General features: G+C 41.3%; 3 protein-coding genes across 8 annotated transcripts; 1 reads left to right on the plus strand and 2 right to left on the minus strand.

The window, feature by feature from the left end:
• Positions 1-35509: 35509 nt before the first annotated feature.
• On the plus strand, positions 35510-195033 carry ADAMTS18 (ADAM metallopeptidase with thrombospondin type 1 motif 18). 2 transcript variants are annotated; one of them, XM_058279676.2, is made up of 21 exons: positions 35691-35808; positions 103720-104006; positions 106203-106396; positions 106685-106768; positions 108337-108496; positions 110844-110949; positions 118584-118721; positions 120742-120895; positions 131831-131926; positions 136159-136307; positions 141760-141932; positions 145221-145351; positions 146137-146260; positions 147001-147245; positions 166143-166284; positions 168620-168746; positions 171938-172142; positions 176093-176278; positions 178202-178414; positions 180521-180668; positions 191915-195033. In XM_058279676.2, exons 2-21 carry the CDS (start codon positions 103745-103747, stop codon positions 192028-192030), a joined length of 3153 nt encoding a protein of 1050 aa, XP_058135659.1. In that variant the 5' UTR covers positions 35691-35808; positions 103720-103744; the 3' UTR covers positions 192031-195033. The 2 variants fall into 2 exon arrangements, with proteins under 2 accessions (XP_058135658.1, XP_058135659.1); XM_058279675.2 differs by lacking the exon at positions 178202-178414 and having other exon boundaries at positions 35510-35808; positions 103720-104002; positions 191915-192030.
• A 61295-nt stretch (positions 195034-256328) lies between these two features.
• SYCE1L (synaptonemal complex central element protein 1 like) lies at positions 256329-268149 on the minus strand. Its single transcript, XM_058279680.2, has 11 exons — positions 268070-268149; positions 266802-266861; positions 266511-266585; positions 265985-266032; positions 265659-265713; positions 258491-258553; positions 258160-258223; positions 257219-257288; positions 257027-257150; positions 256692-256776; positions 256329-256480 (listed from the first exon to the last, which is right to left on the minus strand). Exons 1-11 carry the CDS (start codon positions 268089-268091, stop codon positions 256394-256396), a joined length of 753 nt encoding a protein of 250 aa, XP_058135663.1. The 5' UTR covers positions 268092-268149; the 3' UTR covers positions 256329-256393.
• A 7960-nt stretch (positions 268150-276109) lies between these two features.
• Positions 276110-287343, minus strand: MON1B (MON1 homolog B, secretory trafficking associated). 5 transcript variants are annotated; one of them, XM_004465066.5, is made up of 7 exons: positions 287073-287343; positions 286357-286821; positions 284629-284809; positions 282487-282816; positions 281087-281906; positions 280580-280727; positions 276110-279550 (listed from the first exon to the last, which is right to left on the minus strand). In XM_004465066.5, exons 3-7 carry the CDS (start codon positions 284774-284776, stop codon positions 279350-279352), a joined length of 1647 nt encoding a protein of 548 aa, XP_004465123.2. In that variant the 5' UTR covers positions 284777-284809; positions 286357-286821; positions 287073-287343; the 3' UTR covers positions 276110-279349. The 5 variants fall into 5 exon arrangements, with proteins under 5 accessions (XP_004465123.2, XP_004465121.2, XP_004465120.2 ...); XM_004465064.4 differs by having other exon boundaries at positions 285199-286821; positions 287073-287092; XM_004465063.4 differs by lacking the exon at positions 287073-287343 and having other exon boundaries at positions 285182-286838.
• Between the last annotated feature and the right edge of the window lie 1015 nt (positions 287344-288358).

A 288358-nucleotide genomic window follows, 5' to 3' on the forward strand; every position in this document is an offset into this window, starting at 1 on the left:
GATATTTTGTATCTCTATAAATATTCTTTTTTTTTTTTTTTAAATGGTTTACATTTATTTATTTATTTATTTATTTATTTATCTCCCCTTCCCCCACCCCCACCCCAATTGTTCTGTTCTCTGTGTCTATTTGCGGCATCTTCTTTTTTTTTTTTTCTTTCTTTTTTTTTTTTAAATTTTTTTATTTTTTATTGACTTTGTAATAATATTACATTAAAAATATATATGTGAGGTCCCATTCAACCCCATCCCCCCACCCCCCCTCTCCCCCCCCCAACAACACTCGTTCCCATCATCATGACACATCCATTGGATTTTGTAAGTACATCTTTGGGCACCTCTGCACCTCATATATATAGGTTCACATCATAGCCCATACTCTCCTCCATTCCATCCAGTGGGCCCTGTGAGGATTTACAATGTCCGGTGATTGCCTCTGAAGTACCATCCAGGGCCGCTCCATGTCCCAAAGACGCCTCCACCTCTCATCTCTTCCTGCATCTATAAATATTCTTGAGCTTTTTTTCTAGGAAGCAGTTATTTGGGAAAAGTTTACTCATTTTGAATCTTTGCATTTACAATTTGTTTGGCAGGTCTAGAGCAGTGCAAACCTTCCTGAGTGCTCTACCCAATGCCGATAAAGTATGGATTTTTTTTTCAGTCTTGATGCCCTCTGTGCATACCAGACAATGTTCCACTTAATCTTTTTGGATGGTTCTTTCTCTTATCTTGGGTAGTTTCCTCACAAATGTGTGCTTCTTAGTACTCTGCTGACTCCTTAAGGAGGATCATCTGCAGATCTTTTGTGTTCTAAGTGCAGCTCTGTCCTCTGCAGAATTCTGTCCGGTATACTGTAGCCACTCGGGTCTCCAGCTCTTCAACTCAAGTTTTTCAGGTTTCACTTGGTTTCCACTTCCTATGCCTCAGCCTGAACTCCTTCTCAAGGAATCATTTATAGTGCTATCTCCATTTCTTTTCCATCTCTCAGGAACACCTTTTGTTTTCTGATGCCCTTTGTCTTAAAAACTATGTTTCTGTGTATTTTGTCTGTCTCTTTGTGTGTTTCAAGTGGTAGGATTAATCTCTCTTGTCTGGAAGCAAAAGAAATTCTTTCCAATATTTTATTTAATCTTACAACAAGTCTTTGAAATAAGGAACTGTATCTCCATTTTATAGGGAGGAAGGTGAGGTCTAAACAGGCAAAATAACTCTTCTAAATCATACAACTTCTCAGTGGTACAGCCCAGATTTCATCTTAGATTTGTCTCTTGGAAACAGTTATATAAATATAAACTATTTCCTCTCCCTGCATTCTCTTCACTTAAAATGCCCTATGGGGCTTGAGGAATGAAGAAGAATTAGGCTAGTTCCCTACTCCTTCGGGCTGTGAATGGTAAGTAAGGGTGGACTTGAACAGATGGTCTCGTCACAGGGACCACACCAGGAATGGAAATTTTCCCCCTTTCTCATAGCAATTATACTGTACCAAGCTGTTTTTAAGGATCTTCTAGCTCAATGAGTCTAAAAATTATAAACAAACAAACTCTTCTTGATTGGTGAAGATATTCAGAGTCTTGAGTTTGAGTTATACAGCACAATAAAATATGAGAAAATAAAGAAAACCTTGGCAATTAATATACTCAATTCTCTGAGAGTCTGGCACGTACCCCCAACATGAACCACTGATATCTAAGTTGAAACTCTTCAACATGGAGAAATTTATTCTCCAAATGAAAGTAAACAGCTGGTTTCTCCTTTTAACACCCCTCTTTATTTTGTGAACATGCTCTACTCCTTCCAACGTGGGTCTCTGTAGACACAGGTGGGCATGTAATGCAGACCCAACCACCCTTAGAACCACGTTTCTTCAACCACAGAATTTGGCACCGTTTTAGCTTCAAGACCAAAGATGGTTCAACCCAAGTTCTTCTTCTTCAGGATTGGGTTTTGTGTTTGGGGATACAGAATTGGAAAGCATGGATGGCGTGCCTGGGTGCCTAAGCGTGCAGAGGAAACTTGTATGTAGTAGAAGAGGATAAAGACAAGACACAAGAGAAATAGCCAAGATGTGGTCATCAGGGTGTAGTCATTTGTAACCTCCAGATCCAACAGTGCCTGAAGGCAGTATCTGGACTTCCCGGTTTGATGATTCAATCATTTTATTTTATGCTTAAATTGATTTGAGTTGGGTTCCTGTCACATAGCCAAAAGAGTTCTGATAAATACAGAGAGGAAGTAATTTACCCAAGCCCCTGAATTGGTAGGGAAGCTGGAATGAGAAATCAACTCATCCTATTTCTAATGTACCAGGCAAGAGAGATAATTTAGGACTTTCTTTTTTTACCTTGAGGTGATCAAAGGCTGCTTCATGCACTAAAGTTTTTAACCATTTGTATTATTGTTGACACATGCATGTCAACACCATAAAAGCTTAATGCAGGTACATACTAAGAGCACTTTATGATCCTTCCACAACCTATGAGGAAGATTTTGTTATAGTTCTTGGGGAGATTATGTAATGTCTGAAGTCGTAAAACTGGTTAGTATTGGAGTAAAGATTCTCCAAGCAGCCTGACTTTCCGGCTCCTGGTGTCATCAGGAAATGACGTTTTTATCAGTTGCTTACAGCATAGTATGAATTTTCATTCTGTATCTCGTACTTTCATTTGATTTCTCATTGAAGAATGAAAGAGCACTTGGAAACCACATTTTAGAGCAGGGGAAGGGAGATTTAACAGGATTATTCCCCTCTGGTAAAGCCTTCTTCTCACAGTTCTTCATTCATACGATTGCTTACTTGATGTTTGTTACTTTTAAGGGCGTGTCAGTCAACACTGCTGATATTGAAATCTGGTGCATGGGGGATATCCTTAAAATGAGCCTCCAAAAAGATTCAATATTTCATCTCAGGTGTCATTCTAGAAGAATTTAGATACAGCTCCTGCTGAACTCGTGAATCTGATTTGCTGGTATATGAGAGAAAACAGTGTGTTTTTCCTTCATAGATAGTAAAGCCCTTGATTCTACAGAATTCCCAGTTACTCTGATTACAAAATGAGAAAAGAAAAGCCCAAAGGATAAAAATTTGACCAGCATAAACTTTATGAAGCTTGGAATCTGAATGTACACCCCATCCGTGACTCAATAGTTTGCATATCCTTCTAAACAACAGGTGCCTGTTTGGACAAGTGAGATTGGGAAATAATTTTCCTTATGGCAAATTTTTAGTTTAATTTAAAAAAAAAACATAAGCTGGCCTTCAAGTTTTAGTGGGACCACATCTAATAAACAAAATGACACAGAACCTCTGGTGCTCATTAAGATGTCTTTTGCTCTTATCAGCAATGGAGTTCTGGAAGTTTCGCTAGGGTAGGGGCTGCATGTTTAGACAGGGTGGGGCTGGGAAGAAATCATAGAAGGCCCACCCTGGGTCCAGGCCCTGGAAACAATAAACACCAGGGTAGACTCCCATGTCACAGGAAGCAAGAGGCCACCATTAAGCTCTTCCGAGGAACAGAACTGCAGGGTGTCCAGAGATTTCAAGGCTGGTGTCATCTCATCCCTGAGCTCATCATCACACATGTCATTCTCACACACCAGATGGTCCCCACCTCAGAGCTGGCAAGCTGAGGCTCCTCCTGTCCCAACTAGCCAATACCTACAGGCTACAGTGTGCAGGAAGAAAGTGCATTTGGAACTGGGGAAAACGGCAATAGTGCCCCAAACCTACTTGGGCAGTTTGCTTGGCAGATGGTGAGCAGGGAACCATGGGCCCTTGCATTGACTCTGCCTCTTACTAGCCCAGACTTTGGGCAAATTCCATCACCTCTCTGAGCCTTGGCCTTCTCATCTAAAAAGCAAGCAGCTGCAGCTTGTAAGGATTTTAGAGATTATCTAATTAAAACAAGTAATGATTCTAAAAACAAAGGGAATATGCAGAGGGCTATTATTCTAGTCCCTACAGAAATTTTAGGAGCTTTAAATTCTGAGTGTTTGCTCTCTATCCTTGGTTAGGAGAAAAGGGGCAAAAACGTAGATTATAAAGAAACATCAGAATCCCCCAGGACATATCCAGAGGACACTGTGCGCTACTTTCTTCTATCTTTAAGGCAGGTCACTTTTTTTTCCTCCAAATAAATATACTTTAAAAAGGATTCTTTCTATCACTTGCTGCAATCAGAATTTTAAGACATTTTATTATTTCCATTGTTTTTTGTTTTGTTTTGTTTTGTTTTTAATTTTCTAATTAGATACTGCTGCCAGCCAAAGGTTCTAGCCACAGGTCTGTACTCTCCTTAATGCTTGCTAATCTCCCTTTTTAACAGAGAGGTATTAAAAGCCACACTTGCGCTGAGCCCATTGAGAATTTCTCCTTGATGTAACCATTAGGTGAGAAAGTGAATCCCTTTTCAATTATGCTCCATCCCTGAGCTTCTATTGCTATTTAGACTGTTGCACTTCCAAAAACCAGCTCCAGTTCTACTGGTGTCTGGTTCATATTTTCTGTGCTAGGAAATGGGAAATGAAGACTCTCCCCTGTCTAACCAGAAGTCCAATTAAGCAATTTTCTCCTTGATAAACTGAAATCAGTCCTGATTTTAGAGAGATTTCCTTGCAAAAGGCAGGACCCTGTGCTTCTATCATTCTGCTTTGGTGCAAACTTTATACACATCCTCCATAATATGAAAGTAAATGATCCTCTGACAAACTGGTTCCGTCCAACACTCCCTGGAGTGACAGAGACTTAGGCACTACCACCAACTATTGTCCAAGCCACCCTCTATCATTTGAGAACCATCAAAGTTTATATTCATTTATAGCTACTTCTGTCAGGCTCTTCCTGACCATGCAAAACATCTCTGAGAAAGTCCATATAAGTAAAAAATCTACGCACAGCAGTAAAATTAGGCAGGGAGCTTGGTAGAAAACTCCCTTTTTCCTTTTAAAATACATTTTAGAGCATGTTGATGAGCACTTAAGAATGAGGATCCTGTTAACTGTATTTACATGACAGGAAATGCTGCTGGCAGGCTGTAAACTACATAGAGATAGTAACCCAGGCTTCTGGGTCCTCAGAAATGGACTGTGTCCCTTCTTTAGGAACATGGCTACTTCTAGACCAGGGCCATCCAGCAGATCAAAGAACTTAGGTTCCTTGATGAAGCACAGGGTCTGGGTGATGGGGAGAGTTAGTCTTTTTGTGTTACACATGTTTCATTTACTTTATCAGGAAGGACATGGAGAGGGGATAGCTTCGTTAACCAGCCACCTGAGCTCAGTAGCTGCTTTACTCATCAACTCATTCAACCCTCATCACCATCCAATTATATAGGCCTAATGATTCCAATTTGACAACAAAGACACTGAGGTTTGCAGAGGATAAAAATACCTACAGCTACAGAATAAAAGGCCCCCTGGAACCTGACGAGGAGAGAACTCAATCTTCAGTCAGGCTCTCATTCCATCCTGTTTCCTGGCATCTTCAGCCCCTGTTCGTTGTCAGGATGATTCTGTGTTCCCCACCCCTCCAAATGTCATTTGTCTTCTTCCACATGCAGAGCTCCAACTGGAGCATTTTCAAAACAGAGGTTCTCTGTTTCGAATACATTTCTATCTTCCTCAAACATACTAACTGCTAAAGCTTGATATGTTTTGGGGAAAAAAGCTTACTGGGACTTCAAATAGATTCTGTGGGGTATTTTTCTCCCAATAGTAACTTGAACAAGTGTGTGTAATTTTGAAGGGTATTTTGAACTTGTCCTGGGTTTGTCTTTTGTGGACCCCAGAAAATTAGGTTCTTAAGCTATCCCATTCTTGTGCCTGTAAACATGATGGAGTGAGAGCCTGACTCTGAAGACTTGAGTTCATGCCTCATCAGATCCCAGGGGGCTTTTATTCTGCAGCTGTAGGTATTTTTAACCTCTTCAAGCCTCAGCATCTTTATTGTCAAATTGGAATCATTAGGCCTATATAATTGGATGGTGATGAGGGTTGAATGAGATGATGAGTAAAGTGTAGATAGGGACTTTTGGTTAGATTCAGCTAAGGGACCTTTGATTATAACACTTTTGATTAGCTTACTTTAGGGCCTTTGATTAGACTACAGTGAGGTGTCACCCAGGTTGGGTCTCCACCCTCTTGCTGGGGTCTTATATAAACTGAGGACTGGAAGCGGAACAGAGAAAGACAGCCACCATTTGACTCTGCCATGTGAAAGAGGACTCCAGGATTAGCTACAACTGAAAGAGGCTGAGAGAAATCCTAAGAGGCTGAGAGGCTGGAGGCTGGAGAAGCTGAAAAAGACCCAGGAAGAAGCCTGATCACTCACAGCTGAGATTGGGGAGAAAGTAGAGCAACTGAATACAAAAGAGGCTTGGGAAGAGACGAAATACCCTGATTGCCCACAGCTGAGCAGAAGGTGAGCCAGAAGGGGAAGCGAGGCATCCTAGCAGAGATTGCCACCATCTTGCCTTGCCATGTTGCAGGACTCCAGGAAGTGCCAGTAGTAGACCTTTGGTCAGAAAGCATCTCTGATGGTGACTTGATTTGGACATTTATGGTCTCAGAACGGTAAGCTTTTACCCCAAATAAATTCCCTTTATAAAAGCCAACCCATTTCTGGTATTTGCATCAGCAGGCTTAGCAGAACTAGTACAGAACTTTAAAAAAATTCTATATCTTTACTAGAGAATGCCTATTGAAGATGGCAAAAGAAAACTCTAGGTTGATCATTTTACTATGGAATTTGATGTCATATATAAAGTTAAATTGCAATAGTTTAAGTGTCTAGAAGAGTTAGATACTCTAGCCATGTTTATTGCTTCCATTCTTTAGTAAGTTTTCTTTGAGCACTTTCTATGTCCCACACACTGTGCTAGGAATACCTGGTTGAATGAGCATTATGAAAAAAAGTGTAAGCCGCCTATAATGGGGGCCTTTGACAAGGTGCTTAACCTAGTTTGGGGGGCGGGGGGTGGAATAGAGAAAACTTCCCAAAAGACATGATTTTTAAGCTTGGTTCCAAGGTAGAATACACACAGGATCAGAAGCTCCCAACTTGGAGGCACTGTCCTTTTCACAACAGGTTTTCTTTAGGGAAATGTGTCTTCCTTCACTAGGAAAAAACATGAGCAATGGATTCTCTAATTTTATGCATCTTTATATTTCCTGGACCTGGCTCTCATTAGGTGATAAATATGCTGTTGGATCCATCCAGTGATGATTGATTCCTTTAATCATTCATTCATTTGTTCAACACAAACATTATAGAAAAATCTTATTGACATACCACCAAACTCATATTGGAAATAAAATGCAAATTTTTTTTTAAAAAGCCTCTTAAATGTAGCCTGTTACCTCAACTGTTAATGATCGAAGTCTAATTGGGGAGAAGATAAAGGAATGGTGTTATAAATCATTCATTCATGTAATTTTGTATTTAAAAAATATTTATAGAGTACTACAATGAGCTGGGCACTAAAAATAAATGCCAACAAGTCTCCTGCCCTCACGGAACTTATATTCTTATTAAAGGAGAAAGAAAATAAAGAAATAAATTAGGTAATATTTGTTAGGAATAAGTTCTATGATGAAAAATAAAATAAATATAAAAGCTTAAAAATAGTAAAATACCAAAATATAATGGGATAGAGAGTTGGCTAAGGAAGGGACAACTTAAATGGAACAGTTGAGGAAGCTCTCCCTGAGTTGTTGATATTTCAGTTGAGGCCTGAATGGTGAGAAGGGAGCATTTACTTACAGATCTAAGGGAAGATACAATCTTATTGCTTGAGAAACCACACATTTGAATCCAGTCTACTAGAGGTGCATCTGTCTTCAGCTTCCTTTTGAAACAAATTGTATTATGCATTTCAAGATTAATCAGAAAAGTTGAACAACTTAATAATTTAACATTGGTAAAAGAAAAGGGAAAGGGAAAAAGGGAATATGATTTGTATTTCTTTATGAATCGAATTTATGGAATTCTTGGACATCATGAGGTAGTAATCAAATGATATATTAATTTGACCCATATTTTGACAATTTTTGGAATGTCAGCTCCCAGAATTACTCAAGATCCATAAACAATGTTCTGTGGAATATACGGCATTAGGCACCCTGATCAGCTCTCCTGGAAAGGAATGCAGTGAATAAATTCCACTCTCCAGATCCAGGGCTGGCCACCGTGGGATTTTTGGACAGCCAAGAAGAAACAAGAAGATGCAAATGCTTGGTCTTTGCTGGACTCATCAGAATGATAAATTGTCTTTTACAGTCCCTAGTGCTGGATGGCAAAACACGGTGGTGGCTCAATATACAAGCACATTCCACTCTCGCAGGATTGTGGGGAACCAAGCCCAGTTCCCAGAGTCCTTCTGGACCCCAGACCAACCTCTCATCCTTGGGAAAGTGCTACCAAAAAGTAAACACACCCCAAACACACTGCATTTTCTCACAGCACACTCCCAAATAGTTGCATCTCTCAGCACAATCTCAGTTTCTAAAGATCAAGAAGCAAGAGAAGACCCCTCTCTAGGGAGAAGAGTTTATTTCAGATTCCCTAGGAAACAGCCTTATTTGGTGCTGTTTTCTGAAGTTGAGCAACAGAGAAAATGTCCTTAGGACTTTGATTAGCCTTAATCACATTGAACTCCCATCACCACTTCCTACCCTAAGCAGACAGTTTTAAATCCCAAATTCATTTTTCTAATGTCTTAAAGGCCCAGAGAGCATTTTGTACAGTCAGGGCATTTGCCACATTTTGCCTCTATTACTCTTTTGTTGTTGTTGTTTTATTTTGGGTAGATTTCCTTTATTATGACTCATCAGTTACATGCCTTTGAGTTTAAGGGCCACATCTTATTCATTTTTGCATCTCCCATAGGACCTACCATGCTTGGCAAAAATGGGTTTTCATTTTATTTTTTAATGCTAGATGAATTCAGTGAATTTTGAAAGATGTCTTCTGAAATGAAGTTGCTCTTTCTTCTAACAGCAAAGGGAAGATCAAATAAATTTTGAAAAGAAGAAACTAGCACCCCAAATAGGAGAGAAGATACTGATCACTCCCATAAAAACAGATATCTTCCTTCAGAGCTTGTGAAAACAATGCTGGAGTCTGAAAACTTATTACAGTCATTTTGTATAACTTTTGAGTTTTATTAGAGAATAGGAAGGATGCCATTAGATTACAAGTACCCAGATGTTCTAAAGTGGAAGATATCTCTTTAAATCACTTCTGTAAACCATAAAAGTGACAGAATCTTCTTAAGAAGAAGTAATGTTCTCTAAAGAGCTTAGTGTTGAGTCTTAAATTGATGATCATTTATGAACAAGTTTGATACTAATGAGGGTTTGTGTTTTTTGTGCTGAAGTAACTCCATGTCCTATACTGATTGTTTTACTACAAGGCTGATGGACCCAGGTAACAAATGCATCTTGGTTTTAGAGAAGCATTTGATATAGTTTCCCCAAAAGCAGGATTATGACACATGAACTGGGTGGTAGGACTGCTGGATGCAATCACAGATGACTGAAGAGTCCCAGCCAGCCAGGGTTGATTAATGAGTTTTTGTCAACTTGGTGGGAGGTCTATGGCAGAGTGACATAGAGATCACTCCCTGGTTCTGTCCTGTTTGGCATTTTTTATCAGTTACTTGGGTTGAAAGTATGCTTATCACATTTTTCAACTGCCACAAAGTAGGGAGGGATTGCTAATGGCATGGATGACAGGCCCAAGACACAGAAATCATCAGGCAGGAACAATGGACTGAAAATTAGAAAGTGGAATGCAATGGGGAGAAACACAAGTCTTCCTTTTGAAGCTAAAAGTCAAATCAGTAAGTTTAACATGGAAGACAGGAGGCTCTGTTGGCCTGCAGGAAAAAGATCTCAGATTTATTTATCCATTTCCAAGTAAATATGGATTTTTGGAAGGATAAGACCCTTTAAATTAAAAATAAGAGTGTTCATGTCATGGAACCTGACAGTTCCACCTTCCTTTGCCTCAGAGAACATCTGGAGTCTCATATTTGAAGAGGTTCATTAAAAACAAAAAAACAAAACAAAAAACCTAGAGAGAAATCCAAGGAAAATCATCAAAACAGTGAGGGAAACCAGTGTGTCCTGCATACTTACTGTGGGTCTGGCATTTTGCTGGGGACTTTATATTTTACTCTCAAAAGCTTTATGACATAGTTATCGTACTCACCAATTTATAGATGAGAAGACTGAGACTCAGAGAATTTAAGGAACTTGTCCACAGATTCATGGCTAGCAAAGGGTAGAACTGAGATTTGAGCCCAGAACTGTACGTTTTCTAAGCCTAAACTCTACTTTCTGCTCCAAAATAAACCATTCAAATTTATTGCGGACACAAGTAATACCTCCATATATTTCAAAGATTGTCACATGAAAAAGGAAACAGACTTAATTATGTGGCTTTCCAGATACAAGAACTGAAGCCATTGGTGTGATTTCATAGGGCAACCAATTTCTGCTTAATCAAAGGAATAAGGTTGTAATGAGAAGAATTGCCCAACAGTGCAAAGATCCGTCCACATAAATCTTGAATTTCCTTTGACTAGAGCTATTTAAGCAGCAAATGGAAGGCCATCTATCATGGATATGTGGAAAAGATTCCTTACTGAGAGAGAGGTTGAGCTCAAAAGACCTGTACCATCTCTTCCAATGCTAAAAATTCGACGAGCCTATAAGCCAAGCCCACAAGAAATTCAACAAGAAAGGACTACTTTGCCAATGTCTCTGGTGCAGTACTTTTGAGTGCCTGCTATCTGATCCTGTTGTAGCATTCCAGATTGCTGGAATCTAGTTTCCAGCTCTTGCTGCTTGCTAGCCCTGTGACCCTGGGTCAGCTACCTAACCCCTCTAACAGTCAGTTCTTCCATGTGCAAAATGGGGGCGATGATAATGCCTTCTTTGAAAGGTTGTGCAAATATTGAACGAGACATTCACTTAAAAAACAGTAAGCACAATTCCCAGATCATAGCAAAATTTCAAGAAATGATAATAATTAACAGTAATAGTATTGTGACTGTAGATTTGATAAGGTGAGTTGAGATGTTTGCCAAAGGGTGACATTTTCTTTTTCTTTTTTTCTTCTAATGCTTCAGCCAAGGACTTCCGGCTACTAGGTGGGTGGGCCTTGGGTGGGCCAGTATCTTTGGGATACTACAATTACTATTATGACCTTGCCTTACCTTAATATCAAGTCAGCTCCAGACACAGTGCTGGCAGCTTCTGCAGAAGAAAGATATAAGTATTGACTGAATTTCACAACATGGCTCAAGGACCAAGAACCACCTCCATGGGTACCTTTTATCTTTTTGTTCTTTTAATTCTTAAATATCTTTTTATTCTCTAATGTTTATATGTGAGCCATTTTTATTTAAACACATTCAAATCGTTTGGAAGTATGCAAAATACAAAATGGGAGTCTTCTTGATAGACTGACTTCCCAACACACACCTTCACACATCCACACATTCCCAAGATTAGCTTGGTTAAGAACTTGATGCTCATCCTTCCAGCTATTGTTTTTCTGTCCAGTCACAAAGTACCCACTTAATAGCTTAACTATTTCATTTAAATCCTCAACAATAATGTGAAGTGTTACCACTTTACATATGATAAATTTAAAGGTCAGAGAGGTAAGGTAAGTGGAACATTCTCCCACAGGGAGGTCGTAGCAGTTAGGATTAGAACTCTGACCTTGCAATTCTGTTTCTTATCATGATACCAGGTTGCCCTGAGGCTGTAGAAATAGCCTCTGATTTATGGCATGAATAATTATAGAAAAGACTGTGGAATCAAAATTGAGTTCATTAGAAAGGTTTTCACACTTAAGAGAACAATAATCCTAGAAAATCTATTAAAATATAATGAAATTACTATCCAAGAATGCACCATAATTATTTTCTTCAAAATGTAAGACAAAGCAATAACACTTCTAATTTTTCACAGAGGCAATTTAGACTTTGATATCCAATGTTTAGAGTAAAATATGATTTGATATATCCTCAATTTCTAGCTAGTTTATTCTTTTACTACCACCAACATGGCATAGGAATTCAGAACACTGCAATTCAGGGAAAGAAAATGTTTTTCTTTCTCCATAACATTTCCTTTTTGGGCGAATTGTTTATTTAGTAATCAGAATCAGACATTTCTTGTAGGCTTGGTAAGTGACTACTAGTTTTGGATCCATTCAGACTTGATTAATTGGACCACAAAGAAGACATAAGAGCTGTTTCCTTTTTGTTGACACTAAACATTTGGGCTTTGTTACATTTTTTTCTTGCTTGTATACATGAGACCACAGTGTTACATGTTTTCTTTTAATTGAGGACATTTCAAGCTTTGTTTTGTGATGCCTTTTCTTTTTGATTTTTAACTTCGGAGCTTGTGCATGTAGGATAACAGGTCTTCATCAGGTCCGTGGTGTGGCAATCCAGTCCTTCTGCAGGTCAGAGAGTAAAATGTTCTGGGGTTATGCAGACCAGAGTTTCCCAAACAACAGAGTTGGGAAGCTGCAAGAAGACATTGGAGATGAGAGGTCCAGAGCTACCATGCCTCCCAGATAATGTTTGCTTTTTTTTTTGGTCTTCTTTTCTGCATTCCTGTCATTCTAATAGAAACTCCAACATGGGTAATGCATTCCTCTTCTGGTTCTCCAAAAGAGTCTTCTTTTAATTAGCATTTTTTAAATTAGTAGCTTAATTGTTTAAACTATTAATCACATTAGAAAAAAATAATTTTAAAGTTTTGTTTATAAAGTGAATCAGGTTACATAAAAATAAATAAAAGTTCAGGTGGATCACAGATTTGGCAAAAAAAAAAAAATCTCACAGTAGTTACTCAGACAACTGGATTCAGTTTGCAAAATTTCTACCATTCTGTTTTTTCTATTTGCATTATTTTTTGTCCTCCCTCAATAATAATAATAGCAACAATGATAGCAATAACTAACACTTTATTATCCTTCAAATTCACAAATTTGGCTATCTACCTAAATCTATCTAACTATATGATATTCCTTGGCTTTTTTTCTCTAACAAGGTGGAATAGTTCTTATTTGTTGGCTGTAGGAGAGAGAAACCTCTGGAACTGCCTGCACGTTTATGCTAAGAGAGCTTTCTAGAGTCCTGCAAGCCATTTTTCTTAATCTAAGCTTCATTATTAACTAGTCCAGTAGTGTTGGGTAAATTTTTTGACCTCTCTGTGCCTCAGTTTCTTTCTTTGTAAGACCAGAAATGAAAAGTAACTTCCCCCGTCATTGCAGTGAAGAGTAAATGAGTGAATACATACTATAGTAGTTTTCTAGGGCTGCTGTAACAAATTAGCACAAATTGAGCAACTTAAATCAACAGAAATTATTCTCTCACAGTTCTGGAGGCCAGAAGTCCAAAATCAAGGTGTCAGCAGGGCCTTCTGGGGGCTCTGAGGCAAAATCCACTCCATGGCTCTCTCTTAGCTTCCGGTGGCTACTGGCAATCCTTGATGTCCCTTTGCTTGTGGATGTATCACTCCAATCTCCCCCTGTCTTCACATGGCCTTTCACTTGGTGCCTCTATGTGTCTTCTCCTTTTCTGTCTCTTATAGGGACATTGTCACTGGATTTAGGGCTGACCCTAAATGAGGATGATCTCATCCTGAGAGCTTTACCTTGCTGACATCTGCAAAGACCGTTATCCCAAATAAGGTCACATTCTGAGATTCCTGGCAGATATATGTTTTGGGTGTGACTATTCAACACACACAAATGCTTAGCATGGTTCTGAGGCAGGATAGAATAGGGACCTAAGGAGGAAGGGGGCAGAAAGCCACACAAACAGAAACGGAGGCAATGGCCTGCTGACTTATGTGAGCTTGTTGACTCACACAAGCAAGTTAGGAAGGGACAGCTTACAAGCACACACCCAAAGGCTGTCTTATCAGAAGGCAGCCAGCAAAGAGGGAAGGGGCACCACCACGACCTACCCACCTACCCTTCAGGTTGCCTCACACCTTGTGAGCAGTGACCAGAGGCCCTGCAACACACCCTGCAGAGGTCATGAACAGCAGCCAGAAGCCAAGCATCACCAAACAGCAACCCCCTCACTCCTAGGCACCCCACATCCCTGGGCCCCCACACTCCAAGCCCTTGCTTATCAGCGCAGACCCTGGGGGCCTGTACCCCATGAAAAGGGGAACCCAGGGCAGAACTTCGTAGTTCTCCCTTGAGAATGCCTGCCTTCATTCCTGAAGATGTGCTTTCTTCCTCTCGCTTTACCGTGCAATAAATTCTCTACTTGCTTAATTAATTTGTTGCTCATGCTTCAATTCTTTCTCACAACGAAGCTGAGAACCTGGACACCAACTCTGATAACAGTTCCCAGCGCAAAGGCAGCACCCAACAAGTGCTAGTTATTGTTTCTTCTTCTCTTCTCACAATCGTTACGTGTCTGGCATGCTATAATTACACAACATTGTGTTTTATTTCAAAGTGTTTAAAAACATGAAATGTGTTTTAGAGTGATAGTTCATGATCTATCTCTAACGAGGCTTTTAGACGTCTTTTAACTCATCATTCATTAGGATTATCACCCTATAATTGATAAGATTTCAGGCAATACTGCTGCTTCCATGACTTCCTCTAAGATAGAGTCAACTCATGGTTGTTGGCTAGGGACATCTTCAGAGTTAATAATCCTCACATCATTTTGGGATATGGTGATAATTTGAGGCATGCTGCTCCCATATTCTCAGAGGACTAAGCAAGGAAAAAGTGAAATTCCTTGAAGCAGTCCTAGGAATATACTTAATTCTTTCCACAAATGTAACAATACCCATTGATCTTTTTTTCCCCAGCTTGCTTCTAGTAACATTTTAGGTCATTAAATGAATAGAATATACAAAAAATATGATAACAGGTTCTAGAACATCCCCTTGTTTCCTTTTTTTTTTTTAACCATGCAGGTTTCTAATGCTAATTAAAATGATTATTAATATGAAGAGAAGGCTGTCTTATTCTAGACTATGCGTGCTTCAATCCTGAGACATAAATTTGTGAGTCAATTCACATTTTGATAGCTCCAGCTAATACCTTTCCTCAGAGATCATACTTCAGGCTTATACCTTAGGTCTCAAGGGCAGCTAAAACACATTTTTAAAGCTTAAGTCTTTGTGCCTTACCCCCCACCCCTTCCTATCCGAAACCTGATGTTTTTCAGAGATGTTATGACTGTCATTGAATGGTATTCCCATTCCTCTATCTGTGCTATGCATGTCAGAACCGGGATTAGTCCCTGATATCTTTATCTCCACACAATTTGATGGACTCTTCTCAATTCCTTCCTCTTATCTAAATCTCCACCACCACTGCCCTGGTCTCCCCTACCTTATCTCTGGCCTGGATGGCTGCTATGCCCTCCTAATTGTCCACTCCACACTCACATTTGTCCTTTTCTAATCCATTCTCCACATATCAACCAAAATAAAATTTCTATAAATGCTCATTTTATCATTTTGCTCCAACCTCTGGTTTCAGACTCTTCAATGGATGCCCATGGAAGACCAACAATTTTAACACGGTCCCAGTCTCTTTTAGTAGTCCCCTCATGTACCTCTGTATCCTTTGATCTCTATACTTCATCCATCCTGAACTTCCGTCAGTTTCCTGAATAAGCCACCTCTGGCCAGGTGCAATCCCTTGGGCACATGTTTCCTTTGCCGGAAATGTCACCTCCGTTCCAAACGCTACCAAACTAATTTCTTCACTTATTTTTACATCTCAGCTCAAGCATCACTTCCTCACTGAAGCTCTTATCCCTTAGACTGAATCAGATCTTCTGATATTACTTTATTAAGGAGCTTTGCATATTTATTCAAAGTACCTTAAATAATTGGTGATTATACAATTATTTGCATGTGTGTTTGGTTCATCTGCGTTATCTTGACTAGAAGATAAGCTCTGTGAGAGCAAGGACTGTGTCTCTTTTTTAATTTACCCCTATACCCTCTTAGGCATAGCACAGAGACTAGGACATAGTAGAAGTTCAATAAATAGTTGAACAAATATGCTGTGATTGAGTTTTATAGGAGGATTACATGATTAAGCACACTGTCTTGTGTTCTGGTTATTAGTGAAAAAACAATTTCAGTCTTTTTTTTTTTTTTAAAGATTTATTTATTTATTTAATTCCCCCCCTCCCCCGGTTGTCTGTTCTCTGTGTCTATTTGCTGCGTCTTGTTTCTTTGTCCGCTTCTATTGTCGTCAGCGGCACAGGAAGTGTGGGTGGCGCCATTCCTGGGCAGGCTGCTCTTTCTTTCGCGCTGGGCAGCTCTCCTTACGGGGTCCACTCCTTCCGCATGGGGCTCCCCTATGCGGGGGACACCCCTGTGTGGCACGGCACTCCTTGTGCACATCAGCACTGCACATGGGCCAGCTGCACACGGGTCAAGGAGGCCTGGGGTTTGAACTGCGGACCTCCCATGTGGTAGACAGACGCCCTAACCACTGGGCCAAGTCTGTTTCCCTCAATTTCAATCTTGAGAGGTGGGATTCTCAAACTTTATCCATAATCAGACTCACCCTATGATCTGCTGTGCTGGGTCCTGTGCCCAGAGCTTTTGATTCAGTAGGTGTGAGTATGGCCCCAAATTTGCATTTCTAACAAGTTTCCTGGTGCTGCCACTCGGTGTGGGGGTCATACTTTGAGAACAATTAACAGAAGTCCATATATATTTTGAAATCTTAATTTCTGTGCTCTAAATGTTTTTGAGGAATTATTCCTTCTTCATTTATTGCACTAGGCACCACCTTGTGGGTTACAAGGTGAGGACAGTATTGCTCTTTCCTTAGTCATTTCTAGACCTGGGAGATGCTTCAATATTTCAACAACTGTGCCTGGCATTGCTCAGGGATTCCATTTTCAGCAGGGATTTGCTTACTAGCAGGACTTTTCCGATTCTCAACAGGGCAAGTGCCTACAACTCAAAAAAAAAAAAAAAAAAAAAATGGGGAGGAGTGGTGGGGAGGCTTAGATGTCAAGCATCTTTCACCAAGGAATTAGTTTTAAAGAGATGTACAACAATAAAGCATGAACTGAGCCCAGACACCATCATTCAGGGCAAGCGCACCCTCTGAAACTGGCACCAGGCCAGCTCGGAGCCAGGTGCCTCTCCTGGATCCCAGTCAAGTGCCCTGCAGCCACCTACAGAGCTCTCAGGTAGGCTATTGGAGGCCTCTCACCTCCTTCTGCCCTGCTCAATCGCTACTTCAGGCTCTACCAAAGGACTCCCCGCTGGCTGGCTAGGATCCAAAAGCTCAGGCTTATGCCTCTCATCTACGCAGCTGGAAGGAGAACTGGCAGGACCAGCCCAGAAAGGGAAGACAATTGGACTTCTTCCTTTGCTGGGAGCTCACTCCAGGAAGGTATTGTTTAGACATGATTATAGTGTTTATAGTTTATTATCCTGGGCAAAAAGGAACAGGAGGGCTAGACAGTCAAAGCTGAGATCCAGGTCTTAATATGAAACAAAACAAAATAATAGGACTCTTTGGAGAGAGGTGGGGTGGAGCAGGAGAAGATCCACTGTACACAGAGAGGGGAATTTATAGCATGTCCTGGAAGCAGATGGTTGTAAGCTAGGGCCACACACTGATGATTCAAGGGCCATTCGGGGGGGAGGGGGCAAGCAGGTGACATGCTGTTTACCCAAAGGCATGTATTTGAGTACATCCATCTCAAACTGAAGGCAGAGCATTGGTGTGTATTTTATTAAAACTGTTTGAGTACCTGGTGTGGCTGCCATGAGAATGTTCTTAGAAGGCCTTCCCCTACAGGGAGATTAACTGAGAAAGGGTCCCAGCTGCTCAGTGCTGAAATCCATCCACGCATTTGTGCCAAGGCTGTGTTTCCTGTGTGTGGGCTGCTCCCAACCACTGAGTGAGTGCAGCAGGGATACTAAGCCGGGGCCATTCCTAAGAGACAAGTACATTTTAGGCCTTCACAACAGTCTTCGGGAAACTTCCATAGACTGCACAGAAATCTAAGATGCTTCCACCCAACCATCATCCCCGCATCCTTCACTAGCAGTCAGAGCCCCATTGCAGGCTGATGGGTTTTCCAGCCTTCCCAGGCTCCCTCCCCATTTCTTCTCACGGACATTTCCCCTAATAAAATCCTTGCACATTTAATTCTATCTTGGCATCTGCTTCTAATAGGATCCAGAAAAATGAGAGTTCGAAGAAATAGAAACATTTACCTAAAAGGAATGGATTAAATTTCTAAGAAATGTTTCTTTTTGTCCATTGGTCTAAGGTCTCATCATCAACATCGCTTTCAAGGATTTTCTCTCTCTCTTCTCTCTGTTTTCTGCTATCCATTAAGTATTCCTCTTCCCTTACACACACACACACACACACACTTGCAGAGGATCTTCAAGAAGGGTTCCTCATCCCTGCAGAATAACTGACACCTAAGATCCTCTGTGTGATCTCTTTTTAGCCCTCCTGTCCTCTCAAGTGACAATTTAGCTTCTCCAAAACCCCCCACCAAGCAAAGGTCATTCTCAAGACTCTAGCCTGAAAGCCTGCTATAATGGCGGAGTCTTGAAATACCTGAAAAAACATACTATGTCATCTCTATAACAGCCATGGGATGTAGATACTATGATCCCAATTGTTTTTAAGCTGATAGGTAATTGTGTGTGGTGGCTATGAATCAGGCGAACACAAATCCAGATGCTTTATGGCCCTGGGCATGTTACTCAATCTATCTGAGTCTCAACATCATCCTTTGTTTAAAAAAAGGTGGGAGAGGGAGAAGGAGATAATAATGCTACAGAGCCAACATTGCATATGTGAAGCAATAAACATAGGCACTTTCACCCTTTAATGTTCTTTGGGTGTTTCCTATTATTATCACAAAAACAGTGATGGGGAGGAAACAGGTACAAGGGGTTTCCAACATTTAGCACAAGGTGTGATACAAAAATAGTGTTTAATAAACATTTGCTAACTGAGTAACCTTTAAGATCAGGATTTTTTCATCTTGGCACTTGACATTGTGGACCAGATGACTCTTTGCGTGGGGTATTGTAGGATGTTTAGCAGCATCCCTGGACTCTGCCCACTAGCAACCCCCACCCCTTTGCCAGTTATAATGCTCAGAACAAGTCCCCAGACATTGCTCCATGTTCCCTGGAGAGGCATACAAAAGTACTCCATTTGAGAACCACTGTTTAAGATGAAAAGAACACAGCCCATGGATTTTTCAGGGGCTCACAGTACAGTAGGGAAGTCATCCCACTTTCTTTTAATTGTTGACTTAATTTTCTGTGTCCTGTAACTGAGGGAAACACTGGGTGTTTTGAGAGCACAGAGAAGGGGTACCAACCCATTTTGGAGGTATCAGGAATGGTTTGAAAGGCTGCCCCAAGAGAAACCTAGCTCAAGTTGATGCCAAAAGGAGTGCTCCACCAAATATACCTTATATTATTCTTTTATAAAACGGATTGCTTTTCCATGGGTTTTCTTTACAAAAGGAACCATAAAGTCAATTTGAACTAGTGACCAGAAGACCTGGCTTGATTTCACTCCTAGCTCCATAGTAGAGACAATTGTTTCAGCTTTCTGCATTTTAGAAAAAATTGATAACAGCCATAATGATTTTTCCCTTAAATCCAAACTGATGACCAACAATTCTGCCTTCTAAGGGAAATGGCACTCTTCCCTCTCCAGCTCCTTTTCACTTCTGGAGGTGGGGTGAGCAGAAAGAGAATCAGAAAGTCGGTGCTTCTGGCACTTATTCTGTCCTGCTGAGGCAAGGAATAAAGGGCCTTTTATTTCTGCAGAGCACATTAATGAGTTATCTGATATGCTAAGATAGGCCTGCAGCTGGCTAGAGGGTGGAAGCTGAACTGGTCTGCATAAAAAGCCGAAGAAATAGAGAGGAAGGGGATTCTTCAAGGACCTCAGGCCTCAAGCAACGTGGTGGGTGGCCAGAGGACCTTTCAGGAAAGGGGAGAGCAGATCATCTACTTCAACTGGTTTCTACCTCTGTGAGGGAAAGCCCATGTGAGTCCCCAGCCTTTAATACTGACAGCCACACACATAAATGACTCCCTTGAGTGATCTGGGAGAAACAAAAGGGGCTGTATTATATAATATGTGTATTCCATGTATATAGGTCTATACCTGTCTGTATCTATGTAATACATCCTATATTCTAGATCTATCAATCTATGTCTCGATGTCTATCATCTTTCTACCTATGTATCTATTAATGCATTCTCTTTATCTAGCTATATCTTTGATGTATGCATCTACCTATCATATATTCTAATTTATGTCTGCATTCTCCATGTATATCTGGGCAGGACAGAGGACAGACCTGCGGAAGAGGTGAGGGTCAGGTGATCCTGAGTGTTCAGTGGGGGCCAGGAGAAATGTGAGAAAGCAGCTTCCCAGGAAGCTCCTCACCTGCCAGCAAGGGCACTAGGCTTCCCAGAGAACATGGGATTCAGGGGCCTCATTGATGATATTCATATTTTAAGAGACACAGTGTTATCTGGGCTACATAAAGATGGAGTAAAAGAAGTTCAAAAAACTTCTATGTAGTCTATGTTCCAGCTATTTACATTACCTATCCCAGGGCACTATTGTAAGGGTCTAAGAAAGTAGACAGCCATCCAAATCTAATATATACCAGTTTTCATTATCTGGCTCTACAGTTTCATATATTTTCTCTCCTCTCTGCATCTATTAAACTATTTACTTATCTTTACATCTACTTGATGGTTTTAGTCCTTAGTTATTCTTTATTTTTCCTCCTGAATCTCCTCCTTTCTCCATCATGTCCTGGCTTTTGCATCGCTCAATTCCATTTCCCTAATAATATAGGCATATAAATGCCATCCTGGGTCAGGCCTGTGACTCACCTGGGGGAGTTTTCTGACACCCAGGGCTGGTCTATGTGAATTATGAAGGTCCCCTTTGTTGTAATTCAAAAATCTAGGGCTAAATTCCAACCATGCTTGCCCGTCCCCAGTTTAGCTTTTGGCTGGCCAGGCTGACAGGGTTTGCCACACAGTCACCTGCTCCAGAACTACCAGGGACTTTTCTTCTCCCAACATGATGACCTGAAAACCTGAAACTCTAGCAAGCACTGTTAGGGGTGGTTGGTACCCACTGGTCCAATACATCATGCTGCCCAGGAATGGTGAGATGGACCTTCCATGTATTTTTGGAATAAAGCAGACTGGTTTCAAATTTCATCTGTCACTTAGTCAAAGCATCTCAGCTGATAATTACTTCTTTGAGCATTAGACTTTCTTCTTTTCACTTTCCAGATTAGGACACTGCTTTGCAAAGTGCTTTGATGTTTATTTTCTATAAATGCTCACAGTGCTGGGCCCAGTACCAAATAAGCAATCAATTAATGGGAGTACATTTTATTATCATTATTGCCATTACTACTGTTTATTTCTTACCCAAACTAGATGCACTCTCTATGACAGTAGAACTTTATGAGATATATTTATGCCTTGTCTGCCTTCAATTTTCCTTGTTCCATCTTAGTAACTACATCTATGATACCCTTCATATGTAAGCTTGAATTTAAAAGTGATGCTTTTGCGAAAGGAATGGCCCTGTGAACCTGACATGTTGTGAGTGCAATCACCAGGTTTGTCAGGGATAGCACCTATGAAATTTAAAGTAGAATAAAAGGCATTGATACAACATGCATTCATTGAATATTTCTCTTTTCTTAGGTACTAGAAAACAACACTTGGACTCCCAACCTGACTTCTTTTGACTTATTCTACTTTGTTCCCACAAATGGGTGGGAAGTTAGAATTTAGTGAGACTCTGACAGACCAGGTCCTCATCCTGGCCATGCCACACTAGCTCTGTGAACTTGGCCAGTGACCTCAACTACTGATGAACTCCAGTGTCCTTTCTGTTAAAGGGGATTGATAATAACCCCTCACGGTTTTGTCATGAGAACTAAATGAGGCACCCTATAGAGCATTCCTGGTGCAATGTTTTTCCCAGAATAACTCAAGGAATATTAGCTCCCACCTCCCTTTCCCACTGTAGGAACAATGACAGATGTTCCTGCCGCTATTTACTATAGCTCAGCTGTCCCATAGCACAGGGCTTCCAAATTTTTACCAAGTGCATCATGTTACATCCATTTGATGGGGTGGGGAATTTTAATTGCTACAACATATTCCATATATGATATCAGTCCCAAACAAAGCAGGGCATAAACACATATAGAAAGCAATTTCAAATACTTAAAATGGTGGGCACAGTGTCAAGGGACTGGGAGCAGAAGCCAGATTATAGGTGGCTGAGAAACCAACAGTAAGTGACTATGGACGTACTGTGCTTACCTTCACCTTCGCAGCCCAGTCTTTTGAGGGAATTCCTGGCAAAGATTCATCTCACCTACTGCCATGCATTGCATCAGTCTTTCTCATTTACTGATTTCATCATTTCCCCCATTTGCTCAGCATCCTTCCCACTTGCTCACACAATCTCAGGTGCTTACAGAAGGAAGACACCCGGGGCCAGGTTAATGGTGGATCTCTTTGAGGGATGGATAGTGCATTCTTCTTATTCTCTCATTCTGTACTTCTCTACATATTTTTTCAAGGTTTTAAAATAAGAGCTTATACTGGCTTTGTCATCATAAAAATAAAGGTTTAATTCTTTTAAAATTAGGTATTATCTGCAAATCTTCATTCACTATTAGGCCTGGTTGTGGTTCTGTAGTATACATGGCAATTTACCTTCTTTTTGGGAGGGGGGAGGTTGGGGTTCTGTTTTGGTTTTCAGTGCTTCCTGTTTCTTTATCTGCTTTTATGCCAAATAAAATGTTTCTTAATCAGAGTGATGTGTTCAAGCTTGGAAAGCCAGGCTGCCTGTGTAAAAGAACTTTCACTGACTGTACAATTAACTCACAGGACAAAGCGATATTTGGGCAATTCTGAAGAAGTGTTTTTTTATGGAGGGGGAGCAAACAGGGGGCACAGTTCGATTGTAATGATTTTCCTCTGTGTCATTTCGCCGTTTTCCAGGGCTTTTTCATTACGGCAGCGCTGGGCCCTTTGAGGTACCTGCTCTCTAATCAGCCCTGGCTGACTTCCAGGCAGCCTCGGCGGAAACGCGCTAGGCACAGGGTTTAATTGGGGCCACCCACCATGGAAGCACTTTTCTCTCTTTGTCCGGAGAGATGGAAGCTCTTAATGTAACCCACATAAAAATGTCCAGCCCTGCAGGGCAGGCACAAGTGGGCTCTGATGTCCTGAAGCTGTTATTATGTCCCAGCTCAGTGTTAGCTTTCAGACACGTTCAAAGGGCTCCTTTCCTTTCACCGGCAATGTAAAGTGACGGAGACTCCATCCCATCACAGGGGATGCTAGAACTCTATGGAAGGAGAGCAGTATTAAGAATTAAGTTGCTGTCTGGACATAACACCTAAAGTTTGGAGCCTGTTGAAATAGGTCCCAAATTGCTTTAAACATAAATACAGCCCACATCCCTTCTACTAGTTCTCTGTCACCGCGGATTCCTTAATTCCTTGAAAATGCTAGTTGAGGTCCAATAATTGGTTCTAAATGATCTGCCTCTTGAAATTCTGCCTGGCAGTCTCATGGAAATGCCACACCTTAAGCATGGTGGGACGAATTCGTTAAGCAGCTTCTGGAAACAAATTGCCTGTGTAATGGGACGCAGCCTTGATGCAGCTTTGCCAGCAGGAGGGTGTCTGGAAGGCCAGATCATGGTGGGTGTTTTGGGTGATGCAGGTAAGTCCAGATCATGGTGGGTGTTTTGGGTGATGCAGGTAGGTTCTGAGAGCTGCACCTAATGGCCACGAGGGCCACTTCCATCTGCTCCCTATGTTGCTGGGAGAGCAGGGCTCTTAGCATCACCATCTTGTAGATAGAACTGAATGAAACTCAGGAGGGCATGAACTCTGCTCTTCTGACAGAGAATGCAGAAACCCAAGACTGTCCAGGATGGGAAGGTGCAGTAGAGATTCTCTTATCTACTCCTTCACTCATTTATCCATTCAACCATCCAGAAGCTCTTGAAGCCTCCTCTAAGGCAGGGTGCTTGGTGCTAACAGAGACCCTAAGCCATGTGATCACAGGGTCTAGGTGTGTGGGGAGAACAGACATTAAGCAAATAGCTAGAGAATGAATATGTGGCAATGAATTTAGTAAGGGCTTTGAAGCCATCCTGAGGGCCAAGGAAGAGAGATGAGGTCCAGAACCAGAAGGAGGTCAGGCAGATGGGGAGGCTGTGGGGAGCAGAGCAATTCTAGGCAGATGAAACTGCACGTGCAAATCCCTGAAGGGAGGAGGAGATCGGCGTCTTCTGAGAATGGAAAGGAGAGCACCGTGGCTGAAACCTAGGAAGCAGGTGGCGGAGAGTTGTGTGAACAAGGCTGGAGGGAGAGGGACTAAAGGGACTGGAGACCGTATTTAGGATTTTGGATTCTAGGCTAAGAGCAAGGAGAAGTCACTCAAGTGCTTCAAGCAGAGGCATGCTACATGCATCTTATTCTCAAGGGGTGGGATTATTAGAGTTTGTTCAGTACTAAAAGTTTTATCCTATAGCTGGCACTGATGCACTGATAGGAAGATATGTGGGAGGACAGTACACAATGCCTATCACTTAGTGAACAACAGAAATGTTGGTTTACATAAAAGAGATGGGAAATTGTGTGTCTAAAAATGTCAGGGTAAGTTTCAAGGTGTTTAGGTTTCATTGAAGGACAACATAAAGCAGGGTCTAATTAGGAAGGGAAGGAGGAAAGGAAAGACAACTGTTTTGGACTGTGTGTTGAAGGGTGATGGAGGGGATAAAAATGAGGATGAACTGTGGAGAGAGTTAGGGGGTAAAAACAGAAATGGCTGACCATGGTTCCCGGGCAAGCGTAGAAACCTAATTGTGGAATTTATCTGTCACCAGGTATAGTGAGCCATCTGGGCTTTTTTCCTTTCAGGCAATGAGATGGGATTTTGTTTTGTTTTTGTTCTTTTTAGTTACTGGGGCCAGGGATTGAACCGGGGAACTTGTATGTGGGAAGCAAATCTGGGACCTCCCATGTGGGAAGCAGGCACTCAACCCCTTGACCCACATCTGCTCCCCAACAACGAGGTTTTGATTCAACGTATTACCCAACATGCACCTACTAGCCCTGGTCTCTGTACTGGGAACAGAAGTGCACTCTGTGCTAAAAAGCTGCCAAGGTTGCGATGGCTGGGTGGGGGGCCACGGCCTCCGCTGTAGTTGTCTCAGGTATCCAACAGAGGCCATGGCGGAGTGTAGTTTGTAGTGGGGACACAGGGGACCAGATGCCTCTTCTGTTGAGGGTCTGAATTAAGGCAACAGCTATAAAGATAGAGAGGGACTGATCCCGAGGTGTTTAGAAAGCAGGGTTAGTGACCAGCTTCCTCGTCTCCCACATCTGGGATGGCTTCCAAACGTCCTCCTGGCTTGGGACTCATGTAGCAGGCGGCGCTTGGAAGGAGCTGGTGATTTATGCCTCGTGCTTGTTGAGTCTAAGGTGCCTGTGGTGCAACTGGCTTTAAAATACCTGTGAATGGTGGGAAATACATGTCCAGAGCCTGGGAGTGTGAATTGGACTGGAATAGGAGGTCTGGAAGTCATCAGCAAATTGGATGGGGTCTGAATGTGCCAGAAGGGGGAGGCTATCTTAAGAGAAAAGATAAGGGACAATGATAGAAGTCTGGGGTGTGCCAATGTATAAGGGGCATAAAAAGTGCTGAGAAATTATCAATAAGTAAAAATTAAACAAGAAAGGTAAAAACATAAGCAGGATAAAGTAATGTTCTGGAAGACAAGAAGGTCAAAGAGTTCTGAGTGGCCAGTGATCACAGCTCAAAATGCCTCAGCATGTACTTACCAAATGCAATGTATGTGTCATGATGATGGGAACGAGTGTTGCTGGGGGGGGAGAGGTGGTGGTGGGGGTGGGGTTGAATGGGACCTCATATATATATTTTTAATGTAATATTATTACAAAGTCAATTAAAAATAAATAAATAAATAAAATTATTTCACCTCTAAAAAAAAAAAAAGAGGATAAACACTGCCAAAGCTCTTCTTTCTTCCTTTTTCTTTTTGTTTTTTTAAAAAAGCATTTTTAATGTTTTTCTTGGAGTGAAAGGAGCAGGGCCTATATCTATAATTTTTCTTTTTTGTAATAGGTTCATTGTCACTTTCGAATTCTAAAAGGATCCTATGAATTATGCTATTGGTAGGGACAGTGTCAGCGAATCAGGATGAGTCTTTCCCCTAGTCAGTTCCCCAATCTAAGACAAGACAAGGGCGAAGAACAGACTGCAACCCAAGCTGGGCACTGTGAATGGCAGTGCCCTGCCTGGGGATGACTCCAACTGAGATCCAGTTAGCCCTCTGCTTCCAAGCACTGCTCCACAAGGCGTCATTAGCCCCGGAGGCAGGCGCTCTTTCCCTAATTTGCACAGCCCCAATTTCTGGCGACTTTTGTGTGCCTGCCCAGAACAGAGCACCATTTCCTAATGAACACCAAAGCATGGCGTAAGTTAGCAGCAACCCTGAAATCGGGTGGGAAACACTAGGGGGCCCAGACTGGAGTCCAGTGGGGGCACATTCAGAGGGCATCCATCTCTATGTAAGAGTTCATGGATTTGCTATAGGAATAAGGGACAAAAAAGGTCAAGAAAAGGGAGGACAGCTATCCCCCATTGAGCACTGGTGGTTCCGAGTTCAGCAGCAAGCACTTTGACAGTGTTGCTACATCCAACCCTCATGAAAATAAAAGGATGTGAGGTGGGGATTACTTGCCCTGTGTTAGAAAAGAGAGCACGAAAGAAAGCTATGCATCCAAGGTTGCACAACAAAAGTGCTAGGACAATTTTGTTTGAAAGTGACAGAAAACCAAAACAGACCAATTTAAAGGGGAAAGAAGGGTAGGGCAGAGGTTTCTTATCTGAAATGGTAGTGACTTGGAGGAGAAAAGGAGAAGATGCAGGAACCCTGGCCTCAGACGAGGACCTGTGTATTTTCCTCTGTTTCCCACTTCTAAATGGATCACAGCTCAGGATGATGGCTGCTGATATATCCAGGCTTTCCAGTGGCTTTAAGACCTGTTGATAAGGAATTAGACATCCAAGATGAGGTGTAAGCACAGTATGTCTCAAACACTAATTTGTAAAATCTCTAGTTTTACCAGAAACACCCAGGGGGCTATTAAAAGACAGTGACTAGGCCTCATCCCTGACCTGATTTCTCAGAATAGTCATGGGAATGCCCAAGCATCTGTATTTCTAGCAATTTCTCATGTGGTTTTGCTTAGCAGCATTTCCCATACCTGGCTGTCCCAGGTCAAGGCTTGGGCATAACTGGCTGATGTCAGAGGCACGAGTTTGGGGATCACTGAGGCATGTATACCTTAGCCTGTGCATTTTGGAATCATGCTGCTGGAAAAGGAAGGAGGAGGACTTCACATAGACAAAAGTGATTGAACCGCTCTCAGGCAACCTGATATTTTCCAGAACCTTCCGCAAAGTATATATTCCACTCTTCCAGTGCGCGGGGAGCTTGGATCCTGGCCTTGAACTCATTTGTGGAAATAAGTACAGCCTAGTTTGAATACTACCACTTCAGCCTCTGGCAAACAAGCTACTTTTAATAGTAGGGCTTGAGAAAAGACTAAAAAAGAACAGGGAAACAAGTACATGTGGTCCAAACACGATCCCTAGAGGAAAGCTGAGATGAGTTTAGGAAACCTTATCTAGAAAAGTCAAACAATTATGGGTTACAAAGGGAAGAAATCGATGCCAGTGTCCTAAGGAGGTAAAACAAAAGTTGAAAAGTCCTGCCATTCTTACTGGTCAAGGTGCAGGAGCGCAGTTGATAATTCCTAAATCATGTCTGCTGACAATCTATTTGCAAAACTAGCTGTTAAACTAAGAGGCTCTGTAGTTCCTTTGCGGCCACTAACAAGAAAAGAAAGTTACATGTCACTCATTTGAATTTCACTCTTTATTTTGGGTGGTCAACTCCTTGTCTTTCTGGATGGTTAGCGTCAAGGAATATAGAATACTTTGGGACCCATTGCTGTCATCTTTTGCTGCCTCTTCCTCACCACCCACTGTTGTGGATGACTATGTTGCTCACTGTACCTCATTTCTGAGGCGTTGCTCAGAAGGCAGCCCTTCCCACTCAGATCTTCAAGGAGGTAAATCCATTTCCATCTCTCTACTTCTCTTTTGGGCTACTGTGTTGAAATAATTTAAGCCCTGTTTTCTGTTTCTGTTTTATCCTGTTCTAGTTTTCAATGCAAAGACTTTAGACAACTTTCTCTTTGGACATGAAAATACTTTCTAGAGGAAACTGCCGGGAACCTGTTAAATAAAACCTGACAAAGAATTCTATGCAACTTGAAGAAGCCAGAGGACAGGCAGAGTCCCTCTGCTCTCTTCCGGGAAAGGCGAAAAAAAATAAGTGGTCAGTTATAGCATAGAAAGTCAACTGTGGTGGGAAAGGTACTGTGTTTTGTTTTTTTGTTTTTTTGTTTTGTGGCAAGGATGCTTGCGTCTTCATGGAGCAGAAACGAAGGAGAAAGTAAATAAATGGAAGTGATTAGCATTTATTTCTTGCTTTGGCCAGAAGGAGGTACATGATTTAAGACAGGTTATTTTTCAAAAAAGGTTAGGTTTAAGACAGAGTAAAAAGAAGGAATCCCAAAGCCTAAAGTTAAATCATTTGTTTTAAATGAGGGAAAAAGGGAAAGACTTTTGATCAGAGAATGAAGCTATATGATCTTTCTTTATGTTCCTTTCCCACCATTCCCTCCCTCCCTTCCTACTGATATTTACTGAATGCCTGCTGTGTACCTGACTGTAAGCTACATTAGATGGGATTCAACACATCAGAGATTATTTTTCCTTTTTTTAACCCATTGGGTTACTATGAAATTTAGATATTCATTACAGTGTTTAAGAATTATAGTTTTTAAATCAGCTAGAAGTTGTATTTTCAAGTACCTTGGAAGCAGGTGCTACTTTTCAATTTAGAACTGAAAGGCTGGACTTTGTGCTAACTCTCTGTCACCATCTAGTGACAAATTCTATATATTGCAGGGCCAGTTCCTAGAACACTGAATACACAAAATACTTCCAGAGACTATGGCTCTGCAGTTTTGTGAAAAGGCCCTCCTGAAGAATTTGGACCTGGTCATCTTCAAATAAATGAAGGCAGAAGTTTTGGTCCCTATATCTATTAATATGTGAGAATTGAATCTTGGCTTCTGTATCAAACCATGGAGGATTGGGATCTATAAAGTCCAAGGATGTACTGGGGCATGAGAAGAGAGTGAGAAAATCAGTTGCGGACCAGCCACTTACACAAGGTTTGAGAGAACATCTCCAGTCTTTCAAAGGAGGAGAATTCTACAAATCTTTGTCCAGTTGAATGAGATGATGTGAGACTCCATGTTGATGGAGAAAAATGTCACAGAATAAGATTGAAATCTGTACTATTATTCATCTAATACTAATGTACTATTAATACATCTGTACTATTATTCTCACCAGGCAATTTTGCCTCCCACCCCCAAGGGACATATGACAATTCCAAAACATTTTGCCACAACAGTGGGAGTTCTATCTAGTGGGTAAAGGCCAGAGATTCAGTAAAACATCCCACAATGGACAGGACAGCCACCCACAACAAAGAATTACTGCCCCAAATGGCAACAGTGCCGAGTTGGGGAAGCTCTAGAGTCTGGCATAAAGCATGGCTAAGAGTTGGTCTCTGGGACTGCAGCCCTGACCATGGTGACAATGTTATTGGTGGTAAAAGATGACTAAAGAAATATGGGTGACTGTATGCAAATGCATCTCAAAGGGGAGCCACAAATCAGGGACATGGGCATTAGTGGCTGAGTGCAGACAAGCCATTTACCCTTCCAGTTCCCTTTCATATTTACTTGATGACATGATTTACAGTGTTATTGATTCCAGTCTCCCTTTTTTGTCCAGTTTGTTACATGATGAGATGACTTGTGGCACTGTCTTTACTGCATCTCTTTGATGTAATTAAGTGCTCAGTTCTCTATGAAATCACATAAAGCCTTTAAATCACCTTTGTCAGAATTGCCTACAGTTGTTTGTTTAAAATGCATATTTGGATCCTACACCAAATGTACTGAATCAGAATTTCTATGAACAGGGCCCGGGAATCGGAATTTTAAGCCAGCACACAGGTGATTCTGGCAAAGGATCTGCTCTTACTTTGAAAGCCCACTTACAAAGTGTTCAGATAAGTATATTCATTTGATCCTTGGGATACCTTTTTGATGTATTGTGATTATTCCTATTTTCAGACTGTAAAATGGAGGCCCCGAGAACTTAGACAGTTTACTTAGGGAAAGTCATGGGATATTTTTTGTCCTGATGCCTCTCTGGGAGACCTTTCCCGATTTGCCTGGGCAGTGAGTGGTACCACCTTCCCTGCTTCTACAATCCTGGGTTTCCCTCTTCACTAATGTATTCAGTGAAACCAACTCTATGGTGTGCTGTCAGTTGGTCTAGACTGGGCCATGCACCTCATCTTAACCATCTCGGTACCCCTAGGACCGTCCACCTCCACTGCCACCACTCTGGTCCAAGCCACCATCAGTGCTCACTCTGATTCTAGCAAGAGCTTCCTAACTTGCTCCTCTGAACCCTTCCTAAGCAAACCCAAACCATCTCCATGTGTTTTGTTTTGTTTTTTTTTTTAATTTCAGATGATGTTGCCTCCTACACACATGCAAATGAGCGTACACACACCCCTTCTTAAATCTCCTTAACTGTTTCTCACAGCATGTAAAGTAAAATGCAAATGCTTTGCCCTACCCTACAAGGTCCTGTTGACCCAACCATCTGCTGTTTCGGCCCCTCCCTCTGGGCTCTACCTCTCACCTCTTCCATCATGCCAAGCACATTTCCTGCTTCAAGACTCTCACTCATGCTGTGCCCCTTCTGCCCACAAGCAGGATCTCCCAGCTCCCCCGTATAAAACTGGCCCACTCTTCTTTTAGATGTCACACACACTCTCTCACCTTATCTCCCTCAATCTAAATCAGGTTCTTTCTAATTTAGGAGCCTATTCTTTTCCTTATAGTAGTTGTGATCATTTCGTTTTTGCTGTTGAGTTTTCCAATAAGGATCTTTCCGCTGGGCTGCGGGGAGAGTACCTTTTGTTCATCACTGCAAACAGTAGGGAAGAAAAGACCAAGTAAATACATTGAGAAAATGAACAGGCTCACCACAAATTGAATGCACATTTGTGGAGATGGCGAGCACTGTTTGTTATGGCTGATTTCTGCAGGTGCGCGTGTCTGGAGCCAGACTTCAGGCTGAAAGAGTTGGAGGCATCATCACTTGGAGAGGAGAGCAAGGTCCCCGGGAAGAGGCGAGGCTCCCGCTGGCCTCGTGTCTTCATACACTGCAGACAGGGGAGGCTCATTGTTCCCACCTTCCAGGCTGCCCTAGATTTGTGAGTCACCGGGATGCCTCATGGGGTAGCCCATCTGAGCCTCGGTTTCCTCATCTTAAGAGAGTGATAATTCCCACCTTGCAAAGATAGGGCGTGGGGTAGATGAGATCAAGCACGGGCTAGCACCTGGCCCTGAGGAGGCGTGGAGGGCGCTAACTCTCTTGGCTGTCTCACCAGGAGCCTGTAAATGAGAAGTCTGCACCGGCGGCGAAGGAACTCGCGCCACTTACCGGGGCCTCCCCCACCTCGGCTCATCTCTCTGTGCGCTTAAATGACGTTTTCCAAGCTTGACCCAGGGCGCTCCCCTCCCTCTCTCCGCGGTCGGCCCTCCTCCCCCCTCACTCCCACCCAGCCTCCCCGCCCTTTGGCCCCCTCCCTCGGAGCGGGAGCCGGGAATCCCACGCCCTTGCCCCAGCCCGGGGGCTCGGACGAGCCCGGGAGCCGCAGGTCGCCAATCACCGCGCGGTGGAGAGGCGGGCGCTCGGCTCCGGCGTGCCTGGGGAGCCAGCTGGCGCTGCCGGCCCGGGCGCCCCAGACGCTCGCACAGACACAGACAGACGCACAGACAGACAGGCGGGCAGGCACAGGCAGAGTCCCCTCTCCGTCGGCGCTCGGAGGGCGCGCGCCAGTCCCGGCCCCGAGAGCCCCCTCCGCGCCCCGGGGAGCCGCAGGCGGCAGCTCCCCAGCCGGCGCTGCGGGAGGGAGGGCGCGCGGGCGGCCGGAGGAGGGGAGGTCCCGGCGCGCCCGCCTCGCCATGTGAGCGGCGGCGGCTCCCACCTGGCGCGGCACCTGGGCCGCCACGCTGGGCGCCCGCGGGAAGAATGCGCGCCGCCTGCGCGCCGCGCCCGCCGCGTCCCGCAGCCCGCCGCCGCCGCGCCCGCACCTGACCATGGAGTGCGCCGTCCTGCTGGCGTGCGCCCTCCCGGCCGCGGGCTCCGGCCCGCCGTGGGGCCCGGCAGGACTGGGGCGCGTGGCCAAGGCAGGTGTCCGCCGAGCGCGGGTGGCAGGGGGCGCCCGGCGTCGGCGCCGCCGCGCCCTCACGCGCGGTGTCACCTTTTCTCTTGCAGGCGCTCCAGCTGTGCTGCCTCTGCTGTGCGTCGGTCGCCGTGGCCTTAGCCAGTGACAGCCGCGGCGGCGGCAGTGGCAGCGGATTAAATGATGGTTCGTATTCTCCCCCACCCCCGAGAAGGGCTTTTCCAAGGCACTTTGTCCCTTCCTCCCCCGCAAAGAGAACAGATAGAAAAGCCCAGCCGGTCCCCAGACTCCCAGGTGTGCGCGCGCCCTGGACGTGGTTCCTGTGTGGAGGGGGTGTGTGGTCAGGGCTTCGGACTTATCAGAAGAATCGATGCCTGGAGGTCACATAAGTGAGAAAACAAGAATTTCCACCTTCATAGATGGATTGTTCTAAAAAAAAAAAATCTTACTTCGGTGAGAAATTACAAAGGAAGTGGGCGGTTGGTATCAAAAGGCCCCTTCCTCATTTCCTTCCTGTATGTGTGTAAAATTGTGAGCCCTTTTCCTCCCCCAGCCCATCTTTCCTCCTCACTCCCCTCTCCACTTCTGTTCCTTTTCTTCCTTTCTTCTCTGCTCTTCACCACCCTTGTGTCATGGATTCCCAAAGATCATTCTTATCGGGTAGGGCAAGTCGTTTGAGGTCTCTGGGTAATGTTTTTTGTTTGTCTGTTTCTTCTCTTTCTGTTCTGAGGTTCCCCAATCACAAATCTCCAGAACACCTTTCACTTCTGTCATTTATTGACTTGCCTCTGGTGCCCTGAAGGAAATCCTGCTTCCCACCAGCTGCAGGAAAACAGCTGATCCCTGACGGGGGTTTCTAGCAAGATCTTGATGTCCCACCTGGATTCCGTGGGACACAATACTTTTTAGCCCTGCAAGGCTGTCTTCTCCTCCAGTCAGAAGGCAAGCAGGCATCTTGGGGATTGGTGGCATGGTGGAGTAGGGCTCTGCTGGCTGAGTGAGGGGACACAGGGGCACAAATGAGCTCTTGAGAAAGTCACTTTTGGTCGGACCAGAGGGGCTGCAGTTTCCAAAACAGCCCCTCATTGTCCCATCAGGACAAATGGCTGGAGTCAAGGTCCGTCCCAGCGCCACCTGTAAAGACTTCACGTTTTGTCAGCCTGTGAATCCGTTGTTTACTGGGGGCACCGACTGCCCCACCCACCAGCACTAGCACCAGCTGGTAACCATCAGCCTCTGCCCGTTCTCCTCTTTGAAGCAAACCTGCCTGGGAGGACTTTGTGGGCGTCTTTGTAGAAGGTTGGCCGGATAAGGCTCCCACGAGGTTTCCCAATCCTTCAGAAATGATTTTGTACAAGCAGGTAAGAAACACCTTTTCTACAGAGACTCATTGCAGAGACTCTGTCAGGGATGGTTTTCACAAGGTCAGCTGGGTTTTAGTTTGGCAGTGGTGGGAGTGGTTTATCTCTAAGAAAATTTTGTTTAGTCAAGAGCTACATATCTGAAAAACAGCCTATTTGAGATTTTTAAGAGAAGAGAAACCGTGTGTCTTCTGCTCAGTGTTTATGGTTAAGAGAAAGGAAAAACGCCGTTTCAACTATTGTTTTTATTTTTTAGCATGCATGTCAATTCGTTAGTATTTCTGATTAAAAGGAGGAAGTTAAGGAGAAAATGGGAGAGGGGGGATAAAGAGCATTATATAAACGAGAGCTGTCCCAGCGGTAAGAGTCACAGATGGTTCAGACAGTTGGAAATTGTTGTCATATTGGGTTTCTTTGCAAACGTGGGCCTAATTAGAATATCACTCATTGATACCGGCTGTCTCTGGAGCTTCTGTTCATTCCCTAAACCTTTTTGTTGTTGTTCACTGTTTTGGGGGAAAAAGAAAATTCCTCTTTCTTTTCCTCCTCCAGGAATCAAGGACCCAAGTGACTCAGATGTGCCTCTTAGTTATTTGGAATCTTTCTAAACACTTTCCAAATTAATTTCCCATTCTGTGCCTAGAAAGTGGAAATGCAGAGCATTTCTAATGTGCAGTGGGCATGTTCCAAATCTTTGTATGGGATGATACTTCTTGGTTTCAGTGTCTTATGAAAGAAAACAGTGTGCTGGCTCCTCAAACAGCACATTGCTTTTTAGCTCCTCCTCAGAAGTTGCAGCAGTCAGTGCTGCTCTAAGGAGCAACAGTGAAGGTATTTTAAAACATGCCTTTCCAGGTGTCCCCTGAGCTGACATCCCCCCTCCCCAACATGTTTGAGCAATTTTAAACCAGCTGTAATAGAAAACTTCTGACAATTTGGAGGCATTTTTATGCTTGCAATTAAATGTGATTGCCCTGGTGAAAGCACATGGTAAATTGCTAAGGATGATACAAGTCCTGGACTTTTATTATCACAAATAAATAATACTGGAAGTGCAAAACTGCTGTTACTTGTTAATTACCCGAGGTCTCATCTCCAGTCACCCAACACTGGAGTTAGCATTTGAAATTTAAACTCTGCCAAAAGAATATGCTCCTGATTCTGTTTGAGAATGAAGGTTTGAGTCAGGTAATTTCCTTGAACATCTGTTTACTTTTGGGGATGCATATCTGTTCATTTTGCTTCCCAAACCCGTGTCTATGCATGGATGGCTCTTTGGCTTATATATGAAAAGTCTATCTCCAGACAATGAGAGTTGTGCCATTCCCACAAACCTTCTGGAAATTCACCAACCTTGTGCTTGGCATTTAGTTTCTATAGGAATTACTGTGACAGGGCTAATTATAGGGACCACAGGGTCCTAATCTTCATATAATGCTCTGAATTATATTTAATCTGAGGGCACTGCAACAAAAACAATGATATCTTTGCCTTCTGCATTGCTCTTTGCCAGCCTGTTGGAAAGTGACTATTTGGCATTGTTGGCTCAGGGCGGTGACAGCCTAAACTTTTCCTACTGCAGATTACGTCTTTGTCACGCCGGTGCAAGTGGACTCGAGTGGATCATATATTTCACACGACATTTTGCACAACGGCAGGAGAAAGCGATCAATGCAGAGTGCCAGGAGCTCCCTGCACTACCGATTTTCAGCATTTGGACAGGAACTACACTTAGAACTTAAGCCCTCGGCGATTTTGAGCAGTCACTTTATTGTCCAGGTACTTGGAAAAGATGGTGCTTCAGAGAATCAGGAACCCACGGTGCAGCGATGTTTCTATCAGGGATTTATCAGGAATGACAGCTCCTCCTCCGTCGCAGTGTCTACATGTGCTGGCTTGGTGAGTACGACACGTTCTGAATCCGACTCCCTCTTGCCTGTACTTTGTGTTGCGTGAATGAACAGATGTCTGCAATATTAAATGCTCTCCTCGCAAACCCGACACATCCGCACTGTCAGCTTTGATACTTATAATATTCTCAATTGAATTAATCTAATCTGCTCTCAGAAAAAAAGAAAATGTAATAGAACTTTAATTACCATTTGGAAAATTCTTTTGATGTTTAATGGCCTGGGCCTTTTCATTCTCCATGTTTGAGACGATCCCCAAGGAAATTAATTTGATGGATGCCATTCGCTTTGTAAAGTCTCAGGAGACCAGGCATTATATAAATCTAACAAGCTGCATGCCTCTACATTGCTTTGAAATGGGAAAACTGCATTTCAATGCAAAATTGTATTCAGCAGCCCTGCTAAGCCAAGGCTTCATGTTATGCTGGGAGGCCTTTTGTTTTCTTTAAACGAATCTGCACTGTCCTGCTCACATAAGACACCCTTTTAGGATGTGGGGTGACGTGTTCGCGGGTTGGCAGGATGATGTGGGTTGGCATCTAGAGGCGAAGCACTTAAAAAAGCACTTGGAACAAATGCTATTTCCTCTCCATGTAATCCTCATCTGTTGAGCACCAGGCTGAGAAGATTGGTGTAAATGATACTGCTTTCAGAATCTGATCAAATATATGAGGCAGTAAATGGTGTTGAGGTTGATTTCATTTTGTGTTGCAATTCAGAAGTGTCATGAGCTAACAGAAGAATTTGTGTGTATTAAGACACATGGAGATAATACTCTAGAATGGACGGGAGAAGGAAAAGGTTTGGAAGCACCATTGAGGATGTAGGGTTAGTCTTGTTTACGTCAAGCCATAAAACAAGACTGGGGTGGCTTAGGTGCCAGTGACTATGAAAGCACACAGTAAAATCCAAAGGATGGTACAAGTCCTGGAGTTTTATTTTCATGTGTAAATAATTTTGGAAATATGAAATTGCTGTTACTTTTTAATTATCCCAGGTTTCATCTCAAAATACCCAACACTGGGAGTTCTCATTTGAAATTTAAACTCTGCCAAAAGAAAATGTTCCTGATTCAGTTTAAACATGAAGATTTGAATTAGGTAATTACCTTGAAGAAAAATTCCATGTAATTACTTTTGTGGATATATATTTATTCATTTTGTTTCCTCTCCCCACCAGTTCATCACATTGTGGCCTAAAATTTAGCTAAAATTTTTCTTCAATACCAGATGAAAAAAGACCAGTATGGTTTTTAAAGTACAGAGTAAATTAAAGATTTAACAATTTTCAGCTGAGATTAATCTACTTAAATGGTCAATATGGCTCAGTAATGACCTGTATATTATAACATGGCTATACACACACCTTATTTTTTTTGACATCCTCTCAGTTCTGTTCTCTTTTGCTTTATTCCTCAGTATCCCAGAGTTTTCAGAAGTTTAAGTACCCTACCTGAGTAGTTTAAACTACCCCATTCCTGTGGTTAGGAGCAGTCTGTCCAGGTTCCAGTTCTCACACCAGCACTTACTAGTAGGACCTTGGTCAAGTAACCTAACCTCTGAGTGTGTTAATTTCCACATCTCTAAGATGGGAATTATAAGAGAGCAGACATCACAGGACTGTGGGGTGTTAAATAATTTCTTCCCTGGAAAGTGCTGCAGTAGAACCTGGCTGGAAACAACTGCTCTGTCTTTCCATTTTCAGCAAACAGTAGCACCTTCCCCCCATCTGTTTAGCTCTTTCAGGATTCTGCTCTGTGAGGGTTCAGGAATCTAATAAATTGCCTCATGATAATAGATGCTGGCTTCTCCTAGGGAAGAGAGTCACTTTTGAACAGGGAGCAAATTATGACTTAATACATAATAATGAGGTAGTTTGAAACTTCCCATCTCACTGATGGGTATGAAAGAAGTCACTGACAAGCAAATCTGTCTGTGTATAAAGGCTGGTAAAAACCAGATCCTGAGACCCAGGTTCTGTCCCTACTTTGCATCAAACCATCTGCATGTCCTTAGTTAATTAACTTTACCTCTCCAGGACTCGGTTTCCTCTCCTGAACCATGTAAAATGATTTCTAAGAGCACTGCCAGCTCTAGGCATCTGACTCTGATTATCCAATTTGTTGACCCTCAAAAGGTCTGCTTGGTAAACCCTGGGCAGAGAGATGGTCAAGTTTATCCCCATTCCACTTCCTGCCCTACACCCTGGCCCACCAACTATGCAAAACACACATACCCATACTCAACAAATCCATAAGAAAAAAACAATAAAGAGGACAGAATTAAAACTGAGAAGCTGAGACCCTGTATACTTTTTATAACCTTGTTATGAAGTCTAGTGTACACACAGCAAAGTACCCATATCATAAGGGCACAGCTTAATAAGTTTCCATCAGTTCACACCCATGTAATCAGCTCAAGACACAGGATGTTCCAAGTGCCCCTGGAAGACCCCCTTGTGCCCACTTCCAGTCACTGCCCCACACAGGTAATAAATATCCTGACTTCTAATTGTGCCTAGTTTGAATTTTATGTAAGTAGAATGATACAGTGTGACTTTTCAACCTGGCTTATTTCACTCAATGTTATGTTTGTGAGATTCATGCATTTTAGACTGTTCTTATGGTTACACAGTTTTCCTCCGTGAATATTCCACAATATTCCCATCCAGTTTTTGATGGACATGCCAGTGTGCCCAGTTTGGGGCTATTATGAAGACTACTTCTGAATGTTGTTGTATATGCTTTTGGGGGAACTTATGAACATATTCTGTCAGATACCTGTGTAGGACTGCAATTGCTGCGTCATGGAATATGTACTTCTTCACCTTCAGTAGATACTGCCCAACAGGTTTTCAGAGTGGCTCTACTAATTTACACTCCCATCAGCAGTATATGAGAGTGCCAGTTGCTCCACATCCACACCAACGCTTGGCATCGTCTCCCTTTCCATTTTAGCTACTTTGATTGACGGATGTGAAGTGAAACCACATTATGGGTTTAGTTTGCATTGCCCTGACAGCTAATGAGGTTGAGTACAGTTCCTTCTGCTCATTGGCCAATTGTATATCCTTTTCTGTGATCTCTTTATGTTATATGTGAACAAGAAATAGTATAAACATTTTCAGCCCCAGTTGTGGTATTTCCTACTTTTTCTGTAAATAGCCTCAAGAATCAGGAGCAGAAGTAAATGCCTTTGGCATCTTAACATCTTTGTTACTGTGGTTATGAATCACGGTGCATTTTTCTGCTTATTAAAAATTATCAAATGGCAATAGTGAGTCCTGTGAAATCACTTAAAGTACCACATTGAGGGAATACTGCACTGTGGATGTGAAAATATGGGGAAGAAGGGAAAATTGCCACATCAGGAAGAACACTTCTTCATCCTTCTGTCTACCTGGAACCCCTAGACATTTCTCAGCCCATTTCAGTAAAACGGGGGGTGCAAATTCCCTGAAAGTTCTGTACCCTATTTCCAGCAACTATGGTCATAGATTCACTGTGGTAGGATGACTCAAGAGTTCAGGAAAGGGACAAGCTTTGAACATCCTTCTAGGAGAGACTCATCAGAGTTAACATACTAGAACAGATGGGCAACTCTTCTCCGATTAATACAGAGAATACCATAAGATGCCTGAGACTGGGGGATGAAACTTCCACTTGCAGCCTCTGTGAGTGTTTTTTCAGAAGGAGAATGGGACCACTGGCCCCAGGAGCCCTCTACAGGAGATAGCAATCTCCTGGTGTTTAGGTGGTGTGTATGAGAAAATTCATGAAGCAACTTGTAAATGACTTGACAAAGTATTCTGTTTAAATCTGGGGTTTCCCTAATTTGGCCATGGAAACTTTTTTTTTTCCAAGGAGCGTATCTTCACAATTTGGTAGTGGTGAGTAAAACCCCAAAACAATGATTCTCAAAGGAGATGCTGTAATGTTATGCATTTCTGCTAAGAGATACTCCAGGAATAAAAGGGTTCCATGGTCATTTAAGTTTGGGAAACTTTAAACAAAGTTAAAGTCATTACTGTAGTATATTTCAGGCCCTTTAACATGCAAACATGCATTGTGAAGATTCAGAGGTATGATTTTTATATTAATTTGACTATGCCTCCCGCTGTTAAACCATTCTTGATCAATTTCTTGTTTCAGATTTCTGCAGTTCACAAAAGAAAATTTGAAGTCTTACATTTGTGGTTTACTGGTGCCTGGCATATTTATAATGACAGTTGGGGAAATGTATTCCTTGCTTAAGAAACTCTAAAATCAAGCTCCATTCTTAATGTAAAAATCAAGTGAAAGGGATATGCAAACTGTCATCCATGATACATTTCCACTCAGATCTGCAATACATGGGAATATTTTTTTAAAATTCTGAAATTTATAAACTCCCTGTACCTACCAAGGAACAACTCCCCTTTTCCCCTCCCTCATCTCCTGGTAACCTCTATTTTGCTTTCAATCTCTCTGGATTATCTATTTCTGGCTATTTCATATAAGTGGAATCATCAGTATTTGTCCTTATGTGTCTGGCTTATTTCATTCAGCATAATGTTTTCAGGGTTCATTTATGTGGTAGTGTGTGTCAGAACCTTACTCCTTTTTACAGTTGAATGATATTCCAGTTGTGTATGTAGCACACTTTGCTTATCCATTCGTCTGCTGATGGACATTTGGGTTATTTCTATCTTTTGAATATTGTGAGTAATGCTGTGAATGCTGATGTGCAAGTACCTGTTCAAGTCCCTGTTTTCAGTTCTTTGGGGTATATACCAAGATGTGGAATTTCTAGGTGATACGGTAATTGTCAAGCTGTTTTCCACGGCAGCTGTCCCATTTTAACTTCCCACCAGCAATGCATGAGAGCTCCGTCTCTCTGCATCCTCTTTCAAACACTTATTTTCTGTTTTTTAAAGTGTTTTTAAATTGGGCAGCAGATTTGGCTCAACTTGTAGAGCATCCGCCTACTACATGGGAGGTCCAGGGTTCAAACCCTGGGCCTCCTGACCTGTGTGGAGCTGGCCCATGCGCAGTGCTGATGCACACAAGGAGTGCCCTGCCACACAGGGGTGTCCCCATATAGGGGAGCCCTACACACAAGGAGTGTGCCCCGTAAGGAGAGCCGCCCCATGCAAAAAAAGTGCAGCCTGCCCAGGAATGGCACCGCACGCATGGAAAGCTGACGCAGCAAGATGACGCAACAAAAAGAGAGACAGATTCCCAGTGCTTCTGACACAAGCAGACACAGACAAACACAGACGAACACACAGCGAATGGGCACAGAGCAGACAATGGCAGGGGAGCAAGGGGAGAGAAATAAATAAAAAATCTTTTAAAAAATTAACACAATAAATTTTTTAAATCTTAATTTAAAAAAATAATAGCCATCCTTGTGGGTATAAATCTTGTGGTAGATTTAATTTTCATTAATAACTTCTTAAAAGGCTCAGCTGACAGGTTGGAAGACTGCTTTGGTGGCATCTTCTGTAACAGGAAAGCTCGGTCTCAGATTACGTGTCACATCAGATGCTCAGAGTGGAACAAGTGACAAGGTCGTGGCTGCCAAGAGAAGACCCCCTGCGCCCAAGTCTCGATTCCTGAAGCATCATCCAACTTTGTCACTTGGTTTCCCTTCATTTCTCTTTTCATTGTCCCCGGCAGTTAAACCGTTAGTGGCATTTCTCCTCCATGGCTGGCTGCCCTAATGTCCCCATTGTATCTTTCTTGAGTGGTGGCCTTTTTAGACTTTGACTGCAGTGGTCCATTCTCCAGAGAGCCTCGGTCCCTGCAAGGAGCTTTGGACGCAAGTGGATTTCAATAGATGACGGGCAGGCTTTGATCTCTCCTTTTCAAAAGTATTTTATGACTCAGAAGGCTCAGTCATTGAGTTGCCTGTTGCTGGTCACTGCCTGCCCAGGAGTCTTTAGAAAGCCCATTTCTATTTGAAAAAGGGCTGAAGTTAAATGGCCTTCGTCCGTGGCAGAAAGAAACAAGGCCCTGCTGCTTTGGAGGGACTCGTTAGCTAGCAGGGGTTTGTTGAACTACATATACCCCCTCAGAACCTTTTGGTCACTTAAGAGGATCATGTGAAATTAAGGATTAGACTGGTTTGTACTGACATGTTTTTGATGCAGGCTGACCTGAATCAGAGACGTTTTCTTAGGCTATGTCTTGATTCATCAAGGGTGAAAAGACTTTTGGGGGGTGGAGGACTGAGGGGAAGCGCTCTGCTGTGTGTCCTCTTCAGACATGATTTATAAAGAGAATTACTTGTTCATAGCCACTCTTTTAGCCACATTCCAGGCCAAGCTCTTGTTTTGACAATAGCTGAGGGTCTTGCCAGAGAGTTGGCCTCCACTGACCAGGGCCCATCTGAAGGATGGCAACCTGGGAGGCTGACGGGGCCGGCCTTCTCCCCTCGCTCTGTCTGTCAGAGGCTGGTCACTGAGGCACCAGACTCTCCGAGCTCCCGTGCTGTCACCATTGGGCTTTCTTCATGTCGCGAAACCTCGATTTTCTCTCCTCTAAGGTGGTAGTACCCTCCTGTAGGATTGTGACTGTGAAGATTCCTGATGATTCCTGATACGTAGTCTCCTGTTAGCCTGGCATGCAGGAGGAGATCTATTATTATCATCACTATTAATTAATGATCCATTATTTTTGAGTCTGGACCAGGAGAGGGCTGAAGCCTGCCTCTTGTGCCATCTCAACCTGCCAGAACGGGAAAAGAGTGAGCGGGTTTCGGCAGTCACCCACATGAGGACGTTTGGGGGTTTTGTGGGGAACTGCTTTATCAACTATGAAGAAATAAAATGAGAAAAGGTACAGAATCAAAGAGGAAGGATCAAAGATTGATATGGATAGTGCAGTGGCTCTGAGCTCAGATGTAGTCAGTGTGAGTCCCACCTCTGAACTTTACTGGGTAACCAAGTCAAATTACTTATTCTCTCTCTGCCTTATCATCTTCATTGGCAAAATGAAGATGATATCTCCTCCACAGGGTTTATGGCTGCTCATTTGAAAGAAAAAGACTACATGCAATGTTTTTTGTTTTTTAAAGATTTATTTATTTCTCTTCCCTTCCCCCATTGTCTGCTCTCTGTGTCCATTCGCTGTATGTTCTTCTGTGTCCGCTTGCATTACCTGGTGGCACTGGGAAACTGTGTCTCTTTTTTGTTACATCATCTTGCTGCGTCAGCTCTCCGTGTGTGTGGTGCCACTCCTAGGTGGGCTGCACTTTTTTCATGCAGAGCGACTCTCCTTGCAGGACGCACTCCTTGCACATGGGGCACCCTTATGTGGGGACACCCCTGTGTGGCAGGGCACTCCTTGCGCATGGCAGCACTGCGTGTGGGCCAGCTCACCACATGGGTCAGGAGGCCCTGGGAATCGAACCCTGGACCCTCCATATGGTAAACGGATGCTCTATCAGTTGAGCCACGTCCGCTTCCCTACATACAATGTTTATAAGTGTCTGGCACATAGTGATGATATTGGTAGTGATAACAGTATAGTAATATTCTTTATTTCAGATGTTCTCTCTTTAAAGGGGCTTTCAAACTGATACATGACAATCCTTTTTACCTCCCACAGGAGGAAAGAGTTTCAGCCTAGATAATAATGATCATTAGTATTTGTCTGTCACTTATAACTCTTAAGACTGAAGCCATTGAGAGGAAGATTCAGCTAAACACAAACTTCAGCTTTTATAATATTCAACTGCTAGTTGGTTTATTTGTGTTTGTTTTAGTTTGCCAAAGGGCTGCTGATGCAAAGTACCAGAAATAGGTTAGCTTTTATAAAAGGGATTTGTTTGGGGTAAAAGCTTACAGGTCCAAGGCTGTGAGAAGTCCCAATCTGGATACCAGAAAAGGTGCTTTCTCACCAAAGTCAGCTGCCACATGGCAAAGTAAGATGGCTGCCAATATCTGCTGAGGTTGTAGCCTTGTGGGCTCACTGTCTCCTCTTGAGCTGCTCCGTGGGCCCAGCCTCTTGAGACTTCCTGCCTAAGTGATCCTCTAGTCCTCTCTCACATGGCAGAATTAAATATGGCGACTTCCTTTTCCTCTGTCTCTCTGTGTCTGTTTTTATCAGACCAAGCAAGCGGTCAGAGAATCAACATGAATCATACCCCACTGGTAGTCCATTCAAAAGTCCTTAAGTGATCTTATCAAGTAATCTAATCAAAGGACCCTCAACTGAATTTAATGCAATCAAAGGGGATCACACCCACAGGAATGATTAGTTTAAAAACATAATCTTTCTTTTTTTTGGATTCATAAAATCTCAAACCGCCACAATATTTAAGGTCTAAAGTAGCCATGTTTTAGCCATGTACTTCAAAGAAACTGGAGTAACCACCCCCCCAAAAAAGAAAGTACAATGTTCAGGTCCCATCCCTGAAAATTCAGTAGGCCCTGAATACAGTCTGACTTTCATGTTTAGTAAAAGAAATAAAAGCTTCACAAATGGTACCCCCAAATGGCTCCACTGGGCACCTTAGGGCTGTGAATCATTGTCTTAAAGGTGTCTGAAAAGAACTTTCTCCGAAGAAACAGAGGACTACTTGAACCTCATTTGGAGAATTATTTTTGCTTCATGGAACACATCACCCCATCTAAGTGTGACTAACAATGCACAGACGAGCCTTAGGCAGTTTGTACGTAGAGGCAGTATGAACCAAAATGTAGAGATTGTTCCTGTTTATATATTGTAGGACTTTTCATTTACAAGTAGTAAAATTCCATTTCAAACCATGTTAAGCATAAAAAGGTGTATTTTTGGCCCTGGAGTTATCTTTCTAATCCATCTTTCTTTCCTTCCATTTTTCCTCCGTCTCTCCTTCCTTTTTCTTCTTTGTGTTAGGATGGGCCAGCTCCCAGCAAGATCCAAAATATCGCTGTTCTCTTTCTTACTCAGTCTCTCAGCTCTTCTTATCCCTGCTTGGCTTCCTTCTGTGTGCAGGGCCACATAAGTCCCACAGATGATTCAAACATTTTCTTGAGTTCCTGGTTTCCCATTTGATTTATTCAGTGCTTACTCTACAGTTGTAACCTATGTGATACCTGTGAACATGCAGGTGGGGCTCTGGGTTTTATTTCCTCTCTCATCTGTCTTCAGCAAGCCCACAGAGGGCTACATTGAATTCACCTCTGCATCCAGACAAGATTAGCCTCTATGTTTCTTCATGTATTCATATGTGAACTAGCCCTAGGAGAAGGTCTGCAATGGCACACAGCAAGCTGAGGACACCATGGTTAACAGTTTGAAGCTCTTTTTGAAGCCAGAATTTATTATCTTATGTGCATGTGTGTGCTTAAAGTATACATAAATTGTGTTTCCCTAAAGCCTTTTTTTTGGTGTGGTGAAGAGGAGTGCTTAAAAATAATGAACATCTTGGAGTTCTTCCCTTATCATTATATTTAGATCTATGTTATTCTTTAACTGCTGCATATTTAATCATTCCCTTCTGATTGTTTTTAGTTTTTGGCTGTTGCTGAAAAAAACATGCTTAAATATGACTCTTTTGTAGTTGCAGGCAATTCTATATTTTATGAAAGAGAGAAAGAGAATCCTACTTTGTGAAAAGCTGAGGTGCTAAACACAATCAGGACATCAGCCATAGCTAGAGAGCTGCTTGTTGATATTGACATTGGCCACCCAATATCCCTGCCACTACTACCTTGGTGGTATAATAATGCAAAGTTACTGAGAAATCATTCCATCCTTGTGTCACAAAGAGTCCAAGATGCTCTGAAGGACAGTTTTCTGCAGCAGAGTATATGTGTTGGTAAAATTGCATGGTTTTCCAGCAGCAGCAATAAACAGTTTAAGAGAAAATGATGCTAGTTTCTGAAGTTTGAATATAAATAGGATTGATAGCACTATATACATTAAGGCTTTCATGACCAAAAATATTTGCTTGGACTTCATACACATCTCTGTCCACAAACCCAGGAGTCCTTCTTCAGTTATATACCAAATCATTCCCATGAAAGCCTGTTCCTACAGTCTTTCTATCCAATTATGGGGCAGAGTACACTCAAATGCCATAATACAAGTCTGGTGAGAGAGTTCTGTCTGGACAGCATGCTCACCTCTCTGAAGGGGGATGCCTTTGATGTATCTAAGGATTTTATTTTCTGCTGAATTCTTTTGATTGCTTATTCATGTCACTGAGTTTGGAATATTTTATCTGCTCTTAATTACCACTAGAAGTCAAGGGGGCATACTTTCTAATACTTTCTAATATAAATTATGAAGCACAATCACTAATTTACTAGACGTCAACTGCATACACCCTTATTTGAAAGACGGCACTTGAAAGGGATTGGGATAAAGTAGTCAAAGGAGATTATCTCTCTGATTTACAGAGTTCTCCTAGAGCAGGGTGCTTTTTATTGCCAGCGGGTTCATCCCGTGACTTTACAATTTCTGATCTCCCTTTCATATTTTACTTTGCCACTTCCAGGAAGCAAATGAATTATACAAATTAATTTCTGTGGGCAAATATTGAACATACTTCTTTTTAACCTTGGTCTGTTTTTTTAAAAAATATTTATTTTCTGCCTCTCCAGATGGTTAAATGTTTATTATTTACTGCCTCTCCAAATGGTTCTATCATTTGTCTGCTCATTGTTTGCTCACCTTCTCCACGGGGCACCAGGAACAAAACCTGGGACCTCCCACATGAGAGATGGGCGCCCAATGGCCTGAGCCATATCTGTTCCCTGTGGGCTACGGTGTCTGCTGGCTTATGGCATCTGCTTATTGCAGTGGGGGTGGTATCTAGCTTGTTGCGGTGGAGGGTAGCATCTAGCTCATTGCGGCAGGTGCGGTATCTGCTTGTCTTCCTTTAGGAGGCATCAGAACCTGAACCTGGAACCTCCTATGTGGCAGGCAGGTACCCAACTGGTTGAGCCACATCCACTTCCCTGATCTGTTTTAATCAGTACAGAGACATGATGGAAAGTAAATAATACTTAAATGTACTCTCAGTCTTTAAATATGCTAACACATTTCTCTTCATCTTATCTCAGGGTCTTACTGCCATAGTTTTTCAATAAAATGCATTTAAGTAAGATAGATTTCATTCTTTTACCAAGTTTCCTTTTATGTGTAATACAAATATGAATCTCTATTTAATATTATATATTTAAAACTGTCATTTATACCTAAAAATAATTCTAGATCAGGGATTTTTTGTAGAGGGAGCTCTTAAAAAAAACACATGCCCAGTCCCTATTCCAGACCAATGAAAGCAAATTGTCTGAGGATGGGACCCAGGCATCTGTATTTTTAAAAAAGACTCCCTGTGTGTTTCTAATGCACAGTCAAGATTGAGAACCCCTGGTCTGGTGAAAATGTTAGGCACTTTAAAGACGCTATCATCTTACAAATACCTTGTACAGTAAATTAAGGAGGAAGGATGGTATGTTAAAATCCATGAGAATTTTTTAGAATTCCATTACTTTTGCTTAGTATTTATGTGATCTTGGAGAAATTATTTTTTGTTTACTAATTTTGTAATCTTGTGGAAATTCTTTTTTTTTAATGTAGAGAAACTTTTTTTTTTTAAGATTTATTTATCCCCCCACCTCATTCTTTGTGGTCACTGTCCACTCTCTGTGTCCATGGGCTGTGTGTTCTTCTGTGTCTCCTTGTCTTTTCTTTAGGAGGCACCGGGAACCAAACCTGGGACCTCCCGTGTGGAAGAGAGGTACTCAATCACTTGAGCCACTTCAGCTCCCTGGTTTGTTGCATCTCCCATTGTCTGTCCTCTTTATGTCTCTTTTTTGCATCATCTTGTTACATCAGCCTGCCGGGCCTGCCTGCCATGCCAGCTTGCCTTTTCTAGGATGCACTGAGAACTGAACCCAGGACCTCCCATGTGGTAGGCGGAAGCCCAATTGCTTGAGCCACATCCGCATCCTGAAATTATTCTTCTTAAAATCATTATCTTTTTCAATAATTTTAGACTCATAGAAGTTGCAAAAATAATACAGAGAGGGAAGTGGATGTGATTCAAGTGATTAGGCACCTGTCTACCATATGGGAGGTCCTGGGTTCGTTTCCTGGGGCCTCCTGGTGAAAGCAAGCTGGTCTGCATGGAGAGCTGGTGTAACAAGATGACGTAACACAGGAGACACAGAGGAGAGACAGCAGGAGATGGAGTGAACCAGGGAGCTGAGGTGGCTTAAGCAATTGAGTGCCTCTTTTGTGTTCTTAAAGAGAAGACAAGAAGGAAAGGCAAAGCAGACACAGAGAGTGCATGGTGAATGGACACAGAGAGCAGACAGCAAGCACAAAAACACAACAGGGGAGGGAGGAATAAATTAAAAATAATAATAATACAGAGAGTTTCTTTATACCTTACATTCAGCTTTGGGAATCATTAAATTATTCAAGAATCTAGTTTCCTCATCTGTGAAATGGATATGAAAAAAAAAAAAACCTACCTCAAAGGACTGCTGTGAGAATTAAATAATGTGTGAAATGTGTGATAAGCAGAATTCTAACCTGCCCCCTGAGATACCTGCCCGCTGGAGGATACACACCTTCTACCATTTATTCAGTTAAAATTAATCTAGGTGCAGCTGTGGAGGGATTTTGCAGATAAATTAAGGCTCCAAATCAGTTGGCCTTAAAATAGGAAGATTTTCAGGATAAGTCTGATTTCATCATGTGAGCCTTTTAAATCTGGGTCTAGAGGTCAGGGACAAGAGAAGTCAGAGAGGTTCATAGTTAGAGGGATTGGCATTTGAGAAGTTCTCCATTGCTGGCTTTGAAAATGGAAGCATCTATGTGGCAAGGAGCTGGGAGTAGCCTCTAGGTGATAGCAGGGAAATGGAAGCCTCAGTCCTTTAACCTAAGGAACTGAACGCCGCCGACCATTGCATGAACTTGGAAGTGGGTTGTTCCCCGAGCCTTGCTCTGGGTGAGAGAGCAAGGTTTGGCTTGAATGGTTACCTATTAAGTTATTAATTATTCCTCTCCTTGCTAATGCTAAGGGGAGGGGCCCCAAATGTTATTTGTTACCCCACCAATTGTGGGGGCCAAGGGTGAGGCCTGTTTGGAATGTGGCCTCCCCTTAGCCCCGGAAAAGTCCCAACTGGAGCATCAAGGTCAAGGTCTTGGCAGGGGTCTTATAGCCATGTTGTCTGGTTGCCATGTTGCCTGTCAGAATGGGTCTATTTTCAAGTGACTAAGTTTGTGATAACTTGTTACACAGCAATATACTACAAAAACATTTCCGTCTTGCTCACTATGTAGCAAGTGTGTAAGACAAAGTGAGTCCCATCCCTGCTCAGAATCACAGTCAAATTAAATCATCTGGTCCACCACTCATTCTTCTTCATGGGGCTAGTGAAACAATGGGTCCAAGGAAAAGAAGCAAGTTCCTTTAAATATTCAATATTTAACGTTTCTTAGGAAATTGTTATGTTTAGCACATAGTTTCTCAACAGTGGCTTTGTAACAGTTGGGGATGGCTAATTCTTACTAGATGCCAGTAGCACCCCCTCTCCAGCTGTGTGACCTAAAAATGTTTCCAGACATTACCACATGTCACTCTGGGGACAAAATCACTCGCGGGTGAAAATCATTGATACAGCAGGATCGCAAACTGACTTCTTTAACAGAATGCATTTAGGTAAGTTTATATTTTAGTGTATACATGCTGTTGATTTCAGTGTCATTAAGAGCAATGATTTCAGGTATTCACCTTCCTTTGAGGAATTTAGCTGACAAACCTATGAATGGTGCAGGGGGGAGGGGGCCATTGGGTGGCAGCAGGAAAACCATCTGGAAATATTTTAAAAGATGTGTATTTGCTTTTGGATTTCACAGCATACCAACCCAGACTATTGAAAATAATGGGATCTCTGAAGAAACAAAGATATATTTATAATAAAATTTACCCTCAAGTTCTTATGAGGGAGGGGGCCTAACCCATGGTATCACTTAAGTATGGATTCTATTTCTGGCTTTGCAGGTGACCTTAGATAAAAGTTGTGTCCTCTGTATTCTCTTGACCTATGAGAATGGGGACAAGATGCAATTTTGCTAATGAAACAAAAAGCATTCTCTGTGTTTCATCAGTATGTTACGGCCTGGGAGTCCTGGAAAAGCGTATTAGATTTTCAGATTTACTACGTGTTGCTGGGCCACCATTTACACATCTAAAACATGAAGAGACAAGGAGCTCTTTTTAATTGGAATGCATGATAAGAAGCCTAATTCTCTCATATGGGTGGACTCACCAGCCGATGTAATCGTTTAACCTATCATCCCTCCTTTGAATAGACTTATCTATGAGTGAGTAGTACACTGATGTTTATTTAATTAGCAGCACCCTTTAAATTATTCAACTCTAATAAGTATGCAAAATCAAGGTCACTTTGGTGTTTGTATTCCTAGCTGTCATAAACGAACCTCTGAACATTTATTTTCTCTCCGTTCCTTACTCTCTCTCGTTCATTCATGTATTTATTAACCCATCCATTTATCCATCATTCACCCATCCATCCATGTACACATCTTTCTACCCAAAGCATTTATTCTCAGCCTAGTATGTACCTTAGTATCATAACAGACTATGGGAATATAAAAATAATAAAAATATGGTTCCTATAATTTGTGCATGCTATTGAAGTTAAGTTAGTATCAATGCAAACAAGATAATTATAGATTTAGATAATTTTAAGCCCCTTGGGAACCACAAAGAAAATGGCAGAGAATATGCAAACTCATAGAGACAGAAATTAGAGTACTGGTTACCAGAGGCAGGAGCAGGGGCATTGGGGAGTTAATGTATAATGGATTTAGGGTTTCTGTTTGGGGTGAAGGGAAAGTTCTAGTGATGGATGGTGGTGATGGTACCGCAACATTGTGCATGTGATTAATCCCAGTGAATGGCATGCTTGGGAGGTTGGGATAGAAGGTTTATGAAATATGTGTTTCTACAATTTAAAAAAGAAAAGAATAAAAAGAGCAGATAAAAGACTATAAACAATTAAATGTAATAAAATATTATCCTGGGTAGAATTTAAGACTATAAGAGAAAAAAACTAAAAGGACATTGTTGTGACATATGAAAAAAATTTTAAAATAGGAGATAAGCTTTATATCAATGTTAAATTTCTTGAACTTGGTAATTGTACTTAAGTGAACATCCTTGTTCATAGGTAACGTACATGGAGATATGTGTTTAAGGAATATAATATATGCAATCTCTCTCAAATGTTCAGAAAATAGTTATATAGATTGATATGTAGCCAGATAGATAAATAGATGATTGATAGATGGTTGGATAGGAAGAATTATATGGCAAATGTGGCCAAATGTTAAAATTGATAAATCTGGGTATCTGGAGAGTTGGGTGTATATTGGAGTTCTCTGTATGGGGTTTGCATTATTTTTATACCCTTCCTTTAAGTTTAAAATTATTTCAAAATAAAAAAGCTAAATACAGGTAAAAAATATGATTCCTGGTTCCTTAATTCTAGGGTATTCCAACATGTGGGTAGAGAGTGATAGTGACAGGAATATAAATACATAAGGACAGGACAGCGAAACCAATATCATACTTAAAATATATTGAAAGCACTATGGAATCACAATTAAGGACATAAGACTAATTTGTAACATAATGGGCAAGCAATTTAAATGATTGCATTAGCCCTTAAAGATGTATTAATATCAGGGGATCTTGTATGTAATCCCATGTAAATTTAATTGCTCGCAAATCAATTCAAAGTATAGTTAATCTGATAACTTCTTACCGCCTTCACTGCCACCACTGTGGTGTTATCCACCCTCTGTCTCACCTGGATTCCTGCCACCACCTGCTGGCTGAGGATTCTCTTGTTTCCCTATAATCTACTCTTTTCACTCTAGCCAGATGATCTCACTCTCCTGTCCTCCATAGGTTAATGGTTTCCCATTACCGATAGTGTATAATCCATATTTCTTATCATTGCCTACTGCACCCCATAGACCCAACTTCCTACCTTTTCTACCACTGCATGGTCCTCTCCAGCCCTTCTGGCCTCCACTACCTTTCAGCACGTCCAAATGCCTCCACTTTGGACACTTTGCCCTTTGAACACTGTTGGTCCAGATATCCACTTGTTTCCTTCCTGCAGTTCGTCATTTCTGTGTGTTACAGAAATTCTTCACTGACACCCCAATCTAAAATAGGTCGCCTGCCCCTCCTCATCCCCTTCTCTTTATTTTCCTTCCTATTAAAAGAGTGAGGGAATACTTATTACTCAAGTAAGTGAGTACTTAATCACTCAGTACCCGACTTATTTATCTTGTATCTACTGTCTCCTCCTCTTGAATAACTGCTCTATGAGGGCAGGGGCTTTATCTCTTGTTTGCTGCTATATCTAAGTGGTTTAAATTGTCCTTGGCACATAATAGAAATGCAATAAACATTTATTAAATGAATATATGTAATTATCATTCTGGTAATTTAAAAGTAGATAAATTATTTCTATGTTTGGAATACATTATGAATTGGATAGTACTTATTCATTCGTGTGATCATTGGGAAAAAATCAGGAGGGTATCTCTTATGTGCTGGGAATTTAGAGATGGAAGTGACCACCTGTAACTTTTTTGCCTGCCTAGCATCCATTTCCCTACTCTTTGGTAAGAACGTTGCGATTTTCCTTGGGAACCCACATCTCACTTTTTCCTTGAGTCAGCGGGATTTGGGTGGGGATGGAGGTGACTTGTTTTCCAGAGTGACCATTCAGAATATCACATGTCCTTGGCTACTGTGATTGGTCCAGGTTTAAACCTGGAACAGGATCAGAACCAATGAAACCAAACCTTGAGACATCTGGGGGCGGCAAAATAGGTGGAATGTAAGCCCAGAGTTGTTGGCAACCATTTTGTCACCTAAGAATAGGATCATCACGGTCCTGGGGGTATAATTTGAACTTGTAGGTCTATCTGTGTCTGAAATCAGTATTGTGGGCTTTTCGTTCACATGAACGATACCTCCCTCCCTCATCTTTTTAAGGTAGTTTAACTTTAGTTTCTGTCCCTTTCAACAGGCAGTTGAAGTGGAAGTGATGGACACTTTCCATAAAGAGCTCACAGTCTCACAAAAGAAATAGACAATGAGGGCATTGCGCATAGAGTAGTTGACAGGTAAATGCAATGGACAACTTGCCCACACTCTTTGTGAATAGACATTCATTGGGTCTAGTGCCCACTGTACAGAGTATTAGCACATCTAACATTGTCAACATTTGTTCCTAACAGTGCATCTTGGATCCATTATCTATCTTGCTGATTCACTACTTTGTCAGTTGTCTTGTTATTACACACCTCTCCATGTTTGCCAACAATAAGTGCAGATGGCTTTAAAGCAGTAGATCCAAGTGAGCACATTATATGCCTGTCATTGAGCAGTTGGAGGGAGATGGAGACTTCATGGTTGACTTAGAGGATGACTTCACACTCTGTAACCACTTTCAACTGATTTCTTTGATTTGTTTGGACGATGACATGTGGAGTAATGTTGTAAACCAAGAATGCTTATTGATGGAGGACATTGTTCAACATTCATGTGCAGTTCATTTGTGTCTTTGAAGAAGTTTATTTTAATGACTCTAATTTTAGTGTGCAGTGGATTTTTATTTTTAAATAATGACAACAGAAGTTTTTTCCTCTGAAATCCTCTATTTTTAAATGGTGCACAGAACTCTGTCTCTGCTTTGCTCTGGCACGACACTACCCAGTAGAAATGTAATGCAAGCTGCATAGGTAAATTTAAATTTTCTATTAGCCGCACTTTTTTAAAAGTTGAAAAAAGTGGTTATGATGGGAAATGTTATGTTGTATATATGTTAACCACAATATAATTTTTAAAAATAGAAAACACTAAAGAAGGAGAAATTCCTGTCAATGGTAGAGTTGACTTAATCCAATATCTCTGATATTTTAATATGTCAACTTATAATCACTATACAAATTATTAATGAGATACTTTACTTTTCTCCCCACACAAGTCTTTTGACATCCAGAGTGCATTTTACACATCACGTCACATCACAATTCAGATCAGCCACATTCCAGTGCTCAGTGGCCACATGTGGTTTACAGCTACTACATTGGACAGTGTGGCTCTAGATGTCCTATTTAATGTTCCCGAACTTGCACAATGGAAGCAAATGAACAGAAAAAGCTCCTTTTGTATTGACTTGTTTGCTAAAATGACTTGTCTTCCAAACAGCACTGCCACAAGCATTTGCTGTTTTCAGATGAACACTCTCCTGAGTGGAAGGTTGGTAAATTGGTTTGGGGCACTTGGTCATTGTACACTTACATTTAAAATTGTACAATTCTGAGGGTGGCAATCAGATTTAAGATAAGTATGCTCAATTAAACATTTCTCTGGAAGATAAGGAGTTTTTTTTATTTCAGAATTTACACAAAAATTTCTTTCTAATTAGATTTGGGCAAAACATGTAGTTTAACCCTTGCTGAGTCTTTTGAATGGAAATTTCTTTAATTCTCAGCCTCTGGTTTGCCCTCATAATCATGTTCCTTATTATACTTACCAACATACCTAAAATCAAAATATAGTTTTGAAAAGATCCATCGTCTGGAAATTAAAAACCAGTGTTACACTTCAGTCTACCTCCCTGTAAAAGGAGTTCAATGGTATAAATAATCCAGGGCAGTGGACAGTCAAAAATATATCCCATCTGACTTGGGACCACGTTTAACTATCAGAACATTTAGTTACCTGACTGGAGCACGTTCTTGTGCTGGTGGCTTCCCCAGGGAGGCAGGGAGGCAGGAGAAACCAACCCGAAGTGAGCATTTCTCCATGCCCTACCCCAGTGGCTTGTTCCATAGCTGGAGAGTGAGAACCTGACTCAGGTTCGAATGCTGTATTTGCTTGCTGAATGCTGGCCTCCTTAGGCCAGAAAAGTAGAAGAGAGTTTTTCCCAGGCATATTGGAAAAGAGAAACAAGTGGTCTTCATTCTATGGTAAGAAAGGAAAAGTTATCAATCCAGGCAAATGTCTTCCGCTCTCTCGTCTTGTGGGTAGACTGTACACAAATCACAAATCGACCTTTTTACCAGCCTGTTGTGAAGTTGACCCTGTACCACCTCTTCTTGTGGCATATTCCATTTGTACTTTCACACTTCAGCATGTGATTATGTGAATGATGTCTGTATCCTGCACTGAATGGCTTATGTTGTAAGGGTGTAAACGCTGCCATTAAATTTTCTTTTCTCATCCTTGTATCTCACACAGCTGTCTTCTTTCTCTACCTCATACGGTTGTAGAGAGTCTTCAAAATCATAATGCCTTGCAGAGAGCAAGCATCTTCCTCTTAATTATTTAACATGTAGTTATTGAGTGCCCCTGTCTTCCAGGACCCGTATTGGGAACTAGACATATAGCAGTGATTAAAGAGAAAAGTCGCTGTCCTCATGGCAGAGGAAGACAAACTCCCAAACCAGTAAATAGTATGTCAGAAGGTGCATGTGCTATAAAGTGGGGAAAGGAGATGGGAGTGCTGGGGGGTGGGGAGGCCATGGTAGGGGAGTTGCACTTTTCTATCTGGTGGTCAGGAGTGGCCTCCCTGATAACTGACAATGGAGCAGAGGCCTGAGGATGTAGGGGAGCAAGGGGTAGGGATACCCCGGGGAAGAGGACCCCAGGCAGGAGAGTAGCAAGTGTGAATGCCTTGCAGAGGCTATGGCTTGAGCAGCCACCAACACAGTAAGTCATTGCTGCCACACTGCTCTCTTTAGCTCATCTCCTAAAACAGGTAGCAGAGGATATTCCTGCTTCATTGGCACTTTGCAAGGAAACAGGGGGGTCCTTTGGAATAAATGAGCCAGTAGGAAGTGCGCCGGGGACCTTCTGGAGCTGCTTGACAAACAGGGAGTATCTGAAAGGCCAGGCAGTTATACTGCTGACGACATCATGCTGTGCAAGGATAAGAGAGACAAATTTGAAAATAATCCTGTTGGTGACTGCGTGTTGGGCATAGGAAGGAGGAAAGTGTTCTCTGCTAGCCCTCCTCAGTCCTGGGGTGATTCTAGCTATTAGTTTTTCTCAATAGGAGTTAAAACAAAGCGGAAAGGGCATTGGCTCTCATTGTCTCAGTATCAGAGGCTTGGTCCTCATCCCAGGGCTCTTACTAGCCCCTCTGTGACCGTGTGCAAGTCATTTCCCTTCTCTGGATCTCAGTTTCCTCCTCTGCAAAGGGATTAGATAGGCAGCTATCAAACCGTCCTCTCCAATGTACCTGCATAGTCATTGTTTGGAGTGCTTGAAAAGAGTGTAAACATAATGTAAACCATTATCCATGTGGTGCAGCAGTGCTCCAAAATGTACTCACCAAATGCAGTGAATGTGCCACGATGATGGAGGAGATGGTTGATGTGGGAGGAGTGGGGTGAGGCAGGTGGGGAGTATATGGGGACCTCTTATATTTTTTGAATATAACATTTAAAAAAAATAGAGATGAAGTTAAAAAAAAATTTCAGATTTCTGAACCCCACTCCAGACTGACTGAATCAGAGTCTCTGGACTTGGGAGCCCTGGACTCTGTATTTCCAATAAGTGCCCTAGAGGAGCCTCATGCTCACCAAATGGTGAGAATCAGTGAGCTAAAAAAAAAAAAAGTAGTCTGGCTCATATATTTTTTTTTCAAATTCTACTTCTTTATAGGGAATTTTCTTCAAACTTTGGGTCGCAATCAGTTAGTGGGTCACAAATCAATCCAGCCAATTCTGACCAATATTATTAAGCAAAGAAATCTTATAGAATAATCTAGACAATATCAGATTATATAATACCAAGTAAGGATGAGTAGTTTGTGAAATTTTGTAGTGTGAGTATATGTATACATTCACTGGGCCCTGTTATGAAATGTCTGTGGGTGTGTACACAATTTTTTTGGCTGTGGCTTTTAGTCAGAACGGTTTGGGACTATTATGGAATATCCATGCTTAATGGATAAAGAGATCTATGTAATTTGTCCCTCAGGAAAGTAGGACTGTGTGAGCCATTTAGCATCAGCCCAAATACCGAGCCTTGTGCTGTGGTAACCTTAGTAAGAGGTATGGCGACATTGAATAAATAAGTCTTTCCTAGAACTGACAGGTTTTAAAGATTATGTACATCTCTATACATTTGTGCCACTTTTTTTTTTACCCCCACAGCACAAGAAAGATATCCATTAAGTATTTGAACAGAAATGGAGCACTTTCCTCCGATGTTAGCAAATGCTTGTCTTTGATAGCCCAGCTTTTAGCCGAGCTCAGATTCAAGACAAGGCTTGTTTGACAAAGCAGACCTGTCAGGGAGCCTCACCATAAATGCCATAAACCTGTTGATTTAAGGGTTTCAGTGTACACTGTAGGTCATCAAACGCCAAACAGAGCGCATGGTGTTTGATCCGAGGATTCAGTTCTCCATTGTAAATCTGTCAGCCTCGGCTGTTTAGTCAGCTACTGAGAGCAGAATGTCTGTGATACTATTTATCCTGTCATATCAGCTTAGGAGAAGAGTTTTTTTGTTACTCTCTGTGGAATAAGCCAGTCCCTGTTAAATGCTACTTTCGACTCTAATGCAGTTTCTTATCTCTACTTTCTTCAATATCTGTTTCAATAGGACAGGGCTTCAGGCAATGTAGCTTTTGTCTAGAGTTTTTGACTAAAAAGTGGTCCCTCAAATTACAAGGTGCTTCTGAAATCTTGCATACCACTTCTCCCCTTTAAAATTAATCAAAATAGCATATATACAGAAAGGTGCATAAATAATGACTATACAGCTCAAATTAATTTTTACGAAGTGACCACACTCATATCGTCAACCAGACCCAGAATATAGAATATCGCCAGCACCCCAAGTCCTTCCCATGTCTCCTCTCATTCTTAATTGCTTCACTTGCCAAACACAACCACTGTCATGACTGCCATTCCAAGAGATGAGCTGTGCCTGTTGTGAACATTTTGTGAATGAAATCAACAGAATGCTCTTATGTTACCTAGCTTATTTTGTGAACGTATGTTTGTGATATACATTCATATTATCATACGTAGCTGAAGTTAATTTATTTTCAAGTGCTTTAAAGTATTCTATTGCATAGATGGTCACGATTTATTTATCTGTTCTATTGTAGGCAGACATGTGGGTTGTTTCTGGCTATTGCAAATAATGCTACTATGTATATCTTTACATGTCTTGTGGTTCAAATATGTACTTTTCTGGTTTGTTTATCTAATGTGGAATTTCTCTATATTAAGGCATGTACAAATAGCTTCAGTAGAAATTGCCAGTTTTCCAATGTGAAACTAACTTAAATTCCCATTAGCTATATATGAGTTTCACTTGTTCCTCATCTTTGCCAACACTTGGTATTTTTGTCTTTTTTTTTTTTTTTCATTTGAACCAATCTGGTGTGTATGTAGTATATCATATTGTGATTTTGCATTTCCCTGATGAATAAAGATGAGCAATTTCCCATGTATTTACTGGATTTTATTGGACAGTTGGATAGCCTCTTTTGTAAAGTGTCTAAGGGTTTTTGTTTTGTTTTACCCATTTCTCTCCTGATTTATCTGGATATCAGATCTTATACATAAATGTATTTTCTCCTACTCTCTGGCTTGCCTTCTTACTCCTTAGTATTTCTTTTGATAAATGGCATTCTTAATTTTAATGTGTCCTAATTTAGCAATCCTTGGGGTCCTGTATTAAAACTCTTTCCTATACCCAACTTCATGAAGATATTTTTAACATAAAATTCCGGAAGGTTTATTTACCTACACAATTTATTTCTCTAATCTATTTGGAATTGGTTTTTGTGAATGGTGTGAGTGGTGGGTCAAGATGTTTTATTTCCCAATTGAATATCCAGATGACATAGTACTATGTATTGAAAAGACCAATAAATTTCTAGCTCTGCATTGCAGTATTAACTTTGTCATTAAGTAGGTAATGCTGTGATCATTGGTCTGTTTCTGGGTTCTCTATTTTATTCTATTTTTCTATTTTTTTAAAGATTTATTTTATTTCTTTCTTTCCCCTTCCCCCCCTGTTGTCTTCTCTCTGTGTCCATTCGTAGTGTGTTTTTCTGCGTCTGCTTGCATTATCTGGTGGCACTGTGAAACTGTGTTTCTTTTTTGTTGTGTCATCCTGCTGCATCAGCTCTTCATGTGTGTGGCACCATTCCTGGGCATGTTGCACTTTTTTCATGCGGGGTGGCTCTCCTTGCGGGACGCACTCCTTGTGTGTGGGGCACCCCTACACGGGGGCGCTTCTGCATGGCACAGCACACCTTGCACCTGGCAGCATGGTGTGTGGGCCAACTTACCACACAGGTCAGGAGGCCCTGGGGATCGAACTCTGAACCTTCCATAAGGTAGACGGACGCTCTATCAGTTAAGCCATATCCACTTCCCTTTTCTATTTGTTTTTGTGCAAATTATTGTAGCTTTGCAATATGTCTTGTTATCTAGTAGTATAAGTCCTGCATCTTTGTACTTCAAATTTATCTTGACTAATTGGGTTCTTTGTATTTTCATATACATTTAGGATCAGTTTGCCAATTTCCACTAAAACCCTAGGATATTTAATTTTATAACACTGCATTTATAGGTTATTTGGATTGATTGAATTTATAGGTTAATTTTTATAATATTGTTTTCCAATCCATGTAAAAGGCAAATCTCTTCATTTATTTAAGTCATTAAATTCTTTCAGTGATGTTTTCTAGCTTTCATTATAGAAGCCATGCATATTCTTTGTTAGATAATATTTTCCTGGCTGTGATGATTTGCTGCAATTTAAAATGAAATAATTGTATTTATATTATTTTCTATTTTTTCCCACTAATATATAGAATTGAAATTGATTTTTGTATATAGACTCTTATCTAGAAGCCATGCTAAATTCACTTATCAATTTTAAATTTTATAAATTCTTTTGAATTTTCTATGTATAATCATGTCTTCTATGAATAATGACAGTTTTTAAAATTTTGTTTCAATCATTAAACTTTTTATTTCATTTTCTTACCTATCGTACTGTCAAGGTTCTCAAGTGTGGTGATGAGTAGAAATGATGATAACAATCTCCTTTGTTTAATTCCTGATCTTGGGGGTAATATTTAATACTTCACCATTAAATATGATGTTAGTGGTAGTGGTTGTTTTTTTTTTGTAAATACCTTTTATCAGATTGATAATGTTTCCTTTTATTTGTCATTTGCTAATAATTTTTACCATGAAAGTGGTTTTTCAGCATTTATTGTATCATGTGATTTTTCTCTTTTTCCCATGAAATATAGTGATTTTTCAAGTTTTAAGCCAATGCTGCATTCTTGGAATAAAACTTACTTGTTCATGATGTATTAATTTTATTCATTGTTTGATTTGATTTGCAATTATTTGTTTAGGACTTCCCATGTATGTTTATGGAAACATTGGTCAGTAATTTTATTTTCTTGTAATATCCATGTAAGGTTTAGATATCAAGGTTTGGCTGGCCTCATAAAATGAGTTGAAAAGATTTTTTTCCATCCTGCTTTCCTTGGATTTAATTTGGTATTCCTTTCATTTTTATATACAGTTTCTTAGATCATATCTTGTCAACATTTTTTCTTTTCTAATATATGATTTTAAGGTTAACAATTTCCATATAATCACTACTTAATCTTCAATGGGTTTAGAATTCTATCTTGGCCTTTATTTTCCCTCAGCTCTTTAAAAATATCATCCCATTATCTATTGGATTCCATTGTTTCTGTCAGATAATCTGCTGTTACTCTTACTATTGATCCTTTTAAGATACATATCTTTTATATTTTCCTGTGGAGCTTTTAAAGATATTTTTCCCCTTTGATTTGCAGCAATATTCCTATAATGTGGCTATGTATATTGTTTTTAATTTATACTTCTTGGGGTTTATAATACATCATAGATATGTGGCTTGAAGTCTTTTGCAATTTTGGAAAATTCTTGGCAAGTCCCTTTTCATTCAGATATTGCATCTGCCTTATGTTGTCACAGGCCCTCTTATGGGATACCAATTGCATATGTATTATACATATATTTTCAAATAACCAATAACATATATTATGTATAGTCTATGAACCTATCTTTCAGAACATTAATCCTCCCTTGAGCTGTGTCTGAATTTTTGGCAAACCCATCTATTTTGTTCTTAATTTCAATTGTTATAATGTCCATTCTAAAATTATATTTTAAAAGTAAATGCCAATTTTCTAGTGAAATTTTCTAATTTGTCATCTATCTTCTTCAGTATGTTAATCTTGGTTACCCTAAAGTCTATTGTGAATAACTCCAATGTTTGCATCACCTATGGGTCTCTTTGCAGTTTTTTTTTTTCCATCATGGAAGCCTTTATAGGGAGGGGTCAGTGTTCCTGGATGGCCAGGAGGTGTGGGTTCAGAGTCCTGACGATGTTGCCAAGGGGCAAGCTCTGTGGGAGAAGGGTGAGGCCTGGTCAGAGCTTGGGGGCCCATCCCATAGCGGTCTTGCCAGAGAAAGCCTAGCCACCCTGGCATCCCAGTCTCACCCTCGCTCCTCACCCTGATCTTGCCTATGTCTGTCAGTCTGTGCAGACCCCAGGTGTCAGCAGAAGGGCCAGTTTTCCACAGTAGGCCCTTTGTACTGGGCCACTTTTCCTGGGACTTCCAAAAAAGCCAGTCCAGGATACTAGCAGAGCCAGGCCTGGGCAGTGGGGGCTGCTGGCCACTGAAGTGGGTAGTGATGTCCTACAGGGATGTGGCATGCTGGCTTTTCTTGTAGGCTGGGGCTGGCTGATATGGCCTGCCAAAGTAGCCCTGGCCAGGGCCATGTCCAGTGACAAGGCAGGCTGTGCCACCTGAAAAGTGACCTCATGCAGTTATCCAGGCTGACAGAGGGCAGGGGTTCAGGCAAAGCACCCCCAGACAGCCTCTCTTTCCTGTGTCTCTCAAATTGTAGGCAGGTGGGTGATGCAAGAGCAGTAGCCAGAACCTCATTGTGCTGGTGAGAGGGAAACAAGCAACCTGTAGCTGAAGGGGTCTGGGGATAGGAGGGATGCTGGACTTGCCTGGTGGTCAGCAGGAAAGCTCCAGAAAGCTCTAGGGGGGCTGAAGTCCAGAGTCTGTCTTTGGTGTCAGTTCTCTGGGAAAAGGTCCTGTTTCTTGTTATGTCTTGTGATTTTAATTAAATGGTGAATATTATGTATAAGAAATTAGAGATTCTAGATAAGAGTTTAACTTCTTGAGGCAGTTAATTAAGGGTGTCATGTATTAGGTGGACCACTTTGATCCAACCAGCTGTTTTGAGGGTTGTCTTAGTTACCTAAAAGCTGCCTGTATTAGTCAGCCAAAGGGGTGCTGATGTAAAATACCAGAAGTCTGTTGGCTTTTATAAAGGGTATTTATTTGGGGTAGAAGCCTACAGTTACCAGGCCATAGAGCATAAGTTACTTCCCTCACCAAATTCTGTTCCTACCATGTTGGAGCAAGATGCTGTGACATCTGCAAGGGTCCAGCCTTCTTCTTCCTCTTAAGGTTCCATGGTCCCAGCTTCTACCAATATCAACTGTAGGCCGGGGTAAGTCTTGTCTCTCTCCTGTGCTCATCTGTAGACTATCTGTAGACTATCATGCTCTCTCTCTTCCTGGGGCTTCTGCCATGTCTATGGAGACATCTCTATTCCTCTGTGTTCTGCTTTTGTGTATGTACTTACTGGGGCTCCAACCTCAAAAACCTCTAACTCTCTACTCTGCCATGTCATTTTCCCTTTGAGTCCTTGCCCACTTTGGGCCTACTGACCTGGCCCAATCAAAACACCCAACCTTAATTTAGTCAAGTAAAAGTGAAACATCTAAATCCAATACAATCTAATATGCTCATAAGAACAGACAAGTTTACAAACAGTAATCCAATATCTATTTTTGGAATTTATAAATAATACCAAACGGCTACACTGCCAAAAGCCAGAAATGGTTTGGCTTTTACAATGGGAATTTGTTAGTTTAAAAGCTTATAGGTTTGAGGCTGAGAAAAATGTCCAAATCAAGGCCTCTTCAGGCTAAGCTTTCTCTCTGAAGACCAGCACATGGTGGCATCTCCTGGTTTCTCCCTTCTCTTCCAGGTTCATTGCTTCACCTTCTGGCTTTCACTCTTCCAGTTTCCATTGCTTTCAGCTCCTTGCTCTCATTGTTCTCTCTCTCTCTGCTCCAGTGGCTTTTCTCTGTCAGCTTCTGAGGTTTCCTCTCTGTGTCTTTCTCTGTATTCATTCTGTTTATAAAGGACTCCAGTAAGAGGATAAGACCCACCCCAGACCATGCCTAACAGAAGTAATCTAATCAAAAGGCTCTTCACTGAAGTGACCCAATCAGAAGATCCCACCTACAATAGGTTCACACCACAGGAATGGATTATCTCTAATGACATGATTTTCTGGGGTCCATTCAGCTTCAAACTGTCACAAGGTTTGTCGTCAGTCTTTGTAAAGTCTGATCTATTTCCAGTTTTTCCTTACACCTAAGATGTACTTTTTCAGGTGTCCAGCTTTAGAACTGAAGTATTTACCAGTTTTCTTTTTTCTTGTTACTGAGCTAGTTTTATTTCTCTCCTTGAGATAAAACGAGTAAGAGCTTGGTTTAGCTCCTCAAACATTGGTTGTCACTTTTTATGCTTGACTTCTCTGAACTTTTACTACTTACATGTGATAAATTCCACTAAGGGAAAAGCATCTCAGACTATTGGACTCACTTTTTTTGTGCTTCTCCTCTCTGAGGAATGTTGGCCCTTCAAGACCTGATTATATCTGTAGCTCCAAACATTAGCTTTTGTCTTCCTAGTTTCATGAATCAGCAAGTTCTGCACAAGTTTCTGTCTCTTAACAGTTGCTTTATTTTTTTTTTCTCAAGATTATTTGATTTATTTTTCCCCACCTCCTTGTTGTTTTTCACTTGCTGTGTCTGTTCATCTTCCTTGTTCCTTTAGGAGGCACTGGGAGTCAAACCTGGGAACTCTGATGTGGGAGGGAGGTGTCCAATCGCTAGAGCCACCTCTGCTTCCTGCTTTGTTGTCTCTCTCATTCTGTTCTTCCTCCCCATGTCTTTTGCTGTGTCATTTTGCCATGTCAGCTTGCTGTCTTCTTTAGGAGGCACCAGGAACCTCTACTCCCTGCTTTGTTGTGTCTCTCGTTATGTTTTTTCTTCTTGTTTCTCTTATTGTGGCAGCTTTCCATGCCTGCCCACTGTGCTTTAGGGGGCACCAGGATCCGAACCAGCAACCTCCCATGTGATAGGTGGGAGCCCAGTCGCCTGAGCCACATCCACTTCCCAACAGTTGCTTTAAACTAGGCTTTTCAGCTTCTTCATTGATGTCTAAAGGAGAAAAAATGAAGTAGAATGCTCATATTGCTTCAATGTGTTTCCCTTCCCTCTGGGATCTCCACTCTTGTTCAAGGTCTTCATCAACTGAAGCAGAGGAATAACCTTTGTAGGAGTGATGCTGGTCTCTTGTTTATGAAAAGTTGTACTTAAAAACACATTGGAAGAACTCATTTCTGAAGCAGCAATTCTTCTACATTAAATGGAATTGAAACCTGCCTGTAGTCTAATGCTCATTTAGGGCTTTCAGATAGATCTGTTCTATAGATCACTGAAATCAAGGCTGCATTGGAGCCTGGATTGGGCATTGTGAATGATGCATCTCTTATTGTTTGCTCAAGTAGGATGGAGAGTGCTCATGAAATTAAAAATAATTCAGTTTGATTTTCATTCAGCATTTGATCAAAAAATGCTTGTCTGCATGTGAATTTGGGTCCACTTAGCTGTCAACATGCTGCTGAGAAGTCCAGATTTTCCCTTCCAGTTCCAGCACAGGAGTGGCCAAGTGCTGCTTCAACATGAAAGTCTTAAATTTAATCTTTTTTTTTTCTACTTCCCTTTTCAGGATTTCAATGTCACTTTTAGCCATAGCTGATCTGCCCAAAATCACTTTGAAATATTTCCTCACCAATGGCTTAGGTAATTAACAACAGTGCTAAAAAACACTTTTTAGGGGTGCTGGCCTGGTTCTTTCTTTAATCACTGTTGATACATCTTGTTTCACCAAGAAACCAGCTCTGTTGCCTCCCAGGCTGAGTTAAAGCCTCATGCTTTGTACTTGCTGGTTTTACCTTTGATGCCACCCTGCATTATCTGTGTACTTGGCCACCCCCACTAGGGAGATAACACTTTGAGGAAAGGACCCAGACCATAATCATTTTTGCAGTCCCAGACCTGGTGTGGAATGAGTCACATTAGATGCAGAGGATCAGAGTAGACTATATGAGAAATACGTTAGAAAATAGATGGACAGAATGTCCTCATTGGACTGTGGGGATTTATATAGCCTGCAAATCATAAAATCAGAACCAACAAAAACTCCAGCACTGTTAACTATCCTATCTACCATGTATGTGAGGATCAACTCATGCTTTTTGTCATTTCCAGTGTTGATTTTTAAGCATACTTCGCTAAGGAGTTTACAGTGAATTTTCCATGATTTTTTTTTCTTCTTTCCTTGTAATTTGACTACTGTTATTGCTTTTGTTATGAACATGTAGAGAAACTTTGGGTCCATATGATAATAAAGTAGGAATTGAAGTTTACACTCAAGACTCATTTGCTCCCAAACTTAACATTTTGTGGCCCTGAATCTATTTACTGCTCCAAGTTGTGGCCTCCTTGCCTTTGGTCTTAGGTGTCCATTGCCTCATGGAGGTTTATGATTGTTATAGCAAGAATGCAGAAGTCAGTTCAGGCTCTTGACTCATTCATTCATTCCTTTTTTTCACTTGTTCCTCCTAGCTTCTTTCACTCCCTCCCTCCTCTTCCTCCCCTGCCGCCTCCTCTCTCAGTAGTCATAAAGGCCAATCAATGCTTTTGATTCACAAGAATCAGCTTCTGAAGATTTTTCAGAGGTTGCACCCGAAAGAAAGCTTGTCAAAAATTTAACTCCACTTGTCCATCAGATCTTTGTTCAAATGCCACACTATCAGGAAAAACCCGATTCCCTTCCAGTTCTCTTCCTAAACCAGAATCCTTCAAGTCTCTTTATTTTACATTTTCACAACAACATGTCTCTTTCTTCCAAAACAAATTTACATTTAATTGTGTGACTCTTTGATTATTGTTTGCCTCTCCCACTAGACTGTGAGATTTGTGAGACAGGATGATGTCTGGTTTTGCTCACAATGTCTGACATATACAAAAGCGCAATATTTATATATATATTTAATGAAAGGATGATGACTCTCTCTCCCCTAATTAACTCCTTGAGAGAGCAGGGGCCATACTCCTTTCTATAGCTCCAACGTCTTCCTAGTATGGTGTCTGGAACATAACACATATATGTTTATATGTATTTATATATATATGTATACATACCTACACACACATACATACATACATTATTTGGACGAGCGAAGCATAGAATTAGTATGAAGCCACCTGTTCTATCTTGGCCCTGGACTAACTTTTTCCCAGCAATGTACTGACCCATCATCTAGTAAACTCTCAATAAATATCTGTTAAGTAGCTGCACTGTCTAGAACCTAGGCTAATTCTTGCCCTCTACTGCAACCTAATTCACATGCATCTGTGAGCTCCCATGCACAAGGGAGAAGCTGTTCATGGAAGGGCTGTGGGTGGCATGTTTTGAGCAAAATGCCACAGGAGAGAATAGATGCACATGTGCAGAAAGGGTATGCACAAAAAAGGCCTTGCCTTTGTGGGGGACACATGAAATCTTGGGATAGATATATGTTTGAAGGAGTAAAAGGCAAGAATTCAGTGTTTTAAGTGGAAAATACCCATGATTTTGGTGTCCATAAGTGACTTAAGATGGGGAAGAATATCACATAGCATTGGCAGCAGGAAAAGATCTATCCTTGTCTCTTTTAAGGCATGTTTCCTAGACCCTGCTTTCTGTCCTGTTCCCTGTTCTATCTTCATGATCAGGTATGGGGCCTTTTTAGTCTTTTCCATCAAGGACTTCTCGGTTTCCTGGGTCCGTGTGTAGGCATGAGAAGAAAGGAAGCACAGGGTGCTAAGAGAGTTATAGGAAAGCAAGCCATGCTTGGGGGTGCCAGGGAAGGCTTGGGGTGGGGGGAATGACACGTAGTGTTTTGAGGGCTGAGTCAGATAGCAGCAGGCTGAAGTCCAGGTAGAGGGACTGTTGACTTTCAATCGCATAAGTCCCTCCACCCTCCACAACCCCCATTTCTCAGTCCCTCCTGTTGTACAGTAGTGTGATAGTGTGTTAAAAGCACAGCTTCTGAAGGCGGACAATCTTGAATTCAAATATGGGCTCTGCTACTTAATCACATTGTGGCACTGGAAAAGGTGCTAAAACTCATTTCCTCACCACCCCTCCCCCCCACCAAAAGGGTAAAATACTTCCTCTAAAGTGGAGAATTGAGACAACTCAAGGAAGTATACTCAATAAATGCTAGCTATTATTAGTAATAATATTGCCAAATCTGTTCCCTGGGATAAAGTCCCTGAGGCTTTAGGTTAAGATTAACCCTCAGGATCCCTCTTCATTATATATTCTTTTTTCCCCAGGTATCATCTCTGTGACCTTTGGCAAGTCACCTCTTAGTGCATCAGTTGCCTTAACCACAAAGTTGGTAGCACTGTTTTCTGTCTCATTGATTGAGTGAACTGGAAATTGAGTTAATGCTTTTACAGAGGAAGTTTAAACAGGACTTGGCACATAAGCAGCTATTGTTTGTTTTAATCATTATTGATGTTGTTATTATGATTATTGCATCACTGTGTAATTGTTCCCAGTGTATTTGATTGAGGTTGTGTTTCTGTGGCATCATGGGGCATTTCCCAATATGAATCCAGATGCAGAGGTAAAGAACTCAGGGAATACTTGGTCTTGAGCCCGGCATATCTTAAAACTGCTGAGAATTCAGGCAATTTTGTACAAATAAGAACTGGAAAGTTAAGACTTTGTTTTTTTGGCCCAGCAACATTAATCTAGCCTTATTCTCTTTGTTTTGTCAAAATGTATTTTCTATTGTTGGTCTTTGGATTAATTCTCCATGTTGATCAAATGTGAGTTTGTATATCAAGGGGGAAGGAAAGGCACATAAACATTTTTCCTACCAACAGTTGATTTTAAAAGTTGTTTATATTTTGTTTAAGTCTGGGACTTAAATCTTACTCTTGGGCTTAAAGTCACTTTAGTAATCAAAGCCAGGACTTAAAACGTGGGCTCAGTCCTCTGTTTCTTGTGCTAGAGGGCTTTAGGCCACATTCTGGGATTTGCAGAGCCTGGAAAATCTCCATGTTTAAAAGGTGGTCCCATCATGACTGCCAGGTATGAGCCTCCCTGGCACCAAGGGATTATTACCAAACACCAACCAGCAATGCATCTGGAAAAAGACCTTGACCAAAAGGGAGAAAGGGTAAAGACAAATAAATTTTTATGGCTAAGAAATTTCAAAGTGAGTTGGGAGGTCATTCCAGAGATTACGCTCATGCATGTCTCAGTAGGATTTCATCGATTGCCACAGTAAACATTGTCTCAAATAGCGGGGCTTCTGAGAGCTCTAGAGACATCCAGAAACAATAAGCAGGGCAGACAAGCTCAGGAATGCGGCACCCTATCAGTGAGCCTTACTTTGGAATTTATGCTCCCCAGTATAATGGAGTTAGATTCATTTTTATTTTGCCTATACATGGCTCTCCTGCCCCTTTTATTTGAACCTATAATTTGCACTATACTTGTTAAATACATGTGCCAGACACTTAAATCTTTAGTCCGTACACGTGCCAGTTGAACCCTGAAACACTGGAGAGTTGCAACACCTACTCTCCAGTTCAATGATGTCACCCAGGAAACAAACAAGGAGATGATGATGGACAGCATCCATCCCAAGGAACAGAGAGTGCCTGCAACTGCAAGCAAGATAGTTTCATTCATATGCCCCATGGGATCAAAGCCCCTTCTCAGTTGGAAACAGATGAGCATCCCCATCCCCAGAACCTCAAGGTTGGGGAATGAACAATGGATTAAAGTAGACTTACTGTTATTCAGTTATTGACATTACTATTCTAGCAATGGAGGAACTTTTGTCAATGATTTAAAGGTGTGGCCACTAGAGGTCCTGGAGGGAGGGAGGGGGAAGGATGGGTGTAATATGGGGACATTTTTTTGGGACATTGGAATTATCCTGCACAACACTGCAATGATGGATACAGGTCATTATGTCTTGTCATAACCTACAAAATTGTGCAGGACAGAGTGTAAGCTATAAAATAAACTATACTCCAGGTTTGGTGGCAATGCTTCAGTATGTGTCCATCAATTGTAACAAATGTACCACACTAATGAAGGATGTTGTTAATGTGGGAAGGTGGGGAGGGGGACGGGCCTATGGGAATCCCCTATATTTTTTCTGTAACGTTTATGTCATCTAACGCTTCTTTTAAAAACATGAATTAAAAAATTAGAAAATTAAAAAACAAAGGTGGTCCCAGGACCGTGAGAATAATGAACACTGCTGTCCCCAGGGCCTGCCCCAGAAGTCAGCAGAGGTGGGGGAGACCTGGCACCTCCCCACGGAATTGCCTTCTCTTTGGGGAGGAAGCGGTAATGTTTTGCGCTGGTGACGAGAAACTTAAGAGATTGTGTATCTTCTTATATGACTGAAGTTCTTCTCTACCTGTGTTTTTTGTGTATTATTCCAACAGGAGACAGGGCTTCTGACTCCTAGTTTTGGTTGAGAACAGTATAGTATAGTGATAACGACTCTGGAGCCAGACTGGGTTCAAATCCTAACTCTACTGTTTTGTGGCTGTGGGATTTGGCCAATTTACTTAAATGTTCTATGCCTCACTTTCCACGTCTGTAAAGCAGATCAATAATATAACTTACTTCAATGAACTTATGAATTAATTTAATTTAAGTGACATTCAGAAAATAGCACCTGGAACATAGTAAATATGTTTGCTATTATTATCTTGGATTGATATGCCTTGGCTTTGTCTTAATTTGGTTGTCCTAAAGGGGAAACTGAGACAAGGATGTGGGAGTAGGTAGATTATATGGGAGGTGATCCCAGGAAGCAGAAGAGAGGATAGGGAGAATGAGTTGACAGGAAAGTAATAGCATTAGGTGCTTTCTAGAGGATTCTGCCAGGGGCACTGTGAGCTCAATTCTGCCACAACCTCTTGAGAAGAATACTGAATGCCTCCCAGAGTTCCTCCTGAAGAATAGTGCCCATTGGCTTCACCCTCCATTAGTTAAGGGTTGCCCAACCCTAGTTATGGGCGGCTGGCTGAGTAGGCTGTGGCATCTGAGAAAGCCTCTGGGCAGATGTGCAAAGATAAACAGTGCTGGCTTGGAATGTGGTCAGCTGGAGGCAATTTCTGAGCTCCTTGTCCACAGCAGGGCAGTGGGGGCTAAAATCAGAGGGGGCTGTAGGGGATATGCTGCCAAAGAAGTCTTCTAGAAAGTCTTGAATTCAGCCCTGACTGTGCAGGATCAGATTTGAACTTTTATCAGTTTATTTGAGAAATCAGGCTATGGGACTTTGATCCATCTAACCAGGTCTACAATATACTTCTGGGTACCAGAAAGTCTTTTTGCTTACCTAAAGGATAACGTACTTGGCCAGATGTCCATATAAGCCACTCTACTTAAATATAAATCCATATAGGATTCCAAAGTGCAGACAGCAGAGTTATCTGCACTTAATTTATGTAAGCAAGCATGTTCTTTAGGGACAGTTTCATTAGAGTTGTTGTCGTCATAAATAATAGTGGTAGCAGTAGTTGTTGTAACAGCAGTAACCAAGCCCTGGTAGCATGCTGAGCAGGAGCAACTGACATGTACTGGAGGCTTAGAATAATCCAGGCCCTCCACTGACTGTTGGCCACATTAGCATATTTGTAGTCCAGAGCAAGGCTGTGAAGGTGTGTATCTTCTTCATTCATGATTGCAAGTTACCCACACTTCCCGTGCCGCTGACGACAACAGAAGCGGACAAAGAAACAAGACGCAGCAAATAGACACCAAGAACAGACAACCAGGGGAGGGGGGGGAATTAAATAAATCTTTAAAAAAAAAAAAAAAAAAAAAAGATTAAGTAACTTTCCAGAAATTGTGAGAGCCTCTTAGAGTCAATTTCATCTTTAGGGAGAAACAACAACAACAATAAACAACTCCAAAACTTCTCTAGCTTTCCTGAAGCTTTCATTTCAAGAGATAAAAACTTGGCTCACCTGTCTTAAGTGAAAAAGAGAGTGTTCTGGTTCTGTTGGATCCAGAGACCAAATGGTGTGTCTCTTTCGATCTCCAGGGTTAACCCTTCTAAGGTGTTTGACAATGTTGATCACTGCCTTCTAGAAATCCTTCCCATTCTTGGAATATGTGATTGTTATACTCATCTGGATTTCCTTCTGTCTTCTGGCTGCTCCTTCCAGGTTTCTTACAAGATGCTGTCCTGAATTCAAATCCTGGAGCCAGGCAGGTTATATAAGCAAATAAATCAATCTAGAGGTAAATAAGAGGGCACAGAAGATCCGTGAAAGGCAGGGTCCTCATCTAAAGAAGGAATTGCTTGTCACCTCCAGTCAGTCATTTCACTAGAGCAAGGCCTGGAATTCCTAGCTCCTTGGGATTTTCCAGACAACCTGTACTTGTGGATATTATGTGCAATGTTCCTATGTTTAATGTGGGCAACTTAATGTTTTTGTCCTGTGTGTCAAAGGACATCTCTTTGTTATCAGTTTGCAACCACCTCTGCCTTAAATATTAGAATTTCCTGGGCATATTTTGTAACCCTTCTTTTTTTCTCATGCTCTGTACAATGGGCAGATTTACCCAATTCCTTGGATTAGATTAACATCAATATGCTAGTGACTCCAAGTTCTTCAAGGTTTGCATACCTAGTGAAGATGAATCCATTAATATTGTCAAACAGAAGACTACTCTCTAGAACCAAATTAATCATCTATTTCCTTAAAAAAATTTTTTTTTGTGGTAACACATGTAACAAAATATGCCATTTTAACCATTTTTAAGTCTACAATTCAGTATCATTAATTACATTCACAGTGTTATACTACCATTACTACCATCTATTACCAAGACTTTTTCATCAAACTGAAAAGAAACTTTGTTTCTTTAATAAGCAATAACCCCCATTCCCCTCAACTCTTGTTTGCTGGTCACCTCTAATCTGCTTTCTGTAATTTGCATATTCTAGGTCTCTCATCTAAGTGGAATCATACGATATTTGTCCTTTTGTGTCTGACTTAGTTCACTCAACATAATGTCTTCAGGGCTCATCCATGTTGTCTCATGTATCAGAACTTCACTCTTTTTTATGATTGAAAAGTGTTCCATTGCACCGATACATCAAAATTTTTTTTATCCATTCCCAGCCGATGGACACTTGGGTTGTTTCCACTTTTAGCTGTTGTGAATAATGCAGCTATGAACATTGGCATACAGGTATCTGTTTTAGTCCCTGTTTTCAGTCCATTGGGGTATATATCTAGGAGTAGAATTGCTACATCATATGGTAATTCTATGTTTAATTTTTCCAGAGACAGCCAAACTATTTCCCACAGCAGCTGCACCATTTTACAATCGTCTGCTTCTTTTAATGTAATGTCTTCTGGATGGCAGAGGTGATGAAACGATTGCAGAGAAGAGTTAACATGGAATATTATTAATATAGCCACAGACATTTGGGAGGTCTGACCTCTTCTTATATTTGTATTTAGGAAAATTGGAAACATGAATTTTACCCTTCTTTTCTATACATTACACTCACACAGGAATAAATAAAAGCACCAAGTTCCCCCTTTTCTACATAGTTGATTTTTCTTCTACATGGTTGATTCTTATTTTCTCATCTAAAATAGATTCTGAAACTATTTTTCTTCTTTACTTGTGGAAATAATGGTATTAGATTTGGAACAATATGGGTATCTTAAAATGCAGACTGGCACAGGTTTAGTGGACAAATCTGGGATATCCTTTAATGCATAACTCTCTGCAAACAATAATGGTTTTGGAATTCACCAGGCCTCTTATTCTGGTTTACAAAAAAACCAATCCCATTTCTTACAAGCTTTCTTGGAATCTAGATTTCCCCTGTGTGTTGGAATTTAGAATTTCCTCTTTGCAGGTTTTCTCTTAACCAGTTGTCTTACCTTAAACATTTGTTTTTCTATTACAATTTTTACCTTTGAATATTTCCTGTGGTTTCAGTCTAAAATAGTTTTTCAGCCTTGTGGTTCTGATAACAACTTCCGTCTAACATTATACTTAATCACGTGAAACTGGTACATAACCCATATGGCGTCTGGAAATAGTTATTTTTAAATGACTTTATGCTGAAGTGTAGTCATATTTCTGAAGAAAGGCTGCAATCTGTTTTAAATTTGAGCCAGTTTGAAGCCATGCACACACATACACATGCACACACACACATAATTTCAATTCTCTCTTTGTGGCAAACATAGTAAGTCAATTAACCTCTTGGCTTCCCTAGCTGTCAAGTGCCAATGACTTTATGTACTGATTGAAATATCTATAGATTAAAATTTCTTTGGTTCTAGGTCACACATGAGTGGGCTATGGTGGAGAGTTGTAGATTGTTGTGGTTTGGGGCTAGGGCATGGTAGTCCAATGGCCAGTGAAAGTTATGGCTTTCCTACCCACTGACTGGGTGGCCTTGGGCAAGTGAATTCACATTTTTGAGTCTTGGGTTTCTTATCTACAAAAGGTTAACGGTGTTTTTCCTATCTTCAGTGAGAACTAAATGAGATAAAAGAGCTTGACACTCTGCCTGGGACGTAGTGGTAAGTGCTTCATAAACGTTACCTAATGCCACTGCTACCACTGCTACTCGTAGTAATAGTGGTAGAATAATAGCAATAATAGCATCCATCACATTTCTTTGGAGCAGATTTACAGATGCCAAAAGGCTTTTCCAATTCAGACTTCCCCAGGGTTCTGTTGCTATTGTCCATTTCATCTTTTTGTCTTCTGCTCAGTGTCAGTGTCTTTGGTAGATGTCAGAAATGGAATGATTGGTGTTTTAAAAGGTATGTCCCTATTCTCATGGAATTTACAGTTTACAACCTTGTTGCGTGGATACTGCTTTATTAAAGCATCACAGAGATATACAATTACAGCTATCGTAAGTGTTTCAGAGAAAGGTGCATGATGCTATGAAGGCATACTGGGTAGAGGGGGGTTAAGGAGACACAACCCTGAAGAAAATCATGATTACACTGAAATGTGGGAAGCAGGTGTGCCTCAAGTGATAGGGCTTCCACCTACCATATGGGTGGACCTGGGTTCGATCGCTGGGGCCTCTTGGTGAAGAAGAGAAAGTGTGCCTGCACTGCGAGCCAGTGCCTGTGTGTTGAGCCAAGTGCCTGTGTGGTGAGGCAGTGCCCACACAAGTGAGTCACGCAGCAAGATGATGGTGCAATGAAAGAGAGATGGAGGGGAGAGTCAAGATGAAGTGCAGTAGAAACCAGGAACTTAGGTAGCACAGGTGACAGGGAACCTCTCACCACATCAGAGGTCCCCAAGATCAAATCCCAGTGAATCCTAGAGGAGAAAAAAGGAGAAGAGAAGACAAAAAGAGAAATAGATACAAATGATCACACAGCAAATGGACACAGCAAAAAGAGCAGGGTGGGTGGGTGGGGAATAAATGAAAATAAAAACAAAAACAAATTGAAACATGTGGAAAGACCCTTAACTAGATGGAGGGGAGCTCTCTAGGTAGAGGAAATAGCTTGTGTGGATGCACTGTAGGAGGAGGGACCTCAGCTGGATTGAGGAATCAAAGATGGCCTCTGGGATGGAGCTACTCTGGGGAGGCAGCTGGGAGAGCAGGGTCCTAGGGGAGGCTGCAGTCCAGATGGTACAGGCCTCCTCAGCCTTTCAGAGAACTTTGGCCTTGCCAAACACAGCTCCCTACCCCTCTTTCAACCCAATCACAAATCACATTTAAGGCTGATGACTCAGAAAGGATGGGTGGACATCGTTTCTGATTTCTCCAAAGGTAAATTTCACCATCCTTTTTTGAGTGTCCTCTGGTGCTGTATCCTTTCTCAGACTCTACTTGGACCAGAAATCAGAGTGCTGTGAAAATGAGCTAAAGATGGAAGATTAAGCACATTCTTGCTGGCTGCAGTTAGACACAGCTTCGTGTGCCTGTGCTTCTTTGCAGATGAGAGTCCAGTTGAACACATGTAAGGAACATGGGCTTCGACCTTACATACAGATGACCTCCTGTCTTACAGCTTTGCTGCACACCTGCGGGTGAGAACGCCTGAGTGGATTCACCTGTGATGCCTATAAAAGGGCAGCAGCTTAAAAACCACCCCAGTCCTAAGGAATCTGGGTCTGTCCTGGTGGGACCTGTGGGCTGACAGGCAGCTCAGGCTCCCCAGGTGATTCCCATGCTGCACTACCCTAGAGCATCAGTTTTCCAAAGGCAGCGATTACACTTTGGTTGTTCTGAACCCCTAAACAAGGAATCTCTGCGACTATTACTAATTCTCAAAAGACAAATATGTTTTTTTTAAGACTGATTTTCAATGAAAAGAGAAGCATAAGAAATGCATATGAATTTATTTCTTAAATGCATGGAAATATGCCTATTCTTTATCACCCACACCCATGGGTAAAACAATGTTTTGTTCTTTCATTTTATGAAACAAATGTTGACAGAAGAAAATGGTAGTTTTGGACCTGATAATGACTTTTCTTAAGAAGAATAAAGATTGAAATTCTATGTTAATATTAATCAGTTACAGTTTCCCCCCTCCCCTGGATCTAAGAATTTTAAAAGATTAAGAACTGCTGCTTTTTATGTGATTTAGGTGTTTTCTTGAAAATATGCCTATAAATCATGTATTGAGCAGGAACATTATTTTATTCTTATTCAGATGTCCTTTATCTTAATCTCTGATTGATCTCCCCTTCCTTTTTCTGTTTTTTAAGGCATTTTTAAATACTGATCAACTCCTGTTGATCCAAATTCCTAATGTCTACGTTATATTTGCTACCTTCTCTTTTACCCCAAACCTTTTTCCCCAAATGACTTTTTCTATGCATGAGACTCTAGACAAATGCTTTATCCTTACCCCAGCCCCAAGTAAAGCTGTTCTTCCATTTTTTAAATGAGAACACCGAACATCAGGAGGTTAGATAAACTGACTAAAGTCACTGAGCCAGGATTTAAAATCAGGACTAACTAATCCCTGCTTATTCTATGACTACAGGCTGTCTCCAGACACAAAGCAGTGAATAGTCCATAAACAAACACTTAAATCACAGGGCCCTATCTGAAAAGTTAAAGATTCTTTGGCAGTGGGATCCTTATCTTCCCCAGGCCTCCCACCCAAATAGCTGCTAAGGTTGTATTTTACTGTATAGCGATATCAAGGTAAATGGATACCTTGGGATAAATCTCTTTGATAATGAAGTTGAGGGTCTTGAAGAACAATCACAGAATAATCCTCAGTCATGTGAATTCCTGTTACCTTGAATCAAATGTCTCAGTGGCATTAATCCCATTGGATCACATACATGGATCATCGCCAGGACTGAACATGGCATAAATCCTGGCTGAATAGAATCCTAATGGATGCACACAATTCCCTTGCCTGGCTCACATTTGCCAGAGGATAGCTGAACAAAGAATGGAACTGGAGCAAGAGTCCCATTAGAGGCCAGTGGACCCAAGAAGTGTTTGCTTTGGCTGCTTTCACATACCAGCTCAGGGCTTAGAAAACTGGCCATTTAGTTATGCATGTCTTGGTGCAAACAGCCTGGCCCCTGTTGACTCAACCTAGACTGGCTTTTAGGAGGAACTATACTATTTAGGGGAACTGTACCTTTTACTTTTAAGACCCCTGCATTAGACCCATGACATGGCAGAGACTGCAGTGTGCTGCAGGTTGGTTCTAGGTTGACCTTGGCCATTCTATGGCTTCACACAACTCACTCCTTCTGTACATTTTGGCCTCCATTGTGGCCAGTTACTTACTGAGAACACTACCATTTTTTGTTTTTTTAAGCTTTTTATTCTGAAATAATTTCAAACTTACAGGACAGTTGCAAAAATAATACAAACCCCATATAGAGAATTCCAAAAAGCCCTTTCAGTTTTAAAGTTATTTTATATTCTCCAGAAAAAGATGGCTGACTTTTGGGGGAATCATAAAATCACGTTTTCCCTTTTTATGGTACCCTGATTCTGAGTACTTTTACTTCTTTAAGGCCTGTCTTTAACCACCCTTTCAATTCAGTGAGCCCTCCATACTGTCAGCCCCTACAGCAAATGAATTTCATAGTAGCCATTTGTACTCTCTAAATTAAATGCCTAATTCAATATTATGATAACTGAAATTCATTTTTCTTCTTATCAAAAGGATGCACTTTTTGACCTAGTGATATTTTCACATGGGGGTCTGCCACAGAGGATGTAAATTCTGAAAGGACAAAGCCACTTAGCCCCTCAGTGTGTATTTATTGTGCGCACCCTATGCCAGGAACTGGTCTAGGCACTGAGAATGCAGCAGTGAACAAAATGAAGTGTCTGCCCTCATGGTGCATACACTCTAATGGGAGTAAATAGACCATCAGTAAATAACATTGATAATTTATTGGCATGAAGTGCTATGAATAAAAGTAAAGCGGGGTGGGGCGATGAGAAGGGCGGGGGTGGGAAGTTTGTACGGGTGGTCAGGGAAGGTCTTGCTAAAAGTGACCTTCCATAGCAGGAAGGAAATGAGGGTGCAAGTCAGTGGCTTTCTTGGGGAAGAATGTTCTGGGTGGATAAAACAGCAAGTGCAAAGGCCCCATGCAGGAGCAGGTAGTTGGCATATTTCGGGATCAGCAATCAGGCCAGTGTGGCTGACGCTCAAGCATGAAGAGGAGCATTCAGAAATGAAGTTGGGGAGGAGGAGTCGGCTCAGCTCAAGCAAATCATGAAATCAGCATGATGCCCCCACCTAGGACAGGAGCACTTCGGCTTTTATTCTGAGCGTGGTGGGCTGGGGGCTTGTGAGCAGAGGAGTGATGTGACATGAGTTGGCCCTGGTTGTTTCCTTCCCCATAGCATTACCAGTTGTGCCTGGCCCATTGTATGTGGCCAATGATTTGACCAAAATGAGTCATCCTTTTTGTTCGACTTAACGTGCAATGACTGAGCATACCTTATGTGCGAGGACCTGTTCTGTGATACCGAAGTTTGTGAACCTAGCGTTTTCCTTTTTAACCACATTCTGATACATATTTCAGTGCTGTTAATTATGTTCACAGTGTTGTACTACCATCAGCATCATCCATTACTAAAACAGTTCCATTATTCCAAACTTTTGTAAGATTTATTTATTTTTATTTCTCTCCCCTTCCCTGCCCAGTTGTCTGCTCTCTGTGTCCATTCCCTGTGCGTTCTTCTCTGTCTACTTGTATTCTTGTCAGTGGCACTGGGAATCTGTGTTTCTATTTGTTGCATATCTTGCTGCATTAGCTCTCCGTGGGTGCTTGGTGCCACTCCTGGGCAGGCTGCACTTTTCTCACACCAGGCAGCTCTTCTTACAGGGTGCACTCCTTGTGCGTGGGGCTCCGCTATGCAGGGGACATCCCTGCATGGCACAGCACTCCTTGCGCGCATCAGCACTGCGCATGCGCAGCTCATCATACGGGTCAGGAGGCCCTGGGTTTGAACCCTGGACCTCCCACATGGTAGACAGACATTCTATCCGTTGAGCCAAATCTGCTTCCCCCAAACTTTTTTTTTCTCTTTATTTATTTTTCTTTCTTAAAAAAATTTTTTTGCAAACCCTTTTGTCGACGGCATACTTTCAGTAGATCACAGTGAGGGAGCTGCTCTGCTACGTGCGAAACCCTGACCCAGAAGCAGGTCGTCTACGAGTGGTTTAGCACCAGGTTCCCCATGAACTGGCGGTGCAGCATGAGTGAGGGGGCGGCCCCCTTTCTGGCCATGCCCCATTTCCCAGGAGGAGGGGCACTCCACACCGGACCCTGATCCTGACGTGCGGCACCCCCCAAACTTTTTAATGATTTTTTATTTTATTTCCTTTTAATTAAAATGTAAATAGCCACACGTAACTAGTGGCTACTGTTTTCAATAGCTCAGGCTTGATGGAGCGAAGGGGTTGTCTAAAGGAAGTCAGCAGGGCTAGGTGATTCTGTATAAGTAAAAAAAGAAAAAGAGACCAAAGCCTCTTTTCCTCTTTGGTCTGCCCAGTTACCTACAAAAGAGATTGAGTATTGTTCTTAAATTCTTTTCTCTACCCTTTCCCAGTAAATAAGACCTTGTAATTCTACTTCTTAATTTTTAAAAAGTTTTTTCCACATCCATCTTTACAATCACTAGCTTGGTTTCCATGGCCAACATCTCTTGAATTCCCAGCAGTAGCCTCACATCTTGTCTTCTCTCCAGTCCATCCTCCACTTTGCAACCATAGTCACTCCCCATTTGAAAATCTCTGGGACTTCACATTTTTCTCAGGGTATAATTCAAGATTCTTCACTTTAATGAACATATCTTTTCCATTTGCCTTCCCCTTGGCTGTAAAAATCTCGCTATATCTATATCCATTGAATGTAAGTTTTACTAAATTAATGCTATTTTTATTTTGAATTACATGGGGGCACATGCTATCTTTTTGGTGTTGAAGGCTTAAAAAAACCCAAAAACCTGCCAATTTCCACTCGCCGTAGCATACACATGCCAGTGCATGTATATGTCCTATGCTGACAAATCAAATGGCTGCAGGCATCTAAGCCTTTCTCTCTCACCTTTGCTCCCTCACCTGGAGTTCTTCCCAACCCCACCCCCAGTTCTTGTTCACCTGACTAATACAGCCTCATTAAGGTCTAAGCTTAGCTACCACCTGTTCTAAGAAGCCTTTACAAAAATTTGTTAGATGCCCTTCAGTGATCTCCCAAAGCTCCCTTTGGGGGGTAGGGGTCGTGTTATGATATGTTTTGAGCTGTTGAGCTCCCTGGTCAGAATCTGAGCACTTGAGTACAGGGGCCAAGGCTGCTTCATTCCTTCTCCCCACAGCCCAGGTCAGTGCTTGGCCCACTGTAAAGCCTCAGTTAATATTTGCTTAATGAGTGAATCTGACCCTCACAGGCTGTTGTGGGAGAAGTTTTCCAGACACACACCACCCCCCAAGCCACCAAATAAACAAGTTAAAGCAAACAAAATAAAACCAAACCCCTCACCTAGACTGTCACCTTATATACATTTTGTGGAACTAGATAATGTAAAGGTTGGGACACCCTTGTTTTCATTTCTCATTGAATCACATCCTTGGATCTGTACCTAATGGCATCTCTTCAGAATTGGCTGCTGCTAGCTTCATTCAAGGCTGCTATCTTGTCACATGATCATTTGGACATTATTCATTCGATCAATAAATATTCAGAATCTGTTATGCATCAGGCATTGCTCTTTGTGCCAGGAAAAGATTGGATAAGAACATACAAGGTCCCTAGTCTCTGCTACCCACATGCTAATGAGGGGAGATAAACAACCAGTCAAGAAACAATACTCTCAGCCATGAAACAGCAAATAAAATAGGCCACCTAGGTGCTTCCCATGTGGCAGGCAGTATTCTAAGTGTTTAAGCATCTTTAATGCTCAGAGCAAGCCTATTTCTTTCACTTGCCTTCATTTTTTGATATGTGGAAACTGAGGCACAAAGGGTCAAGTAACTCATCCAAGGTCACAATGCTTATGAATAGTGGAGCCAGGATTTGAATTCAGATATTTGGCTCTAGTCTGTGGCATAATGACCACTTTGCCAACTGTAATGACTTAAGATGGGGTGTTTTTGAGTAGATGGTCTGGGAACAGTTTTCTGAGAAGGTGAGTCCAACCTTGCAGAGCATTCCTGCAGGAGAAAAGTTTAGGGTTAAGCTCCTAAGCCAGGAGCAGATTTAGCAAGTTTAAGGACTAGCAGGAAGGCCTGTCTGCCTGAGAAGGAGTAAAGGATGGGATGAAAGAGAATGTGATAAGAGATAAAGCCAGTGAGAAGAAAAGAGCAGGCACCAGTTTTTCTTACTCAGGCTGTGTGGATGACTTGGCTGCACCCAAATGAAGACAGCAGCCATCAGTTAAATAAACTACTGGACAGAACAGACACAATTTACTCACAGTCCTAGTCATTGATGGACAAATGTAAGATATTGGCTGTAATCTCAGCTTGCATGTTATTTTAGCTCTGGTTGGAGAATCAAAACTTTTTTTGGCAGAAGTTAAAAAACTCAACATCATGCTGCTGATTTTTTAAATGTGATCCTGGGAAGCCACTGACTTGAAGCCCATATTCCTCCCTTCAAGGAGAGAGACAGCAGTGGAAGCAATTTATTTTCAAATGCTTTGCATTAAAATAAAGGAATGGGATAGGGAGTAAATTGCAGTCTCCAGGCGAGAGCTGTCACAGTTATGATAGAGCTGGCTTTGAGTACACACTCTTGAGTAGTACATTTGGAAATTGCTTTCAAAACCAAGTTGGCTGCTTTTATTGACAATCAGGAAGCCTAGACATACTTTGTTGATTGGAATCCAGTTTCTCCTAGGACTGGACCATCTTTCGTTTTCAACAACTTTATAAACTGGCCCATGACCGATGGCAGACAAATGTCAACTATCTGCATCACATGAAAATGAGCCAAACTTTGGCAAGAAAGCCACTTCTAGTCTTCCTCCTGCAGCGTGTCTGTGGCAGGAAGGGCAGTTACATGACACGGAGCTGAGCCAAGGGAATCTGTGAGAGCATGAGGAAAAACTTGGAAATCCTGCACACAGTTAATTAGTTCTTCAGTTATATGTTAGCCAGTTAACAGCCATATGTGTTTGCAGAACATCCTATCTTATTTATGTCTTTCTGAAGCTGAATCGGAAGGGAGGGTATTAGCATGATTTCATGCCAACCGCCCTTTGCTATTTTTGCCCCGGAGCTTCCATCTCTAGCATCTGTTTGGATGTTACAGAAGGCAAGCCTGGTTCACAGAACAGAAATGTTTATTTACCCATATTTTCAGGCTTCTGTAGTTTGTTTCTGCATGAAGGCACCAAATATTTTGCAAACTCACAGACTTCACAAGGTTAAATAAACTGTGCTTCTATTCCAGCCTTCTAAGAAAGCTGTGTTTATCTACCTGCTTCACACTAACAGCATCCATTTATTGATGTCTTATGAATATCCAACACAAAACAATGTGCTTTTCAAGCATCACCTTAAGTAGTCCTAAGCAATGCTAGATGGTAGATAGAAGTCTTTACTGTCCTCATTTTACAGGTGAGGAAGCTAAGGCTAAGAGGAGCTATACAACTGGTCTAAGGTTGCAAAGCTCTTATGGAATGGAGTTAGAGTTTGAATCAGATCCAGATTCAAAAATCCCAGTCCTTTATCTTCTGTTCAATATAGACCCTTCATACATACCCACAGATCTTTTTCCTCAATAATATATTTACATTTGACAAATCTGTGGGGTTAGCATTGTGCTAGATAAATCAGGCAGATTTAAAAGAAGAAAAAGGAAAAGTTTCAGCTTACGAGACTTTTTCTGACTTTTACGTAAGAAATGTGTCAAATATAAAGTTGAATTAAGGCAGGGTCACAAAGTCAAATTTCTACAGGTACCCAGGCTAGTAATTTAATGAGGGATGTGGACTGATGGGGATGGGTGGCGGCTGCCATCAACTGGAGAGAGCATGCCACATCCTTAAAAGGCAGCCATCCTTGGCTGATGCCTGATGGTGGCACATATAAAAGAGTTTCTACCTTCTCTTTAAAAAATTGGATGAAATGATCATTAAGTTCAAATTCCTAATGGAAAAAAATTTTAAGACAATGTGGACCAAACAACACATAACAGGGGCCAGGTTGGACTGCTGGGCATCCATTTGCAGCCTCTGCTCTAGAAAATTGGTTTCAAACTCTAGAGATTTGGACTTGGGAAGTTTGGGGAGTGCAAGTGTCTGCATCTTTAAGCCTGGTTTTCATCCAGGTTGAAGATGGATTCTAAGGCCCCTAACTGGGAGCTGAAGGTACACATCATCAAACACCTATTGCCTAGAAGGCACCAGGTTCTCAAGGGAGCTTACTGTCTTACGCAAAAATTATATTTATCATAGTGAGTAAACTTTATGGCATCCTAAGTGAGAAAGATGTGAAACTGCCCTTTAATCAGAAAGTCAGATCTCTTCAGTAAGTAGATTAGATAACTGAATGCTAGGCAAAACCAACCTACTACGAATTAGCTGCAGGACTTTGGGCAATTCCTTTGTTCTCCCTGGATCCCATTTTCTTCCTCTCTAAAATCCAGGGGGACAAACTACACATTTACTAACAGCCTATAATGCTATAAATATTTTCCCTGGTTTTACCTTAAGGCAGAGGGTGAAGGGAACAAGAGAAGATAAATAGCAGGAAAATTGGGATCTTCCATTTCCAAGATGGTGTTCATTTCTGAGTCTTCCATACCACCCTCAGGAGAGCTTGGGAAGTCCAGTCAATCATCCAGTCCCTCTGTGCAGCTACCCAATAGCTGACACCATGTGGCATACTTTATCACGTCTCTAACAGCTGGTTACTGGCATGGCTTCCAGCTCCAGCTGTCTGTTTAACAAATGAATGCTGTCAGTTCCAAGGGAAGCAGGAAGAGGTGGAGGGCTTGACATAACCCATCACCACTATAGAAACAAGTAAAAACATATGTCTTCCTGGTGGTGCGCATCAGCAGGCAGCAGCCTGGGGAATGGAGGAGCATCATTTATTCAGAAAACAATTGTTCCACTATCTTGCAAATCTAGCGGGATGGTATTTATGTAGCTCTAGCTGAGTTACAGGACCTGTGTCAATTGCTTTTTCTTAGAAAAGTCGCCATTTTCAGAAAGCACATATTGAGAATCAGCTACATGAATTCCTTGCTATCTAAACTCAGAAACCAAATAAAATTTGGATAGTGATCATTTATATCACAAGACATACCAATAATCTACTGATTATTGGTTCTCAGTGAGAAGTTAGAGGTTTGATAGTAAGGGATATACTAACCTTATATCAAAATATTTGTCAGATTTGATTTGTATATTGCATTTAGATTTTATTCAAGTTCAATACTTGAATACCAATATCTGCAGTATTTGCATTCTTTAAAAAATTTGAAGCAAAGATGGCATACTAAGAAGAGCTGATAAACTAGATGTTAGGTAAAATGTGTTATATAATTTTCTACTCTTGATGACATTTTTGGCCCATTTTATGAGAAAGCCAAGCAGAATATAAAATGTCAAATTAGTGCATCCTTCACTGAAACAGAGAGTCCCTAATAGTTGGGCGCCAGCCGAAATTTTCTAAAACAGAATTATGTTCTTGCAGTTTTTCCCATGAAAACCTTCAGACTTTCCTCACCATTTAAGAGTTTGAATGTTATCCACAGAGGCAGTCAGACCCAGCTTTGGACTTCTGGAGAATTAGGTATATTTCCTCATTCTTCGGCATGATTTGAGTGTCACGTCAATGGCATCTGGGCTCTAAGGGTACAATATCAAGTGTAGCATTATCTCTGCTTTGTAGAGCTTTACATTACAAGGAGAAGGGGAGAAATAAGAGAAGAACAGCCCCTTCTGGTAAGTACTGTGGTAAAGCTACGTCTAGGGTAGTCTGAGAGCTCAGAAAACGGGCAGGTAAATCAGAATGATGAGTTCTGGAAGATATATAGTATGTACGATTAATTGGCCTGTGCTTGTGCCCAGTAATAGAAGTGTTCCTCAAATGCAGGCATTAGCATCTTGCTTGTTTTTCTGTCTACCTTAGCACAGAGCACATCACCTTATTTGTAGTTAATTAATTAAATCCACAAATATTTACAGAGCACCTACCATATGCCAGACAATGAGACAGACACTGAGAATATGAAATTGAACAAGATTGACTCAAGTGCCAGTCCTTATGGAGCGAATAGGAGCAGCAGACAGTAAACACTGTGTAGACAGGTACACAATGGCCCATCAGGTAATAAAGACTGTACAGAAAATGAAGCTGACCGAGATGGAGAATGACCAGGTTTGCTTTGTTTTGCTAGGATGCTTGGAGAATGCCTTTTCAAAGGTGACCTTTGGGCAAAAATCTAAATGAAATGTGGGTATCTGGGAGAAGAACATTCTAAGCACAGGAAATGGCAAATGCAAAGGTCTTAAGGTGGGAGTTTGGCTGTCTTGTTTATTGAACAACAATGAAGCCAGCATAGCTAGAGTGCAGCAAAAATAAGCTAAGACAGGTAGGAAATGGTAGATGAGGCAACCACAAGCTAGATTTGGACTCAACTGCCAAGTGGCTTGGCATCCATATTTCTCGGTCTGGCATTTATCTCGTAATAATGGAGTGTGAATATGACCTGTTCGAAGTGATGCTTTAGAAAAATTAGTCTCTGGAGCAAAAGAGGTAGAGACTGCTAGCAAGAGATGTGATAGGAGGCTACTGATTTATTCTAGGCCTGGGGCTATGAATGACTAAGTTTGAAGGGAGACCTAAGGAAGGACAGAATTAGGAACTTAAGAGATACCTTTTTATACTGCAATTTATCAAAATTCTTAACTAAATGCAGCATTCAATAGGATGTTGTTTGAAGAGAAGGAAAACTGAAGATGAAATCCTCAAAAAGCTGAAGAGAAGAGGGCCATGTGGTACAAGTATGGCTGGTGTCAAATGGCTCCTGCCTTGGTTTTCCCTAATGGAGAAAGTCTTTAGGACCAGACGACTTGTAGTGGCCATGCAGCTTTGACATCTGTCAACCTTGTTGATTGTCAGGATATATTTGGCTGTCTGGGGGAGCTGGAAAGATTTTCTTCTTCCTTATTATTCTGTGTTTATCTCTCCCAAAGATGTGTGAAATACCTGTGACATATGGGATATGGAGAGGCTGTTGCAAAGCAGAGTAGGTCCTGCCCTGCCCTGAGAGTACTTACAATACACTGAAAGAGAGAAGAAGAGAGCATTGCAGGGTGAAACCAGCATGTGATTAGTTATGGCCAGTAGTTAGGCAGCACTGAATACATAGAGAGGTTAATAAAAAAGCCTAGAACTGTTGTGAAAGTCAGTTCAGGTTTTGCAAAATCAATGCTTTGCACAATTCCTGGTACATAGTTCTTCTAGGTGAGGTGGTAAAGGAAGAAGATAGGGAGAGGCAGAAGGGGAGAGACTCTCCAGCGTCTATTGATCATGATTAAACCACTTGGATTAATTTATATTAATATTCAAACAAGGGTTGTGACTGCTTATAAAAACTATGCATTTATGAAGATTTATGTATTTCATTTTTGAAATATTAAAATTTCTACACTGTTATGGTAAACATGCTAACCATTTTTGTATTAATACCTTGTTTTAAAAAATTAAGAGTTTTTAGAATATGTGCTTTTCTGAGAATGGATACAAGGCATAACTTGAACAGAACCTGCTTTACCTCCCAAGCCAGTTTTTTTTTAAAGATTTATTTATTTCTCTCCCTTCCCCCCTTCCCAATTGTCTGCTCTCTGTGTCCATTTGCTGTGTGTTCCTCTGTGTCTGCTTCTATTCTTGTCAGTGGCATGGAAATCCGTGTCTCTTTTTTTGTTGTGTCATCTTGCTTCATCAGCTCTCCATGTATGCCACACCACTCCTGAGCAGGCTGGACTTTCTTTCGCGCTGGGCAGATCTCCTTATGGGGTGCACTCCTTGTGTGGGGGGCTCCCCTACATGGGGGACACCCCTGCATGGCACGGCACGGCACTCCTTGTGCACATCAGCACTGCATGTGGGCCAGCTCCACACGGGTCAAGGAGGTCCTGGCTTTGAACCATGGACCTCCATGTGGGAGGCGGATACTCTATCCATTGAGCCAAGTCTGCTTCCCCCCAAACCAGTTTTGAGTTGGTAACCGCTGTATTCTGGTCTCACAGGATTTGACCTTCTGAATTCACTAAGTATTTATTTCCGTTAAGAAAGACTTAAATAAGCTAAATAAGTTGCATCAATATGTTATTAATGTCTATTAAGAGTTGCTAAAATAGCATCTTTTATACCAATACAAATGGTTATAGTTTAAGGGCCTTAAGAAAAAAAGGAAAAAGAGTCTATGTCTTTGTGTCACAAACCATTTCATATGGCCAAAATCATATTAGTTCATGTTGTTTTCATTGCAAGCATCAGCGCCAAATTCTGTTAGTACAAGCAAAAGAAAAGGATAATTCATTTTGAGCCTACTGGAGTATTTGAAGAAGTAGCTGACCATCCGTGATAGGGAAAAAAAGAAAGCCTGTAATTTCTAAGGACTGTAGCAGGATCTTCACCAGTGTGATGCAGACATAGAGACTGCCCTGCCCAGCTTGGGCAGAGATGGTACTAAGTGAGCATCCATGGAGTGGCTGTGGAGAGATCTGGGAGAGGTGGGCCCTTACCTGTCCCATCTAGGCAGATGGTCAGCATGTACCTTAAGAGCTCTAGTCTATGATCATGGTCTGTTATGCTGTCTTGTCCAGAAAGCCCATGACCCTTTGGCTCTCCCAGCATCAACCATCCACTTACTCTTTAAGGCCAGTTGAAAGCATCCCTTTCCCATGAATGCCAGCCACACTGAAAAGATACATGCTGTTGCTTTTCACTTTGGGGAGAGAGGATAGGAAATTGAGTCTTCGGAATGAACTAAGGCTGGATTTAAATATTTGAACCTGTGAACCTTATGGGTGTGAGGTTAGGGGGTCCAAGACGAGGCAGATAAGAGGAACAGCCTCTGATGTTGTTTAGTGATTTCCTTTTCACCTGCCCTCTCTTTGACACCAAAATAGACAAAACAAAGACCTAGAATGCTTGGATTATGCAGCTTTCCAAGGTGGAGGAATTCATGCTTTCTCCTCTGTCCTTAAATATCTTTAGTTACATTTGCAAGACTTTCATTAATGTCTCTTTTCAGGTCTTGCAGCCTGTGTGCAAGTCCTCTCATTGTCTTTCTGAATAAATGAAAGAATACACATACCACTTCCCAGAATTTCAGGACCAGGCAAAGGGGAAAATTATAATAAAGACTTATCATTAGAAAAGGCTCTTCTTTGGTCCCTGAAATTATCAACTACAATGATATAACAATAATAAGTAATGAGTGTTTTCTCTGTTCCAAGCCCTGTTCTTAGTCATTTAAAAGCATTAATTCATTTAATCATCCAAGAAAGATGCTATTATCACTCGCATTTTATGGCTCAGGGACCAGAGTATCAGAAAGGCAGGGAAACTTCCTCAGGGCATAAGGGAAAGGATAAGAGGAGTATCCAACCCCCACAGAATTGAAAGCACTTTGGGCTTCTTAGTTTCCTGCCCCTCTCTTTCACCAGGCTGTGGATAACTTCGAGATATTGACAATATCTTACTAATTTTTGGATTGACTGGGCCTGAACATTTTTTTAAGAGAATATTAGTATGCTTATGAATCTGGAAAACATAAATGCCCTTATCATATTCTTATTTTAGTCCCTTTGGTGGTACTATTGATATTAATGAGTAGATGGAAATGCCAGATATTTGTTGAAATTTATACTTTTGTTTTTCTCCAAAAATATTGTTTTTTCTCTTTGACAGTAACAGGGAATCCTGAATATACCTCCCTTTTCAACGTAAATGTCTATGTTGCAGGGATCTCTTCATGTGCTGCTGATATACTTCAAAAGACAAAAAAAAAAATCTATTTTGAATTCTTAAAACTATGTATGAGAGGAACTGAGAATGCCCATGCTGATTTGCTCTTGGAGAATTAGATTTTGTTTCTTCAGCATCATCAGAGAAGCAGATGGTTTTGCTTGCTTTCACAGAGTATCTGGTGAACAGTTTTATATGCTTTCCAGTCCCTAATTTTCTTTTTAGAAGACACCCAGGCTCTATTTTTTGATGTTAGCATTTATTGAGTCTTTCACCACTCAGCACAATGCCCGAAAAACTATAACTCATTAAATCATTGCAAAATCCTGAGTTAGGACTACCTCTATACCCATTTCACATATGAGGAAAAAATAGTGAAGTTCAGAGTTCTTAAGGCCAGCTAGTATTTTGTTGATGATTTTTGTATATTGGTCTGTAATTTTCTTTTCTTATGATATCATTATCAGGCTTTGGTATTAGGATGATGTGAGCTTCATGGAATGAGTCAGGGAGTGTTCCCTCCTCCTCATTTTTTTTTTTAAACTTTGAGCAATATTAGTGTCAATTCTTGGAATGTTTGGTAAAATTTTCCAGTGAAGTCTTCTGGTCCTGGGCTTTTCTTTGTTGGGAACTTTTTGATTATTGATTCATTCTCTTTACTTGTTATTGGTTTATTGAGATCTTTCTTCTGAGTCAGTGTAGATATTGTGTGTTTCTAGGAATTTGTCCATTTCATCTAGATAATTTATGCTGTACAGTTCTTAATATCCTCTTATAATCCTTTTTATTTCTGTGGGGTTGATAGTAATGTCACCCCTTTCATTTATGGTTTTAGTTATTTGTGCACTCTCCCTTTTTTCTTTATCAGTATAGCTGAAGTTTCATCAATATTATTGATCTTTTCAAAAATCAAAACCTTTTGATTTCCTTGATACTCTATTGCTTTTTTATTCTTTGTTTTATCTCTGCTCTAATCTTTGATATTTCCTTCCTTCTGCTTTTCTGCTTGCTTTGGGTTTAGTTTGTGCTTCTTTTTCTATTTCCTTCAATTATGTGATTAGGTCTCTGATTTGAGATCTTTTCTTTTCATGTAAGCATTTAGAGCTATCAATTTTCCTCTCAGCACTGCCTTTGCTGCAACCCATAAGTTTTGGAATATTGTGTTTTCATTTTCCTTTGCCTCAAGATATTTCCTAATTCCTATTATGATTTCTTCTTTCACCCACTGTTTATTTAATAGTGCATTGTTTAATTTCCACATATTTGTGAATTTTCCAGTTCTCCCTCTCTAATTGAATTCTAGCTTCATTTCATTGGAGGCAGAGAAGATACCTTGTAAGATTTCAATATTTTTTAATTTATTGAGACTGGATTTGTGACCCTACTTTTGTTCTATCCTGGAGAATGGCCCGTGTTCACTAGAGAAAATGTGTGTTCTGTTGCTGATGGGGAAAGTGTTTTACTTTTGTCTGTGTTTTAGTTTTCTAGCTGCAATAACAAATACTTTGCACTGGGTTGGCTTAAACAACAGGAATTTATTGCTCATGGTTTTGAGACGGGAAAAGTCTAAAATTAAGGTTGCATCAAGGTCATGCTTTCTCCCAGAAGACTGTCGCATTCTTGGGATGGCTGCCAGAAATCCTTGGTCCTTGGCTTTTCTCTCACATGGCATGGTGGCCTCTCTTGACTTCTCTGTGTTTCATTGGCTCCTGGCTTCTTCTCATGGTTTTCTTTCTGTGTTTCTGAATTTACTCTGCTTATAAAGGACTCCAATAATAGGAGTAAGACCTATCCCAATTCAGCTGAGCTATATCATAACTGAAGTACCTCATGAAAAGATTCTATTTACAAGGTTCATACCCACAGGGATGGATTAAGCTTAAGAATATGTTTTTTTCTGGGGTACATAGCTCCAAGTAAACATATTCTGTTGGATCTTCTTGGTTTATAGTATCATTCAAGTCTTCTCTATCCTTACTGAGCTTCTGTCTGGATGTTCTATCCATTATTGAAAGTAGTATAAAAGTATATGGCCCAAAATGTAAAACATAATGTGAACCATTGGCAATGGTTAGTAGCTATGTTTCAATATTTGTGCATCAGTTGTAACAAAGATATCATCCACATGTAAAATCTTTTTGATGCAGGAAAGGGGGTGGATGTTGGGTATATGGGAATCCCCTATATTCTGTATGTGACTCTACTGTGACCTCAAACTTCTTTGAAGAAAAAAAATGAAGGAAAAAAAGACACTGGGAGAATAACTACATGCAGGTACTTACAGTAAACTGTACATACAGGAAACCATCTTACACTGATGAAAGGCAAACTGTCAAAAAGAAAAAGGGTTTTTTTCTTAAAATATTTTTTCATTATTTTTTCATACCCCAATTTTTAAGCAAAATTTTTATTGTCTTTTTTTAAAGATACATAGATCACACAAAATATTACATTAAAAACTATGAGGTTCCCATATACCCCACTCCCCACTCCCCAATCCCACTCCTTTCACATCAACAACCTCTTTCATCAATGTGGCACATTCATTGCATTTGATGAATAGATTTTGGGGCACTGCTACCCTGCATGGATTATAGTTTACATTGTAGTTTACATTCTCCCCCAGTACATTCTAGTGGGTTATGGCAGGATATATAATGTCCTGCATCTGTCCCTGCAATATCGTTCAGGACAAATCCAAGTCCCCAAAATGCCCCCATATCACACCTCTTCTTCCCTCTCCCTGTCCTCAGCAACTCCTGTGGCCACTGTCTCCACATCAATGATATAATTTCTTCCATTGCTAGAGTCACAATAGTTCTATAGTAGTAGAATACCATTAAGTCCAATCTAATCAATCCATATTTTATTCCTCCATCCTGCAGACTGGGATGGTGATGCCCACTCCACCTCTAAATCAAGAGGGAACTGAGATCCCACATGGCTGATGTATGCAATTCTCCTGCTTGCAGTTGTAGACTCTCTTGGTTCCCTGGTGTGGTGTTTGACCATCGTCACCTCCCTGTTAGCTGATCTGGGTACGTCCAACAAACCAGAGAGTAGGTATTGCAATTCTGATGAGGCTCACGGCCAAGCTGGCACATGGACAGTCCAGAGATTCAAATATCCTGAGCATACACAAACCCCAGCACCAATCACAGGTTCAATAAAAGTGACAGAAGAGGCATATGTAGAGAGGCCACATCTGAGTCCAGCTCCATCACACTCAGGAGCACAAATTCCAAAGTAGGGCCTATTGGCAAGGCACTGAACTCCAGGGTCATCTGCCATTACTGTAGAACCTGGGTGTCTCTGTAGCCCTCAGGAGCACCACTTCCTGGGGTTGTATCTGCTTTGGCTCTCTCTGGGATCCTGCTGAGACATGTGTAAGTGTGACCCCTCTAATGACCCCTCAACTCATTTTGAAGTCTTTTAGCCAGATAAACTCATTTGTCTTTACCATTTCCCCCTTTTATTCAAGGTCTTTTTCTAGTTACATCACCAGCTGGTCGTTGGTAGTAATTCATCAGCGCCAGGGAGTCTCATCCCTAGTAGTCATGTCCAATGCTGGGGGGGAAGGTAATACATTTCCATCCTGAGTTTGGCTTAGAGAGTGGCCACATTTAAGCAACATAGAGGCTTTCAGGAGGTAACTTTTAGGCACTCTGAAGCTCTAGGCCTAGTTGAAATTTCAAGCACACAGGTTCATAAACATAGTCATCAGTATCAAAGGCCCATCATTGGACCATCATTCTTCATTTGTCTTTACCCTTGCACTTGGGGGGATTGTTGCTGCTCCACTGGGGAATGTGACAGAGTTCCCCAGAATGGGAACTCAGTACTCTCAGTTGTTGTGTGTTAATCTACCCACTATGACAATACCCAATGAATATCCAAACACACTTATATACCCTATATGCATGCCCTGGAGGACTCCCACTCATGTATCCCCCATCAATGACAGCCCATACCAGTGCTCCTCCCTGCCATAGTTGAACTGAACCCCTCTGTGATCCAAAACTTCTTCAAAAATGAAGCCTAATATATTGCCAAATTCAATTAGTAGGAAAATTAAATATTAATAATAGGTTTAAAGACTAGAAATAGAATACATAATAATTTATAAAAACTTAAAGTAAAAAAATAAATTGGGTATTAAAAATGAAAAATATCATAAAACTTCTTTTATATGTTATGCTTTTCATCACTATAATAGGTGTTGTCCTGTGTGTACAGTGGCAGGGCAATCCTTTCCATTTCTTCCTCAGTGTCTAAATTACTTAAAAAATTTTTTAAATTATGTCTTCAAAAAAGTTTTAGATCACAGTAAAGTCACATATACAATATAGGGGACTCCCAAATATCCAACATCAAACCCTTTGAAGAAAAAATGAAAAAAAAAAAGACACTGGGGGAATAAATGGAAGAAAATGTGACTGCACATACAGGAAACAGTCTTATATTGATGAAAGGCAAAATGTCAAAAAAATTTTTTCTTCAAATATTTTTTCATTATTTTTTCCTATCTCAATTTTTTAAAATATTATTTTTACTTTTAGAATTTTTCTATATTTTTTTAGGTATAAAGGTACCATTATTATTTCATTTTCTTATTAATTGAATGTGGCTATTTTATTGGTTTCATTTTTGAAGAGGTTTTAGGTCACAGAAGGGTTACAGCCTGGCTGGAGATGATCATTTGTGTAAGGTGTCAGTGAGGGGGGATAGATGGAAGGGAGTTTACCTGGGTATTCATATAAAGCATATAAATGTGTTCAGAGATTCTTGGGGCATTGTCACAATGGTTGGAGAGTCACACAATAAACAAAAGAATACCAAATTCCCATTTGGGGGAACTCTGTCACATTCTCTAATGGAACAACAAGAATGCCCCGAGTACAGGGAAATGACTCTGAAGGAGGATGCTCCATTGAAGGACACTTGATATAACTATACTTATGAGCCTTTGCTCTTGAAATTGAAACTTAGCCTAGTGACCTAGGATGCTATAAGTTACCTACTGGGAGCCTCCTTGTTGCTCAAATGTGGCCCCTGTCTAAGTCAAACTCAGCATATAAAAACAATAACTTGCCCCCAGCATAGGATATGACTCCTGGGGATGAGCGTCACTGGCATCACGGGATTGCTACTAAGTGCCAACAAGCATGCATCTGGAGGAAAGAAAAAAAAACAAACTGACCCTGACCAAAAGGATGAAAATCTAAGGACAAATGAGTTTGTATGGCTAAGAGACTTCAAAGTGAGTTGAGGGGACATCCCAGAGGTAGCACTTATGCACATGTCAACAGGATCACGCTGACAGCCGAAGTAGATACTACCCCAAATAGCAATGCTCCTCAGGGATATGGAGACTTCCAGACACTATAGTTAGGGCAGATAGCTCAGGAATTTGGCCCCTTGCCAGTGGGCCATGATCTGGTATTTATGCTCCCAACTGTGACAGAGTTACACTTACTAGTGGTTTCCCTATGCATGACTCTTCTGTCCTTCTATTTGAACCTATAATTAGCACTAGAGTTGGTCGGTGTACACCAAGAATCTTAAATCTTTGGGCTGTCCATGTGCCAGATGGGCCCCGAATCTCAACAGAGTTGCAACACCTACTTTCCAGTTCAATGAACTCACTCAGAACAACTAACAGGGAGGAGATGATGGACAACATACCAAGCAACAGAGAGTGCTTATAACTGCAAGCAAGAGAGTCCCATCCATCGGATGTATGGAATCAAAGCCCCCTCAATTAATGGTGGAGTGGGCATCACCATCCTAGAGTCCTCAGGATTGGGAAATGAACAATGGACTAAAATAAACCTGCTAGTATTCTACTACAGACTTATTTGTGATTCTAGCAATGGGCAAAATACCGTTGTTGTGGAGGCAATGACTCACAGATGTTCTGGGGTTAGGGATCGGGAAAAACAGGTGTAATAGGGGGCTATTTTCAGGACTTGGGAATCATCCTGAATGACATTACAATGACAGATGACAGATATAGGCCATTATGTATCCAGCCATAACCTACAGATTCAAATGGGAGAGAGTGTAAACTACAATGTAAATTATAATCCATGTTAGTGGGAATGCTCCAAAATGTGTTTATCAATTGCAATGATTATGCCATACTGATGAAAGATGTTGCTAATGTGGGAAAATGTGGCAGGTGTGGGGAGCAGGGCATAAGGTAATCCCCTGTATATTCTCTATAACATTTATGTAATTGAAGTATCTTTAAAAAAAAAAAAAGCTAAGAAAGTAGTATCTTGAAGTCTCCTACTCTTCTTTTTCTTTATTAGATAAGTTATGGGTTTATAGAACAATCATGCATAAAATATAGGATTCCCTATGCTTCCCTATTTTAACCCCTTGCATTTGTGTGGAACATTTATTACAATTCATGACAGCACATTTTAATCTTTGTATTAATACTATTATCTATAGTCCATGGTTTAACTTAGTGTTTACTGTTTGTGTAGTATAGTTCCATGGGTTTTTAAAATTTTTTATTCTGTTACCATTTATACAGTCCAATATTTTCCTTTTTAATCACATTCAGATACATATTTCAGTTCTGTGACTTATGTTCACAATGTTGTGCTGTCATCACCATCATCCATTTCCAAAACATTTCCATCATTCCAAATAGGAACCCTGTACATTTTAATCCTTAACTCCCCATTCACTATCCCCACCCATCCCCTGATAACCTATATTCTAGATCAGGGGTTCTTAACCAAGGGTCTGTGAGTTTGAATTGAAATTTAAAAAACATTATTCTTGTGGGGGTGTTTTGAGTGGGTGTGATGAATTTATTAAATAAGACACAGTATAATGTGGACTTAGTAAGGAGTCCATGGGTTTCACCTGACTGGTGAAGGAGTCATGGAACAGAAAAGGTTAAGAATCTGTGTTCTAGATTCTGAATGTATGAGTTTGCTTATTCTAATTATTTCAAATCAGTGAGATCATACAATATTTGTTCTTTTGTGTCTGGTTTATTTCACTCAACCTGATATCTTCAGGGTTGATCCATGTTGTCGCATGTACTAGAATTTCATTCCTTTTTACAGATGAATATTCCATTGTATATATATATATACCACATTTTACTTATCCATTCATTGCTTGATACTGTCTTCAGTTGCTTCCATCCTTTGGCAATTGTGACTATTGCTTCTATGAACATTGCTGTGCAGTTATCTATTTAAGTTTCTGCTTTCAATCCTTTTGGTTATATACCTAGTAGTAGGATTGCCAGGTCATATAGTACTTCTATACATAGCTTTATGAAGAACCTCCAAGCTGTCTTCCATAGTGGCTGCACCATTTTACATTGCCACCAGCAATGAATGTGTGTGCTTATTTCTCCACATCCTCTGCAACACTTGTTATTTTCCATTTTTTAATAGAAGCCATTCTTTTGGGCATGAAATTAGACCTCATTGTGGTTTTGATTAGTATTTCCCTGTCAGTAAATGATGTTGGGTATCTTCATGTGCTTTCTAGCCATTTGTGTATTGAAGTCTCCTATCCTTAACATAGAATCATCTATTTCTCCCTTAAAATCTGTCAACATTTGCTTTATATATTTTGGGGATCTGTTGTTAGGTACATAAATATTTTTAATAGTTATATATTTACAACTAGTAGAATAATAGTTATATCTTCATGTTGAATCAACCCCTTTGTCAGTATATAGTGATCTATTGTGTCTGCTTGTTGTGCCAGTTCATCTTCTTCAGGAGGCACTGGGAACTGAACCTGAGACCTCCCATGTGGGAGGAGGGCACCCAACTGCTTGAGCCACATCCACTCTCCTTCTCCTACCATTGTTAAAGCTGCGTTTTCTTGGGGAGTGGGTGTAGCTCAGTGCTTAAGCACCTGTTCCGCATGTTCAAGGTCCTGGGCTCAACCCCCAGTATTTCCTAAAAAAAAAAAAAGCTGTATTTTCTTGACTGGCCCTTAATTTTTTAAATCTGTTTTCTGGAGTTTTGAAGAAGATGGCTCTGTTTGTTTTTGCTATTTGCTCAAAAGTCCTTGGTGGGTGGGGACGCAACGCTCTACTGATGTGACCCAATCAAAGCCCTAATCATAATTTAATCACACCCAGGTACAGACCAGTTTACAAACATAGTCCAATATCTATTTTTGGAATTCATAAATATATCAAACTACTACACTCCACCCTCTAAATTCCAAAAAGATATTACAATATTCAAAAAAACCCTTAAATCAATAACAAATCATGTCACAATCAATTTAAAGAAATACAGTTTGTCTTGGGGCACAGTCCTACCTGGATGTAGATCTCTGAAATTACAAAACAATTTACCTGCTTCCAATACACAAATGGGCAGAAAAAGGATAAATATTTTCATTACAATAAGGAGAAATTCGGAGGGAAACATGAGTTACGGGTCCAGAACAGTTCAGTAAGCCTGCAAGGCATCCTCCATTTGATTTCAAAATCTGAGAGTCAGTCTTTTTTTTTCTTTTCTTTTTTTTAAAGATTTTAAAAATTTATTTATTTCCCCTTCACCCTGCTCCTCCCCGTTGTCTGCTCTCTTGCATCCATTTGCTGTGTTGTTCTGTGTCCACTTGTATTTGGGGGCACTGGGAATCTGTGTCTCTTTTTGTTGTGTCATCTGCTGCATCAGCTCTCTGTGTGTGCGATGCCACTCCTGGGCAGGCTATGCTTGCTGGGCAGCTCTCCTTGCAAGGTGCACTCCTTGTGCATGGGGCTCCCCTACATGGGAGACACCCCTGTGTGGCATGGCACTCCTTGTGCACGGCAGCATTGCATATGGGTCAGCTTACCTCATGGGCCAGGAGGCCCTGGGTTCGAACCCTCTACCTCCTATATGGTAGGCGAATGCTTTATCAGTTGAGCCACATCTGCTTCCCCTGAGAGGCATTCTTAAGATGAAGTTTTCTTCTCCATGGGACCTTAAAGGAACCCACCATTTCCACAGGCTTGCCCAATGGCCATTTTCTTGGTTCCACCCTTGTCAACCAAGTTCTAGACCTCACCCTCTGAGAACATTGTGGTGATTGCCAAACCTTACCCAATCTTGGGTTGGAGTCTTAACTCCCCTAGTACAGTGATGTGAAGATGACATCCCCCCTAACCTTTGGCGTACAGGCTCAATTCTCTCAGAGCAATGAACTGACCACCTGGCCTTCCCTAACCTTTGGCATACAGGTTCAACCCTCTCAGAGCAGTGAGTTGACCACCTGGCATTCCCTAACCCATGGGGGACAGGTACACTCCTCTTAAACCTATGGGGTGCTGACCTTAACTGCCCTAATCTTTGAGAAATATGCTTCACACTCTCTGTGCTCTGGGGCAGCAAAACTCTCCCTGAACATCAGGTGGGAATATCCACCCTCTTCAACAGCTGGTGCAAACTCACCCTCTCTGTACACATGGGTGAGTTACCTTTCTTGGCCCAAAGTGATGTCTTAATTCCAGATCCCAGATTCCACAGTTTTCCTCTAGACGTTATTCCTCCTCCAATCTCCCCTTTCCATGTCCCTTTTATTCCAGGCTGCCAGTGGTTTTGTTCATACAGCTCTTTCAAAAAGTCTTTCGGTTTAGCATGCGGGAAGCAGGGGCTAAAGCCATCAGACAGTAAGACTTTCCACAAATCTTTTTGACATAACTGCATCTTCAATCCTGATTTGCAAGTTCCAAGTTTAGTTAAGTCCTCCAATGGGGTACTTTCATCTGGGAGCTTGATTTCCAGAGGCTTGGAGTTTCCAGAGTCAGTTTCTGTTTTCTTTGTGCCTGCCAGTTCAGTCCTCAGTATCTCTCTCTCATGTAGCATTTTGCTGTAAGCTGCAAGCAGAAACCAAGCCACATTCTCTGGGTTTACTTTGGAAATTTCTTCAGCTAAATGCCCAGGCTCACCATTTTCAAATTCTGCCTTCTATAAAACACCAGGAGTTAATCTTGCTAAGTTCTCTGCAACTTTAAAGCATGGACTGCCTTTCCTCAAGTTTCTAATCATAGTTTCATCATTTACTTCTAAGGCATCACAAAAAGTTTCTTTAGTGTCTATATTGCTATCAACAGCCTATTCAAAGCAATTCGGGTCTTTTCCATCAAGCATCTCAGAATTCCTCCAAAAAATACCCCTTACCCATTTAAAAACCATTCCAATATCTTGGTAATTGCAAAAGCACTACTCCACTCTTGGTACCAAATTCTTTGTTAGTCAGCCAAAGCGGTGCTGATGCAAAATACCAGAAATGGGTAGGTTTCTATAATGGGTATTTATTTAGGGTACAGTTAGGAGGCCTTAAAGCATGAGTTACTTCCTTTACCAAAGTCTATTTCCATGTGTTAGCGCGAGATGACTGCTGATGTCTGCCAGAGTTCAGGCTTCCTGGGTTCCTCTCTTCCCAGGGCTTAGTTCTCTCTGGGCTCAGGGTTCCTCCCTTCCTGTATGTGCTTGCTTCCAAGGGCTCCAGCTTAAGACTTCAGCATGAAACTCCAACATCCAAAACCCTCCAACTCTGTGCTTTGCCATGCCTATTATCTGTGAGTCCCACCCACCAAGAAATGGGGACTCAACACCCTACTGATGTGGCCCAATCAAGGCCCTAATTATAATTTAATCACACCCAGGTACAGACCAGTTTACAAACATAATCCAATATCTATTTTTGGAATTCATAACTATATCAAACACTTACAGAAGGATTTTTAAAGGTAAAGTGAGGCAAATTTCATGAAGCATGATTTATACCTGAGGTGAGTCCTTTGAGAATTATTGTGGCCATGAAACCTAAAACAGGAAACCAACAACTGAAACAAAACAGATATTCTCATATTTATCTCCTTTGCTGAAACATAAAAGGAAAAATATGATCTGAAGATTATTGACTCTTGGTCAGCATCCATTTAATTTTGATTAGTAGCTAAATTACGTGACTCTATGTCTTTTAAAATTGGTAAAGGTGAAGGGAGGGAATACTTAACGTGTGAAGAATTATTTCGAGCTGACCCTTCAGCACAGCATCCAGTAGGGGGTTCATTCCAGCTCTTTACGTGTCTGTTGAGGTTGTCAAGTAACCCTGGGTAAGAGATGAGAGGAGCTTGTCCACCATCATTCAGCTTTTTGTACCCACACCTCACAGAACTTGGGGCCTTCCCTGTACTTCTCTATTCTAGGGGAAGCCTGAGTATGTCCTCACACTTCATCCACTTCCTAAAAGACAGCTGGGTCTCTTTGCTTTTTCCTCACCTTGTCCATTCTCCCAGTTTTTTCCCTCCTTAGATATGAGTTGTCAGTTTCTTTCTTCTAGGCTTCCCCTGCATGAACCTGGAAAGGGCTTCTGGCATCTCTGAAAATGCTCATGTTCAGAAAAGCATTCCTTGACTTCCCCCTCTGAAATCAGCTTCCCCACTCTTCTCACTCTTTTAGTTATTTCCTCTCCTAGAACACCTTTCTTTTTCTTCACACATTGCACAAAGGAATATTTTTTTTCCATTTGTGATATTTACTTGTTTAATCCCTGCTTCTGCCATTTGACTGGAAGCCATATGAAACCACAGAATCTGTCTTGTTCACCCCTATTCAGTCAGGACATCACATGTGTTCAGTAACTCAAACTATTTCACGCACACTACAAATAATAAACAGATGACTACTTTTGAATGTACTGGGTTTATATCTTCGAACTCTGAAATGTATTTATTTGGTCAGATTCCAATGCTTTCCACCAAACCAACCAAACCATGAAAGAATATTTTTTTCTTTAATATCTAGCACTGTAAAATCCTTGTGTTTTTTCCCTTCCAACAACCAGACATTCTAGACTTTTGTGCTTGTCACTTTGAACTGAAAGATTGGGGCTGTGTCATCCCACTTCATTTGTCCCAACATAGGATGACACTTTTTTTTTTTTAATTGTTTTCTAAGTATGGAAGTTTTCACTATGCATTTGAGTTGCCTACAGTTTTCATGAAACAGGAAGAAAAGAGTAAGCTTCCAAACCGGTTAGTCCAGTTACAGCACTTCAGAGGCTTAGACCTTTGATATTTAGTTGAACAAGGTAAGGAAGTTAGTAAGGCTGGAGGGCTTTTATGGATAATTCACCCCCCAACCCACCTTTAACTGTTCATTCTGTCTGCTGGGGACTTTAAATGGTGTCCTTTGTCTGCATGTAACTTGGAAGAGAGGAGGTCACTGATGAGAGGGCAGGTCAGGGAAGGGAGGACTTGACTTTTTAATCTCCGCTTCAAAATAGGGTTTTCCTCATAAAGAAGTCGTGAAGTTTAAATAAAGTATTACATGCAGAGTTCTTGGTTTCACACTTGAAATATAGAAAGAGTTCACACTCTTTTTAAATGATCTTGAACACATCACATTTCAGCTCTGTTTTTGCCGCTATAAAGCAAGGAAGCGTTGGCATGCCTTCAGAACCCCCTCTCCTCTGAGACTCTTTAATTCATATTTTCAGCAAGTATTTGTAGACTTTTATTCAATGATATGTGCCAGTGGTAATCTCTGCAGACACCAGGAACACAGATGGGCTACTGCTGTCATGGAGTATATGTCGCGATTGTATGAGAGGGGTGGCAGGAGGGATCTCTAGACAGAAATCTAGAATAATTGCTGTATTTTCACAAAATAGCACATAGAAATAGAGCACATTAACTGTGACCTGAGATTGGTTAAAAGTGGGATGGGAGTAGTTTTAGATGGCTTTTAAATGAGGTGTAAATTGCGAGCACCAGAAAGCCCAGCAAGCAGATGGGAGAAGGTTAATAGGTGCAAGAGGAAGGATGTGCACATGCCTCGATGTATGAAAGAACTTAGTTGATTCAAGAATTGAAAGAGGAATCCTGTTTAGAATGGCCAGAAGGAGATGGAGAGCAGATAGGCAAGTCTGGCTGGTCTCCTGGAGGCAGGCTGTGAGGGCTTTGCAGGCCAGGAAATGGGATTTCGATTTGGGATTAATACTGGAATGCACAAAGTGAGTTGACTTGTGTTTGAAGAGGACTCTGGCCGATGTAGGGAGACTGCATTGTAGAGGAGAGGTGGGATTTAGGTCACTGGGTGGAAGTGTCTAAATGAGACGGAAGTATCTACTAACTTGGCGATGGATGCCAGGGAGATAAAGAAGGATGGACTGCTCTGAGATATATCTTGGAGATATCATAGACAAAATTTCTGAGATTGTGTGGTTTTACTTATTTAAATTTTTAATCTTGTTTATCAATTCTCTCCTCCCATACTCTCCATGAGGATATAAATTTCAACTATTTCAATTAGCTTACTGTATGCCTCTTTTGTTTATGCCAGTGCCTTGAACTGGGCCATAAATTAGGTGTTCAGTGTGTGTTTGTTTAAGGAAGGAAAGCATTTGTCTTTGTCTCCAGATGTTAGACATCATGTCAATGCTGTGGCCAATAAGATAATCTCTTGGAATCCAGCAGACTTCTGAAATGGAAGGAAAATCAGGACTAAACCAAACCACATTTTCTGGGGCTTCTTTTAGGAGAAAGAAGCTGAATCCTGACACTCTAAAATAGGGCCTGGAAACAGTCCCTCTGACACCACCCATCTACTCCACCCTCACAGATTGGGTTAGGGACCAACTCCTATGTATCCGCATGATACCCTGCCCCTACACCAACACCCCACTTAAAATACTATACCATACTTTTATAGTGATGTAGCTGTATCTTCCCAGTAGACCAAATGCTCCATCTGTGTAGCCCCTGCACTGTTGCAAGCCCAGCACTTAGCTGAGTACCTGCCATCTAGATGAGGCAAAATACATATTGTTGATTCAATAATTTATGATAAATGTCACCAGAGCAGCAATTCAGGGTATATAAAGAGCTTCTACAATTACCTTATTTTATCTCACCTTGTAAGGTAGACAAGAATTATCTCCATTTTGCACATGAAGGAGGTGAGGCCTAAAGACCTGGTTTGAAAACTTGTTTGTACATTGGAGTAGTCACCTGTGTGTATGTGTGGAGGGGGGTGGGGGGTTAAAAAATGCATCAGTCAGACCTGCAGAGTATCTGGTTTTATTAGTATGGGATTCTACCTTGGCTTTTTTTTTTTTTTTAATCACCAGGTGATTCTAGTATTAAGTACACTTTAAGATTTGCTGGCCGGTATCAGTGCTTCTCAAATTTCAAAGGATATACAGATCACCTGGAGATCTTGATAAAATGCAGATTCTGATAGAGCACGTGTGGGGTGAGCCCCACGAGTTGGCATTTCTAACTACCTTCCAGGTGAGATTGGAACTGCAGGTTCACAGACTTACCCTTGAGTAGTAAAGCCCGAGTATCAGGGAAGCTCTGGGCCAAATGCAAAAAGAACAAGAATACAAGGTTTAACAACAACAATAAAAAGGCAAGGGCTGGGTTGTGTTTGAAATGTCAGGTGCAGAGATACACATAATCTGCCATGAAGTTGGAAAGCTCCATTGTGACTGGTGGGCATGCCACCGTCCCAGACTCCCTTCTTCCTTCTGGATTTAGTAAATATGTCTCTTCATTATGGCAGAGCTCATTGGACTCCTCAGACCCCTACTTAGACATAACTGCTCCCTACTTTTTCTGCCTTCTCGTGGTACTTGGTTAGTTCTTTTATTTAGCATTCACAGAATCAAGTATCTTTTAGATAAGATGAAATGTCTTTTTTTAAACTATACCCACTCCAAGCTCCTTGAGGATGGGGTTGCTTTTATATCCATAGCTCTCTGTCCAATGCCTTCCACAGTGTCTACCATGTCATAGATACAAAGATACCCAGGAGGTCACGTGGTCCAGCCTTCCAGTCACAAACATCAAGATGGGCAGCCTAGACTGTGGTTGAGAGACTGCCTCTGAAGGTGGGAACCCAGGGTGCCAGTGCTGGCTTTCCCACTTCTAGCTTAGCCTCAGCTTCCTCTTCCAGAAAATGGGGGGAGCAACAGCCGCGACTTTAATGCTGCAGATAAAATGAGATGGTACGTGTCAAGCAGCTAGCCTTGTGCTTATCCACAGAAAGTGTTCGATCAGCAGCTGCTGAAAATCAACACATGAAAAAAATGGAATGCATGCAGTAATATTTTCTTTCTGTTTGGCTTTTTAGTCAGGTTTGATAAGGACACAAAAAAATGAATTCCTCATCTCGCCGTTACCTCAGCTGCTGGCCCAGGAGCACAACTACAGCTCACCTTCTGGCCACCATCCTCACGTCCTGTACAAAAGGACGGCAGAGGCGAAGGTGCAGCGATATCATGTCTACCCCAGCTCCAGTCGGAATTATCCTGGTCAACCCCCAAGTCACATTCCCCGCATGTCTCAGAGTCAAGAAAGGGATCATCACCATCGAAGGTTGCAAAAGCAGCATTTTTGTGGACGACGCAAGAAATGTATGTAAGGAAACATTTTCTTGTTCTGTTCTTATGTGGGTCCTCTGCTGGTTTTCTTGAGTGCCGTTGGGTATGGTAATTTTGCGTTTTAAGGGGCGTTATGTTGAGCACTCAATGCTATTTAGGCTTGGAGAAGGGAGACCAGTCATCCCTGTTGGCCACAACTGGGTGATCAATTCCTCTATGCTAAACTAGAAAAGATTTTGATGTGGTTCCTTTTTGGCTCTTTCAGCATCTCCTATTTTTTAGTCACAGAGTCCCAATCTTATCTTTGTTTCTGTGCCCTCGAGAAAAGTACCTGGGTTTTCAATGCATTTACTTCTGAAGAAAGGAAATCAGAGGGAAATTTCTAGGTGTGGCCGAGTATTCCTTTTGAGGGTATGAAGGAGAGAGTTCCCATGAAACAAGGCATTGACATATAATGGGAGGTGGCAGTGAAGCATAGTGAAGCATAGGGACCATGGAATATGGTTTGTGACCCAGGCCCAAGCATCTACATTTTCTAGACCTTATCTAATAAAGATATAATGCAAGATCCATATGGAATTTTTGTAGAAGCCATATTTTTTAAAATGTTAAAAAAAGAAAGCCAGGTAAAATTATTTTAAAAGTATATTTATTACTATTTAGCCCAATATATACAAAATATTATCATCTCAATATGTAATCAGTATAACAAATGTCTAATGAGATACTTTGCATTCTTTTTTCATACTAAGTTTTCAAAATCCAGCATTTATTTTACACATACAGCACATTTCAGTTTGGATGCTAACTTTTGTGTCAGAAATCCTTGATCTGTATTTAGATTTCATAAAATTTACACTTAAAAAAGTAGATATATACTCAAGTTTTTCCAAACAAACTTAGAAAAGTTTTTCGATAACTGAGTCAAGTATGGGTTTTAAAGTTTAAATTGATTAACATTAAATTAAATAAAAAATGCAGTTCCTCAGTTGCACCAGCCACATTTTAAGGTCTCAAAAGACTGATATGTCAAGAGACTACCATATTTGACAGTGCAGCTAGATGATCGTTCTACCCATGGAGAAGAGGAACTGGCATCATGGAAATGTTAATTGGGCACAGTAATGAAAAATGATGTTTCTACCATTTTTAATTGCTTCTGTGTTTGTGCTGCTGTGGAAATGTCTTCCTCAAGCAACATTCATCTGGCATCTATATATAGTAGTAGTGGTGGTAGTAATAATAGTGATGATATTCATGGTACTAATGATACATATTTAATATGTGAACCTTTGGATGAATGAGTATTATGATCTTTTCATGGATGAGGCAACTGCTGCTCAGGGTCACAGGGTTGATAAGCAGCCAGTCTGAGTTTTTAAAACTAACTCTCTAAATCATTAGATCTTTTAAATTCACTCTTGCAGGTAATGACTTCACTTATATGACTGTACCAGCTGTTAAAGTGTTGAAATATTTCTGTGCTAGTTAGAAAATTGTCACTGTCTTGAGCTTTCCTTCCCTGCTGTTCCAGTCCTACTCCTTAGACTTGCCATTATCCGTAAACTAACCATGACTGACCCAACATGGATTTCCAGGTCTCTTCTTAAAGGACCATAGCTGGTATTCCTACTGCTAAGTTGCTGCCCATGCCTTATCAGGTATGAAAAATGTCTGATAAAATTTTAATATCACCCTTGACAAATGCCATTTCCCCAAGAACTAAGTCTGTAATAGGCCCATGAGTCCTTATTGACTACTTATCATGTGCTTTGTTACAGTTTGTAGGAGATAAAAGTATAAGGCATGGACAGTATTCTACATGAGTTTGTATTTTATATAGATAATATTATAAATATAGATGTAAAGCATATTACCTATTTCTGCAGTTTTTGAGTACTAAAATAAAATAGATTTTTTTCTGATTTTTAGAGCCTCCTTCCACAAAATTGATATTCCTTGATCTATTCTACCACCCAGAATTGTGGCTTGTTTGTGACTTTCAAGTTCATGAAGTCACCCACCCATGTACCTAACCATTGCATAAATTGTTCTTGACTCCATGGTATGCATGTGGTAGACACCATGGTAGGCACTGATGACTTATCGATGGACTAGTGAAGAGGTGGTTACATGGCTTCTCTTCTCCCCTTCTTTAGATTTCTCTCTCATCCCAAGTCTTCCAGATATTCTCTACTGATATCCCTCCCAAATGCTCTTGTGTTCATTGCAGATGCACCGAAGCCTCCCACGGAGGACACCTATCTACGGTTTGACGAATACGGGAGCTCAGGGCGACCCAGAAGATCAGCTGGAAAGTCGCAAAAGGGCCTAAATGTGGAAACCCTTGTGGTAGCAGATAAGAAAATGGTGGAGAAGCATGGCAAGGGAAATGTCACCACGTACATTCTCACAGTAATGAACATGGTAAGGGAGGTTGTCAAGACTTCAGCCCTTCTGGCTCTCCACAGGAACTAAAAATCATAGACTTCCCTTGCACAAATTGAATAGCAGATGTAGCCACAGGATTTTATTGAGAAAAATAATTGAGATTTGGGGAAATTGGTTTCATAAGTACATCATGTATTAGGTAAAATCGAAGCTGACATCCTTATAAATATATGTGATTGATTTCCCACCTCCACCTCCATCCCTCGCAGTTTTGGAAATGCTGGGATTTCTTTTCTTTTCTTTTGATTTTAATTGTTCCAATAGGTTTCTAGCCTATTTAAAGATGGGACTATTGGCAGTGACATCAACATTATTGTGGTGAGCCTCATTCTTCTGGAGCAAGAACCTGTAAGTGGTAAACGGCATTTATTTCTTCATTCTGTTACTCTGAATACATTTATTGAACACATACTGTGTGCCAGTCCCTGTACTAGACATTCAAAATTCAGATTTGAAAATATGTGGACCCTGCTCTCAAGGAAGGTACAATCTAATAGGGCTGGGTAAACAAATAACTAAAACACCACAAAATAATTGTTTATATATACATGCAGGTATAAATATACATATGCACATAAAATATGATTAAGTATGCATGTATAATAAAAATTCAGATGTAGAATATGAATATTACATCATAAAGAAAAATAAGTATAGTGTAGGCTACACAGATAAGCTGAGTTTGGTTATAAATTTAAGAATAGTTAGATTTCACAAGTTGGATATGCTGGGTAATTGCAAGTACAAGGATATTTTGAAAATATGCTGAAAATAAATCATCAGAAAATTCTTGTAGCACACCTACTTTCTCCTTAGCTCCCATCTTAGGTACTATAGAAAATAAGGAATATTAACTGCCTTTGGACTGATCATAGTGAAGGGCAAGACACAGACATGGATCAAACTATAAAACCAGAACATATAATAAAAGTGTAAATTGCATGGTACTCACTTCTTTGTAGTGTTTTGATGTTGAAATTGTATTTTCCTTAGGTAGGAATTTTCAGTCAAACAGACTATTTTTAAGTCCCCTGAGGCTTTTCCTCTTCAGCTGTAACCCCAATAAAGAAGGTACAAAGCACGGAATCAGAGACAAGACAAAACTTAATCTAATTGTCCAGGTGTGTAGACTTACAGAGGTTAACAACTTTTCAAATGAGTCTTGGAATTTTAGAAAGATAGTAAGTGTGTGTGTTGGTTGGGAAACATTTTTGTCTTTGACCTACCATTTATACATTCCGAGGGACATCCTAATTCACTGAAAATTAAAGGTCTTGTCTAAAAACTCTCAGCTTGACCAAAGTTACTAGTTTTAAGCAAACATTTTGATGTGATTAAGGGTAGAGCCTATTTCATCCTAAAGGGTAGGATCTGTATCACCCTTTAAACTATTTGTTCATTCATTCATTCATTCAGTGAAATTTCATTTTATTGATTGATTGAGTGGTTGGTTGGTTGGTTGGCTGATTGAAACCTATGACGTGCCAGGCCCTGTGCTGGCCACTTTGATGTAGAGGAATATATGCTATGGTCACTGCCTTCTTAAAAGTCTGCTCTATTGAATAAGCCATTGATCTTTATCATCATTAATTCATTATGCTCTAAAAGTTATAACAGTCTAGTAGTGGTGGTACCAGCTCGAGATGAATGGAGGTGTTCTTAACTGATGTTAGGTTATTTGTTGTAGAAATATAATCGATCATGAAATAGGCTACTGAAACTTTAATTTGAATATTGTGAAATTGTCCTAAAATAGAGGAGTGTTTTACTCATTGCCTCCAAATTTAGCTCATTTTCCTTTACCGACCTTTCTACCTAGAAACATGATGTTTCTGTGTTGCCTGTACAAATGGAATGATTTCATATTCTCATCTCTGTGACAGATTCATACTCTGATTTGTGTGGGTTTCCCATAGGGAGGATTATTGATCAATCATCATGCAGACCAGTCTCTGAATAGTTTTTGTCAGTGGCAGTCTGCCCTCGTTGGAAAGAATGGCAAGAGGCATGACCACGCCATCTTATTGACGGGATTTGATATTTGTTCCTGGAAGAATGAACCATGTGATACTCTAGGTATGGTATGAACAGAACAGATGCTTCATGCTCATCCATGTTAGCTGAACATGGCAGTTCAGAAATGTATCTATTGGGTGGATGCCCTTAAGATCCTTAATACAGAGACCTAATATTGACATTAAGAAGCATCCTCATTGGACCCTCTGGTGGACACTGTTCTATTTACTTTATTCCTTTTGGATTTTCTTTACTGATCCTATTAGCATGAGGCATGAGATATATAATTATTTAACTTGATAAGTAATGGGTTATTTCAGAGCATCATGAATGCTGAAAAGTGTTCGGCTGGTCTCCACAGTACTTAATTGTGCCACTAGGTAGCAGCGCCTCCTTTGTAGAATTACTTGACCTTTGTAGGCTCGATTCTCCCATATTTATAAAAGACAGTGAGAGTAAGGCCTGTATCTTTTACATCTGTATGTCTTCCATGTTTTCTAGTATATTCCATTGCACAAAGTAGAATTCAGAATTTTTGATGAGTTAATTCTCAAGACCAGAGGTCAGTAAACTTGTCTTATAAAAGGCCAGATAGTAAATATGTTAGGCTTTGCAGGCTATATATCTCTGTCACAACTACTTGACTCTGCAATTTTGTCATAAAAACAGCCATAGGCAATATATAAATGAGTGAGTGTAGAGTGTGTGAAAATTGTCAGTAGAGCAGATGTGACCAGGGACCCATATTTACTGACACAAGTGATGGTCTAGACTGACAGTAAAATTTGGGGGAGTTGAGAAAAATTTTATATGATTTTTTTTTCCCTCAAAGTACTTTTTAACCCCTTTTATTAGAGAAAAAGGTTGAAGGGTTTTTACAAAAATTTTACAATTTTTACAATTTTTCAATATCTCTATCTTATTAGAAAATAATTTTAATAACTTGCTAGTCATCTCACAGTCTTTTCAAGAAACAGTGTATGACTGAGAGTTAACCATTTTTGGAGTTGTCTCATGGGAAGGATTTTTATAATGAGGGTTGGTATGTATTTATTCATATTATGAGTTTGGAATTTGCCGAGTGACTTCTGATAACCCAAAGCATTGTTGCTGTTTGAAGAAGGATTCTAAGGAGGAGGCAGTTTTAGCAGACAACACCAGGAATCTCAACTACTGGTTTCTAGGCCACTTACTTTAAGCAGCATGTCCTAGGACAGAGAGCATGTACTTTGACCCCAGATAGACCTGTGTTTGATTCCTCAGCCTAAATTTTATGACTGAGATCTTCAGCAAGTGAATTTGCCTTTCTCGAGTGTCAGTTGCCTCATCTGTAATTATATGTACTCATGTAGACATGCACTAGGCATATAGTACAGCACCTCTTATTTAGCGACCGTTTATTTAGTGATGGTGGTGGTGGTGATGGTTGTGATGATGATGCTACCATGATACGTGCCTTAGTTTATATTACATTTCCCAGATGTCTCACTTACATTATGGTGGTAAAGTGGGTGCAATCAATTCACAAGCATGTATTTAGTGCTACTGAGTACAAAGCCTTGTTCTATCGCTTATGTGGACCCAAAACTGGGAAGGGAGACATTCACACCTATAATATATTTCAAGCTAGAATCAAGGGCTGGGTGCAATGATTTTGCAACTGCTCTTGGAAAGAGGTGTGATGACCAGCTGTAGTCATTGGACTGAGCTAAATCTTTGGAAATAAGCATTTTTCACATCTTCTGGAATAGCCAGAAGAAAAACAAGTTTAGTCTGCACAAATTGCTTAGGCACTTCCATGTTCTCTGCTTTGACCTTCATGCCACTGTTAAGCAAACGTTTTGCATTGTTTTAGGTATCATTTTAGTGGTTGCTCTTACCTAAAAAATGAACTTAGGGGAGAAGAGGTGGCTCAAGTAATTAGGCACCTCTTACCCACATGGGTGGCCTCAGGTTCAGTCCCCAGTACCTTCTAAAAAGAAGACAAGCAGACAGCAAGCGCAAACAGTGAGGGAGTGGGCAGAGAAATAACTAAATTATAGAAAAATTTTTAAATGAACTTAGATGAGCTGTAAATTTCCTGTGATATACTGTTCTGTATGATTTATATGTCCTATATGGGAATTATAACACTCATACTGACTTCAGAGGCTTGTTCAGGAGGATAAATTGATGATAATATCTAAAACAAGAGAATGTGCAGTACTGCATTTTTATAGTATCATTAAGCAGGACAGAGAACTGTATAGCTTGAGCAGGCTAACTGATTCATATTTTCCTGTTTAAAAAAAATAAGTGCATTCATCCATTAAATGAAAATCGTGTAGAACATTTTGAGTGCAGGAGAAATGGTTGTCTATTTGTGTGTGCCCCTTTGGATTAACATTTGAAATTGATATTGCAATAGGTTTTGCTCCCATCAGTGGAATGTGCAGTAAGTACCGAAGCTGTACCATCAATGAGGACACGGGGCTCGGCCTTGCCTTCACTGTTGCTCATGAGTCAGGGCACAAGTAAGTGGTTCCTTGCTTCACCATTTTTTATTGAAAACCCATCTAGGAGTCAATTGGCATTCCTCTAATGACTATTATTAATCTAAATTTAATGAATAGATAAATCTTGTATAAAAACGAGAATAGTGCCTGGTGCTTAAGAAGGGCCCAAAAAGGACTGGTCACTATTGATGCAACAGCATTTAAATAGCCATAGTGTTACACTCTAAGAATAAATATACTGCAAGTCATTTCACCAATCCTCTGGCCTTTTATACATTTGTTTATTTCCTTTTTTTCCCCCTAACCGTAATTTTTTAATTGTATTTTTTTGAAAATACATAGATCATGAAGAATGTTACATTAAAAAATAGAAAAGGTTGCCACATACCCCCCTCCCCCACTCCTCCCACATCAACAGCCTCTTTCATCAGTGTGGCACATTCACTGCATTTGGTGAATACATTTTGGAGCACTGCTGCACTGCATGGATTATAGTTTACATTGTAGTTTACACTCTCCCCCTGACTATTCAGTTGGTTATGGCAGGATGTATAATGTCCAGCATCTGTCCCTGCAATATCATTTAGGACAACTCCAAGTCCCGAAAATGCCCCCACATCACATCTCTTCTGTCTCCCTGCCCTCAGCAACTACAGTGACCACTTTCTCCAGATCAATGCAACAGCTTCTTCCATTACTAGTCACAGTAGTTCCATAGTAGAATAAAAGTAAGTCCACTCTAATCAGTACTTTATTCCTCCATCCTGTGGACCCTGGGATGGTGATATCCACTCCATCTCTATATCAAGAGGGGAGTTTATTTTCTTGTATGTTTCCATTATTTCAAGCAATGCTGCAGTAGAGATACTAATAGCTGCTTTTTTTATACCAAGGAAATATCATGGAGTCATATAAATAACATCCCAGAATGTTATGGCATGTAGATTTTTTAAAAACCTTTTAAAACATATCCTGCATCTTCTTTTTTGTTTGTTTTGTTTTGTTTTGGATTTTTAAAAAATCTGTTGAAGTATATCACTCATACAGAAACATACATAAACAGTAATTGTGTAGTAATAGTTGTGAAACTACAAAACAAATATATATAACATCATACAGGACTCTCATACCTTACCCTACCATCAGTACCTTGTATAGTTGTGAAACTTTTTAAACTGATTATCAAAGAGCATCCTCAAAATATAACTACTATCCAAAGTATTTACCCCCAACCCACCCTATTTTATTATTGTATCATTTTACGTGAACATACATAAACAAGTGTATAGTAAAAGTTGTGAACTTAAAAAGCAAACATGTATAACAGCATACAGGGGTCCCATACATCAACCTACTAACAACATGTTGCATTGTTATGAGACATTTGCTACAAATTATAAAAGAATATCATCAAAATCTTACTGCTGACTATAGTCCTTATCTTACATTTGTTATATTTTCTCCCCAACCCACCCTATTATTATTTTTAAAATACGCTTTTATGACAGAAGTCATTAACTTACAAAATAATCATGCACATGTACAGAATTCCCAAACAACACCCCTCCATCAACACAACAACCATTGGAACATTTGTTACAGATTATGAGATAATATCTTCAGATTATTACAAGGTCCACAGCATATATTTGACACACTTTTTCCATACTCTCCCTTTATCAGCACAGTACATCTTTGGCATAGATGCATGAATATTACATTATTACTGTTAACCATAGACCTTAGGTCACTCCAGTTTTACTTTTCTCATGCCCTGCCACATTGCCACCACCATGCAATAGTGATATACATCAGCTCTAGCTCCCAAAGGACACTCTTGCACCTGTACCATCAACCACAATTCTCATCCACCTCTGGATTTACTGTGTTATGCATTCCCTAGATTATTCTCTAGCATTCTGTCACTTGACGTTTACATCTCTAGACTGCCATTTTCAGCCACATTCTCATTTATGAACCAACTGTTACTATAATGTTTTACCATCAACTCCATACATTTCCACACCTTTACAGTAAAGTTAATTAAAACTTCTACATACATTAAACATCAGTCATCATCTCAGTCCTCCTCTTATCTTCTTTAAGGATCTACCACCTACCAGCAGGTCTTCAAGATATTTTCCTACATTTTCTTCTTGAAGATTTATGGTTCTTGCTTTTATATTTAGGTTTTTGATTCATTTTTAGTTAATTTTTTCTAAGGTGTGAGATAGGGGTCCTCTTTCCTACTTTTGGCTATGGATATCCAGTTCTCTCAGCACCATTTGTTGAATAGACTTGTTCTGCCCGAGCTGGGTGGGTTTGACAGGCTTATTAAAAATCATTTGACCATAGATATGAGGGTCTGTTTCTGGACCTTCAGTTCAGTTCCATTGGTCAATATGTCTGTCTTTATGCTGGTACTATGCTGTTTTTACCTCTGTAGTAATCATAGTAATATGATTACTATTATTACTGTCATATTACCTCAGTAATATGATTAAAGTCTGGAAATGAGAGTCCTCCAACTTTGCTTTTCCTTTTTAAGATGTTTTTGGCTGTTCAGGACCCCTTACCCTTCCAAATAGATTTGATAGTTATGTTTTCCATTTATTAAAAAATGCTGGTAGAATTTTTATCAGGATTGCATTGATTCTATATATGAGTTTGAGTAGAACCGACATCATAATGGTATTGAATCTTCCAATCCATGAGCATGGAATGTTCTTCCAATTATTTGTCTTTTTTAATTTCTTTTAAGAATGAGTTGTAGTTTTCTGAATATAAGTACTTTACATCATTAAGTTTATTCCTGAATATTTGGGTATTATTAATATCAGTCGTATTTTATTTTCACCAATCTTTTGACACTTTGTTACTTTAATTGATATAATCTTCATTTCTAGAACTTTTTCCAGGCATCTCTCTCCTGTCTTTTCTTTTCAGGCTATAACACAGCCTTTAGAATTTCCTGCAAAGTTGGTCTCAGTTTCTGTTTATCTGTGAATATTCTAAACTCACCATTTTTGAAAGACAGTCTTGCCAGATATAAGATTCTTGGCTGGAAGTTTTTCTCTTGCAATATCTTAAATATTATCATACTACTTCTTGCCTCCATGGTTTCTGATGAGAAATCACCACTTAATCTTATTGGTTATCCCTTATGTTTTATATTGCTTTTCTCTTGCTGCTCTCAGAATTCTTTTTGGCATTTGACATTCTGATTACTATGTGTCTTGGAGTTGGTTTATTTGGATTTATTTGGATGGGCGTACATTTTGCTCCTTGGACATGGATATCTATGTCCTCCAAAAGGGTTGGGAAATTTTCTACCAATATTTCTTCAGATATTCCTTCTGTCCCTTTTCCCTTCTCTTCTCCTTCTGGGACACCCATGATATGTATGTTTGCACATCTCTGGCTTCCGTTTAGTTCCCTGAGACATTGTTCAAATTTTTCCATTCTTTTGCTCATCTGTTCTTTTGTGTGTTCACTTTCAAAGGCCGTTTCTTCAACCTCACCAATCCTTTCTTCTGCCTTCTCAAATCTGCTATTATATGATTCCAATGTATTTTAAATTTCATTTATTGCACCTTTCATTCCCATAAAATCTGCTATTTTTCTATGTATGCTTTCAAATTCTTCTTTGTGCTCATCCAGTGTCTTCTTAATATCCTTATCTCTCTTTAGGCATCTCATTGAATTTATTAAGATCTGTTTGAACATCTATGATTATTTGTCTCAACTAAGTATAAGTTGTCTCAACTTATACCTTAGCCAGCCAAATTTATTAATCAGATAGCTGAAATTGGTAGCCAACTGTCTCTTCCACCCCTGTTTTTGAGAAATGGAGCTTCCAACTCCAGCCACAAAATAGCTCCTAAGGTGGCTTGTGCCACCAGCATAGAATGATCACAGGCCTCCATAGCATGGCCTTTATTTTCCCAGAGAGCCTGACTCAGGTCTCCCCAGCTTCCTCCCTGCTGGAGGTGGGGCTGGGGCTTATGCTAGAGCTGCTATCTGATCTGGATGGAAAAAAACCAGTGTCTACCAGCACTGTGATTTTTTTTGTCTTTATTTATTTTCTTAATATTACATTAAAAAAATATGAGGTTCCCATATACCTCCCACCCCCCTTACCCCACTCCTTCCCCCATAACAACAATCTCCTCCATCATCATGAGGCATTCATTGCATTTGGTGAATACATCTCTGAGCACCAGCACTGTGATTTTCAGTCAGCCCTGCTTCCCCTTGTGCCAGGGGCAAAGTTAAAATGGTAGCTACCAGCCTCTTTCTGACTTGGATAGGTTCAAACTTTAGCTGTTCTGGGATTATACTTTAGCCTGCTGAATGGACTAATTATATCTCAAGTTGGTACTCAACCATCTCTTCCTCCCCCATTTTTGGGAAGTGGAGTTTCCAGTTCCAGCCACAAATGGCTCCCCAGGCAGCTTGTGTCCAATAGAGGATGGGCACTGGCCTCTGGGGCGTGGAGCGTTCTACTTACTAATCTTCTTTGCAGATGGCCTGTCCCCTTCTTCCGTTCTCTTTAAAGGATGTTGCAGGATGCTCTTCTGGTCTCCTTGAGCCCCCCCAAGAGGTGCTTTAGATAACTCTGGGTGATTACTAAGCATCCTGTAGCACAAGCTGACTCTAGGGGCTTCTTACTCTGCTGCCATCTTGCTGGTTGTCTCTATCCCACATCTTCTTTCAGCTGAAGCTGTTGCATGCACAGCCTATACTTTTCACAGGTCTCATAAGTAAATCTTACTTCTTTGAAATACAGTTGAAAATGAGCAACATGGAACCTAAGAGTAATGAGATGAATTTTTAATAAGACATAATCTGATGTGGAGACAATTCTATTGAGAATTTTCAACATTACTTGAGCAATAATAATACCTGCATTGGAATAACCATAATGCTTTACAAAGTGACTATTTTAAAGGGCAATGCTCTTTGGATGTACACATTTAGTAATGTTTGTGCATGTGTTTTATTCAACATAAAACTTTTAGACTTTTCCAGAGCATCCAATTAATTTCTGACTGAAAAATAAAAGCAAACAATCTTCCAGTCAGCAAATGCAATTATACTCTGAAGTTTTTATGTTAGTGTCTCTTGTGTGTTAAATCTTACTATCTGTAGGAAATTTTTTGTGTTATTCTAGATTTGTTGTCCAACAGTTTCTCAGCAATTTTATATGCAAGCACTTTCTCAGTGAGATAGGAATGAACCAATTTTATTTTAAGCAGTGTACAAAAATGGCTGTTGGTCCTCATGAATTTGTAGTGTTGATTTTTTTAAAACTAAATACAGAACTTCACAATGAAAAAAAATTGGCCATTGGGCACAAGACCCATTTGTAGAGAGCAGGAAATAAAACAGTGCTTGCCAAACATGTCTCTAAATTTGTTTCACTACCATGAAGTCCAAATTAACAGGTTTCACTTTTCCAAATACTGGTCATTGAAAAATTTAGTCATCCTTGCTTTATTAGTCAAAGTTAACAAAAATACAACATCTTAGATAAGGAAAGCAAAACAAATTCTCCAGGGTGGGGAGGAAAGAAAAGAGCCAGTGGGTGGAGGGGGTTAAAGAGTAGATGTAAGATAAAATATATACTCAAGGCCTATATAACATGGCTTTTAGAGTTACACTTGAGACAGATTATTCATGAGATTTTGATGTCTTTTTGATGTGTTCAAAAGTGTGTGTAATCTTCAGAAATACTGTTGAATCGAAGTAAATTAGAAATTTAAGTTTTGAGTTCAAATTTTAATTCAAACTTGTTCTTATACCCATGAAATTCCCACTCCATGCTGATTTAAACGACCGTTTTTTCTTTGAGTAGTGCATTCAGTCTCTCTGCCCTCTATTCTTGGTTTTTGGGATTCTCACTCTTTCCTCTGGTGCTTCATATGTAGGTTTCCTTCGGTTTGTGACTTTCCAAGTATATGTAGAAGAGTTTCTCCCAAACAAATCTCTTTAGCATCCTGGTCAGGTACAAAGGATTGATTTGGGCAAAGCTGAGGAGAAGAAAACACTTTTCCTGAATCTATGTTGAGGTTAATAAATCCTCATTTGTGAATGTGTCACCTCTAATACCTGGGGCATTCATTGATAGGATCCTGCTAATACTTATCTGATAAATTGGAAGGAATGCTAGAAAAATGGTCAGATTTTAGATAAGGGTTAAACAAATTCAGGGTTGTTTCTAACATAATTATTTCTTTGAAGTTGGTTGGTTACCTCCAAAAGATAGCCATATAAATGAGATTTCATGAGAATAACATGTATATTTCCATAAGAATTATCTCTGCCTTATAAAACTATGTCCTTAAGGAAAAAATTTTACTACTTTAAAATAATTAAGTTAAGAAACATCTGAATTAATGATAAAGTTGATATCTTTATCCCTCTGTCTTCTGCCCTCCTAAAAAAGACATAAAAGTTTTTTTTTTTTTTTGGTATGTTGAATTGCTTTGAGTTTATCAAAGGAACTTATTTCTCCATCTCCTACCCTTTAATAGAACCTAAAGTAAGCTCTGCCTTTATGGTGTGTGTATCATATCTGGGTATAAACGCACATACACATTAATGTCACATTTATTCTACCTGTTTAGGAGATTTGTGAATCATTAAGGTATAATGTACATAATGTCTAGTGAGTAAGCCACCTGAAATTATTTTGACCCTCTAATTGCCAGAACCGTCTATAGAAAAATAGAACAAATTAGAGCACATAATATAGTCAAAAGAAATCCTTCAATAGATGGTTCAACAATGAATATTTAAAGATGTTTATGATTATAGTAGAGTTTAATTATAAGCAGAATTTTTTATTTCAGTACCGGTTTATCAACATAGGAGAAAAGGTTTTTTTTTTTTTTTTTTTTTTTTTTAATTTTTTTATTTTTTATTGACTTTGTAATAATATTACATTAAAAATATATATGTGAGGTCCCATTCAACCCCACCCCCCCACCCCCCCTCTCCCCCCCCCCCCCCAACAACACTCGTTCCCATCATCATGACATATCCATTGGATTTGGTAAGTACATCTTTGGGCACCTCTGCACCTCATATACATTGGTTCACATCATGGCCCATACTCTCCTCTATTCCATCAAGTAGGCCCTGTGAGGATTTACAATGTCCGGTGATACCTCTGAAGCTTTATGTCACACTAGCCTATATGCAAAGCACAGTCCTTAGACAATGTTTAATCATCTTGTCTCTGTATCTACCTTCTATCCATTCAAAACTTCCTTCCATAGTTCCATGATAGGTAGGGGGAAGAAATTGGCTATTTGAAATTTTTTAAAATTTGCATATTCCATCACTCTAATTGGCTTAGAAAGGCTGACCAAAACTTTCTAGCCCTTAAAATATGTCATAGGTGCACCATTCTTTGATCATGTGGTCAAGGCTTAATATACAATGCCCTTAACACTCAGTAATATTTTCTACATTACTTTTACAGTACTTCGTATTGTAACTCATTTATGTCTTTTTCTTTTCTTACAGTTTCAATAACTCTCTTTCATTTGGGTTCTTTGATTGTCATTGCATTGTTGTTTATTCCTCTGGTTGTAATTTGAGAAATGAATTCACACAAAGGTTTTTGTTTCTTCATTTTATTTCAGTTTTGGCATGATTCACGATGGGGAAGGCAATCCCTGCAGGAAGGCTGAAGGCAATATCATGTCACCCACACTGACAGGAAACAATGGGGTGTTTTCGTGGTCTTCATGCAGCCGCCAATATCTCAAGAAATTCCTCAGGTAAGAGGCCAAAGCCAGAGGTGCGCCCAGGCTTGGGGTGGGGACAGGGAGCAGTGATCTGTAGCCAGGGAGCTGCAGTGAAAATGGCTTTTGACCTCTCAGTGAACAGAAAAGTAACAAATTGCCATGATGATGATGACAAAGACAATTGTTTTATGATCATTATTGTTGAAAAAATAGATTGAGGGCCTAATACAGTGCTAAATGCTCTCAGTACATTGCCTCATTCAATCTGCAGCAATCCTAGAGAGGTTAATTATGCTGCTTAAGGTCCTACAGCTGTTGAGTTTCAGACATAACAATCCCATTTATGCCTGTTCTGAATCTAGGATCTGGGCTCTTAACTGCCTCTCCTTCTTTACTTCCTAAGGCTGCTGTATACTGCTGTTTACTGTGAATAATTATTTTAATCTGATTAATTTGGTCATGGGAGTATTAAAAAATGTTCACAATGTGTTCATGTTTCTTTAACAAATGGCGCATTCTCTTGATTGTCTATTTTGTTGGCCATGAGCTGACTCTATGTCCAAAACTCTTAGCTTGTGTTAGTAAAATTGGAAGTTGGGAAGGTAATGCTATCTGAATCCAAGTTGAAATTCTCTGAACTTTCCCTTAATTTTAAAAATTTGTAATATATATTTGATCATTTGATCATGTAACAATATATTTGCTGTTGATATTTATACATATATATTATATATTGTATATATGTATATATTGTAATAAAAATATATAATATTATGCTTATATATATACATATGTATAGGTCTATCCTTTCATGTTTATGTAGGTGTATCATTTTAATCTCTGTTGGCCCACAAGGACAATCAGGTTCAAATCCCATCTGCCTTGACCACATGTATGTTAGGGAAACTAAAATTTCTTTGGGAATTGGTATTTTTGACTCCTATTCACCCACTGAGTATTATTTACATACGTTTGCGGAATTACCAATACCACAGGCAAGGCTGATTAAATGTAAGGACTTCTAACCAATGATATCCAAAAGGACAGTAAAAATGGACAAACTTTTGTTAAAAATAAGCTTTACTATACAAGATTTTCTAATTAGTTTTATAATTTGGGACCTGAATTTATCTTCTCAAACTCATGTGAGAATGGAATCCACAAATCTTATAAATCAAGGTCAATTAGGATATAGGTTGAATTTCCATCTCAATACATTACAGTTAAATGTTTTGTGATGAGGATAGCAACAACAAAAGCTTACTTTGGGTGCTTACTATGCTGTGTTAAGCACATTATGTTTTCTTGTTTCCCTCTAACAACCTTATGGGACTCATTGTCAATGAGGTGTATAAGGGTTACATAACTTGGCCTTTGTTATGTGGTTGACTAGGACCTCTGTCTGTCTGACTCAAAATCACACTTAACCAAATCACTATTTTATCCCTCAGTGATACCACAATTAATTGTTGAGGTAGATGGAGATAAGGTGCTTTCTAAGAAAATCCATGCCAATAAGACTGACTGTTTTCTTAACGTGATTCAGTTAAACATACCTCAGGGCAATTTTTCTTTCTTTTGCCCCAGTGTATCCTTTCTCCTGATTTCTTTCAATAATTTTACTCCTTTATTTGTAAAGATTATTTTGAGGTAAAATACAGCATGATTTTAACTGGTAGACAGGTCCTACCCGTCTGCTTTATGTTCTACCTTTAACACTTAGCCTAATGCTGGCTACAGAGTAGGCATTCAACAAATATTCATCGAATATTGTTGAAAGAGACGTATGAGGGGAATTTTAAAATTTGTTATTTCCTATTTCCCATTTCGCCAAATCACTTGGATGGCAGTAATGTCCAGCACCATGTAAAACCCTTTGTAGCTTTATGTCTTCTTAGACAGGCCTCACCTATCAGAGTAAACATACATTTTATCTTTAAACATATACCAATTTCTTTAACCATGTTTTATTTCTCTTTGCATGTTTGCATTGCTTTAAATGGAAAGAACACAGAGAATCACAGTAATTAATAAGTATGTGTTATTACTGTAGCACTCCTCAGGCTGGGTGTCTGGTAGATGAGCCCAAGCAAACAGGACAGTATAAATATCCGGACAAACTACCAGGACAGATTTATGATGCTGACACACAGTGCAAGTGGCAATTTGGAGCAAAAGCCAAGTTATGCAGCCTTGGTTTTGTGAAGGTATGTTTGCTTGTGATTTCAAACTTACATTAAGATTCTGCAATATGTCTGTATACCTAACACAAGTATAAACATTTGGGTTAGTGAGGCCAAGGGTTAAAGTCTGGGTTATCTCTAAAATGTCAGTTGTTTGACATGATAATTAAGTGGCAATTTTACCGCCAATGAATTATCCAGGCTTATCCCCCATAGACGATGCTTGGTTTAAACTCCATTTGACTGTATCCTTGGAAGAAAACTCCTCCTCCTTAGAAGATTTTATCGCTAGCAGTAAATCTGGGAACAAGCGCTTTTACCTCTGGGTAATGACTATATCTGTTATCTTTGTACTCATATTCTCCTTTAATGTACTACATTTAAAATCATCACCACCCCAATATACTTCATAAGCCTTTTATAGTACATGAAATATTTTATAGTACATGAATTATGATATGCTAAAATTCAATGTGCATCTTGAGTAATCTTAAGACTTTGGTGTCAAGTCCTTCATTCAAAATTGTAAAACAAATAGATGGGAAAGTGCAGAAGTAGAGGATGTCAAAATGAGAGAAACCTTATTCCATCTGGTCAAGGGCTACATCTGAGAGAGCCGCAATCTAAGCATCACTAAAAAGTGGAATCATTTTTAAGTGGGTTTACTCCCAGTATCCAAAGAGAGAAATATGGAAGTCCCAAGTACCTGGCTAGGTGGAAATGATGGAGGTTTATAGCTTTTCCTCCTCCTCCTATCCTTACTCCCCCTCCTCCTATTCTTTCTCCTCTTTATTTTCTTCCTCTCCCTCCTCCTTTTTCTCTTTCATGTACCAGCAGCAGCAGTTGAATGAGTCTGTGCCACATCAGGAATTGTTCTCAGATTTTTTTTTTACCTTATTTCAATATTCACAAAAATCTTTTAAAATTGGAATTATCAACACTTTTTACCTGGAGTTCAGAATATGCATTTCAACAAGCCCAAAGCTGCAAAACTTTTACATGGTAGAACCTGAGTAAAAGGAATCACCCACATTGATGTTAAGCTTCTTCCTCTCCATTGGTGTTTCCTAACTTTAGCCACCAACATTAACATTCCGTCACTGACGACTGCCTCCATTAGTTGTGCTATATCTCTGTACAATATTATATTTACTTATTGCTTTTTTGCAAATCTACTCCCTTAAAAAAAACATATCGTCTGAAGAAATGATCACCAAATCACAGGTTCGATAAGCAGTTGTTCTCTTTTTTCTAATACAAACTAAATACATAACTAATAGAAGAGGTTAGACATATAATACCCACAATTATCTGGTGATTCCTTCATGGTACATGGACTCTACTTTGGAAAATGCTTATGTATCACTATCCTATGTACAAATTAAAGTCACAACTTTTTCTGTTGCCTGTTAAGTTGATGCTTTTGGCAGAAGTAAGAAGCCATTCACTTTGCTGAAAAAGTTTGTCTCCTCATTTGGTCTCCTCTTTACATCATTCTAAAAGGATTCTTTAGCTTATTCATTCATTAATCAAATATTTATTAAGCACATACTATGCCACAAATGCACAGATGGTAGTGTGTTTGATTTTCTTAGAAATATAAAGGAAGTTCCTAAGATTACTATCATTCCTTCAGGATCACACATTCAACAAAACTTTGTGGGCTACCTGTTCTATATGAGGCAGTGTGCTAGGCTTAAACAACCATTCTTAAATTCTAGATCTTCTTTATCTGGAACCATATCCTTCTTTCCAAAGACAGCATCTCAGTGTGATAATCTTCCATAGAAAGTGGAGCAAAGGGAAATGGAAATTCCAGGTTGGAAGATCACATACTTGAGGAAGGCAAGGGGACAAGACCGTCTGGAGGGGAAGGGAGTCTTAAGAGACAAACTAAGATGACTATGAGGTCAAATGCAGAAGGTGGAGTTGGTTGATGGATACTGAATGTGGAATGTTATTTTTCCCCATAGCCTGCTCTTGGTACCTAAACCTACATATAATTTGGAATATAGCCAGGCTTCTGAGGCTAATAAATAGTTCACTGCTATGCCCCAACTAGGAGAGAGTTTCCAAAACAACAGCATCTCCTAACCATCCTGTTTATTTCAGATACTAAGACCAGCTCCAGCAACACAGGAAGGAAATGAAGTTTGCTTTCAGGATCTTTATTTGTCCTCTCCTTGCCTTTCCTTTCTAGTCTTTCCCCCTTGCTCCACCTATTCTTTTCTCTGTACCTCCTACAAAGGCGGTTTTGCATTGTGATTAGAAGCACCCAACACAAAAAGAGAAACAGGAAATAATTGTCCAAGAGTCCCTTGAACAACTATCATCAACACATCAGCATCACTTGGGAACTTAGAAATACAGATTCTTAGGTCCCATGCCAAGCATTTCCAGGTTGCTAAAACAAATACCATAAAAATAAAATGGATTCCTTTAACAAAAGGAATTGATTGGCTCAGTTTCAGAAGCTAGAAGACTTGCTTCCTCCCAAGGACAGTCTTTTGGCTGTCCAGCAATCTTAGGGGTCAGGGTTCTCTAGGGAAAAAGAACTGACAGGAGAGATGTGTAAATAGTAAGAGATTTTACAAATTTGTCTTACACAGCTGTGGGAATGCACAAGTCTAAGTTCTATAGGGCATGCTGCAGGCCAATGGAGGTCCTCAATGAGTTCCCCAGGAGATGCTGGTTGTCTAAAGAAGAGATGGGAATTCTCTCTCTAAATGCTGAAATCACTTTTTTTTTTTTAGTTTTTTTAACTTAATATTTTTATTGTCTTTTTTTAAAAAGATACATAGATTATACAAAATGTTACATTAAAAATTTGAGGTTCACTTCTCCTTTTAAAACCTTCAGCTGGGGATGAGATGTCACTCATTGCTGACAGCAGTCTCCTCATTTGATTCTAAATGTAATCAGCCATTTATGCAATCAACTCCTTGATGATTAAAGTCCAGGAAATGCCCATGTATTACAATTAGCCCAGTGCGTGCTTGATCAAACACCTGGACACTATTACCTGGCCAAGTTGACACATTAGCCTAACCATCACACCTGGCTTTTTTGTTACATGGCAGTGCACATGGAAGCATCTTCTCCTTTCTCTTCTGGGTTCTATTGACTGCCAAACTCTGGCTGCTGCTTTCATATCCAATTTCCTTTGCCTGGAAGGACTTCAGCCATATTGGGTTAAGACTCACCCTCATTCCGTTTGGGCACACCTTAACTAATAACGTGGTCAAAGGTCCGATGTACAAATGAGTTCACACACACAGGAGCAGAGGTTGGGACCTGAATATGCCTTTTGAGGGGGATATGATTCAATCCCCAACACCCAGTGATTGAGAAATTTTGGGAGTCAGCTCCAACTGTCTGTAGTTAATCAAGGATTTCAGGTAATTCTGATGCATTGACAAGGTTGAGAACTACTGAATTAGACGATCCTCAGCTCTATACACATGCATGTGCACACATACACACATACATGGATCTCTGGCTTTGGAAACTAAATGGACCTGGGTTTAAAATCTTATGCCACCACTTCCTAATAGCTCTCAGCCTCAGTTTCCATATCTGTAAGGTGAGAATAATAATTGTTTTTCCCTGGCATATTTGTGAGGACTAATCTATTGTTATAGATGCTTCCCCCAATAAACCTTAAGGTTTTCCTCCCCTTTGCTGTCCTCCTTTTGTCTTCAGCAGTACCATCACCCTCACACCTGGGGCTTCTTTCTTGTCAAAAGGCCTGAGGCTGCCTATTTTCCAACACTCCCCCCCCCCAGCCTCAAATTTTCTGTGACTTTGGCATATCAAGCTTGATCTCCTGTTACTTTCAATGTGTTCAAGAAAATGATTTGCTAATCTGGCTAATGATTCCCCATTATTGAGACAAACCCAAAGGAAGATTACCTCCACAGCACTTAAAACATCCATTTGACTGTTGGGCCTTATTAAATGTTTACTGACTGCCTTAGAGAACTGATGCTGTTTGCCAGATGTCCCAAGCATGCCAGAGGTCTCACAGGGCTTTTCGGTGGTAACGGTTACAGCTCTGTTTTCAAGCAGCTGTCTTCCCTCAGGGCACTTGTAGGCCGGGCCTCACGGCAGTGATCTCTGCCGGGTCCCAGCTGTGGTGGTTACGGCCCTCCTCTGACCAGCCGCCTTCCCTCATTCCTATACCAACCTGCCTCTGCTCTACGATATTTAGCATGCACTTGACATGTTAGAGACGCAGTAAATAGTTATCGGATTTATGATAACCAAAGCTAATTGTTTTTAGCAGTTCCTTTCCATAGAGTGGAAGATTTTGCCTCTTTCCTCTCTCATCCTTGCCCAAGGCAGGAGTGAGTTACCCGCCTGGTGAGTTTGAGAGCTCTCCTGGCTATGAATGGCCTGGTACCTTCTCAGTGTCTTCTCTTCTCGCGCTGCCTGCGCACAGGGTGTCTACCTTCTCTTCTAACATCCTATAAGTGACCTGCCTTCGGTGGGGATACTTTTGCTTGTCTCCTCTGCCTGCAAAACGATAAAGTGTTAGTTTAATACAGTGGAGATACCATGAGAAGCCTGTTTGGCTGCAGCTCTCAGCCACATTCTTCAACTCATCTTTATCAATAATCAGGTTTTTATCTTGCTCTCCATTTGTCTGACTTGAGTGTCTTATTTATCTACTGGCAGAGCAAACATGGATGTTATTTATTGTTCACCTTGAATCCAGCAGTAAGGAAGTTGAAATTAAATATTCTTCCTAGCATCAGACTAAGTGCCAGTAGACAGAAAACTTAAAAGCCCAGGATTTAGAGTTAAAGATCGCGGTGAAAAGTTGTTTAGCTATTTGAATGAGCTTTTTAAAAAAACTGAGGAAGAAAAACCTTTTCTCTCTTTCTATAGTAATACCTAATATTCTGTGCTGCTTATATATCAAACAATGCTTTAAACACTTTATATATGTTCATAATCACGACTCACAGCACCCCTTTGGGGCGTATGCTGTCATCACCCCTGTTTTCTAGATAGTACTCTGAAGCACAGATAAGTAAGTGTTTTGTTCATGTTTTCACAACTGGTAAGTGGCAGAACTAAGATTGGAACTGGTTAATACACACTCTTAACCATTATGCTACACTGCCTTTCCTATTATCTACCCCAAAAAATATATAAAATGGCACTTAAGACAATTCCTCTATCCAAAAAAAGAGTGAAAGACTTAAATTACACATCATAAAAGAAGATAGAAAATAGTCAACATGAAATGGTGTTCAATATAAATTATTAAGAAAATATGAAATATATTGCTCAGTGAGGTACCACTGTGCACACACTGGGATGAGTACCACTAAAATGTCAAGTCAAAAAAATAGAAAATAAAAACAAAGGCAAAAATACTACCAACTCCTAATGCCATCAAAGATGTGGAGCAACTAGAAATCTCATATATTGCTTATGAGAGTGTAACATGACACCATTTTTTTTTTAACAATTCAATATTTTTGTTTTTATTCTGGTAACATATATACAACGTAATCTCTCATTTTAACCACTTTCAAATACAGAATTCAGTAGTGTTAATTATATTCATAGTGTTGTGGTATAATCACTTTGGAAAATGGATGGTTTGGCAGGTTTTAAAAATTAATTTATCTATGTATCTTTAAACAAGAGACAAAAAAATTTAAAATATATAAAGTTAAACATGCCCCTGCCCCCTGACCCAGCAAATACACTCTAAGGTATTTACCTGAAAGAAATAAAAACATGTGTTCACAGTAAGACTTGTCCAAGGATGTTCTTAGTTATTGATTTGTTCATAAGAGCCAAAGGCTAGAAACAACCCAAATGTCTATCAAAAGGTGAATGGATAAACAAATTTTAGTGTATTCATACTCTATTCATCAATTTAAAACTATCGATCCATACAAAAACATGGATGAGTAAAAACATGCTGAGCAAAATAAAACCATATATAAAAGAACCCATACTCTAAGACTCCATATAAATGAAATTTAAGAATAGATAAAACTACTCTATGGTGATAGAAATTAGAATAGTGGTTGCTTCTGGGTAAGGAATTTACCAGAAAAGGGCATGAGGGGATTTTTTGAGGTGATGAAAATGTTCTTTCTTGATTGTGGTGATATTTACAGTGGTGTATACATCAAAACTCATCAGGCTGTACACTTAAAATGGATACATGTCGTTGTAATACATTATACTCCAATAAAGAGATTTTTAAAATGGTGCTAGTGTCAACTCAAGGTGACCATTACTTTTTAAATTCCCCCAACTAATCAGAGATTTACCTGCTAAGGTAAGTTGGGAGAATTTACTTAACTTCTCTGAGCCTCTAGTTTCTTCATGGGTACAATGAAGAAAATACTCATATCTACCTCAGAGGGTCACTATAATGATCCTGTAAAATAATTCACAGAAGACTTTTAGCAGCAGCACCCAATGTTTTTTGGAGCATATTCTCCTTTTTTTTTTTTTTTGAGGTCCTTTCACATTTCTTTGATTCTTGAAGACTTTTAAGGATTTCACAGTCTCTTATACAAGTGAACACTATTATAAATACAACACTTTTCTTTCTTATATTAATTTACTGAGAAGTATTTATTGAGCCTCATATTGCCCAGGTCTGTACTAGATGCTTGGTATACATCAGAGAAAAACAAAATCCACTGCCCTTGTATTGACGTTCTAATGGGAAAGACAGACAATGCACAATAAATGTAAATAATAAAATGTAAATTAGAAACTCACAAGTGCTAAATAAAGGTGGAGAAGGGTAAGGGAAATTGGGAGGCCGACTAAGCATCAGCTGCTGAAATTGAAGTTTTTCATCATGAGGTCACAGGAGACCTCACTGGGAAGGTGAAATTTAGGCAAACACTTGAAGGAGATGAGGGAGAGTTAGCTCTGCAGAAAGCTGAGGGAAGTAGAACAGCTGTGGCAAAGACCCAAGAAGGAAGCAAGCTTGAGGTATTTGCAGATCATCGAGGATGCTACTGTGGTTAGAGTAGAGTGAGGAACAGGTCAACTGGGAGAATATGAGGTCAGAGAGGTAAAAGAAACTTGATTATATATGCCTGGCCATTGTGTGGTTTTGAGCTAAGAAGTGACATGATCTGACTGACTGGATTTGGAAGGATCACTGTAAATCAACTCTCTCCAGTAGTACTTTCTGCTATGATAGAAATATTCTGCATTAGCCAATGTGGTAGCAGCCACTAGCCACATGGGCTGATTGAGCCCTTGCAGCGTGGCTAGGGTAACTGAGGAAGTGAAGTTTTAATTGTATTTCTTTTTTTTTTTTTTTAAAGATTTATTTATTTATTTAATTTCCCCCCCTCCCCTGGTTGTCTGTTCTCTGAGTCTGTTTGCTGCGTCTTGTTTCTTTGTCCGCTTCTGTTGTCGTCAGCGGCACGGGAAGTGTGCGTGGCGCCATTCCTGGGCAGGCTGCACTTTCTTTTCACGCTGGGCGGCTTTCCTCATGGGCGCACTCCTTGCGCGTGGGGCTCCCCCACGCGGGGGACACCCTTGCGTGGCACGGCACTCCTTGTGCGCATCAGCACTGCGCATGGCCAGCTCCACACGGGTCAAGGAGGCCCGGGGTTTGAACCGCGGACCTCCCATATGGTAGACAGACGCCCTAACCACTGGGCCAAAGTCCGTTTCCCTGTATTTCATTTTAATTCATTTAAAATCAAATGTAAATAGTCATGTGTGGCTAGTGGCTACCATATCAGGGAATGCAGCTTTAGTTACAGTGTTGAGAATAAGCTGGTAGAGATAGGGGGTGGGGTTGGAAGCAGGCAGGCTAGTGAGGAGGGTGAGGCAGTAATCCATAGGAGAGATGGCTTGGAACCAGATGGTAGCAATGGAGGGGTGTTAATTGTTCATAGTCTGGAAGTATTTTGAATGTAGAGCCAATACAATTCCCTGTCATAGTGGAAGATTTTCTGGGAGAATGAGAGAAATGGAGTAGTCAAAGGTGACTCCAACATTTTTTACCTGGGCAACTGGAAGTTTGGAGGTGTGGTAAAGGATGATAGGGGAAGGCTTAACATAGTGCAGGTTTTGGGGTACAGATGAGGAATTCTGTTTTGGGTGTGTTAAATCTGAGATGCTTCAGAAAAGTTGATTTGCAAAAATCATGAACAATTTCATTTATCACAGTTCACTTGAAGGGACAGGCCTCCTGTGGAATACAGCTGGTGAACAAACACGGCCAGTGAATGACAGGATAAAATACTGTAGAGCTGAGGCTCCTTCCTTATGAACATTGTTTATTTCAGGAAAAAAAAATCATATCCAAAGGGACCTTGGAGTCTTTGGTTGCTTTTATCCCTTAAATTATGACTTTAAGTTCTGAGAATTATAGATAACGAAAGGTTCATTGAATATAATGGGGTGGGTGGGGGAGAGGAACAAACAGAAAAGTACAAACTCCCCTTTCTGTTTACTTTGAAAGGCAGCTTGCTCAGAGAGCTTTCATGGTCATCAAAGCATGTAGTTGCCTATAATTATGTTTGACTTCTGCACTTCACCACAGAAGAAATAACATGTTCACACAGCCTGTCTTATTTCACTCTAGAATCCCTGTGTTTTTCGCTTTGTTTTGTTTCCCTGGTCCACGTGAACTGCCCGATTCTTAGCCCTGTGGCCTGGCATTGACTTTGGAGTCTAGGCCTCTGTTTCTTTGGTCTGCCCTGGGGCCATTATGGTAGTTGCCACAAAGGCTATGGGTGAGGGTTCTGGCTTTCCCCTGGCTGTGAGAAGGAAAACAATTTAATCCTGAAAGCCTTTCTAGCCTTGGCTTTGGGCACTTCAAGGGTTACCTCTCATTCCTCCATTTTAATGTAGACGGCTCCATTTTCCACATTAATTGATTCCCTCAAACCAGAGATCTTACAAGAGATGATGGCTCTGATTCGCTTGTTGGGAGGTCACTTATGCCTTCTACCTATGTCCTATGGCAGGTCCCATTTCCCTGAGAAACTTTTCTATATTTTGTCTTATGAGCTCTTTTGACCTCTGGAAATGGTGTGTGAGTGAGTGTGTGCAACCTGGGGTTGCTGGTGGTGGTATTTCCAAGCAGGACCTCCCTGGATTTTTTTTCCTCAGCGTATTCAACATTTTCCCTTATAAATATCCTTCCATTCTCTTTTGAGGAAAGAATTCTATGGTCTAAAAGGCCAGACTCACTACTGCACATATCTCTGGTTTCTCTGTGTTTTCTTTTCTTAGTCCTGTGGAAAACTTTTTGTGAAATATCTCTAAGCATGTTCTTGCCATATTTTCTAACTGTAAAATCTATATTAATTGGAATACTTGGGGAATTGGGTGCCTGGTTAATTGAATTTTCAGGGTTGCAAGAAGTGACCGCAAAAATCATTTTTTTTTTCCTCCCAGATTATTAGTATTTTCCCTAAATGCTTGTGTTCACATTTCTACCTTAGTAAATAGAATGTGGCAAGCATAATGGGATCATTTTGATACTTAATGATTTTGACATTCTATTAGTGACATAATTCTGAACAGCCATTTCAAATGTTTGTGCCAGAAGGAATCTGGTTCAGATCCCTTACTTTATCCATGAGGAACTAAGGTCTGGAGAAGTTGAGAGCTTTCCAACATCTGTTAATGGCAAATCCAGGTCCAGAGCAGTGGGTAAGAACCTGGCCTCTGGAATCAGGCCAGCATGAGTCCTGCCTTTGACAATTGCTAGCTGTGTGACTTTGTACTTTAAAAAGGCCAGTAGCTTGCCACTCTCCTCTTCTATAAAAGGCTGTTAGTATTAGTTTCCTGCTGCTGCTGTGATAAAGGACTACCAACTTTAGAGACTTAAAACAATACAAATTTAGTATCTCAGGGTTCTAGAAGTCAGGAGCCAGCATGGGTCTCACTGGGCTAAAATCAAGGTGTCAGCGGGACTGTGTTCCTTCTGGAGGCTCTACAGGAGGATTCATTTGTTTGCCTTTTCAACTCCTAGAGGCTTCCCACAATCCTTGGTTCAGGGCTCCCTTCCTGCATCTTCAAAGCCAGCTACATCCAGCTGAGCCATTCACACATTGACATCTTTCTGGTTATCTTCTGTTTCCTTTCCCATTTAAGGACCCTATGGTTACATTGGGCCCACCTGGAAAACCCAGGCTTGTTACCCTGGGTTTTAAGGTCAGCTGATTAATAACCTTAATTCCACCTACAAATTTCATTCCCCATTGCCATGTAAACTAATATATTTATAGATTCTGAGGTTTAGGACATGGACATCTTTGTAGGGACCACAATTCTGCCTACCACAGTCAAGTGCAAGAATTAAATTATTTCATAGATCTAGTGTAAGAATTAAATTCTGTAAATGCTTGAAAATGGCAATAAAACTGAAGAAGATAGAAACAAGATAGAGATGATGTTAACAGCTGATATTTTGAAGAACATTGTGTGCCAGGCAAAGTAATCGTTTTAAATGTATGATCCTATTTTTCCTTCAGAACACCTCTAGAGAGGCCAGTACTAGTATCACTATTTTACAGAAGAGGAAGATATACCTTAAAGAATTTCTATGACATAACCATAGAGCATGTAACCTGAAATTCTAGGACAAGTGTGTGAATGCGTCTTGCTTGATTTCCAGTCTTGGCCTCTTGTGCTACACTGGTTGTTGTTATCATTACAATCCAGGTCTCCTAGTTTTTATGTCATTGTTCTCTAAAGTAACTGATGTTGCCTCCCAGTCATTACTAAGCTCACATGAATATGCAGGAAGTGTGAAGCTTCCTCCTTACACAGTTGCCGGGATCCTGCTTATTGTGCTACCACCAACTTTACCAGTTACCTCCACTTCCTGGATAATTTGTCTGATTCCATAAACCACCTCAGATTATAATATGGTAGATAAGAACATTGTTTTCATTTTTATTGTATCATCACCTTTACCAGTCCTTTCTTTCCTTGCAGGACATATGCAAATCACTTTGGTGCCACCGAGTGGGCCACAGGTGTGAGACCAAGTTTATGCCTGCAGCAGAAGGGACCGTGTGTGGCTTGAGTATGGTAAACTGCATACTTGTTAGTTTTTATTGCTAGAAACTTGATAAGACATAGAACCAAAACTATTTTTACTGTGACCTTAGAATGGAATGCCTTGGCTGCATATATATTCTGATTTTTCTTTAGAATAACCAGCAGCTTTTATAAAATTTCATGCTAATGTAAGTAAGTTAACACAGTTGTTCAAGAAGATTTTTTTTTTAGTTTCATTTTATAGTTGTTTTCCTTTTTGAGATGGCAGCTTGAATAAAAATATTCTTTGTTTCAATAAGTAAGTAGGTTTCACTATATACCATTTGCCTTTTATACTTAATGACAGTAGGTAAAAGCCTCAGGATCAGGTGTCCCCCTTTAGTGCCAAAGAAATGTGACTGTCCCTCCACAACGCAGCCTGTGCCACGCATCTTATTGGACCTGCTCTTAAGCTTCTGACATGCTTGGTAGATTCACAAAACTTATGGTTATTGAAGAGTAAGAGACATCTCCATGGATACTGTACCAGAAAATCTTTTACTACTGCACATCTTCAACCTGAAGACTCCACATGAAGAACCATGTTTTCATTGAAGAGCTTCCATGTATTAGTTTCTATTGTCTTTCCTCTTTCCTAGTACAGTCTAGAGGGAAAGGTGCACTTGGGAAAGCTGTAAATGATCTAGATTTGGGGATTTCGTGTTAAAGACTGGGATATAGACACATGAATGATGATAGAGGAAGAGAGGTTACAGATTTGCTAATCTCTGTCATTGGCTCTTTCAAGGCAGCTCAAGCCCACAAGAAGACTTGGTCATTCTAAATTAACTCACCTCCACACTAATTTATTGAATACTAGATATCGGGAACTTGAGACTCTGGAGATAGAGATAAAGAAATCTCAGTCCTATCCCTTTATGAGTTCACCGTCCAGTGGGGAGATGTGTGCAGAGGCCAGTAACTCTTTTTCCACATACCTTATTTAAAGCACTTAGTTGCAGTTGAAGTCCAGATGAATAGGAAATGAATCTTGCTCAGGATTTGGCATGCACCGAAGAAGAGCTACAATGAATTGTGCACTAAGAGGGACCTTGGAGTTTGAACTGAAGTTCTCCAGGTGGATGAGAGAAAGGGAAGACTTCTTGGAGAAAGACAAACCAAAGAGACAAAGCCACAGGAACATGAAAATGAATGAGTGTTCAGCAGGCCTTTTTGGATATTTATTAAGGTGCTTAATTAATGCTTCTTAAAATATTTATAATTTAAACTTTTTTATTTTAAAGAAAATCAACATTTTAAAAATTGTAGAATTATAGGCAATTTTAATCAGCTATAAAATTTTATTCAGATATAGTTGATATTTTGATGAAGTCCTAGAAAATTCCAATAAGGATACTCACTGAAATGTTGAGTATTTTCATTGTGACCATACAAAACAATGAATAAAATGAATAATTGAAAATATAAATGCTGCTCAAGCCATTTTTATTTTTAGAGGACCAAAGATTATAGCTTAAAACTTGGAGACTAAAGGGTATTCAGTTTCTTCTTATTAAAAGGCAAGAGTATGAAACATAAGAGGGAAAGTAGAAAAAAATGTATAAGAAATGAGAGCAGTGAAAAATGACGTAGGCCTACGGTTTGTTACATAAATACACCAGGGATCTAAGTTCTATAGGGACTACAGTGCTCCTGGATTTAGACCTTAGTTAATAATACATGAGACATTTCAGACCAGGAATGAGAAATCAGATGTCTAGCTCCCCATTCCTCTTTGACCCCTCTTTTTTTTTTTTTAAGGAGGTACCGGGAATTGAACTCAGGACCTTATATATGAGAAGAAAATACGCAGTCACTGAGCTGCATCCACTGCCCAATGAGAGTTAGTTTTTCCATTTTGTTTGTTTGTTTTTAGGAGGTACCAGGGATCAAACATGGGACTTTTTACCTGGGAAGCAGACACTCAACCAATTGAGCTACATCTGCTTCCCATCCCTACGTATTTTAAAGAACCAGGGCTATACGTATATATTGGAGAAAAGTCCCCAGCTAGAAGGCTGCCCTCAATAGAGAATATCCTGATAAGTTCCATCCATTACCCCAGTCTTATAGTTACAGCATTTGTGTCTATGTTCCTCGGAGTCTTTCTTCACTAGGGCATGCAATAGGGTATTTATATTAGACAGTTAGCTCTAATAGAGTTTAGCCAGGGCCAAGCTTTATCTATGTTTTATCCCTAGTGTCTGGCACAGAGTAGCAACTGCTCAAAGTTTTGGTTGTTTATTTTGTTTGTTTTTAACTAGAACTCAACTGAATCCTTTCCCCTGCCCTCTCCAGGCCTTGAACCTTCGGGGATATTTGTACCATGAATCCTCAGTAAATGTGTGAGTATGAAAGCCTCATACATTTATCTGGAGTCAGGTATTTGCCTAAGCCATGGCCATGGAATCATTTTAAGTTAGAAGCAGCACCAGAAATACATATGTTTGAATGAATAGATAAAATTTTACATCAGTTATTAGTTTTATATTCTACATTTTATATGTAAAGTTCTGTGTATACATGTGTGAGTATATTTCTATATATTCCTGATTTCTACACTGACTCAAAAAAGCAAAAGAGCAACAGTCTAGCCCAATATCATGGTGGATATTGAAATAAAGTCAAATAACTCGAATGATTCAGATGGTGAGAAACTGATTTCTAAAAAAGAAATGATATTGGAGTTGAAATACATTGGTAACTGGCCTCTGAGGTGATGTGACCTGTGTCCCCTTTTTTTAGGAGCTTTGGCTCAGGTTTAAAGCCAGTCTCAGCTACTTGTGTAAATACTTCTATAGCTGTGTGGCACTGAGCAAGCTGCTTCATATTTCTTTGCTAAGTTTCTCTCAAACCTGAGAAAGGGGATAGTAAGTTTTTAAAGCCTAAACTTTTGAGGAAGGCGGTATGCTATACTGCTGCTTGCAAAGCTGGGGCGTATTATAGAGCCAACTGAATAGAGAACCTGGAGCTGCTGCTGCTGTTTTGTTTCGGGTATTGAGCTCAGAGATTCCAGGTAGGAAAGATGTGTGGCTTTGGTAGACAAAAATCCTCAAACAACTGATCACTTTCCCCCAAAACGTTCTCAACAATTGCTACGTGATATCGTGCCAAGTCCAAAATAGCAATTAATCCAGGGAAAAGAAAAATTAAAAACAAGAATTAATCGGTACATGGCAAGAACTTGAAGAAAGGAAGCAATATCTTAACCTAGACAAAGTGCACTAGCAACCAAGCCACACAATCAACAGCCACGAAGCCAAATGTATCATGGGGGAAAAGTGAAGATTTGAAAGTCAAACAGCCTCTCCGCAGTTCTGTAACCGAACCCCTGCTCCTCAGCAAAACCTGGCGGGGCCCAAACCCCAGCCCTTTGGCTCTAATTGCAGAGGCTTTTAGGAAAGTGTGCAGTTACGCTAAGTCATGCAGAACTTGCTCATAATAAAAGCACCGCTGAAAAACCCCACTACCAGAGGCTAATACAACCCCCACGGAGCGAGATGACCAACGAAGCATGGAATGTATTACAAAGGAGAACTAAAATGGGAAGGCTAGGGCAGGAAACGCTCCTGCCCCAGTTGGAGCAGATCATTCACCAATGAAAGACCCAGAGCTAATTTATCAAAGACATTCTGAGCCCCTTAAGGTTCTGAAGGGAGGACCCTTTTGCACAAAGCAAAAGGACAAAGGGTGTTATCTGAAGAGCAGAATTTGTGCAGACAAAGTTAGTTTCATAAAAAAATGTCCCATAGAGATGGTTTGGAATAAACAAAAATATAACGTGTGCATGGTTGAATCTGTTTTTGAGATGAGTTAATACTCAAAATGATAAATTCTGTGTTAAGATCTTAAAAACTGTTTCTCCAGTAAGTGAGCCCAGTTGTTCAGGGGAGGCTCTGTTGTAATCTTATCTGTTGACTACCTGGCCTGTCCCGGGGCATCTTACCTGAATGTTTCACCTGGAGAGATCACAAAGCATATAATCCTGAGCCTGCTAGTGGTAGTCACCTCTTCTTTAGATGCCAAGCTTTCAAAACGCACGAGGTAAATGCCAGGGAACCAGGTGTTCATGAAGTGCAGGAAGGGAAGGAATTCTCTCCAGTTGCCATGCCCTTTCCTATTTGCCAGCAGGCTTGTTTTTCCCATGACCAGACAGGTTTTACATCTCCTTGTGCTTTCCCAGTGGTCTCTGACAGGAACCATGTCGCACACTCTTTTCACAGTGGTGTCGGCGAGGCCAGTGTGTAAAGTTCGGGGAACACGGGCCCCGGCCCATCCATGGCCAGTGGTCCACCTGGTCCAAGTGGTCAGAATGTTCCAGGACCTGTGGCGGAGGAGTCAAGTACCAGGAGAGACATTGCAACAACCCCAAGTAAGGCTCCAGGGGGAAGTCAGTGTCCATACAACCATTAGTCTGCAACTATTTTTAAGGGTGGTTTCCTCCTGCTTCTTTATGGTAATCAACAGTTTTGTTGTTTGCCTATAAAGGCTAAAGGCACTGGAAGGAGGGGATGGGGGCAAAAAGCAAAACTACTGCAACAGAGTTATGCTGAGTGTGAATATGATGTTCAAGGACTGCTAAGTTGGAGCTTCTGTGTTCATCTGAACTGCGGCTACACGATCACGCCATCAGATGCCTGCGCTATTGGCTGGTGAACCGTGTGTGTCTCTCAAACTGGCGAACTGGAGAAAGTATGCTGATTTTTGCAATGCGGGAATGTACATCAACACGTGTTGACAGATCTCCCTGACTTTTCAGGAGAAACCAGAACTCCAAAAAAAATGTAGTGTGTGGAATTTCCAAATTTTTAAAATATTGACAATGATTTCAATTTTTTAAAAAATACTGGGAGAAATAATCAAAACATTTAAAGACTGAAATTGGCCCATGAACTCCAGTCTATATATACCCTGTGAATGTGGGAAGAGTTTTATGTTACTTTTATCCACTTTCATGTGAAACCTTGGTAAGTTGTTCATTTTCCTATCAATAAGGTGAAGTACAAGAGTCCAGAGTTAGAAAAATAGGAGTCCACACCCCACTTCTGCCAGTTATAACCATGTGGCCTTGGAAAAGCCAACTGAGTTCTGAGTTTGGATTTAATGTATAAAATGGAGATGATAGTACTTATCCTGGAAGCTTTGGGGAGGATTAGAAATTCTATTTATTGAACACCTGACACACTGGGCATTCAACAAAGTATTCCAAGGTCCATGTGGATTGTGTCTTCCTCAGCCCTAGTGCACCAGAACCCGGAAACAGAGGGTCAGCTTTCATAAGAAATGGCCAGAGGTCTCAGTGATGAAACTGGACTTGGGAGAGTTGTGGAGGGCAATAGAATGAAAAGAATGTGATAGGATCTTGGGAAAGAGTGAATTAAATTTTCTAACAAGATTTGAGTGGTTAGCATAGCAGGGAGGTTCACAGCCTGAGCTTGCGCCCTGGCTGGGCCCCTTCCTTAGCTGTGTGGCCAAGGGCAATTCACTCTCCCCACCTCAGGTGCTCATTTGTAGAAGGGACAACGTAGTACTTGCATCCCTGAAGTTAAAATTTGTAAAGTGCTCACAAAAGGTGATAAATTGCGGATTAAAAGAAATAGTGAAATAGAACAAAAGAAATGTTTAAAGGAGAAAAATGGTGCTTTGACTGAGTCAGCAGTCTGAATTGGAGAAAAGGGCTTATTTGTTCCAAAATACCAGTGAGGTTTTGAGATCATTTGACCATGGTTTGCTAGGGGACATCTCAGTCTCATCTAGGGGTTCATAACCTGGGCACTATTGACATTTCAGGCCCCATAGTCTTCGTTGTAGGGGGCTGCCCTGTGCAAGCAGGATGTTTAACAGCATGCCTGGCCTCTGCCCATTAGGAGGCCACTGGTACCTCCCTCCCCAATTGTGACAACTAAAAGTGTCTCATATGTCCCTGGGGACAGATTCACCTCTGGTTTGAGAATCACTGGTCTAATCAGACCCAGTAATTGGGTACAATGTAAGGGTGCTTGCCATGCATTTATAACTTTTACCAGATTATTAAAACTACCCTCTTGATGCTTTGAGAGTAGCCTGTGTCTCAGAGAGAATTGTTCAAATCATTATATTACTTACATTTTTGCAGCATATTTCATGGATCTGGTTTTCATACATCACAGCATTTTACAATGTAGATATTTTCCCAAGAAAGAAATAGATTACCTAATTTGATAGCTCTGCTGGTAAAGTACATGAATGACACCCCTGAGATTTAAATTAAAACCTCTCTCATATCTGTGGGGTTGAGAACTCTTGTTGTAATAAGGCTTTTTGCATGGAAATATCACATTGTAATTTTAGGGATGCTTAATTAAAGAATTAATCACTAAAAGAATTAATCCACTTGGTGCAGTTTCATCATTTTAAACAAGATTAAGGCTAATCAGAACAGTGTTTACTTTAACTATGCATGAAGTCACAAATAAAACAAGTCGGTGATTGGCTGTCCCAAGACAGTTGAATTAATTGCTCTCTGTTCTTATTGTACTTTGTTGTAGTAAAGTTGTTTTTTCCCCTATTTCAAGTCACTGATTTTTTTCTTGCTTCAGTTTAAACTTTTGGTTGTGTTCACGTCACTCTGCATAACCATTTTCATTTTCTCATGTGAGAATCAGCGTGAGCTTTCTATTTCACATACAGTAATGATGGTTTTTCCAGAACATATTTTATTAGTATTTCATAAAAATATGAATTATTCTTGGCTGATTCATGGGTTTATCAAACTTTTGAGCTTCAAAGCAGTGTAAAAGTTATCTGGTTCTGGAATCACCAAAATCAGGCACTTGCAGCCCTTCTTTTCCCACGTCCAGACATTTTTAACTGATCCAGGCACTATTTTCTACTGAGGCCTACAATGCTTCAGGAACCTTCTCAAAACATTTCTTCAGCATTTGCTTCCAGTCAGGCTGGAACTGGCACATGAGTTGAAACCTGTTGTCCAATCTGATTATTTTACAGAGGGTAATGGGAGGCAGAGGGGCCCAGACAGAGCAGCCATAATTGCCCAGGACACCACCCTGAAAATGGCAGGCTAAGACTGAAATGTCAGTCTTAGGCTTTTACTGTTTTTGCTGATTCCTTGACTACTCAGTTATTATACTCTCAGAGGGCCTAACGAAATTCCTATAAACTGCGTTCAAGAAACTTAATAGTCATGTGTTAAAGCATTCTAGAACTTTCCAAAAACAGTGAGTCTAGTTGAGAAAGAAAAATGTACCACTTTCTCTAATGCACTTTAACAGGTGGAGCCAGGAATAAAGTCATGGTTCCAGAATAATGATTGAATCAAACCTGTGGTTCATTTTTCAACCAGTAATTTCCAGGCTCAGCTGCTTATCAAGAATCACCAAGGGTGCTATAAAAATACTGATTTCTGCATCTGCCCTGTCATATTTTCTTATCGAGAAAGTCATGGAGGCCTAGGAAGCGAGCCAGCGAGCTAGCTCAGCTACCCAAGCGATGCTGCTGGTCACCCAACCAACCAACGATATAACCGTTTGTAAGCAAAACAATGACTATACTTTATAGCAGTGTAATGTAAAGGCAAAAACCTGGGCCTAGAAATTTGTTTCCTGACTGATTATAATTTTGTTTCCAATCATAAAGAATTTATTACACCAAGGGATGCTACTGTAGAATTTTTCACTTAATTTATCTTAACACTCATGTTTAAAGCTGCAGAAAAGTATGTCTGTATTTAAGGACTTGGTGAAAAAGTCCAAATTCTTGCCCTTTGTTACTTTGATCACTCTGACCTTATTCCATAATGAAACATGAAATACCTTAGGATGTAAAAGCTATATAGCATAGTGCCCAATATGGTGTGGGCATTTAACAAGTAAGTATAATAGGATTTTTAAATAGCTACCATTTATTCGTGCTAACTCTGTCCTAGACGCTGTCCTAAATTCTTGACAAGATTATTATCTCAGTTCAACCATCCCAACTGTTGCCATTTTACAGAGGAAGAGGTTAAATAAAATTGCCTAATCAAGCCAAACCCTTGGCCAAACCCTAACCATTGTGAATTACTGCCTCTCTTCCGCTCCTTTCCCTCCTGCCTCACTCCCTTATATGCAGGCAGAGAAGAGAGCATAAAGAATCCTGGACAGACAAAGATCTGAGTTTTTCTCTGCTCTCTTTCTTGCTGTGTGACCTTCATTCAGCAAGTTTTGTGAGCTCTCTCAGCTGTTTTTCCCTTCATCTCTCAAACTAGGGGACAGCTATATGAGCCTTGAGGGCTTTTCCATGTTGCAGCCTCTATGAATTGAAAAGTAACACATGTGGTCCTCTTTCACTTTATTGGGGAGAACTAGTCCAAATGAGGGCTATTTATAAAATCTCAGACAGAAAGTCTTAAACTGAGAAATTAGTTGTAAATGTACCTTCTAACGAGGACCAGGGTAATACTGAGGATATTGTATGGTACTTTAAGGATTTCTAAATGCTTCAGGGATTTGATCTGGCACAAGGCTGCTGCATGGTCATGTAGTTGCTCCAGAATATTTTGAAAAGCATAAAATCTCCTCCTGGCAGTGTCCTACTTCCCGTTTCTGTTGAATCCATTTTAACATTCAGTTATAGGGGGATTTGATAAAATATGCTGAAGCAAATCTGAGAGTGTTTTATAGCATACTCGTGCTTCCTAAAAGAGACAAGGAATTTTAATCACATAAATTTCTTAACCTGGAACCTCCTTTCAATCTACATGTTGGCATCAAAATTTACCGTAGTTGGGTAAAAAAAGGCATGAAAAGAAACAAATGCTTTGTGCAATGGAGTAAGCTGGTAGGTTGTTAGTGGTAGTTTCTAGATTGGTTTCTGCTTTTTTTAAAATTTGGCTTTCTGGTTTTGGCACATTGGAGTCTGTCTACCAAGACCTTAATGAGGTTGCTTCATGAGATTCCTTGCTCTGGAAATCCATTTCCCATTGTGCTTGGCAGGAATGGTCTAGGCCACCTGCAAAAGTTTAAAAAAACAAACAAACATGAAGATGAAAATAAGGGAATGGTTTTACCTCTAAGTTTAGAATCTATTGAATAAAACACAAGTCAGATGTTAATCATAGCATCAGTTCAATGCCTGTCAAAGCTGGTATGGAGAACAGGAATTGGACATCTGGACAGAGGGGCTCCCTGCTACTTCTCCCCTGTGACCTGGCTTCTTCATAACAGCATGCAATGGTATAGTATAGGAAAATGATGAGAGTGTTGGGAAACGGGAGAAAAGTTGGAGAGGCAGCTTGGGTCAGCTTTTGAGGCACTTCTGCTGCCATCATATAGAGCGTGTGTGTTTGTGGGTCAAGCACACACACACAAAGACATTACTAAGGGCATTTAGGTGAGTTTACAGATTTCTCTAACAAACTGAGGGAATACGATGAGTGTCAAGAATAGCCCTCCAGGAAACAGCCTTTAAGGAAAGTGTCTAACCGTTTGATCAGGGATGGCAAGTAAGGTTGATCTAACATACCAATTCCAATGAACGAGCAGGGATAGTGACTGCCTAGAGCTCTGCGGAGGAGGATTTCAAGGCCATGTTGGACTTCTGAAAAAATTAAAAATTAGTTAGGTCTGCCATGGAGATAGGAAGTGGCAAGTTGTTTGTTACATGTTCTCACTCCTGTAAGAGACTGTCTACACTGCATAAACTGTAATAGACTGGAATGTCTACACTGCATAAACTGTAATACCCTGCATAAACTGTGGCACTGCCCCTCCCCCACCTTATATTAATGTCTGTACCTAATAGTGAACACTTTGCTAAACATTAAAATTCTTTAATTTTGTTTTTAGGCCTCAGTATGGTGGCAAGTTCTGCCCAGGTGCTAGCCGTGTTTATCAGCTGTGTAACATCAAGCCTTGTAGTGAAAATAGCTTGGATTTTCGAGCCCAGCAGTGTGCAGAATATAACAGCAAGCCTTTCCGTGGGTGGTTCTACCAGTGGAAACCCTATACAAAAGTGGAAGGTAACTCATTCTCTGACACTCAAATAAATATGTCTCTTTGTGGATAGCAATGTGAATGAGCAGCACAGAAGAAATGGCTGCATCTATATAAAGGTTCACCATTTACCTTTCATTCCCCAGACCGCCCTGGCCTGGTTTCTCTTTCAGTCCCATAGGTTTTGTTTCTTTTTCTACATCTTTTTTCACAGGACACATCCCATTTACTCCCACAACTTTAAGCCAAAGTGTCCATGTGTTTGAAATGGACTTGTGTTTCTAAATTTACCTTTGACATTTCAGCAATTTAGTCTCCCAGGGATGTTAAGTGAATTTGGTATGAATTGTCCAGACCAAAACTCATGAAACCATATATGCCCCATAGCAACACCATACTCAGAAATGACATGTCAGATAATTACAGATGTGGGAAGGCCTGTATGCAAACACACACACACACAAGAACCCCCCCCCAATATATATATTTTAAAGCTAAGTTTATATTTTACATTATAATTAATTTAGTTTTTATTGTAAATATCAGAACATTTCTTATAGTTACAACATGAAACATTAATGTACTTAGTAATAAATGGAGAAATAGCTATCACTGTTCTAGTTTAGCTCCCTTTATAAAAATTTTAACCCATCATTTCTATTCACTTAATTTACCAAAACTCATCCATGCTCTCTTGAAAAGGGATAAATGTAGAGCTCCAACTGCACAAGTATAGGTTGGAAGTAGATTTGATTTGAAAGCAATTCATGTATAGTAAATCTGTAGGCTGTTTTTGTGTAACAGCTCAAAATGAACCAATATCACCAAGTGGCAAAAAGGAAGCTAGCATAATTAGAAATGTCACTATTGCAATTAGAGCCTCCAAATCAAAGGAAATGGTAATACAATTTTCCTTGTTACTGGCCAGACTTTTTATGGAGCATTGCTTCTGGTTGGGGCCATGACTGCATGTCCAGAAGCATGGAAAGAGACAGGAACCAATGAGGTTCCAAGAGATGTTTACTATAGAAAAGAAATTGGTTGCCTTCAACAATTTGAGGAGATACCAAATAGGAGGGGTTTAGATGTATTTGATATAGTGTCAGAGAACAGAATTAATTCAAGGGCAAAGAACTTCCTAACCATATAATCTCCTTGGAGAGACCTTCTTTGCCTATATAAAGGATTCTTCCTTTATGTCATTCTCTGAACCTCTATCCTGTTTTATTTTTCATAGCTCTTATCACTGCATGAATGAATACTATGGGGTCATTTTTTCTTTCTCCATGTAAGATTATAGATATCACAGGATGAAGCCTTTGTCTGCCTCAGCACATCTGCATCACCAGCATCTTAATACCTCACTTGGTTCATATTTATTTAGTGCCTATGAGTTATAAATAAATAAAATTAATTAAAATAAAATAAACTGTCTACACTGGAAGGGCGTTCTCTTTGTGAGTAGTAAGCTCTTCATTCTACCAGGTATTGAATAACTGTCTGGGAACGATACTATACAGCAAGTTCCTGTGGATAGTTAAATGGAATAGTTGCAGCTACTTCCACTGCCGATATATGAAGGCCTATTTTCTTGTTGCTGTAGACTCCTGTAATCCCATATTTCTTACCTATGATCCTTTCTCTAAAACTCTGTCGTCCTGCCTCTCACTTCCCCTCCTGTTCTTTGCTTTGTTTTCCTTGATACTCCTTGACCTTTCCCATGTCACAGCTTTCATTCAAGCACAGTATTAACGGGGGCTGTTCAGTTGTCATCCTTCAAATAGGTTCTGTGGCGACACAGAAGCAGAGTGTTGAGCAAAAGCATTCTGTAACTGGTAAAATACTTTTTGGTTGCAAAGGTAGTTTTTTTACACTAATTCTATTTGTTTTCACTGAGTAGGGAGAATGCAATTGCATATGTTCACACAACAGATGTTTACTGAGCACTTATTGGATGTGAGATACTGTTAGATACAGAGGAGAGCACATTGAGTAAAACACAGTCCCCAGCCTTAGAAGCTCTCATCTTAGTGAAGAGACACTGAAAAACTGAGGCCTTCTAGTCCCTCTCTATTCTCCTTTTGATACTTCGAATCAAGAGCCTGACCATGATTTGAAAATCTTATGATATTCTTGCAGTTTATCAAGGAACACGGGAAGACTTTATTCATGAAGGTAGACAGTCTTTGTCCTACAAAAATCATCTTTTTTTCTTTTCTTCTGTATTTCTAATGGATGAATTCATAAATTTGCCCAGGAATCTGTGCAAGGAAAACTCACTAATCTCATATGCAAGAAATTGGAGGCATTACATAAAGCTTCTATTAAACAAATCCTAGGTGAGAGAAAAACTGTTAAGCCATCCATTCATTTGCATATTTAGGCCATAATAATTTAACTTCTTTTCCTCTTTTATTGAGTTTTATGAAGTATAACTATTTGCAAACTGTTTATGCATTTGTTGTAAAACTGTTGTCAGGGATATTGTTCAGTGTTGCCTGTGTAAGTCTCATGTGAGAAACGTCATCTGGAATTCCTGGCTAAGAAAAAGTTTTTCTATTTGAGGAATTGGCTCATAACTCCTTTCTGATAACAAGAGTTGTATAAATAGAATAATCTCTCTTTTTTTTTTTTTTTTTTCTTTTGCCTGCTATACCAGAAACTTCTTTGGGGACTTAATGGTCAATAAAAGTTATTTTTTTATTCTTCATGTTAACCTTATTTGCTTCCTTTTTTATTTTAGGATATGTTTTTCCTCTGTATATTTTATAAATATTATTGACTATGTCTTTTTTATGAAGTGTTAAAACTTTTCCTCTTAACAGACTGAATAAATATCTAAAGTAATTCATGTCCTAAATCAGGGTCATCAAATTGTGGCCCACTGGCCAAATCTGGCCTGTATTTTTCCTTTAATAAAGTTTTATTGGAACACAGTCACGTCCCTTTATATACATATTTTCAGTGTCTGACCATAGGGTCTGCAAAGCCTAAAATTTTATTATCAAGTAGACTAGCTACACCACTTACCAATCATATATGTATGGTAGCTATTACTAAGGATTGGAAAAATAAAATTCTTATGTATTAATATTAGACCAGTTTTATATGGGTTGCTTAATTAGCTTCGTATTTTTAAAAGCCATACATATATGCAAATATATATGTATATTTATAAAAAACTGTGCATAGCATTTCCCAAGATCATGATAGCTTTCTAAGTATTATATATTGAATCCATCCCTTTGTTGGTTATGTCATTTTCCATATACTTTCCCCTTGACCATGTCCTGTCTTGATCTCTTTGCTTCTAGAGGAAGATCGATGTAAACTCTATTGCAAAGCCGAGAACTTTGAATTTTTTTTTGCAATGTCTGGCAAGGTGAAAGATGGAACTCCATGCTCCCCAAACAAAAATGACGTTTGTATCGATGGGATTTGTGAAGTAAGAGATCATTCCTACTTTTGGGTGTATGATTGTGTTTGTATTTCCTCATATCAGACATATGCCATGAGAAATGTTGGAAGAGATTCTGTGTCTAGAGAAAAGCAGATGGCTTAGGAAAAAAAGAGCAAATCTTTTCCCTTGGATATGAACACCATCTCCAAATCCCTACCTAGTTTGTGTGTAAATTCCATCCAAGGTTTTAGTTTCTCTTTTCACTTAATTTCTATATATAGAATGCAGATGATAAGATATCCTGGTTTAGGAAGTAGTTGTAAAAGTTAAATTAGAATTTAAATATAGTAAACTTTTTTTAAGTTTATTAAGTATAATTGCTGTATGATTTGAACCTCACAAATATGTTTTGAAGAGGCACTAGTATTTATTCCTGATTGTTTTTCTCTTTTTTTTGGGTACTCACTTCCTCTTTTACTAATATTTTAGTTTGTTTGTGGGTTCTTAATCCTTTAAGGATATGTGTGTGTGTGTGGTTTAGCATTCTTTAAGTTTCTACTGGTAGAACTGGCCTGAATATGCTCATCTGCCATTAGTAGAAACAGTGACTTTTTACCCCAGTTTTGCAGATGAAGAATCCAAGCCTTATAAGTTACATAACTTCCCAAGTCATGCATTTAGTAATGGCAAAGGAAGAATTTTAAACCCCAGTCAAACTTAACCATAAAACTAATATGCCATAAATGTAGGAAACCATGTACCTGTTAGTTATTCTTGGCCACTGGCTTCTCAGATCTTTGATATTTCTCCTTTTTTTTTAAACATCATAGCCAGTGGGATGTGATCATGAACTTGGCTCTAAAGCAGTTTTGGATGCATGTGGTATTTGCAAAGGTGATAATACAACTTGCAAGTTTTATAAAGGCCTGTATCTCAACCAGCATAAAGCAAATGGTAAGATGTGCTGCTATTTCATTGCTGTCACTGGTAGAACACCTTCATTGCTACTGAACAAGTTTAAATCACGATAAATATGGTTGAGCCTTTTACTAGCCCGTCTGACATGACACACTTGATGGTGACTTTTGTCACTTGTGTAAGAGTAAGGGTGGGTAGGTTGTTTTCTGGGGTGAGTCAGGGTGTCTGTCAATACCTTAACATCTCAGAAATGTGTTAAAAATGCTTTCCTACTCTAGAGTTTTAATCTGCTGGCCAGGGTATCATATGCCCCACATTTGTCAGATAAAGAAACTATGAAACTTAGATGATCCATACTCACAACATTGAACTACTAGTTGAGACAATTATTTAAACATCTTGAGTAAAATTGAACTTTTTTGAGCTGAGTTTTCTCTGTTATCACTGTATCACTGTTGGGGATACGTGGCTCTGAGTTTCTCTAGTAGATAATAAAAAACAAAAAAATATTTCTCAAACTTTGTGGCCTCTAGGAAAAAGAGTATAACTCCTGTGCATGATATCCAAGCTCTGTAAGACCTTGGAAAAGCTGCATACATTTTCTCCCACTTGAGAAATGAACTAATGGATCATTTTCACTTCGTAGAGTTGGAATTGTCAGTTTATGATTAAAAAACTCCCACTCTATAGAAATGGACACTGTCTCTGGGCATGCCTAGTCACCTTTTTCCAGTACGCGATGTGGAAAAGAGGAATATTCTATTCTTTCTATTTAGAATATTACCCAGTGGTCACCATCCCAGCTGGGGCCCGAAGCATTGAAGTCCAGGAGCTACAGATATCTTCCAACTATCTCGCAGTTCGCAGCCTCAGTCAAAAGTATTACCTCACGGGGGGCTGGAGCATCGACTGGCCTGGGGAGTTCCCCTTTGCCGGGACCACGTTTGAGTACCAGCGCTCCTTTCACCGCCCGGGACGCCTGTATGCACCAGGGCCCACAAATGAGACGTTGGTCTTTGAAGTAAGCCCCTACTGTTTATTCAGTTCTCAATGCCTTTGGTAAATTTATAGTGATGACTCCACTTTAGGCTAGCTTAAAGAACTCCAAACCTTCTAGTTCAAGTTTGTTTCCTGACAGACTAAATCTTAGGGCACAAAGGGGAGAAAATGGACTGCAACTCCATTTTTGGTAAAGGACAGGAACCCAATGGGCCTCCATGAAAGCACATTGATTTTCACATTGAGATGTCAGACTTTCACTGTTAGCTTAAGTATCATGAACAGCAAGGGCTGTAAAATAGAATGAATCTTTAGATTCATTCTGTTTTGTCTATGTCAGCCATTTGGACAGTCCATTGTGGTTATTCATTGTGGAGGCCCAAACTGGCCTACAAGGCGGAGTGATGTATTAGAAAGAACATTTGCATAAGCATCAGGAGAGTTTTAGTCATGCCAGACCACCTTCTCCAGGTTGAAGGTTCCTTAGCGGTAAGAAAATTTTAAATGCTATAGGCAATAATAACAATAATGAAAACAGCTAATTTGGAAATGACTCTGCAAGGCAATTATAGTATGTACATTTTATTTAGTTCCTGCAATGCTTCTAAGTTTGGTTTTCCCATTTGTTTAAAATGCAGCTGATCATTTGCTCTCAAGGTCAGGTGATTTGCCTCCAGGCATGTGGAAATGGTACTGGCTACTCTTTACTGAGCACTTAAATGACCAGACACTCATGTCTGTCATTTCGAACTTCAATTTCTTACCTACACAATTGGCATAGAATACCTACCTCATGGACTTCCCAGGAGAATAAGCAATCACGCATGATGAGAGGTTAAAAGACTCGTTTAATTCGCACAGATAAGAAAAAGCAGAGCTGATTGAGAGTCCAAATCTGTCCCATGCAGGAGCTTGATATCTACACCTAGTCTGCTCATACTGCCCTTCTATTTACAAATAAATGAAACATAAGGTTTGTGCAGTGATCATCATCATCATATATTAAGGCTATCCTATCAAAGTCCTTCCTGTGTTTGGGCATTGGACTAATCAGTTTCATGCATTAGTTTATTGAATGCCCACAACAACCTAATGAAGTAGATGTTGTTATTGAATTCTCATTTTACAGGTGAGAAAACTGAGCCTCCAAGAGATCAGTTTACATGTCTAAAGCTATCTAGTGAGTGAGTGACAGGACTGAGGTTTAAATCAAACTCTTTGTGAATCACTTGTTCACCACATTACCTTGTGCCACCAATGCTGGAAAGATTCAGACACTCATCAGAGTTAACGTTTTCTCCCAATGTAAAGCAGCTACACCCGTCCTTGAAGTTACATAAGCATACAAGTGGTAAGGAATAGATACTATGTCCTTCTGGGAAATAGGAACCGTCCATATTTGAATTCATAAAATGGTGAGAACACATCTATTTATCTTTCACAACCCACACCCAAATCTATGGCAACTAGTGAGTTGGTCTGAAAATTGAATACCAAGAAGAGTGCTATCAGAAGCTTGTCGGATGATTTTTATTTAAATTTCTTTATTTCCCTCTTTCTGTCTTATGAATCTTAATTAGTTGGTTTTAAACAACTTACATTTGCTGTGTACCTGGGATGGAGGAGTTAAAGAAGAGTGCCTGCTCCTATGGAGCTTAGAGCTTGCCCTGGCCCTATTGCCACAAGGTATTTTGGTCAGATATGTAATTAATAAAGCAACTTTCAGAGATAGATATTTTCTCTGTCTGAAGCGCTCAGTTTTTATTATCCTTGGTCTGAAGCATGTGGGGCAGAAAAATCGTTGGAATAAATACCCTATTATGATGACAATGGTGATCCTTCACAGCTCATGACCATTCAATGGAGAAGACAGTAGAAATTAATTACTTCTAACTCGTGTGTATGAGAGTTTAGATTCCATGTGCGACAAATTAGTTGGGGTGAATTTAGATGATGTCTTGGAGTTTTCCTAATGAATTCTGGGATTTGCTGGAACTTTGGAAAGCAAAAATATTCAAGCAGGAACTAGTCATTGAGTTCCTTCTGTATATCATGCCCTGAGCTCCCATGTGTTCCACACTGAGGAAAAATGGAGAATATGGTGGTGGATGAACAGAGAAAGAAAATCCCTTGCTATCATGAAACAGTGTCAGGAGGGAGCATTACACAATTACATATCTAAATGATCACACAGATATAAGTTGTGGTAAGTTCTTTGGAAGAAAATAAGTGTAAGAAAAGAAAACAGCTCTTCCACAGGAGGCCCACATGCCACCGTTGTTGCCACCACCATGTCTCTCGTGATCCCTGAGAAGTTCCACTGCATTTTGCAAGTACTCAATACCAACATCTATGGGTGGCAGAAAATAGCCTTTGCCATCACGGCCATTAAGGGCATGGGGCAAAGGTATGCTTGTGTGGTGTTGAGGAAAGCAGATATAAACCTCACCAAGAGGGCAGGAGAGCTCACTGAGGATGAGGGGGAACATGTGATCACCATTATGCAGAATCCACGCTAGTACAGGATCCCTGACTGGTTCCTGAACAGACTGAAGGATGTCAAGGATGGAAAATCCAGCCAGGTCCTGGGCCAGTGGTCTGGACAATAAGCTCCATGAAGACCTGGAGCAACTGAAGAAGATTCAGGCGCACTGAGGGCTGCGCCACTTCTGGGGCCTTCGTGTCCGAGGCCGACCCCTGGCTGCCATGGTTGCACCGTGGGTATGACCAAGAAGAAATAAGTCTTGTCTGTTAATAAAATAATTTATACAAAAAGAAAAAGAAAAGAAAACAGAAGAAGGCTGTTTACATTGGGGTTCTGATGAAGGCTTCTCTGGGAATTGCCAGTCAATGTGAAACTTGAAAGATCTGAGAGCCAATCTGGTAAAGAGTAAAAGAAATTCAGGGAGAAGAAAGCAGTGATATAAAACCCCACTTGGAGAATTAGCTCAATGCTTTAGAAGAACTTAGGAAAAAAAGTCCAGTCTAGCTGTTGCAAGTGAGGAAAGAGGGTAGTAAGATGTGAGATGGGTACAGGAGGCGGGACAGGTCACGGAGGATATTATAAATCATGGTTAAGAAGTTCGCATTTCCTTCTTAGGGTAACAACGGAATTTTACGAAAGGGAGTGATTTTGTCTAGTTTGCGTTTTGAAAGTTCATTCCGGCTGCTGTGCAGATAAGTGATTTGAGGTTCAAGAATTGAGTTGGGTAAAGAGGAAAATGGCTATTCTAGAATTCCAGGTAAGAAGTGGTAGAAGCCAGAACTGAGATGGTGGCTGTGAGGAAGAGGGAAGTGGATATATGTGTAATATCCTGTGGATTGAGAAGAGAACAGAAAGTAGTTAGAAAAATTATTAGATGTGTCTTAGAGATGAATTCTGTGGGAGAAGAATACATTGAGAAAAGAGTCCCAGCATTCTGCCTTATCGTTCAGTGGAAGGTCTTGCCACTGTAACTGACCTGTGGATGACTGGACACAGGTGTCAGGGTGGGTAGAAGATTCCAATTTAGTTGTTATTTGGGAGAAGCCTCCTAGACATTCAAGAGTAGGAATCAAGTATGCAGCTGTGTATGCATTTACAATGCATCAGAAAAGCCTTGAAATAAAGATATAAATCAGTTGTTAAAAATATCTAAAGCAGTGTATCATTTGTTAGCTGAGGCTAGAGCTGAGACCCCAGTTTTCTTTGATAAGCTGCCTCTGGGTCATAGCTAAATAAATGCCATGTCAAGAACATGCCTTGTGAAGAAGCCGTTGGACCTTGGATGATACCACCAATCAAGAGGAACAAAAAGCTGGCACAGGGAGGCTTGCTTATGTCTGGAAATGTGATCCTCACAGGTGTCCTGGGATTGTGTATGTAGAGGCACATCTCTCATCACCCTGACATTTTATCATGTAATTTTGCTCTGCACCTGCACACTCACAGACATGAGAATGAAATGTCCTTGTCCCTGGCAACAGAGGTGCCATCAAAACTGTTCTCACTACTGCTATTCCAACTGTATAAGTTTCCTTCCAGATTTTAAGGTAATTAAGATGTGTCTGAATTCCGTACTAAAAAATTATGCAAATTCGGTTAAGTGTATGATTTGCAAATGTTTCTTTGATGAAATTTAAATTCCTTTCTGGAGGCAATCAGAGAAACCTGCCAAGTGTTACTTTCACAGTTTCAAGACCACACAATCTGTTCTTCCATCTTCAAGACCACAGCATTTCCTGTGATGTTGAAGCACAATTTATAAATGATAGAAAGAGACTTTTTAGGCCAACAACCTAGGGTGGTAAAAAATGAAGGATCAACCTCCAATTAATAGTTATTGAATAACATTAGCCTTAAACATTTACTAATGGAGATGAATAAGGGACAGATAAAAATAAACACATGTAACTTTGGTTTCTAAATCAGTTGCTTTCCACATAGTGTGATTAAGAGTATAGATGCTTTACTAGTTCTGTTACTTGGGCAAGTTTCTTAATCACTCTGTAACTTAATGTGATATGCATATCTGTAAAATGGGCAACTAATTAACTTTGAGGGCTATTGTAAGGATAATTTAATTGTCACCATCATAATAATTTTACCTTTGAGAATATCACATATATTTCTGAAAAAAAAAAAATCTAAATTTCTGACCACAGCTAACAGGTGACCTTGGGTCAAATTCAACTCCCAGAACTGCTTGATATTAAAGTAAAATGAATCAGTGCTTTAATATCAAGTGATTTCTTTTAAAACTATGATTCTCTTTTCTCTTAAGAAAAAGGAACTGCTGGCCCTGGTAGGTATTTGAGTTTGCAACCTTGGTCCTAGACCTTGCTCATGAGTTAACTTCTATTATCTTCCTGGGTTGCATCTCTGTCCAGGTGATGTGACACCCTTTAAAGATCTCACAACACATCTTCAGAGAGAGGCTGTATGCCTTGGTTTGCCATCGCTGCTATGACATACACCACACAGTGGGTTGGCTTTAACAAGAATTAGATGTTCCTAGTTCAAAGTGCAAAATCAGAATGTCGCCACAGTCATGCATCCTCCCAGAATTAAGGATGTTCTGGTGAAGGCAGTCCTCTGTTACATGGCAATGTCCTTGGTCTTCCCTTGTAGCTTTCTCTGACTTTTGGCTTCCACGTTTTATGGCTTCTTCTGGTTTCTGGTTTCTACTGACTGACTGCATCTGAATTTCCTTTCTTTACAAGACCTCCAGGAATATGGATTAAGACCTGCCCTGGTTCTGTTTGTCCACACCTTAACTAATAATAACATCTTCAAAAGGTCCTGTTAACAATTAGATTCATATCCCCAGGAACATGGATTAAGATTAAGAACATGAATTTTGTTGAGTGGTGGGGGTACATGATTCAACATACCACTGTCCTATTAGGAAAAGTTCTTCCAACCCTTTCAGTCTTCACTTTAGAGGAAGAGAATAGGAACTTCAAATTGGAGTAAATCTAGAGTAGTTTGGAGCTCAATGATGAATCTAACCCCTGAAATTATACTTTAGTTAAATCTAAATATAGGAATTGGACTCTATAATTGAAGATTTCTGTTTTTTAACCTTTTTTTAGATGTATAGTTTTGCTCCATTTGATTCTTTTCTACCAAACATCAAGCTGCAAATATCTGTTCATTTTCTCTAGGGAGGTTTATCTTGTTGGGTATCATTTTTAGGGCAACATGGCTTCATTATTTTTGCCAGGAGGGCTTTCTTTGATCCATCTCTAAACAAATATACATAAACCAAGTTCTTTGAGAAATAACCTAAGTAAGGAAGGCCGGACTATGTGCATTTCACTGCCTTTGCCATGCACAGTCACAACAAAGTATAAATCATTCCTGAAGAGAAATATGATTTTCACTAACTCATGACAAGCAACCATTTTTTGTTGTTTTTCTCTCCAGTTTAGTCATAAACACAGAACAATTCCGGTAGATTTTCAGTTCTGTTTGTAACTTAATCTTTGCACTTAAATAGATATTATCTACAGGTAAACCACAACAAAGAATAAGACAACAAATGATGGAAAGTGCCAAGTGAATGACCAAATTCCTTCTTTTTTTCATCTTTATAACATGAAATCACCCCTGGCATTGTCACATTAATCAGATAATTGCCACATTGTCACTGAACACCCTACTAGCCTCAAGTTGAGCCTTTTTATTTATGCATTTTTAAAGTCTAAGCATAGCTTTGTATCTTACTCATTCATATTATGTAGCTCTGATTAAAACTATACTTTTGGATTGTTCACCAGGTACAAAATTTTCCCTGATGTTTTTAAAAGGCACTTTTGAGAAATGGAAGGATGGCCTCAATTGGTGATGGACTTCTCTAAAACGGAACATGCTCATCAATCTGTGTCCTTGTAAATATGTATAGTGCCTTGTAAGAAAAAAAATTAAAGGGTAAATATTGGGCAGATATAAATAAAAGCATAATAGCAGTAAGACTTCCCCATGTCAGTTGGAAGTGTCTAATTTTTCTAAATGGTATTTTTACTAAAACATAAATAATATCTCTAATAATACCAAATTTCACCACAGTGTAGTAAAATAACATTTGCTTGGCAAAGTCTTATGTTATGTAGTCATACTACTTATAGACTCAGAGGAAGCTTAAATTAGTATCCTGGGAATGCGATCTGTCTTAAAAAAAATCTGGATGGAAATTTATATGATTAATTGGACATTGCTTGCTTTTTAAAGGAGTTATGATTCATTCAAAACTTGCAAATATGTTACGAGCTAAAAAAATAAAAATAAAATCCAGTAACCCAATATGATCTCTATTTACCTTTTGAAAGAATTTGGGTAGTGACTTTAATATTTAAATTACACTTTATTTGTTCTCAGGAGAACAAGTTCTCAGGAGAACTCATTTCTGGTCCTTTTTTATCATATGCTCCTACCTCTCCAAAATTGTTGGAATGCAGTAATTTTAAAAACTTAAAACTATGTTAAGCAAGAAATTACATTTTTCTAAAACTAGACTATATATCAGTATCCAAGTAATCCATGGCTGTATTCCTTTAAAGAAAAAAGTTAAAATTCTTATACTTTTCCATACAACTATGAATTGAACAGAATGAATACTTTTGGAGCCAAACAATGTTCACTCCAATATAAAAATGTTAAATGTGCTTTACAGTCCTGGGGGATGCTGAAATCAAAGTGTGAGAACCTATCAAGAAGAAAAATGTTGTTACCGCCACAGAAAGCATAAGTCTGAAAAAGAAAGCACTTTCTCTTTGGCCACTTAAAATTATTGCATGCTCACCAAATTCTTATTACAGTGTAAAACTTAGCAGAAGGATATGTTTGCCAAAACACATAAGGATGACATTGTGAGGATAATACCCCTCTTTTTCTCTTGTTTATATTATTGCTTCAGATCCTCCCAATTGCTTAGCTAATTCCTTCTTCAACCACCTTTTATGTATTGATTCGGGTACCTGCCTTCAAAGTAGTTCACTTCCTCTCAATGTCTGATTTTAAAAAAACAAAAATTCAATGAACATCCATTCAGTGCCAGGCCCTGTGCTGGATATTTGAAAAGACATAAATTATTAAGACATAAAGCATGCCACCGAAACTTTATAGTCTCAGATCATTAAAAATATAAAGAGCAAATTTTGTTGCTGTGCCTCAGAGGCAACATGGCTTAGAACAGGGAGCATCTGTATAGATGCTTGGTGATACGGGTTGCTCTGATACTAACTAACTTTGGACACGTCACTTAAATTATCTGGGTCCTATTTCCTTGTTTGGGAATTGATTTCCCAGGCTGAACTAATGCCTCCCACTATGTTTTATGTCACTGTCCCAAAGCACTTTTATCGCACCTGAAATCCTTGATCATCAGACCTATGAATTATTCATCTTTGTATCTTCTAAAACTGGCATAACGTTTAGGACATCATAGATACTAGAAAATATTTGTTGGACAAATTGCACCCAGTGATGACATTCATTCATTCATTTTTAAAGTGGGGGCATGTATTAATCAGGGTTCTCTAGGGAAACAGAATCAACAGGAGATATCTGTCAATAGTATGCAATTTTTTAAGAGTCTCTCACGTGGCCGTGGTGATGCACAAGTCCAGGTTCCGCAGGCAGGCTGCAACCAGGGCTCCCGTGAAAGTCCAATGAAGGTCCTTGATGAGTTTCCAGAAGATGTCGGCTGTCCAAAGACGAGCTGGAAAATTCTCCCTGAATGCTGAAATCACATCCCCTTTTAAGGCATTCAATTGATTGGATAAAGCATTACTCATTGCTGATGGCAATCTCCCTGATTGATGTAGATGTAATCAGCTACCAATGCAGTTAAGTCACTGGTTACTAAAGCCCATAAATGCCCTTGTATTACACTTAGCTCAGTGCTTGCTTGACCAATCAACTGGGTGCAGTTACCTGGCCGAGTTGACACATTAGCCTAACCCTCACAGGGTGATAAATAAAACCGATGAAAGGAGAGCTGCTCTGACCAAGGTCAGGAGCAAAGGGCCCAAGCCACAGCTATAATCTCTCCAAGCCACAGCTATAATCTCTCCAAGCCACAGCTATAATCTGAAGTACTCTGAAGAACTCTAGCCTTCTGCAGTGCACATGGTATAAACCACTGGATTCAATCATCTCTTAACTGGTCTTAGAACTGTAAAATTAAGCACAGAGGCCAGCATTTAGGGTATTGAAACTTGATCTCCTAAATTTCATTTTAGGAATCAATATGCTTCCTAAAATGCTTGCCTTTCCCAAAGTGAATAATTTACACATTGGAAGTCACTGGCCAGTTAAGTCAGTTCACAGTAGAGTTCACTCAATCTGGGAGAAGCAAATTGCTCTCCTAAGATGGAGGGTTTACCAGACATTTCCACTTATTTCTCGGTGTTTTCTAGCATGACGCAGGGCAATGCAATCCTGGGACTATTTGACTGCTGTCAGTTAACCTGAAGAAATAAGTGTATAGCCTGACACCAAATAAAAATGTCTTCTGCTTCTGGTTATTTTTATATGTCAGAATTTTATAGAACGTCTTCCTAAAGAAGCTCAAAGTTAAAGCTAAATGGAAAACAGACCTTCATTTTTATCATTGAGTCATGTGCCAGCCCAATTTTGAAATGCAGTCTTTGTTACATTTATTCATTCTCCTTGGAGCCCCAGCTTGACTTGATTTCAACATTTGCAGCAGGTGGATGTCAAATTAAACAATGCTGGTCTCCACTGATTTCCTCAGTGGCCAAGGGAAATTCCTCAGAGTAATCAAGGATTTATATGATTGTTTTAGGTCTTAAATTTTTTAGGCATTATTTAAGTTCATCAATCAAGTTTTTATTTTGAAATATATACATACATATCCATGCAAATAACTCAAGAGAAAAGGAGCTAATTTTTATGACATATCATATTTCTACACTGCCCAGGTTAAAAAAAAAACAACTACTCGTGCTCATGCATATCCGAGCACAAAGGGAAATAAATATTGATTTGGCAATCACACTTTCTGAGATCACTACAGATACAGATATTATAAAACTAGATAATTTCTACATACTTATTTTGTTCAACTTACTTCCCACAACCCAAATCTGGCATGAACTCGAAGGACTCTCTCATTGAATTACTGTACTTAGTCATCTGAAAGCTGTTGAGTTGAAAGGCAGACTTGTATTTCAGTAGTCTTTAGGAAATTAGGCATAGGCCTCTGCATTATTTTTGTTTCATTGGGTTTGGGAACACAAAGAAAAAGTCTAGGTTAATCCTATACCCCAAATAGCTAAATGTAAAGTGTGTGTGTGTGTGTGTGTGTGTGTGTGTGTGTTTTAAGGAATTAAATTCTGAAATGGTAGAAATGTGAAAACTGAGGATCATAGTTGAATTTTACACATGACTTTGGGGAAAAACAGTTATTTCATCTGAAGTAGATATGCTGAGTGTTTTGAGTAAGTTGAAACTTAATGTTTTTCCATTTTGAGATTCAGATGTAGGTAATTTAAGTTCACTGACTTAGTTCTTTGTTTAAGTACTGCAAAAGGCCTGTTTAATGTACAATTTTAGGAGGCTTTGGCAATAAGGATTAAAAATGCAAAAATTCTTTTTTTTCCCACAGTTAGCTCCAGTGTCCAAGTTGAGATGATACATTTTTTTGAAGTGATTGAAGATGAACTTTCTTGATCCCTCTCCCTCTCCCCCACTCCCCCCACATACACATATTAATGAGTCATTTTCTCAATCAAACTGTCACGCTATTGGAGTGGAGGTGAGGAAATTCCTCTTGAGTGTGTCGTTATAAAGTAACTTCATCCCTGTCTGATAAAGAGTGATTCAGGATGACATGATAACACAGGTGACTGTTCTGTTCTGAAATATGATCTCCTGTGTTTTTACAACATTCTTCTTTTTAAAACTCTTACCAAAAAACAGCTCTCCTTTGTGTTAAAGATCCACCCCCTCTTTGTTAAGTGGCACAAGGGGGTGTTTAACTCTGAAAGCCCGATCCTGTTTAATAGTTATCTGTGGGAGAATCCCGAAGCTGAAATGCAGTAACCTTTGTAACAATAGTAAGTGAGGATTCGCTTAACCACTGGCCAGATTCAAGCAGGAAAAGACATCTAAAGAAAATCACTCTAAGGAACACCTTCCTCCACTCTTTGGCAAAAGGAGATGATGGGGTAGCGGGGACCAGGTGATGGGCACATTGGTCAGCGAGACGACAGTGTGTGAGTACTGCTGACAAAGTATTACCTTCTCGTCTAGCTCCTTCCTTGTGACCCTGCTGGCTGAATTGTCCCTGTGGGAAAGGGGCTGAAATGAGTAAAGATGTGCCTTGGGATAGAGTCAGTGTGAGGGGAAGGAGATAAGCCGAGTAACATGTACTGAGTGAAGACACAAAACACAAAAGAGGCAAAGAGGTCATGGAGAGTTAATGCCAAACAGACAGTACAAAAATCAGACTGGAAAGGACAATTCAGAGTTACTTTTGAGATGGCACATCATTTATTGAGAGGTGGCCATTTGAAGTGCGGGCTTCTGGCTAATTTGTGGCAAATACTTTCGTGATGGGTCAGAGCATACTCTTTATTTCTCATTACTGAACTCAGAGGAATGTCGAGGGGCTGAGGGAGAACTCTGGTGGGGACTCAGCCCATGCCTCGGACGCTGCCTTGCCCACGCGCCCGAGGTCCTGGCCGGGCTATTGTGTTACTGCCTCTCGTCCACTCGAACTCACACGTAATAGAAATGGTGAAACGCGACCACAGCTCTTCAAACTTGGAAACCAACAGGAAAAAAGGCAAAGAAAAACCTGAAAGTAAAATGTTCACATCCAAGCGTGCATGCTATTGAGTCGCAGTGATAGAATTTTTTCAACAGTTAATACGGTTTTTAGGATTTCAAATTAGAGACCTAGACTTCACGTTTCAGGACTTAAAAGACAGTGTTGCAGGAGGTTAGAACTCGGGTTTTAGAGTCAGACAATACCAGAGACTTGAGGTGCAGCTCTGCCACTTCTTCGCTATGTGCCCTTGTAAATCCATTTATTCATCAGCAGTACTGGGATAGAAATAGCACCATGCCTTCCTCATCATGCTGTTCCCAATTTTAAATGAGATATGTATGTGAAATGCTTTGCCTTCCACCCAATAAGCTTTCAGTAAGGTTGCTATTATTACTTTTAAAGCAATCTTATTGAGGACAAGAAACCTATTTCCTAGCGTGCATTTAATGAAATCCAGGCCTTAAAACCTGCTCATAACTTTTTGATTTCCATGGGAAAATTACAACATTATCCTCCAAAAAAAACCTTAAGTAATGAAACAAGCACAAAGCTGGCTGAAGGAATTTATAGTTTTAACATTACAGATAAAAAGTAGGAACAAGAGAAAGTAAGTTATTCACCCCAGAATGTCCAGCTTGTCCTGTGTTTTAACTTGGTGTACCCTAAGCAGAACATGCATCCCTTTCCTTCAGAAGGCGGTGGGTAGATTCCAGCCTTCTCTGTGGTTTTCAGACTTAAGAAGCTGTAAATTTTATAACTCTGCACCCTGCGGTCAGAGCTGCTGAGTGCTGTGTCTGAAGTCAGGTGGTTAGTGTGTTAAAGGTGGACGTTAAACAGTTCTACTGAGGACCTGGAAACATTTAAGGAGGTTGCTTGCCAGCTGTAAATTAGAGACCAAGTGCCAGTTGGCTGGAAAATTCTCTGGACTGAGTCCAGGTAAGTAGACTGAATCATTGGCGGTCTTTCCAAATGTGTGCATTTAACAGCTCAGCTCTACAGACTGACATTCACCATGGGCACTCGGAAGCGGCTTTACTGTGATGTTTTGCAGTTTGGGGAGGGGGTTTTGCCCTCCCGTAGTGTGTCGTTCCTGTGTCCTGGGAGGGCGTTTGTGTTCTTTGCTAGTGCTGAAATAAGCAGTTGACCTCTTGGCAAGGTCACTGACAATGTTTTAAAATAGATGTGAGGGAAGCGGCTGTGGCTCAATCTATTGGGCTCCCGTCTACCATATGGGAGACCCTGGGTTTGTGTCCCGGGGCCTCCTTGTGAAGGCAAGCTGGCCTACACCCCGTGTGGAGAGCTGACGGCCCGCGCCCCAAGCTGGTGCAGCAAGATGATGCAACAAAAGGGAGAGAAGCAGATACAGAAGAACACGGAGCAAATGAACAAACAGAGAGCAGACAGCAAAAACATGCCTCAAGGGGGGGGAATAAAAAATATGTTAAAAAATAAAAAATAAAATAGATATGAGTGATGGGAATTACTATTTGGAAGTTACATATTGTCCCTGATGTGCTCCCAGCTTTCTTAGAGGCAGTTAGGATCTTAGCTGCGCAGTTACACACACCTCCCCTAAGTCCTTCTGCTTCCCAGCTTCACACTGGAGTGATGGCGTCAAGGTTGCGCTGAGGTATTCAGTAGAAACAAGCCACCATGGGGGGCAATTGTCCCCATTAAGGGAGATAGGGAGAAGTCACTGGTGGACCACAGGGTCGTTAGGGATTTTTTTACAATTTGTGTCTTAAGATTGATCCAGATGAGAAAAGCTGGACCTTAAGGTTGAGCAGGACTAACTTCACAGGCCTGGGGACTGCAGAGTCACAAAGGGCCTCACACTCAGAGGCCCTGGGTTTGCTTGACTGCTCTGCTGTTGCTGTCTTGAAATTCTTCATAATTTTTTTAATGAAGGCTTTGCCTTTTCATTTTGCACTGGGCCTCACAAATTATGTAGCCATTGCTGAGGGTAAGGCCGATTTCATTAACAAAATCTAGTCTCTTTGAGAATAGAGGTGAACCAGAGGCCCACAGAGATTCTCTTAGTCAGGATAGCCTGTTCACAAAGAATTGACTGGGGTAGCGGATGTGGCTCAAGCAACTGAGCTCCCATCTACCACACAGGAGGTCCCAGGTTCAGCTCCCAGTGCCTCCTAAAGAAGATGAGCAAGACAGTGAGCTGATGCAAGAAGATGATGCGAAAAGAGACACGAGGAGGACAATGATAGACACAACAAAGCAGGGAGCAGAGGTGGCTCAAGGGATTAGGCACCTTCCTCCCACATGTGACCCATACCCACGACCTCCAAAAAAGACGATGAGGGAAGCGGATTTGGCCCAATGGATAGGGTGTCCACCTACCACATGGGAGGTCCAAGGTTCAAACCCAGGGCCTCATGACCCGTGGGATGAGCTGACCCACGCACAGTGCTGATGCGCACAAGGAGTGCCGTGCCACGCAGGAGTGTCCCCCACGCAGGGGAGCCACCTGCACAAGGAGTGCCCCCCATAAGGAGAGCCACCCCACTCGAAAAAAGTGCAACCTGCCTAGGAATGGCACTGCACACATGGAGAGCTGATGCAGCAAGGTGACGCAACAAAAAGAGACCACAGATTCCAGGTGCCACTGACAAGAATAGAAGCTGACACAGAAGAACACAGCAAATGTGCACAGAGAGCAGACAACTAGGGGGAGGAGGGGAAGGTGAGAGAAATAAATAAAAAATGAATCTTTAAAAAAAAAAAAGATGAGCACACAACAGACACAACTAGTGCAAACAACAAGGGGGTGGGGAGAAATAAATCTTTTTTAAAAACAAGAATTGCTGATGTGCAGGCATCAGACAGTAAAAGAAAAGGTCACTGCCATGTATTCTGTACTTGGCCACATGTCTCTTCATTATAGGAAGAGGAAAAAGGTCTAGGGTACCTTAACACTGAGATGCAAATATTATAATTAGAATATGTTCATCTTTTATATAGTTAGTCTTGTGGCCTATTTGTTTAGATATAATCTTGAAGAGGACTTAATGAACAGACAATAAAAAATTCTTATGTTAATTTTCTACTGGTTTATGCATATGTTGTTTTTCAGCCCATGTAATTACATGTACAACTCTCCATGTGTACTTGTAGCTACAAAGGCATCTTGTTTTTATTGGTTGAGAGGTTTTTAAAATTCATTTACTCTTTCATCAACTCCATTAATATGTTCAACAAATAAAATATAAACAATATTCCCTATCCATTGGCTGTAAAACTAATAGCAACACAAAAAGTAGCCAGCTACTATGTATTTTATGAGTTAGTAATCAAAGCCATGTGTTCCAGTGAATATTTACAGTAAATTGTGTTATTTCTCTTCTTGCTTTTGCTAGAAAAAAGTAAATTTCTTCTGATAATATGAGATGGATTAGTCCTTTTATTGCTGCTAAATACCCTGTTCAGTACTATTCTTATTTTTAGCACAAGCATTTTACATTTTCATATAAATTATGGGAGAAGAGGAGATGGGAAACTCAATATAACAGTTTGACCCTTTGGGAGAAATAGAAATTTTCAAAGAGAAATTAAGTTCTTTTGTTATTTTGTGTCTTCTCTGCCAACACCATTACCAAAATACTTAGCTACAAAGCTTCTTTGGGTAGGTTGGTGGTTTGTTTCCAGTTTCACAGCAGCATTTGATTTCCCTTTGCAGGTGCTATGTAGGACTTTGCTTTTAGTCTCTTAAGTAGCTGTCACTGTACTATTTTTATATGTGAACCAGTCTCATTTCCTCCACTGGAGAATATTGTCTCTTCTCTTCATTACAACATCTTTTTCAGAAACTTGACCATGAAAATCAGAAAAGAGATTGTGCTTCCTTTGACCTGGGTGGAGCATAAGCAGTAGAGGTGGTGAGAGGTGGTTAGATTTGCAATATATAGAAAGTAAATAGAAGGCTATTTCCTCATCAGTTAGATGTGGAGTGTGAGAAAAAGAGAAGAGACCAGGTAGTCCAAACTTTTTATTCTGACTTGAACAATTAGATGGATAGTCTGCTATTTTATGAGATAGGGACAGTTTGGGGAAGAGCAGCTTTTCAGGATGCAGGGAGGAAAATCACAAGTTCAGTGTTGGATTTTGATATGCCTTTTAAAGATTCAAGTAGAGATGCTGAGTAGGCAGTTGAATATGTCAATATGGAGGCCAGAGGGTAGGTTTCATCCATCCTCTGACCATGTCCAACTGTGCTGTCCAATATGGTAGGCCTTAGCCAGGTAAAGTTTAAATTTTAATTAATTTAAGTGAAAGTATAAGTTCTTCAATCTTACTAGCATACTCCAAGTACTTGATAGCCATATGTGGTGTGCGGCTACCATATAGAATAACAGAATTGTACATTATATCATCATTGCAGAAAGTTCTATTGGAAAGCACTGATGTCGGGTTATACTTTTGGGAGTGGTCAACATGTACACTGTACTTTAACCCTCAGGACTAGATGAGATCACCTGGGGAGGGAGGTGTAAATAAGAGAAGAGGTTGGAGGGCTGAGTTTAGGTCATTTTGGCATTGAATCATTAGGAGATGAGGAGGATCCAACAGAAGAGACTAGGAAGGAAGTTCAGTAAGATAGAAAAACAACCAAGGGAATGAGTTTTTGGTGGCCAGAAAAAGGAAGTGATTAACTATAAATGAGGACTCCTAACTATTGGATATCACAACGTGCCCTTGCCCGAGAGTAAAGGCAACACTTCAGAGATTTTTTTACTACTAAGGGAAATACAGACTTTTTTGCAATAAAGGGAAACAGAGAAGTGGGATGTGACCTGGAAGGATGTGTGGAGTTAAGATATTTTTTTCTTTAAGATGAGAGATACAATAACACGTTTGCATATTGGTGGAGCTGATGCAATTGACAGGCTCAAAGAGAGGAGATGGCCATGGCAGTGGTATCTTGCATAAGTGAGGGCAGATGGAAGTCAGTGCATAGATGAAGACCTGGACTTGACAGGAGCCAGAGCGTCCTGGGTAACAGAAATGGAAGAGGCGCATATGGAGTCAAGTTCAGGTCCAGATTTGGCAGTGGGAGATGGTGTAAGTTCCCTTCTGGTTGGTAACATTGATCATTTCTTAGTTGGCTTTAGTGGCAGCCTGGGAAAAGTTGACATCCTGATTGTTTTGTTTAATAGTATGGCACTTGTATCTTCAGAATCTAATTTTCTTTTTAAAAAATGCACCCTGCTGTTAGCAAAAACATTTAAAAATGTACAAACACATGTCATGCATGGCTTAGGTTCTAGATTCTGTAGGGAAAGTGAAAGTAGGATGTATTTTAAATGATCACTGAAAATTTCTAAAGCCACTCTAACCCCCCAGAACTAAGCCTTTGATGTTCAGAAGGCAACAGCTGACTTCCCTGCTGACGTTCTTTGCGTTTCCTTTGAAGATGGCTTTCTGCTATGGCAGCAGAAGCCAGGATCTAGTTAGAATGAGGGAACTGGGTGGTGCTGTAGGTGGAGATGAATAAGTGCATTTCTTTCTCTGTAACATTTTCCCGGGAATTTGCCCCCGCTACAAACGTGTGATGCCATTCCACTGCATGGTAACCTCAGCCTGCCGCGGGTGCCTTGGTCACTATTGTGCTTACACATTTCACCTATTTTACTGCCAGAATGTAAATGTGATGCACTACATTGTTTTCTCCCCTACAAAGAGCTCTACGTTCTTGTTCCACAAAGAAAATAGCAACTGAAAGTGTTATATTTGAAATGCTACTTTAATTGACAGAGAAAATGAGCTGAAATATCAATGAGCATCAAGATTGTCTTCTGAATGTACAACTTCTCTCAAAATCCTAGTTTGATAACAAGTAAAACTCTAAAGTTTTTGTGTTTACTTAAAATTAACAGAAACACTACAAAAATCCCAAATAAGGAAAGCATAGTACTTATTCAAAATACAAAAAAAAGTTATCTTAAATTTAACATGATTCCAAGAACAGCTCTAATGACTTAGTTGCAAAAATAAGAGAAGCAAAGACTAGAAAAATCCTCAAAACCAAAAGAACGATAGGACCTTGGTTTTGATATTGTCATTGGTGACTAATGAGAATTTGTCATTTATACATTTTAATGGTGCTACTTGTTTCATTGTTTTTTTTAAATTTATAAGCAAATTAAAGTTTTATTATCTTTTTTTATATATACCTGTTTCATTTTGAGATGGGGTAGGGAAGGGGCACAGACTGATATGTTAATATTTTGGTCATTTCTGGAAGGCACCAAGATGTGTGTTGTTATACAACAAAATGGAGTCCACGGAGTAAACCACAGTTTTCCCAGAGACATTTTAGCTAAAATCAAAGTGGAAATCATTTTGCAGCATCTTCAGGAATGGACTAGTATAATGTAAGTCCTTGGACAGCTGCCACCCACCCAACTTTAACTGTGGTACAGATTCACCAGACGGAGATACAGCCAGGGGTCCTATGGTGAACTGGATACTTGCTTTGCCTCTTGGACAAGAATGCCCGATTGTGGTGGTGAAGAATTTTCCACAAGACTCATGAGGAGAGAGTGAGAGTGAACCAGCTATTTGAAAACATGCTTTAAGCTTGGGTTAAAAAAGAGGGTAGGTCAGAAAAGGGGAATAAGAAGGAAGGCAAATAATCTGGGTTTTCCCACACCAGCACCACGGTGATACACTGTAGTACTTAGGCACATTTTTGACAGAGTTCCAAAATTCTGTTTTAAACTCATTCCCTAGGCAGCTGTGTGACTTTGTACAAGTTATCTTTTTTCAGTTTTTCTCAGTTAAAAAAAAAAGGTACCTGAGAGAAATGTTTTGAGATGATGCATCAAAAGTGCCCAGCAGAGAACCTGGTACTGCAAAGAGCCCAGTAAATGTTTGCCCTTCTTTTAGAAGTCAGACCTTAAAGAGTCAGAGTTATCCTCAGTCCTGTACCCTATTGAGGTTAAATCCCTTCTAGTTCACATAATACCAGTATCTTATCATATTTCTTCCTTTTTTTTTTTTTTTCTTATGTACTCATTCTAGGACACATTTAACAGACAAATTCTCTTTGGAAATCCTGCTAGAAATCTTTTTGGATTCTAAAGTTCATGATAAAGTCGGGGGTATTTTATGGGTTTTAGAGTGCTTTCCCTGTGCCCAGCTTCTATAGTCTCCCAGGAGAGGCATTGTACATTGTGACCCAAGGTGTATCTTAAAAATGTATTTCCCTAGGTTTGGTTTCACCTGATATCTGTGAAGCCCCGTTGTGTGTTAGTATCATGCTTGGCTTTCTAATTGAATTTGAGGGTTGACACCCAACAAAATAACCTTCCTTCCTTCAATACAATGTAATTTTTTTTACTTTGTTAATGTGTGTACCTACAGTTGAGGATTGTGGGTTTGTGGCAAATGTAAAGTTATGTTTCCTTGTTAAGCTTCTATCTAAATCACAGTTTTGATGATATGAAGGTATGTAAAGTGTCATGGGAAATTTTTAAAACAACATAAAACATACATGAGAACAATGAAGGGAACCAACTTTAAGGTCAAAATGTCATACAAATAACTTTAAACTGTTGAGTGAGATTTCTGGAATTCCAGAGTCTGACCTATATCTTGATCTCTGATTTTTATCTTACACTGTCCAGATTCTGATACAAGGCAAAAATCCGGGGATAGCTTGGAAGTACGCACTTCCCAAGGTCACGAATGCAACGCAGACAGCCACAAAAAGACACATCTACACTTGGAATACAGTCCAGTCAGACTGCTCCGTCTCCTGTGGTGGAGGTAGTTGACTTTCCTAATTCCATCTTCCAAGTCTGTCTCTTCTTAACACATGTTCTTTCACTCCAGGCCTCTTTAACATGATGAAATTTAAATAAGCAACAAAAGAGCAGTCTTTCATGGGAACCATTACTATAAAGAATAAATATTATTGTACTATTTGAGGATTTTCCTATGTAGAAAGGAACCGGTTCTCACAAAACTCAACTTATCCACAACCTGGGCTCAAAGGTTACACATCTCAAACTTATTGGAAATACATAGCATAGTTATATTTTGCATATCTTTATATAAGTGTATATATGTGTATATATATTTATAAATATAGATTTGAATGCTATCTTTAAATTTTCAGTTTTCAGGGTTCCCCCATCATGACTTTTCTGTTCTTCTAAGCTTCCCACTGGGATGTATAGAAGGGAAGGTCAGGACAAGTGAAAACCCATGCAAGCACGCTAAGAGGGCTGTCTGAAGCAGGGGCCTTGTGTCATTCTATCCCCTCAGGGTGAGGTCAGCGTGTCCCAGAGGGAGGTGGGTTAGCTCTTATAGAGAACCCTCACAAGGAAGGAAGAAGTTCACCATCCACTCAGTGAGGAGAAGGAAAGCATCTTGTTTAGATGCCCCAAATATCACTTATTTATGGGTAAATCAATCTTTTGTCACACTCGCCCCCTTGGGAGGAAGAACAAAAGCCCAGAAATGGGTCCATGAAGCCAAAACATGGAGGTCCATCACTCATTCCCTCATATTCAGAGCTCTTGGCAACAGTGGGTCTCCCTACTGGCTCCTTCCTGCTGAGCAAAACAGGCGCCTTGGAGCCAAGGTCAGAGCCGACATGCAGGAAATGAAGGCGGGTAATGTCTGGTAAAGACTATTTTTCTTGCAACTCTTCTAATTAACAAAATATGAGGAAATACTTCTTTCTAAAAATAATTTAGATAATTATAAAGGTAGTACATTTGTATTAATAAATATTTTAAAAGAAATATGCTGTAAAGAAGAAAAATAATTCCCTGTGATTCACTAATCAGCAATAGCCAATGTAAATACTTCAGTCCGCATCATTCTGTTCTTTTTCCTATGCACATGTAAATCCACATGTGTGCTCAACATACTCAGACTTATGCCATAAGTATCATTTTGTATTCATTTTTACTGAACAAAAATTATTACATAGATGTATTTTTATTTAGCGTGTTAGATTGTGAGTGGTTTTTCATATATCAAATGTTCTTTAAGAACATTTCCACTAACTTCTTGGTATTCCAGGAAGAGCACCTGGAGCCAGGAACACAGTTCCTTGGGAAGGACAGAGATTGGATTCCTTTTCCACTTATAGAAAATAAATTCAGCCAAGGAGAGGATGCAGGAGCATTGCTGTACGATTTAGCAATCTGGTCACATGACTCAGACTGTAATATGTCCTAAGCTTATGTGAAGAAAAGTCTGAGTGAGTAAGTTCTCCAGAAGTTAATTAACTTTGGGGAACCCTAAAGTGGTTTTGGTAAGTGCCTCCTGAAAACAAATCTGCTTCCAACACAAGGAGCTGGACTGACTGTTAACTGTTTACAGCAAGAGTGACTTTCCATTGTTCCTCAGATTCTGTTAAGGAAAAATATCATGTAAATATAAATAAACACAATCCAAAGAGAAGGTACCATTTCTGTTGGGGAGTTTTAAGTACATTTATTCACAAAAAGCTTATTTTTCTGATGAGAAGTCGTGACTAAGCACTGAAAACAATCAGCGAGTTGCTACTAAAAAAAAATTAGAAAAATCCAGAGTCCTAGCTGAGATGTACAAATATAAGCTGTTCGGTGAGTTCAACTTTTTGTCCACATTTGCATCATATTCTTATGGACATAGATGATCCTTCAAGAAAAAGTAGAATCTTAGAGTTTTCACACATTATCCACCAATTTTTTTTCCCATTGAAATCACTAGGTATTCCATTTGAAGAACATTGTACATTAGAGGTATGCAATTTGAGTTAAGACTTGCTGGGATGTTTCCCTTTACAGCTTCTCTCTTTTTAGAAGCTTGTAAATATGATATCCTGGACTCCATATCAGTCTCACAAACTAAGAAGCTGCACATTAAAATGCCATATTTGTCACATAAATAGTGAATTGACTGCTTGAATATGAAAACTATTATCTCAGGGAAAACTAGAATTTAAATTAGTTGCAGATCTTACCGAAAGGAAATGCTTTAAAAAATATTTGGATTCTGTATCTCAAATAAAAAATCAGAAATTGGTAAATCAGAATCTAAACTTAGAAACCAAGTAGAATTGGCTATCTAAATTTTCACGTTGTTACTTTTGATGTCTTACTAGGTTACATAAGTGTAAAGGCCATTTGTTTACGAGACCAAAATACTCAAGTTAATTCCTCATTCTGCGATTCAAGAATCAAGCCAGCGACTGAACCCAAAATCTGCCATGCTTTCTCCTGCCCTGCCTAGTAAGTCATCTGGAAATGTCTTTCTGGTTGTAATTGTACTTGAATGTCTTTATTGTTGGTATGGGATAAGAGCCCACTGCCAATTCTTCAATCAAGTGTCAAAAGTGATTCAAAGACAGATGCTGTGTCCAAAAAATGTAGTGGAAGAAAGATGGTTGAGGTTAAAATACAGGAGTTGAAAAAGACAAATTTGTTCTACCCACTTCACTTCAGCTATGCAAAACCAGTCTTGGGAGGACATGAAGGTGCCTGTGTTTTTGTTTTTTTAACCTCTGGATATAGAAGACTCTTCTCTGAGCTAGATCAAGCAGGTATTTAAATAGCACAGAATCCTATATTAGTTCAATTTACATGTGGTTGTATGCTTAACTTTTACATATCATCCAAGAATTTTTAAATCATAATACTATACAGACCATGAAACCCGAAATGCAAATTACACAGTAGCATGATACAAAATAAAAAGAACGAGCTAAAGACCAAGTGGTGATTCCATTTCTGATGATGGTACCCTATGGGGAGCTAAGTTGGTTGGTTTCTGGATTGATTTTAGGCACACTATATTTGAACACTAATTTTAAGTAATCTTCCCAGCCAAATGGAGTCTCTTATTATGTGATTTATCTTCTGCCAAATATATTTATATAGAATTGACAGAGTTCTAAAGCAATGTTGTGTTCACCAATGCTTCAGATCATCTTAATAAGTACTGTTTGGTTTGTGGTTATGCCGTCATATTGCACAAACTTTATATATGCTTACATGTATTTTTTTCCTTGTAACTAGTAGTTCATTTGTTATAATTGCTTGGAGTTTCAGTTGTCCACCATTTTCATATGCCTAATTGTCAACCCAGTTCTCCTAGAGTCTAGAACCAGCTGTATCCTAAGCACAAAAAAAGAGAGGGAAATTTGGGGGGCTTCCATAGATTTTCCCACTTTGCTAAAGCCAGTATCTCTGCTTTTAAGAAGCATCCGGTGGCTCTAAGACACAATTACAAGACTAGTGTTATTGACCGTTTGGGGCAATCTCTTCTTTAAATGGTGTGGGTGTAGATGTAGACATAATCAGTATACTTGTAGGGCAAACTGAGTTTTTTGGATTTTGACCCTCCCATCGTTGGTTTTACCAGCCCTCCAAGGAAAGGGAGCCCCTCCATATGTGTATCCATGGAAATGGAGAAAGCCTAGGTCTTGCCCAACTCCTAATACTCCCTGATGACTATATGCAATAGCGAATTAACTATTTAGAAGCAGAGCGACCCCTCCTAGTGATTCTGCAGAGAGGGCCTGGTGAGGTGGAAAGGACCCTCTGCTCCCTCCCCTGCTTCTCCACTCTGTGATCTCGGTATTTTCTGCTGAAAGAATGGGACACTGCAGGGACTATTCTCCAGGGATATACTAAAGAGATGGGTCTAAGACTGTTAGCACTATCAGAACAAAGGCATTTATCTGAGCAACCTCGGTATTTTTTCATGTAACAGCCGTGTCACATGCACTTGTATGTGGCAAGCCCTGAGTGAAGAACAGGATACAGAGACAATTGTCATGTAGTATCCATCATCAAGGAACCCATAGTCCAGTGGAAGAAATGGATGTGTCGAAAGAGAGATATAAAAGATCACACAGTGAATGGACACAGACAGCAAAAACAGTAGGGCAGGATGGGGGAAGGGGAAGGGAGAAAGATTAATCTTTAAAAAAATAATTGAGAACTTGATGTACCAAAAAAAGCAGAAATAGGTAAAAATTATGGAGTAACCAATTCTGCCAAGAAACTTGTAGGAGTCTGGGCTTTGAGGTCAGTCTTGATGGGTGGAGCAGGGTGAGGGTTACGTTGGGCCCAAATGTGGGGGACCCTGCATGTCATATGGAGAGTCTGTTTATATCATGCTCTTTCTAGAACTTTCACAACGCATCGTATTTGTCACATAAAAGTAAGAAACTTGAGTTTGGTAGAATAAAGTGTTCTTTTCATAGGCAAATGCTGAAACTAATAATTCTATAATAATATATAGATGTTTTCTTTTACATTTTATTATAAGATACAAGTTGTTGAAAAATATGCATAATTATTCTATTTGTCATCTATCTTTACACAGGATAATATGGATTAGTCAGTATTTTAGACCATATATAATTGTAGAATTCATGTGCTAAATCCTCTGGACAAAAGACTTTAATTTGTACATCAGGCTGTGGGGGAAACCAGAGAGAAAAAAAATTACAGGCATACTAGGAAAGATGACAGAAATACTAAGACAAAATAAAAATACATTTTGACCATATTGATGTTTTATTTTCTAATATGATACTCAGAATATTTATAAACGTTTTTAGACATTGGTGATATGACTCAAACAGGTATCAATCATAGTATATCTCCTTTACACTAGTCCTTTAAGTCAAATAATTTCCATTGAAAATATTTGTTGAAAAGGACTAAAAGTTTCTGTCGATCACCATTCAAATATATACCAAGTCTCAGATTGCTGAGGAAAAAAAATGATCTGGCATACTTTAAGTAAAGAACACCTGTCAGATTTCTAACCACCAGTAGATTTTTAAAACTAACTAGAAAAGTAGTTTGGGGAGCTAATTACTTAGAAATATCCTCTGATTGTGCCCCTTTCTCCTGTGTGTGTACACACACACACAGTCTCTCTCCTCAGTAGAGTTGATTACTCTTCCATCAATCTTATTATTGTACTTTGTAATAACTTCCATTGTGGCACTTATCAGAAAGTATTTTCTTTATTTGTTCACATATCCACCTCTTCACTGTGTTGTACTCTCCTTAATGGAAAGAACAATGCATCATTTATTTTTCCATCCCTAATGCCTCAGATTGGCCCTGACACATAGTTAAGATCCCAGTAAACTTGCCAAGTGAATGAATGGATGAATGAACGAATGGCTCAGAAGTTAAAATGTGGCCTGTGACATCTGAGGCAGAGAGCAGCATGAACTTTTCCCAAGAACCTTGTGGTGATTAAATGTGATTCTCTATATCTCAAGCACATTATTGTAGGCTTCAAAATCTATAAAAGAATAAGTAGTGTGAATTACCCTTACTGGTTCTAAAATTGATCCAAGGCTCTCCTCAGGTGGTTAATCTCTCACAGTAACTGCGTTTGAGGTGATGATCCCAGGTCGCGGCTTCACTGAAAGTCCTTTTTTGTTTCACCGAAGCTGGATGCCGGGTGAATGGAGCGTGTGCAGCAGATCTTGTGCCGGGGGCCAGCAGAGCCGGAAGATCCAGTGTGTCCAGAAGAAGCCCTTCCAAAAGGAGGAACCAGTGCTGCATTCTCTGTGCCCCGTGAGCACGCCCGCTCAGGTTCAAGTCTGCAACAAGCAGGCCTGCCCTCCAAAATGGAGCTTTGGGCCCTGGTCTCAGGTAACTTGGAAAGACTTGGAGTCATTGTTCTGTTGCCCAGTGGAAGAAGAAGGAGGCAAAAATATAGGGGTGTGTTTGTTCCCCAAGAACCTCTCAGCTCTTCACACCTTCATGGGAATAACAGGGAATGTGATGGTGCCTAGGAATCTGCATTTTAACTAGCTTTCTAGTGATTCTTAACCAAGCAGAAGAATGGGCACCCTGGGCACCAAGCTTTGAATTTTCCTTAGAGGCTCAGAAATTCGAGTATGGTGACCACCTAGGCTAGAAAAGGGAGTGCATCTAGACAGGATTGGAGTGTGGAGAGGATTAACAGACTTGGCAACTGAATTCTCCAAAGCAAATAGAAAATAGAAACACAATGAATGAGGCATATATAGGATAGTTAACTCTTGCTCCAATGAGAAAGAGAAAGCGTTACAAGAATACAGAGAGGAGTTTGGCATAAAGCTTCATGTTGTCACAAACCTTCATTGAAAGGCATAAAGTTACAAAGTTAGAAGAGATATAATTTCTCCCTCTTCAGGAGAGCTGCTCAACAGGGTGATTTTGTCCCCCAAAGGCATCTGGCAATGTATGGAGATGTTTCTGATGGTCACAATTTGAGGAGGTTGTGCTCATTTAGTGGTTAGAGATAAGCATCCTATAATGCACCGGACAGCTCCTCAAAATGAAGAATTTCCTGATCCAAAATGTCAGTAGTGCCAAAGGTAAGAAACCCTGCTCTACAGCGTCCCTGTAGATGATGGCCCATCCTCTGCTAAGCCATGGATGGCAAACAAATCTTAGGGAAAAGCAAGACAGAAAAATGCAGGAGTTTCACCACCTAATCTATCAAGCCAGACAGCAGCCCTGACCATATTTCTGCCATGTTTTCCTTTACAGTATATTGCAATCTAGAGGGTGTTGATTTTTGATAAACTGATCAGTCCATTACCATTTCCCCAATAGAAGTTAAAGGAAGGCTTCTTTCCTTCCTTCCTTCCTTCCTTCCTTCCTTCCTTCCTTCCTTCCTTCCTTCCTTCCTTCCTTCTTTCTTTCTTTCTTCTTTCTTTCTCTTTCTTTCTCTTTCTTTCTTTTTCTCTTTCTTTCTTTTTCTCTCTCTCTTTCTCTTTCTTTCTTTCTCTCCTTTCTTTCTCTTTCTTTCCCTTTCTTTTCTTTGTTCCTTTCAAAGTTAAAACATGGTAGGATGACTCTTATCTGTTAGGGGAACAAAAGTGTTAAAGTGAGAAAAAGTATTTTTAAGCCTGCTGAGGAGTGCTTTAACGTGAGAGAGAATAGGTTCATTTATAGGAAAGGGTAAATCTAAGCAGTATGTGATGTTTAGAATGGTCTCTTTCTTTGCAAAGAGAGAATTCAAAGGACTGTTGTAGCCAAGTATCTATGGTGGGCATGGATACAGGGAAATGAGAGACTTGGGAGGCAGGAACAAATGGGACCTCTTGAAAAGGAGCTTTAGTTCTCCTTTAAAAAAAGCATTTACCCATTTCACATGGAATATTTTGAGAGAACAGTTTGGTTCTTTTTCTTTTTAAAAACTTTTAAATTTGACTAATAAGACCAAAGGCATCCTTTGAGAACTTGTTCATGACTAATATGAAAAGGGTCCTTCAGAATTAGTTGCTGCAGCCTGGTAGTCCACTAGAGACCAGGTCTTCAGGACCCTTTTGAAAGAAATGGGAAATTACGTGGGGGGGGGGGGGGGTTGGGGAATGCAAACAAAAAAGAATTCTCTTGAATAAGAATTAGCCTCTGGAAATTTTTAATGTGAACAAGTGGCCATATTTTTAGTGGTTGATGCCCATGCTCTGACATTGTTCAATACCCACCTCTTCTACTTATCTGCTGTATGGTCATCTTGGGAAAGATACCTAAGCTCTGATTCTCAGTTGCCTCTTCTGTAAAGCGAGAAGACAGCAATTATCTCCTGGTGGTGTCGGAGGATTGTGTGGTATGAGCTCCTAATTCATGCTGGACATGCATCATCCCACAGAAGGCATTAAATAAATGCTCTGTGCTGCTGTGGTTTGCTAATGATAGTATCATCATCACTGCCATCTTCACCATCACTGTCCTCCTCCTCTTCCTCTCTCCATCTGCGTTAAGAATGTGAAGAGTGAGGATGTACATGGGCCTCTGAGAAGGTTTTGGAACTGTGCCCCAGCTGTCTGTGTATTGACAAGGAGCCCAGACAGAGGGCCACATCCCACATGGTCTTTCTAAGAGGAAAACAGTAGACGGTTAATTCAAACCCAGTGCGGGGACGTGTCCCCTGAGGGCAAACCCTGGCCTGAAACCAAAGCCTTCTAAGTGACCTCAGGCAAGTTTTTAACTACTCATCTGAAAGCAAGGAGGTTATTTGCTGCCTCATCTATTTTACACAGTTCTTGGAAAGGTCAAGAAAGTAAGAGTGGGAGAGCAATTTTGCCCATCATGCAAATTTGCATTCCACGAATTTATTCACAAACATTTGCTGAGCACTTATATACTTTCCCCAACTTAATCCATAGGTCAGTCTTTGCCCAACCCAAGACAGCAGAATTAAGGGCAAGGCCTGGAGCTACTCACCCCATTTTTATCAATGCCAGAGTCTGTTGTTGCTATTTGGTGTATACATACACATTTATTTGTTGTTGTTTTCCTTGTTAGACTAAAATCCCTTTAGCCAAGTGCCAGGTCAAATCTGCCTTTGCCAGAGAGAGACACAGTTACACCAATGAGTAGGCCACATACCATTTTCTAGATTGTTACCATGTGTGTTATCCATGAAAGCCTCTTTACCCCATTCTGAATAAAACATATCTTCAAACCTGGGGCAACACAGCAGCCACTGGGCATTTGGAAGGTTGAAGGTAATGCCAATTGTGGGCAAATTATACTATTAAATGGGCCGCAGATGAAGAATTGCTATGGCTGCAAGGAATTTTTATTGGTCGTTTTATTCAAATGATGAAAAGTACATCTGCAGTATCTAGAATATATAAAAATCTTTACAATTCAATAATAATAACTTAAAAACCCAATTAAAAATGAGTAAGGGGTCTGAATAGATATTTCTCCAAGGAAGATATACAAGTGACTGAGAAGCACATGAACCCTTGGTCATCAGAGAAATGCAAATAAAAGCCACAACAAGATGCCACTTCACACCTATTAGGATAGCTATAATAAATCAGATAATAAATGTTGGTGAGGATGTGAAGAAATCTGAACCCTCACACACTGCTTATGGGAATGTAAGTGGGTGCAGCTACTTTGGAAAGCAGTCTGGGCGTTCCTCAAATGATTAAACAGAGAGTTACCATATGACCCAGCAATTCTAATCCTAGGTTATTCCCAAGAGAAATGAAAATATATGTCTACACAAAAGCTTATGAAATTGCAGCAACAGATTTCATAATAGTCAAAAGTTGGAAACAACCCAAAATGTCTATCAACTACGAATAGATAAACAAAATGCAGTGTATCTATATAATTAAATACTATTTACCATAAAAAGGAATGAATCATTGATACATAATTTAACATAGATGGGCCTCGTAAACATGCTAAGTGAAAGAAGCTATCACAAAGGACCACATATAACATGATTTCATTTATAAGAAATGTCCAGAATAGGCAAAACTATAGAGACAGAAAGTAGACTAGTGGTTGCTTTTGGCAGGGCCTGGGTGAGGGTATAGCATGGCAATAGCTAAAAGGTATGGAGTTTCTTTTTGATATGATGAAAGTATTCTAAAATTGACTTGTGATGGTTATGCGTATCTGTGAATACACTAAAAAGCCATTGCATTGTCTACTTTAAATGAGTGAATTGTATGGTATGTGACTTATAGAGCTGCTTGAAAAAATATACGTGCTGACGCTTCATTAATATATTCTTAGCATTTACCCAGAAGAAAATTAGCTGAAACTAGCATGCAAATAGCTTTTTATATTTTCTTCCCAAGTGTTCCAAGACATGTGGGCGAGGGGTGAAGAAACGTGAAGTCCTGTGCCAAAGTTCTGCCATGGCAGACAGCCTTCCTGAGAGCCTATGTGCCAGCATTCCAAAGCCAGAGTCACAGGAGGGCTGTGTGCTAGGACGCTGCCCCAAAAACAACCGACTACAGTGGGTCATCTCTTCGTGGAGTGAGGTACGAGTTTGGAATTACTGCTGGATTGTTCAAAATGCTCGGTTTGCTCACCAGCGTCCAGACTCTCCAAGCTCCTTTCTGTTTAACGCACATATACCAGGTGTCTACTGTTTTCCCATTCTTCCCTCCCGGTTTCTTCATCAAACGTTGATGGAGCACCCATCACACTGGCTGGGCCTGTGCCTGGGCAGTGGGGTACAACTTCACGAAGCACGGATGGGAACGTGAGTGCGATGGGAGGGCCTAGGAGGGAGGTGTGTGTTTCTGTGGGAGACCTGGAGGTCCACCTAAGGCGGACTGCAGGAGCAGGAGCCTGAAGAATGAGCACTCACACGAAGGAGAGGTTGGGACATTCCAGAGAGAGCCTACATGAGGGCGTGATGGAAAAGTGTATCACCCTCAGTAGGACAAGGACATGGAGTATGTGGAGCTGGAAACTTCAGAGCTTAGGTGCCAGGCGAGAAAATTTTGAATGTATCCTGCAAATATTGGGGAACCAACTGAAATTTTAAGTAAAGGAGTGGAGCAATTTCTACTCCACAGATCTTCATTGTAGAGAGAGGAGAACCAGTGCAAAGCAGGGAAGCCCAGCAGCAGGGAAGGCCCTGACGCGGATATTGCCGTACTTGAGATGGAAGTGGCTTCAGGGTTGGAGAGAGGTGACAGCTTTGAGTGCTCCCAAAGAGGTCACGTTTACCAGTTTGGTACCTATGGGTATACATGGAAGTAGGGTGAAGGGAAGATGCAATGATGCCACCTAGATTTCTGGCTTGGGAAACTGGGTTGCATGCACAGACACAGGAAACAGAAGAGAAGGCACTAAGGCCTGAGTAATCAACAGTGACACATGAGACAAGGTGGGAGGACGACAGATGCCAAGAAATAAAAGTTCCTAAGGGGCATGGGGAGGTCCAGGGGAGGAGGGACTTCTGCTCCAGCAGCCACTGGATCTACTCCATGGATGCCCTTTCATTCTGTCTAAACAATAAGTGCATGGCAACTATGTCCACTTCTCTTCTCTTTTTCTCTGAGACATCATAACCTAACAGCCGAAGGCTTGCATCTGACTCTGCTTTAATACAAGGTATTTAAAAAGTAACTCTCTGGATACCTTTGGGGAAGCCACTTGATATGGCAAAGCATCACCTATGTCCTTTGTGCAATGGCATGGACAATGGCACCTCCCTCGTAGTGTAATTCTTAAGTGTGAGCTCAGCACCATCCTGCAGTGTTTATAGTATTTAGACTCATGCCACTTTTTACTGATTTATTCACTTCATCATGAACCTCAGACATTATCTCATAATACTCTTTAACACATGTAAAACAAAAACAATTGTTCTCATCTCTTATTTGATCAACCCCCATCCTTTTCTTTTCTGCCATAATCCAGTATTACCTTAAATGTCAACCAAGGGAGAGGCTGGGGGAAAATCCAGGGCAATTATGTGTGGAACAGGAGAAAGAGGAAGTTACCACTCACTCTGTCCTTCCCACTCAGCTTCCTCTGCTCCTTTTCTCTGTGTCTGGCCTCAGAGAATCTTCAGGTAGACCTGGACCCACAGGTGACCAATTCCAAACCTGATAATTCAAATAAACCCTCCAGAGAGGCTCTGACTCCCAGCCTCCTGCCAGTCTCTCACTTCCATCCATGTGATATGTCATAGGCTATGCTGGCCAGTGGTCCCTTTTTGATTTTTTGGTTCCAACAAGCTCTGTGACTTTGAGAAAGTCACTTAAATTCTCTGTCCTATAGCATGAGGGCATTGGCTGCTGCATCTTGAAGGTCCATATGTGCTGTGGTTGACCTTCCATAGTCTCTTGAACTTCATGTGGATGATGCAAGCTTAAGTCAGGACACATTGGCTCAGTGGACTTGATTATGGAGCTCTGCACACTTACAGCTCCTTTCTTGGCCCCTAGTGTTCTGCAACTTGTGGCCTAGGTGTGAGGAAGAGGGAAATGAAATGCAGCGAGAAGGTCTTCCAGGGAAAGCTGATAACTTTGCCAGAGCGTAGATGCCGCAATATTAAGAAACTAAATCTGAACTTGGAAGAAACCTGCCACCGAGGGACTTGTCCCGCCGGTCCAGTATACAATCGGGCAGCTGGATGGTATTCATCACCATGGCAACAGGTGGGTGCATGAGGATTTAGGAGGTTTAAATTTAAGTATGAGTCAAAGGAAAGCAGCCCACCCAAGGTCGCTCCTAGAGACCTGATCAAATGTAAGAAACAAAGAGCTCAAGTTCTGGAGGCAGAATGGCTTGCATTCTTTGTCCAGTTCCACCACCTGTGTGACCCTGGGCATGTGCCATCTAGAAGACTGCGAAGATAATATCTTCTAGAGCTGTTTGTTGTTTTTTTTCCCCCTATGGGTAAATGGAGTAATGAACATTAAGCACTTAGCACCGGGTCTCTCTGTCAGAGTGCTGACGTTGGTTGCCACCCCTGCTGCCGCTGCTGCTACTACTGCTACGAGAACTGCCACAATAGTCTTCTATGTTTTTGAAATGCTGCTCACAGTCTTCACTCATTTGGTTCTTCTGTCATGTTTCCAGATAACGTTAATGACAGCTAACGTTTGTGGAAACCTTACTGTGCACAGTGCGAAAGCCATCTCGTGCATTCTCTGTTCTCTTGACATCCAGCTTTTAAGCTCAGATGTTAGAGGCTCCCTTTTTCTCAGAAGACTTGGATGAAACTTTGGCCATGTTAGTTTCGGTCTTACTGGCTAGGATTGTTGTGTAATGTTAGACCTAAGACAACAGTACATCCTTAGGGCTCCAAAGCTGTGACTTGGTCCTTGAAGCACTCCAACCAACAGGCTGTAGAAATCTTCAAAGGACTGACTGCCTTGAGAGGCGCTCCCCATTTTACATCAAACCCTGCGAGTGAGGCGATAGGGTGTGAACAGATATACATAAGTACATATATGTGTCTCTATAGATGCATATATGTATTTATACATATGTTTGTGTGTGTGTGTACATAACTGGAGGGATCAGGAAACTATAGGATTAAGAAAAGGAAAGGAAATTGGAGTGACTGAGTATATCGAATTAGCTAAGCAGTGATGTGCTAAGGGCTATCCATATTGCTAGGAATTTCTTTTTAAGTTTTTTATGATTTTTTACTTATTCAACTGGTTTGCACATTGATTCTTATATGATTATTTAGAACAGTGGTCAGGAAACAATTGCCAAAAGACCAAATCTTTTGCAATTCTCCCCCAACCCTTGTGTTTTCATGAATAGAGTTTTATCGGAACACGGCCATGTCATCTAGACCCACTTTTGTGCTTTAAAGGTGGTGTTCAGTAGTTGCAACAGACATATAGCCCATAAAGCGGAAAATATTTACTGTCTAGCCCTCTACAGAAAATTTGCCAACCCCTGGTTTAGATGATTTGATAACAGTCATTCAGCTGTATTTTGAATGCTGTATTAGTTCCAAAACTCATGCTATTTTCACCCCAACATATTTTTATTTCCTAAATACCAGTCCATTCAGTGATGCTTGTGCAAGGTAAAGTCAGCACCTGTCTGCAACAAAATAAGGGGGAAAAAATCATAAGGTAGTAAGTTTTTTAAGACAAAAAACCAAAATCAATTTAAAGAGCTGTCTTTTTCTCTGATAATATTCCCTTGTTAATATTTTTGTTATAAAAATATATTTTTATGAACATCTCATGTGTATCTGGAAAAAGTTGACAGTCTTCTTCTCATTTTATTTCAATTGTTTAGTGAAATGGCTGACTTTTAGGAAGCACCATACTCTTCCAGCGTAACTCAGAGTTTGGCTGCGCACCTAGGGTATAATTCCAAAGCTGTCTCAGATTATCGTTCCGTCTTCTGTTCTAGCTTTGAATTAGCCTCTTCACTATTACATCTGCAGAGATTGTCTGAGATTCCTTAAATTCTGTGATTAATTGCCTAGATGTGTCAGTGTTTGTTTCTGCATTCTTGCAACAGCTTCTGTATTTTGGGAACCTCTCTTTAAGAGTCACTTAACTGGACTCGATGTAGAGCATTTGCCTACAACCCTTGTAATCAGATAACATGGATCACACATCCCCTGTGACCACATGTGTCTGGCCCTGGACAACCCCCATTTTATCATCAGGCATCATGGTAATGTCATGAAAACTTGGGGATTTCATCTTTTTGATGTCATTGACATCAAAAAAGGATCCCATCCAGCTGAGTGCTTCTTATTCCTTCCTCTTCTCCTTCTTCCACAGTGCACAGTAACCTGTGGAGGAGGGGTCCAGATGCGATCGGTCAACTGTGTTCAGCAGGGCCAGCCTTCCTCAAGTTGTCTGCTCCATCAGAAGCCTCCAGTGCTACGAGCCTGTAATACAAACTTTTGTCCAGCTCCTGAAAAGAGAGGTAAAAAGACCCATGCTCCAGTCAAGTTTACTAGACTTTAGAGAATTTTGTAATAATCCACCATATTTGTTTGTTCAGCCTCTGCTCTGCACAACTCTGGGGGTAGGGTGGGGAGGGTGGGTGGATGCCATTCATACCAAAATCTAAGTGAACAGTGCTCCCTAGAGATGGACAAGATACAACTCTTTGTGGCAGCACCTGCTCAAAATGATCTTGTTTGCACAGATCCCTGGGAATATTTAATTCTGTGATAAAGCTTTAGAGCCATTAATTTCAGCTTTGAAATGGGAAATGGTAATCTTGCATGTCCCTTCTCCCCACCTTTGTTTTTAACCTAAATAATGGTTGAAACAAAAAATTTAAAAGTAACCATCCAGTGCCAGGGATTGTGCCAATGGGTGAGAATGCAAGAGGAAACAAGACTTGCCCTCTGGAGGCTCACTTTCTAAGTAAAGCAGATAAATTACTGTCAATTACAGTGACTATGTATTATCCTAGGACTACCCTTCACATATTTTATTAAAGTCAGTTCAAATGGAGTGCAGTAGTACTGATTGGAAAGTGGAATTCAGTTATGAGTGAACTGTACCATTCTTCACTAGTCTAACTTGTTTTAAAGTAATCTGATAAACACCAAGAAATATTTGCATTATAATCCTTTTTCCTTGTGCATAAGAATAATTTTCCAGGATGTACCTGCTGTTGTTTTTTTTTTTTAATTCAATCATGGCTCTTCCAAGGCTGTCCAGTCTATTACCCCACCTTTTCTAATTTGTGGAGGATCAGATTCAGCACTGTGACTGCTTGCTCTCCCCAGTCCATATCATTTCCCATCTCTAAGTTGTTCCTGTCATTAGTTTACTTCTTAAAAGCCTTGGTTCCAGACTCTGAGCATCAACTTTCCCTCCTCTGCACTCTTCTCTATCTTATCTGAGGCTTGCAGAAGATAAGAAAACTAGTAGCTATTGCTACTCAGAACCAGATTATTTATAGGCAATGCTGGAATTCTACAAACATGGAGCTTTTACCAGCAGAGGGCTCATGGGGAAGAAAACATACATTTTTGAGCAAATGGTCATGTCCTCCCAGACCTTCTTCTTTCTTCACTGATTTCTCATTTCTACCTTTTAGTCAGCTGACTACAGAGGAACCCAAACATACAAAGACTCTGTCAAGAAGGCCACAAACAAAGTGCAACTACCCTCAGCCCTTTCAGAAAGGCCTAAGGACAATGGCCATGAAAACTGCTCAACAGTATTTCCTGGGCAGGAGTTTGGGGGCTGAGGGGGGTGGAGAGGGAAGCCACGAGGCATGTAATGTCCCTAAAGTTCATGAGGGCAAAGATCCCAATGGTCTTATTTTCCTTTGTTCCTCCAACACATCCTTTGTCCATGCGACACACAGTAGGTGCTCAATAAGTGCTGAATGAATAAATGCATAAATGTAAGATGATATGTAGAGTGCTGTGAGATCCTCTACTTTATTCAAAGCAAACTCCCTAAACACCTCCTATTTATTCCTGACATTCTTCTATGAGCCATACATCTTCTAGGCCCTGTGAGGGTTTCAGAGGTACAGATCATCACTAATGGCATTTATAATCTAGTGGAAGTTTCTGACCATTGCAGCAAATCAACTTGGACCCTAGAGGATTTTTCTATAAAACTGCAACGTCTCTAATAAAGAAAAAAGAATCTGGACCCTAGAGAAGATGATTTTTGCCCAAGTTGTCCCCCAGTCCTCCACTCATGCTGATAGCAACTTTATGGACATTCACTTTATACCATCATCACTGTGGGGTGCTTTACCTGGGTGTCATGATCAGATCTCCAGTTTGGGGAACCATTCTTATGATTGTGTATTAACTTGTATTACTTGTATTATTGTATGTGCAAACACTATATGGGAAAGGCCTGGACAGTGATATCACTCATAGACTTGTCAATCACACTGCATTGTAACTGGTCGTTTATGTACTTGGGAAGATGCCCGAACTGTAGACAAGGAGCGTTCAGTTAGAGAAGATCAGGCACCCAATACTAGGTCCACCTTCTCAGATGGGGGAAGAGGGGCACAGCAATGTATGGTGGAAAGAGCAAGGACTCTGAAGTCATACAATGGATTTAAATTCAAACTCTGCCATTTATTAGCTATGTGGCTTTGGGCAAGTTTTTAAATATCTCCCACATATTTATAAAAGAGGAAATAATGATTACTTTAAAAGATGGCTGTGAGGGTTAAATTAAGCTAATTCAAGTTTTCAACACTGTTATTCAGTGTTTACTATGAACCAGGAACTGTTCTAGATGTCTTATTTTAGATAGAGAAATGAGAAAAAAATGAACAAAGTGTCCATCTTCATAATAAACTTTTATTTATATGGATGAACCAACCAACAAATAATGATATCAGATCATAAGGTTACATTAAGTAAAACTAACACAGGGTATATAGAAAGAGAAGAGGGGTGAGGAGGAGAAGAGAAAACCAATTTAGATGGAACAGCCAGGCAAGGCCACGTTAATGATGCAATATTTGAACAGAGACCAAAAGGAAGTAAGGAAGCTAAGGCAAGTGGCTATCTAGAAAGAGAGTGCTCCTGGCATGGGAAATAGCCAATCGAAACCCCCTGAAGGAGGAATATGATAATCTGTTCAAGGAATAGCAAGAAATAGCTGGAGGACAAGGTAAGCAAGGTGGCGAGTACTTAGGAATTGAGCGAAGAGGAGTACTAGTGGCCTTGCTAAGGCACTGTAAGGACTTCAGATTTGACTCTGAGTGAGATGAAGGCCAGTGGAGACCCGTGAGGAGAGGAGCAGTGGGTTCTGACTTGTTGAGGGAGGATCACCAGTGGTTACACTGAGAAGAGTGCTTGAAGCCTAGAGTAGAAAGAGGACTTGTGTGTTCTTGGTTAGAGGCTATCCCAGCAGTCCAATGAAGGTGGTTGCTCTAGAGCAGTGAAGATAGCGAGCAGAGGTTGAATGCTGGGTCTATTTTGAACATTGATCCAATGAGATTTGTTGGTTGTTTCCATGTGGGGTCTGAGAGAAAGAAAGATGACTCTGAGGCCACTTCCTCCATGGTCATCCTCATTAATGTAAATAAAATATCTGATTCATAGTACAATCTCACATAAACAGCTATTAGCAGTCATTATAACTAAAATCACATACAGTACTTGCACTGATAGCATAATAATACACCTTAACTTCTGGCTCCTGATTTGCAGTAAGCTTATAACACAATGTTGAAATTCCATTCTTATCTCAGAGGGGCAAGTGTCAATAAAACAGTGCAGGTAGGACCAACATTTTAGTGGTCTATTTCCATCGTCTAATACTCTCACTACATCAATCATAATCTGTATAATCTAAATAGAAACTGATCCAAATGTGCATGCTAATTGGTTAGAGTATCCAAAACTGTACAAGTATATACTAAAAATAATTAAACTTGAAAAAGTCTATATAAGATAGGCATGCAAAGTTTGATGGGTCTTTATTTTAATGTCTAACTTGCATCTCTCACTTAATATATCTCAAATCCATTTCTTGGTACCTCACCCCCCACCCTTGTGGAGTTCTTTTCAGTACACATGCCTCAGTTCTTCTAGGTCCTCAGAGCGAAAATCCTATAGTCATTTTCTTTTTTTTTAAATTAGAAGTTGAAGGTTTATAGAAATATCATGTAAAAATAGAGTTCCCCATATACCTGCCCCCATTTTTAACATTTTGCTTTCGTGTGGTACCTTGGTTACATTTGATGAGAAATATTGTAGTCATACTATTAACTATAGTCCATAGTTTACATTACAGTTCTCTGTATTGTACATTTCTATAGTTACATTTTGTTTGTTTTTAAAATATTCTAGCAGCATATATACCACCTAAAATTTTCTCTTTAAACTGCATTCAGATATATAATTCAGTGGCATTAATTACATTCACAATGTTGTGTTACCATTATCACCATCCTTTACCAAAACTATTCCATCACCCCAAACAGAAATTCTGTATCAGTTATGCAGTAACTCCCCATACCCTACCTCGATGCTAATATCTGGTAACCTGTATACTAGATTCTGAATCTGTGAATTTGCTTATTCAAATTATTTCATATCACTTATACAATATTTATCATTTTGTGTCTGGTTTATTTCACTCAATCTGATGTCTTCAAGGTTCGTTCATGTTGCCTTATGTATCAGAACTTCATGCCTTTTTATGTCTGAATAATATTCTATTGTGTGCATACCATATTTTGTTTATCCATTCATCTGTTGATGGACACTTGGGTTGCTTCCATATTTTGGCAACTGTGAATAATGCCACTATGAATATTGATCTGCAAATATATGTTCAGGTCCATGCTTTACATTCCTACTACCAATGAACGAGTGTTCCTATTTCTCCACACCCTCTCAAACACTTATTTTTTTGTTTTTCTAATAGTAGCCATTGTAGTGGATTTGAAATGCTATCTCTTTGTGATTTTGATTTGCATTTCCCTATTGGATAATGATATTGAGCATCTTTTCATATGCTTTTTGGCCATTTGTATATTTTCTTTAGAGAAATTCTATTTAAATCTTTGCCTACTTTTTAAATTGGGTTGTCATTTTGTTGTTGAGTTATAGGATTTCTTTATGTATTCTGGATATTAAATCCTTAATATTTTCTCCCAATGTATAGGTTGTTGTTTAACTTTTTGTTTGTTTGTTGTTTTGTGTTTTTGGGGGGGTTTGTTTTAAGGTGTTTTTTTTTTTGTTGTTTTACTTTCATGATAAAGTCCTTCAATGCACAAAGTTTTAAATTTTGGTGAGGTCCATTTTTTTTTTCTTTTGTTGCTTGTGCTTTGGGTGTAAAGTCTACAAAATCATTGCCTAATACAAGATCCTGAAGATATTTCTCTGTTTTCTTTTAGGAGTTTTATAGTCCTAGTTCTTATGCTTAGGTCTTTGATATATTTTGAGTTAATTTTTATATATGATATATGGAGTGGGGTAAGGATCCACCTTCCATTCTTTTGCATTTGGAGATCCAGTTTTACTAGCACCATTTGTTGAAGAGGCTCTTCTTTACCAATTAAGTGTACTTGGCACCTTTGTCAAAAATCAATTGACCATAAAAAAAAAAGAAAAGAAAAAATCAATTGACCATAGAAGTAAGAATCTATTTCAGAACTCTCAATTCAATTACATTGATCTATAATGTTGTCTCTGTGCCACTGCCATACTGTTTTGACCACTGTAACTTTAGAGTAAGTTTTAAAATCAGGAAGTGTGAGTCTTCCAACTTTTATTCTTTTTTAATATGTCTTTGGCTATTGGAGTCCTTTTCCACATAAATTTGACAATTGGCTTTTCCATTTCTGCAAAGAAGGCTATTAGAATTTTGATTGGGATTGTGCTGAATCTATAAATTGCTTTGAGTATAATTGATATCTTTACAATATTTAGTCAGCAAATCCATAAGTATGGCATGTCCTTCCATTTATTTAGGTCTTCTTTGATATTTTTAGTAATTTTTTATAGTTTTCTGTAAGTCCATGTCTTAGATACTTGATTCTTTTATTTATTGTAATCTTTTATTAATTTCCACTTCAGATTGTTCATTAACTAGTGTATAGAAACACCACTGATTTTTGCATGATGATCTTATACCCCACCATGTGGCTGAATTCATTTATTAACTCTAATAGCCTTGTAGATTTTTTGGGATTTTTTATATATGGGATTAGGTCATCTACAAATAGGGAAAGTTTTACTTCTTCCTTTCCAATTTGGACACCTTTTATTTCTTTTGTTCCCGAGTTGCTCTGGCTAGACTTACTTCCAATACAATGTTGAATAACTAAAAGTGGGCATCCTTGTCTTGTTGCAATTTTGGATGAATGATTTCAGTCTTTTGCCATTGAGTATGATGTTAGCTGTGTGTTTTTCATATATGCCCTTTAACATGTCGAGGAAGTTTCCTGCTAGTCCTACTTTTCTAAGTGTTTTTAATAAGAAGGAATGTTGGATTTTACCAAATGCCTTTTCTGCATCAATTGAGATGATCATGTGACTTTTCCCCCATTCATTCTATAAATGTGGTATATTAAATGATTTTCTTATATTGAACCACCCTTCTATACCTGGGTAAATCCTACTTGACCACGTTGTATAATTCTTTTAGTGTGCAGTTGGATTTGCTAGTATTTTGTTGAATATTTTTTGCATCTATGTTTATAAGGGATATTAGCCTGCAATTTTCTTTTCTTATGGCATTTCTATCTGGTTTTGGTATTAGGGCAATGCTGGCCTCATAGAATGCATTTGGACATGTTCTTTTATCTTCATTTTTTTGGAAGTTTGTGTAGTATTGGTGTTATTCTTCTTGGAATGTATTATAGAATTCACCTATGAAGCCATCTGGTCCTGGGCTTTTCTGTTGGTGTTAGGAGGTTTTTTATTACTATTAAACCTCTTTATTTTTTACTGATCTGTTAAGATATTTGATTTCTTCTTAGTCAGTGGAGATAGTTTATATGTTTCTAGGAGTCTGCCCATTTCATTGAGATTGTCTAATTTGTTGCTGTACATTTGTTCGTAGTATCCTCCGATAATTCTTTTTATTTCTGTGGGGTCAGTAGTAATGTCCCCCTTCCATTTCTGATTTTAATTATTTGTATACCCTCTCTTTTTCTTTGTCAGTCTAGTAAGGATTCATTGATTTTATTGATCTTTTCAAAGAACCAACTTTTGATTTTGTACATGCTTTCTGTTTTTTTTAAATTCTCTTTTACATTTATTTCCACTCTAATCTTTGTTACTTCCTTCCTCTGCTCACTTCAGGTTTACTCTTCTTTTTCTAGGTCTTCTAGCTGTAAGGTTAGGGCTATGATTTGAAATCTTTATTCTTTTTTAATGTAAGCATTTAGAGCTATAAATTTCTCTCTCAACATTACCTTCGCTGCATCCCATAAGTCTTGGTGTGTTGTGTTTTCATTTTCACTCACCTTAAGATATTTCCTAATTTTCCTTGTGATTTCTTCTTTGACCCATTGATCGTTTAAGATAATGTTGTTTAATCTATTCGTATTTGTGAATTTTCCAATTCTCCCTGTTATTGATTACTAGCTTCTTTCCATCACGGTTAGAGAATATACATTGTATGGCCTATAGTCATTCTTTTTGTTTGTTTGTTTAGCTGTTAAAAAGACCTGTATTGTAAAATTGTAAAATAAAATAGAAAAATAGATTGAAAGAAATTATAAATTTTAAAAGAGAATGTAAGGTCAGATTAGATTTAATATAATCAATTAAAGGAAATAGTATAGCAACAAACATTTATAAATAAAATATAAATAATAGTTCTAATATAATAGAAATTAATTATAACATAATTCTAATTTTTATATTACAAATCTAAATATTGAACATAATAATCTCTAAGAATGAAATAAATTATTAGTTTGGTTATTTAATTTCCATTTAAACCATAATTCTTTCTGGATAATCAAATTCCTATTTGGGAATTCTTCATATCTTATGGGAATGAATTACCACCGATAACAATATTCCAACTCATAATTTTATGAGGCATAAAAACTCAAAACCTTGTTCAACAGTAGTCATGCTAAATCATTATTGAGCCAAATAGATTATTTTAATTAACAAATATGTACAAGAAAGGGTTAAAGAAAAATGGAGTATCCAAAAATATATCTCTTCTCCAGTCCTCCTCAATTAAAAGCAAGCATTTATTTTGTATGAAGAAACTTACAGAATACTGATCACAGGAATAATTTGCTAGTTGCACAGAGTAATTTTTGTTCATATACTATAATATTGCTATTTTACATTTATCTGGTATGCTCCAGTTCTCTTTTGGTTACTATTTGCATGGAATACCTTTTTCCAACCTTTCACCTTTAACCTGGTTGTGTCCTTACATCTGAGGTGGGTCTCTTGTAGACAACATATAGACAGCTCATATATTTTTATCCATTCTATCAGTCTATGTCTTTTGATTGGGGAGTTCAAGCCATTAACATTCAGTGTTATTACAATAAAGGCATTACTTACTTCATCCATTTTTTCCTTCAGTTCTCTGTTGTCATATTGTTCTATTATCACCTCCTTATCCTTTAATTTACCCCTCCTAACTTTTTTTTTTCCTGTCAGCTGAAGCACCCCCTTTAGTATCTCTTGTAACACTGGTCTTTTGGTAACATATTCTACAGTTGTTGTTTGTCTGTAAAGACTTTGAACTCACCCTCATTTTCGAAGAACAGCTTTGCCAGATACAGAATTCTTGGCTGGCAGTTTTTCTCTTTCAGTGCCTTAAATACATCATACTAATTCTCTCCTCTGTGGTTTCTGATGAAAACTCAGCACTTAATCATATCAAGTTTCCCTTGCATGTGATGCTTTGCTTTTCTCTTGCTGCTTTCAGAATCCTTTATTTATCTCTGATATTTTTCATTCTGAATAGTAGGTCTCAGTGTAGGTCTATTCAGATTTATTCTGTTTGGGGTGCATTGTCCTTCTGGGATATTGATACGTATGTCCTTCATAAAGGTTGGGAAGTTTTAGGTCATTATTTCCTCAAATATACTTTCTGCCTCTTTTCCATTCTCTTTTCCTTCTGGGACACCAGTAATGTGAATGTTTGCGTGTTTCACATTGTCATTCAAGTCCCTGAGACTCTGTTCCATTTTTTCCATTCTCTTCTCTTTCTGTTCTCCTGTCTTTTCCAGTTCAGGTGGTCTGCCTTCAAAGTCACAAATTCTGTCTTCAAGCAATTCAAGTGTCTATGTGCCTGTGGGCCTCTAATGTATTTTTAATCTCATCCATTGTGTTTTTCATCCCCATAATGCCTGTTACTTTTCTTTGCAGTCTTTCAAATTGTTCTTTATGCTCTCCCAGTGTTGTCTTAATATCCTTTATTTCTCTAGTCATATTTTCTATAAATTCTTTGAAGTGATTTAGGAGAGTTATGTGATTATCACTGATTGTCTTAAATCCTATATCTTTTCAGGATATTTGGTTTGTTCTTTTGTCTGGGCCATCTCTTCTTGTTTCCTAATATGGCTTGCAATATTTTGCTGATATCTAGGCATCTGAATATGTTGGCAAATTTACTTTGATGGCCAATTTCTCTCTTTTGCCCATTGCTTTGTGTTTTTTTCACTGCTTTTCTTTGATATTTGGTTCAACTTATTTTCAGGTTTTAAAATTGCCCAGCTTACATTTTCAAAATCAGGCCAGGGACTCACTAGTGGGGCACTGATTTCCTCCTAGGGGTTGGAGCCAGCATAAAGTTTTTATCCGTGCAATTTCCAGACTGGCCGGCAGATGGCGCTAATTAGCGCACCTTTCCTCTGAGACATTTCAGTCTGAGCTTTCCAGTGTTCCTGTGTTGAATCTCCAGAGCAGAGATTCAAAGCGGGCTCTGCTGGCCGAATTCACTAAGAAAAGCACCCCGACCGCCTCTCCCTTTTCCCTTGGAACAATTGGCAGGAAGGAGGATGTGTGTTCCCCTCTCAGCTGGCTGCAGTGATCCAGGGGTTTTACCCCACTTAATATCTGGGGGTGGGGGAGGGGATCCCATCCTGGCTGCCAGGGGAGCTTGGTAACTCACTTTTGTCATTTCTGTTTCTTCATCTTTCTGTCCCTCACCCTCTTGGGAGTTGTGTAGCACAGTCCTGGTCTGCTGACCCCCAAAGCAGGTCCCTCCAACACCTTTTGGTTCTTTTTCTGTTGTTTTTGTGACAGCTTTTCATCTTTACCTGTTAGTCCATTGCCATCTTCCCACAGTCCTCCTATAGTTACTCTTGATTCTTCTTTTTCTCTCCTATCCTATATCCAACCTGTTAGAAAATTCTCTAGGCTTGACCTTCAAAATATACCCAAGAAAAGCAAGCAAGCATACAAAAAACAAAGACAAAATATGCGCAGGAGTTATCAGGAAGAAAAGAATAACCCCATTTCATTTTTATACCCTGCTAAGTTGAGGCTTAATTGGGTTGGAATTGGTTGCTCTAGCCATCATAGTTCCAGGGAAATTCATTTATTTATTCTTTCTACAAATATTTATTGAGCAGCTACTTTGTGCAAGGCACCATTCTAAGTGTTGGGAGTAAAGCAATGAAAAAGGTAGGCAAAACCCCTGCTTTTAAGGATTTTGAATTCTAGAAGTAGAAAGACAAGTGTAGTGCATAATATGATGACTGCTGATAACAATGTTAAAAAAAAATTAAGCAAGTTCAGGAATAGGAAGTACTTTATGGGAAGCCAAGGATCATGCTATTTTTAAAAGGACAGTCAGAGAAAGCCTTACTGATAAGATGACTTTTGTGTGAGCAGAGTCATAAAGGAAGTGGAGAGTGAGCCACCAGATGTCTCAGGGAAAAGTGTCCCTGGCAGAAGAACAAAAAGTGGGAAGCCAAAGCCTGGTTGGTATGTTAGAGGCTCAGCAAGGTGGCTAGTACAGTTGAAGTGGCTGAGAGGAGGTGAGGGGAGGAAGATGAGGTCAGAGAGGAAGTGGGGGAACCGTATCTTGTAGGGCCTTGTTGACCGCTGTGAAGACTTTTGCTCCGGACAGGATGGGAATCAATGGGAGAGTTTAAACAGAAGCATGACATGAACTGGCTTGTATTTTAAAGGGATCACCCTGTCTACTCTGAGATGGGAGATACGTGTAAAGGGAATTTTAGGCAGAAGAACCAAGCTTTGAGGAAGTTCTGTAGACAATTCTGAATCATGGGAAGATAGGATATAATTTGGGAGCAGCAGAAAAAGAAGTAGGAGAGCCAAGAGCCTTGTATACTGTGCCCAAAGACACAATGGAGATCCGCTAAAGGATGAAACTGGCAAGGGACTTGAATGGGGGCTTGTGTGTGTGTGTATTAGCAACTGTATTTGTATGACTTCATCTTGATTTAATTCATCTGCAACAACCCTATTTCCAAACAAGGTCACATTCTGAGTACTTAAAGTTAGAATTTGAACATAATACTCAACTCATAATACTTGGTTGTAACTTTGTTTTAATATCCAGTATTTTTTCCCACTTGCTTAAATTTTACTAATGGTCACAGTCCCTTTTGGTGCCTGAATCTTGCACCCCAGCACCCACCAAAGTCCTAATGTAATGGGAAGAACCACTCAGAGGCCCAAAGCCTTGGTTCTAAAGACCCTGGCTTTAAGAAAAAAGGCTAAGCGCCCTCATCAACATGTCAAATGTATTTTCTCATTTCAGAGGATCCATCCTGTGTCGATTTCTTCCGCTGGTGTCATCTAGTTCCTCAGCATGGTGTCTGCAACCACAAATTTTATGGGAAACAGTGCTGCAAGTCATGCACAAGGAAGAGCTGATCTTGATGTTCTCCCCCTTCCCTTTAGGGCCACGGTTTTACCTTTCAGCCTCCAGAGACACCAGCCAGCTGTCTGCTCAGAAGCCGAGCACTGCAAACATTGGAAAGCTGCTGCAGTGTTAAGGAGCGGGCAGGTTGCCATTAGGGTCCTTATTCAAGTCACCGAAGCACATGGTACTCTGAAGCACTTGAAATTGGGACACAATGACAAATCTGACTTTCAAAAAAAAGAAAACCACTTTGATTTGCACTGTTAAATGGAAGAAGTGAGATATGTCAAATTTTAATTTTGACAAAGAGAGAATCTTGTCAACTTTTGGATAGAATCCCCCTCCTTGAACTTCAGGTCAAAGACTGAGACTTGGAGGAAGCCAACATGGATGGAACACACTTGCTTAACTGTTGCTTGGAGCTCACAGCTTGACTAAGACTGCGAACTCCCAAAACCAGGAGTTACACAAGGAGCCAAATGGTGCTGACACTTATGCTTGCTGCTGGACTAGCAAGCTTTATGTAATGTTTATTTAGTGAGTGTGTGTGCTTTTATTTTTTAAGTTTAACTGCTTATACAGAGTCTCAAAGACTAAAATGAACAACTTGAAAAGTGTTCCTGGGAATATTCTGATAGTAGGGCAACATGGACCTTTCACAATCTCCATTTAATTGAAATACTCTGAAATAAACTCATAAAAGACAAATCTTGGTGCTCTGCATGGTCCACCAACCTTGTAACTTTTGGTGCTAGCTGAACATGTATGTGGGAGCCTAAGGTCTGGTCTTTGGGAATGAGCTTTGGAGAGATGTTCATTTCTGGTGAATATCTAGGAGGAGGAAAATTGCAAAATTAGTGTTTTGAAGGAGAGGAGACCATCTTTTATAATACTCCCTACATATTATCAGAGCCTCTTGGAAAATTAAAGGCTGCTTGTGTTTTCTTCCTACCAACTAACATGTTTAAATTTGCCCTAGGATTTAGTTTTTTAAAAAATCACAGAAGCAATAGAAAAATCCATCTGTCTTCGGCCACATTAATATTAATAAATCATAATATGTCAAGACCTTTCAATGAATAAGAGTATTTTATAATCTTCCTGATGATTTTCAGTCTTCAGAAGCCAGATGTTGGGAGGCACTAATGAGCTTAAAATTGTTCTTGATTGGAAAAACCCCATACTAGTTTGCCAAAGCCAAAGTAATTTACAAGACTGCATCCTTCTGTAATTTTTTGAGAAGTGGTCATAAAGGACATATTTATATGATTCTTTCTATTCCTCAGCTTCTTTGATGAATGTAACCCAATTTTATTGCTTTAAAAAGTTTTCTTTGAAACAAGGATTAGCCAACGCAGCACAACCAACTAGACAGTGGTCAGTTAAATTTAGCAGCACCATTGTTTTCCCATTCTAATGAAAATCATGTGTTCTGGAATCACAGAGAAATAATGATTAGAAGCTCCTCTCAATCTGTTTGGCTTGGCCTAAAGTTGTGGCCCTTTTCTCATCAGAAAGAAATGGTCCCACACTAGCATTCCCTTGCCCCCTGAAAAACTGCAAGTTATTTGTTTCTTTACATAATTATCATTTTATTATTTTATGGAAAAATTAATTTATTAATAGCCTGTCCTTATATGTTCTCACTTGTTTCTCTGAGTAAGTGATATTAATTCTGAGGAAAAAATGTTGAATAAAATTATGGATCAGAGAGAAAGGTCAAAATATATGTGTAATATTTAATTATTTTATGTTTTATAATAAAGTATTCTGTTTTTTATCTTTGAAACTTGTTCTTGAATAAGTTAGTGAGGAGTCAACTGTTTTCAAGGTAATTTAATTGGATAAATGTTTGTTAAAATCTCAGAGTAACATCTTTGTGGGGGGAGATAAGATGTTCAGTAATTAATTATCTTGTTTGTATAAAAGAAAATCAGAAAACATCAAATACCCCATACTATTTTGCCAAAACCAAAATAATTTATAAGATTGGGTCTTGTAGATAACATATTTACCATCTTGTAAAGAGGAGACACTGAATTATTTTGTTCTACTGTAATAAGCAGGTAAACATACATTTATGAAAATCACCTAAATTAATTAGATAACCCTACCATGAGTGTAGGTTTCTGCTTTGTTTTGTTTTTTAGTTCTAAAGGCACTCTGGTGAAATCTTTTTGCAAAAAAGAGAGAGAGAGAGGAAGGGAGAAGAGATTGGAGAGGAGAGAGAAAAGAAGACTGAAAGAAAAAATTTTAAAAATAAACTTAAAAGCAATTGTTCTCCGGTTTTTCAAGTTTTAAATTATCAGACGAATGGAGAATAAAATCTATCTGGACAAAGTTTAATTAATCTGAAAATACAGTATTTTCCCTGAATCTGTGGTTATATAAATTCTTATTGTTTATACATATGTATCTTTAAAGTATATTTAAGAGGATTTTCATATGATTTATAGATCTTTGGCAAAAATAAATTATTAGCAATATAAAATGAAATAGATGATAGATAAAATAGATGGCAGGAAAGAGAAGATATTTTTGTATCTTTTGGTAATAAAATACCATTAACAACAACTATATGTGAGGTGTTGGATGGGCACTGGGTACCGTGTTAAGACCTTTCCACTTGGTGTCTCATTCAATCCTCACACCAGCCCAGTGAGATGCTGATATAATTTTTACTTTGCAAATGAGAACACTGGGTTCTAGAGAGAATATATTTGGCTCAAAGGATACACAGACTTAAGCGATGGAATCAGGACTCAAAACCAGGTCCCTTGGTCTTGAAAGGTCATTCTTTGGTCACTCTGCTCTATTACCATGGGAGAGAGAAAAAGTGAAGGCGAGAACTTCACTCTTATGACTCCTGAGATGTGTGAAGAAGGTTTGGCAATAAATGATTTAGCAGTAAAGAATTTTTGGGTAGCACTAGAATGATTTAAGATGGACAGTTGGGGATGGGAGTTAATAAATTCTCACTCAGCCTAGACTTTTCAATAAAGGACACTGAATGACTTGTGGCTTATCTAAGTGTCTTCATTTCTTAAGAACTGATTCTCTGGGATGATGGTGTCTCCTGGTAGATAGGATCAGAATGTTTGCAGCCTATGACCCCAAGTCCATTAGGGCATATAGAGCAAGTGAGCCAGCCCACTCCTGGCCTAGATTCTACAGGCTAACTCTAGGGTGGATGAACCCACAACCACCTGCATCCTGCAAGGATGGTTAATGGAATTAATAGCACAAAACCCATTATCTCTATATATGACATGTTAGAAAGATTTATTTACTATGTGGTTTTATATAGAAAATGTAAAATATGTGTTAGGATTCCATGCTTTCTCTGCCTTACCTTATCTTTCCTGAAGATCTTAGCACCGGAACCTGGTTTTGGATCTTGGTAACTCTATCTTCCTCCTTCGGAGAGGAACACAGGGAGAAGCCATTCTCAAACGTCTCTCATTCACTCACTCTTATCATGAATTTCCCCATAAACACATATCACTGAGGGACGATATGGGGTCCCTGTTATGGGACGAGCGGGGTCCCTGTTGCAGGACGAGTGGGGTCCCGTTGTGGGACAAGCGGGGTCCCGTTGTGGGACGAGAGGGGTCCCTGGTGTGGGGAAGAAAGCCTCGTACGGCCGCTGAGGCTTCCCTCGGGGGCTCCGAAGGTGTGGAGGGCGAACGACCCAGGAAGGAGTCGTGGAGACAGGCTGATGGCACAAGTCTGGTTTATTGCGGAAGGGGATACGGCTTTATAGGGTTAGGGACTGCGTGGAGAGATTTGATAGGTGCGGGCGGGTACTGCTTCCTGATAGGTGGTTGTAAGCAGTTGCTAGGCAGAGGGCAGGCGGAGAGGTTAGGAATGGGGGAGGGGAAAGGGGAAGTGAGAGCCGACCAGATGCTAGGCTAGGCGGGAGATAGTGGGAGGCGACCGTTATTGATGTATCTTGCCCAGGTAGGCTGAGGGCGCTTCGCCCGTTCCAGCCACCCTGAACTGCGGGTTCAGGCTGTGCACACGCCTGTTGCCGGGTCGGCTTAGCAACGGTGGCTCGCACTCCCACATATCACCTCTATTTTTTAATGTCCATTTATCTAGGTTAAAAAAAATCTAAAGAAATGTGTTTGGAAATTAGAGTTCTTATAATGTCTTTAAGTGAAAAACCTGTATTTTCCACAAATAGAAGGTTGCCATAAAAGTCAGCCCAATAAATAACATCAAAATTTTACTTAAATTAATATTTTATTTAAAATATAGTCACTTTAATTGGTTACAAAAAACTTCCTCAATGAGAATAAGTGAACTATTCATTGTTCAAGAATATTCCATTTAATAACACTAAGTTTACTATAAAGATGGAGTTTAAATGTCAATAAAAAGATGATCTTTTATCTTGAATCCCAAATCACATTTGTTCATAGAAAGGGCAAATTATATCCATTTAATTTCATCTTTGCTGATAGAATTGAACATTAAGAATTATGATGTAAGCGAGATTTGTTCATCAAACTTGGTACAACAAGCCATCAGGAGCAATATCCAGAATGTGTCCTTCTGAACGTGTCCAGCTTTTTGTTAATTTCTACAAAGTGATGGCAAAACATAATAGATGCTTGCAAATTATTCCTGAACTACGTTTAGTGAGGAATACGGAGTTCATAATAACCAGGTCATTTGATAACAAAGTAATTTATATATTTCTTGGTTAAAAGGACCAATAAGTTTTGAGGATTGTTCCCCACCTTCTAGTTGGGATGAGACAGAGGCACGATGGCCAGGAACTCGGAAAAGGAAATGCTGCTGGCCATCTACTCTAGGGGAAAATACTCAATACTCCACAACTCTCCATTCCTATAGCTATAGACTTTTAAAAATTGGTGTGAGGGAGCAGTTGTAGCTCAGTGGTTGAATGCCTGTTTCCTATGTATGAGGTCCCAGGTTCAAACTCGGTTCCTCAAAAAAAAAAAGAAAAAAATTGGTGTGGAGTACAAAGTGGCACTTCCACTGTGATGTTAGCCATCCTAGCCCTTGAGGAGATGGTCTTTTGAAGGTGAAGCCAGAGCCAGGGGCTGTTTCTGCTGGTGACAAGGCCCAGGAATGTCCCTCCCTTTGAATCCTGCTATCTCTTCTTTCATGTGGTTGAAATTCGGAAAGGACTGGGCATCCCACCTCTTGACAGAAGGCCTAGCTGTATCTACAGTTCTTTGGCATGTTCCTCATTTCCAAAACTCTGATTCCATGTAAGATGGGGCGGAGTGTCTCCTCTCTCCCAAAAAGAGGTTCCTCTCTCCCTTATCCTTTCCACTTTGAAAACCAAGTTACATATAAAGTTAGTTCTAGAGCAATTCTTTCTAAATAATTAGTTGCATTGCCATCACCTAAGGATATTTTATACATAAACTTCAGCCCCATTCAAGACATTTTAATTCATTAAGCCTGGGGTAGGGCCTGGTAATTCATTTTTTTAAAAACATTCAAAAATAAAAAGCATACAGGTTTCTCTGAGGAACAACTAGTTTGGGGACCACTGGTCTAGGGACAAAAATGGAAGGACCGTGGGTCTTTCTTCCTAGTGTAGGCAAAGAAATCCCCTTGGCATTGTAACATCCAAAGCAGCTCAATGGTTGGGGTTTAGACTCAGCTCATAGTAAAGTGGCCTTTTGCCTATCCTCATATTCTGCATTGTATATTTTACCTGGGAAACTCTTGGGGTGGTAAGTGGTGGATCAACCAAAGCATTCACATGCAGGGGCCTAATGTCCCAGCCATCCTTCTCCTGGTTTCTTCTGATTCCCACTGCACACCAATGGCCTACAACCAGGGTTTGATGGTGGCGAGATGGCAGTACTGGGGGAAATCGACCAAGGAGTTAATGTAAAATGTTTATCAACAAGAAAGCGTAGAGAAGCCAATGAGATTTCCATCTGATCAGGGCTCCTGTGAGTGTTTATGGAGAGACCCATGGTGCATGAAAACAGTTTTAGTCCTGAAATCCAGAGACCATAAGACAGAATGAATGCTTCTGCCCTATTTTCCTTCTGGTCATTAGGTGCTAAGAGGTTAATTAATCATTTTTGTGAATTAGGCTGACCGTCATCTTCCTTTTAAATTGCCAGAAATGCATTGACTGACCCAACTGGTGACTTCAGCTTTTGTACAATGAAGACAAAAGAAACAACATCTTTAATGATATAATAAAGAGCTGCTAAAATGATGCTTTGGGGGCAAACTGAAATATATACACTTTAACTTCATTGTGCTGTTCTGGGACTCTGATTTTTCTGTTTAATGGTTAATTGCATTAATTCTCAGGGTTTTTTTAAAGATTGGTTCCAGATAATTAAAATTATCATGTTATCTATTTCTATATCTCCATAGTTCTAAACCAATTATAGAATAATTGCTATGTATTCAGCAATTTCTCCCTTTTTTTAAGATTGTCCAAGATGTTTGTTACTTGCAGATAGGTGTCTTGATGGGACAGATAGTCTAAATTTTCTTAGAGGTTAGTATTCTTTCCATGCTAAAAGTCTCTCTGATGTACAGATTTACATTTAACCTTGTGCAGTTTGGTCTGTCTAAGCTAATATTTTTTCTGTGTTTTTGCTAACTAAAATGCAGTCATTCTTTCAAGAGGCATTTATTGAGCATCTGCTGTAAAGTGAGATCCAAGCATAGAAAAATACCGTTTCTGATCCCAAGGGACTTAAACTTGGAAATACAGGATGCTTATACATGCAACAATTAGGCAATGTTCCCAGGGTTTAGAGACCTAATATACTTTTTAACTTCCTCATCTCTGTTCTCAGAATAACAAAATCATATCTATATTCACACATCCAAGTCAACATGCGCTAATGCTTGTTTAGTCTGTATTATCATCAGTATTATGTATGCAAATCAGGGTCATAAAGAAGTGTTTCTTCCCATGTAAAATAATAAAATGGCAAAATAATAGAATTAAGCAGAGAGTGGCCCAGTTGCAAATTAATTCATAGGAATACAGAACTGGAAGTGACTCTCAGGATCATTTTGTTCCCTCTCTCTTTTCATAGATGTGGAAGCTAAAACCTCAAACTTGTAAGGAACTTTCCTAAAAAACAAAAACAAAAACAAAACCTGGCAATTCCAGGTGAAAAGCCAGTTTCAGTGATTTTCACGCAAGTATAGTTGTGTCTGTATTATAAAATACTCAGTATTTTTTATCTGACAGGTAAGTAATTTAAAAATAATTTTAATAAGTAGTAACTTTCAAATAGAAACAATATATGACATTAACTTTAGCTTTTCTCCCTTGCCCCAAAATACTCTGGTACTAGAAGCATAAGAATGTTGTCATCCTTTCTCCATGTAGGGCAAAAATAACCTTGTGAAAGTACCAGTTTTTAAAACTATCTAAACTGCTACCCTTTCCAAAAGTCTGTTATCTTCAGGGAACTAACAATTGCTTTGCCCTGAGGCATGAATTAAGAATGATCCTAGAGGTTACAAAACCCTGTTCTAAAAACCATTGGGCTGCACACTTTAAATGGATGAATTTCATGGCCTATCTATTACATCGCAGTAAAGCTGTCTACAAAAAGAATAATGCTATGACTGTGGTCACATAGGAAACTTTCTGTGTAGGGACTGATCAAACCCCATTGGCTTTATTTACTTGAGGCCACAGTCTCCCACAGTTTGATTTCAAAAGGAGCAACTCTATTCATCCAGTCATTATTCACTTGGCAAGCAGTTATAGAATGGCCGCTCTCAGTCACTGTCCTAGGTGCTGAAGATAGAGTTAGAATGTAAGGTCCATGAGGGCAGGTAAAACAATTTTTTTGTCTTGATTAATATGGTATCCCCATTATCTGAATCATTTATTGAATGGGTGATACCCATGAGAACAAGACAGACACAGTCCCTGTCTCATCAAACATGAGCCTCATTGGGGATTTGGAAAATGAAATAGTACTTTTAACGTAGAACTGAAATCATCTACTGTTGAGAACTATGTGAACGCAAAGCACAGCATAAGATCTTTTTTGTTAAAGTTCTATTTGTAATTATTTATCTTGATGCCTGGGAGGAAAAGATAAACTTAATGTAAGCTTTTGTTTTGAAGGTTTTCTAAATTGATTTCCCATGCCCCCTTGGAAATGGAGCAACATTCTTTGTTTAGGGTGGCAGTTAATAAATGGATTTTGATCTTCAAAATGTCATGAATCAATGGTATGTTTGAAATGGCCAAATCTACCCTGTTATAACAGAAGAGTAAATTAATTTACTAAGTTTGTTCTCTTAAGAAACATGGGACAATTGAAACAATGATAACCACCTTGCCCCTGACTGGATTGTATGAGGAAATGAGCCAGATAAGAGGTAAACCTTTCATTTTGTTGTGGTGTCCTTGAAAGATAGGGACCTGATAGGAGCAAGTCTGCTTCTGCTGTACAAGAATGGGATAGGAATCGTTGTAAAAATTCTGAACTCTGATTGCACAATATGATTGGAGGATGGGAACTGACACTGGCATTATTAACATCCTGTTTGGATAAAGTCTCAAAGTTCACCCTACCCTTTTAAGAATTTGGCAGGAGCAGCTACATCTGCATTTACAGCCACCTCTTTCCTAAGGGAAAGAATGTCCATTTTGTAAAATATATGACCTTGTGATGAGCGTGAAGTTGGAGCGGGTAGAATATAGAAAAAATTGTAATTTTGTCTTACTTTCTTCGTTCTACCCCACATATTAAAAGAGAAAAAGAAGTGTATACCTTAGGAAGATGTTTTGGACACAGTGTTCTTTAATATCTTGGGATGTTATGATACAGATTAAAAAAATCTGTAAATTCTCAGAATTATATGATATTTAAGTGTTCTGCTTATCTTCATACAATTTTCCTAGGTCCTATTTAGAAAACAACTTAGAGTACAATTTAATATGCTAGGGCTCCTGGACTAGCAGTTAGGAGTGGGTAGAGCAGGAAGAGACGATGGTGATGTAGTGTGGATGATGATAACAAAACTAATATTAACATGGGTTTGCTATGTCTAAGGAACATGCTTTGTATCTTCTATATATTGATTTGAATTTCTGTAATTATATGGCTTTTAAACATGTGAAATAAATATTTTTAACTCTCCTGATTTTGTTTATGAACCAAGGCTAAAAGACATTTCATGTGATGGCATTAGATTCGTGGAGACATTATTTTGTTAATTAAGAGAGAGGACTTTGCGTCCTGACTATAATTCATAGCCCAAGTCCCAAAGAACACATCTGGTCAGGGGTCACATTACTTTATTTCTTTGAGCCTTAATATTTTCATCTAGGATCAAGTATTTAATCATTTCTTCAACAAAAGTTTGAACCACTTACACTGGATGCTATACATTTGAGCAGAAATTACGCAGGGTTTCCACCTTCCTTGGGCTTACAATCGTGGGTGAGGACAGGCATCACCCAAGGCATATCATGGGCAAACACAAAATTACAACCATGGTTAGGTGTGAGCAGAACAAGTGTTAGTGCTCCCCCTTGTCCACTCAGATCCTTTAGCCAGTTCCTTGCACACTGGCCTGTGCTATGATTTTTCTCCCCAAACCAACACCTGTATGTCTCTTTCCAGGGCCCTGCCCTTGCTGCCAGCACCCACTTCACCTACAAGCCCAGAAAGCCCGAAGTGACTGAAAAGGTATGGCCCCCACCCAACCCTAGGTGCAGACCCTCATTGGTGACTGATTCAGTCAGGAGTTACTATAGTAACTATGATTGTTTGAGTATTCAATAAGATACAAGGGCAGTGCTGGCTTGGAGTCATACTCAACAAATAGCAGCTATTAAAAAGAGAGAGAGAGAAGGCAGAATAGAGAAGGAATCAGGCTCTCATAATAGCTAAGGAGATTTCAAGGGTATAAGAAGAGTTGTACGGGTTTGAAGCTTCTCAGGAAATAACTTGATAAGCAGTTTCATCCATGGCCAAGATTTCTTGAGATTTCAGCCCTGGGGGTCACATGAACCTCTGCTGCCAGCCTCCTGGCACAGGTGCATGGCTGAGGTTCTCAAAGGACTGGCAGCTGGCAGCTGACAGCTCTAAGAAGGCCCAGCCGCCAAGCTCCCCTTTTCCCCAGGGTGGGAGGAAGTTTGTTCCTGTGTGGCTATTAATTCATTCCGGACGGGGCGGGCACTGTTAACATCTTTTCCAGTGGCGCACTCTTGCTTGCAGATTTCGTAACTGAACTGCAGCCAACCTCAGTCGGGGGACAGGAAACAACCTTTGGCTAGGGGAAAAGCACTTGTTCTCCGTCCAGATTTACTCACCCAGGTAGAGGTCTCAGTTGGAGGTCAGCCTGTGAGTCTTCAATGAATCAATTGTTTCTACTCAACACCCTTCCGCTAGGTCCGGAAGAGATGAAATAGGCTTTAGGGGAGATTAATGTGCTGCTTTACCATATTGTCTATCTGGAAGGCACACTCTGAGTATTGTGTGTGAGCACAAAGAGTCTTTCAGAGTCACCCTGTAAAAGATTGCTTTGGGGAAGATTATTTTTGGGAGATGGGTGTATCAATATCCCAGTACAAAGTGGCAGGGAGAATTAAAGTGATCTAGATAATCTTATCAGCACAGATAATTCAGACTTTGGTTTTCCTGCCTTCAAATGCAATAGCCAAATATTCACCAGCTAGTTCAATGCCTTTCCACACTTTGCTGCTATACAAAGAAAAGCGGCGCTGACATTTACTAAGCCCCTGTTATGTGCCAGACTTTTTCCTAGGCACTTTATCAGTACTCTCTCTTTTAATTCTCACTTGAAATCCTTTATCGTCATTTCCTCCTTTTTAAGATCAAGGACACCCAGGCTCCATAAAGTTAAATAACTCGCTTAAGGTCACATAGCAACAGGTGACATTATGGGTTTAGAAACACATCTGTTTCAGGCAATAAGATCCTTCCATTTAGGATAGAGAAGAACCAATTTTAGGAAAACAAGCCAATAAAATTTGTTTAAAAATTACCCTGTGGGTTCTGCTTCTAGGATGGGTGTGTAAGCCTCCTCTAGAGCAGCTCTCCAACAAATAAACTTTGGACAGAATAGGAAAAATAAAAATTGCCTAAGGACTCTGGAGAGTAAACAAACCAGGAAAGTAGTGTAAGGGAATCAAAACTTGGAAAAGCAAATAGCAAAGGGGTGAGTTTCTTTTCTTTTCTCTCCTTCTTCATGGCTTTGTTCTGAGGGCAGGCCGCAGACACAGCAGCATGGCTAAAACACCAGGAGAGAGGCCACCATCCTTCTGGATGGAAGAACAAGGGAAAGGAGCACTGAAAATCATGACAGGCCACTACAGAAGGAGAGAGGAATCCTAGGGAGGAGATTCAATGTATATCAGAAAGCTCAGCCATGAGGGAACCTTCACGAAAAGATGCAAAACCACAGAACTCTTCATATGCCCTTGAAATCTCCTTAGCTGGTACAAGAACTTTCAAGTACAGTCCCAGGGTGGCCCCGCATGACAGGCTGTGTCCTCCTCCCCCAGACTGTGAGTATATGTGACTAACTGCTGTCAGTGTCATGTGTTTGGCCATCCCCATTTCCCTGGATTAGGAATCCCTCCCTCACCAAAGGGGTGATAATGAGGCAAATAAAACACCATTGAATAGGAGAAAATATTTGCAAATCATATATCTGATAAGGTCCCAATGTCCAGAATATATCAAGAAATCTTATAGCAATAGAGATACATAACTCAATTTTAAAATGGATAAAATATTTAAATAGACATTTTTCCAAAGGATACATACAAATGGTCAGATTTAACATGAAAAGATGATCGATATCATTAGTAGGGAAATGCAAACCCAAACCACAATGAAATGCCACTTTGTTTCAGACCCACCCAAACCACACCCACTAGGATGTCTATAGTCAAAAAGATAAAAACAAGTATTGGCAAAGACGTGGATAAACTGAAATGCTGATAAGTTGCTGGTGGGAATGTGAAATTGTACAGGTGCTTTAGAAAACAGTTTAGCAGTTTCCTTAGAAAGTTAAACAGAGTTATCACATGACTAGCAATTCCACTCTTAGGTATATACCCAAGAGAAATTAAAACATATGATCATGCAAAAAGTTGTGCCCAGATGTTCACAGTAGCATTACTCACAATAGAAAAAGAAAATAGATAAATAAAATGGGGTGTATCTCTACAATGGAATATTATTCAGCCATAATAAGGAATAAAGTACTGATACAGGAGACACAAGCATAAGTCTTGAAAATTTTGTTAAGTAAAAGGAGTCAGACACAAAAGGCCATATGTTGTAGGATTCCATTTCTATGAAATGCCAATGACAGACAAATCCATAGACACCTAATGTGGAGAGGTATTTTCCAGGGCTTGGCATGAGGAGAAAATGGATATGAGCTCTCTTTTGGGCTGATGAAATGGATATGGGATTTGATACTGGAGATGGTTGTACTACTTCATGAATATACTAAAAAGCATTTATGACATGTGAATTATATCGCAATAAGAAAAACTGTGAGAAAAAATTTCAGTTTATAAAGGTCACTTTGGCTGCAATGGGAAGAATTCAACTGAGCAATGTATCTCTGTAAAAGCAGAGGAAACATTAAGACAAATACACAAAATAACTACAATAAAGTAGATGAGAATGAGGTTCAAAGGGAAAGGGGAAGATCAGATTGGAAAGCTGTTGTAGTCGGGTTTTGTGCTGTGGACCACAGAGACGACTGTTGCTCATTTAATGAGTGAAGTGACACTGTCAGATTTGTAAGTTAGAAAGTAAATGCCTAGACATTAGAACATGATCTGAAGATGTGTGGGGGCAGGGTATGGTTTTAGGCATGAGATATAATGAATTTGTTCTTTGGATTGACTGTGCTCAGCTTGATTAGAGGTTGACTTTCAGAGTTGTAAGAGAACTTAGGAATGCATACCTCCTTCCATCTTCAGAACTTTCCTCCACAGCCTACTTGACAGATGACCTTCTTGCCTCTGTGACTGTCTCCAGGGATGGGCACTCACTACTAGCTGAGCCAACCACAAAAATGTTAAATTGAGAGATATAAGATTCTCTATAATTCTAACAGACTACTGGACTGGGTTTTAGGCTTGCTTCTCCCACAAAAGAACTGTGTGACATTGGAATTAGAACTTTTAAGATCAGTATAGACTAGGATGGAGTTGAGGATTCTGGTGCCTCCTATGAATCTGCTCATTCTCTCCCATCAATCAGTGATAAAATACAGATTGACCTCTCATCATAGAAATACTTATTAATGCTAAATTGGGAGTCTGAGAAGACAGGTGATTAAGACTTTTGGGTTAACCAAACTGACTGGGTGTCAGAATCATGTGGGTGAATGTTGAGTCCATCTCAATCTCTCTCCTTGATGTCTTATTTGCAGCTATTTTAAAGATTTGGAAGACAATTAGATTGAAAAGAGAGTCTTTGTAATGATGTGCAGTTTTCTAAATACTCCAGAGTTCCTACATTAGTGGCCCTCTGATGGCCCTCAAGTGGTCATCAATGGAAGTGGTTGGGAGGTTGAAGGATGAGGTCATGGTGAACTAGCCTTGGCTCAGAGCAAGTTCTGGTACAGAAATCATAAGAAACTATCCAGGTTTTATAAATTCCTTGCCTTTCCAGCCTAGGGTTATAACACTTGGCGGCTATCAGAGTTCTGTTAAGTGAGTTGAATGTCCAAACAGTTGCTTAACCAGTAAATGCAATCATCTGGGTTTTTAATAACTTTTAATCATTCTGTATATTATATTATCACTGTAGGTCCTGCCAAGACACAATTTCAAGAGAGAGGAAGTAGAGTAATGGAACCGAGGTTACGAACCAGAAGGTCACTTTGTATCTTGTTTTACATAGGACTTTAACCTTTAGTGTGGTATTTATGTTGGTATTGTGCTGATCTTGGTCATGTATTTGATCCTTGAAACTTTATTTCAGGATATATGGTGGGAAACCCATGAAGTTTTAGAGGTGTAGACTAGTAAAAAATGTACCTTAAAGTCACACAACCCACTTTCATATCATGGCTGAGTAAGTGGGGCAAGGAGTACAGTAAGCTGAGAGTTTCCACCTTCAGTGCCTTCAGTATTCCCATCAGCTTTTGAGCACTGTGTGGATTACTAAAGCATGACCATTTATGCCCAGTGTGGGACACTTCAGTGGATACCTCTGCAGCTGTGGACTGGCTGAGACTTTGTCAGTTTTGCATCGTGGGCTGTGGCTGTCCTAGCAAAATCCCACAACCTCCCCTCTTTCCTTCTACAGGCATCAGATCCATATTGTATTCTGAAGGATTTCCCTGCTGAATTTTGCTTCCTCCCCCTTTTATCTTTCAAAAGTGCCCCCCCACCCGCACACACACAGACACACAGCAACACAATAAATCCCTTGCACTACTAATTCCCTCGGGGTCTGCTTCCCCAAAGACCTAATTGACACAGTAAGATTAAACTCTCTGAGATCATATTTTTCATCTTTCAAATTACAAGGTACCATATATATCATCAGAGATTAAAGTAAAATATATAAATTGGACTGGTTCATGGAGGCCATCACCAAGTTTTTTTTTTTTTTTCCTTCACTTGTAGGACCTTCTCCATTGCCAGTTGTGTTGAAATAAGATATACTCTTCACTTTCTCTCACTTACTTTTATGTGCCTAAAATAGCACTAGCCACCATAGGGAGAAAGGGTGCTGAAAACAATTAGAGAAGAGTTTGATACATCCACCATGAGACAGTGGACAACTTGAGGGTAGGGACTTTGGGTTTTCTAAGAGCTATGAATCTTTAAACACAGGGTGTCAGAGGAATACAGACCTGGGACACTCCACCTGGAACATTAAGAAAAACTACCTGGGTGAGAAAATTTTCAATCTGAGTCTGGAAGAATGAGTAAAGTTCACCAAGCAAGAAATGAAGGCTATTGCCAGAAGAATGAAAAACCTTTGCCAAGTCTTGAAGGCACCAGAGAACAAGGTAGAATCTGACAAAATCAAGATGTTCCACGGATATTGTAGGGCAAATTAGGGAGGGGCAAGAGGTGCCTCAAAAGACAGTCCCATGAGGGGTTCATGGTGGGGATTATCAGTCCCATTTTACAGGAGAAGAAGCTGACCAGGGCCCAGAGGGGTTAGACATCAAGCCCAAGGTCATAGAATGGTAAGGTCACTGAGTCAACCAGATGCTGTGCTCTTTGATGTTTCTCTACAGACATGTGTGCCAAGTGGAATGCTTCGTCCCCTCCCAGAAGTTACAGAGGTGATGCAGACCTGCCCCAGGCAGGCCTCAGTCAGCTGACCGCCTATGAGGGCAGAGAGAGGAGTGCAGTAAACAACCTCAAAATCAAGGCTTGAGGGTATTTTTTCTGGGAGAAATTCCCTGTGCTCAATATTTCAGGGAATTTGAGTCTTTGAAACACAATTTTGGAGACACAGAAGCCAATGTACACATTCACAGCATTCAGTTCCCCCAATTCAATTATGTGTGAGTGATGTTAAGAGCCCAGCAGAGCCACAAAAGAAAGAGCAATCTTTAACCTCAAAATTGAAGCTGATCTTCGTCCCTTAATCTAAGCCATTGTGTCTGGCCCCACTTGTAGACCTAGGTCTGGTTTTCATTGCTTTCATGGATTTAAGTAAAACCCTTCACATAACTTAAATTAGGGTTCTTTTTAATATTTTTGTTATAATAGAAAAGAAGGAAAGAAAATACCCAAATTCTTATGATCTGGGCCTTTGATCTAATGGACACAGAATTTCCCATTAGGTGGTAAGAACATTTTCCCAAAGATTGAGGGTGGCATCAATGTGGGCACTTCCACATGAGGGGTGAGGTGCAGCCCTTTTAAAAGAGCCAGATGGGCCTGAGCTGTTCTCATCCCCAGCTACTACTTGTTGGTACAGAGTAGCTAATGCAAACCACACAGGATCAGATGGCTGCTACAGGAGGCTGCAGGGACCAACTGTGGCACTGCTGGATCAAAAGCAGACTTTGAATGTCATTTGTCCAGAAAGAACCCACATATCTCTTATTGGGTGAGAACACAGAAACCAAATTAGGCCATCTCCCTCCCTTCCTAGATGGAGAAATGCAAGATTTGATGGGATAGATGACTTACCCCAAATCAAGGTCAAGTTCACAGCACAGGCAGATTTAGCATCCTAACTTTCTGGTTTCTAGACTATCACTCTCCTTTGGCTCAGCTACTCAGAAGGCAATGCAGGCTTCTGATCCTAAGTGTTTCTTTCCAATCGGGTGAGAAAAAGAAAAAAAAGAAAAGAAAGGAGTGTTGACAGCAATAAGAATGTTGTGAAGCTCATTTTTAGATTTTGCATATTATCATTATTTTTGTGCACTCATTGATAAGCATGTATTTTTACTCATGAGGTTCTTTTTGTTAATGTAGACCTGACAGTTGCCTGTGCCGTGTTGCGGCGGCTTGCTCGGTCGGTAGAGGTGGGGTCTGGCTGCGGACGAGGGGTCGGTCCAGCTCAGGATGAGGGGTCGGTCCCTCTTGGGATGAGGGATCGGTCCCGCTTGGGACGAGGGGTTGGTCCGGCAGCAGACGAGGGATCGGTCTCACAGGGGTTGCGCGGTTCGGCTGACGGGGTCGCCCGGCGAAGCTGGCGACGAAGGGGTCGCCCGGAGAAGCAGGCGACGAACTGGGGACAAGGGAGGCCAGGCCCTTGTCGGGGGCTCTCAGGACTGGAGGGCGCATGGTAGAAAAACTACCGCGGAGACAAGGTAAACACACAAGTCCACTTTATTGAGGGAGAGGCAACAGTTTTATAGGGGTTGGGGAAGGCTGATTGGTCGAAGCCACGCCCTGTACTGATTGGTTGCCGGCGAAAGGTCAGTGGGCGGTACTGGATGGGGGAGGGGTGGTGGTTAGGGATTGGCTGTCGCTGTTGCTGGGGGAAGGGGCAGGGTTTAGGGATTGGTGGCTGCTGTTGCTGGGGTGGAGGGCAGACTTGAGTTTCCCACCCACGCCTGGCTGTTGCTGCTGTTGGGGGGAGGGAAAAGGGCAGACTGGATTTTTCCGCCCTGCGCCTGCGCAGGGAGAAAGAAGAAGAAGGGTGCCGCCCCACAGGCATCGTGTGGCGCCATCCGGGAGGAGGGGCGGCCGCGGAAGCATGGCTGCCGAGAAGGGGAGACCCGAGGGCACTGTGCGCCCATGCCGAGCTTCCTTCAGGGGTGGCGGTGAGTCCGACCGGCCACCCTATTATGGGGGCAGCGGCTTGGCCTGCCGCGGCTGCTCCCCCGCCAGGCCAGCAAACCACACTTCAGCCCGAGGGGTGACCGCATTTCCCCCTTCTTTTCAAATAAGGGCCAGGATGGCAGCAGCAACAAGTAGCCGAGGCCCAAGAGGCAGTAAGCAATGAGGGAAGTGGGGCTGAAGAGGGAGGTGAGTATGACGGGGATATAAATGTACAATTTGGGGGGCGGTATTATGCCGTTGCAAGCAGGGGTGGCCCAATTCTTGTTGATCTCGGCGGCTATAAGATCCATCTGTTGTTAAAAGTCCAGGATGACAGCGCGTTGCAAGTAGTTGATCTCTCCTTGGCAGCGAAGACATTGTAGGAGAGGATTACTTTTTCCTGCCAGAGGCTTACTGTCCAATTAAAAGGCTGATGGCTGGGGTTGGTGAGTGCAATGGGGAGTGTGAGGAAAAGAAGGGTGACGGTTTTGGACAAGAGGAGGCTTGGTGAAGTCATTATGGGAGGAAGATAAGGAGTAAAGCATAAAAGAGGATAATAAACAGAAAGGCGATGGAGAGTAGAATTCGTTGGCCGAGGTTCCAATCTTCTGGGGCGGTAGCGGCTAGACAGATGGCGGAAAATATTATCAAGAAAGCAAAGGTTATGAGGAAGAAATAAAGTATTAAAGGCTGTGGGGGAAGTGAGAAGATCATTTAGAGGATAGGGTTGAGAATGGTATGTTTAAGACAGAAGCTTTGTGGTTTGTAGGAGACTGCTTTATAAACGAAGGAGAATGAGGGCAGTAAATATAGTAACGATAGATAGGAAGATGACAGTGAGGAGGAGTCTTTGTTTAAGGTTCCAATCGTCCGGCGCAACAGTGGCTAGGCCGATAGCGAGGGGTGTTGCTAAATAGACAATGGCTGCAAAGACAAAATCATCTTCTGTTTCCTTAAGAATAACTTTTCTTTAAATACTTAGTAGCATGCAATATTAGAAACCGTTTCCTAAAAGCAAGTTGGCAGGGGAGCTTGGTTGCTGTTAATCTTTCCTGTTATAAAATTACCTTTTATTATTATTATCATCAATTCAGTTTTATATATGTATATTTAAGAATGACCTTTTGGAATTAGCCATTTAATACCTTAATGTAAACTATTGAAGATAAATTTTATCTTTACAGAACACATTCCCTTACGTAAAGTTATCACAATACCTTTTACACTTGCTGCATGCAAATTAAGTTTCAAGAGTTTATGAAAAATTAGCCATCCTACTTTAGGACAAAATACGTCTTTTTGCAAAACTTATTACATTTCCGTTAGCATTTTTACAAACTCTTAACCTTTTTAATATTCATATAAGTTTTACATTCTTTATATTATCCTGTGAAGAAAAATAAGTTATTCATTTTAATCTAGGCAAGAACAACTTTTTATGAAGACGTACAGTTAATTTTGTTAATTAAGACTTAAAATTTTTTTAATTGTAGATATCTTATTAACATTTAAACTTATGTATTAATATAATAAACTTAAGTATTAATATAAGCGCTTATTTAATTTTTGGCCATTTGAATAGAGCTCTTTTAAAGATTTCTAGTAATTTATATTTACCATCCGGAGGTATCACAATATACGTTGACATTGAACGAACAGACAGACAAACACAGAACAATTACAACACATTAACAGAAATATATAATTTATTTACAGTTGACTCATAATTCTTACTTTCTTGGTATAGCTGCTTTTAAATCCTTTTTTATATAGCATATCATAGATTATACCCTTCAAGATTTCTTCTGGACTTCATGTTGCCTGTAATAAGCCAGGAGGGAATCTTTTACCTTCCTGCTCCACAGCAAAAGTGACCCTATCTATAAGGCGAGTATAGGTGTCCGGGTCCCAAAGCTGACGCGTGGTAAGCCACGGATTAAAGGGGAGAAGAAGGTCCCAATATACTTGAAGCTGTTTGAAAGAGATCTTACACCGGTGAGTGTCTAGGAGACTGGCGAGGGCCCGAACTTGTGGGGCTTGCTTAGCAGATAGGATGTTACCCATTGCTAATGGCCTTTTGGAGCCAATAAGAAAAGGGGCCCTTACCTTGAGAGCGTGGCGATGGGAGCCGAGGTGCGCGGTGAGACGAGGGGTCAGAGCCGATGGGACTCCGACGGTGGTCGCGGGCCAAAAGAAGGCCCTGACGAGGGGAGGGCGGAATGACGAGCAGTGGAGCAAGGCAAAGGGGAGCAAGCGCAGAGGGGAAGAGGCAGAGGTGAAGGCAGGGGTGGAGGTGCTCAGGCACGCACTCCTGAGAGTTTTATTGGCACCTCTTAATCATAGCGGGTCAGTATAAACCCCCGACATGGAAGGAGAAAGCCATCCAGCGATTCTCCCAGACCGCCGTGGATCATATGAGGTCACCAAGGTTCAGGAGCAGCAATGCAGAGCGAAAAGATAGGGGTGAGAAGAGAGGAGGGCGTAGGGCTGTGGTAGGGTTACTTCAGACGTGCAAGCGCGCGCTCCCGAGAAATCCAAGGCTCCTCTTAATCAAAGCGGGTCGGTATAAGCCCCCGACATGGAAGGAGAAAGCCATCCAGCAATTCTCCCAGACCGCCGTGGATCGTATGAGGTAGCCAAGGCTCAGGTAGCAGCAATGTTGCACGAGAGAAGTCCCACGGTGAGAAGAGAGGAGGGCGTAGGGCTGTGGTAAGATTACTTCAGACGTGCAAGCGCGCGCTCCCGAGAAATCCAAGGCTCCTCTTAATCACAGTGGGTCGGTATAAGCCCCCGACATGGAAGGAGAAAGCCATCCAGCGATTCTCCCAGACTGCCGTGGATCGTATGAGGTAGCCAAGGCTCAGGTAGCAGCAATCTTGCACGAGAGAAGTCCCACGGTGAGAAGAGGGGGGGGGGGGCCGCCAGGTTATGGAGTGAGGCTGTGGTGGAGTTGCCTTGCCCCACGTTGTGCTGTGGTGGGGTTGCTTTGCCCCACGTTGGGCGCCAACTGCGGCGGCTTGCTCGGTCGGTAGAGGTGGGGTCTGGCTGCGGACGAGGGGTCGGTCCAGCTCAGGACGAGGGGTCGGTCCCTCTTGGGATGAGGGATCAGTACCGCTTGGGACGAGGGGTCGGTCCGGCAGCAGATGAGGGATCGGTCTCACAGGGGTTGCGCGGTTTGGCTGATGGGGTCGCCCGGCGAAGCCGGCGACGAAGGGGTCGCCCGGAGAAGCAGGCGACGAACTGGGGACAAGGGAGGCCAGGCCCTTGTCGGGGGCTCTCAGGACTGGAGGGCGCACGGCAGAAGAACTACCGCGGAGACAAGGTAAACACGCAAGTCCACTTTATTGAGGGAGAGGCAACAGTTTTATAGGGACTGGGGAAGGCTGATTGGTCGAAGCCACGCCCTGTACTGATTGGTTGCCGGCGAAAGGTCAGTGGGCGGTACTGGACGGGGGAGGGGTGGTGGTTAGGGATTGGCTGTCGCTGTTGCTGGGGGAAGGGGCAGGGTTTAGGGATTGGTGGCTGCTGTTGCTGGGGTGGAGGGCAGACTTGAGTTTCCCGCCCACGCCTGGCTGTTGCTGCTGTTGGGGGGAGGGAAAAGGGCAGACTGGATTTTTCCGCCCACGCCTGGCTGTTGCTGCTGTCAGGGGAAGGGAAAAGGGCAGACTGGAATTTTCCGCCCTGCGCCTGCGCAGGGAGAAAGAAGAAGAAGGGTGCCGCCCCACAGGCATCGTGTGGCGCCATCCGGGAGGAGGGGCGGCGGCGGAAGCATGGCTGCCGAGAAGGGGAGACCCGAGGGCACTGTGCGCCCATGCCGAGCTTCCTTCAGGGGTGGCGGTGAGTCCGACCAGCCACCCTATTATGGGGGCAGCGGCTTGGCCTGCCGCGGCTGCTCCCCCGCCAGGCCAGCAAACCACACTTCAGCCCGAGGGGTGACCGCACCGTGTGTTTTTGTATGTACCAGTATGGCCCTTATCAATGGCAAACATGCCTGCCTGTACCTGAGCTGAAACTACAGAAAGAAACATGGAATGAAGGTGATGTTTGTAGAGAGAAAACTATTATTTCCAGAGTTGAAAAGGCTCCTAGGTGATCCCCTAGTTCAAAATTTCCCAAAGAATAATCCATGGGAAGTTGATTTGCTGTTATGGGAGGAAGATGGTCCTATGATCAAAAGACTTTGGGAAACTTTAGTTGAGTCCAGATCAAATGGGCTCCTTCACTTCAGGACTTCTCAGGGTCTTTACTCCACTCATGTGCATTGAGGATTTCTAGGAGACTATAAGATACACAGTTTCCTTGATTTATATATTCACTGAACTCCTTGTCATTCTAAGGACAATCTCATGGGACTGATGCTTTTTGGAATATAGCCTTTAAATGTTGACCTTTCCCAATATCCTAATTTTACAGAAGAGAAAGCAAAGGTTCTGAGAGAGAAGTGACTTGCCCTAGGTCACACCCCTAATTGGTAGCAGAACCAGGACTCAAACCCAGACCACCAGACAAGAACCAAGGAATCATATCCTTTTCTTGCTGCTACATCTCTAATACTGTGTCTCCAATAGAATTATCAATAAGTAATAAAGCACAGTGATTAATAAATAATAGCTAAGTGCATTATCTCATATGGTCTTGATTAAAATTCTAGGGAATAGGGGACATGGACTTGGCCCAATGGATAGGGCATCTGCCTACCACATGGGAGGTCCATGGTTCATACCCCAGGCCTCCTTGACCCGTGTGGAGCTGGCCCATGCGCAGTGCTGATGTGTGCAAGGAGTGCCCTGCCACGCAGGGGTGTTCCCCGCATAGGGGAGCCCCACATGCAAGGAGTGTGCCCTGTAAGGAGAGCTGCCCAGTGCAAAAGAAAGTGCAGCCTGCCCAAGAATGGTGCTGCACACATGGAGAGCTCACACAACAAGATGATGCAATAAAAAAAGAAACACAGATTCCGGGTACTGCTGGTAAGGATAGAAGTGGTCACAGAAGAACACAGCGAATGGACACAGAGAGCAGACAACTGGAGGGGTTGGGGGGGGGGGGTAGGAGGGGAGAAAAATAAATAAATCTTTAAAAAAAAATTCTAGGGGATAGGTACCATTATTACCCATTTTACAGATAATGTAACGAAAGCTTAATATACTAGCCATTTGACCTTGGGCAAGTGGTAAAGCTAGGAAAATGAGGGAATGAATGAATGAATAAATGATCTAGGATAAGACACTATAGTACAGATATAAATAACTTAAAAAAGGAAGCTATAGGGGGAAAGGGAGAGGTAATAAAGAAATACGGGTTTTTATGATCACAGTAAATCCCATGTTCAAAACTGAGCTGGAAATAGGTCCTGTCATTTACACATAGCTCCAGTAGCTCTGCAACTATGTCCCATGACCCATGACCAATACAGTTTGTGCAAGAGGCTACTCATGTCTTGCAACATAGTTCCATTCTGGCGTTCCATGATTAAAGCCTGATAGGTCCCGTCGAGGCCATAAGGAAGGCGTTCTTCCAGGCCTCCCACACTTCCATTGTCTCTTGAAGGTTACTCAAGTCTTTTTCTGCCATCACAGATCTCTTGGGATTTCAAATTGTTTCCCTCCCTTGTTCTTAGCTCTGTGGGCCTGTCTCACAGTATGAAACCCACAAAATTTTAAATTAGGAGACTTGGGATTGGCCCCTGTCTCTGGCCTTTACATTCTTTGTGATCCTGAACAAATCATGGACAGGATAAAAGACTAATTGCCGTCATAATCACCATCATCACCATCATCACCATCGTCATCATCATCATTTGCTAAATGCTTATTATGGCTTTACCTATCATGATCAGCTTTAAGCTTCACAAATGAGGCAGCTACTATTAATGTCCACATTTTATGAATAAGGTAATGTATCACAGACAGTCTAAATTACTTCTCTGATTAATGACCTTTGGTAGATAGCAGAACTAGAGTTTTAACCCAAGTAGTCTTATTCCAAGGACCACTGCTTAATAACCACTTGCTAAAAGAAACATCTATGAGTTGCCATGAATGTGAGTGCATGTTAGTGAGTGTAAGTGTGAATAAGTTCCTCTCCAGTTGTCAAACGCTTATGAGGGAGATTTTACCATCTCTTCTAGAAAGATGAGAAGACTGAGTCTCAGGGAGGTTTAAAAACCTGCCAGAACTCACACGGCAAGTGAGAGGGGGAGACAGAGTCCGAGCTGAGCTTTACATCTGCCAAGTTCAAGCTCTTTCCTCTCTATGCTGCCGATGTTCCTGAACCTCAGTTTCCTAATTTTCAAATGAAAGTAATAATAATGCCTCCCTCTCTGTGACTGCAGGGAGCGTCAAATAAGCTCATGGTATGTGAAAGTGCTCATAAACCATATGCCTGAGGAAGGTTGTCTATTCTCATTTTTTTCTATGCAAACCTACAATGAGGAGTCTCTCTGGCAGGATGCCATTTTGCTAACTCTGGGCTCATGTGTTGGCTGGACTTTAGATTCACTCACCTAATTTTTTAGGGTCCTGTAAAACGTATGAAGCAATTTGTCTTTGTTAGTGGAAAGATTTAGTGGTGAATTCACCCTGCTGCATAATTAGCCCCAGGCCTGTCTGTCCCTGAGGGAGTCCTTCCTATCTTAGCAAAACACAGGCAACCCTAGGCTCAGGGGCATGTCATTTTAGAGAGTCCAGCTAATCTAACACAAAATGCTTTGAATCAACAGGACTTTATTCCTGCCATCTCTAAAGAACTCCACTTCTTTCTACAGCAAAACAAAGGAGCAGTTTTTGCCAGCATTAAGGTCGGTAAAATAATGTAAATTTCAACTGATAGCTATTAAAAGTTGTTGGATTCATTATTTGTATTTCTACAGATGCTTCTCCTTTGTTCCTCCTTAAAGGAACAAAGAGGCATACTTAGGAAGTGGAAAACACTTGTTATGCTTGCTCCTCCTTTAAGAACATGCCCCTACTTGATTTGGAAAAGACTGTTTGAACATAAAGGCTAGAGGGCTGCCAGCCCACTTAAAAATGACAGAAGGATTTGCTCGAAAGAGAGTTTGCACTTTAATTTTAAATCGTGCTTTGTTCCTGCCCACAGATCAACCAAAAATGTGAGGAAATGTTTGCTATCCATCCCTAGAGGCTTAGATCATTTGGCAATCACATGACCCTGAGCAATTTAAGTCACCTCCAGCGTGGCTTGCCAAATAGTTGATTGCTGTCTTAGTTCTTCCTCTCTCTGGCCTTTCAGCAAAAAGTTCTCTCCCTACCAATTACTGGTAAATAGGGGTGGGGGTGGGGGGAGGGATCCTGTAGAAATCCAACCAGCAGTGGACCGTGTGTCTTGGCTTAGATGCCTTTGCCTTCAGATGCTCTTAATGGCCTTTGGAGTCTCTGGTTTCATTGTCCACAATGAGGCCACATGGGGTCTTTGCAACATGCTAAGAAAACGCCACATCTCCTCTAATCCAATTGAGGTAATGTGATCAAAACAAGGAATCAGGACTCATAAAGATGATGAAACCAGGGTAGAGAGCAAGGACTGATAATTAAGGTTCAGACCAAATCCATAGGAATAGTTGAATGGCTACTTTAGGCAGGGTCTCTGAAATGGCACCTCAGATATACAAAGACAAAACCCATTATCTAAATCCCCAGACATAAATTTTCTCTTGCTTAATTCTTACACTGATCATACAAGGCCCGTGATGAGTGTATGCTTATAGGGATAAGATCAATATTTATGGATCACCCACGCAACCCAATACTGGTGGTTATCATATTCTTCTCCTGCTGTATCTTTTCCACCATTTCCTCCTGATCCTTTGCTACCAGATACTGTGAATGTCTCCAAACAGGCCAATTGTGTTCTCCAATCCTTCCCTGACAGGCTGTGCCCTCCCCTGCTCTCCTTAATAAAATCTTACACACCCTTCAAAACTGAGCTCAAGCTTCACTTCTCTGGAGTCATCTTTCATTGACTCTAGGTTGTCAGGTTTTCTCAGTCTGATTGTGGTAGATTGAAAAATATGGCCACAATATTTTGCAACACTTGCTCTTAAAAGGAAGCATCTATTTCTTCATTCTTTAGATCTGAACTAGATTCCAACTTGTTAAAACCAATAGAATGTGGTAGAAGTGGCTCTAAGTGTGTTCCACAGCCTAGGCCCCAAGATTCCTTGAAAGTTCTTCGTTCACTGTCTTGGAATGCTGTGTACTGACTACCATATAAAGACATTCTATCTAGCCTATGAGGGGATGAGGCCATAAGAAGAACCAAGGTACACCAGTGGACACCAGCACCAACTTCCAGGAATGTGAGGCCATGTGGGCTACCTACCCAGTCAAGCCAACAGATGACAACAGCCCCATGACTGACCCAGACAAGCCAGAAGAACCACCTGGCTGAGCCCCACCTAGACTGCAGAATCATAAGCATGTTAACATTTGTAGTTTTAAGCCACAATATTTTTGAGTGGTTTGTTAAACAGCAAAGATGATGACAATAGGACATTTTTTCATAATGTTTTGGAAAGATCACATATGTTTAGGAAGTCACAGGTACCTTTGTGTTTAGGAAGGTGAATTGTTCCCAAAGGAAAATCCTCTCTTTCCCTTACCCTCTTTATTCAACTCGCATTCACATTCTTTGGATCTCAAATTAGGCAGCCTTTCTCTGGGAATCCTTCCCTGAGCTCTTTGAGACCAAGTTAGGTGCCACTTCCATGAGTTCTTTAGTATCCTGTTCTTTCCCCTATTACATTATATTTCACACCAACGTTTGCAATGCCTGTTTCCCTACCAGACTGAAGGCTCTGTGAAGGCAGGGATAGAACTTGCCTGAGTCATTATGTACTCCCAGCATCTGGCCAAGCACATGGCATAAATGGAGGGGACCCTCAGCTTAGGCATTTCACCAGTCCATCAAGCATTCATTGATCCTCTCACCTGGCTACCTAATTACCATGGGAGAGTGTAATGTGTGACAATGTTCTTCCTGGGGTACCCTCTGCCTGTGTGTGCCTTCTGTTCATAGGTCTCCATTTGATCTCTGAGAGTCCCCAAAACGTGGCCTGCATATTTGCATGTTTAAATACAAGTGCTATGTTATCCTTAAATCACCCCTTCTTCAGCTTATGGTATGGGAAACAGATGTCTGGCCAGGAGTAGTATCTGACAGTCCAGCCTCTCTTCTCTTAACAATCTTCTAGTTGCCAAAACTCAGCATTGAAATGTTATAACAAGAACTTAGTACCACCAAGGCAGAGTAAAGGAGGATCATCACATCCATTGTTTAGAACTTTATATTTTTTTATCAATGCCATTCAAGCACATATTGATTTACTAGGTAGCCATATTTTGCTGTTTGTTATGGCCTTGCAGCCAGCAAGAGCCTGTGTGAAAAAGTCTTCTGGGTCAGCATTAATTCACATCTCCCCTCAACCTGAGGATGTTGCTTATTTATGACCATTTTGGGGAGCAAGCACAGCAATTTGCATTTAACTTTGTTTAAAAATTTTCATGGTAATTGAGCTTTTTAGGTGTTATCATGATTACAGGAAACTGAATTATGCAATGCTCCTGAGAATTCACTTTAGGCCAGCATTCTTCATTATATTCCACTTAACTAGAACTTGCCTTTGGTAGAAAAGTTGCTATTTAGTACTTGGCAAAATTCTTTGTTTAATCCAAATGTGTTCTATTTGGAAAAGAAAAAACAATTATAAGTGACAGTAAATTCCTTTCAAAGAATTGGATGGTTCTTGCTATTCCAGTGTTACAGGGGTAGCTGAGGCAGAAGAAAGAACAGAGGCTTTGGAATCAGACAAATTAGAGTTTGAATCTCTTTTCTACCATTAGGTAGTAGCATGACAATGGAGAACTGGCTGAGCCATGTTGAAAATTAGCTGGATGATAGTATTATCTCTCTTACCACATTAAATGATGTATGTAATCTTGTTTTATATATTCATCCATAATCACTGTGCTGGGCACATAGAAACATACAGTTAGTTCTAGTTCTTTATTTGCTTTTTCATTCCCACTGGGTATGCTCAGTACAACACTTGCCTAACAGGTGCCCTGCATAACCTTGGGATTTATAAGTCCTGACACTGAAACATGTGATAGCTAATTTTATGCGTCAACTTAGCTAGGTAGGTAGGTTATGATGTCCAGTTATTTGGCCAAACATTGGCCTAAGTGTTACTGTGAAAGTATTTCGTAGATGTGATTAGCATCTACAATCAGCTGACTTTAAATAAAGGAGATTACCCTTGACACTGTGGGTGGGCTTCATCCAATCAGCTGAAGGCCTTAAAAATAAGAACTGTGGTTTCCAGAATTGAAGATCTGCCTCAAGACTACACCCTCTACTCCTTGCTGGGTTCCCAGCCTGCCTGGCCTTTGAACTCAAAACCTCGACATCAGCTCTTACTGGAATTTCCAGGCTGCCAGCCTGTCCTACAGAATCGGGCTTGCCAGCCCCCGCAGCTATGTAAGCCAATTCCTTAAAAATCTCTTTATGTATACAGATGTTATACTTACAGACACACACACACACATAACACACATAAGCTGTTGGTACCATTTCTCCGGAGAACCCTCATGTGTGTAATGTATTTAGTGTAGAATCCTTCCTGTGACTGCTCAAGTGTAAAAAAGGAGGTAAAGGAAAGATGGCAGCACTCTCTGAACCTCGAGACTTGGTGGCTTAGTGGTCTTGTCCTGGCCTGAAAAACTTGCATGGGGTGATCTGTGTGTGTGTGTTTAGTAGCCAGGCCTCTGTAGACGGCCATAGGTTCCAATTTGTGAATGGGTGTAAATGTGTGTGTATGTGGAATTTGTGTGTGTGTGTCTAGGTGTAGGGTGGAGACATGGGGAGGATTGCCTGCAGGATCTGCCAACCAGCCCTGATCTGTAACAGCCTGTGAGGCCTTAGTGCCCTCTAGTGGTCGTGAGGCATATTCCATGGTGTTGAGGAGTGATGGCGCCTGGTTGGATCATCTCTGAGCAAATGCTGCCCTCTCCTGGTTAGAGTCACATTAGCAACTCTCAGAATGTACTAGGTTGGAGATGCAAGGGCTGTTTCACCTGAATGGGAGCAGGCAGGACTCTGCCTTTAGAAGGCGTGAAAACACAAAGGAAAAAGTAGGCCTGCTATCAGCAGAGCCCCTGATTGCCTCAACATGCTCTGGGCCCACCCCCCTCCAGATAAATTCCTCCTATTGCACATTTCAAACTGGCCTGTGCTCACAGTTTTCTTCACTCTTCTTTGATATATAAGGGGCATGATTCTGTAGCATCATTATGTGAAGATTTTGGTGGTGGTGGTGGTGGTGGTGGTGGTGGTATTTAAAGCAAATTAATAATTTGCTTTATAAAGCAGAATAATTTTTTATGTTATCCATGCATTGAAACAAATATGTGTGGATTCTGGAGTTAAATATATAGTCATATTTATTTTTTAATTCCACAGAAATTTTACAAATAGAAGCCATGTAAGGTCATGTACCTAAATGCCTAGTAAAATCCTTCCAATCTGCTTTGCATTTTGGGTACCTATGGAATAAAGACTTTTGAAAAAATTGGCTTATATAAAGATTGAAGCAAAATTATTCATAATCTTCTCTCCTAATGACTTTTAAGAAAGTTAGTTCTAATATGTATTAACTTAAAAGGCATAAAATAAAATGAAGGAAAATGCTCTGCTCATCCTATCCTTCTTCCCAGGGGAAACCAGTGTAAATTACTCTTTGAGTAGCCTTCTAGGTTAAAAATGAAGACAAACACCGTATATATATATACGGTGCGACTCTTGGTACACGAATACAAGTGTGAAAAACATATGTCTTTTTAAAATAACCAATTTATTCTCTAATCCAGGCCCACATCTTGGCAGGTTGGTGGTAGTTGCAATCCCCAACTTCTAAGGATCATAAGTTATACTTTTGGGGTTTACTTTGGGGAATTTGGCCCTGAATTTTCTCAGGTTTGTCTTTGAAAGGTTTGCATATACTGGGCCCTTTAGTTAGCTGTCAGCCACTTTTCTGGCATGCTCCGTACATGGGTCTCTTTGCTAATCCTGCCCATCTTTCTAAATGTACCACTGGGGCAGGCCATTTTTGGTCCTGTGGCCTCTTTGGTGATGCTGCTGGAATATAGACTACTCCTTTCCAACTCTAGAGTCACAGACCACCTCCATTCTTTCCTCCCTCCATCCCTCCCCAGTCCAAAGGAAGCTTTTTAGTCTTGGAGGAAGCTTCTTTTCTATTTTAACAACATGGTCCTATTTTCATCCATACGTGAGAATCCCCTTCACTCTGTGGCTCAAAATTTGGGCGAAATATTAGGAGGATCAACAAGATCTCTCTGATTTCTACTTTGCTCTTTTCTTTTTTCCTGGGGCAATAAGGAGAAGTCCAACTATTCTTTTTGTCTCCAAGAAAGAGACATTGGAAACATACATCAGAGATTAAGTATCTCAAAATATTATCCAGCTCTGTTTGTCCTACTATCTTTATGGCAATGATGGTGACCTGAATGTGGTCTATGTTGATTTCAAATTCCAAACTGATTACCACTACCTCTCCAGAGAGAAGCTACTGGGTCAGAAAAGCAGGTGAGCTCTAAAGCATGTGTGTGTGTGTGTATGTGTTTGTGTGTGTGTGTGTGTGCTTGGGAAATGGAGAGCAGCTGGGCTTTGATACAATGTTATGTAGAGCAGGAACAAGATTTTGTTCCAATGTCAGCTGCAAGAAGAATGTGAGCCAGAGGCAGAGAATCCTGGAAACAAGATTACAGAGAGTCTGCAGATAGAAATCTCCTGTACCCACCTTCCAAAAAGATTGTCAGTTGACACCCAAGGCTTACTTCACTGTGATGCTTAGTCCCTCTTGTGTGCTAGAGTCACCCCTATTATCTTGGAAAAGGTTCAATTCTTTAAGAAATTCTATGCATGAGATAGAAATTCAAATACACCTTCCACTTCAAGGTATTCTTCTGGGAATTTTAGAGAATTGAATCTTCTCCATCAAGTTCTACTAAGACTTCACTGACTCTCTTTTCCTTGTTTCTGCTAATATCCAATAAGCCCCAAAGTGTTAAAACACCATATAGAACTCTTGCACCTTGGTTTCAGTTTAGTTAATAGATGGTTCCTGCATCACAATGATTTCTGAAAGTGCATTTTTTATTCTTCTTACACTCAAGTTGCCATTGACCAGAGAGGATCAACTCTAAGTATCGTAATGAGCATACCGTGCCGATGTGACCTGCTTGTGGACTCTCAGCAGCCATGAACACATATACCCTCAGGGAGCAGGGATGACTCTCAGGCCACAAACCCAGGTGCTGAAGGATGAGTGACTATGAAAGAGGGATAATATTCAGTAAAATTAATTCTTATTGGCCACAAAATCAAGTGAGATGAAGCTGAGAGCAGGTGGAGAGGCAGGGGATAAAACATTGCCCTGTTTAATTCTAGTTGTCCCTAGATCAATGGTTCTCAAACATAGCAAGTATCAGAATCACCTGTGGGGCTTGTTAAATCTGATTACTGGGCTCCATCCCCAGAATTTCTAATTCACTATGTCTTGAGTGAAACCCTCAATTTTGCATTTCTAATAAGTTCCCAGGTGATGCTGATGCCATTGGTCCAAGGACCAGGCTTCCAGATGCACTGTTAGTCAGTAGGTAGTCTCTTAGGTCTGGATGAGTGGTTTCCAACCCTGACTCCTCATAACCAACTTAGAAAATTTAACTGAAACCATCCCTGCCTGGCTGAATCGTGCTCTCTGGTGGTAATTCTGGCCATCTGCATTTTTTGACTGCTGCTATTGATTCAGTCAGATGTGAGAGACCTAGTGGGTTGTAGCAAATACAAAGGTGTTCCAATGCTTGTCATCATTAACACAATTGTGTTTTCAAATGTTGGTGTCTCTGGTCCCTAGTTCTTTCTTCAGATGAATAACTAAACTAATTTACTTCCCTGCTGATGCAAATGTGAGGCAAAGTAGAACCATTACCGAGAAGTAGAGCTTATTGGAATCATCTGTTCAAGTTTGGCAAAGTCAGTAGGTAAGCTACATTTCTATCTCTGCAGATTAAAAAAAAAGAAAACAAGCAAAAGAACCCTGAGGGGTGAAGAGGAACAGAGGGAAGGAGCAATGATGGAGGGGTTAGATCCTGGACTTTACTGCCTCCAACTTTCTTTTCAAGTTGGGTAGATTTCCCAGAGCCAGAAGCAATGACAACCTAGAGAGAAGTAGTATACTGCAGAATATTGCCAGAGTGAGGAAGGGTGGGTGCCTTAGCTGCAGCAGTTTTATAAGTCTCTGAATTCAGGTAAATGAGATGATCAGAGAAGGTGGGCATTGCCTAGGAGAGAACTAACCACGATGGTGGAAGGGAATGACAAAAAGATATGGTAGAGAGGGTGACCGACTTGTCCTGGTTTTCCTGGGACCTTGTTGGTTTTAGCACTCTAGGTCCTGCATGGTGGACCTGATCATGGATCCCTTTCAGTATACCACCTTACATGTGTCCATTTCCTTAGGCCCTTCTTGGCTATATAATTCCTCAGCCTTTCCCTGTTTTTTAAAGACCTTGTCACTTCTGAAAAATACTGGTCATGTATTTTGCAGATTGTTCTTCAACTGAGATTCGTCTGATATTTTTCTCTTGATTAGCCTGGGGTTATATACTTTTGAAAGGAAGACCACAGTGGTAAAGTGTCATTTTTATCACCTCCAAAGTACCTACTATCAACATGAATTGTCACTGTTGCTGTCAACAGTGATCACCTGTCTGAGGTAGGTTTATCAGGCCTCTACATTGTAAAGTTTCTTTCTCACCACTTTCCATACCATATCTTTTGGAGGGAAGACACCGTGCAGGTCAAAGTTAAGGGGTTGATAGTTATGCTCCACTCCTCAGGGTATAGTATCTACATAGATGATTTAGAATTATTCTGTATGGGAAATTTATTTCTTCTCCCCCATTTATTTATTTTATCATTTTTTATATTAGTATGGACTTATGAATATTCATTTTATCCTTTGGACTATAATCCACTACTGCTTTATTTTGCTTCTCAAATAGTTCCAGCTTTGACCATTGGGAGCTGTTTCAGTTGGCTCCTGTGTCACTTTGACATACCCCTATCATTGTGTACATTGTGTTTTTTTAGCACATCCTTACTTTATGGCATTACAAGATGTTCCAGGTTCAACTTGTATATATCCTGCCCCAGTCCTAGCATAAACCATTTCTTCAAGGAGCCCTCGTTCCTTTTATTGGAGAATGGTAATAGATTTTAAGATCTGGGCACTAGATGTACTTTTTGTTATGAGTGTCACTGCTTCTAGGCCCCTACCATCTAACAAAGCAAGAAAATATGTGTGTGTATACTAACCCATGTATCACACTCATGTACACACATCTATAAATATTTATATATGTAACCATCTGCATCAATATTAAGATAAACATGAGTTCATACTGATGTTTCCAATTCTAATCCTCCTTCCCTTTCTTAGTAAACTCACACTCCAACAGTGAGAAACCTGGCACCCACCTTTCACCAGTCCTTTACTTAATTTTTCAATTCCAATATACACATAGTATATATCTAGTAGCATCAGAATTTTTAACCTATATGCTCACGAGAAAAGCTTTATCAACTAGAGTACGATAATTATGTAGTTTCTTTTGCTTTTAGTTTCAAAGACTCCACGCATTTCCAAAGTTACTTAGGTCAGCATATTTTCCCCCAACCACTTCAGTGAGGTTGTTACAAACATTTGTAATGCATTTGGATTGTTTTCTCACATTCTGCATACCATCTGGCATTGCCTTTGACCTCCTAATGTTTTTATTGCACACATTAAGGTTCACTCTTTGTGCAGTAAAGTTCAGTGGGTATTACAAATTCAGAAAGTCATGTTTCCACAATTATAGTATCAAACATAATGGCTTCACTGCCCTAAAAAAATCCCCTGTATTTCACCTATTGAATTCTCCCATCTTCCCAGCTCCCAGATCCTTGGCATCCATTGGTCTTTTTACAGTTTCCACAGTTTTGTCTTTTCCACAACGTCAAATAATTGGAATCATTCAGTATGAAGACTTTTCAGACTGGCTTCTTTCCATTAGAAATCTGCATTTAGGGTTTATCCATATCTTTTCATAGTTTGATAGTGCATAAATTTGTCATAAACATTCATGTTCTGGTTTTTATGCAGGCATAAGTTTTCAGACCGGTTGAGTAAAAACATAGGAGTGTAAATGCTAGACTCCAAATTTTTGCGGATCCCAAACATTTCGATTTCTTTCCTTTCAGTTCTCTTTCTAAAGCATAAATTGTAACCCTAATTCAAGAGTTTGAGGTTCCCAGTCTTTTAGTAATAGCCTCCAGAATTGGTGTCTCTGAAACTAGTTCTTAAGGCTGGCTTCCAAATGAAGAGAAATCTAGGTCTTCATGATTAAAAAAACAAAACAAAACAACAACAACAACAACAACAAAAAAAACCATAATTCTGGATCATTCATATACCAAACCTGATGCTCCTTTAATTTTAAACTTATCATCAGAACCAAGAGAAAGCAATTTCATTTTATTCAAAATTCATGTGCCAAAAATGAAAGGCCCAAAAGAAACAAAAGACCTTAGTACTGGCAGTGATGTTCAGTACACTAAATAAAGAGTGGCCCAAAATGCCATTGATCAAAAATAAAACAGTGGCTGTATATCATTACAATGAAATCCAAGAGGCTTTAACCCTTTGGCATCAGAAATCCAGATTTTTCCAATTGTGTGAATACACACTTCCTACATGCCAAGAGTGAAGGAAGTGGACATACCAGCACAGAAAAAAAGCTACCATTTCCTGAAACACCCAGAGAATTGGCTTTAATAGAGTAGAGACTTCTTACAAGGTTAGGCAGGAAGTAAAAAATGGTTACTAGCTGCTTGTGTCATCAATTTAAATGGAAATCATTCAATGTGAAAATTTAGGGGGGAATATTTGTGTTAGGGCAAGTCTCATCTTTAAAGCAAAAGTATAAAAGTACCCAGTCATGGTAGCATACTCCAGCGTCAGAAAGCTGTGCTATTAGGGTGGGCAGAAAATGTCAAGATGCAGACTGTTCTTCCTCATAAAAACTCAACAAAATGAATCCCTCTTTAATTACTTGAACTGCAGGAGAGGGATCCAAAGAATGTAGTCATTTTTGTGAAGAACTATCAGCCTTTGCACTGATTCCTTTTTTTTTTTTTTTTAACATCCATTCCCCTACAAGGGTTCTTTTATTTTTTTTTTTTTTTAATATTACATTAAAAAAATATGAGGCCCCCATATACCCCCACCCCCCTCACTCCACTCCTCCCCCCATAACAACAATATCCTCCATCATCATGAGACATTCATTGCATTTGGTGAATACATCTCTGAGCACTGCTGCACCTCATGGTCAATGGTCCACATCATAGCCCACACTCTCCCACATTCCACACAGTGGGCCATGGGAGGACATACAATGTCCGGTAACTGTCTCTGCAGCACCACCCAGGACAACTCCAAGTCCCGAAAATGCCCCCACATCTCATCTCTTCGTCCCACTCCCTACCCCCAGCAGCCATCATGGCCACTTTCTCCACTCCAATGCCACATTTTCTTTGATTACTAATCACAATAGTTCATGAATAGAATATCAGTAAGTCCACTCTAATCCATACTCTATTCCTCCATCCTGTGGACCTTGGAATGGCTGTGTCCACTCCACATCTATGTCAAGAGGGGGCTTAGATTCCACATGGATGCTGGATGCAATCCTCCTGCTTTCAGTTGTAGGTACTCTTGGCTCCCTGGTGTGGATGACCTTCTTCAACTCCATGTTAGCTGAGTGGGGTAAGTCCAATAAACCAGAGTGTAGGAGCTGAAGTCTGTTGAGGCTCAGGGCCTGGCTATCACATGGTCAGTCCAGAGATTCAGGTCCCATGAGTATATATTAAACCCCAGCACCAACTACAGTTCCGGTAAAAGTAACAGGAGAGGCTTGTGAACAAAGATCACATCTGAGTCCAGCTCCATTACACAGAAACACAAACTTTGAAATGAGAATTTTTAATAATTCCAGTCCAGTGGGGTTGTTCTGAACTATAAAGCACTTGGCAGCTCATGGGAATTTATAAGTACTTGATGGAGATGTTACCATGTGACAGAGGAAGTAAGGATCACTGGCAGCCAGCCCCAGAATGCCACAGTCTTTGGGGAGAAAGCATTGCCTCAATGATGCTCTGATTTGGAAATTTTCCTGGCCTCAAAACTGGACATGAATAAATTCCCATTGTCTAAAAAAAAAAAAAAGATGAACTTCATCTGCCATGACCATAGAACATGTGGGTCTCTGTAGCCCTCAGAAGAACCAATACCCAGGGTTGTATCTACTTTATCTGTCTCTGGGACTTTGCTGAGGTGTGCATAAGGGCAACCCCTCTGATAACCTCCCGGCGCTTTTTGGAGACTCATAGCCTTATAAATTCATTTGTCCTTTTCATTTCCCCCTTTGATTCAGGTCAAAAAGAATTTTTAACTCCTGGTATTATATGTAGATTGAGATATTCTGCTGGTCCGAGTTGACCCTTTTATTCAAGATCATTTTCTAGTTACATCATCAGCTGTTACTTGGTAGTAATCCCTCGGCACCAGGGAGGCTCATCCCCAGGAGTCATGTCCCATGCTGGGGGGAAGGCAACACATTTACATGCTGAGTTTGGTTTTGAGACTGGCCACATTCGAGCAACACAGAGGTTCTCAGGAAGTAACTCTTCGGCACCCTCCAGCCCTAGGTCTTGTTCTTATTTCAGGTGCACAGGCTCACAAGCATAGTCATTAGTATCAAGGGCTCATTGTTAGACCTTCCTTCTTTTTTGGTCTTTGCTGTTACACCTGGGGGACTGTTGCTGTTCCTTTAGGGACTGTGATAGAGCTCCCCTGGCTAAGAACTCAGCACTCCCTCAGTTGTTGTTTTTAATTGTATCCACTATGAAAATATCCAAACATTTTTATGTACCCTGGATATATGTCCTGGAGAACTCCCTGCCAATCATGTGTCCCCTCTTAATAGCATCCCACATCAGTATTCCTCCCCTGCCATTGTTGAACCTCTCTGAGATCCAAAACTTCCTGAAAAATGAAGCCCAATATATTGCCAGGTTCCATTAATAGTAAAATGGAATATAGTGATGAGTTTAAAGGTTAGATATAGAATATATATTTAGAAAAATTAAGGTAAAAATAAATTGGGGTATCAAAAATTTTTTAAATGCAAAAGCTTTGTTTTGGATGTTTTGCCTTCCATCACTGCAATAAGTGTTGCCTTGTATGCAAATTGGCAAGGTAACTACTTCCATCTTTTCCTTGGTGTCTATGTCCTGTCTTTTTCTTTTCTTTTTTCTAATTATTAAGCTTATCTTCAAAAAAGTTTTAGATCACATAATTCATATATACAATTTACATGTGCTGATTTCTTGAACAAACTGCATTTTATTATGAACATAAAAGAAAGACATAAAAAGGACTATACTCTTATAATTCATTTATAATCTTTGAGTTCTGGAAGGACCTGTATAATGGAGACAGAATTCAAATAAGAAATAATGCCAATCAAATGTCAAATTTTCATTATAGCTTTCCCAGAAAGATGTTTTTCCCTTTATGTTGCTGCCTCCCTTCACCCCTCCTCCTAGCCTTTGTTATCTCCCTTTTCCAGCCGTTGCTATCCTTCCCGCCAGTCCCGTCCACTTAGCCAACTCATAATCTGCCCCCTTTCTTAATCACCGCCTACTTCATAGCTGCCTGCACAGTTCCGCCTATCCACTACCGCCCCGTAGTTTACCCGCCCCAATTCCTACCCCTCCCTTGACCCGACCTTATATAATCAAGTGTATTTCCGCAATAAATTGGACTAGCTCATTCTCACAGGCTGTCTCCGTGGTTTTTACCGCGCGTCCCCCACGCCTGGAGAACCTAGGCCTACGCGTTGGCCTAGGGGCTCACCGCCGAGCCGTGGAAGCCCGCCTGGTCCTCGTAGGTTGCTAACTTAGAGTAGCAGCCCACAGCAGGGGTTGCTAACTTGGAATAGCAACTCTCAGCAGGGGGCTCGTCCGGGATCCTTTCCTTCCACCGCCCTCCGGCCCCTCTCTGCTGCTGCTGCTGCTGTCTACTGGCGACCATTTCAGCTCTCCAGGTAGGGACCCCATCGCCGTCTTTTCTTCTCCCACTATGGGCACCTCTCTCTCCTCACACCATACCCCTCAGGTTCGGCTTTTAGCCGCCCTGCTTGATACCAATGGAGTCCGCGTTTCCCTAAAACAGCTCCAAAAATATTGGGACCTGCTACTCCCTCTTAATCCGTGGCTCGCCACCTGCCAGCTCTGGAGCCCAGACACATACTCTCGACTCATAGATCGAGTCACCTCCGCCATAGAGCATGAAAAGCGGTCTTTTCCGCACGGCCTGCTGCCTGCTCTAGTAGCCATACGCGCCTGTCTCCTTGGTGCACCGTCAGAAGCCATCCGAGACAAATCAGTTAAGCAACCCAATGACTATGAGCCCGATGATCCTGGCGACCCAAATTCTCTGTCTGACCAGCTCGCCGCCGCTCTCGAGCGCGAACCTCCCCGCCCGCGCTCCCCACGGCCCGCAGAAGCCGCTTCAGTAGCTCCTCAAAATAGCGGACTTTCTCCTTTTTCTTCCACCTCTGCCCAAAATGGCGCACTTCCGGCTTCTTCTTCACCTATGTCCGAGCCCGCCGGCGGGAACAAAGGCTCCTCCTCTCACCTTTACCCGCCCCTCCCTGTCTCGTCATCTTCCGGCCCTGCCCCGGACATAATGTCGCCGCCATCTTGGCCGGCCCCCGGAAATGACGTGACTTCGCCGCCATCTTGGCCGGCCCCCGGAAATGACGTGACTTCGCCGCCATCTTGGCCGGCCCCCGGAAATGACGTGACTTCGCCGCCATCTTGGCCGGCGCCCAAAAATGACGTAACTACATCGCCATCTTGGCAGGCGCCTAAAAGTGACGTCGCCGCTCCGCCATCTTGTCCAGCGCCCAAAAATATCCCGCCGCCAGTTTGTTGCCGCCTTGACGCTGCTAAGCCATCATTCTCTCATCTGTTTCCCGCTACCGTTCATCCCTCGCCACCACCGTATGGCAGCAGCTCCCCACCTGCTTCTAGCGAAGCACATTCTCCCGCCCCCCAGCTATACCCGCTCAACCCACTGCCCACGCAGCAACGCCCTCAGACTTGGCTTCCCTTCACAGCCGAAGAAGTTAAAACTCTTCGCAAAGCTGTTAAAGAAGACGGCATAGGTAGCCCATATGTCCAACAATTAATAGAAGAGTTAGGGGTTCAACTTGCTCTTCCTTATGACTGGATTTCTCTAGCCTGTTCCATCCTTCCGCCAGGCCAGTTCCTTGAATGGCGTGCTTACTATCAAGTAGCTGTTGATAAGCAAGTGGTAGAAAATGTCCAGGCGGGTATCCAAGATCCAGCTGACGCCTACACAGGAATTAACAACTATGCTGACCCTCGTTCTTATATAAACATAGATCCAGGGTTTTGGCACCGAGTAAAAGCTCTTGTCCAGCGATCGTTCTCTTTAGTTTCTACCAAGCAGTCCACCAAATTTACGCAAATGCTTCAAGACTCGCAAGAAACCTTTCCAGCATTTGTCGCACGCGTTTTAGAAGCATGCCAGCGGAAAATTACTAATGAAGATGCTCAGTTTGTGTTAGCAAAAGAACTCATTCTCGATGGGTGCCTTGCACCCTTCCGGGCCATTATTCTTCCTATCCGTGATAAGCCAATACATGAATGGGTATTGGCTTGTCGAGATATTGACCCACAGACTAAAGCACTTACTGCTGCCTTCGCTTCCGCCATGGCTGTGTCATCTGCCTCCACTTCTGCCTGCTTTCGATGCGGTCAGCCCGGTCATTTTGTCCGCGAGTGCCCTCAACAGGCAGCTCCCCGCCCTGCTGTAGCACTGCACAGACCAAGAGGCCCCCCCACACCATGCCCGCGCTGTGGCAAGGGGTATCACTGGGCCCGCGATTGCCGCTCATCGCAACGTATCTCCCAGCCTTTAAACTTCCAGCGGGGCAGGCCTCAGCCCCTCCCCCAAGAGGCCCCCCAGAGAGCTCCAAAACCTTAATGTGGACAATGCCTATCAAACGTCACCAAAAACCTTCCTTAGAGCTTAAAATAAACGGACAATGGCTTGAAGGGCTCTTAGACTCTGGTGCTGAAATCTCTTGTATTCCCTTTGAAATCGCCGCCTTCAATCATTGGCCCCTCGAAACCGGCCCTCAAGTCATCGGCGCCACGGGAGCTGCTACCTCCTGGAAAACCTCCCAGCCTCTGCATTGGAGCGACCGAGAAGGTCACGAAGGCCAGATTCGTCCACTCGTCCTTTCTTCAGTCCAAACCATCCTGTGGGGAAGAGATGTACTCAGCCAGCTAAAAGCTCGAATCACCACAGAAGCCTTCATAGCTGCGCCGCCCCCCCCTTATAGGGGCCACTGCTCCCATCTCAAGACCTGACCCTATCCCTCTGGAATGGGACACAGAGGAGCCCATCTGGGTCGAGCAGTGGCCCTTGCCAACTCATAAACTGCAAGCTCTCTCTGCCCTCGTCGAAGAACAGCTACAAGCAGGGCATATTGAGCCGTCTACCAGTCCCTACAATTCGCCAGTCTTCGTCATCAATAAAAAGAACACGAGCAAGTTCCGCCTCCTTCATGACCTTCGAGAAATTAACAAACATATTAAGCCAATGGGATCACCTCAGCCTGGTTGCCCGCATCCCACTGCAGTCCCTCAGCATTTTTATGCAGCCACCATTGACATCAAAGATTGCTTTTTCTCCATTCCTCTTCACCCGCGAGACTGTCCACGATTTGCGTTTACAGTCCCGCGTACCAACAATCAAGGAGCAGCACTCCGATTCCAATGGCGAGTACTACCACAAGGCATGCGGAACAGTCCAACTATATGTCAGTTCTATGTCAATCATGCCATTGAGCCGCTACGCTCTAAGTTCCATCCAGAGCACACATACATCATCCACTATATGGATGACCTCCTTTTAGCAGCAAGTTCTAAAACACTTCTCAATGATCTACTCTCTGCAGTTAAGACAAACCTCTCAAGTCTTGGATTAATAGTGCAACCTGACAAAGTCAACCCCCAGCCACCTTTCCAGTTCTTAGGCTTTCATTTTCATCAATATATTCGGCCCACCAGCCCGCAAATCCATGTTTCTGATCACATGACGCTGACTGAGCTCCAACGGCTTTGCGGACAAATCAATTGGCTTCGATCAGCACTCCCCATCACAACAGCACAAATGCAACCCCTTTTTGAGCTCCTGCAGACTAAGTGCAGTCCATCCGCTGCAGTCGTTCGCCCCATCACCATCACCCCAGCTGCCAAAGAAGCCATCCAACAAGTAAATGCTGCACTCCAGCAATGCCGCCTAGAGCGATTCTCTCCCGATCTCCCAATCCTTGCTTTAGTTTTGCCGACACCAGTCACCCCAACGGGTCTCCTATGGCAAGATGGTCCTCTTCTTTTTCTACACACGTCAAAAAGTAAACTCCCAAAAATCTGCCCATTTACAAGGGCTTGGATCACATTAGCCACTGACTTAGTACTTCTCTCCATACAAACGTACGGCGTCCCGCCACACACCATCGTTTGGCCCTTTGATGCAAAAGAAGTTACCTCTCTCATCATGAATAATGCCCAAATGCAAAGCCTAATAGAATTCTTTCGTGGCTCCTTTGACAATCACTATCCGCATCATCCACTACTACAAGGGGTATCTCAATTAGCATTTTCCAACCCGTTCCATCCGCTGCCCGCAAGAAAGCCAATTCCTTTTGCCATCACTGCTTTCACCGATGCTTCAAAAAAGGCATTCGCTGCTGTCATATATACGCCAAGAGAACCTAAGCCACGACAATTGGTGTTCGCTAATGACTTTTCTGTCCAAACAGGTGAACTTTTAGCTGTCGCCGCAGTCCTCAATCTCTACCCGGACCAGCCTCTTAACATCTTCACAGACAGCTTATACACTTTACAAGTGTGTCGCAGCCTCCCGCTTGCTACTTTCCTACCCAGTGACTTAACTATTGACCAAGCACTCGCTTTTGTACAGCGACTGCTTGAAGAAAGGCAACAACCCTGGTTCATTGCTCATATCAGAAGTCACTCTGGCCTGCCAGGACCGCTAGCTCAAGGAAATGCCCTCGCCGACGCTTTAGCATCCGGCCGCCATGTATGCCCAGTTGCCATTCAAGAAAACCTCACTGACAAAACAAGACTGGGAGACTTTGTCAACCAAGCTAAGCTCCTACACTCTCAATTCCACTTCTCAGAGTGATCCATTCAAAAGCTCTTCCCAGACCTCCCCATTGAAACATGTAAACATCTTGTGCACTCCTGCCAAACATGTGCACCTTTGCTGCCTCTTGGACCCTTGCAGCCTCGCGGAGCTAATCCCCGCGGCCTATGGCCTAACTCCCGCTGGCAACTTGATGTCACACACGTTAGCGCCTTTGGACGCCTTAAGTATCTTCATGTTGCAGTTGATACTTTCTCGCACCTGTGCTACGCCATGCCCCTCACAGGAGAGAGCGCTAAACATTGCATCAAAGCACTCCGACAAGCCATTCTATTCATGGGAATTCCCTGGGATCTCAAAACCGACAATGGACCAGCCTATCGCAGTGCCACCTTTGCCAGCTTCGTACAAATGTACCACATCACACACCATTTTGGCATCCCCTACAATCCACAAGGGCAAGGAATTGTTGAGCGCACTCACCAACAGCTCAAGCTACTCATTCAAAAAGAAAGAGCTTCCTCCCCCCATAAAGCCCCTGCTGACGTCATCACTGCCTGCCTTATTCATCACAATCTCCTGACCTTCGATGACAAGGGACTTTCCCCAACCCACAAACATTGGGGACCCATGTGGCAACCCTCGCAAGTCCCTCTTGTTCACTGGAAAGACCCTGCCACAAATCTTTGGCAGGACCCTGCTCCCTTGCTAGCACAAGGGAGAGGTTTTGCTTGTATCTTCCCAGACTCTGAGCCACAACCACTCTGGGTTCCTGGGCGCTATATCAGGCCTGCCACCGACCCCAAGGTTCCCCTTAATGATAAGTACCCTATGCCCTCCGTGAGAGACAACATTGACAGCGGAGGCCCAGATGTCGCCCCATTCGCTCAAATTCAGCACCAACCAGCCCCTCCCTGAAATGCTTATATTTAAATAAGTGCTCTCTCCGAGTTTCTTTCTGCTGACTGCCCCTCCTCTATGAGGGCTCTCTTCTTCTTTTGTCATTACAGATCTCTCAAAGGACCCAACTCTGCATACTCCACAAGAAAAGCCTTTGCTACCTCCGCAACCCGCCGTTGAAAAGTGCCTGACCTTCACCAAAACGTGCTTTATAGTTCATCAGAAAAGAACTCTCAGTGCAGATGCTCCTCAAGCTCCCCTCGCACCCACTCTTACTCTGCTTCTTTCTTGTAATTTTCATTTTCTTAACAATCTTCTCAGCTGTTTGCCTCGCAGCTACAGCCCCAACAGATTGGAACCTCCGTCAACGCCTCCTCCTCGCTGTCGCCTTTCTACTTTTAATTGGCACTTTCACCTCTCTCGTCGTCCTTCTCCCATGACCACTATACGCCCCCAGGTAAATTCACCCGAGTCTACCTCTCCGACACCGTCATCCATGGGAACCACACCAGCTCCTTCTTGCCGCGAACGACGTCGACAACGTTTCTTTGCCCGCCGCCTAAGCCGTCTTTCCCTTGAAGATGATGACCCCATCGAACGCCAAGTTCTCCAACTCCTCCGACGAGCCCGCTCTGTTCATACCCCTGCCTCCTGTTCCCCTACCCTCCCCTACCTCATCCATCTCCTCATTCTCATGTTGTCTCTAGCCTCCTCTGCCCAAAGCTCCTCCTCCCATCAGCCATTCAACTGGACCCTGCAGACATTTCCAGAAAAACGTGTTCTCGCTTATAATGTTACTAGTGTCGCTCCCTCCTTTTTTACGCACGTCTGCCCTCTTGCTGGAATTTCCTTCCGTCCCGAATGCCAAGTGAGTAACATCAAAAAAGCAAAAGTAGGCTTCCACCATTCCTCATCCTGTCGAGGCGGGAATACAGCATGCCTGCTTTCTCGAAACAATCATCTCCTTGGCCCTCAATTTAACCCTGTGTCTGGTTTTTACATCTGTCCTGCTAGTGCTCGAGGTTGTCATGACCCATCACACTTCTACTGTCCCTCTTGGGGATGTGTGACCATGGCCCATGGATGGTCCGGCGCCCCCAACAGAGACCCGTATCTCTCTCTCCAAGTAGCCAACAATTCCCGTTGGGACTTCATTTCGCTGACAGTAAAAAACCCAAACGACGATACATGGCTGGCCGCTCGCCCCTATGGACTCCGGTTGTATATGAGCAACTATGATCGTGGCGCTTTGTTTGAAATCCAAAAGCGTGTTGTCTCTGCCCCACCCTCTGCTATTGGTCCCAACCACATCCTTAACCCTCCTCCCTCACCCACTGTTCACCTTCTTCCGTCCTCATCTACTCCCCTCAAAATCTCTTCCACCTCGGCCGCCGTCGTCCCTTCTACAAGCCCCACTCCCCCCCCCCCCCCCCGCTTCAGGTATACAACCACATCCTCTCATCCCCTCTAGTCCCTACTTCAAACTCCTAAACGCCTCCTATTCCTCTCTCAACGCCTCCCACCCCAACCTCACTCGCTCTTGCTGGTTGTGTCTTTCCCCCAGCCTCCCCCTCTATGATCCACTTGCTATCCCTTCACCACTCTTTACTTCCTCCACCGACGATTCCCCCTCTTCCTGCAATTGGAATCAATCTACTCATGTCCCACTCACTTTCACGCACATCTCTTCCAAAGGTTTATGCATTCACCCCCGTTCTTCCCACACTCCTAGCCTTACTGCCTGTGCCAACTATGCCTCCCCAAACATCTCTGCCAAATACTTAGTTCCTCTAAACACCACCCAATGGCTTTGCTCTTCCACCGGACTTACCCCATGCTTATCTGTTGCCACACTTAACAAGACCAAAGAAACGTGTGCTCTCATCCTCCTCACGCCTCGAGTCGTCTATCACACTCCTCTACATTTCTTTGAAGCCTTTGATCACACTCAAGAAGCTATTTACCTCCACAAACGCGAACCTATTACTGCTGTACTCACTGTCACTTCCCTCCTAGCTACAGCTGGAGCTGCCACTGGTGTTGCAGCCCTAGCCACACAAGCCTCCGCCCTCCAAAACCTCAGACAAGCAGTAGACTCTGATATCATCTACCTCCGAGATGCAGTCAAATATCTTAGAGACTCCCTCAATTCCCTTTCAGAAGTTGTCCTGCAAAACTGCCGAGGCCTTGACCTCCTCCTCCTCAAAGAAGGTGGCCTATGTGCAGCTCTGGGAGAAGAATGCTGCGTCTATGCCAACTATACCGGTTTAGTAGACTCCAGCTTAAAAGAACTTGAAAAAGGTCTCAACCAACGCCGACTTGAACGAGCCCAAACTGCTGGTTCCTGGGGCTTTCTGCAGCCCCTCCTCCCCTATCTCCTCCCGTTACTAACCCCAGTTCTGCTCATCATCCTAGGTCTCACCATTGGTCCTTGGGCCATTCGACGAATCATCCGCCTTGCCAAAGATCATGCTGACAGTGTATTTTCCTCATTTGTTCAAATCCATTACCAACGTCTTGCTACCTCTGATTCCATTCCTCAATCTCGACCACGTCCTCACCCCCCTTCCCACTGTACATCCCGCCTGTGAAGCTGCTTGCTGTGAAGCTCTCTGACTTTAGCCGTCGGTACGGGTTCGCTTCCCTCGGCGTAAAGGGCTTGGGTGCACCCTCCGCCCCCCTTTATTGCTATACGTCTGAGAATTCTTCGCAGTTAAGCTAGCCACAGCGCTATCCACCCCAAAAAAGCGTGCGCAACATCATGTTAGATATTTCGTCTAGCACCGGCACGCACCAACCCTAAGGGCTATGCATACATTCTGGCCAAATGATATGTCATTTGCCCATCGCCAGTCAATCCTGCCCTCTTTTTCTCTCACCCTCCACAGCCCATCCCTCTACTCTCTCACACTTTTTTTTTATAAAACAAAAGGAGCAATTGTTGCTGCCTCCCTTCACCCCTCCTCCTAGCCTTTGTTATCTCCCTTTTCCAGCCGTTGCTATCCTTCCCGCCAGTCCCGTCCACTTAGCCAACTCATAATCTGCCCCCTTTCTTAATCACCGCCTACTTCATAGCTGCCTGCACAGTTCCGCCTATCCACTACCGCCCCGTAGTTTACCCGCCCCAATTCCTACCCCTCCCTTGACCCGACCTTATATAATCAAGTGTATTTCCGCAATAAATTGGACTAGCTCATTCTCACAGGCTGTCTCCGTGGTTTTTACCGCGCGTCCCCCACGCCTGGAGAACCTAGGCCTACGCGTTGGCCTAGGGGCTCACCGCCGAGCCGTGGAAGCCCGCCCGGTCCTCGTAGGTTGCTAACTTAGAGTAGCAGCCCACAGCAGGGGTTGCTAACTTGGAATAGCAACTCTCAGCACCTTTATAACCATTAATAACAAAGAAACATAAGCTGTAAATGCACAGTTCAGAAAATAAACTAGTGACATTATTGTGACCAAGGTGTGAGATATGTGCAAAAGACATTTAAATAACCCTCCAGAGTGCAACAAAATCTCTTCAGGTAGTAGACATGTCCCAATATCATGGCAACTAGAACATGAGCTACAGAGGATTAAAGGATCACTCTGCTGCCTGTATCACTGATGGCTCTGTGTATTTGCTCCTGAACTCCCACATACTCCTGTTTATGCTTTACAGCTGTCATTGCCACTGCTAGCTCATTAATCATTTCTTCTGGGTTGTTCTGGTGAGCTGTTTCCATGTCTTGTCTTTTAGAGTCCTCCCCAATGTCATGGTGGAAATCTATTACTAAAACAAAACTTACATGATCCATCCATGAGAGCAGCAAATGTGCATTTCCTCCTGGACTCTTGGTAATCTCCACGTCAATTCATGTTTTTTTTTTAAAAATCAAATTTATGATCCACAAAGATGAATGTCAAGGATACTTTAAGAGCATCAGTGTCAAGAAGATTTTACCAATTGTTTGTTGTATGACCTCTGGAAAAAATCTAACTCCTACATTTTTTCTACATACTAAATTAGGTTCTGGATCCTAGTCCATCTAAAAAGACCTCAGTAATATGGAACATACCTGGAATATTTTAAATGATCAGAAATATTATTTTGCTGAATCTCTGCCTTTATAAATAATACACTGTTGGTAAAGCCTGACTCATTTTCTGCCAAGTCCGTCATCAGGAAATTCAAATATTGTTTCTATTAGAAAACAGAATCCCTGCCTTCTTGTGCCCTTTTCCAGAGTTTCATGTGAAAAATGTAGAGTTGACACTGTAGAATGACGCCTATGAATAAATGTTCACACAGAAGTGTGACCCAAGAGAGGTTGCAGTGGAGCACAATGTTCTGACCTTCTCAGTGGGCTACACAGCCACACTAAACATCTATGCTAGACTTTTAATTTACTATTGTAAACTTGTAATTTATCATCCTGGCATGTTAAATGTTCACGCAAAAAAAAACGTTCATGCAATACATTTTCCTCTAAGTTTTGTTTTACCTTTTGTCTTTAGACTTTGTTCCAAATGGGACTGATTTTTGTGTATAGTGGGAGGTAGGGATCAAGATTTTTTTTTCTATATGGACATCCAATTGGTCCACCACTAGTTAATGGAAAAGACCAGCCTTTCTCCACTGCACTACAGTGTCACTTTGGTCATAAATGGGTGTATATTAGTGGATTATTTCTGCACTCCCTATGCTCTTTCACTGTTATTGCTTGTCTACACTTGCACCAATACCTACTGTCTTCCTTATAATAGGTCAGCTTTATAAAAGGGCTTCTTTTCTAGTAATATAAATCTTCCAGCTTTATTCTTCAAGAATACCTGAGCCATTCTTAGCTTTTTACATGTCAGTAAACACTATAATGAAAATGGAAGAAGCACAAATACACACTACAAAATGTTAAACAAGTCAGACACAAGTGTGTACATTCCAGATGAGAACATACAAAATGATTACGTTTATATGTATTCCAAAAGTAGGCGAAACTAATATCTTGAAGTCAAGATAGTGTTTATTCTTTTGGGGGGTAGTGATCAGAGATGTTGTATTAGTAATATTCTATTTCTAGTTAGTGCTCCTGTTCACTTCATGAAAATGCAATGAGCTCTGGATTTATTTATAAACTGTGTAATTTTCTGTCTACAATACTTTGTTTAAAACAAACCACCCCCACAAATTTTAACCTGGGAGCAAGGGGATAGTTCAGGTTCTCCTAATATCTCAGAAAAATGGCTTTTCTCACGAAACAGCTCATGATTTACAGCTTTTGCCCATAAGCACTGGTGTGCACTGAGGACTCGCTTTAGCGTTACATGCCCAATCTTGATACTTAGTATATACCACTCACCACCAGGGAACAGATTGAGGCTTCGCCTACTCCAGCCAAAAAAAAAAAACAAAACAAAAAAAACACCTTGAAATTCATTGTCACACCTGGGGCTCCACCACTGCGCGGGAATGCGGGGTTCCTCACTACCAATGCTTGTTCCAAGTCCAGCCTGTGCCCTGGGGAGACATAAGGCCTGAACCATCACACACACACACACACACACACACACACCACCCCACCACACACACACACACACCACCCCACACACACACCACCCCACCACACACACACACACACACCACACCACCACACACCACACCACCACACACCACCCCACCACACACACACACACACACACACCACACCACACCACCCTGGGGAGACATAAGGCCTGAACCATCACACACACACACACACACACACACACACACACCACCCCACACCACCCCCACAGAAGGGAAGTGTTTGGCTGTTTGCCCCAAACCGAGCTCACCCCAAGTGTCTTCCCTCCACCCTCATTAAATCATACATACATATATAACGACGTACGACTGGACCCGCACCCTTCCAGCAACATCCCTTCCAAAAAAGAAACCCGGGATTCCACCAGTCATGGGAACGCACGGCCTTAACAGCTACAGCTCCGCTCAGCCCCAGCCACTGCCTTTACGCCCCGCGGAAAAAACAGGGCTGGGGGCGCAACCCCGCAGGCGCGAGACCCCACTAGGTGCCAGCTGACTGCACTACCTCCCGTGGCAGAGCGCGCGCTTGCGCACTGTGGCGACACTGCGCAGGAACCGCCTCCGAGTTGCCTGGTCCTTTCAGCTTAGCAACGGCCATTGTGGTGCTCGTTTTCAACCTATTTTATCGAAATACATAAGCATAAATTTGGTGGTGGCTCAGGGGCGCGGGAGGCCCTGGCGAAGTCTATGGGTTATGGACTACACTTCCCACAGGCCTTTGCATCCGGTCTCCAGACCCGCCGTTGGCGCGCGGGACCGTCACAAGGTCCAAAACTGACCTAAACTGAGCGCGCCAAACTCGGCTTTTACCTGCTTGCGGGGGTTGTACAGCCACACGGGCTTCGGCCTCTGGTTGGTAAGGGGCGCCCCACATCCCCATTCGGGCATGACCTTACATAGTCCCCACGTACTTAAGGTCGGCCCCCTTTAAGCCTGGGAAATCGGGGCTGGGGTTGCAAAGCAGGCTCTCCTAGACCCGACTTGCTGCAATCGGTACGGACCTCTGAGCCCAAACCCTGAACTGGAGGGCTGCCCTGTCGATACGCGAGGGCCATTTTTTCTTTTACAGGATTCCGCAAAGTTAGTGACAAGCCCTCACCCAGCTGCTGGGGGACGGGAACTTTTCCCCCAGGGTTCTAAGCCTAATGGCAGCCTGGCTTTATGGTTCCTTTTTAACCGCGGCCCTTGTTGAGAACGGACTGCGTTGGTCCGCTCTGTAGCATCCCTTTAGGGGACTGGCGACGCTGTAGTACAAGCCTGGCTTCAGCTCTTGGAGAAAGGGTTCCTCCCGGACATCTTATTTCTTCACTAGAGCTGCCTTCTGCGACTTTACTTTTCTCCAAGGAAAACGTTTAGGAGACAGAAAAAAATAGTTTGGGGTCCTTGAAGACCAGGAGAGTGAATATTTACTAAAATTCCTCCCTGTTTGTTGTCTTAGGATGAACCATTCCCTTCACTAACTCTGGTGGCTCCTTTGTTGGTACTGGTTAGAGTCCAAGTTATGACCCATTTTGCCCAAAGACCTCCTCCATTATTCATTCTTGTTCTGCTCACAAGTGAATCACCAAATCTTGTTTGTGAACAACACGCAAGTAGCAATTAAAAATAAACATACAGGGATGGCCATGCTTAATTTTTCAGTCATTTGTTTTGCCTCAGTAGATAACTACACAAATTTTGGTACCTAGAAATAGGATGCTGCTGTAACAAAGGCCTAAAATGTGATTGTGGCTTTTGAATCAGGCAATGACGTCTGAGGAGAGTGTTAGCAAAACCATAACGTGGTTATGGGCTGTGGGTAAGGGCTTGCAGGAACGCATGGTAAGTATTATTGGAAACGGTACAAATAGGAAAGCTTTGTTAGTGGCAGTAAGTTTATCAGCATTGTTGCCTGCAATAACATGAAAAGGAGAAAATGTGCCTAACTGACATGGGTAATTTAGTTAAGGAGGTTTCCAAGCATAGTGTTGAAAATGCCACCTGGTTTCTTGATGTTTACCATAAAATGCAAGAGGAGAGAGCTAAACTTAAGGGATGCTAAACAAACAAAAAAAGAGCCAAGTCTTAATGTTTTGAATATTCCTAACCTCTCCAGACAATAAACAATACAAAAATTAAGAAATGGTTTCTGAGTGAAGATCACATCCAGGGTGATGCCAGGAAATGATGATCCAAAGATGATATTAAGGGTGTAAGTGTAAACTCTTTTAAGTCCTCAGGAAGATGAAAGGTAATACTTCAGAGTACTTTTCAATCTAATAAAAGGTATTCTAAGGAGACTGGGTGTGATCCTACCACAGGCTTAGCCAAAGCTCAAGATCAAGGGTTCTTAACCAGGGTTCCACAGACCCCCAAGGCATCTGTAGAAAGATTAGAGGGGGACCATGAGCTTGAACTGAAAATTCAGAAAAGCATTATTCTTGTGGGGACGTGTAATATATTTATATATTACACATGTTGGTGTAATATATTTATTAAATAATATATAGTATCGTGTGGACTTAGTAAGTGGTCCGTGGTTTTCACCTGACTGGCAAAGGGGTCTGTGGAACAAAAAAGGATAAGAACCCCTGCTCAAGATAAAGATTGATCTTGAAGAGATTTGCACCTGTGGCTTTGGCTAATATAGTGGATCAACTAAGATTCACAGAAGACCCATAAAGTTTTTAAAAGAATTACATATGTGGAAACATCACCAGATTGGACTGAAAGAGACAGAGATAGTACCAAATGAAAAGAGGCCCTTGGACCCCAAAAATTCTACTGACAGGAAGCAGGATGAAGAAACTGTATACTTGCAAACATTTGTTACTGTTTTCGTTTGCTAAAAGCTACCAAAAGCAATATGCCAGAAATGGGTTGGCTTTTACAATGAGGGTTTAATTGGCTTGCAAGTTTACAGTTCAGAGGCTGATTTGTCAAGGCATCATCAGGTGATTCTCTGAAGACCGGCTGTTGGTGATCCTGGACTCCTGTCACATGAGAATGTACATGGTGGCATCTGCTGGTCTCTCCCTTCTCCAGTCTCCGTTGCTTTCAGCTTCTGGCTGCTCCATCTGTGGTTGTCTCTCTCAGTTTCTGTGGGTTTCTCTCTGAGCTCCTCTGTCTCTCTCCATATTCATTCAGTTTATAGACTCTAGTAAGAGGATTAAGACCCACTCTGGGTCACATCTTACTGAAGTATTCTAATCAAGGGCTCTTAACTCAAGTAACCTGATCAAATAGTCCCACCTACGGTAGGTTGACACCCCCCCACTCTCCACAGGAATGGATTAGCTTTAAGGATATGATCTTTTCTGAGGTCCATAAAAGCAACAAACTACCACAGCTACCTTTCATGAAAATGGAAGGAAGACTCAGAGGGCAGGACCAAGACCCCAGAGGTTGGAGCTGAGAACCAGTGAAGAATTATTGCCAAGCCTTGAGACCTGATCGAGGAACTTCCAGCATTTACCCAATTGGACTTTGGAATTGCTATGGATCAGTGACTCCTCTGAGCCTCCCATGTTCCCACTTAATGAACTGAAATGGCTACACCAGTTACCACTAGTCTTACCATTGTATGTTGGAGGGCAGCAGAGGGCAGAGAACTTTTCTCTTTAGCCTCACAGGAAGAGGAAATGTATTTGGAGAAACTCATCTACACCTGGACCTAATTTAGATGTTGAGATCCTGGACCTTGAGGATTGTGAGTGGGGTCATGGAAGACCTCTTTGAAAATGTGACATTTTAGCTGAGAACTGGGCAAGGTAATTAGAGGTGATCTGGGTCAGCAGTTGGGAGTGGTTACTGCAGGTGTCGGGAAATGTGCATGTGCAGAAGCCAGAGCAGGAAAGTGGCTTGGTATGTTCTGGAGTTTCAAAGAAAGCCTTTGTGGCTGAAGTGCAATAAATAAATGGCTGAGTAGAAAGTGGTGAGGCTGGTGAGCTGGGCAGAGGCATCTGATTCAAAGGCTTGTACGCTGGGTTAGAGATATTGATTCTTGCCCAGGTGCAATAGGAAGCCAATTATGAGTTTTAAATGTGAGCTTGATGTGATTCAGTTTATCTTTTGTGAATACTCTGTTTACTGGCTGAAGAATGGGAAAGAGTCTGAGTGGAAGCTGGAATGTCATTAGGGGACCTTGCAGTGATTCAGGTGAGACTTTGTGGTGAGTGTTGGGTGGATGGGTTTAAGATGTCTTTATGAAGTCAAATTGATAGGACTTAGTGAGGAATTGGCTGATTGTAAGGGTGAAGGTATCAAGGAAGATGGTTTAGTTTTCTGGGTGAATGGAGGTGCCATGTATTGAAATGATAAAGACTGCTCAGCTACTCAGGTGTGGGCATAAAGATGGGGGCATTTGGGCTCATCCAGAGATGCGGTTTTACCACAGAAATGGGAGAAAAAGATACCAGGGCAGGGGTGCAGAGGGTTCTTGCAAGGGGGAATTAGTCATGGGCTCTTAGCTGAAATAAAAATAGAATAGTAGCTTGATAGGTGGCAAGTAAAGATGGGAGAAGGAAGGTGCTGATGGATAAAGAGAAAGTGAGGAGATTAAAGGATCGAAACACTTAATAAGGTTGAGGAGCTGCTTTAGTCAAGGTGCTTGAGCATAATGAGCCAGAATGAAGATAAAGCATTATGATCAGAGAATCAATGTTTAAATGAATGATTTTGAAAATGGTGCCATTTCTGTCAATACTGTCCAAAGTATAATTAGGTTGGGATGGGTGAAAATCATTGGATTTGAGAATCCAGAGTGTTAGAATTTGGGTCATTCTTGTGAATATGGAAGTCAGTGAGCCTTGACAGTTTTTGGAGTGAAGAGGATCACTGTGAGCCACATAATAATCTTCAGGTAATGAATGAATATACCAGAAGACATATGATTCTTGGAAGAACAAACTGTTTAAAAAGAAGAGTGGGGGAAGCGGATGTGACTCAAGTGATAGAGCTTTTGCTGACCATGTGGGAGGACCTGGATTTGATCCCTGGGACCTCATGGTGAAAAAGAAGAAGAGAAAAGCGTGCTTGCATGGCAAGCGAGTGCCTGTGTGAGCACCTGCGTGGTGAGTCAGTACCCACGAGTGCCCACGTGAGTGCCTGTGTGGTGAGCCAGTGCCCCACACAAGTGAGTCATGCAGCAAGGTGATGATGCATCAGAAGAGTCAAGGGGGCGGCGGACTTGGCCCAGTGGTTAGGGTGCCCGTCTACAAGGGAGGTCCGCGGTTCAAATCCCAGGCCTCCTTGACCCGTGTGGAGCTGGCCCATGCGTAGTGCCGATATGCGCAAGTTGTGCCCTGCCACGCAGGGGTGTCCCCCGCATAGGGGAGCCCCACGTGCAAGAAGTGCACCCCGTAAGGAGAACCATCCATCACGAAAGAAAGTGCAGCCTGTCCAGGAATGGTGCCGCACACACGGAGAGCTGACGCAACAAGATGACGCAGCAAAAAAAGATACACAGATTCCTGTGCCGCTGACAACAACAGAAGTGGACAAAAGAAGATGCAGCAAATAGACACAGAGAACAGACAACTGGGTTGGGAGGGGAAGGGGAGATAAATAAGTAAATCTTTAATTAAAAAAAAAAAGAAGAGACAAGGGGAGAATCAAGGTGAAGCACAGCAGAAACCAGGAAGTGAGGTGGTACAATTGACAGGGAACCTCTCTCCCCATCAGAGGTCTCCAGGATGGAATTCCGGTGAATTCTAGAGGAGAGAAAATGAGAAGACAGCACAGACAGCGAAAACAGCAGGGCGGGAGGAAGGGAAGGGGGGAAAACAAACAAACAAACAAATCTTAAAAAAAAGAAACAGTGGTAGGTAAGGATCTAGAAACAAAATTGGAAGTCAGGGCACCCCAAAAGCTGGTCTTGGAATATGACAGACTGCATATGGAATATAAGGGCTGCAGAGAAAACCTTGCCTTTAGGGAAAAGACAGAGGTAAGTTTAGGAAAAGACATGGAGGGAATGTTGAATGGGGAAGGGTGAGGATGTAGGAGTGGAAGCTGACCAATATGTGTGTATTCTAAAATTGCCAGCAGAGCAATTTGGGAAAGAGCAGTGGTGTCTTAGTTTGGCACAGGGCTGCCAATGTAAGTACCTGAAATGGGTTGGCTTCTGTAATGGGAAATTTAATAGGCTAAAAGCTTTCAGTTCCGAGGCTATGAAATGTCCAAATCAAGGCATCAGCAGAGATGCTTTCTCACCAAAGTCAGCTACTGATGATCCTGACATCCACTTGATGAACCAAGATGGCAGCCAGTCTCTGCTGAGGTCCCTGTCTTCCCCTCAGGGCCTACCATCTCCCAGAGCCCAGCTGTGGGCAATCAGGCATATGGTTGGTCTCTTCAACCTTGAGCTGCTCCGTGGGCCCAGCCCCTCAAGGTCGTCTTTCCATGCCTCTGCTCGCTGATTCCACACTCTGGGACCTCTCTCAGCCTCTTGAGGTTTCTCTGTCTTCCTGCAGTCCTCTCTCTCACATGTCAAGAACAAAATAGCTATTTCCTTTGTGTGTGTCTCTCTGTGTCTCCGTTTATATAGAGCTCCAGTAAGAGGTCAGAGACCCAGCCTGAGCCACATCTTGCTGATGTAGTCCAATTGGAAAGGGGTGTGGATGTAGCTCAGTAGTTGAGCGTACAAGGTCCTCCTAAAAAAAAAAAGCCCCACAGAAATGGTAGTTCAAGAACATAATCTTTTTCTTTTGGTGTTAATAAAATAACTTCCAACTGTCACGAGTGGCATGGCGGATTGGGTCAGGAGAGGGCTGTACAGTACTGACCAGACATGAGTATTGATGTTTGGCACTTGGAACATATAAATAGGAGTGTCAGGCAGAGGGGATGGGGGACATCCTAGAAGATGGTGGAGGACATCCTAGAAGACGGTGAGTCCTCAGGCCTAACAGGATTCTGCTCTAGTCTGGAAGTTGGGTCCAACATTCATTGTGGTTAGCCTATATTACCAGCTGTAAAGTGGTTAGATGACTGGCAGGAATGACAGTTGAGTGCAAACAGTTCTCCCCTGGGCAAGGCAGGTAAGTGGGAATATTTGTAGGAAGTGCTCAGCGTCCTGGCCTTGCTCCCAGCTTAATGCACAATCTCCCAGCAGGGTGTGTGAAGCAGCCTGTGTAGTTTCTGCTCCAGGAGTGGTCATGGTTGGCATTTCATGGGGCCTTCAAGGAGTGTGCTTTAGCACATATTTGTCCTTCAGACATATCATATCTGTCAGTGTGCTTGAAAGATGTGAATTCCTTCTGCCTTTACAGTTTGACTGCTGGGTTCTTTTGGTAGAGGGACTGGCAGATGATGAGAGGTGAGGCATATGTCTCTTCTTGAGTAGGCCCAGGATAAAAGGGCTGACAAATGTATAACTCACAAGTGACAGGTTTAGGGTAACCACAAGTTTCTTAAGGGTCTTTGGATAATACAGTTCAAGATGAGCAATCTCCAGTAGTTTATCTCAGCAGAGCAGCTCCCTAAAGGAGACTGGCTTTGGCAGAATGAGCAAGATGTCCTTGGGCTATATGCAGTAAGTGGATAGATTTTCAAAAGATTCACAGTCAACCTTATTCCTTTGTTTGTTAGTTAATAGGTGGTCAATGATGCTGACTTTGCCCCATTTTCTGCCAGAAAGGCAGATTTCTTCATGTCCTGTGGTTCTTTCTCATGCTTTGTTTATTCCTTTAAAAAATGCCCACCAGTAGATTGGAGCTGAATTCCACTGAGTTGTCCCCTATATAAGGCTCCAGGTTTTTGCTGTGCCCCTTCTACAGTTTTTAGGTAGTTGGACAGACTCCCCACCCCCATCCCAGTGTAAGTTGATTTGTCAACTCATTTGACAGGGTATTTAAAAGAGACAATTTCTCAGACTGTGTATATTTAATCCAGTGTCCAGTCTGTATTAAAAACATAATTCTTTTAAAAATATATATTTTTTTATTTATTTTTAAAAGATACATAGATCACACAAAATAAAAATATAATTCTTATACAAAGATAATGAACATGTGTCAGAGTTTTATTGAAATTCATCAATGAGGGAACCAAGGACCAGAGAAATGATTTGAGAAAATAGGATTTGAATAGTCAGTGGAAAATGGAATGCTTAAATATGATTGCCAAGTTAGACACAAAACTATTTAATTGGGGAGCAGATGTAGCTCAGTGGTTGAGCACCTGCTTCCCACGTGCCAGGTCCTGGTTTCAATCCCCAGTACCTCCTAAAAAACAAACAAACAACAACAAAAACTATTTAGTTCTAGGGGATAATAAAACTGTAATCTTTTCCTGTGTAGTTATCTTTTGAACTACACAGAAAAAGATGCCCTGGCATCTTACCAATTTCCTATAACTTCACTTGTAATTTTACTGTATTTTTTTTCAAATTCTACTCAATTTATTCATTTTTTTAAAAATATTACATTAAAAAAATATGAGGTCCTCATTCACCCCCACCGCCCTCACCCCACCACTCCCCCCCAGTAACACTCTCCCCCATCATCATGTCACATCCATTGCATCTGGTGAGTACATCTCTGGGCATTGCTGCACCCCATGTCCTGTGGTCCACACCATAGCCCACACTCTTCCATGTTCCATCCAGTGGGCCATGGGAGGACATACAATGTCCAGCAATTGTCCCTGGAGCACCACCCAGGACAACTCCAAGTCCCAAAAATGCCTCCACATCTCATCTCTTCCTCCCATTCCCCACACCCAGCAGCCACCATGGCCACTTTTTCCACACCAATGCCACATTTTCTCGATTATTAACCACAGTAGTTCATGAATAGGATATCATTAAGTCCACTCTAATCCTTACTGTATTCCTCCTTCCTGTGGACCTTGGCTTGGTTGTGTCCATTCCACATCTTTGTCAAGAGGGGGTTTAGATTCCACATGGATACTGGATGCAATCCTCCTGCTTTCAGTTCTAGGCACTCTAGGTTCCATGGTGTGGTGGTTGACATTCTTCAACTCCATGTTAGCTGAGTGGGGTAAGTCCAATAAATCAGAGGGTAGGAGCTAAAGTCTGTTGAGGCTCAGGGCCTGGCTATCATATTGTCAGTCCAGAGATTCAAATCCCCTAGATATATCTTAAACCCCAGCACCAACTACAATTCCAGTAAAGTAGCATGAAAGGCTTGTGATACTGTATTTTTTCAAACTTTATTATTATCTTTTAAAAAAAGATACATAGATTACACAAAAACACCTGTAATTTTAAAGGGATTTTCGATCTAATCAATTGTTAGACAAAGTTACATTCTCAGAGACAGATGACCCATTTGGATAAACTAGAAATGCCACTTGTGTTTGCCAAGTTTTGAATTATTTTTCCTAAACATTTAAGTCTGCAATGTGTACCAATGATATTTCTAGCACTTTGGGGTTTTTTTTCTTTTTTCTAATTTTGCTTTATTTAATATAAATATGGATATTTTTGTGGTCAAAAATAGCAGTGGTTTTCATTGTGTTTCATTCCATCCAATTACAAGCCTTTCTTCTTCTGGGAATTTGACAGTATTTTTTCTTTATGAAGTGTTTGCCATTCTTTTTTTCTATTAGTTAAAAACAATTTTTTTTAATTTTACGTTTTGTCAGACCTCCATGTACATGATTTTTAATACCATACTAATGCTAAACAGCTTAGAAGCCACAAAAAAGTGCTTTCAAACATCTCCCAGCTTTCTCAGTAAAAGCAACCCCCTTCGACATGTTTTTTTTAGTTTACTTCCTTAAATTACACTTATTATCATAAGTTATTAACAAAACTATAACACTCATGCATATTATATTATTTAACATTCATATGATTTAATTCATAAAACATTAATTCATTCAATGAATTATCATTTGAATTCCAACTATATGTCAAACATTTTAACTGGCTAAAAAGCACTGACCAAGATTGTCAAGATCACTGCTTTCATGAAGCCACATGTTAAAAAATTAACATATCTGTGCATATATGTATGTAAAACTTGGACTCATTCATTCAGGAGGCTCTGTTGTGGGTGAGAGCTGGGACTGAAGCTTTCAGTATGAATCAGAAATGGACCAGGCTCGTAAAGTGCTCACAGTGCTGAGGGGAAGCAGGCTAAGCAAGTAATTCCAAACACCAGGAGAGTTGCTATGTTAAAGCCCAAAGGAGGCTTTGTTACTTCCTCCTACAGGAATGAGCATTTGAAATCAGTCACAGAAGGAAAATTTGCTGCTGAATAATGTATACAAAGTATGAAGTTTGTATGTTATTTTCATATTTAGCTATTCTTAATCATCACACCCAAAGGAATCTAAGACAAATTCGTCTTATTAGAAGGGGAAATCTGTGAGGGTGGGGACCGTGAATTCTTCCTCATCTGAGACCTCCAGGAGGCAAATCATATGGATATATAACTTGCCAGAGAATGTCTGAATCACCCAGATGAGTATGCTTCCCTTAAAGAGTGAGGGTTCCCTTAGGCAAGGTGATTGGGGATCTCTGAGACAGAGGATTTGGAGGTTTAACAGGTGGGGAGATTTGGAGAGTGTCTCAAATTCAGGGGATTTGGAGGATGTCAGGCTGAAAGAATATTTGAGTAGATTAGGGAGTTTCACAGGCTGAAAACAGGAGTTTCTCTTAGGCTGTGGGGATGTTGGTTCTCTCAGGTGAAGGTCATTGGAAGGAGTCTCTTGGAAGGGAGATATTTAGTACTGTCTCTGGCTGAGGAGATGGCAGTGGTGGGGTGTTCTCCCTTTTCCAGAGTTGCGGTGTCTCTCAGGTTGGGAGGACTTGGAGTCTCCCAGGCTGAAATTTGGGGGTCTGGACTGAGGTGTCCAAAGGGTGTGGTGAGGCACAGCAAAGGTCCACTCTCTGGGTTGTTGACCATTTCTGATTTTTCTCCCATGCTCCTTACCTGAGCTTTGATGGCATTTCTGGAAAGGCACAGATTTGGCCAAAGGCTCTCGAATGAGCCATGGGTCAACAAGGTGGTTTACGGACAAGCTACCAGTCACCGTGGGACCAAAAGCCATCCAGCCAATTGGCAACCTGTAAAGGTTGGAGGACGTGGGGAAAGTTGGTCACCCCCTGAGCTCCCTGCCGGGCTCTGCAGAGGGGGTGGTGCTCCTATTTCCCACCTTAGCAGAAGATCCGCCCCCGTGGGGATTGGCTGCTCTGGCGTTTGGCCCTCTTCGTTGACATATTCTCACCCTGTAAGTGCTTTTGTAATTGTGTTGCTTAAGCAGCAGGGTGGCACTTTCTACTTTCCTCTGGGTTCCTGAGAGACACCTTTTCAAGGTTCTATTTTGCTGACCAAAGTTTTCCTGAGAGATTACACTTTTTTAAATTGTCAGAATCAAATATTGGGAGTGGGGGGTAGGGAATGAAGTTTTCATCGACTTGCTGTCTCTGCAGCTTGTGAAATTAAGAATTCTCTGATATCAACCTTATTAGTGCATTTCGGACTGCTGAATCTCATGTCATAGATGAGTAAACTGAGGCAAGGGGCATTTCCAGGACTAGCCCAAGGTCACTCAATGTGAAGGCCCTAGACAGGAGCGGACCTCAGGAAAGAGGGTATGGACCCAAGTTAATGCCCTGAAAGATAACAAATTGATAGTCCTGAAAAAGGCAAAATGGTCCATACAATCTGTATAGTCATCCAGTCCAAACCTGGGGAAGCAGGGCTGTCTCCTGTTCTAAATGCAAAACCTCTCCCCAGCTGCAATACAGCAGCTCCATCACCTCAGTGTCTTCTGGGTATCTCCTGTGACTTGATTCTGAGGGTAATGGGAGAGCCATGAAAGGTAAGATGCGACTGAATCTGCATGTAAGAAAGACCTCTTTGCTCTGTGTGGAATGGATAGAATAGTGGCAAGACTGGCAGAGGGAAAAGCTGGGAGGAGGTAGGCATGATTACCCAGCATTCTGTTTGTGTGGGGACAACCTCTGACTGTTCTGACCTAGTCCTGACCACCTGAGCAGCTGTGCTTTGCTTCCAGAAGCTGTTCAATAAATGCTTGTTGGTGCATGTGTCATCTTCAACAAACTAGAATAGAAAGGAATTAAATAGCTCACATCAAACTTAATGGTGAAGGTCAAAGAGCTTTCTCCCTAAGATCAAGAACAAGACAAGGATGTCTACCCTTTCCACTTACATTCAACATTGTACTGGAAGTTTTAGGCAGGAAAATTACAGGTGAAAAAGAAACAAAAAGAACTGAGTTTGGAAAAGGAGAAGTAAAGCAATTTGTTTTCAGATGTCATGATCTTGTATACAAAAAGACCTAAGTAATCCAAACAAAATTACAAGTACTATTTCATCAAGGTTTCAGGATACAAGATCAAAATGCAAGTACAAATGTATTTCCATATAATTGCAATTAATCAGAAAATGAATGTAAGAAAACAATTCCATTTATAAGAACACAGAAAAGATAAAAGTACTTAGGAATAAATTTAACAAAAGAAGTATAGATTTATATTCTTAAAACTACAAAAAAAGTTTAAGAATATTTAAATAAATAGAAAGATATTCCATTTTCATGGAACAAGTTACTTAATATTGTTAAGATGATAATACTCCCCAAACTGATCACAGACTCAACAAAATCCATATCAAAATCCCATCTATTTTTGAAGAAATGGACAAGGCGATGCTAAATTTTATATAAAAATGCAAGTGACCCAGAACAGCCATAAGCAATCTTGAAAAAGAACAAAGTTGGAGGGCTCACGTTTACCAATGTAAAAACTTAACACAAATCTCCAGTAATCAAAGAAGTGTGGTACTGGCATACGTATAGACTTGTAGATTAATGGGATAGAATTGAGAGTCAAGAAATAAGCTTTATATTTGTAGTTACTTGATTTTCAACAAGAGTACCAAGAGAGTTCAGAGAAGAAAGAATAGTGTTTTCAATAAAAGGTGTTGGAACAACTGGACATCCACAAGTAAAACAATGAAGTTTGATGCCAATCTTAACTATACACACATTCACACACACAACACATAAAATGGCTCATAGACCTAAATGTAAGAGCTAAAATTCTAAAGCCCTGAGAATAAAACATAGGAATAAATCTGTATGATCTTGTGTTGGGCAATGGATTCTTAGATTATGACACCTAAACTACAAATAACCTACCCCCACACAAAAGGACATAAATTGGGGCTGCATTAATAACTTGCATTTGAAAGAACATCACAAAAAGTGAATAAACCACAAAGAGAATGGGGGAAAATATTTTCAAATCATATGTAAGAGGTTTGTATCCAAAATTATGAACTCTAATAGCACAATTATAAAAATGATGACCCAATAAAAAATGGACAAAGGTTTATTAAAAATATACCAATGCCAATAAGCCCATGAAAAGATGTCCAACATTACTAGGCATATGAAATTAAAATGTAATTTTTGCATTGATTCTGGGTATTACTCATAACCTGTAAAAATAAACAAAAGCCCACAATGAGTTACTGAGCTATTCCAGGCCCATTCACATTTGGATCTGAGAGAAGCAAAACAAAATTCTGAGGACAAATTATGAGAACTGAATGAAAGCCCTGTGAGCAGAGGAGGTGGGGTAGAGAGAGGAAGAAATATGTGAGGATTGTATTTCTTGTATATTAGTCAATACACAGAATACCAGATGCAAAATACCAGAAATCTGTTGGCTTTTATAAAGGGTATTTATTTGGGGTAGGAGCCCACAGTTACCAGGCCATAAAGCCTAAGTAACTTCTTTCACCAAAGTCTGTTGCCACGTCTTGGAGTAAGATAGCTGCTGTTTGCAAGAGTTCAGGTTTCCTGGGTTCCTCTCTTCCTGGGGCTTGCCTCCTGGGCTCAGCTCTTCTGCTCTCTCCACAAGGCCAGCTGTAGACTATTGGGCAAATGGCTCGTCTCTTTCTGGGGCCTCTGCTGTGTCCTATTGAGCCTTCTCAATTCTTCACATATCTGGTTCTGTGTGTTTACTTCCCATGCTCCAGGATCAAAACCCCAACTCCTCTGTGGTGCAGTTTCTCTGAGTCTCTGCCCATCAAGGGGGTGGGGACACAACGTCCTACTGATGTGGCCCAATCAAAGCCACAATCATTATTTAATCAAGTAAAAGTGAAACCTCTGAATCTAATATAATCTAATATGCCCAAAGGAACAAACCAATTTACAAACATAATCCAATATTTTTGGAATTCATAACCAATATCAAACTGCTACACTCTGTAAAGCTCTTTTCTCCTTCCCTCTCTTTTTTGTTATTTTTGGGAAAATCATTATGACTTCATTTTTCTATTCAACGTGTTATTTGTTATATCTCTTCAGTCTCCCCCAAATTAAAACAGTCCCTGCTGCTCTCATTACTGTCCATGTTAATGCTTAAATTTTCCCCAAACTGGCCGTTTTAAATATATTCATTACAGCATGGGATATGATTTACCTAGGGTGGACTCTTGGCTCTACCAAGGATTGGCTGCAGGATCATGGATATGTCATATCAGTTATATTCTTCTTAGTATAATGAAGCTTTATAAATGGGTACCCTTCAATAAATACAAGTGAAATATCTATTGATAAAACAACATGAGAATGCATGTTGGAGTTCTTTGTAGGTCTTACCCACTAGCTCTGGATGGCACAAAAGTAATATTTACTCTGACAAGGCAAACTGGGAAGGGAGTGCCAGGCAGAGGGAATGGCATGAGTCAAGGCAAGGTCATGAGAAAGAGTTTGGTATGACCAGCCCTCTCAGTGGGAGAGGTCAGAGGCAGAGATGAAGCAGGCAAAAAGGGAAATGAGGGCCAGCTCATGAACAGTCTTGTGTCTAGGCTGAGGCATTTACTGAGTTCTGTAACTCCTGAGTCCAAATAGACCATACTAGATTTTAGCCTGTAATCCGACTAGAAAGCTCCGTGTTGCCTAATTGGTGGATTTCTATCAGGCAATACAATGCCTAGGACTTCCATAATAAAGAATCTTAGGGGAAACAGATAAATGGATTTAGCAGCTTTGGTGATATGACAGTTGTGTAAAATTCATTCTTAAAGCCTGGTGATTGTGTAGTTCATAAATTTTGACCCTCTTGCTAATGGCATTAGAAAAATCTTTATACCAATCTAAGTGTTCAGAGGATAAAATGTCAGTGGTTTGATCTGAGCTGCCAAGAAATCTGGTTACACTGAGAACTTGCAAATAGTGCCCTTCAAATCCACTAAAGCATTTCCTCAAATTCACAACAATGTGATCTGTTCATACACAAGTTGGGATATGTACAAAGAGAAGGGCTCAGGATCCTTGTGTATGTGCCCTAACCATGTTCACCCATCTCGGAGTAAGCACTCCTTTTAAAAACTGCTGCTCCATTCTTCAGTGTTGAGCTTGTGGCATCAAAGGTACCATGTTGGATCAGGACGTCAGGTGAACCAGAAACTGTGGCCTGCAGTTAATGACTACAAAGGATACAGGAGCAGAGCAGGTGACCGAAGTCTCCTCAAGCCCTCTAAACCAGAGCTGTCCAACAGAAAGATAATGGAAGCCAAATACAGAATTTAAGATTTTCTATAGTCACATTAAAAACTTTAAAGAGAACTGGGTAAAATTAATTTTATTTTAGCCTATATATTCATTAAATATAATTATATATAAAGTGTTATTCAAAATGTAATCAATATAAAATTGAGGTATTCTTTAAAAGTATGTCTTTTATACTTACAACACAACTTAATTTGGACCAGCCACATGTGGCTACTGATGTCCTGGTCCAGAGTGTTACCTCTGGCGGTTGGAACATTTGAGACGGGTGGAAAGTCAGCTTTGTGGTCAGGACCGATTGGCAAGGGGCAGCGGAGGGGGAGGTGCAAGTCGTACAAGTCATTGCGAATCTATGGGCAGTGCAGGGAGTTTTGGAGAATGGGAGTCGGATTTTATTTTGGACCACAGGAAATGGACAGGACCTTGATGGTAATTTAACAGATGGGAGGGTAGATAGTTCAGGAGCTTGGGATTGAGGCCGCGAAGGAGGATCGGCCCAGCCACGTTGTCAGAGGGGCCTTATCAGCCACTTATTTTCATTGACGTGCTCAGGAGCATTTACTGAGTACCTGCTTTGCGCCTGATGCAGGTATCAGGGGGCAGAGTCTGGCTGAGGTCCGCCCAGAGTCTCCTGGACTCCTCCTCCTCTCCGGTAGTCTTGGGCAGGACTTCCCACCCCCCAGACTCCTCAGACAAGGAGGCGAAGGACAATCCAAAATCATTGCCTTTATTTCTTGGCAGGCCTTGAAGGAAAGTCGGGACGGGTGGGTCCTAGTATCCTAGTGGGAGCGACAGGGCCAGCTCTACCGGGGGCTCCAGGTCATTGTCCTCGCGGGCGCCCGGGAGCTCTAAGCCGGCCTGTGGGGAGCGGGGACGCAGGCTGCAGGGACTGGGGTTTCTGGCGTACCCCTGCAGCCGCACTGCCACTGCAGCTCGCGCCTCAGCGCCTTAGCCCTGGCCGTGTCCGCCCTGGACCGCCCTTCTCCCCACAGACCTCCTCGAGAGGGACCTGGGGGGACACCGCGCTGCTGTCTCTCCCCGCCCCAACTCCATTCCCCGGGCTCCCTACGTCTTCTTCACCGGCCCCTTCCAATTGGACGCTCTGGGTTTCGGTGGGGACCTGCTCCCCGAATTTCTCCAGCTCCGCCTTCGGTCTGGGAAGAAGGGGAGAGGAGGAAGGAAAGGCAAGGAGTTGGGATGGAGGCGGAGGCAAGAGCGCGCTCAGCCCAAAAAGCACCTGACCCAGAGCCTCGGGGGTAGAGGCCGGGAGTGGGGGGCGGGAGGAGAGCCCCGTCTCCGAGAGCCCCTGCCCTCGCAGAGTTGCCCCTTTTACCAGCGGCAGCTCCAGACCCTTCCCTTCCTCCTCGCCCCTTCCTCCGCGCCCGGGCCGCCCTCCCCTCTTACCCCGCTGCCGTGGCCTCCGGGCGGGGCACGTCAAATCCGTCGCTCGTTACTCGGGGACCCTGGAAGCGGAGCACCGAACGCAGCCGCCTCTCTGCCTCCTGCAGCTTGGTCCACAGCAGTCTCTCTGCGGGCGGCTGGAGCATCAGGGACGGGCCCCGCCCTGCTCTCCCCAACCCTGCCCGGGAGGCTCACCCTCAGTAAGCAGCTGCTCCTTGCTGCTCCCCAGGGTGTGGATCTCCCGGGCTAGTCGCTGTTCCAGCATCTGCGAGGACAGGAGGCCTATCCCTTGGACTGTCCGCCCAGCCCGCTGGCCCCTTACCCCTTCGCACATCTGAGAAAGTTGTTACTGGAATGAGGCTACTCATTCACTGATTTCACAATTTCACTCAATGTGCATTTTCTGCTGTGGTGGGCCGCTGGTGGAGATGCAGTCACCCCAGTCATTCCCCATGTCCATGGTACCTCTCAAACCTCATCTGCCCCCACTCCCTGTGCCTCCCAGTTTGCTATTCCTCAGGTACAGTTTAGCCTCAGGGCCTTTGCACTGGCCTTTCCCTCTGCCAGGATCACTTGCACCCAGATACCTGCATGGCTTGCTCCCTCAAGCCATGTCTGTGCACTAAAGTCACCTGCTCAGTAAGGTCTTCTTCCTTTAAATTACATGACCTATCTACTTATTTTCTTGTTTGGAGTCCAGGTATACCTTTCCCTGCCCCAATCAGCTTGGGGAGAGCAAAGACTTGGCCCCTTTGATTTACCACTGTCTTCCTCCTGCCTGGCACGGGACCTGATGTATCTACTTACATTAGTTGAATCAAGGAATGATCTGACTATGGCTTTTACAGGGTTCCCATTTACCACTGAAAGGTGAACAGAATTTAGGTGAGCAGGTGGGAAGTGGGATGCAATGGCTACTGCCATAGTGTTGGCAAGCAAGGTATGGCAGGGGAACGATGAGAAGTAACCAGATTTGAGGTAACAGGTGAGGGTTTGAGCAGGTGGGCAAGAAGAAAGGAATCAAGGACTATCCCATGGAGTTGGGCCTGAGCAGTAGGTGGACTTGGGTGCAGTTAGTGGAGACAGTGAGGTCAGGGGAGGAATGGTTTTGGGTAAAGGCAATGAAGATGGCTCACGTGGAATTTCCAGAGGTCGTTGTGCTGGCCCATCAGATTCTGCAGCTGATCTTCAAAATCCAACCTGGGGAACCACCCAGGAATGAGAAGCCACACACTAGGACTACCACCCAGCCTGGATCAGGCTAGAGGATCCTCAAGTGTGGGACTTCAGGGATTTGCCCAACCTGTTGCCTTTGCTAGGACCACCTACATGGGTGTTATTCTCCAAGTCTTGGTTCCAATGGTTCCTCTTCCAAAAACTTTGCCTGATGAGTCCCCTAACCATCTACACACAGTGGCCCACCAAGCCACAGACCCAGGGGTTACCCCCAACTTCCTCTGTTCATACCTCTCTGCCACCTGAGAATTATGGGTAGAAATTTGCTCTGTGCATTCCTGCAACAGGTGCTTCCTGGAAAGAGAAAGGCAATCCTCAGTAAATAGTCTCAAAATGACCCCGCTTACCTAGGCAGGTGTGGAGGCTTGGGTGTCTGTTCCCTGTATTCACCCTTCTGCTTCCTTCTTTTGATTGAATGTGACTATTTATGGGGCTCTATTGAGATCATCACCCCCATCATGTCACTCTCATCCAACTATGCCTTCTCAAGAAACATTGTGGGCTTAGGATATTAAGCAAAGGCTGAACACCACCCAGAGGAGAGAGGGATAAAGGAGTGGAATTGCGACAAGAGAACTGTGAGTTGAAACCAGTGGCTGCTGCTGCTGGCATCATCTCCCACACTAACAACACTTTAGAATTCTTGGGCCTCTGAGCCTGCAACTACAAACAAAGGGGGCTCCAGAGATCCACCACTCCAGGAAATGGGAGAGAGAGGGACACAGCCTAAGGTTGACTCAGCTTCTGATCCACAAATTTGGTCTGCTGTGTCCTACCAGGGCCAGGTGGGACTATACCTTGGTTTGCCCTGGGAGCTGGGGAAAGACTGGAGAAATCCCACCGTCGCAATCTCCCTCTCTTCTAGCCTGGACTGATTGTTGGGGAGACAACTCCCCAGGAAAGTGGGGAGAGAGAGACACAGCCTAAGGACGACTCAGCTTTTGACTCACGAATTTGGTATGCTGTGTACCACGAGCCCTTCCACACCAGGTGGAGCTTATCATTGTTTGCCTCGGGAGACTGAATTGATGAGGACTCAGAAGGGAGTGGAGGTGTTTCCTACTCCAGAAAGGGGAGGGGCTACCAAAGAAGGCTGGAGAACTGTCTCTGAGAAAAGGTTCAATCACAAGGCTCTTAGCCTCCAGGCAGGAAGCTGTATCACATTGATCCAGTCTGTGTTGTAACAAATACACTCCAACCAGGCATTTAACTGAGAGCTTCCAAGAGCGCCATCTGCTGGCAGATCAAGGAAGTGCATGCAAAAATTTTAAAAATAAGTAAGAGGCTTTTTCCCATCTCAATCGCCTCCCTACCTAAGACCCTAGGAAACCAGTCTACAACCAATTACTGGGTTCAGAGTCCAGTTTTGAGCAACTATCCTAACAATCCAGATCAAGCCAAGAATCAAAGAGCAGTGGTAAGAAACAGCTTCCTGATTCTAAATTCCTACAAAAGAAAAAGAAATTGAGCATCTGAGCAAATGATATCCCAATCAGATGCCTAGAAATCAGCAAAAACTTACAAGCCATACTAAGAAAGCAGAAGACATAGCCCAAGAAAAGGCGTATGTCAAAGCACCAGAAGAGACACAGGATTTGAGAGAACTAATTAGTGAGGTGTGCACAAAGAGAAAAATGACATCAAGAAGACATTGGGTGAGTGCAAAGAAAAATTTGAAATCCTGAACAGAAAAGTTACAGAGCTCATGAGAATGAAAGACACAATAGGTGAGATAAAAAAACATGAGAGACATACAACAGCAGACTCAAAGTTACATAAGAAAGAATAAGTGATACAGAAGACAGAATAGCTGAAATTGAAGAAAGAAAAAAATGGGAAAAATTGAGCAGGGGCTCAAGAGAGTTGAATGACAACATGAAACGCAACAACATATGTATCATGGGAGTTCCAGAAGGAGAAGAGAAGGAAAAAAAGGGGCAGAAAGAGTATTTGAAGAAGTAATAGCTGAAAATTTCCCAACTCTCATGAAAGAAATGAATTTACGTTTCCAAGAAGCAAATCAGAATAAATGCAAATAGACCTATTCCAAGACACATACTACTCAGAATGTCAAATGTCAAAGATAAAGAGAAAATTTCAGTGCAGCTAGGGAGAAACAAACTATCACATACAAGGGATGCCTGGTAAGACTTAATGCAGATTTCTCTTCAGAAACCATGGAGGCAAGAAGAAACTGGTATGATACAATTAGGATACTGAAAGAGAAAAACTGCCAGTTGAGAATTCTTTACCCAGCAAAACTGTCCTTCAAATATAAAGGTGAGTATAAAATATTCACAAACAATCAGAAACTAAGAGAGTTTGCAAAAAAGAATTCACCTTTGCAAGAAATATTAAAGGAGGCCTTAGAACCTGAAATAAAAACATGAGAAAGGGGCCTAGAGGAGAGTATAGAAGAAAGAATAGCAGAAAGGATAACCAAAAGAGTAAAAAGACAAATATATGATATTACATATGAAGACCAAAGAATAAAATGGTAGAATAAGGCATTTACAATAATATCATTGAATGTGAATTAATTAAACTCCCCAAACAAAAGAGACAGGCTGACAGAATGGATGAAAAAACATGAGCTATACATATGCTGCTTACAAGAAACTTATCTTAGACCCAGGGATACGAATAGGCTAAAAGTGAAAGGTTGGAAAAAGATACTCCATGCAAATAGTAACCAAAAAAGAGCAGGGTAGCTATACTAATATCAGACAAAACACACTTTATTTATAAAAAAGTTATGAGATTCACAAGGCCATTATATATTAATAAAAGGGACAATCCACCAGGAAGATAAAATAGCCATAAATATCTATGCATCTAACTAAGGTGACCCAAAATATATGAGACAAACTCTGGCAAAATTGAAGGGAGAAAGAGACTACTCACATCATTAGATAGAACAACTAGACAGAAGATCAACAAGGAAACAAAGAACTTTAACAATATGATGTGCTAGACCCAACAAACATACAGAATACTGTATCCAAACTCAGCAGGTTATAAATTCTTCTCAAGGTCCCATACATCTTTCTCCAGGATAGACCACATGTTAGGTCACAATGCAGCTCTCAATTAATATAAAAAGACTGGAATAATACAAAGTACCTTCTCAGCTCATAATGGAATGAAAGTGGGAATCAATAATAGACAGGAAAAAAGTAAATTCACAAATGTGTGGAGGACAACACAGTCCTAGATAATCATTGAGTCAAATAAGAAATTGCAAGTGAAATCAGTAAATAGATTGAGACAAATGAAAATGAGAACACAACTTACAAAACTTATAGGATACCACGAAGACAGTTTTAAGAGGGAAATTTATAGCTCTAAATGCCTATATTAATATTTAAAAAGAAGAAAGAGCTAAATTCAAAGATTTAACTGAACAATTAGAGAAACTAGAAAAGGAACAGCAAACCAATCTCAAAACAACCAGAAGGAAAAAAATAATAAAGATTAGGGCAGAAATAAATGAAATTGAGAACAACAACAACAAAAAAAGTAGAGAAAATCAACAAAACCAAAACCTGATTTTTTGAGAAGATCAATAAAATTAACCCCTAGCTAGACTAACAAAGAAAAATAGAGAGAAGATGCAAAAAAGTTCGACTGACCCCACAGAAATAAAAAGAATCATAAGTGGATTTTATGAGAAACTAGATAACTTAGATGAAATGGAGAAATACCTAGAAGCAATCTACACTGATGCTACAAGAAATAAAAGAACTTAACAAAGCAATCACATTTAAAGAGATTGACTCCATTCATCAAAAATCTCCCAGCAAAGAAAAGTCCAGGACCAGATGGCTCTACAGGTGAATTCTACCAAGCATTTTCTTTAAAAAATTAACATCAATCCTTTTTAAACTCTTCCAAAACATTAAAGAGGAGGGAAAATTGCCCAACACATTTTATGAAGCCAACATCACCCTAATACCAAAGCCAGATAAAGACACTACAAGAAAAGAAAATTACAGACCAATCTCTCTAATGAGCATAGATGCAAAAATTCTCAGCAAAATACTTGCAAATTGAATCCAACAACATATCAAAAGACTTATACATGACAACCAAGTGGGATTTATTCCTGGTATGCAAGGCTGGTTTAGCATAAGAAAATTAACACAATAGACCACACTAACAAATTGAAGGAAAAAAACCACATGATCATCTCAATTGGCACAGAAAAGGTATTTGACAAAATCCAGTATCCTTTTTTGATAAAAAAAAAAAAACACTTTAAAACATAGGAATAGAAGGGAAATTCTCCAATCTGATAAAAGGCACATATGAAAAATCCACAGCCAACACTGTACTCAATGGGGAAAGGTTGAGATCTTTCCCTGTAAGATCTGAAACAAGACAAGGATGGCCACTATCACCACTGTTAATCAATATTGTACTAGAAATTCTAGCTAGGGCAGTTAGACAAGAAAATAAAAATAAGGGCATCCAAATAGAGAAATGTTAGCAGATGACATGATCCTGTATTTAGAAAATTCTGAAGTATTCATGACAAATCTACTTGAAATAATAAATGAGTTCAGCAAAGTGGCAGGATACAAGATCAATATGCAAAAATCAGTTATGTTTTTGTTCACTAGTACTGAGTAATTTGAGGAGGAAATCAGGGGGGAAATTCCATTTACAGTAGCAAAAGAAAAACTCAAATACTTCAGAGTTAATTTAAACAAAAAGTACAGGATCTATATTCAGAAAACTACAAAACAATGCTAAAAGAAATTTTAAAAAGACCTAAACAAATGGCAAGACATTCCATGTTTATGGATTGTAAGACTAAATATCATGAGGATGTCAATATTACCCAAACCCAATTATAGATTCAATGAATACCTATCAAAATTCCAACAGCTTACTTTATGGAATTAGAAAAGGCAGTTACAAAATTCATTTGGAAGGGAAAGTGCGCCAAATAGCCAAAAGCATTCTAAAAAAGAAGAGCAACATGGAAGAAATTTCATTGCCTGTACTTGAAACATATTACAAAGCAACAGTGGTCAAAACAGCATGGTACTGGCATAAAAATACACACATTGATCAGTGGACTGGAATTGAGAATCCAGAAATAAACCCTCACCTATATGGCCAACTGGTTTTTGACAAATATACCAAGACCATGTTAGCAGGACAAAACAGTCTCTTCAACAAATGGTGCTGGTAGAACTGGATATCTAAAACCAAAAGAATGAAAGAGGACCCCTATATCTCACTTCTAATACAAGAATCAACTCAAAATGGATCAAAAACCTAAATATAAAAGCTAGAACCATAAAGCTACCAGAAAAAAATGTAGGGAAACATATTTAAGACATTGTAGTAGGTGTGGTTCCTTGGGCCTTACACCCAAAGCATGCACAACAAAAGAAAAAATAAATAAATGGGACTTCCTCAAAATTAAACACTTTTCACCTCACAGGACTTTGTCAAAAGGGTGAAAAGGCAACTGATTCAACAGGAGAAAATATTTGGATATCACATGTCCAATAAGGGCTTAATATTCAGGATATATAAAGAGATGTTACAACTCAACAATAAAAAGACAAACAACCTGATTAAATAACAGAAGAGTAACATTTGAATAGACATTTGTCTAAAGAAATACAAATGGCAAAAAAAAAAAAACACACATGAAAAAATGCTCAACATTAATGATTACGAAAATGTAAATCAAAACCACAATGAGATATCATTTCACACCTATCAGAAGTCCACTATTAAAAAGAGAACTACAAGTGTTGGAGAGGATGTGGAGAGGTAGGAACACTTATTCACTGTTGGTGGGAATGCAGAATGATACAGCCATGGTGGAGGACTCTTTGGCAGTTCCTGAAGAAGTTGAATATAGACTTGCCACATGACCCAATAATACCACTACTGGGTATATCCCCAGAAGCTCTGAGAGCAGTGACACGAATAGACATCTGCACACCAATGTTCCTAGCAGCATTATTCACAATTGTCAAAATTTGGAAACAACCCAGGTGTCCATCCATTGATGAATGGATAAACAAACTGTAGTGTATTCACACGATGGAATATTATGCAACTGCAAGAAGAAATGAAGTCATAAAGCATATGACAACATGGATGTACCTGGAAGACTTTGAGTGAAGCAAGCCAGACAAAAAAGGACAAATATTGTATGACTGCACTATTATGAACCAAATATATAGGGCAATACATTGTATTATTTAAAAAATATATATTTATCCAGTACATTTATTTGAGAAATGTATTTTTTATTCTTCTGTGTTTCCTTTTTCTTTTTTTATTGTTTATATTTTCAATTATTAAATGTACAAAATAAAGTTTAAAAAAAGAAATAAATCATTGTGAAGGATGTAGTGGTTTAGTGTCATATATTCTGAAGTGCTGACTTGAAGCCTGGATGCTACCCTTATGTGGCCCTGTAAGAGTTATTTAACCTCTCTGGGTCTCAGTTTTCTCATCTGTAAAATGGTGGTGGTGGTGAGAGAGTGACATTCACCCTTAACTCTTACAAATATCATTGTAAGGATTAGATAGGTAAATGAACATAACCTACTCAGCAGACAGCATGTATGGTGTAGTTAGCATACACACAATCTATCATCAGGTTTCCCCACATAGTTAAAATCATGGTGCACCAGAGGATGAGGCTTTATTTAAGTCACAGACTGTGTTAATGTTCAGAGGAGAGACAGATGGATAGATGGCTAATTGGGTGGATGAATGACTCGCTGGGGAGAGAATGGTTGAATGGAGAAATAAAGGAAGAACCATTGGAGATGTCTGGATGGATGTCTGGGTGAAAAAATGAATGGCTAAATGAATAACTGGAAGGATGAAGAGAGAATGAATGAACGAATGGTTAGTTGGACAGAGGATAGTTGGAAGGCTGGGGAATTTATATGAAGGGTTGGATGGATGTTTGGATAGATGCATGAAGGAATGACTCCTTAAATAGAAGTCGGGGTAGATGTATTGAGGGATGGGTAAATGAATGAGTGAGTGGGTGGTTGGGTTAGTGGAAAGACAAATGGATGGGCACTTGAATGACTGGAGGCCTAAATGAGCAGACTGATAAACAAATGGATGGTGGAGGAGCTGGATGACAAGCAGGTAAAGATTTAGAATAACATCAATGGAAGGAAATTATTTGATAAACAAACAAGCCATGGATGACCACAGATGATTACCTAAGTTAACCTTAACACCACCACCTAATATCAAAGCTGAGTGGGGAAGTCTCTTGTCTAGCTGCTTTATTCTACAGAAAGGGAAAAAGAGGGACGTGTATTTAAGATATATTTCCCTAGCTCTCTCTACCTCCTTCAGGCTGGGAAAACGAGAAGGGGAAGAGCTGGGCAGAACCACTCACCTCTGAGCCTCACTTTCCTTCTCTTGGCAGTGCAGCTGGAGGATCCTCAGTGTCTCTGCAGGGAGAGGAACCAAGAGGCCCTGTGAGAGCTCTTGGGGAGTTAGGGTTAAGCGGAGGTAATGAGGCCCAAATCAAGTCAAGCATTGTAGGACACTGAGAAGACTCCTGGTGTTGACTCCACATGAGGTGGCAGCCAAAAGAGAGTTCTGAGCAGAGAGGGAAGCATCCTGGCTCAGGTTTCAGTGGGGTCCCTCTGGTTGTTCTGGAGAGTGTAAGTTTTTAGGGGTGAAGGGTAGAATCAAGAAGACAGAGCAGCTGATAAATACCTTGCTTTTTACTCAGGACCTCTTCTAGGTGCACTTTCTCTCCTTTCACTGGAAAACACAGTGATACTTTCAGCCCCCCATGGGCCACATCCTGTGCCCTAACTCCAACTTCATGCAGGGGGCCTGCCCACGATCACACAGAAGGTATGGTACAGCCCCAGAGGAGATGGATGTCTTCTTACTACCCCCCACCCAACTCCCAATAGGGAGCATCCTGATCCAGTTTCTCCCCTCTCTGTGCTGAAAGGCTTGCCAGGGTGAAGTTTACCCAAGAGCTAAAAGAAGACATGTGATAGCAAGAGGCCATTTGGATTATGTGGATGTAGAGCACTGCAGGTGGAGGGAATAGTCTGTGCATAGGCCCTGAGGTGGGCATGTGTGCAGTGTCAGCAGGAGGAAGGAAAGATGTTGGAGTTGAACCTGAGGAGGGAGCAGAGGCCACGTGTTCTGGAGCACAGGGGAAAGGTGAGGGCATGGAGGATGGAACATCATGAGATCTCCATGTCCTTCTTGCAGCCACACTTACATGAGTCTAATTCCCTATTCAGGACCTCACAGAGAGCTTGGGCCTCTCCCAGTTCCTCGCTGGCTTTCTTTTTTGCTAGACAAAAGAAGGGAAGACATTTGTCAGTGCAGGTTTGCTGTTTTCTCACAGACTATGGCATTTCACATTATTCTTCAAACAACCCTGGGCGGGGGGGGGGGGGGGGGGGGAGTGGGGGGGGGTGGTGTTGCCTAGATATTACAGAGGAGGAAATAAATAGAAGCTTTCAAAGTCTAGGCCTTCCCTGTTGGCCTCAGCTGGTCCAGATTTTACCTTGTTGAATTTCGTTAATCCGGTTAATCAGGGCTTCTATCTGTGGCTCCAGGCTTCCCTCTATAGAAAGAAAAAATGATGGAGCCAGAGAAGACAGACGCCTGGCTGTCCAAGGCACATGAAGGAGGGGTGAGTGCTGGCACTATATCTTTGCCGCTATCAATCAACACGTATTTTACTGATGTGTGTTGGTCTCTGTGATAGGCCGTCGAGGGCTTGCATTCTGGATGAGGGATATGGACACTGAATAAAGATATATGATATCAAGTTGGTAATAGTAACTGTTGTGAAGATAAATTAAGTGAAGAAAGGGATTAAAGAGTAAAAGGAAGAGATGCATCTTGAGATATATAAAGGTCCTGAAACAAGTGAAGGGACCAAGCCCTGATGTTCTGTAGGGAAAGGGGTGTGCTAAGGGGAACCATTTTAGGCAGAGGGAACAGCAAGTGTTAAGCCCCTGGAGTGGAAGGGAGTGAGGTATGTGTCCAAAGTAACAGTGAGGGAGCTGGCACAGTTCAATGTAGTGAGCAAGTGGAGAATGGCAGGCGTGAAGTGTGGTAAAATGGGGGCAGCAGATCACTGGAGACCTCCTGGGCCATGGTGGAGGCTTCTAGATTTAATTCTGAGTGTCGTGGGGGCTTGCCCACTGTTAACAGCCCAGTGGGGATGGCCATCACTTCTATTTATCTAGATTCTGGCAATGGCCTCATTTGAAAAATGGGGAAAATGCTGCCTTCATTTTGTGAGTGGCAGCATATAAGTTCCCCAGTGACAGGAAGATCACTTTCTCTTAAGGGAGTCACTTCTAAACTTATCAAGTTTCCAGTTTCAGTTCTCTGATAAAAATTACTTCTTCTAGTCCATCTCTTGCCTCAAGATTGGCAGTACAGTGCCCCAGGCAAGAAGACACTGCCTAACCCTTGCTGGGTCTCATTGCCAACTCCTGAGACACTCTGGAGTACACAGCCATAACTCTATAAAAACACTCTTTGGAAAAATACACAATTTAAAAATGATTGCTGATGGCCTATGGGCCAGGGAAATGAATTGCTAGTATGTGTGTGTTTGGGGGATGGGTTTATGATCTCCTTACACTTCTTGAATTTTGAAATGTGGGCCATATTTTTGGTTTAAATAATTAATTGTACGAGAGAGAGAACGTATGATGGGATAATTTCCCAAGATTGTGAGTTGTGGGGTGTTGATTTGAATCACATCTGTCTGACTCCAAACCCCAGGTTGAGCCTCAGACATAAGAGACACATAACCTTTCTGCAGTTTTTTCACCATTGCCAGCAAGTCTTCAGTCTTCTTCAAAGACTTGGCCTGCCCTGTAGAGATGAAAACCGGAATTAGGGGACCCAGTGAGAGTGAGAGGGGAATAAGGAAAGGTCTGGGGTCATCTGGGAAGGAAGGGAAGAAAGTCCCCGTGGGTTTCACAAACACCCCTGGGCTGGAGCTAAGGATGGACAGATCTCCAGCCAAAACAGGAACCCTGTGGGACACCTGTGCCTCATCCTTGAGGTTGATGGTGTGTGCTAGGTGAATTAAGGCCTTGAATGGTCAGCTTCGCTCTGAAGGGCCAAAGGACACCACAGATATACCCTTAAAATAAAACTCCTCTCAGAGGAGGATGTATTCTCACTGCTGCTACAGTTCATTCTAACCATTGTGACAGGATAGAAAGATTTCATGTGAATTTCTTTAAAATCATTTTAGGCCACAATTTATAAACTCTTAATGAATTAATGGGTCTAGACAATGGTTATTAATGGCTGCTGACATACAAAAAGACAACCAGATATTAAAAGCCTCCTGAAAGCATACATACTACCTATGAAGAATTCTTGTAAAGAAGATGAAGGAGGGGGCAGGTAGAGAAGGAGAGGAAGGAGGAGGGGGAGAGGTGGGGAAGGAATGAGTGGAGGAGAAGAATCTGATCAGGCTTCCATAACTAAATACTAATATAGAGGAATATGTTAAATAACACCATGAGAAACTCCACAGTCACCCTTGCTTCCTCAAAAAAAAAATTGCAAGGAAGAAAAAAAAAGGGAGAGAGGAAACCTTGTAGATTGAGACTTGAGACACGTATCAATCAATTGTAATGCTTGAACCTTATTTGAATCTTGACTCAACCAAACACACTGTAAACACACAAATAACATTTATGAGGCATTCAAGGAAATACGAATCCTGACTGTTGATATAAAAGAATTAGTGGGGAGTGGATGTGGCTCAAGTGGTTGAGTGCCAGCTTCCTACTTGGGAGGTCCAGGTTAGGTTCCCAATGCCTCCTAAAAAAAGCAAAAACAAAAAAGCAAAACAAACAAAAAATCCAGCTCAGGGGAGCTATGTGGCTCAGTGGTTGAGGGCCAGCTTCCCACATGAGAGGTGCCGGGCTCAATCCCTGGCTGCTGAACCTCAAAATAAATAAAGAAATAAAGAATTACTGTTATTATTTCTTAGGTGTGATGATGGTAGAATGGTTTCTTTTAAACTGGGTCCTTATTTTTAGAGACACCAATATTTGTGGATAAAAGGATATAATGCCTACAATTGCTTCAGTAAGTTGAGTGGTAGGAGTAGAAAGGAAACAAGGCTAGACAAGAGGTGATAACTGCTGAAGCTGGAGATGGAGTCACAAGAATAATTATAATATTTATCTACTTTTGTGTATGTTTGAACTTCCCACAATAACTTTTTAAAGTCTATTAATCAATATAGAGAAGGGGGAAGATCTTTTCTATAGAAGGGTGGGAAAGGCTAAGGGCAAACAGTTCACAGAAAAAGACACAAAAATGGCCAACAAACAAAAAAATAAACAATCTCTGGTATTATTAGAGACAGATTAAACGAGGGTAACACTTTGCACCTAGTAAATTGGCAAATTTCAAAAGTCTAATAATGTCCAGTATTGGTAAGGACCTGGGAAAATAGTCACTCAAAAACACTTGATAATGACCACTGAAACTGAGGAAATCTTTTGAAAGAGAGCAACCTATATTTGGATGGCAATTCTGTTTCAAGGAATTTAATCATCAGGTGTACTTGCTTATGTGTGCACAGTGTTATATGCAATGATATTCTTGAAGCAATGTTCATAGGAACAAAAGGGGGAAAATAACTTGAATGTCCATCAACAGGGTGCATAAATTACAATTCAGCATGTCCATCAATAGGTGCATAAATTATGGTTCAGCTACACCACGGAATACTATATAGCTAATAAAAAGGAGATAGATACATATGTACTGATATGGAAGCTATTATTAAAGGGATGGAAGAACTAGGGGCAGAACTGTGGGTATTATATAATCTCAATTGACTAAAAAGAGAGGTATAAAGTATGTAATTGCTAATCAACACATACATGTATGATGTATACAAAATTTCTGGCCAGATTTCTTGTTTTAAGTCAACATGTTAACAGCAGTAGCTTCCGGAAGAATGAATGGTTGGGGAGTAGGAAGGATGATATTTATTTTTCATTGTATACATTTAGATATATGTCTTAACATGAGTCTGTCACTTTTAAATTTACAACAAAACAAATTATTACAAGAAAAGATGTTTGAAAATCTTAAACTCTTGAAATCAGCAATAAAAGGCCAAATACTAGTGACCTACTCCTCTCAAAGAAAAACGGGCAGAGAAGATGAAAGGCAGGTAACAAAAGATATATGAAAGCAAAAAAGTAAATGAAGAAATGCTTACCCACAGTAGTATACAGTGAAAATTCCCTTCTCCTCAGACCCTAGTTCCCAATTCCACTTCCCAAAGGCCAACATTATTATCAGCTAGTTGTGCATCCTTCTGGCAGAAATTAAATTCACATACTATATGTCCACTTTTTCTATATAAATAGTAGTATGTCATACATGTTGTTTCAAACCTTGCATTTTTCAGTTGACAATGTTACTGGTGATCTTTTTGTTCTTTTCCATGGTTACATTGTGGTACACTGAATGGAGCAGGCCTCTACAGGTGTATATTTAGGTTGTTTCCCTTCTTTTGCTGTTACAAAAAATGTATACCTTTGTACATTCATATTTGTGCACACATGGGAGTGTATCTACAAGATAAATTCCCAAAAGGTTACATGCTAGATCAAAGGATATGCACATTATTAAATTTGATTGATATGAAATTGCCTTTCACCTATTTTGGGTTCCCAAAGGACCCTCATAACCTTGTGTGAAATTGGGATGATAACTGATTTTACTAACCATCTAGATTTTCTTGAGCTTCCATTTTATCCAGGGGATTACAAAGAAGAAATGTAGGTTAACTGAAGCAGGATGACATACCAATGATCCTTTACTCAGTGATCAGTGGTGTGGAATAAAGACCTCTGCCCCTGCCAGGGAGGGAGAACTCTAACAAAAGAGATCAGGCTTATACCAGCAAAGTCTGCTGATCTTCACCAGATGGCCACAATCTTACACTAACATCCTGCTTGTTAGTTAGTGAACTAGGCCTCAAGGATACCTTGCCTGGCCAGTCCCACAGTCCCTATAGTCCACATAGCTCACATCGTCCTCATAGCTCATGGAGCTCATGTACTAACTGTAATTCATGTCTCCCTTATGCTTCCACATTCCCCACCTTCCCTTTGTTCCAAGCAGCAAAATATAAGCTGCTCCCCCAGCTCACCCCTTTAAGCAGAAACTTCTTTTGGTACTGTTCCTCCATTAACACAACTTTAGCTTAACAACCTGGCTGTACACCCTTTTAAAGTTTATTTTCAGCATAATACTTGCCAGCCAAGCATGTGTTCATCCTTTTTTGTCTTTGTCAATCTGATAGACAAAAACAGTGTCTCATTTCAAACTTTCTGGTAGTAAATATAAAAAGACTTAAATGTATGTATCTAGTCTGGATCAGAAATTTTACTTCTAAATTTACCATTAAGAAATAATTAAAGAGAAGAGGACTTGGATCAATGGTTAGAGCATCCGCCTACCACCTGGGAGGTCCACGGTTCAAACCCAGGACCTCCTTGACCCATGTGGCATTGGCCCATGCCAACTGATGCACGCAAGGAGTACCATGCCACACAGGGGTGTCCCCCACGTAGGGCAGCCCCACGTGCAAGAAGTATGCCCTGCAAGGAGGGCCGCCCAGAGCAAAAGGAAGTTCAGCCTGCCCAGGAGTGGCACTGGACACACAGAGAGCTGACGCAGCAAGATAACGCAACAAAATGAGACAGATTCCTGGTGCCATTGACAAGAATAGAAGCGGACACAGAAGAACACACAGCAAACAGACCCAGAGAACAGACAACTGGGGCAGTGGGGCAAGGGAAGAGAAATAAATAAAAATAAATCTTAAAAAAAATAACTAAAGACGTTAAACAAAATGCTGTTTTATTGTTTACAACATTGAAAAATGAAGCAACCTAAAGATACCTTAGGGCATTAGTTAATTATAGCACATCCATAGATTGAAATTCTTTATAGCTGTCTTAGTTTGCCATTGCAAAGTACCAGAAATAGGTTGGCTTTTATAATGGGAAATTTATTAGGGTAAAAGCTTATAGTTCTGAGGCCATGAAATATCTGAATCAAGGCACCATCAAAGGTGTTTTCTCACCATAGTTAGCTGCTGGTAATCCCAGTGTCCTGCCACGTGACTATCAGGCATATGGAAGGACTCATCTCCTCAGCTGTTCCATAAACCCGTTCCCTCACTATAGAGAAGGTAGAGCACATTCCCCAAAGATTAGAGAGTGGTACAGGAAAAGGAAGCTCTGCCATTTTTGATCCTTCCATGTGAGAGAGGACATGAGAATCAGTAGTAGCCAAAGCTTAAGCATGAAGCCCTGAAGAGGCTAGGCCAGGGAGCAGCTTAAGGTTGAGATTAGCCATCTGCCTGGCTGCCCACAGCTGAGCTTCACAAGACTAGATTCTGGAGAGGAAGGCAGAGACTTCAGCAGAGACTGGTGGCCATTTCACTTTGCCACATGGCAGGACCCCAGGATCACCAACAACTGACTTTGGTGAGAAAGCAACTCTGCTGATGCCTTGATTTGGACATTTCATAGCCTCAGAATTTTAAGTTTTTACCCTAATAAATTTCCCATTATAAAAGCTTACCCAGGGAAGTGGATGTGGCCCAAGCAATTGGGCTCCCATCTACCATAAAGGAGGTCTAGGGTTTGATACCCAGGGCCTCCTGGTGAAGGCAAGCTGGCCTGTGTGGTGACCTGGACCATGCTGAGTGCTGCCCCACACAAGGAGTGCTGCCCTGTGCAGGAGTGCTGCCCCACTGCAGGAGTGCTGGCCCATGTGGAAAGCTGATGCAGCAAGATGATACAACAAAAAGAGACACAGCAGACCAGGGACCTGAGTTAGCACAAGAGAATGATCGCCTCTCTCCCACTCTGGAAGGTCCCAGGATCAGTTCCCGGAATTGCCTAATGAGAATATAAGCAGACACAGAAGAACACTCAGCAAACGGACACAGAGCAGACAATGGAGGGAAAGGGGAGAAATTAATAAATAAAATGTTAAAAAAAAAAAAAAGGCCTACCCATTTCTGTACTTTGCATCAGCAGCCCTGTGGCAAACTAAGACAGCAGCCATAAAAATTCATGTTGTAAACTAGGAATCCATAACTTCAGTTTATTAAATTTTGTTGAAATGTCTGTTCCTCTTTTTGACATAGTTTACAAATCAATATGCACTCATTTAATTTTATGTTTTCATTTTTAAAATTACTTAAGTAATGAACAAATGTAGAATATGGAGTAAAAAGTGAATCACTCTTCTGTGGGGTATTCCCCTTCCTAGAAGTGACTACTGCCAACAATGTGGTGATGATTCTCAGATCTCTTAGTAAAATGTCTTTCATGTATTGCTTTAATATTTTATTTCTTTACCCATTTTAAGGAAATTCAAACACTACAGAAGTACTCAAGGTTAAAATGGAACTTCCCCTTCTCCCCTTGGCCCTAAATCTCATCTCCTTCCCCAATAATCATCACAAATAATAAAGATGTCTCCTCTTAAAACTTTTTAATTTTTAAAATAATTTTCATATTTTATAATGAAATATACAATTAAAGCTACTTTAATAACAAGGTAAGGTGATTACGATTGTTTTTTAAAAAATATTTTATTATGAAAGTTTTCAAGTATACATGAAAGTGAGAAAGTAACTATGATGAACCCTCATTTACTCATCCTCTAGATTTGACAATTACTGACATTTGCCCATATTTGCTTTGGTTGTTTTTCCTGTGCTTAAGTATTCCCAAGCTTCATGACATTTCATCCCTAGATACTTCATCGAGCCTCACCTACTTAAGGACATTTTCTTAGATGACCCCAATTGTATTCACACCCCAGAAGATAATCCCTTAATATCATCCAATACCCAGATACATTTTCCCTATTTTACTGTTTTTTACGGATGGCTTTTTTTTTTAAGATTTATTTTATTTATTTCTCCCCCTCCTCATTTCCCCATTGTCTGCTCTCTCTGTCCAGCTGCTGTGTGTCCTTCTGTGTCTGCTTGTACTCTCATTAGATGGCTCTGGGAACCGATCCTGGGATCTTCCAGAGTGGGAGAGAGGCAATTACTCTCTTGCACCACCTCAACTCCCTGTTCTGCTGACTTATTTTCTCTAGTCTGTGTCTTGTTGCATCATCTTGTTGTGCCAGCTATCCATGTCTGCTGGCACTACTGCATGGGGAGGCCTTCCTGTGCTGGGCAGCACTCCCACACAGGGAAGCACTCCTGCCATGGAGTGGCATTCCTGCATGGGCCAGCACTCTGCATTGGCCAGCTTGCCACGTGGGCCAGTTTGCCCTCACCAGGAGGCCCTGGGCATAGAACTCTGGACTTCCTATATGAGAGACGGGAGCCCAATTGGTTGAGCCACATCCGTTTCCCTACAGATGGCTTTTGCAATCATTTCTCTGAAAATCTCCACTTGTATTTTTCCTTTTCACTGCATTTCTAGTCTGTCACAATGTAAGGCAGAGAGCAGGTGACCAGTAAATATTTTGAATAATCCAACTAACAGCTTGATTTTAAAAATGTTAAATTCTAGGATAAATAAGAGTTACCTTCTGAAAGTCTCCTTGTTGCTCAAATGTGGATCTCTCTAAGCCGAACTCAGCATATAAATGCATTACCTTCCCCCCAGCATGGGACATGACTCCCTGGTATGAGCCTCCCTGGCACTGAGGGATGAGTACCAACTAGCAATGCAACCGGAAAAAGATCTTGACCCAAAGAGGGAAAAGGTAAGGACAAATGAGCTTATATGGCTCAGAGACTTCAAAGTGAGTTGGGAGGTCATTCTAGACTGCCAAAGTAAATACTACCTCAAATAGTGGGGCTCATGAGGGCTCTGGAAACATCCAGACACTATAGTTAGGGTAGACAGCTCCAGAGTCTGATGCTTTGCCAGTGGGCCCTACTTTGGAATTTATGTTCCCCCATGTGACAGAGGTGGACTCAGTTGTGGTTTTCCTAAACATGGCTCTTCTGACCCTTCTATTTGAACCTGTAATTAGTACTAGAGTTGATAAGTGTACATCCAAGAGACTAAAATGTTTGGGCTGTCCATGTTCCAGATGGGTTCTGAATCTCAACGGAGTTGCAACACCTACTCTCCAGTTCATTGGATTCACCCAGAACAACTAACAAGGAGATGATGATGGACAAAGACCATCCCAAGGAACGGAGAGTGTCTACAACTGCAAGCAAGAAAGTCCCATCCATCTGCCCCATGGGATTGAAGCCCCCTCTCAATGAGAGATGGAGTGGGCATCACCATTCCAGAATCCTCAGGACTGGAGAATGAACTATGGACTAAAGTAGACTTACTGGTATTCTCCTATAGACTTATTGTGATTCTAGCAATAGAAGAAATTATATCATTGATGGGGAGACATTGGCCACTGGAGCTTCTGAGAGGAGGGAGAGGGAAAAACAGGTGAAATATGGGGTTATTTTTGGGACTTGGGAATTGTCCTGAATATTACAATGACAGATACAGGCCATTAAATATCTTGCCATAATCTAAAAAATTGTGCAGGAGAGATTGTAAACTGCAATGTAAACTATAATCCATGCTTAGTGGCAATGCTCCAAAATATTTTCATGAATTGTAATAAATGTACCACACTAATGAAGGATGTTGTTAATGTAGGAAAATGTGGGAGGTGTAGGGAGTAGGGCATAGGAGAATTCCCTATATTTTTGTGTAATATTTATGTACTCTAAGTATCTTTAAAAAAAAAATTTAAAAAAAAATTCCAGGCTACAAAACAGCCTGTAGGGTATATGAGCCCTGCTTTTTAAACATTTTATTTTTAATTAATTTCAGATGTACACAAAAATTGTAGAAATAGGCCACAAAGGTTCCATTTACCCTACCAGATTCCCCATTTGTGAATGTTTCTGAAATATGTCATGGACATGATGCTCCAGAGCACTTTAATACTCCAGTGTATCTTCCCTATACACAAGATATCCTTCCAGGTAACTGCAATATAACCATCAAAACCAGGATATTAACATAGATCCAATATTAATATCTATCTGATCTTCAGGTGCCATTCAACTCTTCTTACTTTTCTTTATATTTTAAAATGATAGTTCTACTTACATTTTCCTAAAAGAAATATCAGACAATAAATCACAAAAATGCCTCCACCTCTGCATCACCCACAAAATCCAAGGCCTAGGCCCAGAGCCAACAGTTAGGCATTTTTCTGTGCCACACACACAGGACTGTAGTTGACAGCCCCCTTCACACCCTTCACCCCCATCCCACACTCCTTTTTTTAATCCAAACTTGCTTTTCTCTCATAAAAAATGTTATTGGAGACCATTGTGTTAATAATGACCTTATCTTTTTTTACATTAATTTTTAATAATTTAAATTGGAACTTAATTCTAAAAATTCTTTTCCTGTGTCTTAAAAAAAATCCACTGCACAACCATTCCAGTGTATTTGGATATGCCTAGCCAGTTCCTTGATTGTTCCCTGTGTTTTGCCTCCATCAACAATACTCCAATGACCAACCCTGGCTGATGAATATGTATTCTCCTTTGATCACTTACAATGGTGAACTGAGGTGGCATTAGCATTTAGATGCTAAAGACATCCTTGCCAAACTACCTCCAGCAAATTCTTAGTTTTCCTCCCAGTGCCAAGAGAAGGCGTGTTTCCCCACAGGGCCTTCAATTTTGAGGAACTGAAAGAATGATATTAAAATAGTTCTTTAGCACAGTGGCAGCCATAGTTAAGTGCTTCATACCTGGGATCTATTTGCATCCGTCTTGATCATTTTTCTGTGCATTGTTGAAGGGTAGCATTCAATATGTGGTCCTACTCTATGAGAGCTCTCTCTGTTATTTCATTATTTTAGTTATAAAAAAAAAAAAAAACTAAGCACCTACTATGCCAAGCAGACATTGTTTTAGGTGCTGGGGAAACAGAAGTAAACAGTCTCTGTTCTCATGAAGCTCACATCCTAGGACAGACAACAAACAAGTTCATACTGTCATTATTACTGTTGAAGTCTACACAGGTAGGCCTGGCAGGAGGCAATCACTAAACAGTGGTTAAAGGGTGCGCAGGAAGAGGGCAAAGATGAAAGGAGGGTAAGGAATCTGACAAGTGTTAAAACAGAGTGATACTATACGGGCATTTATTATGCTCTTATCTACTTTAGTACATTTTGGAATTCTCTATAATTAAAAGAACCATGTTAATGAATTACTGCCTAGGCAGGTTTTCTCCTCTTTGCTGGACTGCATCTTCCATTGTCTCTGGGATGAAAATTCCTTTTTCTCCCACTAGAAGGTAGAAGAATCATTTTTCAACAAGTCAATGCCCTGAGAAAAAGAAGTTGTCTGTGGGGGAAGCCATTCTATCCAGAGACTTGGAAGAGAGCAGGCAGTGTTGGAACTGGGGAACGGATGTGGGCGCGGGTGCTAGATAATATTGGAGAATTACTGTTAAGTTTCTTTGGTGTGCCAGCAGCAGGGTGATTTTTGTGAGAACACTTCCCTTCCCCTTTATTTGTAAGAGATGCATATTTAAGTAGTTAGCCCATTGTGTACTTTAAAACACTTAATATATCCAATAGTGAAAACTAACACGGTCCAAGTGATGAGAACCTGCGTTTCTTCTCTTGTTGAGCGGTTATTTTAATAACAAAAGGCTTAAAATATTACTTTCTTCTCTTAGAGTACAATTATTGTAATGGAAAAAAGTCTTCCACCCTTCAGCCCCAGCCGGGATACAGGTGCTGACTTCTTGCCCTCAGTACCTTCAGCCTCCTCAGCCTCGTCCCGGGCTCCCAGCGGATCTGTCAAAGGCTCCAGCCTCCCCGCCATTTCCCAACGCAGGGCTTGCGCGTGCGCCTTGGCCAGTGATTGGTCCAAACCCGCGCGAGGGCAGACCGGCTCCACAGGACGCATGCGTGCAGCGCGCATTTACACCCACCAGTTGGCCGGGGAGAAGCGTGTGTGGGAGGGGGCGGTGTTCAGCTCTGGGCAGGCGCGTTAACACCAGCATCCCTGATAGGTAGTTAGCGCGTAGGAACAGGACTCTGGCTAGAGAGGGCAAAACTAGGGTACTGGCCGGTTAAGGAGTGGGTGTGGCAACCACGTGCACCCTCTGGGGAGCTCTCCTCTTTTAGGGCTTTTATGTGGTTAAAGGCTGAAGCAAGTGTGCACATGCCCTACGGTGGTACATAAAAGTTCCAGTCCTCTTTTTGTTTACAAATCCCCCTTTAACAGTCTATGACAGTCATTTAGCAGTTCAACAGATGAATAAAATGAGGCTTACAAGCTAGGCACCCCTGTGTAAAAATTCTGGATCTCAGCAACCAGGTCCAAGTCAAGCTCTTTTCCTTGAGCCACACAGACAAGATGCTGGAAGCCCCTTCTCATTAATAGCAGCAGCAGCCAACATGGATGGGGGGGCATTTTGGGAGGGGGAGAGATGAAGAGAAGTACATGAAGTGCAAAGGAATATCTTTGCGGGACTCAGTTTTAGGCCTTTTATGTACAGATTTTTTTTTTCTTTAAAATATCCCCAAGCTGGGTCCAGGCAGTCTGACGCTGCAGTCCCAATACTAGAACCCTTGTGGCCTGCCCCAGAGACCATGGCCAGCTCTAGACATTCAGGGCTGAGAATCCATCCAGGAGGCAGATCCCTGATGCAGAGATAGAAGGCATGGTGACCAGGTCTGGAAGGGACAGTGCCAGAGAGCGCCCGGATCATCATCCAGGTGGAGGAAGGAGGCAGAGGGAAGGGAAGGGAGAGACCTAAGGATTTCCCCAGAAGTAGAGGTGCGCTATGGGGACAGGGCCAACCTGCCCACCTGGTGCAAAGTCATTCTGCCACCCAACCTTCTATTTGTAGGCAGGCCCTCAGATCTTGTCCTAATCCCCAGGGAGACAGGCACCATCCACAGACAGCACCCCCCAGCCCCAACCCAACCTGAGGATTGAGCCAGAAGGTAAAAGCCAAATTTGACTGCTCCCAGAACTGCCCCATCTGGGAGCTCCCTCTCTCAGAGTCCAGTGAAAGAGCCATTATTGGGAGCTTGCTCCATCGAGGCAGCTGGGGGTGTGGAGTACTTGGGCGGGTAACGAATGAAGAGCCGGTCCTCTTCTTTCTTCACCCAGCGGAGTAGTTTGGTCACTACCAAGATGGCACCTGCCTTGGTCACCAGAGGGCTGAGACAGGTATAAAGCTCAAATTTGGAGGTCACCTGGGGGTAAGGGAGAGACAGTCAGATGGATTGGAGCTGGCCCCATCCTGTCCACTCCATTCTAGCCTCATGCCTGCCTCCTGCAGCCTGGAAGATGTACCTGGCAGCAGCTCCCACCTGATGTTGCCTGGACACTGGACTAAGGCAAGGAAGCTGGTTTTGCATCATGGCTGAGGCAGGGGGTCTCAATTGGGCCTAGGGGTATGCTGGATCTAACGGCTTCGGCTGGGTGATGCTGGTGTGGTGCATGTGTGAGGGGGTGTAATCTCTAGGCTTCCTTTGCTCATCTGTGAACTGGTGATAATAACAGTGCTTAGCATTTAGCTAGCAATTTTTATATACAAGGTCCTGTTCTAAAACTTCACAGGCTGATGTTTTCATTATCAGTGGGCATAATATAAGCATCAACTCAAGAGAGAGGCCTGACCTGACTAGATTACCAGCACCTTTCTACACCATCTCCTATTGCTCTCCCCCTTACCTGAGTTCCAGCCATACCAGCCTCTCCTTGCTGTAGCTGAAGCATATCCTGGCCTCCCTGAATGACTGACCTTTTAACAGGAAGTAAGGGGGGGAGCCCTGGGAAGATGCCAGGGATAGATACCCTAGGTAGAGGGTGCAGCATGGGAACAAGCCTGCAGTGTTCACAGAAGGCAGGGTACTCATGGAGTCAAAACTGAACTGGTGGCTAATGGGGTCCTATAGACACATGGGTGGGGGTAATGGGGAAACAGCAGACACAGTGATGGTTGTTAATTGGACCTCTAAAGTCAAAGACACTGTACTGGTTGTTAACAGGAGAGCCGTGAACAAATGATGGGGCTTATGTAGAGTAAGCAGACACTGTGACTGATCCTTACGGTTCAAAGGTAGATGTGCAATGGTGGAACAGTGTTGTAGGTAAAGGCATAGCCCAGGCAAAAAAGGCTCAGTGTGCTTTGTGGAGGCTGTAATGGCTGGAAGGGATATAACAAAGGGAGAGAAGGCAGGAAGTGGGGAATTAACTCATTCAGAGCCCTACTAACTCACCCAGGCCAGCAGCGTCTCTTTCTCAGCCACGTGGTAAATGAGGCGCAGGGGCCGGGAGGTGCTGTGCAGGCGTGCGTGCAGGCGGTGGTACAGGTCTGACAGCCGCTGCCGTTCCTCCTCTCTGCTGTACGGGGGCTCTAGCTCAGGGCTGCCGCGATGGGAGGGGAGGGGGGGACAAGGTCACTCCAGGGCATTCTTGGCTGTCCCATCTCCCCTCTCAGTTTAGAGATTCCAATTAAGTGAAGGATCTTATCCTCCCCCATTAGACCTGAGATTCTTAGTAGTTGGATGCCTTAGATTAGGGGATACCCTGAAGACTGGGGCCCATCTTCCTTTAGAACAGGGGATTCCGGGGGGGAGGACACGACGACAGAGGATGAATCTCTCTCATCAGAGACCTATTCTATTCCATCTTTCCAGAGAATCAGTTCAGTTCTGTGAGATGCTGAGCCTCCCCGTCAGACAAGCCTTCCCACCCACCCAGTTGTCCACAAGGTTAGGGCCCACCTGGTAAACTGGGGCAGCTGGCGATGGTGGTCAGGGATGTCCAGAGGCTTATAAAGGAAGTGCCGGAGGCCAGGTGCCCCTACAGCTTGCACAGTGTAGGCAGGGGTGTTGGGCAACGGGACATTGAAGAAGCCGGCAGCCTCCCCAAGGGTACGCATTGCACCAAGGGTGCGCATTCCATCTTCAACCAGGCGCCGACAGGTGGCCATGGCATGGAAGGCCTCACGGTCAGTGCCAAGCAGCAGCAGGCAGATGGGCATGGCATCCAGGCGGGCCACGTAAGCATAGAAGAAACAATCGGGGTTGAAGCGGGGCAGACACACAGGTGCCCATGCCTCACCTGCTGCAAAGGCGGGTGCACCCATCCACTCCAGCAGCAACTGCAGGTCTGCTGGGTCCAGCCGGCACTCGGCCAGCACAGTCCGTTCCTGGGCTACAGTTATCAACCGACCGCTGACTGCCAGTACCGACAGTGCCAGGCCAGGTGCTGTGCAGCGTCGTAGCAGTGCACCCAGTGCATCTCGCAGAGGGCGTGCAAGGGGCACGCAGTGCACGGCACCCAGAAGCAGTGCACCTGGGTCCCGCTCCACGCTGTCCAGAAGCCGGTCCAGCGTGCGTTCTGAGCCGGCCAGCAGGCGGCGGAGGTCATAGTTTTGCTTGTGCGCAAAGATGCGGGCCACGCTTGCACGTGTTAACGTGCTCACAATCTGCGCGTGCACAGCTAGCAGCTCCCCCCGCAGCTGGGCTGCTGACTGAGGAGTGCGTGACACAGCCACCAGCAGCAGTGGGCCCTGCTGTAGGAACACCAGCTTGTGGTCCTCTGGGGAAGGGAAGGAGCAAGGCAAGGGGTAGAGATGGGTTAGGAATTGGTCGGAGGAGGTCAGGCAGGATTCTTCTGCCCCCATTCCCCAACACAACACACACACATACCTGCCTGAGTCCACATGGTCACTCTAGGGGTGCTGTGGACATTTCGAGGGACATGATGGGAGGGTTCAGGGATCAGGTTAGATACATGGCATGGAGTGGGGGGAGATGGAACAAGGACTGAGACAGAACCACAAAGACATCTAACTCAGCTGCACATATGACCAGCCCAACTCAGCCCCTATTGTCACATACTCAGGCAATAAGGAGGCATCTAGCCACTCCTTTAGACCCCAGGGAGTCAGTTAGTCACTCAGAACCTAGTTGGCCAAAAAGACAGATGGACTTCCAGACAGAAAGCTAGACTCTTGGCTTGCTGGCTCCATACAGTGACCACTCCCGGCAGACAGGATTATCCCCCAGGCAGCTGTACAGACAGACCTATTCACAGACCTACCACCATCCAACCAATCAACCAGACAGCCATATCCCCAGTCACTGCCCCCATCCTGCCTCCCCACCCCTTTGCTCACCAGCATAGATGGCTCGGATGGCATCACCTGCACTCTGCACGAAGGATACCAGAGCTGTCATCACACCCATGGTAGCTGACAGTGCCTCCACGCTCCCATATCGTGAGTAGATGGGCTTGCCTGCCTCGCTCAGCACAAACACATGCTTCCGCTGGCTGCGCCAGTCCTCGTCACTGGGGTCCCCACTCTGACCTCCTGAGCCACTCTCAGGGCCACCCATGGGACTACTCTCAGGGGCTGCAGGAGCCCAGAGCCTACAGGTGCCTGATGAGGCCTCTGATTGGGGTGGTGGTGACAGCAGGCTGGATGACTGGTCCTTGACCTTGGATCCTGAAAGGAAGTCCCAGGTAGGTCATCTGCCCTGGACCTATCCCCCAAAACCCCATGTCCCAAAGGATCCATGAAATCCCTACTGGCCCCCAAATAATCACTGCATGTTGACACAGACCTCCAGATGGCTCCCCTGACCACCAATAACCGCTGACTGCTCTAGGCCCCCCAAATGATATCCACTAATACTCAGGTTTCAACGATCCCCGCAATACCCCAATAATCCTGTATTCTCTCATTGCCATTCACTGAACTCTCAATGTTTCCCCAAACCAATTATTTCCCTTTCAATGATTGCCTTTAACTACCACTAATTTTCAAGTCCTCAAAGCACCTATTGCCTCTGAATATTAATATACATGTCTTTGATGATCCCCCATGAACTCCTCTAACCCCTTGTTTATTCTCACCGATATCTATTCATCCCTCAGTGATGAGCATTAACATCCAATCATGTCTGGGTTTTTGATTGCCTCCCAACTTACCTAGCCCTAATTTACTCTTACTGATGCCTCCTGATTCCTGATGACCTCCGTCAACTCCCCTGATCTTCAGTTTGTATTCTCAGTGACATCCACTAATTCTTCCAATGACTGCCATTAATCTTTGGTGATTGTCTATTTATTCCTCTAACCCACTATTCACTTCACTGATGTCTACTAACACCCCAATGACCCCATATTAACATCACTAACACATGGGTCTTCCAAGAGACTTAGTGACTGCTCTGACCTGCAGTTTATTCTACTGTCACTGTCCACCATTAACCACCACTCTGAGGACTTCAGTGACCTCCAATGACTACCCTGACCTCCATTTATTTTCATTGATACGTACTTCTTACCCCCTTTAATTTCACCATTAATAACACACAGGACTTAATGACTTCCACTGCCTTCCCCCATGACCATCATTAACATTTCAGTGGCCTCCACTGATTCATGCCCCTGCCATCCCTCCTAATTTATCTATTCCCATTGATGTCCACCAGATCCCCTCACTGACAACCATTATTATCCATCCATTTGGCAACAGTTTTTCCATAAAAATCACAATCACCTCATAGCTTCTCAATGACATACACTGAGTGCCCAGTGTCCCCAAAGCCCAATTATTTCCCTCCTAATGAGTGTGGTTAACTCAAGTACCCCTCTGCCCATTTATTCTCAGTGATACCCATTAATATCCATTAACTCTAAAGTGATCAGTGATCCCCTAATGAACACCTTTATACATCCACCTGGTCACTGATCCCCTGGCTCTCCACATAATTTTATGCATGCTCTGCATGTCCAGTTTCCTCTCCCACTGATCAACATTAACATCTGCTAACACGTGGTTCCTTAAAGAAGCCTCACAAGCTCCATCTATCCTAATAGTCCATCACTGACTCTTCAATAATGCAAATACTCTTATTGTCCAATGAACCCTTTTCCAATCGCAAGTATTTAAATAGTCCCCAATGACAATGACCCCTGAATAGTTTGCCTTTGACCTCACTGACTGATCCCTCACTGACCTAAACACCTTAAATCATCAATGACCCTCTTTGATATGACCGGACCCCTTTTTGATTCCTCAATGACCTAAACTCAAAGCAAGTCTCCAGTGGACATCCACTGGCACCCACTGACTCATTTTTCATTCCTCAGCGATTTAAACTACACCGAGTTTTCTAACCTCCTACTAACCTACCTATGGTTTAAGTTACTGTTCTGGGTCTAAGAGACTCCTCACTAGTCCCCCATGATTCCCTCAACAATGACAACTCCTAGGGATTTCTTCGAAGATGCCCGTGAGGGGAGGACTTACCTGTTTCCTCCAGGTGCCTGTCCGCGGGATCCAATTGGACCCTCTGAATCCCACCGCCGTCTCCATCCTCGTCACTGGGGAACGGCGTGGCTTCCAAGTCCTCCGTATCCCCGGGGGCTGGTGCGGCAGCATCTCCTTCGGCCTCCATCTGCACATCCCTGAGTGTAGGGCGGGGAGGGGGCTGGGGGTGATGGGCAGCAAAAGAAACTTCTTAAAAGCCTTTAAAGAGCTCCGCCCCCTTAGACACCATCCAAGTGCCGGCTTCCCGACGGGTTTCAAAAGGATGAGACATTAAAAAACATGCACCTGCCAACACTTCCCAGGTAAGGGAGGCTCTACCTTTATTCAGAAAATAAAGATACATAAACACATATTTTAGCCGGACATCACTACTACATATAGAGGCAGCAGCACCACACTTCCGGGTGGGGAAGCTGTCTTGCCACACTTCCGGATGCGACGCCGCTCTGAGATAGTTCCGGTTGCTGAGCTTCATTCGCTCCAAGCCGCGCTCCAATTCTCTCCCTCCCGCCGCCCACTGATACGTCCTCACCTGGAAATGGCGCGCACCTCTCCGGGAGCTACGTCAGATATGGTCGGGAGCCACTAGGGTCCCTCTGCACTCCTTCTCTCGGCTCCAGCTGGAGCGCCTACCGAGGGGAGCCGGGCATGGCTCTGATGACTGTCTGCCGGAGGGTGACGCGGCTCGCACTCAGCCAATCCCGGAGGGCGGTGGGCGGGTCGGCCTCTGCCCTGGCCCAATTGAGAGAAGCCGACTCCCCGCTTGCCGCTCAATCCCACCCCTCCCTCCTCTGGCTTCCGCCAGTCTCCTGCGTTAAATCGCTTTTGCTGTCGCTAATCACATGAGTGACACCTCCCGGGACGCAAACCTCTTCTGTTCACTCAAGGGCGTTCGCCGCCGAAGTCCTGACGAATACCCAGGTCCTAGCAGTAGACTTGCTTCCCCATTACCTAGGCAATGTCACCCTCCCTTATCCGCTAGGAAGAGCGGGGGCGCGGGGTGGGGTGGAGTAAAAGCTGCAGAAAGGAATGCTTGACAGGCAGTCGCCCGTTCCAATCGGAATGCCGCGCCCGCCGGGCCAGCCTATGGGACTCGGATTTTAAAGTAAGAGGCGGTCCTCTCTGAAGTAGGAGGGTTTCGTAGGTCTCTCTGAATCCTGCCAGAGGGCTCGGCGGCCTCTGGAAAAGGGAAGCGCGACCCGTGGATAGCCTCGTAGTGTGGTAATAGGGTTGCGAAGGAAAAGAACAAGCTGACCAGAGCTTGCCCACACCGGCAAAAGGGGGTGGGCTGGGTTCTGTGGGCGGGGCCATGCAGATTAGGGCTGTCCGCCAAACCCTGGTTGGCTGAGGAAAAGTGTCCCGTTTTCCTCTGCGCGCCGCCGTAGGCTGGGCGAACACCGGCCGCGGTGGCCCGGCTGCGTGCCCCGGGACTGTCCGCGCTGGCTACGGCTGAAGTTAGGGTTTTCCTGTCCCTGGCGGCGCGCGGCCGGGGGCGGCCCTGGAGGTGCAGGGCGGCGTGGAGAAGGCTGTCCTAGCAGGCACCTTTAGTGTGGTTCGCGGGTGTGGACGCAGTGGCTCTGGCCTGCGGTCCTTGGGTGCCCCTGGATACGTCTCGTCCCGCGACCCTCATTAGTGCCCCAGTCTCCCTTTGGGTGTCTCTCTCGCTGGGTCTGTGCCCCTGGATCTCTGCGTCGTCTCCTTCCTTACCTCGTCAGCTCTTTCTTTTTAGCGGGTCGCTGCCCGTGTCGTCTGTGCGTCCGTCTTTGTTCTCTCTTTCGCATCTCGCTTTCCTTCTCGGTCTCTTGGTCCAGCTGGCTCTCTCCTGCCCGAGTCCCGCGTGCCCCGAGTCCCAAGCCGCGGAGCCCCTGAGGGTGGGCCTGGTGCAGCCCGCAGCGCCATCCGCCGCGGGACTTCGTGCCTTCTTTGAGCCCCAGGAAAAAGCCGCAGGCCCGGCCAATGGGGGCGGCCTCCGGTCTGGCGGGACTCCCTTCTTGCCGCTCGACTCCTGGTGCGCAGCCAGCGACGAGATGGGGAACGCAGTTTGGTAGCGCGGGGAAGACGACAGAGCTATGTGGGTTTGTGCCGCGGGGGCTCCCGTGCGGGCCCGGAGATGGTTGGAGCCTGAAAGCCTCCTGGTCGCGTTACCCAGTACCTTGGGCTGCAGTGTCCCACCTGTGAAACGATGACTTGAAGTTATAGACCCTTCTGCAGAGAATTACAGTGAAGCTTAACATAGTTTGAGCGATTGCTAGGTAAAAGCCTTTGGTACTAGATATAATTGTTTTAATTGCATTATAATTAGGGTAATGAATAAGGCATGCTAATATAGTATTACATATCTAATAAACAATAGATAATGAAATTTACACAATATTTATTTAGCAAGCAATATATAAATTTATGTGCAAACAAAATATGCTTACCTTGGTGGCGGACGTGGCCCAGGGTTCGGGGGTCCATCTACCACATGGGAGGTCCGTGGTTCAAATCCTGGGCCTCCTTAACCGGTTTGGAGCTGGCCTGTATACAGTGCTGATGGGTGCAAGGAGTGCCATGCCACACAGGGGAGCCCCACGTGCAAGGAGTGCACCCCATAAGGAGAGCCGCCCAGCAGGAAAGAAAGTGCAGCCTGCCCAGGAATGGTGCCCCATACATGGAGAGCTGACACAACAAGATGATGCAACAAAATAAAACACATATGCCGGTGCCGCTGACAACAACAGAAGCGGACAAAGAAGACTGCAGCAAATAGATACAGAGAACAGACAACCGAGGTGGGGGGGGAGGGGAGAGAAATAAATAAATAATAAAATAAAATCTTAAAAAAATATGCTCACCTTATAAATTTTAAAACATGATAAACATGTAACAATAAGCACAATGACTACATAATTACATAATATAAATTCATATCACTATATAGAAACAAATACATGTAAAAGAAGTCTATAATTTTATATTAAATATACAATCTATGCAATATAGATAACACATAATTAATATAAAGTGTATCAAACAATATATTTTTATCACTTGATAACTCACCTAAAATGTACATAAATATATTAACAATACATAAGACATAGCATGTTTACTGTGACAGCAAACTTGAATTGGGGTCATGAGCGTTATGGCCTCTGGAGCTGGGTAGGACACATTCCCCTTTTCCTAGCACCCCCAGGCTGTGTGACCTTGGGCAGGCTGATTGCCCTCTGTGATGGATTGAACTGTATATTCCAGTTTTGACTCATTCTTGGTCTTGATCTCCATTCTTGTGAATGTGAACCCATTGTAAATAGGATCTCTTTGAAGATGTCTTTTTGGGTTAAGATGAGGCCCATATTAGTCCACCAAAGGATGGCGATGCAAAGTACCAGAAATCTGTTAGCTTTTATAAAGGGTATTGGGCTAAAAACTTACAGTCCCAAGGCCATTGAAAGTCCAACTCAAGGTACCAGAAGAACAACTTTCTCACCAAAGTCAGCTGCCATGTGTTGAAGCAAGATGGCTGGCAGCTTGTGGGGTTTCAGTCTTACCCTCTGGCCTTCCTCTTCCTCAGAGGCTTCGGAGGCCCAGCTCCTTCCCAGTTGCAGATAGGCTGGCATAGGGCTTGTCCCTCAGGACTTCCTGTATCTGTCTCTGGCTCTCTTCCCAAAGGCAGCTGTAAGCCATCAGGCAAATGGTCCATCTCTCCCCGGGGCTTTAGCTG

The sequence above is a fragment of the Dasypus novemcinctus genome, chromosome 18, assembly GCF_030445035.2.
Source record: "Dasypus novemcinctus isolate mDasNov1 chromosome 18, mDasNov1.1.hap2, whole genome shotgun sequence".
In the NCBI taxonomy this organism is placed as follows: domain Eukaryota; kingdom Metazoa; phylum Chordata; class Mammalia; order Cingulata; family Dasypodidae; genus Dasypus; species Dasypus novemcinctus.

Excerpts from the sequence above, each read along its gene's own strand:
- MON1B (XM_004465066.5), bottom strand. The coding sequence starts at position 284,776 with ATGGAGGCCGAAGGAGATGCTGCCGCACCAGCCCCCGGGGATACGGAG. Across the intron at positions 282,817-284,628 it reads CAGGCACCTGGAGGAAACAG|GATCCAAGGTCAAGGACCAG; the intron begins GTAAGTCCTCCC and ends ACTTCCTTTCAG. Across the intron at positions 280,728-281,086 it reads CAGCTGCCCCAGTTTACCAG|CCCTGAGCTAGAGCCCCCGT; the intron begins GTGGGCCCTAAC and ends CCATCGCGGCAG.
- SYCE1L (XM_058279680.2), bottom strand. The coding sequence starts at position 268,091 with ATGGTGAAAAAACTGCAGAAAG. Across the intron at positions 258,554-265,658 it reads AAGGAAAGTGAGGCTCAGAG|GAAGCACCTGTTGCAGGAAT; the intron begins GTGAGTGGTTCT and ends TTCTCTTTCCAG. Across the intron at positions 256,481-256,691 it reads AAGGGGCCGGTGAAGAAGAC|GCCGGCTTAGAGCTCCCGGG; the intron begins GTAGGGAGCCCG and ends CGCTCCCCACAG.
- ADAMTS18 (XM_058279675.2), top strand. The coding sequence starts at position 35,581 with ATGCAGAGTGCCAGGAGCTCCCTGCACTACCGATTTTCAGCATTTGGA. Across the intron at positions 110,950-118,583 it reads GCTCATGAGTCAGGGCACAA|TTTTGGCATGATTCACGATG; the intron begins GTAAGTGGTTCC and ends ATTTTATTTCAG. Across the intron at positions 168,747-171,937 it reads GCTTTCTCCTGCCCTGCCTA|CTGGATGCCGGGTGAATGGA; the intron begins GTAAGTCATCTG and ends GTTTCACCGAAG.